Genomic DNA, 288,358 nt, shown 5'->3' on the forward strand with positions numbered 1-288,358 from the left:
TACAAAACCACTGGCACAGCCCCGGTGAGGTCCGGGACTGGGACTCGGGGGCGTGCTAACGGGCCGGGCATGGAGCCTAAAGAGTCACTCTGGGTGTGTTCTTTCCGTCAAAGCCACTCACTGGTAGAGGACTCGCTCCCAGCGTACTTGCCTCTCCCCGACCCTTCATCTTTGCTTTCTCGCTCCTTGTCTGACTTCCGCGCTCCCTTTCCCTGTGTCTGCCTTCCCGCCTCACCATAACTGCCAGGGATGGCCGAGCTCCAGCATAATGGTCCAGGGAGCCTGCTTTTCTCCACCTTCCTGAGGAGCTATGGCTGGTGGGCAGCCCTGCTGTCTTGGGTGCCCCAGCTCTGCTGCAAGTTCTTCCCTGGTCTCTCTGTCACGGAGTGGAGTACCAGCCAGGGAGGGAATGGCAAAGCGAGCATTGGCAGCACACCCTGCCCTTTCTCCGGGACTCACTAGGTCCTTCGGGACAGTCCCACACCTCATGCCGGTCCGCTGCAGGGAGGCATACGTGAATGTGTACGATGCACGCCGCCTGAGGTGCCAGGAAGGCCCAATGGGTGATGACGAGGCCGAGGGCGTTGCTGTTGCATCGTGGGAGGGCCTCCCGGCCGAAAGAGGAATGGGTCGGGCCGCCCGTGGCAGGAGGGGGAGATTGTGACCAGAAAGAGACAAGAGGAAGCCCCTTGGGCTTGAGTGCAGGCTTTTGGGCGATAGCGCGAGTCACTGTTTCAAACTCTACTTGTCAACGCAAACGAGGGACCCTGCAGGGATAACAACGCACGGCCGTCTGGGGGTGGGCGGCGAGGGTGGAGCAGCGCAATTTTTTGACCCTCCTCCTGACACAGCCCAGCCTGTGGGTTTACTGCTAAGGTCCAAACTGAACTAGCGCTTGTAAACTTGCCCAAGACACTAAATGAGGGTCCCGAGGAAAGAGTGCGCTAAAAACAGCACATACTTGGAGATCGAGAAGACTGGAGGGCTGGAGTCTGGACAGGGAGAGGGGAAGAGAGGGAGCTGCGCGGAGAAGGAGAAGAGGGAGAGAGGATGGGCACAGGGAGAGGAACAGGGAGGGAGAGGAAGGGGTGTGAGGGAGAGAGGAGGGCAGAGGAGGAGGGAGGCATGGGGACGGGGGGGGGGGGGGAGGGAGAGAGGGAGGGAGCGAGGACGGGCGGAGGCAGGGAGGGAGGCTGAATTCTGTACACTGCAAAGCCTACAGCCTGAAAGGAAACATTCCTCCCTGGACGTCAAGAGGAGATCTGAAAGCACACGTGGACCTGCACACAGATCGCACGACGTCATGCGGGGTGAGATGGAGAGGCAAAGCCACAAAGAAATGAAGTGAAGGGCTCCTCAGAGGTCTGCGGAAAACCCTCATGAACACCACCGACAGGCACGAATCGGGAACGCCAGAGAGAGGTGGGAGGGAGTTAGTCACGCAGCAGTTGCACGAAGACAACGTGACACAGCTGTGCAAGTTGGCTGACAACGCTCACTCTGCACATCCAAGGAGCACAGTGCACTCCTAGAGGAAGGCACGATGCAAAGAGATGCCCAGGCCGGTGGGCCAGCGAAGCAGAGGCGTCTCTCGGCAGCCTAGAGAGGTGGAACTGACCCATCACACATCGCGGATCCTCAGGGAGAGGAAGAGCCAGCTTCCCCTTCGGATGCACCGAGGCCAGGAGGCAGTGCGTGATACGTTCGACAGGTTCAGAGAAAATCAACTGTAACGTGCAGGCGTTGCTCGGCACCAAGGACCCAGAAATTGTTCACCAGACATAAGGAGAAGGAGTGGGAGGATGAGCCCGTGGGTCCGGAGGAGTGGGGGGTGGGATGGAGGTGGGAGGCGGGGCTCTATGCTAAGGAGAGTCCGGCCTGCCGACACGAAGCGGGTCGTGAGACCGTGAAGTCAAGCTGCTAGCCTGAAATGAGGCATCCCCGTAAAGTACATGCCTAAGAAACACGAGAGCAGGATTTGCGTATGGTGGTACTCTGCGTTGCCTCGGTGGCCCCAAAGACAAATGCGTCCAAGCAGGCATCGGTTGGCGTTCCCCGGCTGAGCACACACAGAGCTGTATCTTGTGAGCTGTAGGATGCCCTTGCGAGGACTCATGACAGACAGCCGGGAGCAGGCCCCTCGCGCCTTACGCCAACCAAGTCCGTGTTACTGGCCGACCTGGGTCCCCCCCGGCTAAGGTGTTGGCTGCAACTGTGAGCGGGGAGAGCCCCGAAGAAGGTGCGTTCAACGTAGACGCGGTCAAGCACTGTGCTAAAGTGAAAGAAGCCAGCCCCCGAAGGAGGCCTACTGGAGGGGACCACCCTTGTGTGCGGAAGCTGAAAGTTAAGTCCGAGGCGTGCAAGCAACCAGAGGGGAGAACTGCGGTTACGGGGTGAACGGGGTAGGGGAGGGGTGGGCGGAGGGTGCAAGGGGGTGGTGTCGGCCCGAGTGTATGAAGACTCAGTTCCGCCAGGCACAGGACTTCTGCAGACCCAAGGTGCCCGGGGCCTGCAGGAAACCGTACTTGGCTGTGTCCCTAGCGTTTGGATAAGCCAAGCGTTTGCAGAGAGATTTCAGAACGAAGCGGGCAGGAAGGAACCACTGGATTTGACGGACACCCGCACGTCCCTGATGCTACCTTGCGTTCCTCGCTCACGCACTGTGCACAACTACCTTCTCCTAGGCCAAGCGGAGCTCAATCCAGTGGTGTCAAAGATGTCAGCGTTCACGGGTCCCGAAAACATGGATCAGACACAAAAGGAGGAAGTAACGGAGGAATCGAGGATGGGAACGGGCGCGGGCGGGTACGCAGAAACCGGGGAGTGCAACGGCGGATGCCAGTCTGCCCTGGGCAGGAAAGAGTCTAGGCAGCAACCCGGTAAGGTGTGCACGACAGCAGAACGTTCGGCCTTTGAAAAGCTGCCACGTCTATGCTCCATGCAAGAGATTGAACTTTTAGGCCCGAGGCCACAGAGCGGTTGGACGCGGGAGGAAGGAGAAAGACGAGTGACCTTATGCCCTAAGCGAGACCGCTGAGATCCCTGCCCCTCGCTGACCGGTGGTACGGTGCGTGGCTGCTCGTCCGTTCCCAAGGAGGCGTCACCGCGCACGATACGGTAACGGGAGCGAAGGACTCTCGGGGCTCCCCAACCATTAGCAACGGCACCGCCCCCACCCCGCCCGCCCGTTGGAGGAGGAAAGGATTCCGATCCCGAAATGGAAGGAACGGGGTCCAATCCGTAGTCAGACAGGCTCAGAGACAGGAACTGTCACAACAAACCCAAATCACGCCAACCGCCCCGCAGCTGGAGCAAAGCAGCGGGACTCGCAAAGCCCTCACGGAGGCAGAGCTGTGCCTGTGCGGGGCTCAGGCACGGATGCGAAAACCGAGACGTGACGCCACAGGCCGAGCCAGGCCAAGACACGCCAAGGCATGGCACGCTCACGAAGACAGAGAATCACGGGCAAAGTGGGACGCACCCTTTACGCAGACAAAGACACGAAGATCCGGAGAGGCCAGGGACCGACGCACGGGGTTAGGACCCGCAGAGCCAGCACACTCGTGAATTCCTGAGGCAGTCCTCTCCGTTCAGACAGCACTCTGGGTTACAGGAGTTTTCTTCCCTTAGTGCCCGGGTTCTTGGCCACGCCGCGTCGAGGATGGAAGAGGTAGACCAGACCAAGTGTGCCGGGCAGAGGGCAAAGTTGATTGAGCCAGAGTACAAAGCTCCCCGAGAGGACTGCCGGGTTCCCCTTTCAGATTTGGGGGCGTCTTAGAAGCTCTTTCCTGGACCTTGAGTGGGGGGGTCCCCCTGGATTCGCTGCCCAGGTGTTGCCAGGCAGGGCTTGGATCACGCCCCCGTCTCCGGTGCTGATGGTTCTTGGGGGCTGACATCCGGAGACTAAATGCCTCAGCTTGTGACAGCGACCAGTGTTTCGTGGTTAGGGGCTTTGTTTCAGGTCATGCTGCAAAAGTCACCCGTGCAGAGGCTGCTAGACAGGATGCTATCATGGTCTTGTCCGAGTGGTCTACCGGGATACTAGCGCCGTTTGGTCTGAGCTGTCCCAGCTCCCTGCTTTCCTGTTGGGGACCCTGACCGGGATGCCTTCAGCCAGTCCAATTGACTCCTGACATCTGGGCCTCCCCGATCCCCCAAAGCATACCCCCCACCCCCGCCTCACACTCCTCTCCGGGCCGGGCCTCAACGTCATGCCATTGCCCGAGCACTGGTGGGAGATGCTAAGAGGTGGGGGACGCTGGGCCCACGTCTCCCCCAAGCTTTAGGCCCTCGTGGACACCCTACCAAACGTAGAGGACTACCCTGCGTTCCCCCGAAATGGCCTAGCCTAGGACCCCTTCAGACCGTGTGCCAACATGGGAGCTGTCCCGCTCCTGTGGTGGATTATGAGGTCACACTTTCATCTGAGAAGCACAAGCAGAGCCGGGGACCAGCAGGCAGGTACCCCGGCATTCACAAACCAAGAAGCTGAGAGACCAGGCTCCCCTGCAGTCCGAGAGAGCCAAGCGTTCCCTCCTAGAGCTTCAGGCACCTCCGCGCCCTGGAAGGTGCAAGGCTAGGTCCTACAGATCATTAAAATCCACAACCTGATGCCAAACAGGCGATCCGTACTGCATACTGAAAGGGAAAAGAAGCATCCATGCAGTTTGGCTGCCAAACCCTCCGTGGGGGGGGCGGTTCCCAGAAGGTGTGGAGCAGGGAGCCTCACAGGGTGGGGCACGGTGGGGGGCAGGAAGGTATCGCCCCATCACCCTCAGGGCTGCTGCCCTTGCAACCACTTTAGCTGGGGATGGAGAAGAGCCTCGTGGGGCCAAAGCTCACATCTCCCGCTCTGCTGGCAGCGGATTCGGTGCTCTGCCAGCTTCCCTAGGCAGTGGCGTCTCAGGCAAGCAGATGCCCGTTTGGGGGAGGAGCACCCCAGGGGCTCACCTCACCACCTCCCGGGTGAGGCTTGAGACAGGTACTCTGTATGCTCCGGGGCTTTCCATGGACCCACGCACAGAAGGGAAAGGGCTATTAGCCTCACAGTCATCACGGGACACACAGCACACGGGTGGGTGGCCCAGCCCTTGCAATTAGCAACCATGCTACCCCTGCCCCTCCCCTCTGACTGTCTGCACCTTGGCGGACCCCAAATGAGGGCCCTAGGGAAATGGGCCTAGGGATCCTGGGGGAGTGTTGGTGCGTGAGTGTCAGGACGAGTGAGTGGGTGAAGGAGCCTCTGAGTGCATGGGTGAGTGAGTGTGTGCCTGAGTGAGGGACCGCGTGGGTTTATGTCAGGGGATGTGAGTGAGTAAAGGAGTGTTTGTGGGGGGCTGACTGAGAGTGAGTGTGGGTGTCAGTGTGTGGGAGTGCCTGAATGAGTATGTTTGGGGAGGGTGTGAGTGACTGTGCAGCGAGTGTGCTTCTGGGTCTGTGTGTGTGTGTGTGTGTGTGTGTGTGTGTGTGTGTGTGTGTCTTTCCCCCACCATTTAGACCCTCGCCCTGCCCCCTGTGCCCAAATGAGAGCGTCATCTTTCTTACCTCCCACCTCCCTCTGTCCCCTCTCCCACCGTCCCTGCATACGGCCTGTCCCCCACTCCCTAACATTGTTGCTGGTCCTGAGAGGCTGACGGTGTCCGCAAGAGCCTGTGAGCGTTCCTAGGCCTATGAAGAGCACCAGCGCTGGGTTCAACAGAGTAATGGACCTTGGGATCTCCCCCCCGCCACCCCCGTGGCGTGTGCAGTGGATGTGTCTGAGGACACCCTCCAGGGAGCATCCCTGGAGGACTGCCATCGCCATCCAGCGAACCTGGGTCCTACAGACGTTTGGCCCTGGCTCGTCGCAGCCTTTCCTTGAACTCCCTCATTTCCCCAGGGAAGAGATGAGCCCCACTTAGCTGGCCTTGGTCTGTTTCCGCTCCCTGGCCAGCGCCCCCGCAGCCCCAGGGGAAGGACCTCTGCCCCCTGGGTTGCAGTCCCCGAGCGTGCGTGCCCCAGGCCTCTGGGCAAGCATAAAGGCCCAGGCAGAGAAGTCAAACCCCGACAGGAGGCCGATGTGCTCAGGCACTCCCCCACCCCCTTCCACAAAGGGCAGCGTGCGCACCCGAGCGCCCGCACGCACAAAGTCACACACAGAAAAACGTGCCGTTGTTTATGTAAATTTCAATAATTTTTCAGAGCTCCTGGGGCCTCAATCTGCCCTACGTTTCGCCCCGGCACCACTCTTCAGTTATTTCCTGCGCAGAGGAACCGGGCCGACCATGCAGCTCCATCTGAAGCTTTTGGACTGGCTTCGGTCAAGTGCGATGCTCCCTCATATTCATCTCATGATCTTGACGCTCCCTGGGAGGGACAGACACACAGACACGCAGAGAGACACACACACACAGAGGTACACAGGAGGTGACCCGTGTAGGTAAGGTTGCTTGAGTCTTTGAAGGCCCTCCCCAGGAACGGCGGTCACTCTCCCCTGCCACTCCCTGCCTCTGACTGTGATCGCCTCACCTTTCCTCCACCCACGTATTAAGTTATCTGTGCATGGTGACCAGTCCTCTCAGCATGGTGGTGGTGGGGGCGGTCAATGGACCTGCCTATGGAAATAAATGTGGTTTCCAGACCAAGACAAGTTATCCATTTCTTCTAGGCTATCCATATTTTTACAGATAGGTGTTTATAATTTTCTGTTATACCTGCTTATATGTCTGTGTTGTTTTTTATTTAGATTTTTTTCATTTGAATCCCTTTTCTTGACTAATCTGCCTACTGTTTCATCATTTTGGTGATTTTTTAAAGAACTAGTTCCTGTTTTTATTGTTTTGTTCCATTGTTTTATTTTAGTTTCTATGTCTCTTAATTAATGTTTGGTCTGGATTATTTTTCCTTTTCTGTGTCTTAGGTTTTATTCTTTGTTCTTTTTGTAACTATTTTTAAGTGTAAATTTAATTAGGTTTAGCTTGTTTGTGGGAGATATGTCTTGCATTTTGAAGTTAAGACTCTATTGTTAATTCTCCTCTAGGACTGCTTTTGCTGCATCCCAAATGTTTTGGATGACGTGTTTTTCTTTTTCAAAAAATGATTTTATTTATTTTTTTGACAGAGACAGCGAGAAGGGGAACACAAGCAGGGGGAGTTGGAGAAGGAGAAGCAGGCTTCTCGCTGAGCAGGGAGTCCAATGAGGGGCTTGATCCCAGGACCCCAGGATCATGACCTGTGCTGAAGGCAGACGCTGAACGACTGAGCCACTCAGGTGCCCCTTGGATGATGTGTTATCATATTCCTTTGTTTTCATATATTTTGATTTTGTTCTTTGATTTGCTACTTGGCTTATTCATTTTTTGGTACTTTGTTATTCAACCTCCATGTATTTGCGATCCTTCCAGAGTTTTTTGTTTGACTTCTACTTTTGTAGAGATGCATTGTATGATTTCAATCTAACTTGTTGAGATTGGTTTTGTGGCCTAATATGTGATCTCTTCAGGAGACGCTTCCGTGGGCACTGGAAGCGAAGGTGTAATTCTGCTGCCTTAGACAGAAATGCCCTGAATAGGTGTGTAAAGGCCACCTGGTCCAGTGTGTCATTTCAGCCCTTGTTTCATTGTTCCTCTTCTACTTAGATGATCTGTCCTTTGCTGTGAGTAGATGTTCATGTCCCCTACTAGGATGATTTCCTTGTTATCAGTGAGTGGCTTTAAGGTGGTGATTAATTGCCTGTGCTACGTGGCTGCTCCTCTCATCATAGGGGCATATATATGTACCGCTGTTAGACCTTCTTGTTGGGTAGGCCCTATTTGTAAGTTATAGTGTCCGTCTTCATGTCTTCTCATGGTCTTGGGCTGAACATCTCGTTTGTCTAAGAGAACTATGGCTACTCTACCTTTCTTTCGATGTCTGTTGGCATGACAAATGCTTCTCCACCCCGTCTCTGTCCATGAGGAGGTGTCTTGGGGCCAGACATGAGTCTTTTGTACAACAGCTATCCATGGGTCTTGTTGCATTGCGGTTTTGTGTGATTTGGTGTAGCGTGGTGTGCATTTTGTAGATTATGCTGTCGTGAGTCTCTCAACTGGAGCATTTAGTCCATTTACATTTAGAGTAGTGATGGCAAGATATGAATTCAGTGCCCTTGTGTGAGCTGTAAGGTCATTGTGTCTGTAGATTGTGACTGTTCCTTTCCGGGCTTTGTGACTTTTGGTGTCTCTTTGTGCTCAATGGGTCTGCTTTACTATTTCTTGCAGGGCTGGTTTAGGGTTCCCAAATTCCTTGTGTATTTGTTGGTTATGGCAGTTCTTGATCTCTCCTTCTCTTCTGAATGACAGCCTTGCTGGATCAAGGATCCTTGGCTGCATATGTTTCCCATTTAGAACAAAATGCCAGTCCTTTCCTGGCCCACCCAGTGTCTGTGCACAGGTCTGCTGCAAGCCTTCTGTTTCTACCCTTGTTAGTTCAGGACCTTTCTCCCAAGCTGCTTTCAGAGTGTTCTCATTCTCCCTCTCATTTGCAAGTGTCAGTCTGATAGGTCATGAGGTTGCCCTATTTTTGTGGATGTTGAGGGGAGTTCCCTGTGCCTGTTGGACTCAAATGCCCGTGGTTTTCCCTGGATTAGGGAAATTCTCAGCTATCACTTCTTCCACTAACTCTTCTGCCCTCTTTCCATGCTTTTTCTTCTGGATCTCCTGCAATAGGAATAGAAGTTTGCTTAATGCAAAGGCCAAATTCCCTAAGACGGCTTTCATGATCAAATAGTGTTCTTGTACTCTTCTTTTCTGGTTTATTTTTCCCCATATTTTCTCTGCTAGAGCACTGATTGGCTCTTCTGCTTCAGCCATGCTCAGTTTGATGCTCTCCACTTAGTCCTGCCTCTTGGTCCTAGCATGTTCCACTCTGGCCAGACTAGAGTAGAGTGCTTTTGTTTCTAGAGTGACGGGTTTTCTAGAGCCTTTTTTTTCTTTTCTTTTTTCTTTTCATTTCTTTCTTTTCCTTTCTTTTTTCATTTGCAAGCCCAGTGAGTATGCTTTTGACATGGTTTCAAATTCTACTTCAGATGTCTGACTGATACCCATATTGATTCAATCCCTGGCTGTGAGGACAAGTTCCTGTGCTTTCTTCTGGGGTGAATTTCTCCATTGGGTCCTGCTGTCCTGAAGACAAGAGGAGAAAGGAAAAGAAAGAAACAAGAAAACACAAACACCCAGATATCCCCAGGACCACAACAAAAACAACAACAAAAGTAGATCCTGGATGTGTTTTGGTCCGCTTGTGCAAAGAATCTAGATTGCAAGATTAGAGAGAAGGAAAATAAATACCACCAGATGAGTCAAATCTGAAACCTATATACGCGTGTGTGTATATATATATATACATACATATATATGGAACGTATCCCTGAAAATGAAAATTGAAAGAGAATACACAAAAAAGTTGAAAAAAAAAACAATGAAAAGGAACAAATCTAAGAAAGGGATATGTATAAAGTAGAGATAAAAAATGTACCAGGAATGAAGAGAAGGAATTGAAAGGACAAAAGTAACTGAAAAAATAATCACAAACCAATGAAAGACCTAAAGTAGAAAGGATGCTAGATACTCTTTTGCCCCTAGAGCTGAAGCCTCGCCGTTCTCTCTGCTCAGGAAACTTGGTGGGTTGCAGTTGTGTGTGCTGGTCTCCTGGGGAAGGGGCCTGTTGTGCTGACTGCCCGCGGGACTTGCCCTAGGCGAAAGGCTTGGGCAGGGCATGGAGAGGCGGGGCTTACTTGTGAGAGTTCCCGGACTCCAGTAGGTGGCGCTGCTTTCCTCCCTAAAGTGTTTCAACAATGATGGGTGGGATGAAAATGGCACTGCCTCCCCTCTCTAGTCCCAGGGCTGAAAATTCCCGGCTCCCCACTCTTGAGGGAGCCCTCTTGGAAGAGCAATCAATCGCACTTGTGTCCCCTGTTTTCTGTCAGAACTCTGTATTCACATGCTTATTTAGTTATTGATTGATTGCTCTTCCTTGTCAAGCTCCTTTTGATGGAAGGTTACTTTCTTTTTTTGTTGTTTTTTCCAGTGAGATTTTTCTCCTTGAGGCAGGCCTGGGAGGCTCTAGAGTTCCCCCTTCAACCTGCTTGAGCTGTATCTGAAATGTTGTGGGCAGTTGTGTTATCAGTTGCATTGGTTGCAAGTTACTCGTGTTTTGAGGTTATTGAAATTCAAGTGATAAGTCTGATGGATTTCAGGGGTCGATTTTTGTGATTCATGGGTCGCCCAGAACACCCAGTGCTCGTTGCATCAAGGGCCCTCCTCAGGGTCCATCGCCCAATTGCCCCATCCCTCCACCCCCTCACCTCCTGCAGCCCTCTGTTTCTAGGAGTAAGCATCTCCTAGGTTGTGCCTGCATGTCTGCTTTTGTCTTATTTTCTTCTAAGTCTTATTGTCTTAATTTCCCTTCCCTTCCCTGATGTTCACCAGGTTTGTTTCTTAGCTTTCTCATATGAGTGAAATCATATGCTCTTTGTCTTTCTCTGACTGCTTTCACTTAGCAGAAGGTCCTCAGTTCCACCCACCTTGTTGCAAATGGCAAGAGCTTTGTGGATGGCTTCATGTGTCGTGGATGGCTGAGTAATCTTGCAAACTACATATGCCCAACCTTCTTTCTCCACTCACCTGTCAGTGGCCATCTGGGCCCTTTCCCTGGTTTGGCTATGGTGGACAACACTACTCTCAACATCGGGATGCATGTGCCCCTTCAAGTCCCTCTTTGGGTGTCCTTTGGCTAAAGACTTAGTCATGCAATTGCTGGGTCGTACGCTTGGGTTCCTCTTAACTTCCTGATGTACCTCCCTACTGTTTGCCTGTGTGGCCACACTGCTTTGCATTCCCACCAAGAGTGCAAGAGGGCTCCCCTTTCTCCACATCCTGGCCCACATCTGTTGTCTCCTGAGTTGTTCATCTGAGCCACTCTGAGTGGTGTGGGGTGGCATCTCTCTGTGGTGTGGATTTCTATTTCTGCAATGATGAGGGTGGTGGAGCATTTCTTCATGTGTTTGTTAGCCATTCAGATGTGTCTTCTTTCGAGCAATGTCTGTTCATGTCTTCTGCCCCTATCTTGGCTGGAATTTTGGTGTTTGAGGGAGTGGAGTTGGAGAAGGTCCTACAGATTGTGGATACTAGCCCTTGATTGGATGTGTCATTTGAGTGTCTCTTCTTCTGTTCTGGAGGTTGCCTTTTAGCTTGATTGATTGTTTCCTTGGCTGCACCCAAGCCTTTAAACCTGATGATGTCCCAATTGTGCCTTTGTTTCCCTTGCCTCTGGAGACGTGTGGACTAAGAAGTTGCTGCGGCCCAGCTCAAAGCGGGTGCTGCCTGCCTTCTTCTCTAGGGTGTTGCTGGGTTCCTGTCTAGCAGGTAGATCTTCCATCCATTTTGAGTTGATTTTCTGGGTGTGGGGGAAGCGAGGGGTCCAGTGTCTTTCTTCTGCATGTGGCTGTTGGTCCAGCATTCCCACCACCATCCGTAGAGGAGACTGTCTTTTGTCCCTTGGATATTCTCTCCTGCTCTGTCCAAGATGACTTGACCATCAAGTGAAGGGTCCATTTCTGTCTGGGTTCTCTACTCTGTTCCTTTGGCTTTATGTGTGTATCTTCATGTCATGACCATCCTGGTGAGGACAGCTTGGTCAAACAGCCTGAAGTCTGGAATTAGGATGCCTCTGGCTTTGCTGTTCTTTCTCCACATTCCCTTGGCTCCCCAGGGGACTTTGCTGGGGGCTCTCCTCTTTTGAAAAGCATTTGTTGCAGCTCTGTGAAAAATGCTGGTGTGGTTTTCATAGGGATTCCTTTAGGTGTGGACATGGCTATGGGTCATGACTTCACCATGGTAATGGGATTTGTTCTTCCAATCCATGAGCATAGAAATGGCTTCCAATTCTTTGTGTCTTCCTCAGTTTCTCTCATAAGTGTCCATAGTTTTCAGAGCACACATCTTTGACCTGTTCGTTGAGGCTTCCTCCTTGGTATCTTATAGTTTGTGTTGCAATTGGGAATGGGATCGATTTCTTGACATCTCTCTGGGTTGCTTCGTTGTGGGTGTGTAGAAATGCAACTGACTTCTGTGTGTTGCTTTGTTATCCTGAACAGAGGTGAATTCCTACAGCAATTCTGGCAATTTTTTTTTTATTCTTGTTATTTTCATGGAGTTTTTCAGGTAGTTCATATAGACTCTCATGATGTCTGCAGAGAGTGATCGTGTGAGTTCTTTCCAGCTTGGATGCCTTTGATTTCTTTTGGTGGTCTGATTGCAGAATCGATGCCTTCGGGGACTAGGCTGAACAAGAGTGGTGAGAGTGGACATCCCCGTCATGGTCCTGTCCTTTTCCTTAGGGGAAAAGCCCTCAGTTGTGCCCCATTGATGTGGATATTTGCTGTTGGTCTTTCGTATGTGGCCTTAATGATGTTGAGGTGTGTGCCCCCTACCCCTAAGTTGTTGAGCATTTTTATCAAGGAAGGATGCTGTATTTGGTCAAATGCTTTTTCTGCAGCTGTGGAAAGGACCATATGGTGCTTCTCCTTCCTTTCAGTAATGGTTTGGATCCCATGGATAGATTTGTAGATGTTGAGCCATCCCTTCAGGCCAGGAATACATTTCACCTGGTCGTGGAGAGGCATCCTCTTATTCAGGATTCGAGGAACTAGTATCTTGTTTAGCATTTTTGCATGCATGTGCATCAGGGTTAGTGGCCTATAATTCTCCTTCCCTGGGTGGGGGTGTTTGCCTGGTTTTGGGATCAAGGTAATGCTGGCCTCGTTCAATGAGGTTGGGAGGTTTCTTTCCATTTCTATCTTGGAACAGGTTCAAAAGACTAGGGATTCATTTTCCTTGCAATGTTTGGGCAAATTGCCCTGGAAGCCATGTGGCTCTGGACTCTTTGTTGGATGGGAGATTTTGGCTTACTGCTTCTAGTTCTTTGCTGGTTATGGGTCTGTTCAGATTATCTCTTTTTCCCTGCTCCAGTTTTGGGCATTTGTATGTTTCTAGGAATTTTGTCCCCTTCCTCCCGATTGCCTAATGTGTGGGCATATCATTGGTCCCCATTTTCTCTTTGAATGGTATTGATGGTGATGTCTGCTCTTTCATTCAGAAGTGTATTGATTGGAGTCCTTGGTCTGTTCTTGCTGAGAAGGCTGCCCAGGGCTTTACCATCTGGTTCATTCCCTAGAGCAGCAACTGCTCATCCTTCCATGGATTTTTGTCTATGGTTTTGGTGTTTGCTTTCCATATCATGGATTTTGGCTCCACTCTTGATTAGTTCTCTTCTCCTGCTGGATTTAGGCTTTCCTTGTTGTTGTGTTCCCAGCTCCTTTAGCTGTATGGCTAGGCTCTGTCTTGAGGAAGGCCTGCATTGCTGTCTGCTTCCCTTCTGTGGTGGCCTTGGCTGCATCCCAAAGGTCTTGGACTTTCCTGTTTTCCTGTTCATTTGCTTCCATGTCTTTGTATTTCCACTCTGTTTGGATTTCCTTCTTGACCCATTCATTCTTTCGGAGGACGTTCCTTCACCTCTATATATTTGTGGTCCTTCCCAATGTTTTCACACATAGCATCATGGCCTGCAAATACACAGGCAAGCATCTTGATCTTTCTGCTCTGGTTGAGTGCTGATTCATGACTCGGGATGTGATCTCTTCAGGAGAATCTTCCATGGGTACTGGAAATGAAGGTGTAATTCTGCTGCTTTATGCAGAAATGCCCTGAATAAGTGTGTTAAGGCCACCTGGTCCAGTGTGTCATTTCAGCCCTTGTTTCCCTGTTCATCTTCTACTTAGATGATCTATCCTTTGCTGTGAGTGGGCTGTGCAAGATGTCTACTATATATGATTATATTAATTAGGTCCTTTATGTTTGTTATTAATTGATATACATGATTTATACATTTATATATTATATTTATATATATACACCATGTTGGGTGCATACATATTTACCATGCTGTATTTTCCCTTGGATTTTCCCCTTTGTTATGATATAGTGTCCTTCTTTGTCTCTTGAATGGTATTTTTTAAAGTCTATATTTTCTAGTATATATGTGGTTACTCTGGCTTTCTTTTGATGTCTATTTGCATGATAAATATTTCTCCATGGTGTCATTTTCATTCTGCAGGTGTTTTTAGATCTAAAATTAATGCGTTGGGGGCGCCTGGGTGGCTCAGTCATTAAGCATCTGCCTTCAGTTCAGGTCATGATCCCAGGGTCCTGGGATCAAGCCCTGCATCAGACTCCCTGCAAGCGGGAAACCTGTTTCTTCCTCTCCCATCCCCCCTGCTTGTGTTCCCTCTCTTGCTGTGTCTCTTTCTCTGTCAAATAAATAAATAAAATCTTTAAAAAAATAAATAAAATAAAATTAGTGTGTTGTATGCAGAATATAGATTTATTATTTTTTAAAATCCATTTGGACACCATGTGTCTTTGATTAGAACGTTTAATACATTTATACTCAAACTAGTTATTGTCAGATGTGCATTTATTCCGATTTTATTATTTGTTTTCTGATTGTGTAGAATTTCCCTCATCCTTGTCTTTCTCTCTGTGATATTAATAATTGAATTATAATTTTATATACAACACAAATGGACATCTTGGCTCTTTCCACATTTTGGCTATCGTGGACATTGCTGCTAATAACATCGGGGTGCACTACCCCTTCAGATTCCCTACATTTGTATCTTTGGGGTAAATACCCAGTAGTGCAATTGCTGGATTGTATGGTAGCTCTATTTTCAACTTTTTTAGGAACCTCCATACTGTTTTCCAGGGTGGCTGCACCAGCTTGCATTCCCATCAACAGTGTAGAAGTGTTCCCCTTTCTCCACATCCCCACCAACATCTGTCGTTTCCTGGCTTGTTAATTTTAGCCGTTCTAACTGGTGTGAGGCGGTATCTCCTTGAGGTTTTGATTGGATTTCCCTGATGCCGAGCGATGTTGAGCACTTTTTCATGTGTCTGTTGGCCATTTGGATGTCTTCTTTAGAAAAATGTCTGTTCATGTCTTCTGCCCATTTTTGACTGGATCACTTATTCTTTGGGTGTTGAGTTTAAGAAGTTCTTTATAGATTTTGGATACTAGCCCTTTATCTGATATGTCATTTGCAAATATCTTCTCCCATTCTGTCAGTTGTCTTTTGGTTTTGTTGACTGTTTCTTTTGCTGTGCAAAAGCTTTTTATCTTGATGAAGTTCCAATAGTTCATTTTTGCCCTTGCTTCCCTTGCCTTTGGCGATGTTTCTAGGAAGAAGTTGCTGCAGCTGAGGTCAAAGAGGTTGCTGCCTGTGTTCTCCTTAAGGATTTTGATAGACTCCTGTCTCACACAGGTCTTTCAGCCATTTTGAGTCTATTTTTGTGTGTGGTATAAGGAAATGTTCTAGTTTCATTCTTCTGCATGTGGCTGTCGAATTTTCCCAACACCATTTGTTGAAGAGACTGTCTTTTTGCCATTGGACATTCTTTCCTGCTTTGTCAAAGATGAGTTGACCATAGAGTTGAGGGTCCATTTCTGGGCTCTCCATGCTGTTCCATTGATCTATGTGTCTGTTTTTGTGCCAGTACCATACTGACTAGATGATTATAGCTTTGTAATAGAGCTTGGTCCAGAATTGTGATGCTGCCAGCTTTGCTTTTCTTTTTCAGCATTCCTCTGGCTATTCGTGGTCTCTTCTGGTTCCATACAAATTTTAGGATTATTTGTTCCATTTCTTTGGAAAAAGTGGATGGTATTTTGATGGGGATTGCATTGAATGTGTAGATTGCTCTAGGTAGCACTGACATCCTTACAATATACGTTCCTCCAATCCATGAGCATGGAAAGTTTTTCCTTTTCTTTGTGTCTTCCTCAATTTCCTTCATGAGTATTTTACATTTTTCTGAGTGCAGATTCTTTGCCTCTTTGATTAGATTTATTCCTAGGTATCTTATGGTTTGGGGTGCAATTGTAACTGGGATCAACTCCTTAATTTCTCTTTCTTCTGCCTTGTTGTTGGTGTATAAGAATGACACTGGTTTCTGTGCATTGATTTTATATCCTGCCAATTTACTGAATTCCTGTATTAGTTGTAGCAGTTTTGGGGTGGAGTCTTTTGGGTGTTCCACATAAACCATCATATCATCTGCAAAGAGTGAGAGTTTGACTTCTTTTTTGCTGATTTGGATGCCCTTGATTTCTTTTTGTTGTCTGATTGCTGTGGCTAGGACTTCTAATACTATGTTGAATAGCAGTGGTGATCGTGGACATCCCTACTGCATTCCTGAACTTAGGGGGAAAGCTCTCAGTTTTTCCCCATTGAGAATAATATTCACTGTGGGTTTTTCATTGATGGCTTTTATGATATTGAGGTATGTACCCTCTATCCCTATACTCTGAAGAGTTTTGATCAAGAAAAGATGCTGTGCTTCCTCAAATGCTTTTTCTGCATCTATTGAGAGGATCATATGATTCTTGTTCTTTCTATTATTAATGGATTATATCACATTGATTGATTTGTGGCTGTTGAACCAAACTTGCAGCCCAGGGATAAATCCCACTTGGTTGTGGTGAATAATCTTTTTAATGTATCGTTGGATCCTATTGGCTAGTATTTTGGTGAGAATTTTTGCATCCATGTTCATCAGGGATATTGGTCTGTAATTCTCCTTTTTCAGGGGTTCTTTGTCTGGTTTGGGGATCAAAGCAGACAAATGTTTGGTAGAATTCCTCTGGGGGAACCATCCTGCCCTGGGCTTTGTTTGTTGGGAGATTTTTGATTACTGCTTCAATTTCCTTAGTGTATGTATTGATTAGGTCCCTGGCAGTCGGTACTGCCTCTTATTCTTTTTTTGGAGGTGATTTTTTCCATCTTGTAATTTTGTCCAGAGGAGAATAGATGAATGAGAGAACAAAATGCTAAGAGGGTAACAATGACCCGAAAAATATACACTAAAGAAATAAGATGAGACCTGTTGCTTTGAATCTAGCAGTGATGCTATTCTTCAAAGAAACCACTGGAGGCCAGTCATGCTACAGTTTTACTCCAGCCACACACTTTTGCAACATGGCTCTAGTTTGAAATAACAGCTCTGCATGTCCCTGTTCAGTTACTTACTAGGAGCAGTGGCATCTCTTTGCAATGTACCTGTGAGTCACACAGCAGGAAGGCCCACAGATCAGGGCAAGTCTGAAAGCCCCCAGCTGCCCTGCTGGCTGCTGTTGATGAGACAACAGCCCAGGAGCCCACTTTCCCATTACAGCCTCAGATGGTAATCTACTCTGAAGAGTTTTAATCAGGAAGGGATGTCGTATTTTATCAAATGCTTTTTCTGCATCAAGTGAGAGGACCATATGGTTCCTCTCTCTCCTCTTATTAATGTGTTCTATCACAATGATCGATTAGTGAATGTTGAACCACACTTGCATCCCGGGGATAAGTCCCACGTGGTCATGCTGGATGATCCTTTTAATGTATTGTTGGATCCTATTAGCTAGGATTTTGTTGAGGATTTTGGAATCCATATTCATCAGAGATATTGGTCTGAAATTCTCCTTTTGATGGGGTCTTTGCCTGGTTTGGGGACTAAGGTAATGCTGGCCTCATACAACGAGTCTGGAAGCTTTCCTTCTGTTTGTATTTTTTGAAACAGCTTCAGGAGAATAGGTATTATTTATTCTTTGAATGTTTGGTAGAATTCCCAGAGAATCCATCAGGCCCTGGACTCTTGTTATTTGGGAGGTTTTTGATCACTCTTTCAATCTCTTTACTGGTTATTGGCCTATTCAGGTTGTCAGTTTCTTCCTGTTTCAGTCTTTGCAGCTTATAGGTTTTGAGGAAGGCACCCATTTCATCCAGATTGCTCAGTTTATTGGCATAGAGTTGTTGATAATAATTTCTAATAATTGTTTCTATTTCCTTGGTATTAGTAGTGATCTCTCCCGTTTCCTTCATAATTTTACTAATTTGGGTCCTTTTCTTTTGGTTAAGTCTGGCCAGTGGTTTATTGATCTTATTAATTCTTCAAAGACCCAGCTTCTAGTTTTGTTGATCTGATCTACTGTATTTCTGGTTTCTAATTCATTGATCTCTACTCTAATCTTAATTATTTCTCTTAGACTTCGTTTGTTGCATTTTCTCTAGTTCTTTAAGGTGTAGAGTTAGTTGGTGAATTCAGGATATTTCTTTTTCTTTTTTCTTTTTTTGAGTGAGTCTTGGATGGCTATGTATTTCCCCCTAGGACAGCCTTTGCAGTATCCTGTAGGTTTTAGACCGATGTGTTTTCGTTCTCATTGGTTTCCATGAATTGTTTAAGTTCTTTGACTTCCTGGTTGACCCAAACATTCTTGAGCAGAATGGACTTTAGCCTCCAAGTGTTTGAATTTCTTCCACATTTTTTCTTGTGATTGAGTTCTAGTTTTAAAGCATTATGGTCTGAGAATATGCAGGAAATAATCTCAGTGTTTTGGTATCAGTTGAGACCTGATTTGTGACCCAGTAGGTGGTCTGTTCTGGAAAAGTTCCATGTGCGCTCAAGAAGAATGAGTATTCTGTTGTTTTAGGCTGGAATGTTCTGTATATATCTATGAGGTCCATCTGGTCCAGTGTAGCATTCAAAGCTCTTGTTTCCAGGTTGATTTCCAGGTTAGATAATCTGTCCATTGCTGATAGTGGAGTATTGAGGTCTACAATTAATGTATTGTTATCGCTATGACTATTTTAGTTAACAGTTAGCTTATGTAGAAGGCTGCTCTCATGCTGGGGGCATAGCCATTTACTGTTGTTAGATCTTCTTGTTGGATAGACCCTTTAAGAATGATATAGTGTCCTTCTGTGTCTCTAACTGCAGTCTTTAGCTTAAAATCTAATTTGTGTGATATAAGAATTGCTACCCCAGGTTTCTTTTGAGGTCCGCTGTCATGGAAGATGGATCTCCATCCCTTCACATTCAGTCTGGTTGTATCTTTAGGTTCAAAATGAGTCTCTTGTAGACAGCATATGGATGGGTCCTGTCTTTTTATCTAATCTGCAATCCTGTGCCTTTTTATGGGAGCATTTATGTCGTTCTTGTTGAGAGTGATTATTGAAAGATATGAATTTATTGTCACCATGTTGCCTGTGAAGACATTGTTTTTATAGATTGTCCCTGTAAATTTCTGTTGCATATCACGTTAAGGGGCCTTTATCCTTTTATAGAACCCTCCTTAATATTTCTTGCAGGGCCAGTTTAGTGGTCACATATTCTTTCAGCTTCTGCCAGTCTTGGAAGACCTGCATCTCGCCATCCATTCTAAATGACAGCCTTGTTGGATAAAATATTCTCAACTACATGTTTTTTGTTTAGTACCCTGAATATGTCTTGCCAGGCCTTTCTACCTGCCAGGTCTCTGTGGATAGATCTGACATTATTCTGATGTTCCTCCCTCTGTATGTAAGGAATCTCTCCCCCTAACTGCCCTTAGATGATTTCCTTGTGGCGGAGCAAGATGGCAGAAGAGTAGGAGACCTGGATTTCGTCTGGTCTCAGGAATTCAGCTGAATAGGGATCAAACCATTCTGAACCCCTACAAACTCAACAGGAGATTAAAGAAAAGAATAGCAACAACTCTCTGAACAGAAAAGCGACCAGTTACTGGAAGGTAGGCTGTGTAGAGAAGTGAATCTGAGGTGATATTTGGGAGGATAGATGGCAGGGGAGGGAGCCTCCGTCGGCCACTTTTGGCAAGTGATAGAGCTGCAGAGCACAAAATCAGAACTTTTAGAAGTTGGCTCCACTGAGGGACGTCGCTCCAGTGGCTAACTTGGGCATGGAATCCTCGCGGGACAGTGTGGTCTAAGGACCCTAGGGGTCACAGAAAGACTGGGGGTGCCTGAGTGCAGCAGAACTCCCAGATATCAGAGCAGAGAAGCCAGCTGCAGAGATGGAGCTGAGGTGCAGGCTCTCAACTCGGGGTAGCCATAAACTGTGATCCGTGGCCCAGTCGGGCCACTGCTCCTCCAGCAGGGATCCCCTGCGGCAAAGCTGGGGAGACTCCCCTTCCTCCCCCGGGAGGAGTGGCACGGGAGTGCACCACAGGGATCTGCTGGGTTTGGAGACTCCACACGGGGTCGGGTGCCAGAGATAGAAATATTTGGTCACAGGCTGGGTGAGCACGGACTGCGGCCGGAGACTGGGGACACGGGAGTGACTGCTTTTCTCTGGGGGCACACTGAGGAGCGGGGGCCCGAGTTCTCAGCTCCTCTGGGCAGAGATTGGGAGGCCACCATTTTCACTCTGGTCCTCCAAAGCTGTACCAAGAGCTTACAGGGAACAAAAGCTCCTGAGAGCAAACCCGGGGAGCTTGGTTAGGCCAGACCGACAAGGGCAGGGCAATTCCGCCTCCAGCAAAGACATTTGGGAACCACGGCAAAAGGCCCCTCCCGCAGAAGATCAGCATGAACAACTAGCAAGCCAAAACCAAGTTTACTGATCAAGGAGAATGGGAGAACTCCAGCGCTAGGGGAATACTGCACATAGAATTCATGGCTTTTTTTACCATGATTCATTAGTTTTTCAAAGTTAATTTTTTAAATTTTTTTTTTATTTTCTTTTCCCCTTTTTCAACCAACATCTTATCAATCCATTTTTTCAAAAGAACCTTTTTTTATTTTTCATTTTTAGAATCATATTTTATCCCTTCATAGTAGTTACCCTTATTTTGGGCATATATATATAAGTGGTTCTCCCTTTAAAATTTTGAGATACTGTTTCTTCTAACAGATCAAAATATACCCTAAATCAGTAGTGTATGGGTTTGTTCTGGTCTCCTGCCTGATCACATTCTCTCCCCTTTTTTTTAAAATTTTCTTTCTTTTTTCAAACAACTTCTTATCTTATCAATTCCTTTTATAAAATCTTTCATACTTTTCATCTTTACAGTCATCTTCCATCCCTTCATTATATCAACCCTTATTTTTTAGATATATAAGGCTTTCTTCCTTTAAAATTTTAGGAGGCACTTTCTTCTAACAGACCAAAATACGCCCAAAATCTAGTGTGTGGCACTGATCTATGCACTAGCCTGATCATATCTGATCATATTCTATTTTTTTGTTTTGTTCTGTTTTTGTTGTTTTTTTTAAAGATTTTATTTATTTATTCATGAGAGACAGAGACAGAGAGAGAGAAGCAGAGGGAGAAGCATGCTCCCAAGGAGCAGGGAGCCCGATGCGGGACTCAATCCCAGGACCCTGGGATCATGACCTGAGCCGAAGGCAGACGCTTAACCATCTGAGCCACTCAGGTGCCCTGTTTTTGTTGTTTTTATCTTTACCTTTTTCTTTTTTTTATCTTTCTTTTTTCTTTCTTTCCCTTTCTCTTCCCCTGGTTTAAGGTCTTTTCTGATTTGTATAGAGTATATTTGTTGCGGACATTGTTAACCTGTTAGCATTTTGTTTTTTCATTCACCTATTCTCCTCTAGACAAAATGACAAGAAGAAAGAAATCACCTCAGCAAAAAGAACAAGAGGTAGTACCATCTGCCAGGGACTACTCAATACAAACATTAGTACGATGTCAGAACTAGAGTTCAGAATCATGACTTTAAAGATACTACCTGGGCTTGAAAGAAGCGTGGAAGTTATTAGAGAAACCCTTTCTGGAGAAATAAAAGAACTAAAATCTAACCAAGTGGAAATCCAAAAGGCTATTAATGAGGTGCAATAAAAAATGGGGGCACTAACTGCTAGGATAAAGAGACAGAAGACAGAATCAGCGATATAGAAGACCAAATGATGGAAAATAAAGAGGCTGAGAAAAAGAGAGAGAAACAACTACAGGAACACGAGGGCAGAATTGGAGAGATAAGCGATACAATAAGACGAAACAACATTAGAATAATTGGGATCCCAGAAGAAGAAGAGAGGGGCAGAAGGTATATTGAAGCAAATTATAGAAGAGAACTTCCTTAATGTGGGGAAGGAAACAAACATCAAAATCCAGGAGGCACAGAGAACCCCCTCTCAAAATCAATAAAAATAGGTCAACATCCCGACATGAATAGTAAAACTTACGAGTCTCAGAGACAAAGAGAAAATCCTGAAAGCAGCTCAGGAGGAGATATGTAACCTACAATGGTAGAAATATTAGATTGGCAACAGACCTATCCACAGAGACCTGGCAGGCCAGAAAGGACTGGCATGATATCTTCAGAGCACTAAACGAGAAAAATATGCAGCCAAGAATACTATATCCAGCTAGGCTGTCATTGAAAATTGAAGGAGAGATCAAAAGCTTCCAGGACAAACAAAAACTAAAGGAATTTGCAAACACGAAACCAGCCTTCCAAGAAATACTGAAAGGGGTCCTCTAAGCAAAGAGAGAGCCTAAGAGCAGCATAGATCAGAAAGGAACACAGACAATATACAGTAACAGTCACCTCACAGGCAATACAATGGCACTAAATTCATACTTTTCAATAGTTACCCTGAATGTAAATGGGCTAAATGCCCCAATCAAAGGACACAGACTATCAGATTGGATTAAAAAACAAGACCCATCAAAATGCTGTCTGCAAGAGAATCATTTTAGACCCAAAGATACCCCCACATTGAAAGTGAGGGGGTGGAAAATGATTTACCATGCTAATGGACACCAAAAGAAAGCTGGGCTGGCAATCCTTCTATCAGACAAATTAGATTTTAAAACAAAGACTGTACTAAGAGATCAAGAGGGACACTATATCCTACTTAAAGGGTCTATCCAAAAAGAAGATATAACCGTTGTGAATATCTATGCCCCTAACATGGGAGCAGCCAATTATATAAGGCAATTAATAACAAAAGCAAAGAAACACATTGACAACAATACAATAATAGTGGGGAACGTTAACACCCCCCTGACTGAAATGGACAGATCATCTAAGCAAAAGATCAACAAGGAAATAAAGACTTTAAATGAAACACTGGACCAAATGGACTTCATAGACATATTCAGAACATTCCATCCCAAAGCAACAGAATACACGTTCTTCTCTAGTGCCCATGTAACATTCTCCAGAATAGATCACATCCTAGGTCACAAATCAGGTCTCAACCAGTACCAAAAGATTGGGATTATTCCCTGCATAATTTCAGACCACAATGCTTTGAAACTACAACTCAATCATAAGAGGAAAGTTGGAAAGAACTTAAATACATGGAGGTTAAAGAGCATCCTACTAAAGAATGAATGGGTCAACAAGGAAATTAAAGAAGAATTTAAAAAAATTCATGGTGGGGTGCCTGGGTGGCTCAGTTGGTTAAGCGACTGCCTTCGGCTCAGGTCATGATCCCAGGGTCCTGGGATCGAGCCACACATTGGGCTCCCTGCTCGTCAGGAAGCCTGCTTCTCCCTCTCCCACTCCCCACGCTTGTGTTCCCTCTCTCCCTCTGTCTCTCTCTCTCTCTGTCAAGTAAATAAATAAACTTTTATAAAAATTTCATGGAAACCAATGAAAATGAAAAACCAGTGTTCAAAATCTTTGGGATACAGCAAAGGCAGTCCTAAAAGGAAAGTATATAGCAATGCAAGCCTTTCTCAAGAAACAAGAAAGGTCTCAAATACACAACCTAACCCTACACCTAAAGGACCTAGAGAAAAAAACAGCAAATAAAGCCTAAACCAGTTCAAGCAAGAGAAAAGAAATAATAAAGATCAGAGCAGAAATCAATGAAATAGAAACCAAAAGAACAGTAGAACAGATCAACAAAACTAGGAGCTGGTTCTTTGAAAGAATTAACAAGATTGATAAACCCCTGGCCAGACGTACCAAAAAGAAAAGAGAAATGACCCAAATCAACAAAATCATGAATGAAAGAGGGGAGATCACAACAATTATAAGAACATATTATGAGCAACTCTATGCCAGCATATTAGATAACCTGGAAGAAATGGGTGCATTTCTAGAGATGTATCAACTACCAAAATTGAAGCAAGAAGAAATAGAAAACCTGAACAGACCTATAACCACTAAGGAAATTGAAGCATTCATCAAAAATCTCCCAACAAACCAAAGCCCAGGGCCAGATGGCTTCCCAGGGGAATTCTACCAAAAATTTAAAGAAGAATTAATACCTATTCTCCTGAAACTGTTCCAAAAAATAGAAATGGAAGGAAAACTTACAAGCTCGTTTTATGAGGCCACCATTACCTTGATCCCCAAACCAGACAAAGACCCCATCAAAAAGGTGAATTACAGACCAATATCCTTGATGAACATGGAGGCAAAAATTCTCACCAAAATACTAGCCAATAGGATCCAACAGTACATTAAAAGGATTATTCACCACGACCAAGTGGGATTTATCCCTGGGCTGCAAGATTGGCTCAACATCCGCAAATCAATCAACGTAATACAATATATTAACAAAAGAAAGAACAAGAATCATATGATCCTCTCAATAGATGCAGAAAAAGCATTTGACAAAGTACAGCATTCTTTCTTGATCAAAACTCTTTAGAGTATAGGGATAGAGTGTACATACCTCAATATCATAAAAGCCATCTATGAAAAACCTACATTGAATATCATTCTCAATGGGGAAAAGTTGAGAGCTTTCCCCCTAAGGTCAGGAACGCAGCAGAGATGTCCACTATCACCGCTGCTATTCAACATAGTATTCGAAGTCCTAGGCACAGCAATCAGACAACAAAAAGAAATCAAAGGCATCCAAATCGGCAAAGAGGAAGTCAAACTCTCACTCTTTGCAGATGATATGATACTGTATGTGGAAAACCCAAAAGACTCCACCCCAAAACTGCTAGAACTCATACAGGAATTCAGTAAAGTGGCAGGATATAAAATCAATGCACAGAAATCAGTGGCATTCCTATACACCAACAACAAGACAGAAGAGAGACAAATCAAGGAGTCGATCCCATTTACAATTGCATCCAAAACCATAAGATACCTAGGAATCAATTTAACCAAAGAGGCAAAGGTTCTGTACTCAGAAAACTATAAAATACTCATGAATGAAATTGAGGAAGACACAAAGAAATGGAAAAAGGTTCCATGCTCATGGATTGGAAGAACAAACATTGTGAAGATGTCAATGCTACCTAGAGCAATCTACACATTCAATGCAATCCCCATCAAAACACTATCCACTTTTTTCAAAGAAATGAAACAAATAATCCTAAAATTTGTATGGAACCAGAAGAGACCCCGAATAGCCAGAGGAATCCTGAAAAAGAAAAGCAAAGCTGGTGGCATCAACATTCCAGACTTACAGCTCTATTACAAAGCTGTCATCATCAAGACAGTATGGTACTGGCACAAAAACAGACACATAGATCAATGGAACGGAATAGAGAGCCCAGAAATAGACCCTCAAATCTCTCGTCAATCATCTTTGACAAAGCAGGAAAGAATGTCCAATGGCAAAAAGACAGTCTCTTCAACAAATGGTGTTGGGATAATTCGACAGCCACATGCAGAAGAATGAACCTGGACCATTTCCTTACACCACACACAAAAATAGACTCTAAATGGTTGAAAGACCTAAACGTGAGACAGGAGTCCATCAAAATCCTAAAGGAGAACACAGTAGCAAACTCTTCGACCTCAGCCGCAGCAACTTCTTCCTAGAAACATCGCCAAAGGCAAGGGAAGCAAGGGCAAAAATGAATGGATAAAGAAGATGTGGTATATATACACAATGGAATATTATGCAGCCATCAAAAGGAATGAGATCTTGCCATTTGCAACGACGTGGATGGAACTGGAGGGTGTTGTGCTAAGTGAAATAAGTGAATCAGAGAAAAACATGCATCATATGACCTCACTGATATGAGGAATTCTTAATCTCAGGAAATAAAAACTGAGTGTTGCTTGAGTGGTGGGGGGTGGAGGGATGGGGTGGCTGGGTGATAGACATTGGGGAGGTTATGTGCTATGGTGAGCACTGTGAATTGTGCAAGACTGTTGAATCACAGATCTGTACTTCTGAAACAAATAATGCAATATATGTTAAGAAAATGGAAGAAGAAGAAGATAGCCGGAGGGGAAGAATGAAGGGGAGTAAGTCCGAGGGGGAGATGAACCATGAGAGTCGATGGACTCTGAAAAACAAACTGAAGGTTCTAGAGGGGAGGGGGGTGGGGGCATGGGTTAGCCTGGTGTGGGTGTTAAAGAGGGCACATTCTGCTTGGAGCACTGGGTGTTATGCACAAACAATGAAATGGAACACTACATCAAAAACTAATAATGTAATGTATGGTGATTAAGATAACAATTAAAAAATAAAAAAATGTATAGAATTACTGAGCATGCAACTCTGTGAAATGTAATCTATTAAATGTCTTATCAAAGCAAAAAAAAAAAAGGCACTAGAAAAAACAACAGCAGATCAGAAGGGATAAGAATAAAAAATGAATATGCAACCTGGAAGACAGAGTAATGAAAAAAAACTGCACAACAAAAAAGGAAAAAAAATAGGGGGATAGTTTGAGGTAACTTGTAATATCATAAAGCAGAAGAACCTTCTGATAATAGGATTCCAAAGGAGAAGATAGAGAGATGGGGCCATAAAATGTATTTGAAGAAATGATAGCCGAAAACATTCGTAATCTAAGGAAGGACCAGTTATACAGATCTAAGAGTCACAGAGAGCCCCTAACAAGTTGAACCAAAGAAGGGCTATGCCATGTTACATAATAATTAGAATGACAAAAATTAATGATAGGAATAATTTTTAAAAAACAACAAGGGAAAAAAAAGCAGTTACATATAAGAGAAACTCCGTGAGGCTATCAGATGACTTTCAGCCAAAACTTTGTAGGTAAGGAGGTAGTGCCATGATATATTCAAAGTGCTGAAGTTGGGGAGGGCGGAGGGAATCCCTATAGCTAAGAATAGTCTAAGGGAAAAATTACCCCTCAGAATTGAAGGAGACGTAAAGTTACCCAAACAAATGTTTAAAAAGTTCATCACTACTTAAACAGCCTTTCCAAAAAATGTTAAAGTGAGTTTCTTAAGGGGAACAAAGGCCATCACTAGAAATTAGAAAATAATAAAAGGAAAAAAATGCACAAACATATAATAAACGAGTAGATTAATTATTTAAGAAATCCATATGGAGTTTGGGAAACAACTATAGGAAAATCAATAATATCTGCAAAAAAATTAGTCAAAGGATGAACAAAATTAAGTTATGTAAAAATAGCATATATATAAATATGGAGGGGGAATTAAACATTTGGTGATTTAGAGTGTTTTGGACATAAGTGGTCATCAACTTAATATAGATGCTAACACATAAAATGGTACAAATAAAAAAATGGTACCCACAAACAAAAACCTGTATATATTGGTCCATAAAAAAAAAAAAACAACAAAAATGGAACACAAGTATAAAACAAAAAAGCTATTAAACCACAAAAAAGACAGTAAGAACAAGAAGGTAGGATAAAAGAAGTACAAAAACAACTAAAAATAAATATCAAAATGGCAATAAGGGACACAAATCAGGACTCAACTGGTACCAAAAGATTGGGATCATTCGCTGCATATTTTTGAACCATAATCCTTTGAAACTGGAACTCAATCCCAGGAAGAAAGTGGAAAGAACTCAAATACCTGGAGGCTAAAGAGCATCAATGAATGAGTCACCCAGGAAATTAAAATTTTAAAAATTCATGGAAACAAATGAAAATGAACACACAAATGTTCAAAATCGTTAGGATGCAGCAAAGGAGGTCCTAAGAGACAAGTATATAGCGCTACAAGCCTTTCTCAAAAAACAAGAAAGGTCTCAAATACACAACCTAACCCTATACCTAAAGGAGTTGTAGAAAGAACAGCAAATAAAGCATAAACGCAGCAGGGGAAGAGAAATATAAAGATTAGAACTGAAATCAATGAAATAGAAACCAAAAGAACAGTAGAACAGATCAACAAAACTAGAAGTTGGTTCTTTGAAAGAATTAATAAGATTGATAAATCCTTGGCCAGACTCATAAAAAAAAGAGAGAAAAGACTCAAATAAATAGAATCATGAATGAAAGAGGAGTGATTACAACCAACACTAAGAAATACAAACAATTATAAGAACATATTATGAGCAACTATATGCCAACAAATTAGACAATCTGGAAGAATGGATGCATTCTTAGAGACGTATAAAATACCAGAAATGAACCAGGAAGAAATAGAAAACCTGAACAGACCCAAAACCAGGAAGGAAATTGAAGCAGTAATCAAAAATCTCCCCCAAAAACAGAGCCCAGGGCCAGATGGCTTCCCAGGGGAGATGCAACTGATTTCTGTGCATTGATTATATTCTGCCAGTTTACTGAATTGCTGTATGAGTTCTAGCAGTTTTGGGGTGGAATCTCTTGGGTTTTCCACATAAAGTATCATATCTTCACAGAGTGAGAGTTTGACTTCTTTTTTGCTGATTCCGATTTAATTTAAAGAAGAATTAATACCTATTCTTCTGAAACTGTTCCAAAAATTAGAAATGGAAGGAAAACATCCAAACTCTTTTTATGAAGACAGCATTACCTTGATCCCAAAACCAGACAGAGACCTCACCAATTAGGAGGATTACAGACCAATATCCCTGATGAATATGGATGCAAAAATTCTCACCAAAATACTAGTCAATAGGATCTGACAGTACATTAAAATAATTATTCACCACGACCAACTGGGATTTATTCCTAGGCTGCAAGTTTGGTTCAACATCCACAAATCAATCAATTTGATACATGACATTAATAAAAGAAAGGACGAGAACCATATGATCCTCTCAACTGATGCAGAAAAAGCATTTGACAAAATACAGCATGATAAAACCACAGCGAATATCATTCTCAATGGGGAAAAACTGCAAGCTTTTCCTCCTAAGGTCAGGAACAGAGCAGGGTTGACCACTATCACCATGTTGTACAACATAGTACTAGAAGTCCTAGCCTCAGCAATCAGACAAAACAAAAACAAAAACAAATAAAAGACATCAGAATCCGCAAAGAAGTCAAACTCTCACTCTTTGCAGATGATATGATAGTTTATGTGGAAAACACAAAAGACTCCACCCCAAAACCTCTAGAACTCATACAACAATTCAATAAAGTGGCAGGATATAAAATCAATGCACAGAAATCAGTTGCATTTCTATACACCAACAATGAGACAGAAGAAAGAGAAATTAACCAAAGAGGCAAAGGATCTGTAATCAGAAAATTATAGAATACTCATGAAAGAAATTGTGGAAGACAGAAAGAAATGGAAAAACATTCCATGCTCATGGATTGGAAGAACAAATATTGTTAAAGTGTCTATACTACCTAGAACAATCTACATATTCAATGCAATCACTATCAAAATACCACAAGCTTTATTCACAGAACTGGAACAAATAATCCTAAAATTTGTATGGTACCAGCAAAGACCCTGACTAGCCAAAGGAATGTTGAAAAAGAAACAAAGGGTGGCATCACAGTACAGACTTCAAGGTCTGTTACAAAGCTGTAATCATTAAGACAGTATGGTACTAGCCCAAGAACAGAAACGTAGATCAATGGAACAGAATAGAGAACTCAGAAATTGACCCTCAACTTTATGGCCAACTAATCTTTGACAAATCAGGAAAGACTATCCAATGGAGAAAAGACAGTCTCTTCAACAAATGGTGTTGGGGAAATTGGACAACCACATGCAGAAAAGAATGAAATTGGAACATTTCCTTACACTGTACACAAAAATAGCCTCAAAATGGATGAAATACCTCAATATGAGACAGGAATCCATCAAAATCCTAGAGGAGAATATAGGCAGCAACTTCTGTGACTTCAGCTGCAGGAAATTCTTGCTAGGCATGTCTCCAAAGACAAGGGACACAAAGGCAAAAATGAACTATTGGGACTTCATCAAAGTAAAAAGCTTTTGCACAGCAAAGGAAACAGTCAAGAAAACCAAAAGACAACCGACAGAATGGGAGAAAGGGCTAGTATCCAAAGTCTACATAGAACTTATCAAACTCATCCCCCAAGGAACAAATAATCCAATCAAGAAATGGGCAGGAGACATGAACAGATATTTCTGCAAAGGACATCCAAATGGCCAACAGACACATGAAAAAATGCTCCACAATCACTTGGCCTCAGGGAAATCCAAATCAAAACCTCAATGAGATACCACCTCACACCAGTCAGAATGGCTAAAATCAACAAGTCAGGAAATGACAGATGTTGGTGATGATGCAGAGAAAGGAGAACCCTCCTACACTGTTTTTTTTTTTTTATTTTTTTATTTTATTATGTTACGTTAGTCACCACACAATACATCATTAGTTTTTCATGTAGTGATCCGTGATTCATTGTTTTCGTATAACACTGTTGATGGGAATGCAAGCTGATGCAGCCACTCTGGAAAACAGTATGGAGGTTCCTCAAAAAGTTGAAAGTAGAGCTACCCTATGACCCAGCATTTGCAGTACTGGGTATTTACCCCAAAGATATAAATGTAGTGACTGAAGGGATACATACACCCCAATGTTTATAGCAGCAATGTCCACAATAGCCAAAGTATGGAAATAGCTTAGATGTCCATCGAAATATGAATGGATAAAGAATATGTGGTGTACAAACACAATGGAATATTATGCTGCCATCAATAAAATGAAATCTTGCCATTTGCAAGGAAGTGGATGGAAATAGAGGATATTATGCTAAGTGAAATAAGTCCATCAGAGAAATAAAAGTATCATGATCTCACTGATCTGAGGAATTTGAGAAACAAGATAGAGGATCATAGGGGAATGGAGGGAAAAATGAAACAAGATGAAACTGCAGGGGGAGACAAACCATAAGGGACTCTTAATCTCAGGACACAAACAGGGTTGCTGGAGTGGTGGTGGGTGGGAGAGATGGTGAGGCTGGGTGATGATCATTGAGGAGGGTATGTGTTATGGTGAGCGCTGTGTGTTGTGTAAGACTGATGAATCACAAAGGCCTGTACCCCTCAAACAAATAATACATTATGTTAATAAAAAATTGAGATTAAAATCTTGTCAGTTTCAAAGTTTCTATCAATTTAAGAGATTGAAATCCTGTCGAACATTTTACCCGCCACAGTGTTATAAAACTACCCATCAATTACAAGAAAAAATACAGAGTTTAAAAAACATTTTTTCTAAACAATCAAAGGGACAACAAGGAAATTTAAAGATACATTGAGAAGAATGGAAATGAAAATAAAATGGTTTTTGAAATTCATCAATTTTAGGAGCAAGTTTATAGCAACAGAACACATGCAGAAAACAAGAAAAATCTCAAATAAAAATCCAATCTTAATTAGAACAAATTTAGAAGAAAAGAAATAATATCAGAGAGGAAGTAAATGAAGTAGAGACTTAAAAAACAAAAGATCAATGAAACCAAGAGCTGATGCTTTGAAAAGATAAATTGAAAAACTTTCAGCCAGACTCACTGAAAAAAAAAATCAGAAATGAAGGAGAATAACCACTGACACCACACAAATACTAATTATAAGAGGATACTGTAATAAATTGTATGCTAGGGGCGCCTGGGTGGCTCAGTTGGTTGAGCGACTGCCTTCGGCTCAGGTCATGATCCTGGAGTCCCGGGATTGAGTCCCACATCAGGCTCCCTGCTCAGCGGGGAGTCTGCTTCTCCCTCTGACCCTCTTCCCTCTCGTGCTCTCTATCTCTCATTCTCTCTCTCTCAAATAAATAAATAAAATCTTAAAAAAATTGTATGCTAAAATTTCAGATAACCTAGAAGAAATAGATAAATTCCTAGAAACATACAATCTCCCCAAACTAAGTAAGGAACAAATTGAGGATGTGTATTCTTTAAACTATTATGCTTAGTAAATTAATTTTTTAAACATCCAGTGCTTTATTAGTTTCAGTTTTACAATATAGTGATTCCATACATCACCTGGTGATCACCATGACATGTGCACTCTCTAATCTCTATCACCTATTTAATCCATCACTCCTCTGGTAAACATCAATTTGTCCTCTATAATTAACACTCTGTTTCTTGGTTTCTCTTGTGGTTTTTTTTTTCACCTTTACTTGTTTTATTTCTTAACTTGCACATATGCATGAAATCATATGGTATTTGAGTATGACTGACATTGCAAGTGGCAAGATTTAGTAATAATCCATTGTGTATATATACCACATCTACTTTATCCATTTGTCAATCCTCAGACACATGGGCTGCTCCCTTATATCGGCTATTTTAGTAATGTAGCTAAAAATAGAGGAGCGTGTAACTCTGATTAGTGTTTTTTATTCTTGGGGTAGTTCTATTTTTAACTTTCTGAGGAACGTCTATACTATTTTCCAGAGTGGCTGCACCAGTTTGCATTCCCACTAACAGTGGAAGATAGTTCATCTTTTTCCACATCCTGGCCAACACCTGTTGTTTCTTCATTTTTTATTTTACCCATTCTGACAGATGTGAGGTGATATCTCATTGGAGTTTTGATTTGCATTTCCCAAATTCCCAGATAAGGAGTATATTTTCATCTGTCTGTTGGCTATCTGTATATCTCCTTGGAGAAATGTCTGTTCATGTCTTCTGCCCATTTTTTATTTTATTATAGTTTTGTTTTATTTATTAAAATCTAGATGTTTGTTATGAGGATTGCTTCCCCAGCTTTCATTTGAGGTCCATTAGTGTGATAAATATTTCTCTCTCCTCTCACTTTCAGTCTTGACGTTTCTTTAGGACAAAATATGTCTCCTATAGACAGCATATGGATGGTTGTTGCTTTTTTATCCAATCTGATGCCCTGTCTTTTGATTGGAGAATGCAGCCCATTTACATTCAGAGTAATCATTGAAAGACATGCATTTAGTGCTATTGTATTTCATGTGAAGTCCCTGTTTCTGTAGATTCTGTTTCTCTCTGGTCTATATGACTCTTGGGGCCTCTCTTCACTTACAGGATCCCCCTTAATATTTCTTGCAGGGTTGGTTTGGTGGTCCCATATTCTTTCCATTTCTACCTGTCCTGGAAGCTCTTTATCTTTTCTTCCATCCTATACAGGCTTGCTGAATAAAGTATTCTCGGTTGTATGCCCTTCTCATTTAGTACCTTGAACATGTCTTCCCAGCCTTTCTGTCCTGCCATGTTTCTGGATAGGTCTGATGTTATTTGGATGTTCCTCCCTCCACACATTAGAACCTCCTCTCCCTAGCTGCTCTCTTGATAGCTTCTTTGGCTCTAAGATTTGCAAGCTTCAATATTATATGGTGGAGTGTTGATCTGTTTTTCTTGATTTGGGGAGGAGTCCTCTCTGCCTCTAGGGCATGAATGCTTGTTTCCTTCCCCAAATTAGGGAAGTTCTCAGCCATATTGGCTCAAATATACCTTCTAGCCTTCTCTCTCTTTCCACCCCTTCTGGGATCCCGATAATTCTGATATTGTTTTGTTTGACGGCATCATTAATTCTCAAAGACTTTCTTCATGGCTATTAGTTGTTTTTCTCTCTTTTCCTCAACTTCCTTCCTTTCAATCAGTCTGTCCTCTAGATCATTTATTCTCCCTTCTGCCTCATTGCCCCTAGCTATTAGAGCCCCCAATTTAGACAAAGCATTTTTAAGTTCAGCCTGATTATACCTCATTTCTGCCCTTATAGATTCTGTATTGTCATGTATGCCCTAGTTAGGACTTTATGATTGCTATCCTGAATTCTTGCTTACATCCATATTGATTACCTCTGTGGCAGAGAAGGTTGCCTCTGCTTCCTTCTTTTCTTGTGAGTTCTTCCTTTTAGTTATTCTGCCCAAGGAAGGAATGGTGAGTGAATGAACAGAGTCCAAATTATCAATCATGACCCTAATAAAATGCACCCTAGAGATCTCTGAAGTGGTCAGAAGCCACAACAGAAAAGCAAACAAAGCTAAAAGCCAAAACAATAATAATAATAATAATAAAAAGGCGGGGGGAAGAGAGACTATATTCTCACTGGGTGGACAAAGCAGGGTGATCTACTTGTTCCAGGTTGAATTTAGGGTATGTGTTGGAAGACATTACAGCCCCAAAATGCAAAGAAAACGTGTGTATATACATACATATATAAATATAAAATAAAATGGAATAGAGTGAAAAAAAGGACTAGAATGAGGCATAAAAATATAAAATGTAGATGTGAACAGACACTGTTTCAGAGAAATGGCTAACAGACACATGAAAAAATGCTCCACATCACTGGCCATCAGGGAAATACAAATCAAAATCACAATGACACCTGACACCAATTAGAACGGCAAACATTAACAAGGCAGGAAACAGGTGTTGGAAAGAATGTGGAGAAACAGGAACCCTCTTACACTGTTGGTGGGAATGCAAGCTGGTGCAGCCATTCTGGAAAACAGTATGGAGGTTCCTCAAGACATTAAAAATAGAGCTACCCTATGACTCAGCAGTTGCACTACTAGGTACCGCAAAGATACAGATTTAGTGAAAAGAAGGGAGACCTGCATTCCAAGGTTCATAGTAGCAATGTCCACAATAACCAAACTGTGGAAGGAGCCGAGATGTTCTTCAACAGACAAATGGATAAAGACGTGATTTATATATACTCAGGATATACTCAGGCTTCAGAAAGGATGAATACTCACCATTTGCATCGAAATGGATGGGACTGGGATTACGCTAAGTGAAATAAGCACAGAAAGACAATTATCATATAGTTTTACTAATATGTGGAACATAAGGGTGAAGACCACAGTGGAAGGGAGAGAAAACTGAATGGAAAGACATCAGAGAGGGAGACAAACCATGAAAGACTCTGGACTCCAGGAAACAAACTCAGGGCTACAGAATGGAGGTGTGTGGGGGTTGGGGTAATGAAGTGATTGGTATCAAGGAGGGCATGTGTTTTGATGAGCACTGGGTGTTATATGAATGAATTGTTGAACACTACATGAAAAACTAATGATTAGGGTGGCTACCATAATAAAATTTAAAAAAACTTATTCTGGTTGAAAAAAATAAAATTTAAAGGTGACAGTAATCAAATCAGTATAATATTCAGGTAAAAATACATATAGACCATAAAAGTATAGAGAGCCCCAAAATAAACCCATATATATCAACTTATTTACAACAAAGGAGCCAAGAATATGCATGAGGGACAAAATAGTCTCTTCAATAAATGGTACCGGAAAACCTGAACAACTTGCAAAATATATGTACAAATATATGTATAAAAATAAATGTATATAATATACATATAAGTATATATTTTACTCAGTTACAAAAAAAGAAGGAAAACCTGCCTTTTGCGACAACAAATGGATCATTAGGACATTGTGCTAAGGGAAACAGAGAAAAGCAAATGCTGTATTACCTAAACTATACTTAAACACTAAAAGGAAAAGAAAAAAACCCACAAACTCTTAGAGAACAGACTGGTGATTGCCAAATGCGGTATTTGGAGTGGGGACTGAAATGGGTGAGGGTGGTCAAAAGGTAAAAACTTCTAGTGATAAAATAAGTCCTGTGGACCTAATGTACAGCATGGTGATAACAGTTAACAACGCTTTACTATATATTTAAAAGTTGCTAATAGAGTAAATCTTAAAAGTTCTCATAAAATAAAAACTGCCTATATGTCATCATGGTGAATGTTACTTAGACACTGCAGTGATAATTTCTTCTTTTTTTAATGTACAATTTTTTTCAAATTAACCATCACCATAAGATAGGTAACCTTTCTGATCATTTCTAAATACACGTGTACTGAGAAAAGTTAACTCAGAGTAAGAACTTCTGAAATAACTGAGGCAGAAATGCAAAAAAGAAAAAAATGAAGGGAAAAAAGCATATATAAAGGAATAATGGGACACCATCAAGCAGAACAAATGTGTATTATGGAAGTCAAAGAAGAAAGTGGTGCTTAAGCATTTGAAAAAATAGCCAAAATGTCCCCAAATATGAGAAAAATTAACATAAAAATTCAAAATCTCATAGAATTCCAACCAAGATTAAGTCCCAAACACCTATACCAATATATATCTTAAGCAAACTGTCAAAAGACACACACAAGACAAAGACAGTATCTTGAAAGCTGCAAGAGAAAAGCAACTTCTCACATACAAGCATACTATTTTTAGGATATTAGCAGACTGTGAACAGAAATCATGTAGTTTAGAGGGAATGGGATGATATATTAAGGTGCTGATAGAAAAATGTTAACTACTAAGAACAATATATCTAGCAAAATGATTCTTCAAAATTCAAAAGTTAAGGCATTGCCAGATAAACAAAAGATGACAAGATTAACCACCTGACATGGTATATAAAATGCTCATGAGAGTTCACATTTAAAATGAAAGAACAATGAACCACAAGCAAAACCTTTTGAAAATATGCTGAAAAAGAAATCAGAAGGGAATGAAAATACTCTACTACAAAAAAAAAAAAAAATCCGTAAAACACAAGAGAAAGCAGAAAGGGAGGAAAGAAGGGACAATAAAGAAAAGAGCAATAGTAATTATTTTATATTTATAATTACTTTAGATGTGTATGACTTAAGTTCCCTAATTAAAAGATAGTTTCCAATTATACACTATCCAGAGCAGACATTTTTTATCTAAGGACACACAGGCTAAAAATCAAAGGATAGAAAACATGTTCTGTGCAAATGAGAACCTGAATCTTTTCAGGTAGTGACCGTCATATCTATTGTCACACAAAATAAAAAGCCAAAATCTGTAATGAAACAAGTGGTTAAAACAGTAAATTTCAAATTATATTTTACCACAATTATATATATGCATGTATGTGTGTGTTTGTGTCTGTACTTGAAGTAAATTGTTTTAAAGATGCCCAAAATTATTTTTTTATATTACAGGTAAATTTTAAGATTGATTATAAGCTGTAATATTAAATAATTTGCATAATAGAGGACTAATTTCGCCAGGAAAACCAACATCAGGACAAATAAGTCGCATTAATTCTTAAATTCAAGTAGAATTTAAACCATCCAGATGTATGATTAACTTTGCCATTTTACATTTAAATGTGTTTGGATATATGTTGCTGTATATGAAACTAATGCACATTACATGTAATGAACATGAACTATACTGGAATGAAGGACAGCAAACAGTATGAAATATTCCAGAAAGTTTTAGATCATTAAGTACAATGTAAAAGTGACATTTAAAAAACTTAATTCAGAAATTTATATACTTTTAACAGAATGTTGATGAAAATTTTAATTCTGCATTTGTATTTTTAATGCATTGCTTTTATTCAAATATCAGTGCAACGTTTTAATCAATGAACAGGACCGTGAGGCACCTACTAGAAGTAGGTATAGTGTCAGATATTCAAATTAAGGCCAGAGCTTCAGGCAATATACTTGTACTGGTTTGGATTTTCTTTATCTCTTTCGATGTAGTCTCTGTCAATTAAGGATTCTATTCTCTTCTTCAGATCAGAAGGCTACAAAATAAATTATTAGAATTAGTAAAAATTAAATCACAGTATTTCCTATTCTCTCCTCAAATACAAAAAAAAGATCACATTTTATATATCATATTTTTATTATTCATATTTCTCAGGAAATAATAAATTTCTTAACTAATCTAGACACACATAAGAAAAGTACTAAATAGGAATAAAGCACGATTAGTACATAAAGAATAGAATAAAAACATACCTGGACTGCATTTTGGAAAAAAAAAATTATGCTTTCAATTTCTTTAATAACTTTGCAGGAAAAAGAAGTTATATTCATTAACCACTGCCATTAACAAAGGCTCTAGAATGCATAAGATAGCTAATACCTTAGGCACAACTCTCTATAAGGCACATGCTTAGTTAGCATGTAGAGATTACACTCCCTACAACGCACATTAAGGAAAGAAATTTCATAATTTACTAAAGTACAACAAGCACTCAATTGAGCCATGGGTAGAGAACCCAGAAAGACTTAAGAGTAAGTGTTTTTTACCTCAGGAAAGAAACAGCTTTTTTTTTTTTTTAAGATTTTATTTATTTATTTGAGACAGAGAGAATGAGAGAGAGAGAGAGAGAGCACATGAGAGGGGGGAGGGTCAGAGGGAGAAGCAGACTCCCTGCCGAGCGGGAAACCCGATGCGGGAGTCGATCCAGGGACTCCAGGATCATAACCTGAGCCAAAGGCAGTTACTTAACCAACTGAGCAACCCAGGCGCCCAGAAACAGCTTTTAAATTTAAAAATAATCAAGAGTACAACACTGATAATGTAGCAGCACAGCTAAAATTTCCTTAGCATTTACTATACTTCAGGCCACTCTTTTGTCTTAATAACACTAGAATAGTTAATTAAAGTGATCATTTTCCATGAGGAAGCTGAGATAAAGCAAATTATGTAAACTTGCCAAGAGTCACAAAAAGAAAAAGAGATGAAATAAAGTACAATTGAAATCCTAGCCAAATGAAAAAAAAGAAAGAGAAAAAAGAAATTCTAGCTGACAGGCTTCAGACCTTGTGAGTCAACCATAAACAGTCTAGAAACTGATGTGTTTTATAGCAATTAAATTTTGATTATTTAGGATATACAAACTACTAACAATTTTTCACTTTATTTTAAAGATAAAATGCTGACAAATTACTTGAAGTTTTTTTAGACATTTTGTTTTTTTATTTTTTTCATTTATAATATTTTTTATTATTATGTTCAGTTAGCTGACATATAGTACATCATTTGTTTTGATGTTGTCCCAAATAACAGACCAAGAGACAATGGGCTCATCCATAGACCTAATGGATATGGATATAAGCAAGATGTCAGAAATAGCACGGTAACAGTTATGAAGATAATAGCTAGGCTGGAGAAAACCGTAATGGCAACATAGATTCTCTAAAGGCAGAAATAAGAGTTAATCAGGCTGAACTTAAAAATGCTATAATTGAGATGCAATCTAATCTAGATATGCTTACAGCTAGGGTAAATGAGGCAGAAGAATGAATTAGTGATCTAGAAGACAAATTGATAGAAAAAAAGGAAAATGAGGAAGCCTGGAACAAACATCTCAAAATCCATGAAAACAGAATTAGAGAAATAAATGACCCCATGAAACATTCCAATGTCAGAATTATTGGGGTCCCTAAGGGGGTGGAGAAAGAGAGAGAGGATTAGAAGATATATTTGAGCAAGTCATACCCAAGAACTTCCCTAATCTGGGGAATGAAACAAGCATTCATGTCCTAGAGGCAGAGAGGACCCCTACCAAGATCAAGAACAGACCAACTCCCAGGCATGTAATAATAAAACTCGCAAATCTTAGAATCAAGGAAACCATCTTAAGGGCTGTTAGGGGGGAGAGATTCCATAAGTGCAGAGGGAGGACCTGTCCACAGAGACCTGGCAAGCCAGAAAGGGCTGGCAAGACATATTCAAGGTACTAAATGAGAAGAACATGCAGCCAAGAATGCTTTATCCGGCAAGGCTGTGATTTAGAATGGATGGAGGGATACACAGCTTCCAAGACCAGCAGAAACTGAAAGAATATATGACCACTAAGCCAGCCCTTGCAAGAAATATTAAGGGGGTTCTATAAAAGGAGAAAGACCCCAAGAGTGATACAGAACAGAAATTTACAGAGACAATCTATAGAAAAAGGACTTCACAGGGAACATTATGGCACTAAAATCATATCTTTCAATAATCACTCTCAACATGAACGGCCTAAATGCTCCCATAAATTGGCACAGGGTTGCACATTGGATAAAAAGACAGGACCCCATCCATATGTGTCTACAAGAGACTCATTTTGAACCTGAAGTCACCTCCAGACTGAAAGTGAGGGGATGGAGAACGATTTTTCATGCCAACAAACCTCCAAAGAAAACTGGAGTGGTTGTTTGAAATTTTTAATAATTATCTCAAAAAATTGATTCAAAAGCCTAAACTATAAGAACTGAACAAAGGAGCTGTAACCGTGTTTTTAAAAAGACCTCTCAATTTTTAAAAATGGTAACAAGAAATAATTTGCCAAATATTGCTATCTAATTTGCTAGACTGTAATATTTAATATGTCATCAAGATCAATCCTTATAAGAGGCAGAGAGAAAGGACTATCATAATTAGACCAAAGCCTTTTGCTAATAATTGTGAGGTATTCAGTTATAAGCAGTGGGAATAAAGGCAATTCCTGTATTCTGTAGAGGAGATACATCCTGGAAGAGTATCTAAATCATGGAGGTACAGTGAAAATATTTAAAACTGGATCATGAGGTTAATTTATTTTTCTTTATTTCTATTCTTTCTTTTTAAAATGCTACAATTTATTGTTTCTGTTTGTAAAATTGATACAAACAGCGTGTTACATGAAAACAATGGACGTGGATCACCACATTAAAAACTAATGATGCATTGTATGGTGACTAACATAACAAAATTTTAAAAAAATTTTTTAAAAAGTAACTCAATGCCACTGACTTTTTGATAGATCTGTTTACCTTTAGTGTAAATTTTAGCTGGTTATACAATTCTGACAGAAGTACATTGTGGTTAAGTGTTTTCCTTATCTTCATAATACGAACAATTGCAGCATCAATCTGATATTGTCGGTCTTGGAAAACTCTCTGTGTGGTGGTAGTATGTTCCTCTATCTAATAAAAATAATTAAAAGATAAAATGACAATACATAAAATTTCAATAACCAAACCATTTATACAAATTAACAGTTTTAAAAGATTATTTTTGTAGAAATAACACAGTAACAGAAACATATATACAATTCATTTTCACTTTTAGTGGAAATCTTTTACATAGTATCATTTTTAGATTTAAGTTTGCATTGTCATCCTTAAATTTTAGTCAGTCTCCTTTTAACCAGAAAAACTGATAGGAAAGCATGTAGCCGTGATTTGTTTCCAGTTCTTTTAAGCGCACTTTGTCTTCTTTGGTCATGAACACTCTCTTGTAATTCTATATTATTATGTGTAATATATATATAATATATATAATATATGATATTATTTATATTATAAACAAGATATCATGTTTAAATGTCATGCCGAAGACAAAAAGTAAAATTTATCTTGTACACATATATTACTCCATCAATAATTTATACAAGTTAAAGTTTTATTTTTCTATTCTACTTTACATTAAGTCATTTATTTTCAGAGACTTTCTCATTTTAGCTTTTGGCAATTATAAAAGGATATGTATAATAATTATTTTTTTAACTTTATCATATATTTTTAAAAACATTCAAACTGGCTCCTGGGTGGCTCAGTCGTTAAGTGTCTGCCTTCGGCTTGGGTCATGATCCCAGGGTCCTGGGATTGAGTCCCACATCGGGCTCCCTGCTTGGCAGGAAGCCTGCTTCTCCCTCTCCCACTCCCCTGCTTGTGTTCCTGCTCTTACTGTCTCTCTCTCTCTGTCAAATAAATAAATAAAATCTTTAAAAAGTAAAAAAAATAAAAATAAAAAATTCAAACTTCTAATTTCAAACATTTTCCATCTTTTCTTATATCCTAAATCTTCAACAGTAATCTTCCAAATGCTTTGAGTTTCCAGTTAGGAATATATATAATCTTTTTCACTGCCTCCTGGGATGGAAATTCCAAATAAAGCCTCGAAATCCTCAGAGCAAGACTAGCTTCCTTTTAATTACTCAATATTTTCTATATTCTTACTACTTCACAGTTGTATGTGCTTTCATCAGTATTATTTTTACTTAAATGCTCTTTCTACTTTTCCCATTTCAAAGATTATCTCAACTCTACGTTTTTCAAGTAGAGCTTTAAACATACTATCTCTAATAAAAATACCTTCATATATCTTCTATTCTTCAGACATACATTTTCTATTGAAGTGAAATCACAAAATATACAATTAACCATTTTTAAATTGTCTAAATGGTTTAAAAATTTAAAATATACAGTTGGCAGTATTTAAGCATACAATGTTGCACGACTACCATCTATCTCTAGTTTGAAACATGTTCACCATCCAGAAAACGACCTATGCACATTAAGTAATCACTCTTCATTCCCCATGATATGGTTACCACTATTCTTCTACTTTATCTGTGGATTTGCCTACTTTTCAAATATAACATGGAAAGAATTATACAATAACTGGGCTATTATGTCTGGCTTCTTTCACTTAGCATAATGTTTTTGTACACAAATTTTTTTAAAGATTTTATTTATTTGGAGAGAGAGAGTGAGAGAGCACGAAAGGGGGAGGGTCAGAGGGAGAAGCAGACTCCCTGCTGAGCAGGGAGCCTGATGTGCGACTCGATCCCAGGACTCCGGGATCATGACCCGAGCTGAAGGCAGTCGCCTAACCAACTGAGCCACCCAGGCGTCCATGTACACAAAATATTTTTATACACATTAATGTTTTTTTACACATAATGTATGAAAGATCAAACTCATATCAAATATTTTCTCCAAGCACAATAGAATCAAGGTAGGAATCAATAAGGAAAGAAAATACATGGATATAAATAATAGACTCCTAAATAACCAATAGGTTAAGAACAAATCACTAGAAGGGTGCCTGGGTGGCTCAGTCCGTTAAGCATCCATCTCTTAATTTCAGCTCAGGTCATGGTCTCTGGGTCATGGGATCAAGCCCTGCATCTGGCTCCATGCTCAGTGGGGAGTCTGCTTGAGGATTTCTCTCCCTCTCCCTCTGCCCCTCCCCTCGCACATGTTCTCTCTCTCTGTCAAATAAATAAGTTAAAAAAAAATCACTAGGGAAACCAGAAAATGTTTAGAAATAAATGAGAGAATACAACTAAAAATAAAACTATGGAATAGTGTATAGGAGTGCTTAAAGGGAAATTTAAAGGTATAAATGCATGCATTCAAAAAAGAAAGAGATCTCAAATCAATAACAGAAGGAAATTGAAAAAAGAAAAAAACTGAACTCAAGCCACTGAAAGAAATCAGTAATAAAGATAAGATCAGACACAAACAAAATAGAGGATAAAATAGAGAAAATTGGAAAAATAAGTTGGTTCTTTGAAAAGATTAATAGAACAGGCAAACGTTATTACCAAAAAGAAAAAAAAAAAGAGAGAGAGAGATGGATTTCTTTACCAGAGTCTTGCACAACTGGGGAAGCTGAGTAATCCCTCACCAGTCTCTCTCTCCACCATGGTAGACTGTGAGCTTTCTCTACCTGTCAGCTTTAGTGACTGGGTGATAATGCTATTACTGTTTGTTTTAGCCACTTCATTGCATTCACACTTGTTTTTTTCTTTGTTTTGCTTTACTATAATGGTGAAACTAACTTCTCCTTTGAAAACCGTGACTTCCACCAAGGCTCTTTTATTCTTAGGTATCTCTTTCAATACTTTTCCTTTTCCCCCAGCAGTAAAGTCTGTCATTTGTGGTACTCTTGCTTGAGAGGGTGTTCTGTTTTTTTTTTTTTCCTGATTCATCTTCAATCTTAAATTAGTGCCTGTGTCTTGCAGTGTTATCCCCTTTGTTGCGATCTTATCCCACCTCCATTGGTAAATATCTTCATAGTCTAAGTGTATGATGGTTTCCCAATTCTATAAAGTCAGAGAAATTTTCTCTTACATGTTCCCTTCTTAGTGGTTTTCACTATGTCAAAGATTTAAATATTTATTGTTTCTCCCTCAGTGGGTTTATGATTTTCTTTATGAAAGAAGAGTCCAAGTATTTCTTCAGTGATATTTGTGTGCCTTTTGAGATTGTTCCATAGAGGAGGGGTCTCTCCAGTTTCTCCTCTCAGCTTCTACTTAGTGAGGTTTATGAGGGAAAAGTGTCAAGTAAATTTGAACTCCCTTTTATTTTTTTCTTCTTTTTTATTGTTATGTTAATCACCATATATTACATCATTAGTTTTTGATGTAGTGTTCCACGATTCATTCTTTGTGCGTAACACCCGGTGCTCCATGCAGAACGTGCCCCTTGAATACTCATCACCAGGCTAACCCATCCTCCCCTCCTCCCCCCTAAAACCCTCAGTTTGTTTTTCAGAGTCCATCATCTCTCATGGTTCGTCTCCCCCCCTGACTTACTCCCCCTCATTGTTACTCTCCTGCTATTTTGTTCTATTTTTTTCTTAATATATGTTGCATTATTTGTTGCAGAAGTACAGATCTGCAACTCAACAGTCTTGCACAGTTCACAGCGCTCACCATAGCACATACCCTCCCCAATGTCTATCACCCAGCCACCCCATCCCTCCCACCCCCCACCACTCCAGCAACACTCAGTTTGTTTCCTGAGATTAAGAATTCCTCATATCAGTGAGGTCATATGATACATGTCTTTCTCTGACTGACTTATTTCCCTCAGCATAACACCCTCCAGTTCCATCCACGTCGTTGCAAATGGCAAGATCTCATTCCTTTTGATGGCTGCATAATATTCCATTGTGTATATATACCACCTCTTCTTTATCCATTCATCTGTAGATGGACATCTTGGCTCTTTCCACAGTTTGGCTATTGTGGACACTGCTGCTATAAACATTAGGGTGCACGTACCCCTTCGGATCCCTACATTTGTATCTTTGTTGTAAATATCCAGTAGTGCAATTGCTGGATCGTATGGTAGCTCTATTTTCAACTGTTTGAGGAACCTCCATATTGTTTTCCAGAGGGGTTGCACCAGCTTGCATTCCCACCCACAGTGTAGGAGGGTTCCCCTTTCTCCACATCCCCTCCAACATCTGTCGTTTCCTGACTTGTTAATTTTAGCCATTCTGACTGGTGTGATGTGGTATCTCATTGAGGTTTTGATTTGGATTTCCCTGATGCCGAGCGATGTTGACCACTTTTTCATGTGTCTGTTGGCCATTTGGATGTCTTCTTTGGAAAATGTCTGTTCATGTCTTCTGCCCATTTCTTGATTGGATTATTTTTTCTTTGGGTGTTGAGTTTGAGAAATTCTTTATAGATTTTGGATACTAGCCCTTTACCTGATATGTCATTTGCAAATATTTTCTCCCATTCTGTCGGTTGTCTTTTGGTTTTGTGGACTGTTTCTTTTGCTGTACAAAAGCTTTTTATCTTGATGAAATCCTAATAGTTCATTTTTGCCCTTGCTTCCCTTGCCTTTGGCGATGTTTCTAGGAAGAAGTTGCTGCAGCTGAGGTCAAAGAGGTTGCTGCCTGTGTTCTCCTTTAGGATTTTGATGGACTATTATCTGACGTTTAGGTCTTTCAGCCATTTGGAGTCTATTTTTGTGTGTGGTGTGAGGAAATGATCCAGTATCATTCTTCTGCATGTGGCGGTCCAATTTTCCCAACACCATTTGTTGAAGAGACTGTCTTTTTGCCATTGGACATTCTTTCCTGCTTTGTCAAAGATAAGTTGACCATAGAGTTGAGGGTCCATTTCTGGGCTCTCGATTCTGTTCCATTGATCTATGTGTCTGTTTTTGTGCCAGTACCATACTGTCTTGATGATGACAGCTTTGTAATAGAGCGGGAAGTCCGGAATTGTGATCCCGCCAGCTTTGGTTTTCTTTTTCAATATTCCTTTGGCTATTCGGGGTCTCTTCTTGTTCCATGCAAATTTTAGGATTATTTGTTCCATTTCTTTGAAAATAGTGGATGGTATTTTGATGGGGATTGCACTGAATGTGTAGATTGCTCTAGGTAGCATTGACATCTTCACAATGTTGGTTCTCCAAATCCATGAGCATGGAACATTTTTCCATTTCTTTGTGTCTTCTTCAATTTCTTTCATGAGTACTTTATACTTTTCTGAGTACAGATCCTTTGCCTCTTTAGTTAAATTTATTCCTAGGTATCTTATGGTTTTGGGTGCAATTGTAAATGGGATCAACTCCTTGATTTGTCTCTCTTCTGTCTTGGCTGCATATTTTTCTCGTTTAGTGCTCTGAAGATATCATGCCAGTCCTTTCTGGCCTGCCAGGTCTCTGTGGATAGGTCTGTTGCCAATCTAATATTTCTACCATTGTAGGTTACATATCTCTTCTCCCGAGCTGCTTTCAGGATTTTCTCTTTGTCTCTGAGACTTGTAAGCTTTACTATTAGATGTCGGGGTGTTGGCCTATTATTATTGATTTTGAGAGGGGTTCTCTGTGCCTTCTGGATTTTGATGCCTGTTTCCTTCTTCACATTAGGGAAGTTCTCTGCTATTATTTGCTCCAATATACCTTCTGCCCCTCTCTCTCTTTCTTCTTCTTCTGGGATCCCAAATATTCTAATGTTGTTTCATCTTATCGTATAACTTATCTCTCGAATTCTGCCCTCGTGATCCTGTAGCTGTTTATCTTTTTCTCACCCATTTATTTTCCATCATTTGGTCTTCTATATCGCTGATTCTTTCTTCTGTCTCATTTATCCTAGCATTTAGTGCCCCCATTTTTTATTGCACCTCATCAATAGCCTTTTTGATTTCGACTTGGTTAGATTTTAGTTCTTTTATTTCTCCAGAAAGGTTTCTCTAATAACTTCCACGCTTTTTTCAAGCCCAGCTAGTATCTTTAAAGTCATGATTCTGAACTCTAGGTCCGACATCGTACTAATGTCCGTATTGAGTAGGTCCCTGGCTGACGGTACTACCTCTTGTTCTTTTTGCTGAGGTGATTTTTTTCGTCGTGTCATTTTGTCCAGAAGAGAATAGATGAATGAGAGAGCAAAATGCTAACAGGTTAAAAACGTCCCCAGCAAATATACTGTATAGAAATCAGAAAAGACCTGAAACCAGGAGAAAAGAAAGGGAAAGAAAGAAAAAAGAAAGAGAAAAAAAAGATAAAAACAAAAAGAGAACAATACAAAAAAAGCAGAATATGATCAGATATGATCAGGCTAGTGCATAGATCAGTGCCACACACTAGATTTTGGGCATATTTTGGTCTGTTAGAAAAAAATGCCTCCTAAAATTTTAAAGGAAGAAAGACATATATGTAGAAAATAAAGGTCGATACAATGAAGGGATGGAAGATGACTGTGAAGATGAAAATTATAAAAAATTTTATAAAAGGAATTTAAGAAAAGTTGTTTGAAAAAAGAAGATTTTAAAAAAAAGAAAAAAGGGAGAGAATGTGTTCAGGCAGGAGACTAGAACAAAGCCATACACTAGTGATTTAGGGTATATTTTGATCTGTTAGAAGAAACTGCATCTCAAAATTTTAAAGAGAGAACAACTTATATATATATATGCCAAAAATAAGGGTAACTACTATGAAGGGATAAAATATGACTCTAAAAATGAAAAATAAAAAGTTTTTTAAAAAAAAGGGATTGATAAGATGTTGTTTGAAAAAGGGAAAAAGAAAAATTAAAAAAAAAACAGTTAAAAAATTAACTTTGATGAACTAATGAATCATGGTAAAGCAAGCCATGAATTCTATGTGCAGTATTCCCCTAGCGCTGGAGTTCTCCTGTTCTTCTTGATGGGTAAACTTGGTCGTGGCTTGCTGGCTGTTCGTGCTGATCTTCTGGGGGAGGGGCCTGTTGCCATGGTTCCAAATGTCTTTGCCGGAGGTTGAATTGGCCCGCCCTTGTTGGTCTGGTTTAAGCAAGCTGCTCCGGTTTGTTCTCAGGAGCTTTTGTTCCCTGCAAGCTCTCGGTACAGGTTTGGAAGACCAGGGCGAAAATGGTGGCCTCCCAATCTCCACCTGGAGGAGCTGAGAACTTGGGGCCCCACTCCTCAGTGCGCCCCCAGAGAAAAGCAGTCACTCCCGTGTCCCCGGTCTCCAGCCACACTCCGTGCTTATCTGGCCTGTGACTGAGCATTTGTATCTCTGGCACCCGACCCCGTGTGGAGTCTCCAAACCCAGAGATCCCTGTGGTGCGTTCCCACGCTGCTCCCCCCGGGGGAGAAAGGGGAGTCTCCCTGGCTCTGCCGCTTTTTGGGTCCCTGCTGGAGGAGCAGTGGTCTGACTGGGCCGCGGATCACAGTTTATGGCATCCCCGAGCTGAGAGCCACGCCTCAGCTCTGTCTCTTCAGCCGGCTTCCCCGCTCCGATACCTGGGAGCTCTGCCACACTCAGGCACCCCTGGTCTTTCTGTGACCCCGAGGGTCCTGAGAGCACACTGTCCCGCAAGGGTTTCACCTCCCGCTTAGCCACTGGAGCGACGTCCCTCAGCGGAGCCGACTTCTAAAAGTTCCGATTTTGTGCTCCGGGGCTCTATCACTTGCCAGAAGCAGCCAGCGGAGGCCCCCTCCCCTGCCGTCTATCCTCCCAAATAGTGCCTGAGATTCACTTCTCTGCACATCCTACCTTCCAGTAAGTGGTCGCTTCTCTGTTCAGAGAGTTGTTGCTACTCTCCTCTTCGATCTTCTGTTGAGTTCGTAGGTGTTCAGAATGGTTTGATCCCTATTCAGCTGAATTCCTGAGACTAGATGAAATCCAGGTCTCCTACTCCTCCGCCATCTTGCTCCGCCCCTTGAACTCCCTTTTAAATCTTTAGTTCCATGTGTTCTATAACCTCACAGTATTTTATCAAAACTTCAACAATCTGTTAAAACTATTAGACCCACAGGTACAGACATTACTTCCTTTTCAGGCTAACATAAGTGAGCCAGTACTTGTGTTTTGTCTCCTCGTAGGTTTAGGTTGCCCTACAACCTCCCCTCTCTGCTTTGTTCAATAAAAGCAAATTTTAAAAACTATCCACTCGTTTGTTGCTGTTAAAGTTAGGCGGATTACAGGCCAATAATTCTCATGAATATAGATACAAAAATCCTCAACAAAATGTTAGCAAATCAAATCAAATACATTAAAAGAATCATATAACAGGATCAAGTGTGATTTATTCAAGGCACAAGTGTGGTTCAATATCTGCAAATCAATATAAAAGACCACATTGAGAAAAGAAAATTAAGTAAACAATTCCATTTAAAGTTGCACACAAAACACAAGTAAAATAAAATGCAAGCAATAAAAAAACACGAAGCAATCCAAATGAAAACGGGTAGGGGCGGGTAAACTGTAAGACACTGGTAGATGGAAATGAAGATGATATATTGAAAGACATACCTTACATCTGGATTGGAAGAATTAATATTATTAAATTGTCCCTGCCACCCAAAACAATCCACAGATTCAATGCGATCTCTATTAAAATACCAATGGCATCTTTCAGAGAACTCGAAGAAATAATCCTAAAATGCATATAGAACCACAAAGGACAGTGAATGATCACAGCAATGTTGAAAAAGAAGTCAAGCTGAAGGTATCAGTCTTCCTTATTTCAAACTGTATTACAAAACTATAGTAATCAAAGTATGACATTGGCACAAAAACAGACACATAGAACACACACAGAATACACAGTCCAGGCAAAAACGCATGTGACACATGCAAATTAGTCTTTGCTAAAGGAGGAAGAATATATAATGGGGAAAAGATAGGCTCTTCAGAGATGCTGAAAAGATGGTGGAGAAGTAGCAGACCCTATTTCAACCGGTCCCCGGAATTGAGCTGGATATCTACCAGACCACTCTGAACACCCACAAAATCAGTGTGAGATGTAAGAAGATAGATCTGGATCTCTACAAAAAGAATATTGTAGGCGGTTGGTTTCGAGGTATGAAGTGGGGAGCTGTGATTCCACGGGCAGATATTAGAAGATAAATGGAAGGCAGAGTGAGCCATGGTAAGTCTACACCATCAGTGAGCAACAGCTTCCCGTGCTTTAGGGCAGCCCCCTGAACTGAAACACAGAGCAGTGGGACTGCACGTGTGAACTGGGGGTGACTGGTTTTAGAAGCACAAAGGACAGAGACATGCCCAGGCCTGGAGGCAAGGACTGGGAGCGCTGCTGAGGGGCGAACAACCCAGGAAGCTGACATTTATAACAGCACAGACAGAAATGGAGATAGTGTGGCCTGGAGAGCTCACTGAAGAACAGACTATGATCTTTCTGCTCTGAGACAGAGGGCTGGAAATGATCTCTTCTGCTCTGACTCTCAGAAGGGATGTGGCAAGCCGGCAGGGAAAGCCACCAGAGAACAAAAGCCCCCCCAAACCTGTTCGCACTGAGCCCATCACCCACCACAGGGGACAGGGCAACTCTGCTCAAACAGGCGAGCCTGAGTAAAAGAGCACAACAGGTCGCTCCCCCAGAAGACAGGCTGTGAGAACAAGAGGCCAGCAACCTTAAGGTCCCTATAAAACAGGTGCATCTTTCTTGGGTTGTGGTCAATAATTTCGACTCTGTACACTCCCTCAAACTACCCTCAGCAGAATGATTAGGAGGAAGAACGCCCCAAAGAGGAAAGACTTAGAAATTATGACTTATGCCACAGATTTACAAATAGATTCAGAAGATATAACCATGATGTCAGAGATGGAATTCAGGCTAGCAATTGTAAAGACAATAGCTGGAATGGAAAAATCGATTAATAGCAACATAGTGTATCTAAGGGCAGAAATGAAAGCTGAATTGGCAGAACTTAAAAATGCTATGAATGAGATCCAATCTAATCTAGATATTATAACAGCTAGAGTAAGTGAAGCAGAAGAACGAATTAGTGATCTAGAAAACCAATTAATAGACAAGAAGGAAAAAGAGGAGGAGATGGAAAAACAACTCATAATCCATGAAAATAGAATCAGAGAAATAAGTGACACCATGAAACGTTCCAGTGTCAGAATTATTGGGATCTCTGACGTGATGGAGAGAGAGAGACAGGACTAGAAGATATATTTGAGCACATCGTAGCCGAGAACTTCCCTAATCTGGAAAATAAAACAAACATTTGTGTCCTAGAGGCAAAGAGGACCCCTCCTAAGATCAAGAAAACAGGCCAATGCCCAGGCATGTATTAGTAAAACTCGCAAATTTAGAAACAAGAAAACCATCTTAAGGGCAGTTAAGGGAAGAGATTCCTTACGTACAGAGGGAGGAACATCAGAATAATGTCACAACTATCCAAGGAGACCTGGCAAGCCAGAAAGGCCCGGTAAGACATATTCAGGGTACTAAATGAGAAAAACATGCAGCCAAGAATACTTTATCCAGCAAGGCTGTCATTTAGAATGGATGGAGAGATGCAGAACTTCTAATACCGGGAGAAACTGAAAGAACATGTGACCACTAAGCCAACTCTGCAAGAAATATTAGGGAGTGTTCTATAAAAGGAGAAAGAACCCAAGAGTGATAAAGATCAGAAATTTACAGGGACAATCTATAAAAACAAGGTCTTCACATGCAACATGAAGACATTAAATGTATATCTATCAATAATCACTCTCAACGTAAATACCCTAAATGCTCCCATAAAACGGCACAGAGTTGCAGATTGGACAAAAAGGACCCATCCATACGCTGTCTACAACAGACTCATTTTGAACCTAAAGATACATCCAGACTGAAAGTGAAGGGGTGGAGATCCATCTTCCATACAAGCGGACCTCAAAAGAAACCTGGGGTAGCAATTCTCATATCAGACAAATTAGATTTTAAACTAAAGACTGTAATTAGAGACACATAAGGACACTATATCATTCTTAAAGGGACTCTCCAACAAGAAGATCTAACAATTGTAAATATCTATGCCCCCAACATGGGAGCAGCCATCTACATAAGGCAACTGTTAACCAAAATAGTCATATTGATAACAATACTTTAATTGCAGGAGACCTCAATAGCCCACTCTCAGCAATGGACAGATCATCTAAGCAGAAAATCAACAAGGAAACAAGAGCTTTGAATGATACACTGGACCAGATGGACCTCATAAATATATACAGAACATAACACCCTAAAACAACAGAATACTCATTCTTTTTGAGCGCACGTGGAACTTTCTCCAAAATAGGCCACATACTGGGTCACAAATCAGGTTTCAACCGATACCAAAAGATTGAGATTATCACCTGCATATTCGCAGACCATAATGCTTTAAAACTGGAACTCAATCACAAGAAAAATTTGGAAGGAATTCAAAGACTTGGAAACTAAAGAATACTTTGCTCAAGAATGTTTGGGTCAACCAGGATTTCAAAGAAGAACTTAAACAATTCGTGGAAACCAATAAGAACAAAAAAATATCGGTCCAAAACCTATGGGATACAGCAAAGAAGGTCCTAAGGGGGAAATACATAGAGCCATGTAGCCTAACTAAAAAAATAGAAAGATCCCGAATTCACCAACTAACTTCACACCTTAAAGAACTAAAGAAAAAGCAACAAACGATGCCTAAGCCACGCATTAGAAGAGAAATAAGATTAGAGCAGAGATCAATGAATTAGAAACCAGAAACACAGTGGATAAGATCAACGAAACTAGTAGCTGGTTCTTTGAAAGAATTAATAAGATCAATAAACCACTGGCCAGACTTATCCAAAAGAAAAGAGAAAGGACCCAAATTAATAAAAATTATGAATGAAGGGGAGAGATCATGACTAACACCAAGGAAATAGAGACAATTATTAGAATATCTTATCAACAACTATATGCCAATGAGCTGAGCAACCTGGATGAAATGGAGGCCTTCCTGGAAACCTATAAGCTGCGAAGACTGAAACAGGAAGAAATTAACAACCTGAATAGGCCAATAACCAGTAATGAAATTGAAGCAATGATTAAAAACCTCCCAAAACACAAAAGAGTCCAGGGCCTGATGGATTCCCTGGGGGAATGCTACCAAACATTCAAGAAGAAATAATACCTATTCTCCTGAAGCTGTTTCAAAAAATACAAACAGAAGGAAAGCTTCCAGACTCATTGTATGAGGCCAGCATCACCTTAGTCCCCAAACCAGGCAAAGACCCCATCAAAATGGAGAATTTCAGACCAATATCCCTGATGAATATGGATTCCAAAATCCTCAACAAAAATCCTAGCTAGTATGAACCAACAATACAATAAAAAGATCATCCACTATGACCAAGGGGGATTTATCCCTGGGATGCAAGGGTGGTTCAACATTTGCAAATCAATCAGTGTGATAGAACAAAATAATTAAGAGATGAGAGAGAGGAACCATATGGTCCTTTCAATTGATGCAGAAAAAGCATTTGACAAAATACAACATCCTTTCCTGATTAAAACTCTTCAGAATATAGGGATAGAAGGAACATTCCTCAAGTTCATAAAATCAATCTATGAAAAACCCACAGCGAATATCATCCTCAAAGGGGATGAGAGCTGAGAGCCTTTCCCTTAAGATCAGGAATATGTCAAGGATGCCCACTCTCACCACTATTGTTCAACATAGTATTAGAAGTCCTGGCAACAGCAATCAGACAACAAAAATAAATAAAAGGTATTCAAATTGGCAAAGAAGATGTCAAAATTTCTCTTTTCGAAGACATGATACTTTATGTGGAAAACCCAAAAGACTCCACCCCCAAATTACTAGAACTCATACAGCAATTCAGTAATGTGGCAGGGTACAAAATCAATGCACAGAAATCAGTTGCTTTCTTATACACTAACAATGCAATTGTAGAAAGAGAAATTACAGAAATGATTACAATTGCACCAAAAACCGTAAGATACCTAGGAATAAACCTAACCAAAGAGGCAAAGGATCTATACTCTAGGAACTACAGAACACTCATGAAAGAAATTGACAAAGACGCAAAAAGATGGTAAAACATTCCATGCTCATGGATCAGAAGAATAAACATTGTTAAAATGTCTATGCTACCCAAGGCAATCTATATCTTCAATAACATCCTGATCAAAATTCCAATGACATTTTTCAAAGTGCTGGAACAAACAATCCTAAAATTTGTATGGAATCAGAAAAGACCCCGAATTACCACGGAAATGTTGAAAAAGAAAACCAAAGTTGAGGACATCGCGTTGCCTGATTTCAAATTATATTACAAAGCAGTGATCACCAAGACAGCATGGTACTGGCACAAAAACAGACATCTTGACCAATGGAACAGATATGGACCCTCAACTCTATGGTCAAATAATCTTCGACAAAGCAGGAAAAAATATGCGATGGAACAAAGACAGTCTCTTCAATAAATGATGCTGGGAAAATTGGACAGCTATATGCAGATGAATGAAACTCGACAATTCTCTAACACCCTACACAAAGATAAACTCAAAATGGATGAAAGACTTCTCTGTGAGACAGGAATCCATCAAAATCCTAGAGGAGAACATAAGCAATAACCTCTTTGACATCGGCCACAGTAACTTCTTTCAAGAACATCTCCAAAGGCTAGTGAAACAAAAGCAAAAATGAACTTTTGGGACTTCATCAAGATAAAAAGCTTCTGCACAGCAAAGGAAACAGTCAACAAAACAAAGAGGCAACCCACAGAATGGGAGAAGATACTTGCAAATGACACTACAGATAAAGGGCTAATATCCAAGATCTATATAAAGAACTTCTCAAACTCAACACCCATAAACTAAATAATCAATCCAAAAATGGGCAGAAGACACCTCTCCAAAGAAGACATACAAATGGTAACAGATACATGAAAAAATGTTCATCATCATTAGCCATCAGGGAAATTCAAATCCAAACCACACTGAGATACCAACTTACACCAGTTAGAATGGCAAAAATGGACAGGGAAAGAAACAACAAATGTTGGAGAGGTTGTGGAGAAAGGCGAAGTGTCTTACACTGTTGGTGGGAATGCAAGTTGGTACTGCCACTTTGGACAACAGTGTGGAGGTGCCTTAAAAATATTAAAAAGAGAGTTACCCTATGACCCAGCAATTGCACTCCTGGGTGTTTACCCCAAAGACACAGGTGTAGTGAAAAGAACATTATACACCCAATGTTCATAGCAGCAATGTCCGCAATAGCCAAACTGTGGAAAGAGCTGAGATGCTCTTCAACAGACGAATGGATAAAGATGATGTGGTCCATATATGAAATGGAATGTTAATCAGCCATCAGAAAGGATGAATACCCAACTTTTACATCAACATGGATGATTGGACTGGAGGAGATTATGCTAAGTGAAATAAGTCAAGCAGAGAAAGTCAATTATCATATGGTTTCACTTATTTATGGAACATAAGGAATAGCATGGAGGACATTAGGAGAAGGAAGGGAAAATAAAGGGGGGGAATCAGAGAGAGATGAACCATGAGAGACTATGGACTCTGAGAAACAAACTGAAGGCTTTAGAGGGGAAAGGGGTGGCAAGATGGGTTCGCCTGGTGATGGCTATTAAGGTGGGCATGTACTGCATGGAGCACTGGGTGTTATACGAAAAGAATGAATCATGGATCACCACATCAAAAACTAATGATGTATTGTATGGTGACTAATATAACATAATAAAATAAAATATTAAAAAAATTACACTGGCCAAAAAAAGAAAGGTATATTTATTCCTATGTTTATTCAGCATTGTTTACAATAGCCAAGATATCTACTCGGACCTAAGTGTCCGGTGGTAGATGAATGGATAAGAAAGATCAGCTACATATTCATATATAAATAGGAGATTACTGTTTCATATGAAAGGAAGAGTTCTTGCCATTTTAAACAACATGAATGGAATAAAGGATACTAAACTAAGTGTAGTAAGTCTGATTGTCATATGATTTCAATTATAGATGAAATGTAAAAATCAAATGAATAAGCAAGCAAAACATTAGAATCGGTCTTGTAAATACAAAGAACTGAATGTTGCCACAGGGGAGAGTGTGGTGGGGGTTGGGCAAAATAGGTCAAAAAGAGTGGGAGATACAGGTCACCAGTTATGGAATCAATAAGCATGGGAATAAAAGACAGCACAAGTAATATAGTGAATGATACTGTAATTGTGTTGTATGATGGCAGATAATATCTACAATTGTGGTGAACATATCATCACATAATGAGTTCAGGTTGTATTCCTGAAACTAAAGTAACACTGTGTATCAAGTATACCCAATTTTGAAAATTTAAAGAATTAAATACTGGGCGAATGGGTGGCTCAGTCAGTTTAGTGTCTGTGTTTGGCTCAGGTCATGATCTCAGGACCCTGGGATTAAGTCTCACGTCATGCTCCCTGCTCAGTGGGGAGTCTGCTTCTCCTTCTCCCCCACTGACTGTGCCCTCTTTCACTATCTCTCTCTCAAATAAATAAAAAAAATCTTTTAAAATTTTAAAAAATACTTAAGATTAAACAACAGGAAATTAAAGAGTTATACACTAAAAACTAGAAAATACTCACAAAAGACACATTATATACAATTGAAGGACATCCTGTGTGCCTGAAATATAGGACTTAATAGTGAGATGTCCATACTACCCAGGCAACTTTCAGATTCAAAGAAATCTCTAGCAAAATCAAAATGGCATATTTTACAGAAATAGAAAAAAAGCATATAAAAAGGCCTTTGAAACCACAGAGATTCAGAATAGTCAAGAAATATTAAGAATACCAAGGTAACACTATGACTTTCCCTGATCAAAACATACTAAAAACTATTATAACTAAAATAGTATGGTACTGAAATAAAAACAGATGTAGAACCATGGCATAAAACAGCACATTAATACACCAATGCACAAACAAGGCTACGGCAGAGGGCCTAGAATACACAGTGGGGAAAAAGGTAGTCACTTCAATAACGGTGTTGAAATATTGGACAACCACCTAAAAAAGAAGAAAATTGGACCCTGTCTCTAACCATACACAAAAATCAATGCGAATTAAAGGCTTAACACCCAAAACAATAAAATGCTTATAAGAAAACATGGGGGAATATATTTTTTAAAGCTTTTATTTATTTGAGAGAGAGGACAAGATAGAGAGAGAGAGCATGAGAGGGAGGAGGAGGGTCAGAGAGAGAAGCAGACTCCCTGCTGAGCAGGAAGCCCGATGCGGGACTCGATCCCGGGACTCCAGGATCATGACCTGAGCCGAAGGCAGTTGCTTAACCAACTGAGCCACCCAGGCACCCCAGGGGAATATCTTTTAAACAGTGGACTGGGTAAGGATATACTCGATAGGATACTGAACACAGACAACAGCAAATACAGCATAGCTGGATACAAAAACAAAAAAGCTTCTGCATAAAAAGGAAACAATAAAACAAAAGGGAAACATATGGAAGGAGATAAAATGTTTGCAGGTAATATACCTGATTAGATAAGTTAATATACAACATATATAAGGAATTTCCATAACTCAAGAAAAAAATTATCCAAATAAAAGAGGGCAAAGGACCTAAATAGATATTTTCCAAAGAAGACATACAAATGGTTGAAACTCTATCAAGATGCTCACTATTATCAGAAAAATGCAAGTAGAAACATCAACCTGGTAGCGTAACTATTATCAAAAAAGGATGGACAAGTATTGGTGACAATGTGGAAAAAAGTGAACCTTTGAACAGTTATATGGGAATGTAAATTAGTATTGCCACTATGGAAAACTGAAATCTGGATCTCAAAGAGATGTCTAAACTTCCATTTTATTATAGCATTATAGCTAAGCTGTAGAAAAACCTAAATGTCTATTGATAAATGAATTTAAAAATATGGTATATGCATAGAATGAAATAAGATTCATATTTTAAAAAGAAGGAGGGGTGCTTGGGTGGCTCAGTCATTAAGCATCTGCCTTCTCCTCAGGTCATGGTTCCAGGGTCCTGGGATCAAGCCCCACATCAGGCTCCCTGCTCAGCGGGAAGCCTGCTTCTCCCTCTCTTACTCCCCCTGCTTGTGTTCCCTCTCTCGCTGTGTCTCTCTCTGTCAAATAAATAAAATCTTAAAAAAAAGAGAAGGAAATGCTGTCATTTGTGAAAACATGGTTGGACCTGAAGGACTTTATGCTAAGTAAAATAAACTAGACACAGGAAGATAAATATTGAACGAGTTCTCTTAAATTTGGAATCTATAAGACTCAACTACATAGAAGCTGAGAATAGAATATGGCCAGACAGAGGGAGAAATGAAGTGTTGGCCAAAAGGTAAAAGTTTTTTGTCATGCAAAATGAACAAGTACTAGATATTAAATAAAAAGCAATATATTTAATATACTTAATATAAAGTATACTTAATATACTTAACCAATGCTGTATTATATGCTTGAAATGTGCTAAGAGTGTAATTTATTGTTCTCATCACTACAATCAGGAAAAATTTACGTATATGAGATATAAGGATATATTATGTTAGCCCTATTTGGCAATTATTTCACAATGTGTATATATGTCAAAATATCCACTGTACATCACAAATTATACAATATTTGGCTGTCAACCATACCTCAGTAAATATGGAGGAAAAAAGAAATAAAAGAACCAATTACATAAGCATTGACAATTTAAAAAATAGTAAACAAATGAAGTAAGTAAAAGACATACACTGAACTACAAAATATTGCTAAAAGAAATAAAGGTGACATAAATAACTGGGAAACCATCCCACATTTATGAACTAGAAGACTTAATATTGTTAAGATACCAATAATACCAAACACATTGTAATCACTACTAAAATCCTAAATCAAATTTAGGCAGATGTAGATTCGGCTCAGGTCATGATCCTGGAGTCCCAGGATCAAGTCCCGCATCGGGCTCCCTGCTCGGTGGAGAGCCTGCTTCTCCCTCTCCCTCTGCCTGCCTCTCTGCCTACTTGTGCTCTCTCTCTCTATATCTCTCTCTATCTCTGTCAAATAAATAAATAAAATCTTTAAAAAAAACAAATTTAGGCAGATGTAGAAATATAAAATATCAACTATTGCCATTTTAAAATCATGGTTTTCAAAAGTAAAATTAAAAATGAGAAAGAACAAAGCTGAATGACTCACAGGGTAATTTCAAAAAAATACTACAAAAATCTGGCCAGGGGGTTATCAATGTTATTAATTCTTTCAAAGAACCAGCTCGTAGTTTCATTGATCTGTTCTATTTTTTATTTGTATATCGTTAATATCTGCTCTTTCTCTTCTCCTGCTGGTTTAGGATTTATTTGCTGTTCTTTTTCCAGCTTCTTTAGATGTAAGGTTAAGTTGTGTATTTGACTTTTCTTTTATTTCTTTTCTTTTTTTTTTAGAAAGGCCTGTATTGCTATACATTTCTCTCTTATGATTGCCTTTGTTGCATCCCTAAGGCTCTGACCTGTCATTTTTTCATTTTCATTTGCTTCCATGAATTTTTAAAAATTACTCCTTACTTTCCTGGTTGACCCATTCAGTCCTTAGTAGGCTGCTTTTTAACCTCTATATATTTATGTTCCTTCCAAATTTGTTCTTATGATTGAGTTCAAGTTGTAAAGCATTGTGGTCTGAGAATATGCATGGCATAATCTCAATCTTTTTGTACTGGTTGAGACCAGTATATGATCTATTCTGGAGAATGTTCCATCTGCACTTGAGAAGAATGCATATTCTGATGTCTTAGGAAGAAATGCTCTGAATATATGTGGTAAGTCCATCTGGTCCAGTCTGTCATTCAGAGCCCTTGTTTCCTGGCTGATCTTCTGCTAAGATGATCTGTCCATTGCTATGAGTGGGGTGTTAAAGTGTCTATACTACTCAAACCAATCTACAATTCAGTGCAATCTCTACCAAAATATTATCAGAATTTTTCACAGAGCTGGAACAAACAATCCTAAAATTTGTATGGAACCAGAAAAAAACCCAAATAGCCAAAGGAATCTTGAAAAAGAAAACCAAAGCTGGTTGGCATTACAGTTAAGGAGCTCAAACTGTATGACAAAGCTGTAATCATCAAGACATTATGGTACTGGCACAAAAATAGACTCACAGATCAATGGAATAGAATAGAAAACCAAGAAATGTACCCACAAATCTATGGTCAACCGATCTTTGACAAAGCAGGAAATAATATCTAGTGGAAAAAAAGACAGTCTCTTCAAAAAACTGGTGGATAACTGGAAAACTGATAGCTACACACATAACAATGAACCTGTACTACTTTCTTACACCATATGCAAAAATAAACTGAAAATAGATGAAGGATCTAAATGTGAGACAGGGATCCATCAAAGTCTTAGAGGGGAACACAGGCAGCAACCTCTTTGATCTCAGCCACAGCAACTTCTTGCTACACCTCCAGAGGCAAGGGAAAACAAAGCAACAAAGAACTATTGGGACTTCATCAAGATAAAAAGCTTTTGCACAGCCAAGGAAACAGTCAACAAAACTAAAAGACAACCTATAGAATGGGAAAAGATTTTACAAATTGGATAAAGGGTTAGTACCTAAGATCTATAAGGAATTTATCAAACTCAAAACTCAAAGAACAATAATCCAGTCAAGAAATGGACAGAAGCCATGAACAGACATTTCTCCAAAGAAGACATACAAATGGCCAACAGACACATGAAAAAATGATGAAGATCACTTGGCATCAAGGAAATAGAAATCAAAACCACAATGAGATACGACTTCACACTGGTCAGAATGGCTAAAATTAACAAGTGAGGAAACAACAAATATTGGTAAGCATGGGAAGGGAGGGGGATCCTCTTATACTGTTGGTGAGAATGCAAGTTGGTACAGTCACTATGGAAAACAGCACGGAGGTTCCCCAAAAAGTTAAAAACAGAACTACCTTACAACCCAGCAACTGCACTATTATATATTTACCCAAAGGATACAACATAGTGTCAAAGGGGTACCTGCACCCCAATGTTTATAACAGCAAAGTCCTCAATAGCGAAACAATGGAAAGAGCCCACATGTCCACTGACAGATGAATGAATAAATAAAATGTGGTACGTGTGTGGGTGTGTGTGTGCATATATATGTATATATACGTATGTGTGTGTGTGTGCAAATGTATATATGTAATGAAATACTACTCAGCTATCAAAAAGAACAAAATCTTGTCATTTGCAAGATGTGGGTGGAACTACAGGGTATTATGCTCAGTGAAATAAGTCAGTCAGAGCAAGATAAATCATATGATTTCACTCATGGGGAATTTAAGAAACAAAACAGATGAACTTTGGAGAAGGGAAGGAAAAATAAAATAAAATTAAAATTGAGAGGGAGGCTAGCCTAAGAGACACTGAACTCTAGAAAACAAATGGAGGATTGATTGAGGGGAGGTGGATGGGGGGAAGGGATAATAAGTTGCTGGGCATTAAAGAGAACACTTGATGTGATGAGCACTTTTATATTCAACTGATGAATCAGTAAATTCTACCTCTGGAACTAATTTAAAAATTACAAAAGCTACAGTAATCAAAATGGTGTGACATAAGGGCAGAGAAAATATAAACAATTAAACAGAAACAGGATGGAAGAAAAACATACATATATTGACAAGTGGTTTTGAACAAAGTTGCTAGGACCACTCAATGTATAACAAACAGTGTCTTCAAAAAATGGTTGAGAAACAACAAAATAGAACAGTTCAATAAAACCAGGAGTTGGTTCTCTGAAAAAATCAACAGAACTGATAAACCTGTAGCCAGACTCATCCAAAAAAGAGCATTCAAAAATCACAAACAAAAGAGGAGATATAATAACAAACACCACAGAAATATAAACAATTGTAAGAGACTATTATGAAAAATTATATGCCAGCAAATTTGATAATCTAGAAGAAATGGACAAATTCCTAGAAATTTACAAACTACTTCAACAGTTTGATAAGTGGTATAGAACTTGAATCAATAATCAACATACTCCCAACAAAAAAAGTCCAGGGCCAGATGGCTTCCCAGAGGAATTCTACCAGACATTTAAAAAAGAATTAATTCCTATCCTCCTCAAATCATTCTATAAAAAGAAAGGGAAGGAAAGCTTCCAAAGTCATTCTATGAGCATTACCCTGATATCAAAATCAGAGAGAAACCCCATTTAAAAAGAGAACTATAGGCCAATATCCCTGAGGGATATGAATGCAAGAATTCTCAACAAAATACTAAAAAAATCCAAATATCTTTAAAAAGTCATTCACCATGAAAAAGTGGTATTATTCCTGGAATGCAAGGTGGTTCAGTATTCCCAATTCAAGCAAGAAGAAACAACACTAACAAGAGAAAACATAAAAACCACGTGGTCACTTCACTAGATGCAGAAAAAGCATTTGACAAATTACAACATTCATTCATGATAAAAATCCTCAACAAAGTAGCTTTAAAGAGAACATATCTCAACACAATGAAGGCCTTATATAAAAAACCTGGAGTAACCTGAGGGCAAACCCGAGCAGCTTGCTTAGCCTGGACCAACAAGGGCGGGGCAATTCCTGTCTTTGCCTCTGGCAAAGACATTTGGGAAACACGGCAACAGGCCCCTCCCCCAGAAGATCAGCATGAACAGCCAGCAAGCCAAGACCAAGTTTACCGATCAAGGAGAACGGGAGAATTCCAGTGCTAGGGGAACACTGCACATAGAATTCATGGCTTTTTTTTTTTTTTCTTACCATGATTCATTAGTTTTTCAAAGTTAATTGTTTTTAACTGTTTTTTTTTTTATTTTTCTTTTCCCCTTTTTCAACCAACATCTTTCCAATCCCTTTAATAAAAAAAACATTTTGTCTTTTTTCTTTTTAGAGTCATATTTTACCCTTCATACTAGTTACCCTTATTTTAGGCATATATGTATAAGTTGTTCTCTCTTTAAAATTTTGAGATGCAGTTTCTTCTAACAGATCAAAATATACCCTAAATCACTAGTGTATGGCTTTGTTCTAGTCTCCTGCCTGATCACATTCTTTTCCCCTTTTTTTTCATTTTTTTTAAATCTTCTTCTTTCTTTTTACAAACAACTTCTTATCTTATGAATTCCTTTTATAAAATCTTTTATAATTTTCATCTTTACAGTCATCTTCCATCCCTTCATTTTATCAACCCTTATTTTGTACATATATGTCTTTCTTTCTTTAAAATTTTAGGAGGCACTTTTTTCTACAGACCAAAATACACCCAAAATCTAGTGTGTGACATTGATCTATGCACTAGCCTAATCATATTTGATCATATTGTTTTTTTGTATTGTTCTACTTTTGTTTTTAGCTTTATCTTTTTCTTTCTTTCCCCTTCTTTTCCCCTGGTTTCAGGTCTTTTCTGATTTGTATAGGGTATATTTGCTGGGGACATTGTTAACCTGTTAGCATTTTGTTCTCTCACTCATCTGTTCTCCTCTGGACAAAATGACAAGACGAAAAAAATCACCTCAGCAAAAAGAACAAGAGGTAGTACCGTCAGCCAGGGACCTACTCAATACGGACATTAGTACGATGTCGGACCCAGAGTTCAGAATCATGACTTTAAAGATACTAGCTGGGCTTGAAAAAACTGTGGGAGTTATTACAGAAACCTTTCTGGAGAAATAAAAGAACTAAAATTTAACCAAGTCGAAATAAAAAAGGCTATTAATGAGGTGCAAATAAAATGGGGGCAGTAACTGCTAGGATAAAAGAGGCAGAAGAGAGAATCAGCGATTTAGAAGACCAAATGATGGAAAATAAAGAGGCTGAGAAAAAGAGAGAGAAACAACTACAGGATCACGAAGGCAGAATTCGAGAGATAAGCGATACGATAAGAGGAAACAACATTAGAATAATTGCGATCCCAGAAGAAGAAGAAAGAGAGAGAGGGGCAGAAGGTATATTGGAGCAAATAATAGCAGAGAACCTCCCTAATGTGAGGAAGGTAAGAGGCATCAAAATCCAGGAGGCACAGAGAACCCTTCTCAAAATAAATAAAAATAAGTCAACATCCCGACTCTAATAGTAAAGCTTATGAGTCTCAGAGTCAAAGAGAAAATCCTGAAAGCAGTTCGGGAGAAGAGATATGTAACCTACAATGGTAGAAATATTAGATTGGCAACAGACCTATCCACAGAGACCCGGCAGGCCAGAAAGGACTGGCAAGATATCTTCAGAGCACTAAACGAGAAAAATATGCAGCCAAGAATACTATATCCAGCTAGGCTCTCACTGAAAATAGAGGAAGAGATAAAAAGCTTCCAGGACAAATAAAAACTAAAGGAATTTGCAAACACGAAACCAGCCCTCCAAGAAATATTGAAAGGGGTCCTCTAAGCAAAGAGAGAGCCTAAAAGCAGCAAAAATCACAAGAAACACAGACAGTATAGTGTAACAGTCACCTCACAGGCAATAAAATGGCACTAAATTCATACCTTTGAACAGTTACCCTGAATGTAAATGGGCTAAATGCCCCAATCAAAAGACACAGATTATCAGATTGGATTAAAAAACAAAACCCATCAATATGCTGTCTGCAAGAGACTCATTTTAGAACCAAAGACACCCCCACATTGAAAGTGAGGGGGAGGAAAACCATTTACCATGCTAATGGACACCAAAAGAAAGCTGGGATGTCAATCCTTCTATAAGACAAATTAGATTTTAAAACATAGACTGTACTAAGAGAAGAAGAAGGACACTATATCCTACTTAAAGGGTCTATCCAACAAGAAGATCTAACAATTGTAAATATCTATGCCCCTAACGTGGGAGCAGCCAATTATATAAGGCAATTAATAACAAAAGCAAAGAAACACATTGACAACAATACAATAATAGTGGGGAACATTAACACCCCCCTGACTGAAATACAGATCATCTAAGCAAAAGATCAACGAGGAAATAAAGACTTTAAATGACACCCTGGACCAAATGGACTTCACAGACATATTCAGAACATTCTATCCCAAAGCAACGGAATACACATTCTTCTCTAGTGCCCATGGAACATTCTCCAGAATAGATCACATCCTAGGTCACAAATCAGGTCTCAACCGGTACCAAAAGATTGGGACTATTCCCTACATAATTTCAGACCACAATGCTTTGAATCTAGAACTCAATCACAAGAGGAAAGTCGGAAAAAACTCAAATACATGGAGCCTAAAGAGCATCCTACTAAAGAATGAATGGGTCAACCAGGAAATTAAAGAAGAATTTAAAAAAATCATGGAAACCAATGAAAATGAAAACACGACTGTTCAAAATCTTTGGGATACAGCAAAGGCAGTCCTGAGAGGAAAGTATATAGCAATACAAGCCTTTCTCAAGAAACAAGAAAGGTCTCAAATACACAACCTAACCCCACATCTAAAGGAGCTGGAGAAAAAACAGCAAATAAAGCCTAAACCCTGCAGGAGAAGAAAAATAATAAAGATCAGAACAGAAATCAAAGAAATAGAAACCAAAAGAACAGTAGAACAGATCAACGAAACTAGGAGCTTGTTCTTTGAAAGAATTAACAAGATTGATAAACCCCTGGCCAGACTTACCAAAAAGAAAAGAGAAATGACCCAAATCAACAAAATCATGAATGAAAGAGGAGAGATCACAACCAACACCAAAGAAATACAAACAATTAGAAGAACATATTATGAGCAACTCTATGCCAGCAAATTAGATAACCTGGAGGAAATGGGTGCTTTCCTAGAGATGTATCAACCACCAAAATTGAACCAGGAAGAAATAGAAAACCTGAACAGACCTTTTAGCCACTAAGGTAATTGAAGCAGTCATCAAAAATCTCCCAAGAAACGAAAGCCCAGGGCCAGACGGCTTCCCAGGGGAATTCTATCAGACATTTAAAGAAGATTTAATGCCTATTTTCCTGAAACTATTCCAAAAAATGGAAATGGAGGGAAAACTTCCAAACTCATTTTATGAGGCCAGCATTACCTTGATCCCCAAACCAGACAAAGACCCCATCAAAAAGGAGAATTACAGACCAACATCCTTGATGAACATGGATGCAAAAATTCTCACCAAAATACTCTCCAATAGAATCCAACAGTACATTAAAAAGATTATTCACCAGGACAAGTGGGATTAATCCCTGGGCTGCAAGGTTGGTTCAACATCTGCAATCAATCAACGTGATACAATACATTAACAAAAGAAAGAACAAGAATCCTATGATCCTCTCAATAGATGCAGAAAAAGCATTCGAAAAAGTACAGCATCCTTTCTTGATCAAAACTCTTCAGAGTATAGGGATAGAGGGTATATACCTCAATATCATAAAAGCCATCTATGAAAATCCTACCGCGAATATCATTCTCAATGGGGAAAAGCTGAGAGCTTTCACCTAAGGTTAGTAACATGGCAGGGATGTCCACTCTCACCACTGCTATTCAACATAGTATTAGAAGTTCTAGGCATAGCAATCAGACAACAAAAAGAAATCAAAGGCATCCAAATCGGCAAAGAGGAGTCAAACTCTCACTCTTTGCAGATGATATGATACTGTATGTGGAAAACCCTAAAGATTCCACACCAAAAATGCTAGAACTCATACAGGCATTCAGTAAAGTAGCAGGATATAAAATCAATGCACAGAAATCAGTGGCATTCCTCTACAACAACAAGACAGAAGAGAGAAAATTCAAGGAGTCGATCCCATTTACAATTGCACCCCAAACCATAAGATATCTAGGAATAAATTTAGCCAAAGAGGCAAAAGATTTGTACTCAGAAAACTATAAAATACTCATGAAAGAAATTGAGGAAGACACAAAGAAATGGAAAAACGTTCCATGCTCATGGATTGGAAGAACAAACATTGTGAAGAAGTCAATGCTACCTAGGGCAATCTACACATTCAATGCAATCCCCATCAAAATACCATCCACTTTTTTCAAAGAAATGGAATAAATAATCCTAAAATTTGTATGGAACCAGAAGAGACCACGAATAGCCAGAGGAATCTTGAAAAAGAAAAGTAAAGCTGGCGGCATCACAATTCCGGACTTCCAGCTCTATTACAAAGCTGTCATTATCAAGACAGTATGGCACTGGCACAAAAACAGACGCATAGATCAATGGAACAGCCTGGAGAGCCCAGAAATGGACTCTCAACTCTATGGTCAACTCATCTTTGACAAAGCAGGAAAGAATGTCCAGTGGCAAAAAGACAGTCTCTTCCACAAATGGTGTTGGGAAAATTGGACAGCCACATGCAGAAGAATGGAACTGGACCATTTCCTTTCCCACACACAAAAATAGACTCCAAATGGTTGAAAGACCTAATCATGGGACATGAGTCCATCAAAATCCTAAAGGACAACACAGGTAGCAACCTCTTCGACCTCAGCCGCAGCAACTTCTTCCTAGAAACATTGCCAAAGGCAAGGGAAGCCAGGGCAAAAATGAACTATTGGGATTTCATCAAGATAAAAAGCTTTTGCACAGCAAAAGAAACAGCCCACAACACCAAAAGACAACAGACAGAATGGGAGAAAATATTTGCAAATGACATATCAGATAAAGAGCTAGTATCCAAAATCTATAAAGAACTTATCAAACTCAACACCCAAAGAACAAATAATCCAATCAAGAAGTGGGCAGAAGACATGAACAGACATTTTTCCAAAGAAGACATCCAAATGGCCAACAGACACATGAAAAAGTGCTCAACTTCGTTCGGCATCAGGGAAATCCAAATCAAAACCTCAAGGAGATACCGCCTCACACCAGTTAGAACGGCTAAAATTAACAAGTCAGGAAACGACAGATGTTGGTGGGGATGAGGAGAAAGGGGAACCCTCCTACACTGTTGGTGGGAATGCAAGCTGGTGCAACCCCTCTGGAAAACAGTGTGGAGGTTCCTCAAACAGTTGAAAATAGAGCTATCATACGATCCAGCAATTGCACTACTGGGTATTTACCCCAATGTTACAAATGTAGGGATCCGAAGGGATATATGCACCCTAATGTTTATAGCAGCAATGTCCACAATAGCCAAACTGTGGAAAGAGCCAAGATGTCCATCGACAGATGAATGGATAAAGAAGAGGTGGTATATATACACAATGGAATATTATGCAGCCATCAAAAGGAATGAGATCTTGCCATTTGCAACGATGTGGATGGAACTGGAGGGTGTTATGCTGAGTGAAATAAGTCAATCAGAGAAAGACATGTATCATATGACCTCACTGATATGAGGAATTCTTAATCTCAGGAAACAAACTGAGTGTTGTTGGAGTGGTGGGGGGTGGGAGAGATTGGGTGGCTGGGTGATAGACATAGACATTGATAGTATGTGCTATATTGAGCGCTGTGAATTGTGCAAGACCGTTGAATCACAGATCTGTACTTCTGAAACAAATAATGCAACATATGTTAAGAAAAACGAAAAAGGAGAAGATAGCAGGAGGGGAAGAATGAAGGGGAGTACATCTGACGGGGAGACGAACCATGAGAGACGATGGACTCTGAAAAACAAACTGAGGGCTTTAGATGGGAGGAGGGTGGGGGAATGGTTAGCCTGGTGATGGGTATTAAAGGGGGCACATTCTGCGTGGAGCACTGGGTGTTATGAACAAACAATGAATCATGGAACAGTACATCAAAAACTAATGATGTAATGTATGGTGATTAACATAAGAATAAAAAAATCCTATTATAAAAAAAAAAAACCTGGAGCAAACATCATACTCAATGGTGAAAAACTGAGAGCTTTTCTCTTAAGAACAAGAAAAGGAGCCCACTCTCACAACTTTAATTCAACATAGTACTGGAAGTCCTAGCCACATTAGTTGACAACAAAAAGAAATAAAAGTCATACAAATTGAGAACTTCCACTATTTGCAGATGACATAAAATACTATATACAGAAAACTCTAAAACCTCCACCAAAAAAACTAAAACTGGTGATTGAATTAAGAAAAGTTGAATGATACAAAACCAACTTACAGAAAATATTGTGTTTCTATACACTAATAATGAAGCTGGAGAAAAAGAAATTAAGAAAACAATCTCACTTACAATTGCATGAAAAACAACAAAGTACCTAAGCAAAAATGTAACCAAAAAGAACAATACCGAAATACATGTGAAAGATCTGTACTCTGCAAACTAAAAAACACTAATGAAAGAAATTGAAGATGACTTAAAGAAATGGATAAACACTCTATACTCATTGGGAGAACAAATATTCTTAAAATTCTAAACCATCTACACATATAATGCAATCCCTATCAAAATATCAATAGCATTTTTCATAGAACTGACACAATCCTAAAATTTGTATGAAACCACAAAGACCCTAAATAGAAAAGCAATCTTGAAAAAGAAGAACAAAACTGGAGGTATCACAATTCCAGACTTTAAGTTATATTACAAAGGTGTAATAATCAATACAGTAAGGAAATGACACAAAAATAGACACACAGGGACACCTGGGTGGCTCAGTCTTTTGAGTTCCAATTCTTGATCTCAGCCCAATTCTTGACCACATGGTTGTGAGTTCAAGTACTGAGTGAGTTCAAGCCCACATTGGATGTGGAGCCCACTTAAAAAAACAGACACACAAATCAATGGAAAAGAACAGAGAGCTCAGAAATAAATCCACAACTATGGGTCAATCAATCTTCAACAAAGGAAGCAAGAATGTGCAATGGAAAAAAGACAGTCTCTTCAATAAATTGTGTTAGGAAAACTGGCCAGCTACTTGCAGAAGAATAAAACTAAGCCATTGTTTTTATGAACCACTTTCTTACCCAACACAAAAAAATAAATTAAAAAGATTAAAGACCTAAATGTGAAATGTGAAACCATAAAAATCCCATAAGAGAGCACAGGCTTTCCAGATATCTCTCCTGATTCAAGGAAAACAAAAGCAAAAATAAATTATTGATACTTCATCAAAAGTGTCTTAAAAAAGCCTTCTGCACAGTCAAAGAAACAATTAATAAAATCAAAAGTCAACCTATCAAATAGGGAAAGACAACCTATTTGCAAATGACATATCTGATAAGGATTAGTATCTACAATATATAAACCCAATACCCAGAAAACAAATAACAAAAGAAAAACCAGCGAAAAATGGGCAGAAGACACAAACAGACATTTCCAAAGAAGACATACAGTTGGCCAACAGACACATAAAAAGATGCTCAACATCACTCATCATCAGCGAAATGCATATTAAAATTACAATGAGATATCACTTCACACCTGTTAGAATGGCTAAAATGAGTAACACAAGAAATAGTAGGTGCTGCAAGGATGTGGAGAAAGGGAAACCCTCTTGCATTATTGGTGGGAATGTAAACTGGTGCAGCCACTCTGGGAAACAGTATGGAGGTTTCTTAAACAGTATGGAGACTCCTTAAAAAGTTAACAGTTGAACTACCCTATGATCCAACATTTGGTATTTACCCAAAATGCAAAAACACCAACTCACAGACACTCATGCATCCCTATGCTTTTTGAAGCCCTAACCACAGCCAACCAATAACCAAAGCCACCCAAGTGTCCATGGATACATGAATGGATAGAGAAGATATGACACACACACACACACACACACACACACACACACACACACACACACACACACAGAAGTATTATTTAGAAAAAAAAGAATAAAATCTTGCTATTTGCAACATTTATGGAGCGAGACAAATATCATAGATTTCACTCATTTGTGGAATGTAAGAAACAAAACAAACAAGTAAAATGAAGAAAAAGAGAGAGAGAGAGAGAGAGGTAAACCAAAAAATAGACTCTGAACTACAGAGAATAAATTGATGGTTTACTAGAGGCAGGTTTGGGGGGGATCGGTGAACTAGGTGATGGGCATTAAAGAGCACACTTGCTGGGATGAGCACAGGGTATTGTATGGAAGTGCTGAATTAATATACTGTATACCTGAAACTATTATTACACTATATGTTAACTAACTGGAACTGGAAGTTAATAAAAAAATGTTTCGGAAAACTAGATATTCACATGCAAAAGAATGAAAGTAAATATTTATCTTAACCCCCACACAAATATTACCTTAAACTGAATTAAAACCAGAAAACAAACCAAAGACAAACATACAAACAAAAACTCCTAGAGGAAAACAGAAGGAAAGCTTCAAGACCCTGGATTTGGCAAAAGGCACAGGGTAAAAGCAGAACAGACAAATGTTACTACATTAAACTTAAAATTTTTGGACATCAAAGGATAAAATCAACAGAGTGAAAAGCATCCTACAGAATGGGAGAAAATAGCTGCAAATCATATACATACAATGCATTCATATATCAGAAATAATAAAGAATTACTCCAATTCAACAACAAAAATATCAAATAGTTCAAATTTTTAAAAATAGGTAAAGTGCTTAAATTCACATTTTTTTCAGTGATGATATGAAAATTGCCATAATGCATGTAAAGAGTTGTTCTGGTGGAGGAGTTAAGATGGCAGAAGAGTAGGGGCATGCAGAGTTTGGCTCATCCCTCAAACACAGCTAGACAGTTATCAAATCATTCTGAACACCCAAGTAATCTACTGGTCTGAGGGAACAAAAACTGCAAGTCTACAAGTAGAAAAGCAACCACCTTTTGGAATGTAGGAGGTGCAGAGTCGACTTGGGGGAGATACACCTTTGGATACAGTGGCAGGGCGGGTGCCCTGCTTAAGGGGGCTACCACAAAGTATTATAAGCAGCAGAGCACAAAATAGAACTTTTAGAAGTCTGCTAACATGGTGCTCAGGTGATAAAGCCGGGAGGAATCCGAGGAGTGAGAGGGTCGTCTGAGGATCACCTGGGTCACAAGAACAGGTGGTGCCAATGTGCTGTGCTGTTCCCAGGCACAATAGCAGGGAAGTCAGCTAAGAACACTGGGTATTGGCACCAGCTTTCTGCTCTACTTTGCTCTAAACTGCTAATTGCTGCACAGTTGAGCAACCACTTTCCTGAGACATCCTACAAAGGCAAAAGTGCAGGAGACCTTCTCCCAGAAGAATAGTGCAAGTCTGCATCATGGGAGACCCTAAAATTTGAAGTTTTCAAACTCAATCGCACACCAGATAAAAGCCTTGGACACAGACAGGTTGAACACAGGGTTCTGACAGAAACCAGGGACACAAGTAGGGTGATTGATTGTTCTTCTGTAAGGGCTCACTGAAGAGTGGGGGGCAGACTTTCAACTCTAGGGTTAGAGAACAGGTACTACCATATTCACCCCATCAGTGCTGAAAACCTTCAAGGAGCAAAACACCACCACCTACCAAAGATTAGAGCTGCATATACCAAGCCACATCACCCTGCACTATGGAGGCACATTTCCACTGAAATATGTCACCTGAGAATCAGTGTAGCAGGCCCCTCCCCCAGAAGATCAGCACAAACAACTCTCTCACACCAAGTCTACTGATCATAGAGTGCTGCAACGTTTCAGAGGTAGGGGAAATAGGATCTAATTTCCTTATTTTTATTATTTATTTATTATTATATTTCCATTTATTTTTATTTTTTCATCCCTTTATTATTTTTATTTATACATAAATATATCTTATATATAAATTTTATTTTTTGTTTATTTTCAATTTTATTTAATTATTTTATTTTATTTTTTAATTTTATTATTTTAATTTATTATTTTATTTTATTATTTTATTTTCTTTCAATCTAGATTCTTTTTTTTAAAGATTTTATTTATTTATTTGACAGAGAGAGACACAGCGAGAGAGGGAACACAAGCAGGGGGAGCGGGAGAGGAGAAGCAGGCTTCCCGTAGAGCAGGGAGCCCGATGCGGGGCTCGATCCCAGGATCCTGAGATCATGACCTGAGCCGAAGGCAGATACCAATGACTGAGCCACCCAGGCACCCCTCAATATAGATTCTTTTAACAAACAGACCAAAACACACCGGGGATCTAGTTTTCTTTTTCTTTCTTTCTTTTTTTTTTTTCTTTCTTTCTCCTTTTCTTTTCTGGACAAAATGATGAAATAGAGAAATTCACCCCAAAGGAAAGAATAGGGGTTGCCCTCACAGGCAGGGATTTAATCAATACAGATATAAGAAAGATGTCTGAACTAGAATTTAACAACAATTAAAGGGATACTAGGCTTGAAAAAAGCATAGAAGACACTACAGAGCCCTCACTGTAGAGACAAAAGAACTCAAATCTAGTCTGGCTGGAATTAAAAATGTTATAATAAAGAGGCAGTGCCCAGTGGAGACCATAAAAATGAGGATGAATGAAGTAGAAGAGTAAATCGGTGATCTAGAAGAAAAATTAAGGAAAATAATGAAGTTGAAAAAATAGAGGAAGAAAGGTAGGATCACAAAAGCAGACTTAGGGAACTCAGCAACTTATTAAAACGTAGTAACATTCATATCATAGGAGTCCCAGAAGATGAAGAGAGAGATAAAGGGGCAGAAGGTTTTGAGCAAATTATAGCTGAAAACTTCCCTAATCTGGAGAAGGACACAAACATCAAAATTCAAGATACACAGAGAACTCCCATTAAATTCTCAAAAGCCAACCCCTGCCAAGGCATATCAAAGTCAAAATCAGAAAATATACAGACAAGGAAAGAGTCCTGAAAGGAGCAAGGGAAAAACAGTTCCTAACCTACAAGGGAAGGCAAATCAGGTTCACATCAGAACTGTCCCCATAAATTTAGCATGCAAGAGAGTGGCAGGATATATTCAATGTGCTGACTGGGAAAAACATGCAACCAATAATACTGTATTCAGCAAGGCTGTTATTCCGAATAATGGAGAAATAGTTTTCTGACAAAAACTATGGGAGTTTGTGACCCCTAAACCAGCCCTGCAAGAAATTAAAGGGGAGCTCTTTGAGTGAAGAAAAAATACCGAAAGCAACAAAGACTAGAAAGGACCAGGGAAAATCACCAACTCTGCAGGGAACAATGGCATCGAATCCCTATCTTTCAATAATCATTCTGAATGTAAGGACTAAATACTCCAATCAAAAGAGACAGGATAGGGACACCTGGGTGTATCAGTTGGTTAAGTGTCTGCCTTTGGCTCAGGTTATGATCCCAGGGTCCTGGGATCGAGTCCCACATTGGGCTCCTTGCTGAGCAAGGAGCCTGCTTCTCCCTCTGCCTGCCTCTGTCTCTCTCTCTCTGATAAATAAATAAAATCTTTAAACAAGAGAGAGACAGGATATCAGATTGAATAAAAAAAGCAAGATCCATCACTCTGTTGCTTACAAGAGACACATTTTAGACCTAAAGACACCTGCAGATTGAAGGTGACAGGTAGGGAGAGGTGAGGGAAGATGGTGGAAGATTAGAGGACCCATATTTCATTTAATCCCTTAAATTCAGCTAGATATCTATCAAATCATTGTCAACACTGTGAATTCAACCTGAGATCTAAAAATATTTACTGCAATTCTACAAATAGAAAAAGCAACCATGTTTTGCAAGGAGGAGGTATAGAGATGTGAATCTGAGGGGATATATTTGAAGAGAAACGGTGGCAGGGAGTGAGCCTCCATAAGCCAGTACCAGAAAGTGATACAGCAGTGGAGCACAAAATCAGAACTTTTAGAAGTCTGTTCCTGTGAGGGACATCCCTGCCTGAAAGGTGCTCAGGTGGCAAAGTAGGGCAGAATCCTAGGTGGAACAGTGTGATCTTTAGATCCCCAGGGTCACAGAAAGAATTGGGGTGCCTGAGTGAGGCAGAGTTCCTAAGCACCACAGCAGAAAAACAGGTTATAATTAGCAAGGCCTGAAGTGGTCTCTGAGATAGGTGTTGCTATAAACTATGAACTGCAGCACCATTGGGCGACTGCTTTCCAAGAAGGGGCCCAACAAATGACAACCACTGGGAGATCCTGCTCCTTCCCCTGGGAGGGGGATTGGCGCAGGTGCACACAAAATCAGGCAACAGTTCCCCGAGGAGGGGCCCAGCCAGTAGCAGGGGTGCAAGAACAGCACCCCTCCCTCTCCTGGGAGATTGGTGTGGGTGTGCACTCAGGAGCCTGTGGAGTTTGGTACACCCAAAAGGGACTGACTCTTTTCCCTGAGGGTGCACTGAAGAATGGGGCCCATGAATCTTCAGCTCCAGAGCTGGAGACTGGGGTACTGCCATTTTTATTTTATTTTATTTTTTCATTCTCTAAAGCTTCGAGAAAGGCATTCAGGGAATGAAGGCCACATAGAACAACCCGAGGCAGCATACACAGAGCCTGTCTCCCTGGCAAAGGCTGGTGCAACTCTGCCCAGGCAAAGACACTTGAGAATCAGTGCAACAGGCTACTCTCCCAGAAGACAAGCAGGAACACCAGGCAAATACCAAGTTTATGGATCACTAAGAACTGAAAAACTCCTGCACTAGGGGAAATAGTATATAGAATTTGATGTTTTTATCCTCATGATTCTTTAAGTTTTTCAGTTTAAAATGTTCTCTTTTCTTTTTTTCCTTTTCAACTATTTCTTATCAACTCTTTGTTTTTATGTCTTTTTAAAATTTCTATTTTTACATTTACATTTTATAGCTATATTATTCATTTTTCCTTCCATTCACTGTATTTAATTCTGATTGTGTGTGTTTTTTTTTCCTACACAATTTTCGGATTTAGTGTCTTCTAACAAACAGACCAAAATATACCCAGGACCATGTGCATCACCCTGTTTGTCCATCTGTGAGATTATATTCCTTTTTCCCTATTTTTTTCTTTCTTTTCTTTCTCTCTTTTTTTTTTTTTTTTTTTTTTTTTTTTTTTGGCTTCTGACCTACTTGCATTTGTCTAGTGTATATTTTGCTGGGCTCATGGTTGGTATTTTTTTATTATGTTCTCTTGTTCATGTATTCTTGGGACAAAATGACTAGAAAGAGAAAAAATGAAGAAAGAGAGGTTAATACTCTTGCACATAGATCTAATCAATATGGATATATGTAAAATTCAGAATAACAATCATAAAATCACTAGCTTGGCTTGAAAAATGCATGAAAGACATTAGAGACTCCCTGGGTGCAGAAATAAAATCTAATCAGGCTGAAATTAAAAATACTTAAATTGAAATGCAGTCTAAAATGGATGATCAACTAGTATAAATGAGGCAGAAAAGAGTCAGAGATATAGAGATATATCAAAATGATGGAAGGAAGCTGAGGAAAAGAGAGAAAAACAATTAATGGACCATGAGGGAGGAGAGGCTTCAAGAAATCGGTGATACCATAGAGTGAAACAATATTAGAATAATTGGGGTCCCAAAGGAAGAAGAAAGAGAAAGAGGAACATATAGTAAATTTGAGCAAATCATAGCAGAGATTTTCCATAATCTGGGAAAGGAAGCAGGCACTCAAATCCAGGAGGTACAGAAAACACCTTCAAAATCAATAAAAATAGATCAACACTCCGACATATAATAGTGAAGCTTGCAAATCTCAGAGACAAAAGAGAAAATCCTGAAAGCAGTAGAGACAAGAGGTCCTTAGTGTACAGGACAGGAACATTAGACTGGCAGCAGACATATCCACAGAGACCTACCAGGCCAGAAAGGATTGACATGATATATTCAGAAAGCTAAATGAGAAAAACATGCAGCCAAGAATATTTTATCCGTCAAGGCTCAAATTCAAAATGGAAGGAGAGATAAAGAGCTTCCAGGACAACAGAAACTAAGAGAATTTTTGATCACTAAGCCAGCCCTGCAAGCAATATTAAATCATTTGTGTTTCTATACACTAACAATGAGACAGAAGAAAGTAAAATTAAGGAATCAATCCCATTTACAATTGCACCAAAAACCATAAGATACTTAGGAATAAACCTAACCAAAGAGACAAAGAATCTGTACTCTAAAAACTACACAACACTCATAAAGAAACTGAGGACGACACAGAGATGGAAAAACACCTCATGCTAACAGATTGGAAAAATAAAAATTGTTAAAATCTCTATGGTTCCCAAAGCAATCTACACATTCAATGCAATCCCTATCAAAATAACCCTGATTTCATAGAGTTGGAACAAATAATCCTAAAATTTGTATGAAAACAGAAAAGACCATGAATATCCAGAGAATGTTGAAAAAGAAAAAGAAAGCTGGTGGCATCACAATGCCTGATTACAAAGCTGTAATTATCAAGAAAGCATGGTAATGACACAAAAACAGACACATAAATCAATGGAACAGAATAAAAAACCTAGAAATGGACCCTCAACTCTATGGTCAACTAATTTTTGGCAAAACAGGAAAGAATATCCAATGGAAAAAGGATAGTCTCTTCAACAAGAGGTGTTGGGGAAATTGGCTAGCCACATGCAGAAGAATAAAACTGAACCATTCTCTTAAACCATACACAAAAACAGACTCTAAATGGATGAAAAACCTCAATGTGAGATAGGAATCTATCAAAATCCTAAAGAAAAACACAGGCAGCCACCTGAGACTGTGGCTGCAGCACCTTTTCGCTAGATATGTCTCCAAAGGAAAGGGAAACAAAAGCAAAAATGAACCACTGGGGCTTCATCAAGATAAAAACCTTCTGCACAACAAAGGAAACAGTTAACAAAAGTAATAGGCAACCTATGGAATGGGAGAAGATATCTGCAAATGTCTTACAGATAAAGGGCTATCCAAGATCCATAAAGAACTTACCAAACTCAACACCCAAAAAACAAATAATCCAGTCAAGAAATGGGCAGAAGACATGAACAGACATTTCTCCAAAGAAGACATACAAATGCCTAACAGACACATGAAAGAACACTCAACATCACTCATCATCAGGGAACACAAATCAAAACCACAATGATATATCACCTCACACCAGTCAGAATGACTAAAATTAATATGTCAGGAAACAACAAATGTTGGCGAGGATGTGGAGAAAGGGGAACTCTCTTACACTGTCAGTGGGGATGCAAGCTAGTACAGCTACCTTGGAAAACAGCATGGAGGTTCCTCAAGAAGTTGAAAATAGAGCTACCCTATGACCCAGCAATTGCACTACTAGGGATTTACTCCAAAGATACAAATGTAATGATCTAAAGGGGACCTGAACCCTAATGTTTATAGTAGCAATGTCCACAATAGCCAAACTATGGAAAGAGTCCAGATGTCCACTGACAGATGAATGGATAAAGATATCTTATTATATATAGTGGAATATTAATCAGCAATCAGATAGGATGAATACTTACCATTTACAGCAGCAGGATGGAACTGCAGAGTATTATGTTGAGGAGAAAGAAGTCAATCAGGGAAAGACAATTATCATAATGTTTCACTCATATGTGGAATATAAGAAACAGTGCAGAGGATCATAGGGGAAGGGAGTGAAACCTGAATATGATGAAATCAGGAGGGAGAGAAACCAAAGAGACTCTTTAAGTATGGGAAAAAACCTGAGGGTTGCTGGAGGGGAGGTGAATGGAGGAATGGGGTAATTGTGTGAAAGGCATTAAAGGAGGGCACATGATATGAAGAGCACTGAGTGTTGTGTACAACTCATGAATTATGGAACTCTACATGTGAAACTAATGATGTACTATACCTTGGCTAATTTAATTTATATTAAAAAATAAAAATAGATGTAAACTAAATATAAATGTAAATCAAATATTATAAATATAAATACAAAGAAAAAATGAAGTGAGAGGATGGAGAACTATTTATAGTGCTAATGGATGTCTAAAGAAAGCCCATGTAGGGGTGTCTGGGTGGCTCAGTCATTGGGCATCTGCCTTCAGCTCAGGTCATGATCCCAAGGTCCTGGGATTGAGCCCAGCATCGGGCTCCCTGCAGGGAGCCTGGTTGTCTCTCTCCAATGTCCCCTGCTTGTGTTCCCTCCCTCACTGTGTTTCTCAATGTCAAATAAATAAATAAAATACTAAAAAAAAGCCCATGTAGCAATACCTATATCAGAGAAGCTATATTTTAAACAAACTCTCTAACAAGAGATGAAGAAGGGCATTGTATCATAATTAAGGGGTCTATCCACCAAGAAGATCTAACAATCCTAAATTTGCATGCCCCCAACTTGGGAGCTCCCAAATATATAAATCAACCAATTACAAACATAAAGGAACTAATAATATAATAATAGGAGGGGGCTTTAACATTCATCTTATAGCACTGGACAGATATTCTAAGCAGAAAATCAATAAGAAAACAATGGAGAAAAAGGAATGATGGCGGAGGAGTAGGGGACCCTATTTCAACTTGTCCCAGGAACTGAGTTGGATATCTAACAGACTACTCTGAGCACCCACAAAACCAGCCTGAGATGTAAGAACATCTGGATCTCTACAAACAGAATATCGCAGGCGGTTGGTTTTGAGGTACGAAGTGCAGAGCCCTGATTCCGAGGGCAGATATCAGAGGATAAATGGCAGAGGGAGGAAGCCTGTCCGTGGGGATCCTACACCACCAGTGAGTGACAGCCTCATGCGCTGGGGACAGGGCACAGACTAGCAGACTGCTAGCAGCGGGGAAAGGACTTTAGGGCAGCCCCCCCGGGGGGGGGGAACCCAGAGTGGGGGGGTTGCAATGTGAACTGGGAGCAACTGCAAGTTTTAGAAGTACAAAGGGCAGAGACATGCTCTGACGTGGAGGCAAGACTGGAGGCCCTGTGGAGGGGTGCATAACCCAGAACGCTGCAGTTTATAGCAGCACGGACAGAAATGGAGACGGTGTGGCCTGGAGAACTCACTGAAGAACAGACTGCAGGCTCTCTGCTCTGAGGCAGGGGGTTGGAAATGGTCTCTTCTGCTCTGACTCAAGGAAGGATGCAAAAAGCTGCCAGGGAAAGCCACCAGTGAACAAAAGCCCCAAAAACTGAGTCCCGCTGAGCCCATCCCCCGCCACAGGGGGGTAGGGCAACTCCACTCAAACAGGGTTGCCTGAGTAACAGTGCAGCAGGGTCCTCACCCAGAAGACAGGCTGGGAAAACAAGAGGCCAGCAACCCTAAGGTCCCTATAAAACAGGTGTATCTTGCTTGGGTTCTGGTCAATAATTTGGACCCTATACATTCCCTCAAACACCCATCAACAGAATGACTAGGAGGAGGAAAGCCCAAAATAGAAAAGACTCGGAGATTATGACTTATGCTGCAGATTTACAAATGGATGAAGATATAACCAAGATGTCGGAGGTGGAATTGAGGCTACCAATTTTGAAGACAATCGCTAGAATGGAGAAATCAATTAATGGCAACACAGAGTCTCTAAGAGCAGAAATGAAAGCTGAATTGGCAGTACTTAAAAATGCTATCAATGAGATCCAATCCAATCTAGATAATCTAACAGCTAGGGTAAGTGAGGCAGAAGAATGAATCAGCGACCTGGAAGAAAACATAATAGATAAAAAGGGAAAAGAGAAGGCCAGGGAAAAACAATTCAGAATCCATGAAAATAGAATCAGAGAAATAAGTGACACCATGAAGCATTCCAATGTCAGAATAATTGGAATCCCGGAGGGAGTGGAGAGAGGAGAGGACTAGAAGATGTATTTGAGCAAATTGTAGCTGAGAACTTCCCTAATCTGGGGAATGAAACAAACATTCACATCCTAGAGGCAAAGAGGAACCCTCCCAAGATCAAGGAAAACAGGCCAACACCCGGCATGTAATAGTAAAACTTGAAAATCTGAGAATCCAGGAAACCATCTTAGGGCAGTTAGGGGGAAGAGATTCCTTACATACAGAAGGAGGAACATCAGAATAATGTCAGACCTATCCACAGAGACCTGGCAAGCCAGAAAGGCCTGGGAAGACATATTCAGGGTACTAAATGAGAAGAACATGCAGCCAAGAATACTTTATCCAGCAAGGCTATCATTTAGAATGGATGGAGAGATGCAGAACTTCCACGACTGGCAAAAACTGAAAGAATATGTGACCACTAAGCTGGCGCTGCAAGAAATATTAGGGGGGGGGGGTCCTACAAAACGAGAAAGACCCCAACAGTGATAAAGATCAGAAATTTACAAGAACAATCTATAAAAACAATGTCTTCACAGGGACATGACAATTAAGTCATATCTTCCAATAATCACTCTCAATGTGAATGGCCTAAATGCTCCCATAAAACAGCACAGGGCGGCAGATTGGATAAAAAGACAGGACCCATCCATATGCTTCCTACAAGAGACTCATTTTGAACCTAAAGATACATCCAGACTGAAAGTGAAGGGATGGAGATCCATCTTCCATGCCAGCAGACCTCAAAAGAAAGCTGGGGTAGCAATTCTTATATCACACAAATTAGATTTTAAACTAAAGACTGTAATTAGAGACACATAGGACACTATATCATTCTTAGAGGGTCTATCCAACAAGAAGATCTAACAATTGTAAGTATCTATGCCCCCAACATGGGAGCAGCCATCTACATAAACCAACTCTTAACAAAAATAGTCATATTGATAACAATATGTTCATTGTAGGAGACCTCAATAATCCACTCTCAGCAATGGACAGATCATCTGAACAGAAAATCAACCTGGAAACAAGAGCTTTGAATGATACACTGGACCAGATGGACCTCCTAGATATTTATAGAACATTCCACCCTAAAACAGAATACTCATTCTTCTCGAGGGCACATGAAACTTTCTCCAGAATAGACCACATACTGGGTAACAAATCAGGTCTCAGCTGATACGAAAACACTGAGATTATTCCTTGCATAGTTTCAGACCACAATGCTTTAAAACTGGAACTCAATCACAGGAAAAATATTGGCAGGAATTCAAACACTTGGAAGCTAAAGACCACCACTCTGCTCAAGAATGTTTGGGTCAACCAGGAAATCAAAGAAGAACTTATACAATTCATGGAAATCAATGAGAACGAAAACATATTGGTCCAAAACCTATGCGATACTGCAAAGGCAGTCCTAAGGGGGAAATACATAGCCATCCAAGGCTCACTCAAAAAAAAAAAAAAATAGAAAAATCCCGAATTCACCAACTAACTCTACACCTTAAAGAACTGGAGAAAAAGCAACAAATGATGTCTAAGCCATGCATTAGAAGAGAAATAATTATAATTAGAGCAGAGATCAATGAATTAGAAACCAGAAATACAGTAGACCAGATCAACAAAACTAGAAGTTGGCTCTTTGAAAGAATTAATAAGATCAATAAACCACTAGCCAGACTTAACCAAAGAATAAAAAAACGACCCAAATTAATAAAATTATGAAGGAAAGGGGAGAGATCACGACTAACACCAAGGAAATAGAAACAATTATTAGAAATTATTATCAACAACTCTATGCCAATAAACTGAGCAATCTGGATGAAATGGAGGCCTTCCTGGAAACTAAAAGCTGCCAAGACTGAAACACGAAGAAATTGACAACCTGAATAGGCCAATAAACAGTAACAAGATTGAAGCAGTGATCAAAAACCTCCCAAAAAACAAGAGTCCAGGGCCTGATGGATTCCTTGGGGAATTCTACCAAACATTCAAAGAAGAAATAATACCTATTCTCCTGAAGCTGTTTCAAAAAATAGAAACAGAAGGAAAATTTCCAAACTCATTCTATGAGGCCTGCAGTACCTTAATCCCCAAACCACGTAAAGAACCCATCAAAAAGAATTTCAGACTAATATCCGTGATGAATATGGATTCCAAAATCCTCAACAAAATCATAGCTAATAGGATTCAACAATACATTAAAAGGATCATCCACCATGACCAAGTGGGATTTATCCCTGGGATGCAAGGGTGGTTCAACATTTGCAAATCAATCAATGTGATAGAACACATTAATAAGAGGAGGGAGAAGAACCATATGGTCCTCTCAATTGGTGCAGAAAAAGCATTTGGCAAAATACAACATCCTTTCCTGATTAAAACTCTTCAGAGTATAGGCATAGAGGGAACATTCCTCAAGTTCATAACATCCATCTATAAAAACCCACAGCAGATATCATCCTCAATGGGGAAAAGCTGAGAGCCTTTCCCTTAAGATCAGGAACATGACAAGAATGCCCACTCTCGCCACTCTTGTTCAACATAGTACTAGAAGTCCTGGCAACAGCAATCAGACAACAAAAAGAAATAAAAGGTATTCAGATTGGCAAAGAAGAAGTCAAACTCTCTCTTTTCACAGATGACATGATATTTTATGTGGAAAACATGAAAGACTGCACCCCCAAATTACTAGAACTCATACAGCAATTCAGTAATGTGACAGGATACAAAATCAATGCACAGAAATCAGTTGCTGTTTATACACTAACAATGCAACTGTAGAAAGAGAAATTAGAGAAACTATGCCATTTACAATAGCACCAAAAGCCATAAGATACCTTGGAATAAGCCTAGCCAAAGAGGTAAAGTATCTATACTCTAGGAACTACAGAACACTCATGAAAGAAATAGAAGAAGACATAAAAAGATGGAAAAATATTCCATGCTCATGGATCAGAAGAATAAACATTGTTAAAATGTCTATGCTACCCAGAGCAATCTATACCTTCAATGCCATCCTGATCAAAATTCCAATGACATTTTTCAAAGTGCTGGAACAAACAATCCTAAAATTTGTATGGAATCACAAAAGACCCCGAATCACCAAGGAAATGTTGAAAAAGAAAAACAAAGCTGGGAGCATCACGTTGCCCAATTTCAAGATATATTACAAAGCTGTGATCACCAAGACAGCATGGTACTGGCACAAAAACAGACATCTAGACGAATGGAACAAAACAGGGAACCCAGGTATGGACCCTCAACTGTATGGTCAAATAATCTTCGACAAAGCAGGAAAAAACATGCAATGGAAAAAAGACAGTCTGTTTAATAAATGGTGCTGTGAAAATTGGACAGCCACATGCAGAAGAATGAAACTTGACCATTCTCTAACACCATTCACAAAGATAAACTCAAAGTGGATGAAAGACTTCTATGTGAGACAGGAATCCATCAACAACCTAGAGGAGAACATAGGCAATAACCTCTTTGACATTGCCTACAGCAACTTCTTTCAAGATACATTTCCAAAAGCTAGTGAAACAAACATTTTTGCTAAATGAACTTTTGGGACTTCATCAAGATAAAAAGCTTCTGCACAGCAAAGGAAACAGTCCACAAAACAAAGAGGCAACCCACAGAATGGGAGAAGATATTTGCAAATGACACTACAGATAAAGGACTTGTATCTAAGATCTATAAAGAACTTCTCAAACTTAACACCCAAAAAACAAATAATCAAATCAAAAAGTGGGCAGAAGATATGAAAAGACACTTCTCTGAAGAAGACATACAAATGGTTAACAGACAATGAAAAAATGTTCATCATCATTAGCCATCAGGGAAATTCAAATCCAAACCACATTGAGATACCACCTTACACCAGGTAGAATGGCAAAAATGGACAGGGAAAGAAACAACAAATATTGCCAAGGTTGTGGAGAAATGGGAACCCTCTTACACTGTTGGTGGGAATGCAAGGTGGTCCAGCCACTTTGGAAAACAGTGTGGAGGTGCCTTAAAAAATTTAAAAATAGAGCTACCCTATGACCCAGCAGTTGCACTGCTGGGTATATACCCCAAAGACACAGATGTAGTGAAAAGAAGGGCCATATGCACCCAATGTTCATAGCAGCAATGTCCGCAATAGCCAAACTGTGGAAAGAGCTGAGATGCCCTTCGACAGACGAATGGATAAAGAAGATGTGGTCCATATATACAATGGAATATTACTCAGCCATCAGAAAGGATGAATACCCAAGTTTTGCATCAACATGGATGGGACTGGAGGAGATGATGCTAAGTGAAATAAGTCAAGCAGAGAAAGTCAATTATCATATGGATTCACTTATTTGTGGAACATAAGGAATAGCATGGAGGACATTAGGAGAAGGAAGGGAAAAATGGAGGGAAACTGGAGGGAGAGATGAACCATGAGAGACTATGGACTCTGAGAAACAAACTGAGGGTTTTAGAGGGAAGGGGGCTGGGGGATGGTTAGCCCGGTGATGGGTATTAAGGAGGACATGTACTGCATGGAGCACGGGGTGTAATACAAAAACAATGGATCGTGGATCACCAAATCAAAAACTAATGATGTATTGTATGGTGACTAACATAACAAAAAACAAAAAAAAAAAACAATGGCTTTGAAATACACACCAGACTTGATGCACATAAGAACATTCAGAACATGTCATCCTAAAGTGGCAGAATCACATTCTTTCTGAGGGCACATGGAACATTCTCCAGAATAATCACATAATGGGTCATAAATCAGCCCTTAACAAGTACCAAAAGAATCAAGATCATACCGTGCATACTTTCAGACCACAATGCTATGAAACTTGAAAAGTATAAGAAAAAATTTGGAATGACCATAAATACTTGGAGATTAAAGAAAATCTCCCTAAAGAATGAATGGGCCAAACAGGAAATTAAAGAAGAAATTGAATAATACATGGATGTGAATGAAAATGAAAACATGACAGTGGAAAACCTTTGGGATGTAGAAAAGGCAGTTCTAAGAGGGAAGTATATAGCAATAGAGATACCTCAAGACACAAGAAAAGTCTAAAACACAAAACATAACCTTAACGTGTAAGTAAAGTACCTAGAAGAACAGCAAATAAAGTGTAAAGGCAGCAGCAAAAGGGAAATAATAAAGATTAGAGCAGAAATAAGCGATATAGAAAGAATAAAAAACCAGTAGAATAGATCAATGAGACTTAGAGTTGGTTCTTCAAATGAATTAATAAAATTGATAAACCCCTAGGCAGACTTAACAAAGAAAAGAGAAATGACCCCAAAAATTAAATCACAAATGAAAAAGGAGGGATAACAACCAATACCACAGAAATACAAACAATTAAAAGAGAATACCATGAAAAATTACATGCCAACAAACTGGGCATCTGGAAGAAATGGACAAATTCCTAGAAATGTACAAACTACCAAAACTGAAACAGGAAGAAATACAAAATTTGGATAGACCCATTACCAGCAAAGAAATGGAATCAGTAATCAAAAATGTCCCAACAAACAAAAATCCAGGGCCAGATGGTTTCCCAGGGGAATTCTGAAAGACATTTAAAGAAGAGTTAACACCTATTCTTCTCAAACTGCTTCAAAATACAGATGTAAAGGAAAATTTCCAAATTCATTTTATGAGGCCAGCACTACCTTGATTGCAAAACTAGACAAATATGCCACCAAAAGGAGAATTACAGACCAATAGCCCTGATGAACATGGATGCAAAAATTCTCAATAAAACACTAGGAAATCAAATTCAACAGTACATTAAAAGGATTATTTGCTATGATCAAGTGGGATTTATTCCTGGGTTGCAGGGATAGTTCAATATCCACAAATCAATTACTGGACAGATTAATAAAAAAAGGATAAGAAGCACATGATCCTTTTCAAAAGATTCAGAAAAAGCATTTGACAAAGTACAGCATCCTTCCTTGATAAAAATGCTCAACAAAGTAGGGGTAGATGGAATGTACCTCAATACTATAGTGTTGGGCCATATTAGAAGGGCCATATATGGAAGACCCAGAGCTAATCTCTACCTCAATGCGGAGAAACTGAGACCATTTTCTCTACGTTCAGGAAAAAGAGAAGGATGTCCACTCTCACCATTAGTATTTAACATAGTACTGAAGTCTTAACGTTGGCAATCAGACAACAAAAAGAAATAAAATGCCTCCAAATCAGGAAGGAAGAAGTCAAGTTTTACTGTTTGCAGATGACATGATACTCTAGGTAAAAAACCCAAAAAGACTCCACCAAAAAATTGCTAGAACTTATAAATCCAGTAGAGCTGCAGGTACAAAATCAATGTGCAGAAATCTGTTTCATTTCTCTACAGCAATAATGAAACAGCAGAAAAGAAATCAAGGAATTGATCCCATTTTCAACTTCACCAAAAAACAAAACAAACAAACAAAAAAACACCCTAGAATTAAACCTAACTAAAAGGGTAAATAATCTGTACTCTGCTAACTATAGATCATGTATGAAAAAAATTGAAGGGGACACAAAGAGATGGAAAAGAATTCCATGCTCATAGACTGGAAGAACAAACATTGTTAAAATGTCTATACTTCCCAAAGCAATCTACACATTTAACACAATCCCTATCAAAATTTATCAGCATATTTTATAGACCTAGAACAAACAACCCTAAAATTTATGAAGCCACAAAAGACCCCAAATAGCCAAAGCAATCCTGAAAAATAAAAACAAAAATAAGGCATCATAATTCCAAATATCAAGCTGTATTACAAAGCCAGTAATCATCAAAACAGCTTGGTACTGGCACAAACCTAGACACACAGATCAATGGAATAGAAGAGAGAACCCAGAAATAGACCAACAACTCTATGCAGACCAACAAAGCAGAAAGAATATCCAATGGAAAAAGAGAGTCTCTTCAACAAACGGTGTTGGGAAAACTGGGCAGTTACATGCAGAAAAATGAAACTGGACCATTTCCTTACACCATACACAAAAATAAACTCAAAATGGATGAAAGACCTCAGTGTGAGACAGGAATCCATCAAAATCCTAGAGGAGACCATAGAAACCTCTCTGACATCAGCTGTAGCAACTTCTTATTAGGTGCTGAGGAAAGGGAAATAAAAACAAAAATGAAAAAAAAAAGCTTCTGCACAGTGAAGGAAAGAATCAACAAAGCAATCTATGGAATGGGAGAAGATATTTGCAAAGGATGTATCAGATAAAGAGTTAGTATCCAAAATCTATAAAGAACTTATCAAACTCAACATCCAAAAAACAAATAATCCAGTTAAGAAATGAGCAGAAGACATGAATAGGTACTTTTCCAAAGAAGACATACAAATGGCTAACAGACACAGGTTCAAAAAAGATGCTCAGCCATGAGGAATTCTTAATCTCAGAAACAAACTGAGTGTTGCTGGAGTGGTGGGGAGTGGGAGGGTGGGGAGGATGGCTGATAGACATTGGGGAGGGTATGTGCTATGGTGAGCGCTGTGAAGTGTGCAAGACTGTTGAATCACAGATCTGTACCTCTGAAACAAATAATACATTATGTTAAAAGAAGAAGAAGAAGAAGAAGAAGAAGATAGCAGGAGGGGAAGAATGTAGGGGGAGAAATCAGAGGGGGAGACGAACCATGAGAGACTATGGACTCTGAAAAACAAACTGAGCGTTCTAGAGGGGAGGGGGGTGGGAGGATGGGTTTGTCTGGTAATGGGTAATTAAGGAGAACACGTACTGAATGGAGCACTGGGTGTTATATGCAAACAAGAATCATGGAACACTACTTCAAAAAGTAATGATGTAATGTATGGTGATTAACATAACATAAAAAATGGAAAAAAAGATTTAAAAAAAAGATGCTCAGTCATCACTTGGCATCAGGGAAATACAAATCAAAATCACCACGAGATGCAAACTCACAGAAGTCAGAATGGCTAAAATAAACAAGTCAGGAAATGACAGATGTTGGAGAGAATGTGGAGAAAGGGGAACCCTCTTACACTGTTGGTGGGAATGCAAGCTGGTGCAGCCACTTTGGAAAACAGTATGGAGGTTCCTCAAAAAGTTGAAAATAGAGCTACCTACAACCCAGCAATTGCAGTCTTTGGTATTTACCCAAGAGATTAAAAATACAGATTTGAAGGGGTATGTGCACCCTGATGTTTAGAGAAGCATTATCAAAAACAGCCAAGGCATGGAGAGAGCCTAAAGGTCATCAACAGATGAATGGATAAAGAAGATGTGGCATAGGGGTGTCTGCATGGCTCAGTTGGTTAAGCGACTGCCTTCAGCTCAGGTCATGATCCCAGGGTCCTGGTATCAAGCCCTGCGTCGGGCTCCCTGCTCAGTGGGAAGCCTGCTTCTCCCTTTCCCTCTGCCTGCTACACCACCTGCTTGTGCTATCTCTGTCAAATAAATAAATAAAATCTAAAAAAAAAGATGTGGCATATATACAATGCAATATTACTCAGCCATTAAACAAATGAAATATTCCTATCTGCTAGGATGTGCATGGGGCTTAAGTGTATTATGCTAAGCAACATAAGTATTGTATTATGCTAAGCAACAGAAGTGTTCACTTGTATGTGGAATTTAAGAAAGAAAACAGATGAATATATGAGAAGGGTGGGGAAATGGAAAAAGGGAAACACACCAAAAGAGACCCTTAAGTATAGAAAACAAACTGAGGGTTGATGGAGGGAGGCGGGTGATGGGTATTAAGGAGGGCACTTGGGGACACCTGGTTGGTTTGGTCAGTTATGTGTCTGACTTCAGCCAGGTCATTATCTCAGGGTCCTAGGATTGAGCCCTCACCAGCCCCTTCCAGCTCACTGGGGAATCTGCCTCTCCCTCTCCCTTTGCCCCTTCGCCAAGTGGTGTGGGTGTACTTTCTCTCTCTCTCAATTAAATAAAATCTTAAAAAATACAAAAAGAAGGCACTTGTGGTTAGCACTGGATGTTGAATATAAGTGATGAATCAGCCAATTCTATTCCCAAAACCAATAATGCACTGTATGTTAACTAAAATTTAAATAAAAAAGTATTCAACAACATTAATCTCTACAGAATGCAAATCAAAATGATAATGAGATATCACTTCTCCCTAGTAGAATGTCTGCTATGATAATAATAATAATAATAATACATGCAGAAAATAAGGTTTGCCAAATACAAGAAGAAACTAGAACACTTCTGCAATGGTGGTGGTCTATAAAACTGTGCAACTCCTATGGAAAATAGTATAGTGGTTCCTCAAAATAAATTAAAATAAAATTACTATATGATCCAGCACATCCACTTCTGGGCATATGTCCAAAGAATTGAAAGGAGAGTCTCAAAGTAATACTAGTATAGCCTTGTACACCCAAACTCATAGCATCAGTATTCAAAATAGCCAAATGACCATGAATGGATGAAAGGATAAAAAAATGTGACATATTCATATAATGAACATTTATTTGTTATAAATGGAAAAAAATCCTGTTACATGCTATCGCGTGTACGAAATTTTAGGACATTATGCTAAGCCAATTAGGCCAGTCACAAAAAGACAAATACTGTATAGTTCTACTTATATAAGTTACCAAAATTAGTCACATTCATAGAGGAAAAAAAGGTAAAACTGTTTACCAGGACTGGGGGTAAGAAGAAAAGAGGAGTGTTCTTAAAGACAGATTTTTTGTTTTTTAAAATGAAAAAGCTTTGGACATCCACTGCACCACAGTGTAGATATATTTAATATTACTGAACTATCCACTTCAAAATGGTCATGATGGCAAATTTTATGTGTTTTTACCACAATAAAAAAATATACTGTTATAATTATTGCTGATCCAAAAGGCAAAAGACTTACAAAAGGTGTCAGAAAATTAAAAAGAGACATTAAGATAAAGAGGAAAAAAATACCGTTTCTTTCATCTGGATTTGATTGATCTTTATCTTGAAGAGTTTGTGTTTGAATTCCTCATTACAAAAAAATTTGTCACCATCTTCCACATCTTTGCCCTTGGGATTTTTGATGAGAACTCTAGCTCTGCCACAAGCTAATGACTGTAGAGTTCTTCTTAGTTCTCTATCCTCTGAATGAAAAAAACAAATGCTTAGAATTTTTTAAATCACAGATTTAAACAATTACAATCAATACTTACCTACTCCAGTAGCCACCTTAATTTCTTCTAAGCTGAACTGATCTCCTTCATTAAACATCAACAGCACCAATGTTTGGAAAAGGGTCACCTGAAGTTCTTTTTTGCCCTGTTAGAAACAATATCATATTAACTTACAGAAAAATAACACTTTATTAATGACTCAGGTATGATTTTAGCTACATAAAATACTGTATATGTTGTATTTAAAATAATGTAATTTGAAAGAGAAGTCCTGTGGAAATCAAAATAGAGCTAAAAGTAGGTGAATATTACTAGAAAATAATAGAATTTTCTATTTCCACAAATAAAACACACATTCCACCGTAAACCTCAAAACACATTGGATATCAAAAAAAAAAAGAAAAATATTTGGGTAATTATACTCATCATCAGGTAATTCACGTTAACATAACTCTGGCTAAATAATTTCCCAATTGCTTCTTTCAGTTACCATTCACTGACAGTAATTATGAAGATTATAAAATTGTACTTCTATTTTAGATCATTCAAAATATTAAACTGAAATCAATTAAATACTTAAATGTAAGATTTGCAAGCTTTAAACATAGGGGAAAAAACTCCTTGACACTGGTCTTGACAACAACTTTTTGGATATGATACCAAAAAAAATAAATAAGCAAATAGGACTACGTCATAATAGAAGGTTTTTGCACAGGAAAGGACATCAATTTACTCATTCATTTCAACAAAATGAAATGCATCCTACAGAATGGGAGTAAATATTTGCAAGCCATCTATCTGATAAGGGGTAATATCCAAATATATAAAGTACTCATACTACTCAAAAAAGAAAAAAAGCCAAAATAAAATCAAGCAAAGGGGAAGCCTGGGTGGCTTAGTTAGTTAAGCATCTGTCTTTGGCTCAGGTCATGATCCCAGGGTCCTGGGATCTAGTCCTGCGTCAGGCTCCCTGCTTCACCCTCTCTGTCTGCCATTCCCCTGCACTTGTTCTGTCTCTCAAATAAATAAAGAAAATCTTAAAAAAACAAACAAAGTGCCCCAATAATCATTTTTTTTCCAAAGAAGATATGCAAATGGCCAAAAACTACATGAAAAGGTGTTCAACATCATTAATCATTAGGGAAACTGAAAATAAAACCAAAATGGAAGTTTCTTGTAAAACTAAAAATAGAACTATCATATAATCCAGCAATTCCACTTCTGGGTTTCTCTTTGAAAGAAAGTAAATCACTATGTCAAAAAAATATGTGCACCCCCATGTTCTTTGCAGCACTATTTACAATCGCCATGACAAGGAAGCAACCTAAGTGTCTATGAAGAGAAAAATGTATAAAGAAAATGTGACAGATTAAATAGATACACAGATAAAATATATATAATATATATTATATATATTGTATATATTTATTTTTATATATTATATATTATATATTTATATATTATTTTATTTATATATTTATATATTATATATGTATTTATATATTATATAATATATAATTAATTATATAATATTAATATATTATATATTTATTTGTATTTATATATTATTATATTTATATATATATATAAATGCAGTTTTTGTATATACTAATTACAGGCACAGACACAATGTAATACTGTTTCTCAATAAAAAAAGAAGGAAATCCTATTATTTCTGACAATGATGATGGACCTGGAGGGCATGAGCTTAAGTGAAATAAGTAACAGAAAATCAAATACTGTATGATTTCATAGTGTTTTCCATCAGTGCTATACCAATATACATTGTCAATCTCAGAGGATGGTCAGTGCCCAAATAACATCTCAATACTAAGCCCCATCAGCCCATAGTGCTAACAGCTGACCTGTTCAGTAATGTTAGCTGAGCTGCCTGGTGAAGGTCTTTCCCTGACAAAACAAAAGGGTAAAGTCTATAAGAGAATTTCCTATTTAAATGTGTAGATAACAACTCAAGGAATCAAGGATTCAAGTGAATGGCACACTGCCAAACGATACTAACAATGAATAAAATACTGATGTGAAAAAATGAGTATCTATGAACTCTCTGACAAAGCATTCCAAACAATCCTCTTAAAGAAGTTTGCTGAACTACAAAACACCCTGAAAGACATGGGTGTCTTTGTAATTTTTGTAACTGGTGTGCTTTCATACACCATTTTCAAAAACAGACCTTTGTAAAAAACTTGAAATTAAGAACACATGAACAAAATGAATTCAACAAAGATACAGAAACCATTAAAGACAAAAACAAATTCTACAGTGAAAGAACACAAAGGCTGAATAATTCAGTTTAGAACCTCAATAGCCATCTCATCACACAAAATAAACAATCAATGAACTTCTGGGATTATGGGAATCCCAAAAAGAGACGAGAAAAAGAATGGGACAGAAAGTATATTTAAGGCAATAGTAAGGGCTGAAAACTTCCTAGAGGCAAGAGAAATATACATCTAGACTCACGAACCCCCAAAAGACTCCAAATAAGTTGAACCTTCAAGCACTACAATAAGACTCATTACAATTATCAATTGTCAAAAAAAAAAACAATTTTGAAAGCAACAAAAGAAAAGTAACTCAACATATACAAGTGAGACCCATAAGAATATGAGCAGAATTCTCACCAAAATCTTTTCAAGCCAGGAGAGAGTGACATGATATACTCAAATTATTGAAAGTAATAAACTGTCAATCAAGAATGCTATTTCTATGAAGATTATTCCTTATTAATAAAGATGACATAGACCTTCCCAAACAAAAGCAGACCCTCCCAAACAAAAGCAAAAGGAGTTCATTACCACTAGACCTGCCCTACATGAAATGCTAAAGGGTAATGTTGAATCTGAAATAAAACATGCTAATTAATATCATACAAAGATATGAATTTATGAAATGCACCTGAAAAGAAAATGCTTTGCCAAAGAAAATCCTCTAATATTGTAATGATGGTGCATAATTTAAAATTCTAATTTAAGGGGTGGCTCAGTCTGGTTAGTGTCTGCCTTGGACTCTGCTGATGATACCAGGGTCCTGGGATCAAGCTCATTGGGCTCTCTGCTCAGCGGGAAGTCTGCTTCTTCCCCCCTCCTCTGCCTGCTGCTTTGCTTACTTGTACTGTCTCTCTCTCTGACAAATAAACAAATAAAATCTTTAAAAATAAAATAAAATTCTAATTTAAAAGTTCAAAAACATGAGTATTAAAAATAACCATAGCTAGAATAATGTTATTAAATACATACAAAAATTTTAACTATTAATAATCTAAACATGAGAGACACCTAAAGTATAAAATCACTATATAATATCATGATATCAGTTTAAAATAGGATGTTATAAAAAATAAAATAAAATAGGCTGTTATAAACATAAAGAGTTTTTTTATACACCTCACAGTAACTACACCAAGGAAAAATATGTAATAGATAGACAAAACCTGGTTAGGAATCAAAATATACCACTAGTAGAATGTATCAAATCACAAAGGACATATAAGAAGGGAAGCAGGGAATGAAAGATCTTCAAAACATACAGAAATACAATGGCTTATTATTGCCATATCAATTGAAAACTACTTTAAACATAAATCAAAAAGACCTATATAGTGACAAAAAGAGAAAAAAATAAGGTCCAATGAAATGGTGCATACCAAAAATGTATTTTACCTTTCAGGGTACATGTAGACAAGAATGAAAAAATGGAAAAAAGATATCTCAAGTAAATAGTAACCAAAATAAAGCAATTTTGTCTAATTACAAAATAAACTTAAGGCCAAAAATGGACAGAGACAAGGTGATTATATGATGAAGGGCCAATCTAACAAAAATACAGCAATTTTAAACACAGATGAAGTCAACATTTAGTTAGGAGCACCTAACTATATAAATCAGATACTAACAGAACTAGCAGGAGAAATAAGCAGTGACAAGATAATAGTTAAGGACTTTCATACACCATTTTCAAAAACAGACCTTTCATCCAGATACAAAATCAGTTAGGACATAGATCTGAAAAATACTATAGACTGAAGTACACAGAGATCATATATGATCATATATGTCATATAATAATTTAAAAATACAGGATGACAGAAATTATATCAAGTCTCTTTTCTGACCACGATGGTATGAAATTAGAAATTAGTAACAGAAGGGAAATTCACAAATACATGGAAACCAAATGACACAATCCTGAATAACTAATGAATCGAAGAAGATTAAAAAAATATTATTAATTACTTGAAAAATATGATAGTGGAAATAAACATAACAAAACTGTTGGAGTATAGCAAAAGCAGTGGTTAGAGGGAACATTTTAATGGCAATAAATATCTACATTAAGAAAGAAGTATTATCTCAAATTAACCTAATTTTACACCAGAAGGAACTAGAAAAACAAAACAAACTAAGCTCAAGTTAACAGGAGGAAATAACTGATATCAGAGCAGAAATACATGAAAAATAATATGAAAAAAAACCATTAACAACACTAAAATTTGGCCCTTTGAAAAGATGAAGTTGACAGACCTTTACACAGCCCAATCAAGAAAGAGAAAGGACACAAATAAAATTATAAATGAAAGATATGACACTGCAATAGAAACTACAGAAATTAAAGAATCATGAGACTACTATAAACAATTATACACCAAAACATTAGATGACCTAGAAGAAATAACTGAATTTCTAAAAATATACAACTTACCCTCACAGAAACATAAAGAAAGAAAAAACTTGAATGCAGCAATTAGTAGCAAGGAGACTGAACATATAATCAAGAATCTTTCTATGAAGAAAAACCCAGAACATAGTAACTACACAGGGGGAAAACCATTTAAAGAAGAATACCAACTCTTCTCAAACTCTTCAAAAGAACTGAAGATGAGGAAATACTACTAGACTCAATTTAGTAGGCCAGCATTATTACACTCATAATACCAGTACAAGAAAACACCAATAGCCCTTGTATATATGTGCATAAATCCTCAGCTAAATGCTAGGTAGCTGAATTTAACAGAACCTTAAAAAGATCTTCTACTACAATGAAATGGGATTCATCCCTTGATACAAAGATGAGTCAACAAATGCAAATCAATCAATGTGATATATCACATTAACAGAATGAAAGATACAAATCACATGATCTCAATGGTTGCAGAAAACGCACTTGAAAATAGCTAACATGAATTCATGACAAAAACTCTCAAAGTGGTTAGAAAAGTAACATACCTCAACATAATGAAATGACAAGCCTACAGCCAACATTTAACTCAACAGCAGATGTTAGAATATAATCTTAACTCCGTGGTTTCAACTGCTAGCTTATCATATTTTGATTTTCTCCATTTATTTCCCACCAATTTTCTTTTCTTTCACTTCAAACTCAGATATCTCCATTCCTCCAAATTTAAGCTCTCTACTTCTTATCAGTTACCTCAGTCTCCTCCATTCCCTATTCTACAATTCTCGCCTTCCCTCTAATGTTTTTCTATGGAGTTTAGACTTTGGTCCATCAATAGGAGTGGATTCAGCTTTTGTGGCATCTGAATCTTAAACAATTTGGAGACCACCCTCTATGAAAATAATGAAATTAGAAATACAAAATTATGCAGCTAACTAAATATCTATAGAAAATGAGAAAATAAACTATATCACTGAAAAATAACAGATATTGTGATGTTATCAATATTATAACTGATTATGACTTTATAATTTGCATTCACTGTTAAATATTGATTAAATTTCTGTTCCTGTATTTTTTTCTGTGTTTTTATTGTTTTTTTTCCATGTACATATGCATCATCAAGTTTACAAGAAAGATGTTATTTCCTTTCAAAAAAAATTCAAAAAGAGCAGAATATAGTCATACCTTTTTAATGCCTATAATTATTCATATTATCTTCAATGCAGATAAGAGATTTCCAGGGAGAGGGATATATTAATTATTAATTCCAGCAAAAACTGTACTAGTTTCCTTTTATTCCTACACTTGCTCATTCTAGGATAGAACTGAACAAAGTACTGGGGTCTGTGCATGAATATGGAACCCAGAAACTATGAATCTGGTAACTTATATACACAACATCTTTTACCCTACATCAAGAAATCAAAGAATTACTTTCCAATGAAAATTATTTTTCCTTGATAATTGTATTCAGGTGAACAATAAGAATCACTAACCTTAAAATTTTGGAACATCACAGTATTCCCAGACTAAATCCCTGCTTCTGAAACATAAAACATGCCTCTACAGAGATAATACATTACTATGTACCCAGGCATTGCCTTGTTCTTTGACCTTTTCTTAATGAAATTTGTTCAAAAAGTCTAACCATGCAAAAAAGTATTTACATGTTCTCTACAGTAAACTGAATTTATTTCATCTTTTATAAGGCAACATCTCTAACACACCCTGAACATCTGCTAAGGATTCCCTTCAACTCTTCTCAAGTTGATGTCAATTCCTGTATTGTGACATGTTATGGTTTACTCACTCATGTTGATGCAGCAGATTTCCTAAAGTTTCCAGGGAGACAGTAAATGGGAATTATATTTGTATGATTTTTGTGTGTCCTATGTGACAATTATATATATATATATGAATATATATACACACAAATACACACACATATATAATAATAATTATTATTATTTTTATATACACACAAATACATACACACACATATATATGAAATAATAATTATTATTATTTTCTTAGCACATAAATTGCACCTGGAAATCATTTTCCCTTAGGCTCCTGAAGACACTTTAATCATCTTCAAGTTTGTAGTGCTGCTACAGGGCAATCCGACACCTTACAGCCTCCCATCACATATCTATGAGTTTTAGTTTCTCACTCTCTTAAGGCTTTAAAATTTTGTGTTTCTCTTCCTTATCTAAGATTTCATGATGATATACTTTGCCGGGGTCTATTTTATCTTTTTCAATTAAATTCCCACAGGAAGTCTTTTGCAATGTATAAACCACATTCAGTTCTAAATGTTTTTATTAAACTATTCTTTGATAAATATTTCAAACACTTCATTTTCTCTATTCTTGTTTCTCTATTCTCCCATCATATATGGCTCCCTGGTCACAGCTTCTAATTTCTCATCTTTTAATCCTATTTAAAAAGAAAAGCATACTCAGTGACATTCATAACTTGATTTCATCTTATAAACCCAAATCAAAATGTTGTAAAAAGGTAGCTTGAGAAAAGTTCTGGGGAAAAAAGTCATTAAACTAACAATGATATACTGCAATGAAAATTTCTGTAGGAAATTTCTATACAAAATAAATGTTGTTTACTATATTACAAGGTGTATGAAAAATAGGCTCTAGAACTTCTATTCTTCATATTGCTTTTAGAATCTTACGGTGTATGAGGGTATGTGCTATGGTGAGCGCTGTGACTTGTGCAAGACTGTTGAATCACAGATTTGTACCTCTGAAACAAATAATGAATATATGTTAAGAAAAAAAAAAAAGAAGAAGATAGCAGGAAGGGAAGAATGAAGGGGAGTAAGTCGGAGGGGGAGAGGAACCATGAGAGACGATGGACTCTGAAAAACAAACTGAGGGTTCTAGAGGGAAGGGGTTGGGGGGATGGGTTAGCCTGGTGATGGGTATTAAAGAGGGCACGTTCTGCGTGGAGCACTGGGTATTATGCACAAACAATGAATCATGGAATACTATATCACAAACTAATGATGTATGGTGATTAACATAAGAATAAAAAAATAAAAAAAAGAGTCTTATGGTGTATTACTCATATTCTTTCTTTCAGTTGAACTTAGAAGAACATTAAAGGTTTACTCCCTAATATAGTTCTCAAATTTGGTTAAGATTACATGAACTTACAAAGTAATTAAGGGGAGCTGATTTAATATTATATTATATTATTATATTATATTATATTATATTACATTATATTATATATGTATATATTCTAATATATTCTATATAGAATATATGTATATATTCAAGTGAGAATATGATGAAAAATGCTGCACAATGATGAAATGTATTTCCCTAGTGAAGAATCTATTATGTGTAATTTGCTAGATTAAAAAAAGTATTTAAATTTTTACTGGGAGAAAAGTAACTCTTCTGAAAATGTATTTGCAAAATTTTGAAGTAAAATACATGTGGAATTCAGGTGGAACATAGGATTTTTATGGCCTTGAAACTATTCAGCATAATACATATCACAATACTTTGTCCAAACCCTTAAAGTGCAACACAGCAACCTTGAATACTAATGTAATGTATGGATTTTGGAAGATAATGATGGGTCAATGTAATATTATCAACTGTAATAAATGTGCCATTTTGGTGGGATCCTGTAGATCAGGAGACTAGTTTCTGTTCAATTTTGCTATGAATCTTACACTGCTGGTTCAAAGACAATGTATGTGTAATTTATTTTGGAATCATTTTAATGAAAAGAAAACCTGTTTTGAAAATATGATGCTTTCTCAAAACTTAAAAGCAAAAACATACAAGTCCAAGCAGCAAGAAGACTGTTCCTGTCCAACTCAATCTGGTATTAGCATGTAAAATACTCGGGAAAATATTACATCTTTCTTGATTCCCTTTCTAATTGCACTACAAATGTTACTTACTATCCACTAATAGGGTTTTTTGTTTTTGATTTTTGTTTTTTTGCCCACGTGAAGAAATTTGACGTATTAAGAAAAAGGGCACTGAGTGGGTCAGTCACTTGAGCGGCTACCTTATATGCAAACAATGAATCATGGAACACCACATCAAAAACTAATGAGGTACTGTATGGTGACTAACATAACATAATAAAAAAATATTAAGAATCACAAGAGAGTAATTAAAAATCATATCTTCCTATATTAATTAGCATGCTCATGATGAATCCAAGGGTGCATAAAAAGAAGTGCAACATGAACATTAGTAATCTCCAATATTAGTAAAATTAGAAAAATTAGTAAAAAAAGTGTTGTATGTTTGCATCAACACAGAAACAGCATGGCTGGATACAAACTTCTTTATTCATTTCAGGCTTCTGAAGTAAAAGGAGTATGATTAAATTTGTCATTTTTAATCATATCTCTGTTCTTTCTGACTTGTTCTCATAGGCATAAACTGAGTTATTCTTGTGTGAAAAAGTCAAGCATAATAACACATTCCTACATATACATGAAAAAATTAGTTATGACTATTCATCATTCAATAACATTAAATATTTAGATGGAACCTGAGGATTTACAACATCTGGCTCCAACTTTACTTTGGGAGATCAAGAGAATCTCACATTACCCTGAGAACCTTAAGCATCTGACTGTTATCACTTCTGGAATGTAAACATATTTTTATTTTTCCTGCTCAGGTCAAATATTAGTTATTACCCTTTGGTCAGGCCAGTTTAGGGAAAAACTGGCAGAGGCAGAATTAAAATCAGAGCCTGTTTTCTCATCCCTTAATACTTTGATGACTGAGCCACCATATTCAATTTATACACTTAAGGAAAAGATTCAGCCTCTCTGAAAACTGAGAGAAACATGTTGGACATATGTATGGATTGTCTATGCTTGTGACTTCTAAGAAAAGACAAAAGGTGTCATAAGTAAAGTGCTTTGGAAGATAGATGTTTAACTTCTTGTGGCTGCTATAACAACTTACTACAAACAGTGGCTTAAAGTGACACAAATGTATATTCTCTCACAGTTCTGAAGGTCAGAAATTCACATGAGTATCACTAGGTAAGAATCAAGACCTGGTAGGGCAGTATGTACTCTGCAGAGGGTTTATCTTCTAGCCTCCAGTTCCACCTTTTTTAAAAAATTTTATTGTTATGTTAATCACGATACATTATATCGTTAGTTTTTGATGTGGTGATCCATGATTCATTGTTTGCATATAACACCCAGTGCTCCATTCAGTACATGCCCTCTTTAATACCCATCACCAGGCTAACCCATCCCCCACCCCCTCCTCTCTAGAACCCTCAGTTTGTTTCTCAGAGTCCATAGTCTTTCATGGTTTGGCTACCCCTCTGATCTCCTCCTCTTCACTCTTTCCCTCCTGCTATCTTCTTCTTCTTCTTCTTTTTTTTTTTTTTAACATATAATGTATTATTTGCTTCAGAGGTACAGATCTGTGATTCAACAGTCTTACACACTTCACAGTGTTCACCATAGCACATACCCTCCCCAATATCTATCACCCAGCCACCCCATTCCTCCCACCCCCACCACTCCAGCAACCCTCAGTTTGTTTCCTGAGATTAAGAATTCCTCATATCAGTGAGGTCATATGATACATGTCTTTCTCTGATTGGCTTATCTCGCTCAGCATAATACCCTCCAGTTCCATCTTCTCATCACCTCTCTCTCTGTATTGTGTGTGTGTGTGTGTGCATGTGTGTGTGTGTGCGTGCGTGTGTGTGTGTGTGTGTGGTGATGGGGAGGAGGGTGAAAGAGGGATTATGAGTATGGGTTTGTGTAAGTTTCCTGAGCCTCTCTGATAAGGAGTATTGGTATGGCAAATACCTTTTTCATATAAAGAAATGTTATAGTTCCAGAGAACAGAAAGTTGATTATCTCAGGGGCGCAATTTTCAATCTACCACCAGGATAACTGTTAAAGGTACTGGATAAGAAGAGAGAGCCAGTCAACTCCTTTGTCATTATTTCAGAAGTTCAGGCAATGAATCACACTGGACACACAGGCAGTTCATTGTCTATTTTGTCCCAACTAGTTCCCTAAGTCGTAAGTATCAAGAAGTGATCTCTGGAAGCCTACATTCTTCCTATTCACTTCATTTATGTCACTGCATCAGAATGTTAATGTATTACTCTATTCCATACAATTGAAGGAGATTTGGTGCTGGTCTTTTTTTTTTTTCTTTAATTTTGAGAGATACCTTCAATGTAAACACTTCATGCAACTAAGTCATGGCTCAATTTCACACTGCAGTGAGTAAACTCAGTGCATGGTTCCATCAGCCTTGTGAGGCCAGGGTGGTAAATGGCCAGGGCTGTGATGATGACTGATACTGATTTTTGAGACGTCAGAGAGCAAAGGCTGTCATTTGGTATCACAGATATCCAAATGTAGACAAATGGAAGTAATGTTTTAAAAATTGATTTATAAAAAAATGATTCATATATCAACATATTCAAAATTCAAACACTCCATCATTAAATAAATGAGCTTTCTTCATAAAGAGGCATATATTAAAAATATTCTTTATCAAGGTAAAATTGTTATAATTTAAAAGTTAAAGTAAATGCTTAAAAATCATCCGCTTGCCTTTTTAAATTCAGCTTTAAGAACACAGTGTCCAAGAGTTGACTGCCACTGAAGTTTCCGGCCACTGTGTTTGCGTAAGTAGAAATTTTTGAAGTTTTCCTGAAGTCTTTCCATCTGATGGAAGGAAGTAAATAAACATTATTGATAAACTATATGTGAATAAAGTCATAGTTGCAGCCCTAGACTCTTACATTTAAAATTATGTATCACCACCATGCACAGGACTATGTAATGGACTTCTGTGACGAAAAGACTGGGTGACAAAAATGGAGTTCTGAAACAAGAAGACAAACTATTTTCATTTTTCTTCTACTTCAATATGGTGCTTTCAGTAATTTACATATGCTCCTGAGGAAACCCATCAAGATGGCAATATAATTACAAAAATTAAATACATGGAGAAAAAAAGTAAAGAAAATAGCAACTGAGTTGCCACTATTAGAGGGACAACAAATAGATGATGGGTAATTGATTTAGCAGAGAAAAGAAAGCTAAAACCAAAGCTGCAAGCTAAAAATGGGTGGCACCTGGAGACAAGTTTCCATGATTACTAAGAGGAGCAATGAGTAGAACAATGATACGTTGATGACTTTTTCCATCATATAATTATGTGATACATGAATAAATAGTTTATATTCAAACACAGTAAGAAAAATGTAAACCAGGGGCGCCTGGGTGGCTCAGTCAATTAAGCTGCTGCCTTCAACTCAGGTCATGATCTCAGGGTCCTGAGATCGAACTCCACATCGGGCTCCCTGCTCCGCAGGAGCCTGTTTCTCCCTCTGCCTACTTGTGCTCACTCTCTCTGTCAAATAAATAAATAAAATCTTAAAAAAAAAAGAAAAATATAAGCCAATACCAGTAAATGCACAGCCTAAAAGCAAAAGGAAGACAGGCTGATAGATTCAAAATCTACATCTGACTACATAATAAAACTATTTAAACAACTGAATTACTTGAACACTGAATTATTTAATCTGATTCCCCTCCATTCTAAAACCTGAATAACTACCTTTCAAAATGGGTAACATTAAGGTGCCATTTACATTAGTATGAAGCATGACATAATAACTTAAAAGGTCACATTAAAACCAATCTGTTTAGCATGTATTATTATAGTCTTAAAACAGTGAATTTCTTACCTCTGGGGGTAACTGGATCTCCTTAGGGATGTAGGCTGGCCAAAAACTTGTTGTCAGAATATTCACAGTTAAATCAATGTTTCCTGCTATATTTTGGTTCTTCATATACTGCAAAAATATAAGGATGCAATGAAATAATGAGAATTTTAAAACGCTTACATGGTTATAACTCTATAACAGAAACTCATTACTAAAAATAATATTAATGATAAATTTCTCATTGAAAATAATAACCTATCTTGAAAATGAAATGGACATTTGTATTCTAATAAAATGTTCTTAAGAACTAAGAACATGGAGGCTGGCTGCCTAAATTAATTAGTTAGAATTAACTTTCCATTGCATATTTTAAATAATCCATCTTACATCAAAAAGGATCTGAGGAAAGTTATGAAAAAGATACGCACACACTGACAAAAGAATTTAACTAAATTATATGTAGGAAAGAAATGGAAAGCCAAGTAAGACTAGAAAATAAATTAAAAATAGTTATTCAAAATATGTTGTATAGTTCTTTAAATATGCAGTGGGAAGGCTAAGTGTCACTGAATTTCCTTTCAAAAAACACAAAGTTGGAGTCATAATTTAAATGTGTTTTGCTTTGTTAGTTTCCCTTCCTCTCTGTTTTTATCTTATTTTTTCTTCCCTTCCCCTATGTTCATCTGTTTTGTTTCTTAAATTCCATATATGAGTAAAACCACAAGAGACTGTTAACTCTAGGAAAAAACTGAGTATTGCTGGAGGGGAGGTGGGTGGGGGATGGGGTTACTGGATGATAGACATTAAGGATGGCACATGATGGAATGAGCACTGGGTGTTATATGCAACTGATGAATCACAGACCTCTACCTCTGAAATTGATAATACAGTATATGTTAACTAAAATGAATTTAAATAAAAATATAAAAATAAATATGATTTAATATGTTTCTTAAGTATAAACTGAAAAGAACCAAACCATTTAAACACTTTACATTAAAAACAAAACTCTTTTGGATTAGAAATACCTGTTTTAACTGAATCATGATATCTTTGGAAAGCTCCATGTCTTTAAACATTCCTTGAAGTTTATTAGTGAAAGCAGTCCCACATTCTGTAAAACATTTTAGAACAAACAATTATAGGTACATCAGAGACTACCAAAGGCAGGGAACTCTTAGGAGTCCACCTCCCTGAAATAAACTCTGAGAAACTTTATATAAGTGTCAGAATCTGTCTTGCCAAAATTCTGAGAGATAGTTGAAGGTTCTCATAAATCAAGTGAACACTTAACAAGTAAAAAGGCAACATAAATATAAATATGCAGTATTTTCACTCAAATTCTACCCACTTTCCTGTGCAAGTGGATCTTGTTTGTGCATGATAGTTTATGCTCCCAATGTGAGTACCTGGTTCTCAAGAAACTCTGTTTGGACTGAATTTGGTTTTCCAGAGTAACTGAATCAGTGCAGAGCATCTACACAAGGTTCCCCAAAACATTCAAAGACAAATAAATAAGCTTTTCCCACCTAAAACACAAATAACAATTGGAGCAAAATAAGTAAATAAATAAATAAATAAATAAATAAATAAATAAATAAATAAAAACAAGTCAACAGACTGGGAGGAGAAGCCATAGGGTACAATTATCAGGAATAAGAAATTTGAAAAGCACAGAAAGTAGGGAATGTAGTAGGCCCATGAAAGCTACTTGTAGGCCCAAGTCAAGAAGCGTGTTAGAAAAAATGTGTCAAAACTTTAAGTTATCACCTATTTAAATTTGGGCTCAGTGAAAACAACAGCAAGGCAGCATTGTACATACCTAAGAGTAAAAAAAAATGACCCAACACAAGACAAACCATGAGAGACTATGGACTCTGAGAAACAAACTGAGGGTTCTGGAGGGGAGGGAGGTGGGGGGATGGGTTAGCCTGGTGATGGGTATTAAGGAGGGCATGTTCTACATGGAGCACTGGGTGTTATATGCAAACAATGAATCATGGAACACTACATCAAAAACTAATGATGTAACATACGGTGATTAACATAACATAACATAATAATAAAAAATAAATTTAAAAAATGACCCAATACAGAACCAATTTAAAATATCAACAGAAATTTGTTTTTCTTTATTTCCTTCTGTGTGTGTGTGTGTGTGTGTGTGCGTGTGTGTGTGTGTTTATTTTTCTAATTCCAAGAGTTTCAGCAAAGGAGACTTTATTACCACACACAAGAGGAAATACATTGAGAGAATAGTTGGAAAAAGTTCCAAAACAAGTGAACAACTTCAGCTCACAAGCAACAACAACAAATGCTAGATAGAGAAAATATCTGCTTTCCAGAGTTGTCCTTTATTAATAAAAATGTAAAATGGCTACAGTTAGTCTAAGCTAAATGTATAGATACTTCAGAGATCACACAAAAAAAGAACAGTTTTTGTTAAAATAGGCAGAATGGCCAGTTTTTAACAAAAGCCACAAAACACACAAAAAAAGTATGGAGATATGGCAATTCATAAGAAAAAGAGAAATTAACAGAAACTGCCTGTGAAGGAGTATAAGTGTTAAACTTACTAAAAAATGACTTTAAATCAACTATCTTATATATGCTCATAAAAACAGGTCAAATAAAAGTATCCAATCTGAAGGGCAGAAAAACAATAAAGAAGAATAAGCAGAAACTACAATATGTTGGGATGTGAGCAATTGTGCCAACATACAGTTCATGAATTTCTGAGATAGTGGAAGAAATATAATGGGAAGAAATAATATTTGATATACTATATTAAATGACAGACAATAATCTACACGTACAAGAAGCTCAATGAACTCCAAGTAGATTAAATTCTAACAGTTCTACATCAGGGCACATTATAATAAAACTGTCTAAAAACAAAGATAAAGTTAGAATCTTATTTTTTTTAAAGATTTTATTTATTTACTTGACAGAGAGAGAGACAGCGAGAGAGGGAACACAAGCAGGAGGAGTGGGAGAGGGAGAAACAGGCCTCCCGCCGAGAGGGGAGCCCGATCCAGCGGGGCTGGATCCCAGGATCCTGGGATCATGGCCTGAGCCGAAGGCAGATGCTTAACGGACTGAGCCACCCAGGCACCCGTAAAGTTAGAATCTTGAAGACAGCTAGATGCAAGTGATTTGTCCATAAAAGAGACTCTCAGTAAAATTAGGGGTATCTTCAGAAAGGAAGGACAGTAAGACAATATATATACAAAGTGCTAAAATGGAAAAAAGCTCAAATACAAAATCTGTATTCACCAAAACATTATTTCAAAAATGAAGGTGACATTAAGACAAAAAATGATGATTCAATTACCTCTATCCTATAGGAAATCTTACCAGACAGTAAATCAAAGCTCTAAGAAGAAATAAAGAACATTGATAAAGGATATATTTTATATTATATTTATATAGATAACTATAATATAAACCCAGCAGTTTTATATTTTTGGTTTGGAAGTTCTCTATTTCCTATATGATTCATTGACAAAAGCAATATATACCATATTAAATGTTACATATATACATAATTGCACATATAATGTACATATGTGTACATGTTTATATTATAGGTGCAATGTATATTATTTGTATATGCATATGTATATTATATATTGCACATATAATAAAGCATGTATATACACATATACATACACAAAACTGTACCTATCATATATTAGTATATATACAGATACATTAGATATGTTACAGATAACATACATACATAAATATGTATATTTTACCCATATTATGTCATATTATATTATATACATATGTATATATACACATGTATTTTATATTATAATTTGTCTATTTTACATATTTATATGTTTACATATTTATAAAAGTTTATAAATATATTATAAATTTTAAATATTTAAATACCATAAATTATAAATGCATAAATTTATATGAAATTATTACATATTTTATATATGTATATATGTTATTGGCTACACAATATATGAAGATAACATTTTTTAAGTAGGCTCCACACAAAGCAAGGAGCCCAATGCAGGGCTCAAACTTATGACTCTAAGATCATGACCTGAGCCAAGATCAAGAGGGGTACACTTAACTGGCTGAGGCACCCCTGAAGATAACATTTGCGGCAACCTCATAGAGATGGAATGGAGAACTATGAAGTAAAATTTTTGTGTAATATCAGACTTCAGTTGCTGTTAAGCTGAATGAGACTTTGTAAATTTAAGGTACTACACTTAGGAAAATAAAAATGTAGAAAAAGGGTAGTGAGAAAGGATTCAAAACATTTCATGACAAAAATCAAATACAAAACAAACAGTAAAGGAGAAACTGAAAAAAGACACAAAATGTACAGAAAGCACACATCCAATAGGCACAATTCCTTAATATTTTAGGAATTAATTTACATGTAAATATAATGAACTCCCTAATAGACTGCAGAGATTGATAAAATGCATTGAAAAAGTTATCCACCCACTTAAAAGAGACATGGGGGGAAAATGGGAAAAAAATGGAAAAATATACTGCATGCTGATAATAAAGGAAAACTTGGATGACTATACTACATCCCATAGAATAGAGTTTACATTAAAAATCCTTAACAGCAAAAACACATTACATATTGATAAACAGGTAAGTCCATCAAAAATATACAAAAGTAAAAGCATATGTATAACTAAGAGCCACAAAATAGATTGATCTTAAAATTACAAAGGAGCCTTCAATACTCTGTTCTCAATAATGTATAGAACAATTAGATAAAAGATTAATAAAGAAATAGAACATACACACAAGAAATAAAAAAAAAAATGCAATAAACCAAGACCAAAAGATGTACATAGACTACTCATCAAACATCAGAATACAGATTTTCTCGATGGCCTGGAATATTCTCCAGAATAGAGCATACGTTAGGGCAGAAATCAAGTCCCAATAAAATACAAAAGATTAAAGTTAGAGAGTGACATTAGAAAGATGGCAGATGATGATGTTTCAGGCCTCCAACTTCTCACAGACACAGAGACATAACAATATACAAGTCAAAATACCTTTGTAAGAACTACGGAGTTCAGCAGAGAAGCTATAACACACAAGTCAATGGAAAATGAAGACAGTCCAGGAAAAGGGATAGGAAAATTGATGACACTTTGCAAACTCATCATGCCTCTGTTGGCTAGAGCCAACATACCATGATGCAACTAGGAAGAAACTAACTATAAGAGTTTCTCCTGTGGGACAGAAACAACAAAGTAAACCATGAATCTTATATTCTGGGTGCTTTCTGGAGGTGACATGAGGGAGTAGTGTATGTTTCATCTGAATTGGAGCACTGAAAACACTTGTCAATTTCAAAGTACAGTTTGGAAGGTACCGAAAATAGGCAAACACCGCAGGACATTAAACTGGCAATTTTGCAGACATACACCAGGGGGAGCAGGAAATTTCAGTATCCTAAGAGTAATAAAAGGGAACATGTTTAGAATATATTTGAAATAGCTGTGAGCACACACATAAGCTTAGAGAAGACACTTGCCTAAAAGAAGTTTGAGGGACACGTGGGTGGCTCAGTCAGTGAAGTATCTGCCTTTGGCTCAGGTCATGATCCCATGGTCCTGGGATCCAGTCCCCATTGGGCTCCTTGCTTAGTGGGGAATCTTCCTCTTCCCCTGCCTGCCACTCGCCCTCCCTGTGCTCTCTCTCTCTGACAAAATCTTAAAAAAATAAAAAATAAAACAAAATAAAAGAAGTTTGAGAAGTTGTAGAATCACTGGCTGGGCTAACAGGTGAAGGTCTTCTTTTGAACAAAGGCAGTCCATAAAGACTGAGTGGTAGCTGGTTTTCAAATGAGCAAATGTCAACAAAAGATTTAAAAGACAGCCCAAAAACAAGAATCATGACCCAATCAAATGAACAAAACAAAACTCAAGAAATCAACAAAAAAGAACACAAATTGAAAAACTGTGTAACAAATAATTTACAAGAAGTGATGTAAACATTCTCAGTGAGTTAAAATGGGTAAAAACTAAACAAAATCAGAAAAATAATGCATGAACAAAATGAGAACATCACCAGAGAGAAACTATAAAAATGAACTAAGCAGAAAGTCTCAAATTCAAAAATTTAATAACTGAATTGAAAAATTCCTTACAGTGGTTCAAAAACAAACTTATAAAGAAAAAAAGAAAATCAGCAAACTTGAAGACAAGATCTTTGAAATCACTGAGTCAGAGGCAAAAAAAAAAAGATCTGAAGACAGCATAGGAGACTCATGAGACTCTGTCGCACCTAAAAATGTATGTAGTACAGAAACCCCAGAAGCAGAGCGAGGGACAGAAAGCTTGTTTAAAGAAATAATGACTGAAAGTATCTAAACCTGTAAAGAAACTGATGTACAAACTCATATAACTAACAAACTAGTATCTAAATAGACCCAGACCAAGATAAGGCACATTATAACCAATCAGCCAGAAATCAAAGACAAGACAGGTGGCAATCCCAAATGTAGCAAGAAGAGATCAGTTTGTCTTACAAGAAAACTTCCCTAAAATAATAAAGGGGTTTTCTCAGCAAAATTCCAGGCCAGAAGAATGTGGGATGGATGATACATTCAAATTCATGAAAGGAAAAAAAAAACATATCCAACAAAACTGTCACTTAAAACCGAAAGAGATGAAAAGAAGTTGAGGAAGTAAATTACCATTAGAACTGATATATATAAGTAATGCTAAAGGGAGTGCTTCAAGATGAAATAAAAAAAAAAAATGTGAGGCAGCAACATAGGAAAGGATAATACAAAGTTTGAAAAAATAGTAATTGTAAAACAGCAATTTTGGCATATAATTGAAGGAAGAAAACGAGGTGCTATTATTAGCACACATGAACTAGGATATATGCAATTCACAAAGATCTCTTCTGTAGTTTTCTCAGCCAATAAGCATCACAGCTGCTTCAGATCTCTTATATTCAGGCACCTTCATCTCCAGGACTATTGGTATTCACTGACTCTAGCTATGTCTAAGTCCTTCCCTGCTCTCTCTCTTTGTCCTTACAAAAGTCCAGAAACTATATAGCAGCAAGCCTAGGCCCCTGCTGCCAACTTAGACCACCCCAAGCAGACCCCACAACCATACCTGCAATCAGGGCTAGACACTCCTCCTGGGTAACTTTGTGCTGCCTACCTGACACCCGTTATGAACCTTCACTGCTGCATGCATGCCCAGGGAGAGAGGGCTGCCATATGAGAGCACACTGACAGCCCAGTTCCCACAGCTACTGGCGAACATGCTTTTCTTGAAGGCCCTTACTGGCCTTGGACAGTGCCCCCCATCCCATCCTATGTGTGGGTCTGAAACTGGACCCTGCATATACACTGAAAACTGTGTAGTACAAACGCCTATGACTGGCTGCCACAGTGGAATACATAATACAGTCCCTGGCACCCAAACTACCTGATCTGGTCTCTAGCCAATGTACCCAAATGGTTCTTGTAGCCACTGAAACCCAGTGCTTACCAACTGTGGACATCAGCTTTAGCCAATGAGACATCATACACTTCCACAGCTGGAGCCACTGTGCATGGTAATACTATGACAGCCAAGGTCATAGCACAGTCTAGTGTGTCCCCACCCATAGATGAAGATCTTTTCCTACTGTAACCTCTCCATTAGGCCTGAAAGAGGTGGCTGCTTCCTCAAGTGTACAAACAAATATGCAAAGCTATCAGAATCCCAAATAATAAAGGAACATGAGACCATCAAAGGAATGCAGTAAATTTCCATTAGCATATTCCAAAGATATATTAATTACCTGGCAAATAATTCAAAATATTTATTCTAAATATGTTCTTAGTACTATAAGAGAATACAAATGAATAATTTAACAAATCAGAAAAACAAGAATAAAATGAGCTCAACAAATAGCTAAACATATTTTAAAAGAATCAAATTTTGGAGCTGAAGAATGTAATTACTGATAAAAAAGTTCTATAAAGAGGTTCAACAGTAGCCTGGACTAAGAAGAATCAGTGAAGATAGATCATTTAAAATAGTCCAGTCAGAAGAGAAACAAACAAAAATAAATTTAAAAGGCCCATATTGGACACCATTAAGAGAAACAATCTGCTCATCAATGCAATGAAGTCCCAGAAGATACAGAGAAAGGGCAGAAAGCATAATTAAAGAAGTAATGGCTGAGAACTTCTCAAACCCTTGGAGATATTTGGATACCTAAATTCACGAAGCTGATGTATAATCCATATTTTAATCCAAAAAGATGTCCTCCAAGTAATAATGTAAAATATTAATATAAATAACATAAACACTTGTTTATTAAAATACAACTGTCTAAAGTCAAAGGAGATAATTTTAAAAGCAATAAGAGAAAAATATACAAATATATTTTTAAAATATTATATAAATAAATATACATGTAACACGTCATTATTAAATATATGGACCAATTTCCCTACTGAATATCTATGTTAAATTGCTCAACAAAATACTAGCAAACTGAATTCAACAACACATATAAAGGATCATTCACCATGACCAATAGGATTTATTCCTGGAATTCAAGATGGTTCCATATATGAAATCAATAAATGTGAAATGCCACACTATCAGAATGACAGATGAAATACATATATGATCATTTCAGTAGATTCAAAAGCATTTGACATAGTAAATACATCCTATCTTGATAAGAATCCTCAACAATTAAGGCCATATAGAACAAAGCCAGAGCTAATATTTGACAGTAGAAATTTCTCTAAATTCCTCTATGTTCAGGAACAAGACAAGGGTGTCCACACTCACCACCTTTCAATGTAGTAGGTGGTGTAGACATAGCCAGAGCAATTAGTCAAGACAAATAAAAAAAACACAACCAGATAAGAAAGAAAGAAGCAAAACTGTCATTTTAGTATATTACCTGATCTTACATATAGAAAAACCTAAAGACTCCATCAAAAAACTGTTCAAGGGAGGAGCCTGGGAAGATGGCAGAGTAGGATGACCCTGAGCTCACCCTGTCCTATGTTTACAACTGGATATCATCCACATCCAAGTCCATAAACCAGACAGCAATGTGAAGACAGACAGAACAAAGTCCACCACTAAATACAGAGAAGAAGCTGCATCTGAATGGCTAGGGAGGTCAGAAAGGGGGTGCAGGAAAGAGAGAACCATAAGTGGAGAGGGCAGAGAAATCCTCACACCAGGATGCTCACACGGGAATACTAATCCCATGATATTTGGCTTTAAACGCCGGAGGGGTTAAATTCCATTAGTTTATATAACAAGTGGGCCTTGGAGCCTGGAGATTTGGAGGTCAGCTGACTCAGCACTGGGCAAGTTGGGAGAGCAAATGATAGATAAGGTCACTGCCCTTAAGTAGACAGACCCTGCATGGAGAGACAGCATACAAATGGCAATTTACACAAAGTCGTGGACAAATGGGACAGATCTGGTCAACTGATTTTAGAATGTGCTGGGGACTTCAAAAACAAGGGAACTGGCAGCCCCTTTTTCCACTCCACTTTGCAGCACAGACACAGAGATACCCGCAGGAGACACCTGCTACCTAACCTGTTAACAGTGCTACATGCAGGAGTTTTCCTGGGGAATTGCATACTCCAAGCATGCTACCCTAAGCCCTGAGCTCAGGGTAAATTTTGTTAAAGTCACATGGGCAGCCTGACCATCTGCTGGGTGCACAACTGCCAACACAAGCCATGTATGTGCCAAGTGGTGCACAGGTGTGTGCCCCCAGCCACCCTCCTGTGTCTCACCCAGCTTTACAGCCCCAGCTACCATCATGTGTCATACCCAGCCACACCCCCACACTGCCATCAGAACCACCCACAGCCACCATTGTGTACCAGTGCCCAGTTTCCCACCCCTGGCCACAATGGTACACAGCCCCAAGACCCTGCAGTGCTTCAGGAGATCCTGCAAATGACCAGAGGCTCAGTACAAATTTTGCTAACACCACCATCCACTCCCAAGTTTCCCATGGGCATGCCCCATGAGACCTTGCCTTCCTTGGTCTAACACCACAGAGGGCAAATACAGCCTGAGAAACAGGCAGAGAATCAGTGCAGACAATGGCACAGAAAGGAAAATTAACTCAGACACAATAGCAAGATGTCACAACACACAAAGGATACTCCCCTGAAGTGTTAGGTTCTAGGGAGCAGGGGACACTACATGCAGGGCCCTCCAGGATCTCTTCTCATAAAGACTCTGCCTTTAAGAGAAGATACAGATGACTTTCTTAAAGCACAGAAACAGACACAGAGAGGCAGACAAAATGAGGGACCAGAGAAAAATATAAAAAATGGAAGAACTGGACAAGGTCACGGCCAGAAACCTAAGTGAAAGAGATACAAGTAATATACCTGATACAGAATTTAAAGCAAGGATTATAAGGATACTCACAAGGCTTGAGAAAATAGGAAGACATGAGTGAGACCCTTAACACAGAGATAAGGAGTAACACAGATTAAGGGCACAAAAACTAAAATTAGAAACAAACATGATGGGATAAACAGCAAGATGGAAGAAGAAAAGGAATGAATTAGTGACTGAGAAAATAGAGCAATGCAAAGTAATCAAGCAGAATGAAAGACAAAGAATTATGCAAATGAGAACAGACTTTGGCAACTCAGTGACTACCTCAAATATAACAATGTTCATATTGGAGAGTCCCTGATGAAGAAAAGAAAGTCGTGCAAAAAAATTTAATTAAACACTTTCTGGCTGAAATCTTCCCTAATCTGGGAAAAGAAACAGACATCCAAATCCAGGCAGCACAGAGAACTCCCACCAAAACCAACAAAACCAAATTAACACCAGGACATATTCTAAATGAATTCCCAAAATTTCACCAAGTTACCCCATCACCCACCTTCTGTCCAGCAACCTTGTTTTTTTCCTAGAGTTAACAATCTCCCATGGTTTGTCTTCCTCTCTGATTTCATCTTATTTTATTTTTACTTCCCTTTCCCTAAGATCCTGTTCTGTTTCTTAAATTTCACATATGAGTGAAACCATAGAATTCTTTCTCTGACTGACTTATTTCACTTAGCATAATACCCTCCAGTTCCATCCATGTCATTGTAAATACCAAGATTTCATTCTTTTAAATGCTAAGTAATATTCCATTGTACATATATACCACATCTTCTTTATCCATCCATCTGTAGATAGACATCTGGGCTCCTTCCATAGTTTGGCTATTGTGGACATTGCTGCTATGAACATTGGGGTGCAGGTGCCCTTCATATCACTATGTTTGTATCCTTTGGATAAATACCCAGTAGTGCAATGGTTTCAATGTCTTTGCTGGTTATGTGTCCGTTCAGTTTTTCTATTTCTTCCTGTTTCAGTTTTGGTAGTTTATATATTTCTAGAAATGCATCCATTTCTCCCAGATTGCCTAATCTGTAGACATATAATTGCTCAGAATATTCCCTTATAATTGTTTGTATTTCTTAGTTATTAGTTGTGATCTCTCCTCTTTCATTCATGATTTTATTTATTTGGGTCCTTCATTTTTTCTTTATGATAAGTCTGGCTAGGGTTTTATTGATCTTATTAACTGTTTCAAAGAACCATCTCCTGGTTTCATTCACCTATTCTACTATTTCTTGATTTCTATATCATTAATTTCTTCCCTGGTCTTTATTATTTCTCTTTCCTGCTGGATTTAGGCTTGACTTGCTGTTCTTTCTCCAGCTCCTTTAGGTGTAGGGTTAGGTTGTGTATTTGAGACCTTTCTTGTTTTTTTAGAAAGGCCTGTATTACTATATACTTTCCTCTTAGGACTGCTTTTGCTGCAACCCAAAGGTTCTGAACTGTTGTGCTTTCATTTCCATTTGTTTCCATGAATTTTTAAAATTCTTCTTTAATTTCCTGGTTGACCCATTCATTCCTTATAGGATACTCTTTAACATCCATGTATTTGTGTTCCTTCAAAATTTTCTCTTGTGACTGACTTTAAGTTTTAAAACATCGTGGCCTGAAAATATGCAGGTAATAACCTAATCTTTGGTACCTGCCGAGACCTGACTTGTGACGCAGGATGTGAACTATTCTGGAGAATGTTCCATGGGCACTAGAGAAGAATGTGTATTCTGTTGCTTTGGGATGGAATGTTCTGAATATATCTGTGAAGTCCATCTGGTCCAGTGTGTCTTTTGAGGCCCATGTTTCCTTGTTGATCTATTGCTTAAATAATCTGTCCATTGTTATGAGTAAGGTGTTAAAGTCCAGTAATCCTGTACTATTATGAATGTGTTTCTTTAATTTTGTTATTAATGGCTTTATATAACTGGCTGCTCCCAAGTTAAGGGCATACACCTATTAGATATTCTTGCTGTACAGAGCCGTTTATTATGATATAGTGTCCTTCATTTCTTATTACAGTCTTTGGTTTCAAATCTTGTTTGTCTGACATAAGGATTGCTACTCCAGCTTTCTTTTAATGTCCATTAGCATGATAAATGTTTCTCCATCTCTTCACTTTCAATTTGGAGGTATCTTTGGGTCCCAAATAAGTCTTCTGGAGACAGAAAATCTATGGGTCTTGTGTTTCCCCCCCCACAGTCTGATATCCTGTGCCTTTCTATTTGAGCATTTAGCCCATTTATATTCAGAGTAATTATTGAAAGATATGAATTTAATGCCATTGTATTTATTACCTGTTAAGTCACTGTTTCTTTAGATTGTCTCTATTCCTTTCTGGTCTATGTTACTTTTGGGCTCTCTTTTTGCTCAAAGGATCCCCTGTAATATTTCTTGCTGGGCTGGTTTAGTGATCACAAGTTCTTTTAGTTTATGTTTGACCTGGAAACTCTTTATCTCTCCTTCTATTCTAAAAAAACCAATAAATTCTGGATAAAGTACTCTTGGCTGCACATTTTTCTCACTTAGCACCTTGAATATATTATGCCAGTCCTCTGGCCTACCAGGGCTCTGTAGACAGGTTTGCTGCTGGCCATATGTGTCTACCCTTGTAGGTTAAGGATCTCTTGTCCTGAGCTTCTTTCAGGATTTTCTCTTTGTCTCTGAAATTTGCAATCCTCACCAGTACTGAGGTATTGAAATATTTTTATTGATTTTGAGGGGGAGTCTCTGTGCCTCCTGGACTTGAATGCCTGTAACCTTCCCCACATTAGGGAAGTTCTCACCTATAATTTGTTCAAATAAGCCTTCAGCCCTTCTCTCTCACTCTCTTTCCTCTTTCTATGTGATCCCTATTACTCTAATAATGTTTCACTTTATGATATCACTGATCTCTCCAAACCTCCCTTCATGATCCAGTCATTGTTTCTCTCTTTTTCTCAGCTTCTTTATTCTCCATCATTTTGTCTTCTATATCACTGACCTCTCTCCTGCCTCTGTCATCCTAGAAGTTAGAGCCTCCATTTATTACTGCATTTAGTAATAGCCTTTTTAATTTGGACCTGATTAGATTTTAGTTGTTTTTTTTTTCTCCTGTAAGGGATTTTCCTGTGTCTTCTATTTTTTTTCAAGCCCAGCTAGTATGTTTATAATCATTGTTTTGAATTCTAGTTCCAATATCTTACTTATATCCATATTAATTAAATCTTTGGCAGTGAGTACTGCTTCCTGTTCTTTCTTTTGGGATGAGTTTCTCCCTCTTATCAGTATGTCCAGAGAAGATAAGGAGAGAGAAAAATACAAAAATAACAAAAACAACACCAGAAGATTACAAACAAAACAAATCAGAGGAAAACAGAAACCAAAAAAATAATGAGAAAAGAATCAAACAAGAAATAAAATAGAACATAACAATAAAGTAGATCCTGGGCATGTTTGCTCTGTTAGAAGAAACTAGACCCTAAAATAGGAAAGAATGTAAAGTTTATATAAATACAAAAATAAAATAAAATACAATGAAAGGAAACCAAAAGTAATATATATATAACATACATATAAAATTTAAAATTAAAAAAGTATGCCCAAAAATAATTGATAAAATAAGAAAAGAGCTGAAAAAAAAAAAATGGAGAGACTACAAAATAATAAAGAAAACCATGAATTCTATATATTGTTTATCCCAAGAGCTGAAGTTTTGCAGTTCTCTCTGGTTAGTAAACCTGGCATTAGCTGGATGTTTCTGCTGGTCTTCTGGGCGAGCAAGCTGTTGTGCTAATGCTCAGGTGTCCCTGCCTGGGTGGAATTGTTCCCCCTTGCCAGGGGGTCAGGCTCAGTGTAAGCAACTCTGAATTGCACTCAATGGTGCTGTTTTGCTCCCTAAAGGCTTTCCACACTAATTGGTGAGGGGATGATGAAAATTGTGGCACCCTCATCTCTAGCCCTGGAGTTGAAAGTTCATGTCCCCACTCTTCAATAAGTCTTCAAAGAAAAGTAGTCAATCACTATTGTCTCCCTGGTTTCCTTCCAAATTCTATGTTCACCCAGCCTGTGACTGAGTGTTTTTACATCAGGCATGGGGCCCTATTTTGAGTCTCCAAACTTTACAGCTCCTGCACTGCAGACCCACACCATTCTTCCCAGGGCAGCTGGGGGAGTGGGGCTCTTGCTGTGCTTCTGCCTTTTGCTGGCCCCTAGCCTGGAGGGCAGTCACAGGACCATGCAGCGGTTAGTGGTTTATGGCAACACGGAGAAGAAAGCTGGTGCCTGGACTCACTGTTTATAGTCAGCCTCCCCGTTCCACTGTGGGAACTCTTCTGTACTCAGGCACCCTCATTCTTTTTGTGACCCCAGGGATTCTAAGTCAACACTTTCCTACCTTGTATTCCACTGTTCTTCACCACCTGAGCACCTTTCAGGCAGGGACGTCCCTTATAGAGGCAGACTTCTAAAAGTACGAGTTTGTACTCTTCTGCTTATATTATTTTCCAGTAGCCACCTTAAGCCAGCTCCCTCCCCTCTGAGGTTTCTCTCTCAGTATATTGCTTTGGATTCACGTCTCTGATTCTACCTTGCAAAAAGTGGTCACTTTTCTATTTGTAGAATTGCAGCAATTCCTTTTTCAGATCTCCAGTGAATTTTGCAGATGTTCAGAATGATTTGATAGCTATCTAGCTGAATTCCAGGAACTAGAAGAAATTAGGGTCTCCTACTCCTCCACCATCTTACCTCCTCCTCAGTGATAAAAAAATTTTAAAGCAGCAAGACTTTTGTTTTTGTGACTTCTTTTGAAGTCATTAACATGCAAGAGAGAACCCATAAGGGTAGCAGGAGATTTTTCAACAGAAATGTTGCAGGCCAGAAGAAAATATCATGATAATTTCAATGTGCTGAATTGGAGAAATTTGCAGCCATAATACTCTAGCCAACAAGGCTGTCATTCAGAATAGAAGGAAATATAAAGAGTTTCCAAGACAAACAGAAGTTAAAGGAGACTGTGACCCCTAAACCAGCCCTGCAAGAAATATTAAAGTGGACTCTGAGGGCAAAGTTGAGATGAAAAGGGACAGAGACAAGAAAGGATCAGAAAAAAGATGTCCAAAAAGGAGAAAACAAGCAATACAATGACAATACATATACATTTCTATCAATAATTAATTTGAATGTAAATGGACTAAAGGCTCCAACCAAAAGACGCAGGTTGTCAGAATGGATAAAACAACAGCAACAATATCTATCTATATCTGCCTACAAGAGACTCATTTCAGATGTAAAGACACCTGCAGATTGAACATTAGGAAGTGGAGAAATATTTTTTCACACAAATTAAAGTCAAAAGAAAGCTGGAGTAACCATATTTCTATCAGACAAACTAGATTTTAAATCAAAGACTTTAATAAGGATGAAGAAGGGTACCATATATCAAAGTAAAGGAGTCTATCCAACAAGAATATCTAACAATTGCAATAATTTATACCTTCAATGTGGCATGTTAATATATAAAAACACATTAATATATAAAACAATAAATTATCAACATAAAGGAACTCATTGATAATACAATAATAGTAGGGGATTTAAATAACCCACTTATGTGCTATCTGGAAAGATCCAAGTGTACCTTGACTGACGAATGGATAAAGAAGAGTGGTATGTACATTCAATTGGAATATTATTAACCCATCAAAAAGAATGAAATCTTATCATTTACAATGACATGGAGTATAATGTTAAGCAAACAAGTCAGTCAAAGAAAAACAAATGCCACATAATTTCACTATACGTGGAATTAAAGAAACAAAACAGAGAGGCCTGGGTGGCTCAGCTAGTTAAATGTTGGACTCCTGATCTCAGCTCTGGTCTTGATCTCAGAGTCATGAGCTCAAGCCCTGCACTGGGTGCCAAGAAAAAAAAATGAACAAAGGGAAATAAAAGAGAGAGACATCCTGAGAAACAAACTTTTTACTACAGAGAACACACTTATAATTACCAGAGAGGGGGTGTGTGGAGGGATGAGTTAAATAGGTAATAAGGATTAAGGAGGACACACTTATGATGAACATCAGGTGATTTATCCAATTGTTGAACTACTATATTGTACACCTGAAACTAATACAACACTGTATGTTAACTAACAGAAATTAAAATTTAAAAATACATAATAGGAGACAAAGAATGCCAGTACATAATGAATAATAAAGGGAACAATAAAAGAGGAGGATATAAGAATTGTAATTACACGTTTAACATGGAAAATGTAAATACACAGAACTTTAGTAGACATTAAAGAATAAATTGACAGGAATATAATATTAATAATTGGGGATTTTAACACCCCATAAAACATCAATGGATTGATCCTCCACACAGAAAATCAATAAGGAAAGGATCTCTGATTGACACGATAGCCCCAAAGACCTAACAGATATAGTCAGAACACTCTATCTGAAACAGCTGATTACATATTCTTTGCAAGAACACATAGAGCATTCTGCAGAAGAGATCACATCTTAGGGCATAAAACAAGTCTCAATAAATTCAAAAAGACTGAAATCACATCATGTGACTTTTCTGAACACATTGGTATGAAACTGGGAATCAATCACAAGAAAATCTGGAAAGAGCACACATACTTGGAGGCTAAATAACATATTACTGAACAATGAATGTATCAACTAATAAATGAGAAAGAATCAAAACATACACAGAGACAAATGAAAATGAAGCCCAACAGTATACATTTTCTGGGATGCTGCAAATCCTGTTCGAAGAGGGAAGATTATGGCAATACGAGTAAGCAAAATATCAAACTTTCAACCCAACTTTATAACTATAGGGGCTAAAAATAGGAGGGAAAAAAGATCCCAGAGACAGTAAAAGGGAGGAGATAAGTAAGATTAGAGCAGAAATAAATTGAATAGTGATTAACAAGTAGCAGCAAAGATCAATGTAACCAGGAACTGGTTCTTTCAAATTACAAACTGAGGGGAAGAAGTAAGATGGTGTAGCAGTAGTGGGACCCTAAGATTGCCTCAACACTTGAACTCTGCTAGATAAATGTCAAATCATTCCAAACACCCAGGAAATCAATCTGAATGCTGAGAGAACAAACTGCACAACTGTGGGGAGAAAAAAAGCCACACTGAGAAAGGTAGGAGGTACGGAGATGTGATTCCAGAGAGAAAAGAGTCACAGGAGCTGCAGAGGAGAGGGAGCCTTGATCTTAAAGAGAGGAAAGAGAGAGAAACAGAGAGAAAGTGGTGGATGGGGATTACTCAAGAGAAATACTTCCCCAAATCCATCAACTGGGAAACTAGAGCAGCTTATAATGGCAAGATTTTACAAGCAGGGCAGCTAAAGGCTGAAGTTTAGAAGTTTAGAAGGCCATGCCACTGCTGCGTGAAGCCTTGTAGACATAGTGTTGCTCCTGTGTTGCTCCTGTGGTAAAGGAGGGTGGAGACCTGGGAATGGGAAGCATGGTCTGAGAATCTCCTGGGTCCCAGGGGGAGAAGTATTTCCCCTTGTTGGAGTGCATTTGAGAGAGGTGACATGGCATCTCTGGTAACAAAAGAAATGGCAGCCTTGTTCCCTAGCATAAGAAGAGAAACACTGTCTAAGGGTAGTGAACTCTGGTACTGGCTGTTATATATATTTTTAATTAATTTATTTTATTTAAATTAAATTCAGTTAACATATAATGTATTACTATTTCAGGGTAGAGTTTAGTGATTCATCAGTTACATATAATACCCAGTGCTCATTCCATCATATGCCCTCCTTAATGCCCATCACCCAGTTTCCCCATCACCTCCCCTCCAGCAACCCTGTTTGTTTCCTAAAGAGTCTCTCATGTTTGTCTCCATTTCTGGTTTCATCTTATTTTATTTTTCCTTCACTTCCCATATGTTCACTAGTTCTGTTTCTTAAATTCCACATATGAGTGAAATCATATGGTATTTGTGTTTCTCAGACTGACTTATTTCACATAGCCTATTACCTCCAGTTCCATCCATGTCATTGAAAATGGCAAACTTTCATTTTTTTGATGGCTGGGTAATATTCCATTGCATATACAGACCACATCTTCTTAATCCATTCATCTGTTGATGAACATCTGGGCTCTTTCCATATTTTGGCTATTGTGGATATTCTTGCTATAAACATTGGGATACATGTGACCCTTTGAATCACTATGTTTGCATCTTTGGAAAAATACCTACTAGTGCAATTGCTGGGTTGTAGAGAAGTTTTATTTTTAACTTTTTAAGGAACCTCCATACTGTTTTCCAGAGTAGCTGTACCACCTTGCATTCCCACCAACATTGTATGAGGGTTCCCCTTTCTCTGCATCCTTGCCAACATCTGTTGTTTCCTAAGCTGTTCACTTTAGCCATCCTGATCAGGGTGAGATGGACTCTCATTGTGCTTTTGATTTATATTTCCCTGATGATGTCTGATGTGGAGTATTTATTCAAGTGTCTGTTATCTATTTGGATGTCTTCTTTGGAGACATGTCTTAATATCTGTTCATGTATTCTGCCCATTTTTTGACTGGATTTTTTATTTTGGAGGGGTGAGTTTGGTAAATTTTAGGATTGTTTGTTCCAGCTCTTTGAAAAATGCCAATGGTATTTTAATAGGGATGGCATGAAAATGTAGATTGTTCTGGGCAACAAAGACATTTTCACAATGTTTATTCTTCTGATCAATGAGCATGGAATGTTTTTCCATATTTTTGTGTCTTGCTCAATTACTTTCATAAGTGTTCTGTAGTTTCTAGAGTATAGATCCTTTACCTCTTTGGTTAGGTTTATTCCTAGACATCTTATGGGTTTTAGTGCTATTGTAATTGGAATTGATTCCTTAATTACTCTTTATTCAGTTACATTGTTAGTGTGTAGAAAAGCAACTGATTTCTGTGCATTGATTTTATATCCTGCCATGTGGCTGACTTGCTTTATGAATTCTAGTAATCTGAGGGTAGAGTCTTTCAATCTGGAGGAGTCTTTAGGTTCAGAATGAGCCTCTTGTACACAGCATATAGATGGGTCCTGTCTTTTATCAAATCTGAAACTCTGTGCCACTTCATGGGACCATTAAGCCATTCACATTGATAGTAACTATTAAAAGATATGCACTTAGTACTATTGTCCTACCTGTAAAGTCCCTTTTTCTAAAGATTCTCACTGTAAATTTCTGGTCTCTAATACTCTTGGGGTCTTTCTTCTTTTATAGAATCTCCCTTAATATTTCTTGCAGGGCTGGCTTGGTGGTCACATATTCATTCAGATTCTGGCTGTCTTGGAAGCTCTTTATCTCTCCATCCATTCTGAATGACAGCCTTGCTGGATAAAGTATCCTTGGCTGCATGTTATTCTTATTTAGTACTCTTAACATGTCTTGCCAGCCCTTTCTGGCTTGCCAGATCTCTGTGGACAGATCTGACATTATTCTGATGTTCCTCCTTCCCTAGGTAAGAAATCTGTTCCCCTTAGTGGCTCTCAGGATATCTTCCTTGGCTCTAAGATTTGCAAACTTTACTATTATATGCTGGTGTGTTTTCTATTTTTATTGATCTTGGGAGGGGTCCTCTCTGCCATTTGGTCATGAACACTTGTTTCCTTCCCCAGATTAGGGAAGTTCTCAGCTACAGTTTACTCAAATACATTTTCTAGTTCTCTCTCTCTCTCCAGCCCCTCAGGGATCCCAATAATTCTGACACTGGAACGTTTCATGGTGTCACAATGAATCATGGAACACTACATCAAAAACTAACGGAGCACTGTATGGTGACCAACATAAAAAAAAAGGCAGGGGAGGTGAGGGGAAGGGGGCTGTAAACTCTCAGTGTGGACAAAGCATGGTGTTTCATTGTTCCTGGGTGTATTTTGTTCTGTTTGTTAGAGGAAACTACTTCACAAAATTACAGGGAAAGTAAAACTTGAATATACACATAAAAGTAATATTCAATAGAGAAAAAAAGACTACAATGAAGCATATATCTATAAAAAAATACAGGTGTAAAAAAGTATGTTAAAAAGCTACTATGAAATATAAGTTGATACATTAAACATCTAGTTGAAATAAGAAAAAGGTAAAAAGAAAAAACAGAGAAAAAGCATAAGAGAAAGTATAAAAAGAAAAAGAGCTGTATCTGAAAAATAAACAAGCCATGAGGCAACGCCTGGAGCTCAATATACTATTTTCCCCTGGTATTAGGATTTACAATCTTATGGGTTCCCTAGGGTTGTCATCCTCTTATTCTTCCAACCTGTCTTCTGGGTGAGGGGCCTTCTGTGCTGTTACTCAGGCAACTCTGCCCGGATAGAGTTGTCCTGCCCCCCATCAGGGGGTGGGCTCAGTGAAAACTGGTTTTTGAATTTTTGTTCAATGGCAGCTTTCAGCCCCTTTTCTGAGTTTCAGAGCAAAAATGGCTGCACCCAAACATCTGTCTGGGTTTGAGCAGAGAAATCGCAGTCTGCTCTGTTCACTAAACCCTCCAGAATACACAGTCTGTTTCTTTATGTGCCACTGAAAACCACAGTCTCCCGAGGAGCGTGCCCACCATGATTCTCTCAGAGATTGTCCCAGGGGCCAGGGCTTGTTGTGGTTTTAAAACCACAAGTGGTCGTGGGCTCACGCATGCACTGCAGCTCCTGGGTCCTGTATGGGCACTGCTTTAAAGCCCTTTCCCTGCTGTTACCACTCTGACAGTCTGTGCTGGGTCCCTGGTGCAAGACATTTTTGTGCTCTGGTGTTATATCACTTTCCAGGAGCCAGCTAATGGAGGCTCCCTTCCCCTTCTGTTTATCTTCCAATATATACCCACAGATTATGACTCCACCCTCCCTACCTTCCAACACACAGTACTTTTCTACTTGTAGACATCTAGATATATATTCTTACATCTCAGGCTGATTTCATGGGTGTTCCAAATGGTTTGGTAGGTATCCAGCTAAATTCAGGGGCCCGGTTGAAACAGGGTCCCCTACTCCTCCATCATCTTGCCAAGAATCAAAGTGTGACTCTTTGCCATGTGGGTCCCTTTTATTTCTTTTTGTTGTCTGATTGCTGAGGCCAGGACTTCTAGTATTTTGTTGAACAACAGTGTGAGAGTGGACATCCCCGTCATGGTCCTGTACTTTTCCTTAGAGGAAAAGCTCTGGTTGTGCCCCATTGAGCATGATATTAACTGTGGGTCTTTTGTGTATGGTCTTTATGATGTTGAGGTATGTTCCCTCTAACCCAACATTGTTGAGGGTTTTTATCAAGGATGCTCTACTTTGTCAAATGTTTATTCTGCATATATTGAGAAGATCATATGGTTCTTGTCGTTTCTTTCATTAATATGGTGTATCACATTGATTGGTTTGCAGATGTTGAACCACCTTTGCAGCCCAGGAATAAATCCCACATGGTTGTGGTAAATAGTGCTTTTACTATACTTGTGCATCTGATTAGTAGCTTACTGAGAATTTTTGCATTCATTTCTTTGGGGATATTGGTCTGTAATTCTCTGGGACTGGCTTTTTGATATTTACCATAAACTGAACACTGTCGGGTCCTAAGACTACTCTCCTGGGATAAAATGGCACCAGCTACAGCATGCCATGACCCTCACCCAGAGGGTCATTGCCAGGTCCATAAATTTGGAGTTTTGAAACCCAGGCCCACACCTGAGATAAAACACAGGAGTAAAGTGCTGCCTGGAAGGCATATAGCCTGGCACAGTGTGAAGGCAGGGATCTGATAGAAATCTGAGACACAAGAGGGGAGACTGTTTACTCTTCTGTAAGGGCTTCCTGTGGAGTGGCAGGTAGGAACTCTCTGCTCCAGGGATGAGGGAGTGCAGTGACACCATTTTCCTCCCACCCATCAACACTGACTTACTTTATTGAGCAATACAGCACCCCCAGTGCAGGCTGGAGCCATGTACACCAAGGCCCACCACCTTGTGCTTTGCAGGTGCATCATTCCTAGGATTGTCCACATGAGAACCAACACAGCAGGCCCCACCCTCAGAAGACCAGCACAAACTCCTCATAAACACAACACTATTGATCATTAAGTGCTGTAAAGCTGCAGCTCTACAGGAAATAGAATCTATCTTCTTTTTTTTAAAGATTTATTTATTTGATAGAGAGAGAGACAGTGAGAGAGGAACACAAGCAGGGGGAGTGGGAGAGGGAGAAACAGGCTTTCTGCTGAGCAGGAGACAAATGCGGGGCTCAATCCCAGGACCCTGGGACCATGACCCAAGCCAAAGGCAGATGCTTAACAACTGAAACACCCAGGTCCCCCGGATTTATCTTCTTTTAACAACTAGACCAAAACACACCTACTTAAAACTGCCACATGCTGGACGAGGTTCAAACTCTCCACATTGTAGGTGAAGAGAAATTCTACAGAGGACTGACCTAAGGGAAGCAGCCAATACATAACAGCAGAGTGTGCACTATGAAACACTTCCTAAAGCACCAGGTCCAAGATAGTATAGGACTTTTTCTAATACATTGCTATTAATTAATTATTATTGAATTATTACTATTAATATTAACTTAATATATTACTATTACTCTCAGGAGGAGGAATATAACAAGATTCCTTAACACAGACACACACACAGTGACCTAGACAAAATGACAAAATGGAGGAATTCACCCCAAAAGAAAGAACAGAAAGAGGCAATGGTCACGGATCTAAACAAAATAGATATAAGTAACATGCCTGAACCAGAATTTACAATACAATCATAGAGATACTAGCTGGGCTTGAGAAAAACATAGAAAACACTACAGAATCTCTTATTACAGAGATAAAACAATGAAAAACTAGTCAGAGTAAACTAAAAATGGTGTCACCAAGTCCAAGACTGGATGCCATAACAAAGAGTATAGATGAAGAAAAGGAATGAATCAGTGACACAGAAGAATAATTATGGAAAACCATGAAGCTGAAAAGAAGAGGGAAAGAAAAGTATTGGATCACAAATGTACATTTATGAACTCAGCAACTATTTAAAACACAAACACTCATATCATAAGAGTCCCAGAAAAAGAGAGAGAGAGAGAGAGAGAGAAAGGGGTAACAGGTTAATTGAATCGATTTATAGTGATTAATATAGATTTAGCAATTAATATAAATTTATATATTTAATCCCCTAATCTGGGGAAGAAAACAGACATTCAAATCCAGGAAGCACAGAGAACTCCCATCAAATTCAACAGGAGCTGACCAACACCAACACTTCATAGTAAACTTTGCAAAATACAGAGATAATCCTGAAGCAAAGGAAAAAGAAAAGGAAAAGGAAATCCCTAACGTACAAGGGAAGATGAATTAGCTTCCCAGTAGATCTGTCCATAGAAACCTGGCAGGTCAGAAGAAAGCAGGGATACACACAACATGCTGAAGGTGAAAAATATGTAACTTTTTCCAGCAAGGCTGTCATTAAGAATAGGAGAGGAAAAAGTTTCCAGAACAAAAAAAAAAAAAAAAAAAAAAAAAAAAAAATTGTTATGGTGACTAACATAATATAATAAAATTAAATTAAATTTTAAAAAAAATAAAGGAGTACACGACCACTAAACCAGCCCTGCAAGAAATTTACAGGGGAGTCTGAATGGCAAAAAAAGAAAAAAACAACAGAGACTAGAAAGGACCAGACAACATCACCACAATACCAACTCCACAGGTAACACAATGGCACTAAACTCACATCTATCAATAATTACTCTGAATGTAAATAGACTAAATATTCAAATCAAAAGACATAAGATATCAGAATGAATAATAATAAAAAAAACAAGAACCATTTGTACGCTGCCTACAAGAGACTCATTTTAGATCTAAAGACACCTTAAGATTGAAAGTTAGAGGATGAAGAAACACCTACAATGCTAATGCATGTCAAAAGAAAGCTGAAGTAGCCATCCTACTATCAAACTAGGTTTTAAAACAGACTGTGACAAGAGATGAAGAATGGTACTACATCTTAATTAAGGGGACATCCATCAAGAAGATCTAACAATTGCACATATTTATGCACCCAACATGGAGTCACCCAAATATACAAATCAATTAATCACAAACATAAAGAAACTCATTGATAATAATACAATAACAACCATAAGGGACGTTATACCCCACTCACAGAAATGGACAGATCATCAAAGTAGAAGATCAACAGGAAAACAGGGGCTCTGAATGACACACTGGTCCGGATATTCTCAACAGATATATTCAGAGCATTCATCCTAAAGCAACCAGGACAAAAAGATCGAGACCATACCATGCATATTTTAGACCACAATGTTATAAAACTTGGAGTCAACCACAAGAAAAGATTCGGGTAGACAACAAATACATGGAGACTAATGAACATCCTCCTAAAAGAATTATTGGGTTAATTAGGATATTAAAGAAGAAATTGAAAAATACACAGATACAAATGAAAATTAAAACACAACTGTCCAAAATTTCTGGGATGAAGCAAAGGCGATCCTAAGATGGAAGTATACTGCAACACAGGCCTTCCTCCAGAAACAAGAAAAGTTTCAAATATACAACCTAGCATTACACTTAAAGGAGCTGGAAAAAGAAGAGCAAATGAAACGCAAAACCAGCAGAAGAAGGGAGATAATAAAGATTAAACCAGAAATAAATGATATAGAAACAGAACGTAAAAAGGAACAACAGAACTAAGAGCTGGTTCTTTGAAAAAATTAATGAAATTGATAAATTGTAGCCAAAGTTATCAAAGGAAAAGAGAAAGGACCCAAATAAATAAAATCATGAGAAAAAGAAGAGAGGAGGGGAGTGGAAAATATGGCAGAGGAGTAGGGGATCCTATTCCAACCATTCCCAGAATTGAGTTGGATATCTACCAGACCACTCTGAAATGCACGAAATCAGCCTGAGATGTAAGAAGATATATCTGGATCCCTACAAACAGAATATCTCAGGTGGTTGGTTTCGAGGTATGAAGGGGGGAGCCATGATTCCACGGGCAGATGTTGGAAGATAAATGGAAAGGGGTGGGAGACGTACAGATCCTACACCACTGGTGAGCAAAAGCCTACCATGCTGGGGACAGGTGACACACTTGAGACTGGTAGCAGTGGGGAAAGGAATTCAGCCCCCCAGACTGAAACCTGAAGCAGGGCGGGGTGGGTGCTGAGCGTGCAACTGGGTGCAGCTGGTGGTTTTAGAAGCACAAAGGGCAGAGACATACTCCAGTACCCCAACCTGGAGGCGAGGACTGGAGCCCTGCTGAGGGGCATACAACAAAGGACGCTGCAGTTTATAGCAGCGCAGACAGAAATGAATATAGTGTGGCCTGGAGAGCTCACTGAAGAACAGACTGCATTCTCTGGGCTCTGAAGCAGAGGGTTGGAAATGATCTCTTCTGCTCTGACTCTTGGAAGATACCTGGAAAGCCACCAGGGAAAGGCACCAGAGAACAAAAGCCCAAAACACCGATTTTCACTGAGCCCATCCCCCCACAAAGGGTGTAGGGCATCTCTGCCCAAACAGGATTACCTGAGTAACAGCATGGCAGGTTCCTCCCCCAGAAGACAGCCTAGGAAAACAAGAGGCCAGCAACCCTAAAGTCCCTATAAAACACATGTATCTTGCTTGGGTTGTGGTCAATAATTTGAACTCTGTACATTCCATCAACCACCCCATAACAGAATGACTAGGAGGAGGAACCCCCCAAATAAGAAAGACTCAGAGACTGTGACTTATGCCACAGATTTACAAATGGATACAGATAACCAAGATGTTGGAGATGGACTTCAGGTAACAGTTCTGAAGACGATACCCAGAATGGAAAAACCGATTAACGGCAACATAGAGTACTCTAAGGGCAAAGATGAAATCTGAACTGGCAGAATTTAAATATGCTATCAATGAAATCCAATCTAATCTACATAATCTAACAGCTAGGGTAAGCGAGGCAGAAGAACAAATTAGTGATCTAGAAGACCAATTGATAGAAAAGAAGGAAACAGAGGAGGCCAGGGAGAAACAACTCAAAATCTATGAAAGCAATTAGAGAAATAAGTGATGACATTAACATTCCAATGTCAGAATTATTGGGATCCCTGAGGGGATGGAGAGAGAGAGACAGGACAAAAGATATATTTGAGCAAATCATAGCTGAGAACTTCCCTAATCTGGGAAATGAAACAAACATCCATGTCCTAGAGGCAGAGAGGACTCACCCAGGATCAAGGAAAACAGGCCAACGCATGTACTGTTACCTTACTGGCATGTGATAGTAAAACTTGCAAATCTTAGAACAGAGAAAACCATCTTAAAGGCAGTTAGGGGGAAGAGATTCCTTATGTACAGAGGAAGGAACATCAGAATAACGTCAGACCTATCCACAGAGACCTGGCAAGCCAGAAAGGCCTGGCAAGACACACTCAGGGTACTAAACAAAAAGAACATGCAGCCAAGAATACTTTATTCAGTAAGGCTGTCATTTAGAATGGATGGAGAGGCTTCCAAGACAGGCAGAAACTGAAAGAATATGTGACCACTAAGCCGGTCCTGCAAGAAATATTAAGGGGGGTTCTATAAAAGGAGAAAGACCCCAAGAGTCATATACAACGGAAATTTACAGGGACAATCTATAGAAACAAGGACTTCACAGCCAAAATGATGACAATTAATTCCAATCTTTCAATAATCACTCCCAACATGAATAGCTTAAATGCTCCCATAAAACAGCACAGGGTTGCAGATTGGATAAAAGGACAAGACCCATCCATATGCTTCCTATAAGAGACTCATTTTGAAACTAAAGATACATCCAGACTGAAAGTGAAGGGATGGAGATCCATCCTCCATGTCAGTGGACCCCCCCAAAAAAGCTGGGGTAGCAATTCTCATATCAGACAAATTAGATTTTAAGCTAAAGACTGTAGTTAGAGACTCAAAAGGAAACTATATCATTCTTAAGGTTCCATCCAACAAGAAGATCTAACAATTGTAAATATCTATGCTCCCAACATGGAAGGAGACAATCACATATGCCAACCATTAACCAAAATAAATAGTCATATTGATAACAATTTGTTAATTGTAGGAGACCTCAATACTCCACTCTCAGCAATAGACAGATCATCTAAGCAGAAAATCAACAAAGAAACAAAAGCTTTGAATGACAGATGGACCTCATTGATATATACAGAACATTCCACCTTAAAATAACAGAATATTAATTCTTCTCAAACACACATGGAACTTTCTCCAGAATAGACCACATACAGTGTCCAAATCAGGTCTCAACTGATACCAAAAGATTGAGATTATTCCCTGCATATTCTCAGACCATAATGCTTTAAAACTGGAACTCAATCATAAGAAAAAATCTGGAAGAAATTTAAACACTTGGAAGCTAAAGACCACTCTACTCAAGAATGTTTGGGTCAACCAGGAAATCAAAGAAGAACTTAAACAATTCATGGAAACCAATGAGAACGAAAACACATTGGTCCAAAACCTATGGGAAACTGCAAAGGTGGTCCTAAGGGGGAAATACATAGCCATCCAAGCCTCACTCAAACAGAAAAATCCTGAATTCCCCAACTAACTTTACACCTTAAAGAACTGGAGAAAAGCAACAAACGATGCCTAAGCCACACTTTAGAAGTGAAATAATTAAGATTACAACAAAGATCAATGAAATTGAAACCAGAAACAGAGTAGATCAGATCAACGAAACTAGAAGCTGGTTCTTTGAAAGAATTAAGATCGATAAACCACTGCCCAGACTTATCCAAAAGAAAAGAGAAAGGACCCAAATTAATAAAATTATGAATGAAAGGAGAAAGATCATGACTAACACCAAGGAAATAGAAACAATTATTAGAAAATATTATCAACAGCTATGAACCAATAAATTGATCAACCTGAAGAAATGGATGCCTTCCTGGAAACCTATAAGCTGCCAAGACGAAACAGGAAGAAACTGACATTCTGAATAGGCCAATAAACAGTAATGAGATTGAAGCAGTGATCAAAAACCACCCAAAAAATCCAGGGCTGGATGGATTCCCTGGGGAATTCTACCAAACATTCAATGAAGAAATGATACCTATTCTCCTGAAGCTGTTTCAAAACACAGAAACAGAAGGAAAGATTCCAGACTCATTCTATGATGCCAGCATTACCTTAATCCCCAAACCAGGCAAAGACTCCATCAAAAAGGAGAATTTCAGACCAAAACCCCTGATGAATATGGATTCCAAAATCCTCACAAAATCCTAGCTAATAGGGTTCAATAATACATTAAAAGGATCATCCACCATGAGTAAGTGGGATTTATCCCCAGGTTGCATGGTGGTTCAATGTTCGCAAATCAATCAGTGTGATAGAACACATTAATAAGAGGAGAGAGAAGAACCATATGGTCCTCGCAATGATGCACAAAAAGCATTTGATAAAATACAGCATCCTTTCCTGATTAAAACTCTTCAGACTATAGGGATAGAAGGAACATTCCTCAAGTTCATAAAATCCATCTATGAAAAACCCACAGCGAATATCATCCTCAAAGGGATGAGAGCTGAGAGCCTTTCCCTTAATAACAGGAACATAGGATGCCCACTTCTGCCACTATTGTTCAACATAGTACTAGGTGTCCAAGCAACAGCAATCAGACAACAAAAAGAAATAAAATGTATTCAAATTGGCAAAGAAGAAGTCAAACTCTCTCTTCGCAGATGGCATGATACTCTATATAGAAAACCCAAGGACTCCACCCCCAATTTACTAGAACTCATACAGCAATTCAGTAATGTGGCAGGATACAAAATCAATGCACAGAAATCAGTTGCTTTCTTATACACTAACAACGCAACTGTAGAAAGAGAAATTAGAGAAATGAGTCCATTTACAATAGCACCAAAACCCATAAAATACCTCAGAATAAACCTAACTAAAGAGGTAAAGTTTGTATACTCTAGGAACTACAGAACACTCATGAAAGAAATTGAAGAAGACACAAAAAGATTGAAAAACATTCCTTACTCATGGATAGGACGAATAAATATTGTAAAAATGTCTATGCTGCCCAGAGCAATCCATCCTGATCAAAATTCCAATGACATTTTTCAAAGTGCTGGAACAAACAATCCTAAAATCAGAATCAGAAAAGACCCTGAATCACCAAGGAAATGTTGAAAAAGAAAAACAAAGCTGGAGGCATCACGATGCCCGATTTCAAGCTATATTACAAACCAGTGATCACCAAGACAGCATGGTCCTGGCACAAAAACAGACATCTAGACCAACAGAACAGAATGGCGAGGCCAGAAATGGACCCTCAACTCTACGGTCAAATACTCTTCGACAAAGCAGGAAAATATGCAATGGAAAAATGTCTCTTCAATAAATGGTGCTGGGAAAATTGGACACCACATGCAGAAGAATGAAACCTGACCATTCTCTAACACCATACACAAAGATAAACTCAAAATGGATGAAAGACCTCAATGTGAGACAGGAATCCATCAAAATCCTAGAGGAGAACCTAGGCAGTAACCTCTTTGACATCGGCCACAGAAACTTCTTTCAAGATACATCTCCAAAAGCTAGTGAAACAAAAGCAAAAATGAACTTTTGGGACTGCATTAAGATAAAAAGTTTCTGCACAGTAAAGGAAACAGTCAACAAAACAAAGAGGCAACCCACAGAATGGGAGAAGATATTTGCAAATGACACTACAAATAGAGGGCTGGTATCCAAGATTCATAAAGAACTTCTCAAACTCAACCCCCAAAAAACAAATAATCAAGTCCAAAAATGGGTAGAAGACACGAACAGACACTTCTCTGACAATGACATACAAATGGCTAACAGACACATGAAAAAATGTTCATCATCATTAGCCATCAGGGAAATTAAAATCCAAACCACATTGAGATACCACCTTACACCAGTTAGAATGGCAAAAATTGACAAGGTAAGGAACAACAAATATTGCCAAGGTTGTGGAGAAAGGGTAACCCTCTTACACTGTTGGTGGGAATGCAAGTTGGTAGATCCACTTTGGAAAACAGTGTGGAGGTTCCTCAAAAAATTAAAAATAGAGCTACCCTATGACCCAGCCATTGCATTCCTGGGTATTTACCCCAAAGACACAGATCTAGTGAAAAGAAGGGCCATATGCACCCCAGTGTTCACAGTAGCAGTGTCTGCAATAGCCAAACTGTGGAAAGAGCCAAGATGCCCTTCAACAGATGAATGGATCAAGAAGATGTGATCCATATATACAATGGAATATTACTCAGCCATCAGAAAGGATAAATACCCAACTTTTACATCAACATGGATGGGACTGGAGGAGATTATGCTAAGTGTAATAAGTCAAGCAAAGAAAGTCAATTAGCATATGGTTTCACTTATTTTTGGAACATAAGAAATAGCATGGAGGACATTAGGAGAAGGAAGGGAATAATGAAGGGGGAGGGTAAATGGAGGGGGAGATGAACCATGAAAGACTATGTACTCCGAGAAACAACTGAGGATTTTAGAGGGGAGGGGGGGGTGGATTTGTTAGCCTGGTGATGGGTATTAAGGAGGGCACATACTGCATGGAGCACTGGGTGTTGTATGAAAACAATGAATGGTGGAACACTACATCAAAAACTAATAATGTACTGTATGGTGACTGACATGACATAATAAAATTAAATTAAATTTAAAAAAAGGAAAAGAAAAAGAGAGATCACAACTGCACGACAGAAATATAACAATTATAAGAGAATATTATGAAAAATTATATACCAAGAAACTGGGCAATCTGGAAGAGATGGACAAATTCCTAGAAACAAAACAAAACAAAACAAAAACAAAATCTCTACTGATACTAAAACAGGAAGAAAAAAACATTTAAATAGACCAATAAGCAGCAAAGAAACTCAATCAGTAATCAAAACTCTCCCAATAAACAAAAATCCAGGGCCAGATGCCTTCCCAGGGGAATTTTACCTGACATTTAAGGAAGAGTTAATATATCTATTTTCTCAAACTTCCAAAAAATAGAAATAGAAGGAAAACTTCCAAGCTTATCCTATGAAGCCAGCCTTACCTTGATTCCAAAACCATACAATAACCCCACTAAAAAGGAGAATTATTGGACAGTATCCACGATGAGCATGGTTGCAAAAATCCTCAACAAGATACTAGCAAATTGAATCCAAGAGTACATTAAGAGAATTATTTACCATAATCAAGTGGTATTTATTCCTGGGCTGCAGAAGTGGTTTGATATTTGCACACCAACCAACGTGATACACCATATTAAAAAAAGAAAGGATAAGAACCACAGGATCCATTCAATGGGTGCAGAAAAAGCATTTGAGAAAGTACAGAAACCATTCTTGATTATAAAAACCCTCAAAAATTAGGTTTAGTGGGAAAACATCTCGACATCATAAAGGCCAAATGAATGACCCAAAGCTAATATAACATAACTAGAGAGGTAAAATATCTGCTCTTTAAAAACTATAGAACACTGATGAAAGAAATTGAAGAGGACAAAAAGACTTGGAAAAGCATTCTATGCTCATGGACTGGGAAAACACTGTTAAAATATCTATACTACCCAAAGCAATCTACACATTCAATGCAATCCCTATCAAAGTAACAGCAGCATTTTTTCACAGAACTGGAACAAACAATCCTAAAACATGTATGGAACCACAGAAGATCCCACATAGCCAACATAATGCTGAAAAGGAAAAACAAAACTGGAGGTATCATTATTCCGGACTTCAAGGTCTATTACAAAGCTGTGATCATCAAGACGGTATGGTACTGGCACAAAAACAGAGGCATAGATCAATGGAATAGAATAGAGAACCCAAAATGGACCCAGAGCAATCTGGTCAATTAATCTTCAACAAAGCAAGAAAGGATATCCAATGGAAAAGTTGTATCTTCAACAAGTGGTGTTGGGAAAATTGGACAGCCATAGTGTCTAGAATGACACTTGAACATTTTCTTACAGCATATGCAAAGATAAACTCACTGGAACAGAACAGAAAACCCAAAATGTACCCACGGTGATCTGGTCAACTAATCAAAGCAGGAAAGAATATCCAATGGAAAAAAGACAGTCTCTTCAACAAATGCTCTTGGAAAAATTGGACAGCCACATGCAGAAGAATGAAACTGAATCAGTCTCTTACACCATACACAAAGATAAACTCAAAATGGATAGTTTATGTGGGACAGTACTCCATCAAAATCCTAGAGAACACAGGCAGCAACGTCTTTGACATCAACTATAGCAACTTCTTACCAGACACATCACCAGAGCCAAGGGCAACAAAGCAAAAATGAAATATTTGGACCTCACCAAATAAAAAGTTTCTGCATAGCAAAGGAAAATAACAACAAATCTAAAAGGCAACCTACAGAATGGGAGAAGATATTTGCAAATGTGTTAGTGTTAGTATCCAAAATCTATAAAGAACTTATAAAACTCAACACTAACAAAAAAGCTAATAATCCAGTTAAGAAATGGGCAGAAGACCTGAATAGATAATTTTCCAAAGAAGTTATACAGAGAGCCAACAGACACATGAAAACATGCTCAACATCACTCATCATCAGGGAAATACAAATCAAAACTACAATGACATACCACCTCACACTTGTCAGATTGTCTAAAATTAACAACACTGGAAATAACATATTGGCGAGGATGTGGAGAAAGGGGAACCATCTTACGCTGTTGGTGGGAATGCAAACTGATGCAGCCACTCCAGAAAACAGTATGGAGTTTCCTCAAAAATTTAAAGAGAGCTACCCTATAAGCCAGCAGTTGCACTAGTAGATATTTATGCAAAGGATATAAACATACAGATTCAAAATGATTACAGGCACCCTGAGATTTATAACTGCACTATCAACAACAGCTAAACTATGGAGTGATCCCCATGGACTAATGAATGGATAAAAAGATGTGGTATATATACAATGGAATATTAATCATAAAAAAGAATGCAATCTTACCATCTGCAACAACATGACTGGAGCTAGAGAGTATTATGCTAAGGCAAGGTAAGTTTGCCAGAGAAAGACAAATACCATATGATTTCACTCATATGTGGAATTTAAGAAACAAAACAGATGAACATAAAGGGAAAGAGAGACAAATCGTAAAACAGACTTAACTCTAGAAAACTGATGATTTCCAGAGGAGAGATGGGTAGGAGGATGTGTTAAATGGGTGATGGGCATTAAGGAGAGCACTTATTGTTGAATGTAAGCGATGAGTCACTAAATTCTACTCTTGAAACAAATACTACCCTTTATGTTAACTAGAATTTTGTAAAAAGTTGAAAGAAAAGAAAAACAAATGAGTGCTTCTAGTCTTGTTTCAAACTCTTCAAATAATTTTTCTGCTTCTATGATATAAAACAGTATCACAGACAAGGTCTCCCAGTTCAAACAAAATCTGATTTCAATCAACTTCTTAGTTCAGCTTTTAGAACAGCCATTATATGTTTCTCCTCTCTGATTATTCTTACTTCCCAGCTTTTCAAACGCTTTGTAGCATGAACTATACCTCTGCCTTCATTATCAGAATTTCTGTATCTTCATATCTCATTTCAATTATGCTTCCTTAGAGAAACTGCCCTCAATTTCCTGAGTAGGTTAAACCTTCATGCTTCTCTTTCTTTTTACTTATATTTGCTACTGATCCCAGCTTACATGTACAGAGTTAGCCAGTGTCACAAATTTGTAAATATAAAATTAAAATATTGTACCTGCAGGAACACATAAAGATGAGAAAGCTGCAAAATATATGTATATACTTTTGGATGATCACATTAATTTAGTGAATGATATGTAAAACAAGCTGATGCACAGATAGTGAAACACTGAAATGAAATCATTATTTTCCAAAGAGACTCATGTAGCACAGAACACCCAAAATGGCTGAAATAAACATTATACATGTCAAGACACACACCTTGTTTAAGTTTGGACAGCATTGATTTTTCAGCATCCACTGAAGAACTCTTACCAAGTAAAAGACGTTTAGCTAAATCCTTTTTGTAGAAGGCTTCAAAAACATCTTTCCCTGTAATATTTAAGGAAAAACACCTTAATGTCAGACATGGAAAATGCAAAATGATAATACCAGACGCCAATTAAACCACATACTATATCCAATAATATTTGAAAATCATGTAAATAACAGCAAGTGAAACACAAGCAGTCACATTATCTGATTGCATTTATATAAAATACCACAAAGTACATAAATCCATATAGAATAGCCAAATTATTGTTTGCCAGAAGCTGAAGGCAAGAAGGAAATGAGGAATGACTCCTTAATTTGTAGGGTGTTTATGATGAACAATTTTCAAACTAGGTAATTGTGATGGCTGCCCCAAAACATGAACATATTTATTGTCACTGAATTGTAAAATTTTTTTAAGTTATCAGTTTTACCACCATAAAAAAATATTGGAATTCAGTTTATATTGGGATTTGCACATAACTTCTTTAGATTTCTTCCACAAATGTTGTTATTGTTTTAAACATTTATTTTAAAAAGATTTTATACATTTATTTAAGCAAGAGAGAGTGATAGAGCACAAGCAGGGGGAGAGGGAGAAGCAGACTCTGAACTGAGCAGGGAGACCAACACTGGGCTCGATCCCAGGATCGATCATGGGCTGAGCCGAAGGCAGATGCCTAACTGACTGAGCAACCCAGGTGACCTGTTTTAAACTTTTAGATAGACATTTTAAACCAAACTACTCACCATTAATGAACCTAAATAAAATTATTACTTTATCTAGTAATTCTTCAAGTTCTTCATCTGTAGCTTCTTTGTTACCTGCACGAAGTTTTGAATCCACATACTTTGCTAAAATGTAAAAAACAATTTTCTAAGTAATGCCATATTTTCAAATATACACTATGAACAAAAACCATTTCTTCAAATAAATACTTTCCTCCTGAGCCAGATGCATCAATTTTCATAAAACATTAAATGAATAAATGAGTTGATGGATAGGGAAATGGAAGGAAAATAAAAGACAAATTTTACTTAAAGTGTTTTTAATATTTCTATAATCTCAATGTCCAAATGTTACAATACAGTAATTTCCTCAATGTCTTGCCCCCAATCTTTTTAAAAATCCCCCCAAATCATAAGATATTATATAAAACTGAGATTATTTCAATCCCAAAATCTTAAAGATTTGTTAAGTGTTGATTATATTCATTTTAAAGAAAATATCAATTTGATATTTTGTTTCAACTTTCAGAAAGTATGTCAATAAAAAGAAATACCTTAAAATATAAATTCATTTGATTTTGTGGGAGTAAGGAAAGCTTTCACTTATTTAAAAAAAAACAAGAAAAAGAAGTGTGCCTATCTATAATTTTTTCGTTTCATCTACTGATAAAAAAAAACAACTAAATTTATAACAAGCTAAAGGAACAGAAGTTTCCAAAGTGCTGCATTATTATTAAACAAAGGAACAATGTCTTGTGAAGACTAAACTTGAGAGGAATAGTTTATTACAATCACTGATAATCAAGCATGCAATACTATGATAAATTAGGAGGTCAAATTGAACTCTTATCACATAACTTAAATGAAACAAAATAAAAAATAAAATACATATTTCATAAAATTGAAAACCATACCTAGAAGTTCAGCTGGCTTGTTAGGTCTTTTATTTATAAATGTTTCAAAAGCACCTTTCATGGCAACAATAAACTTTTCATGCTTCAGAAAAGATGTTTCAATAATAAAATCAATCTTATCTTTAAAATCCAGAAGCTCTTGCACCATTGTCTTATCTTTTACAGGATTAATCACTATGCTGTTACCAAATTTCTGAAAAACATAATTACCTTAATTATTATTATTATATAGCAAGTAAAACACCACAAATTTAATAGAAAATTTAACTTCATTTACAAGAGAATCTCAGAATCGGGCGCCTGGGTGGCTCAGTTGGTTAAGCGACTACCTTCGGCTCAGGTCATGATCCTGGAGTCCCAGGATCGAGTCCCGCATCGGGTTCCCTGCTCAGCAGGGAGTCTGCTTCTCCCTCTGACCCTCCCCCCTCTCATGCTCTCTCTCCCTATCTCATTCTCTTTCTCAAATAAATAAAATCTTTAAAAAAAGAGAGAATCTCAGAATAGCAAATATACAGAAAACATATAAAGAAAAAGATATTGCTAGATAAAGACAGGATACTCTGGAAATGAAGCCAACAGAAATAAATGAAAACTAACTGATTATCTGAGTTGAGAATTACCTATAAACATATGAAATGCAAGTCTATGATGCCTACACAATAAGGCAAAAAAAGAATATAAGTATATTAGACTCATAGGAATAAATAGATGAAAAGTATCTTAAAAAGAGGAAAGTGAAAAGGCTTACTCCAAAAGGGCTTACTTCATTAACAAAATGATTAAGCTACCAAAACTTGTCAGTATCAAATTTTCAGAATGCTGGAATATAATCAATCACAAACCTACAAAAATCAGAGTAATACTTAATGAAGAAAGAAGCTCTGAGAGCTTTGTATCATCTCCCATTCAACTGTTTAAATGGTCTTAAAAGCAGCTCATTATGTATGATATTCACAATAATAGAGCCATTAAGAGTGATGAAAAGTCAAAAGGCAACATTATAACATATTTTGAGTGCTGCATGAAAAAACTGTCACCAAATATTCTTTATCCAGAAAAAAACATTCTTTCACAGTGAAGGAAAATTAAGAAATTATGAGATAAGCAAACGCTGGGATAGTTTTCTGCTAGTAGACCTGCCCTATAAGAAATACCAAAGCAAAGGGATGTTCACGATGGCAGAGGAACAGAAGAGCTTAGTTCCCTCTGGTCCCAGGAATTCAGCTATGTATCTATCAAATCATTCGGAACAACCTGTGAAATTAATCAGAGATCTAAAAAAAAAAAAAGAATTGCTGCAACTCTACAAATAGAAAATTGACCACTTTCTGCAAGGTAGGATATGTGAAGAAGTGAATCCAAGGCAATATATGAGAAGACTAACCGCAGAGCAAGGGAGCCTCCATAAGACAGCTACTGGAAAGTGAGAGTGGCGGATCAAAAATTCAGAACTTTTACAAGCCCGCTCCAGTGAGGGACATCCCTGCCTGAAGGTACTCAGGAGGCAAAGCAGGACAGAATCCCAGGTGGGACAGTGTGGTCTCAGGTTTCTGGGGGTCACAGGAAGACCGGGGGTGCCTGAGTGTGGCAGAGGTCCCAGGCATTGGAGCCGGGAAGCTGGGTGAAATCAGCGAGCCCACAAGTGCGCTCTCAGCTCTGGGTTGCCACATACCTCAAATCACAGCATAGGGTGACCGATCTCTGAGCAGGGGCCCAAAAAGCAGCAGAACCACAGCAAGATACCCCCTTCTTTCCCTGGGAAGGGCGACATGGGAATCTGCAGGGTTTGGAGACTCAAAACAGGGCCACATGCCTGAGACAGAAACCCTTGGTCACAGGCTGGGTTAGCACAGAGTGTTGACAAAGACCAGGGAGACAGGAGTGACTGACTGCTTTTCTCTGAGGGCTCACTGAGGAGTGGGGCCCAAGCTTTAGGCTCAAGGCTGCATATTGGAAGGCTGCCATTTTCATTCTCATCCTCTAAAGCAGCATGGAAAGCCTTCAGGGAACAAAAGCCACATAGAGCAATCTAGAGCTGCTTACTTAGTCTGGCCTCTGGGCAAGAGCAGTGTAATTCTGCCTTGGGCAAAGGGAATCAATGCAATAGGACCCCCTACCCAGAAGATCAACAAGAACATCCCCCTAAGACCAAGTCTGCTTATCGCACAGAACTGCAAAACTCCAGTGTTAGGGGGAAATAGTATACAGAATTCATGGGTTTTCCCCACAATACTTTAGGATTTCAATTTTAATTTTTTTCTCTTTCCTTTTTCAACCAATTTTTTTGCTTTATCAAATCATTTTTTATTTTCATTTTTACCGTTACATTCTATCCTTTCATCCTTACATTCTATCCTTTCAACCTTATACATTATAAGTATAAGGTTTTTTTTCTTACAGTGTTGGAAAGAAGGGTCTTCTAAAAAACCAGACCAAAATACACCAAGAATCTAGTGTATGGCTCTGTTCTCTTCAACTGTCTGATTATATTCTCTCTTTTGCCCCCCATATCCTTTTTTAAATTTATTTGTTAAAGCCATTTTAAATTTTCATCATTACACTTAGATTCTATCCTTCAAATTTTATTTCTGTATAGAGTTTTCCTTTCTTTACGATTTTGGGATGTAGTTTCTTCTTCTAACAAACCAACCAAAATACACTCAGGATCTACTGTATTGCTCTGTTCTGTTCACCTATTTATATTCTTAATTTTTTTCTTTTTTTGTCTTTTAATTTTCATTTGCAGAGTTTCATTCTATGCATTCATTATATTTATTTTATTTTTGTACATATGTAAGTTTTTCTTTATTTACAATTTTGAGATATATTTTTCTAACAAACAGACCAAATTACACACAGGATCCAGTGTATTGCTCTGTTCTGTTCACCTGCCTGATAATATTCTCTTTTTTAAATTTTATTTTTTTTACTCAGGATTCAGGTCTCCTCTAATTTGTTTAGTGTATATTTCTCTGGGGTCTAGTTGCTATTTTAGTATTTTGCTCTCAATGACAAGATGGGAAAAACTCACTTCAAAAAAGAGAACAAAAGGCAGCACTCACTGCCAAGGACTTAATCAGTGTGGACCTAAGTAAGGCATTGGAACTAGAGTTCAGAATAATGATGATAAAGATACTAGCTGGGCTTAATGAATCTGTGAATCTGTGGGGGAATATTGGAAGATAAACAAAAGGGGGAGGGAGCCACCATAATCCAACATCAGGAAGATGATATAACACCAGAGCACAAGCATCCCACACTGAGGACCAGGCACAGACTCCCAGACCAGTAGTGGCAGAGAAACGACTTTAGTGCAGCCTCCAGACAGGATCGAGGAGCTTCAGGGGCGCCTGTACAAACCGGGGATGGGTTCTGGTTTTAGAAGCACAAAGGGCACAGACATGAACCGGCCCTAAGATCAACCTCTGGGATTACTGCTGTGGGCGTGCACCACTGTGGGAGGCAGCAGCTTTTAGCAACACAGACAGAAAAGGAGACTGTGTCCTGATGTGCTAGTGAAAAGCAGACTATGATTTGACAACTTTGGATCAGATATTTGGGTGCAGTCATTTCTGCTCTGATTCCTGAAGATAACAAAGAGATGCAGAAAGCAGGCAGTTTCCATTGAAACCATCCCTACCACGAGAGGGGGCAGAGCAAGTCTGCCCAAGCAGGGTTCCTGATTAACAAACAGCCCAACAGGCCCCATCCCCAGAAGACAGGCTGGAAAAACAAGAGGACGACCACCCTAGGGTTCACATAAAATAGGTACATCTTGCTTGCATCGTGGTTGATACTTTGGACTCTGTACATTCCCTCAACCACCACTAAAAAGAATGACTAAGAGGAGGAAACCCCAACAAAGAAGAAAACCAGAGACTATGGCCATTGCCACATTTCGAATGGATATGGATATAAACAAGATGTCAGAGATAGACTTCAGAGTAGCAATTATGAAGTCAATATCTAGACTTGAGAAAAATATTAGTGACAATATAGAATCTCAAAAGGCAGAAATGAGAGCTAATCACCTGAGACGCAAAAAATTGGTAGAATAGGGGACCCTATTCCAACTGGTCCCCAGAATTGAGCTGGATATCTACCAGACCACTCTGAGTACCCAGGAAATCAGACTGAGATGTAAGAAAATAGATCTGGATCTCTACAAACAGAATATTGCACACTGTTGGTTTCAAGGTACAAAGCGGGGGAGCCATGATTCCGAGGGCAGATATCAGAGGATAAACAGAAGGGGAAGGGAGCCCTCAGGATCCCGTACCACTGGTGATAGCCTTCTGTGCTGGGGACGGGGCACAGACTCACAGATGGGAGCGGGTGGGGAAAGGACTTTAGGGCAGCTGAGCTGCGGGCCACACCTGCAAACTGGGGCCAGCTGGCGGTTTTAGAAGCACAAAGGACAGAGACATGCCCTGACCTGGAGGCAAGGGCTGGGAGCGCTGCAGAGGAGCGCACAACCCAGGACGCTGCAGGTTAGAGCAGCACAGACAGAAATGGAGATAGTGTGGCCTGGAGATCTCACTGAAGAACAGATTGCGATCTCTCTGCTCTGAGGCAGAGGGTTGGAAATGGTCTCTTCTGCTCTGACTCTTGGAATAGATGAAGAAAGCCACCAGCGAAAGCCACCAGAGAACAAAACCCCCCAAAAAGCAGTTTTCACTGAGCCCATCCCCCAACACAAGTGGGCAGGGCAACTCTGCCCAAACAGGGTTGCCTGAGTACAGCGCAGCAGGCCCCACCCCAAAAGACAGGCTGGGAGAACAAGAGGCCACCAACCCTAGGTCCCTATAAAACAGGAGCATCTTGCTTGTGTTGTGGTCAATAACTTGGACTCTGTACATTCCCTCAACCACCCAACAGAATGACTAGGAGGAGGAACCCCTAAAATAGGAAAGACTCAGAGACTGTGACTTATGCCACAGATTTACAAATGGATGCAGATATAACCAAGATGTCAGAGATGGAATTTAGGCCCGCAACTGTGAAGACAATAGCTAGAATGGAGAAATCAATTAATAACAACATAGAGTCTCTAAGGGCAGAAATGAAAGTTGAATTGGCAGAAATTAAAAATGCTATCAATGAGATCCAGTCTAATCTAGATAATCTAACAGCTAGGCAGTAAGCGAGAGAGAAGAACGAATTAGTGACCTAGAAGACCTAGAAAACAAATAAATAGATATTAATAGATAAATTAATAGATAAAAAGGGAAAAGAGGAGGCCAGTGAAAAACAATTTTCATGGACAGAATCAGAAAAATAGAATCAGAGAAATAACTGACAACATGAAACATTCCAGTGTCAGAATTATTGGAATCCCAGAGGGGGTGGAGAGAGAGAGGACTGGAAGATATATTTGAGCAAGTCGTAGCTGAAAACTTCCCTAATCTTGCGAATGAAATAAACACTCATGTCCTAGAGGCAGAAAAGACCCGTCCCAAGATCAAGGAAAACAGACCAACACCCCAGCATGTAATAGTAAAACTCGCAAATCTTAGAACCAAGGAAACCATCCTAAGGCAATCGGGGAAAAGATTCCTTACATACAGAGGGAGGAACATCAGAATAACATCAGACCTATTCACAGAGAGGCCTGGCAAGACATATTCAGGATACTAAACGAGAAGAACATGGAGCCAAGAATATTTTATCTAGCAAGGCTGTCATTTAGAATGGATGGAGAGATACAGAGCTCCCAAGACCGGCAGAAACTGAAAGAATATGTGAACACTAAGCCGGCCCTGCAAGAAATATTAAGGGGGGTTCTATAAAAGAAGAAAGACCCCAAGAGTGATATACAACAGAAATTTACAGGGACAATCTATAAAAACAAGGTCTTCACAGTCAACTTGATGACAATTAATTCCTATCTTTCAATAATCACTCTCAATGTGAATGGCATAAATGCATCCAAAAAATGGCACAGGGTTGCAGATTGGATAGAAAGGACCCATCCATATGCTGTCTATAAGAGACTCATTTTGAACCTAAGGATACATCCAGATGAAAGTGAATCAATGGAGATACATCTTCCATGCCAGCAGACCTCAAAAGAAATATGGGGTAGCAATTCTTATATCAGAGTATTCAGATTTTAAACTAAAGACTGTAGTTAAAGACACAGAAGGACACTATATCATTCTTAAAGGGTCTATCCCACAAGATCTAACAATTATAATTATCTACAACCCCAACATGGGAGCAGCCATCTACATAAGCCAACTGTTAACCAAAATAAGGAGTCATATTGATAACAATATGTTAATTGAAGGAGACCTCAATACTCCACTCTCAGCAACAGTAAGATCATCTAAGCAGAAATCAACAAAGAAACAAGAGCTTTGAATGACACACTGGACCAGATGGACCTCATAGATATTGAGAGAACATATACAAAACAACAGAATACTCATTCTTCTCGAATGCACATGGAACTTTCTCCAGAATAGATCACATACTGGTTCACAAATCAGGTCTCAACCGATACCAAAAGACTGAGATTATTCCCTGCATATTCTGAGACTGGAATGCTTTGAAACTGGAACCCAATCACAAGAAAAAATTTGGAAGAAATTCAAACACCTGGAAGCTAAAGACCACTCTGCTCAAAAATGTTTGGGTCAACCAGGAAATCAAAGAAGAACTTAAACAATTCATGGAAACCAATGAGAATGAAAACACATCAGTCCAAAACCTATGAGATACTGTAAAGGCGGTTCTAAGGGGGGAAATATATAGCCATCCCAGCCTCACTGAAAAATAAAAAATGCTGAATACACCATCTAATTCTACACCTTAAAGAACGGGATAAAAAGCACAAACAATGCCTAAACCATGAATAACAAAGGAAATAAAATTAAGATTACAACAGAGATAAATGAATTTGAAACCAGACAAGATGTAGATCAGATCAACGAAACTAGAAACTGATTCTTTGAAAGAATTAATAAGATCAAAAAACCACTGGCTAGACTTATCCAAAAGAAACGAGAAAGGACCCAAATTAATAAAATTATGAATGAAAGGGGAGAGATCACGACTAACACCAAGGAAAGAGAAACAACTATTAGAAATTATTATCAACAACTATATGCCAAAGAGCTGAGCAACCTGGATGAAATGAATGCCTTCCTGGAAACATATAAACTCTCCAAAACGCCCAAAAACAAGAGTCCAGGGCCTGATTGAGTCCCTAGGGAATTCTACCAAACATTCAAAGAAGAAATAATGCCTTTTCTCCTGAAGCTGTTTCAAAAATAGAAAGAAGGAAAGCTCTGGACACATTCTCTGAGGCCAGCACTGCCTTAATCCCCAAACCAGGCAAAGTCCCAGTCAAAAAGGAGAATTTCAGACTGATATCCCTGATGAATATGGATTCCAAAATCCTCAACAAAATCCTAGCTAGTAGGATTGAACATACATTATTTAGAATGGATAGAGAGATGCACAGCTCGAAGACCGGCAGCAACTGAAAGAATATGTGACCACTAAGCCAGCCCTGCAAGAAATATTAAGCGGGTTCTGTAAAAGAATAAATACCCCAAGAGTGATATACAACAGAAATTTACAGGGACAATCTATAAAAACAAGGTCTTCACTGGCAACTTGATGACAATTAATTCCTATGTTTCAATAATCACTCTCAATGTGAATGGGATAAATTCTCCCACAATTACAATTGTTAGATCTCATTGGATAGACCCTTTAAGAATGATATAGTGCTCATTTTATCCATCTCATCCACCACGACTAAGTGGGATTTATCCCTGGGATGCGAGGGTAGTTCAGCATTCACAAATCACTCAATTGATAGAACACAGTAGTAAGAGAAGAGAGAACCATATGGTTCTCTCCATTGATGCAGAAAAAGCATTTAATAAAATACAGCATCCTTTCCAAATTAAAACTCTTCAGAGTATAGGAATAGAAGGAACATTCCTCAAGTTCATAATTTCCATGTAGGAAAACCCCACAGCAAATATCATCCTCTTGGGCAAAACCTGAAAGCATTTCCCTTAAGATCAGGAACACAACAAGCATGCCCACTATTGCCAAAATTGTTCACATAGTACTAGAAGTCCTAGGAACAGCAATAAGACATATAAATAAATAAATAAATAATAAATAAATAAATAAATAAATAAATAAATAAAAAATAAAAGTTATTCAAGTTGGCAAAGAAGTCAAACTCTCTCTTTTCACGGATGACATGATAAGAGAAATCCTTTCTGGGAAATAAAAGAACTAAAATCTAACCAAGTCGAAATCAAAAAGGGTATTAATGAGGTGCAATAAAAAATGGGGGCACTAACTGCTAGGATAAATGAGGCAGAAGAGAGACTCAGCGATATAGAAGACCAAATGATGGAAAATAAAGAGGCTGAGAAAAAGAGAGAGAAACAACTACTGGATCACGAGGGCAGAATCTGAGAGATGAGCGATATGATAAGACGAAACAACATTAGAATAATTGGGATCCCAGAAGAAGAAGAAAGAGAGAGAGGGGCAGAAGGTACATTGGAGCAAATAATAGCAGAGAACTTCCCTAATGTGAGGAAGGAAACAGGCATCAAAATCCAGGAGGCACAGAGAACCCCTCTCAAAATCAATAAAAATAGGTCAACACACTGACATCTAATAGTAAAACTTCCGAGTCTCAGAGACAAAGAGAAAATCCTGAAAGCAGTACGGGAGAAGAGATATGTAACCTACAATGGTGGGAAATATTAGATTGGCAAGAGACCTATCCACAGAGACATGGCAGGCCAGAAAGGACTGGCAAGATATCTTCAGAGCACTAAACGAGAAAAATATGCAGCCAAGAACACTATATCCAGCTAGGCTCTCATTGAAAATTGAAGGAGCGATAAAAAGCTTCCAGGACAAACAAAAACTAAAGGAATTTGCAAACACAAAACCAGCCCTCCAAGAAATATTGAAAGGGGTCCTCTAAGCAAAGAGAGAGCCTAAAAGCAGCATAGACCAGAAAGGAACAGACAGTATAGTGTAACAGTCACCTTACAGGCAATACAATGGCACTAAATTCATACCTTTCAATAGTTACCCTGAATGTAAATGGGCTGAATGCCCCAATCAAAAGACACAGATTATCACATTGGATTAAAAAACAAAACCCATCAATATGCTGTCTGCAAGAGACTCATTTTAGACCCAAAGACACCCCCACATTGAAAGTGAGGGGGTGGAAAACCATTTATTATGCTAATGGACACCAAAAGAAAGCTGGGGTGGCAATCCTTCTATCAGACAAATTAGATTTTAAAACAAAGACTGTACTAGGAGATGAAGAAGAACACTATATCCTACTTAAAGGGTCTATCCAACAAGAAGATCTAACAATTGTAAACATCTATGCCCCTAATATGGGAGCAGCGAATTATATAAGGCAATTAATAACAAAGGCAAAGAAACACATTGACAACAATACAATAATAGTGGGGGACTTTAATACCTCCCTTACTAAAATGGGCGGATCATCTAAGCAAAAGATCAACAAGGAAATAAAGACTTTAAAGGACACACTGGACCAAATGGACTTCACAAACATATTCAGAATATTCCATCCCAAAGCAACAGAATACACATTCTTCTCTAGTGCCCATGAAACATTCTCCAGAATTGACCACATCCTAGGTCACAAATCAGGTCTCAACCGGTACCAAAAGATTGGGATCATTCCCTTCATATTTTCAGACCACAATGCTTTGAAACTAGAACTCAATCACAAAAGGAAAGTCGGAAAGAACCCAAATACATGGAGGCTAAAGAGAATCCTAATAAAGAATGAATGAGTCTACCTGGAAATTGAAGAAGAGTTAAAAAAATTCATGGAAACCAATGAAAATGAAAACACAACTGTTCAAAATTTTGGGGATACAGCAAAGGCAGTCCTGAGAGGAAAGTATATAGCAATGCAAGCCTTTCTCAAGAAACTAGAAAGGTCGCAAATACACAACCTAACCCTACACCTAAAGGAGCTGGAGAAAAAACAGCAAATAAAGCCTAAACCCAGCAGGAGAAGAGAAATAATAAAGATCCGAGCAGAAATCAAAGAAATAGAAACCAAAAGAACAGTAGAACAGATCCACGAAACTAGGAGCTGGTTCTTTGAAAGAATTAACAAGATTGATAAACCCCTCACCAGACTTATCAAAAAGAAAAGAGAAATGACCCAAATCAACAAAATCATGAGTGAAAGAGGAGAGATCCCAACCAACACCAAAGAAATACAAACAATTATAAGAATATATTATGAGCAACTCTATGCCAGCAAATTAGATAACCTGGAAGAAATGGGTGCATTCCTAGAGATGTATCAACTACCAAAATTGAACCAGGAAGAAATAGAAAACCTGAACAGACCTATAACCACTAAAGAAATTGAAGCAGTCATCAAAAAACCCAACAAACAAAAGCCCAGGGCCAGATGGCTTCCCAGGGGAATTCTATCAGACATTTAAAGAAGAATTAATACCTATTCTCCTGAAACTCTTCCAAAAAATAGAAATGGAAGGAAAACTTCCAAACTTATTTTATGAGGCCACCATTACCTTGATCCCAAAACCAGACAAAGACCCCATCAAAAAGGAGACTTACAGACCAATATCCTTGATGAACATGGATGCAAAAATTCTCACCAAAATACTAACCAATAGGATCCAACAGTACTTTAAAAGGATTATTCACCAGGACTAAGTGGGATTTATACATAGGCTGCAAGTTTGGTTCAACATCCGCAAACCAATCAATGTGATACAATACATTAACAAAAGAAAGAACAAGAATCCTATGATCCTCTCAATAGATGCAGAAAAAGCATTCGACAAAGTACAGCAAAAAGGGGAACCCTCTTATACTTTTGGTGGGAATGGAAGTTGGTGGGAATGGAAGCTGTTTTCCAGCCACTCTGGAAAACATTACGGAGGTTCTTCAAAAAGTTAAAAATAGAGCTACCCTATGACCCAGGAACTGCACTACTAGGTATTTACACCAAAGATATAGATGTAGTGAAGAAAAGGGGCACATGCACTCCCATGTTCATAGCAGCAATGTTCACAATATCGAAAATGTGGAAGGAGCTGAGACACCCTTCAACAGATGAATGGATAAAGAAGATGTGGTTCATATATACAAGTGAATATTACTCAGTCATCAGAAAGGATGAATACATACCATTGCATTGACATAGATGGATCTGGAGGGGATTATGCTAAGTGAAACCAGTCAAGCAGTGAAACACAATTTTATATAGTTTCACTCATATGTGGAACATAAGGAATAACAGAGTGGACATTAGGGGAAGGAAGTGAAAACTGAAGGGGGGGCGGAATCAGAGGGGGATAAGAGCCATGAGAGACTCCAGACTCTGGGAAGCAATCTGAGTGTTTCAAAGGTGGGATGATGGGGTTGCTGGTGATGGGTATTAGAGAGGGCACATATTGTAATGAGCACTAGGTATTATATGCAAATGATGAATCACTGAACACTACATCAAAAACTAATGATGTACTGTACAGTGACTAACATAATAAAAAAAAAGAAAGAAAAATTGGGATCCCAGGAGAAGATTATATAGAGATAGGACAAAAGTTATTTGGGTGCAAATTATTGTGGATAACTTCCCTAATCTGGGGAAGGAAACAGTTATTCAAGTCAGGACATATAGAGAACCACCGTCAAAATCAATAAAAATATGTCAACACCTCGACATATAATAATGAAGCTTGCAAATTTCAGAGACAAAGAGAAAATCCTGTAAATCAGGACAAGAGGTCCTTAACCTATAAGGGTAAAACATTAGACTGGCAGCCAACCTATCCAGAGAGATCTGGCAGGCCAGAAATGACTAGTATGCTATATTCAGGGTGTAAAATGAGAAAAATATGCAAGCAAGCATACTTTATGCAGCTAGGCTGTCACTCAAAATAGAAGGACAAAAGAAACAAAAAGAAACTAAAATACTAATAGCTCCCAGAACAAACAGAAACAAAAAGAATTTGTGATCACTAACCCAGTCCGCCAAGAAATATTAAAGGGAATCCTTTAAGCAAAGAGAGACCACAGACTAAAACAGACCAGAAAGAAACAAAGAAAACATACAGAAACAGTGATTTTAATAGTAATTACAAAGGGAGAAACAATGGACTCTGAATAACAAACTGAGGGTTCTAGAGGGGAGGGGCTGGGGGGATGGGTTAGCCTGGTGATGGGTATTAAAGAGGGCACATTCTGCGTGGAGCACTGTGTGTTATGCCCAAACAATGAATCATGGAACACTACATCAAAAACTAATGGTGTAATGTATGGTGATTAACATAACAATAAAAAAATTAAAGAAAAAAAAGGACAACCAAAGTTTATTAAGGCCAAATCTCATACAAAGTCATTATAAGAAAAAAGAAAATAAGAGGCATAACATTCCACAGACAATGAAAGCATGCCAGAAAGACCCACCCACAAAACAAATAACCATCAAATCTTATGATTTCAAATGCACTACAATGTATTAAGAAAACGATACAGTAAATGAAACATCTATCAGAATTGAAAACACTCAGAAGGAGGTGACAGAACTCAAGAAAGAATTATAAATAAAAAAGAATCATTTGTAAAAGGGTCACTAGGAGGAATAAAGGAGTGCCCTTTAAAATAAAAGATAAAACGATGCTTTTTAATAACAGAAAGAAATGGAGGTAAAATGGGTTTGAGAGAAAATATATTGATTATAGACAAAGGATACTGAACATAGAAATAATGAGAGCTCCTCAAGAGGTAAAAAGAACTGAATACTGAAAACCACAATTGAAAAAATCTTCCTTGAATAAAAACATTTTTTTGAAACTACCTGTTGAAAGGGCGCACTGCATATCTTAGAATACTGACCCCAAACCAACGACAGCAAGGCACATTCTAATAAAACTAATGGACTTTAGAGAAAAAGAAAAATCATTTGGACATCTAGAAGAACAGAGCATTTTATTTATAAATGAAAGAAAATTAGATTATCATGACTTTCTGCCAGAAGAAAAATGGAATAATATATTTAAGATATCTAGGAAAGAAAAGTAGGAGCCAAGAACTCAATATCACCCAAACTGACTTTTAAGTATGAAGGGCCACAGGTTGTTACAACATGTAAGAAATCAGGGGATATTACTCCCATGAATCCTTCCTGAGGAATCTACCAGAAAATGAGCTTTAGACAACCAAGATAACTAGAGAGACATCATCTGGACTGGTATGTAAACAAAATAATAAATAAAAAGTAATTAATAAATGTTAGTTTATTGTAAAAATTAGAAATCAAACAATCAATCTATAGAAAAAGCATGGAAAACTTAAACATGGTTACCAAACACCTTATCAACCTTGACAATGGAAAAAGTAAAGGAACAAGTTGATATAAGCTGGAGGAAGAGGGTAAGGGAGATATAAGAGGAAGGGTACCAAATGAGAAGCCAAGGGATTTTGTTCATTGCCAGTGGATCAACAAATGGAATAGGTTAATCATGCTATTTGAAGTTGCAGAGGTGATCAGCGAAGCTTGCCTTTCCATTATGGAAGTTGAAAGGGTTCCTGGTGATTCCTTCTGCTTACCCTTGTTCCAAATCCAGGAGACCAGCACATGACCTAAATGGAAACAACTGGGCTCTAAATCCAAGCACTTTCAAAGTGAAGCAGAGCAATGCAAAGACAGAATGTACCTGACTGCAGTTCATCTATCCATGCAAACAGCAGCACTCTAAGCTCAAATTGTTTCTGCTCTCGTTCCTTCCACTTTCCTAGCCTTCTCTCCAGCCTCCCATCACACCTGCAAGCTTCCCAATATCCTGCCAATAAAGTCCTTTGTTGCTGTTCTTTAAGTTACCATGATATTGTGATTTATAACAAATATGTATTTGGTCAGATGAACAAAATGTATTTCTCATATGTAAAAAAAAAAAGTAATTACAAAGGTACTAAATTCATATCCTTCAATAGTTAATCTAAATGTAAATGGGCTAAATGTGCAAATCAAATCAGATAGGATAATAAGCAAATCAATAGGCTGTCTGCAGGAGACTCATTTTAAATCCAAACAAACCTCCGGAGTGAAAGTGAGGGCCTGGAGAATCATTTATCATGCTAACTGACATCAAAGGAAAACTGGACTGCAATACTTATGTCAGACAAATTAGATTTTAAACCAAAGACTGTAAAATGAAATGAGGAAAAACACTATATCGTAATGAACAGTTGTATCCAACATGAAGATCTAACAATTGTAAATATTTATGTCCCTAACATGGGAACAGTCAATTATATAAACAAATTCATAATGAATTAAAGAAACAAATTGGTAATAATACAATAATAGTAGGGGACTTCAACACCCTACTCACTGAAATGGACAGATAATCTAGGCAGAATATCAACAAGGAAACAAGGACTTTGAATGACATCCTGGGCCAGATGGACTTCACAGATATATACAGAACAGTCCATCCTAAACCAACAGAATACACATTCTTCTTGAGTGCAGGTGAACATTCTCCAGTATAGATCATATATAGGTCACAAGTCAGATCTTAATCGGTACCAAAGAATGGGATCCTTTCTTCCACATTTTCATACTACAATGCCTAGAAACTTGAACTCAATCACAACAGGAAATTTGGCAAGAACTCAAATACATCAAGGCTAAAGAGCATTCTTCAGAATTCTACAGAATAAATGGGTCAAACAGGAAATTAATGAAGAATTTTAAAAATTCACGGAAACAAATGAAAATGAAAACACAACTTATTAAACACGTGGGATGCAGCAAAAGCAGTCCTAAGAAGGAATTTATAGCAATACAAGCCTTTCTCAAAAAAAAAAGAAATGTCTTAATACACAAGCTAAACTTAAACCTAAAGGAGCTGGAGAATGAACAGCAAATAAAGCTAAATCTAGCAGGAGAAGAAAAATAATAAAAATTAGAGCAGAAATTAATGATATGGAAATGAAAGGAATAGTAGAACAGATCAACATAACTAGGAGCTGTTGCTTTGAACAAATTCATAAGATTGATAACCCCCTAGGCCAGACCTACCAAAAAGAAAAGAGAAAGAACCTAAAGTAATAAAATCAGAAATGAAAAAGGAGAGATCACAATCAACACCAAAGAAATACAATTATAAGAGAATATTATGTCAACAAATTGGGCAATCTGGAAGAAATGGATGCATCCCTAGAAACACAGAAACTACTAAAACCTAATCAGGAAGAAATAGAAAACCTGAACAGACCCATAACAAAGAAGGAAACTGAAGCCGGAATCACAAATCTCCCAAACAAACAAGAATGCAGAACCAGATGGCTTCTCAGGAGAATTCTACCAAACAATTAAAAAAGAATTAATATCTATTCTTCTGAAGCTGTTTCAAAAAATAGAAATGGAGGTAAAACTTCTAAACTCCAATAGGCCAGCATTACTTTGATCCCAAACCAGACATAGACCCCACCAACTGGGAAGATTACTAACCATGGGTGCCAAAATTCTCACCAAGATATGAATCAATAAGCTCCAACAGTACATTAAGAGGATTATTCACCACAACCAGGTGGGATTTATTCCTGGGATGCAAGGGTGGTTCAAAATTCACAAATCAATCAATGTGATACACCAGATTAATGAAAGGATAAGAATTATATGATCCTCTCAACAGATGCAGAAATAACATCTGACAAAGTACAGCATTCTTTCTTTATTAAAACTTTTCACAGTGTAGGGATAGAGGGTACACACCTCAATATCATAAAAGCCCACCACGAATATCATTCTCAATGGGAAAAAACTGAGAGCTTTTTCCCTAAGGTGAGGAACATGACAGAGATGTCCACTCTCATCACCACTGTCCAACATACTACTAGGAGTCCTAGTCTCAGTCTTCAGAGAACAAAAAATAGAAAGCTTTCATATTGGCAAAGAAAACACAGATTCTCTCTTCACAGATGACATGATACTCTATGAGGAGAACCCAAAAGATTCCCCCCAAAATTGCTAGAACTCATACAGGAATTCAGCAAAGTGGCAGAATATAAAATCAATGCACAGAAATCAGTTGCATTTCTATAAACTAGCAGTGAGACAGCAGAAGAGAAAATAAGGACTTGATCCCATTTACAATGGCACAAAACACCATAAGGTAGCTAGGAATAAACCTAACCAGAGAGGCAAAGGATCTGTACATAGAAAACTATAGAATACTTGTGAAAGAAATTGAGGAAGACACAAAGAAATGGAAAAATATTCTATGCTCGTGGATTGGAAAAAAAAATATTCTTAAAATGTCTATGCTACCTATACATTCAAAGCAATCCCTATTAAAATGCCATCAATTTTTCTTCACAGAGCTGGAACAAATAATTCTAAAATTTGTATGGAACCAGAAAAGACTGAATATCCAGAGGAATGTTGAAAGAAAAAAAACATGTGGCATCACAATTCTAGACTTCAAGCTCTATTACAAAGCTGCAATCATCAAGACAGGAAGGTACATTCACAAAAACAGATAGATCAATGGAACAGAACAGAGACCACAGAAATATATCCTCCACTCTATGGTCGACTAATCTTTGACAAAGCAGGAAAGAATATCCAATGCAAAAAAGATAGTCTCTTCAACAAACTGTGTTGGAAAAATTGGACAGACACATGCAGAAGAATGAAACTGGACCATTTCCTTACACCATACACAAAAATAGATTTAAAATGGATGAAAGACTTCAATGTGAGACAGGAGTCCATCAAAATCTTTGAGGAGAGCCCAAGCAACAACCTCTTCCACCTTGGCCACAGCAATTTCCTGTTAGACACATTTCCAAAGGCAAAGGCAACGAAGGCAAAAATGAACTATTTGGAGTTTATCAAGATAAAAAGCTTTTGCACAGTGAAGGAAACAGTCAACAAAACAGAGACAACTGATAGAATGAGAGAAGATATTTGCAAATGACGTATCAAACAGTAGGCTAGTATCCAAAATCTATGAAGAACTTATCAAATTCAACACCCAAAGAACAAATTATCGAATCAAGAAAAGGGCAGAAGTAATGAACACACATTTCTGCAAAGAAGACATCAGAGAAAGACATGTATCATATGACCTCACTGATGTGAGGAATTCTTAATCTCAGGAAACAAATTGAGGGTTGCTGGAGTGGTGGGGGGTGGGAGGGATTGGGGTGGCTGGGTGATAGACATTGGGGAGGGTACGTGCTATGGTGAGCACTGTGAATTGTACAAGACTGATGAATCACGGATCTGTACTTCTGAAACAAATAATGCAATATATGTTAAGAAAAAAAGAAGAAGAAGAAGATAACAGGAGGGGAAGAATGAAGGGGAGTAAGTCGGAGGGGGAGACGAACCATTAGAGACGATGGACTCTGAAAAAAAAACTGAGGGTTCTAGAGGGAGGGGGTGGGGGGATGGGTTAGACTGGTGATGGGTATTAAAGAGGGCACATTCTGCGTGGAGCACTGGGTGTTATGCACAAACAATGAATCATGGAACACTACATCAAAAACTAATGATATAATGTATGGTGATTAACATAACAATAAAAAATTATTAAAAAAAAAAAGAAGACATCCAAATGGCCAACACACACATGGAAAAATGTTCAACGTCACTCGGCATCAGGGAAATACAAATCAAAACCACAATGAGATACCACCTCACACCAGTCAGAATGGTTAAAATTAATAGGTCAGGAAATGACAGATGTTGGCGAGGATGTAGAGAAAAGGAAATCCTCCTACACTGTTGGTGGGAATGCAAGCTGGTACAGCCATGGGGAAAACAGTATGGAGGTTCCTCAAAAAGTTGAAAATAGGGCTACTCTATGACCCAGCAATTGCCCTATTGGATATTTACCCCAAAGATACAAATGTAGTGATCCGAAGGGGCACCTGCATCCCAATGTTCATAGTGGCAATGACCACAATAGCCAAACTATGGAAAGGGCCCAGATGTCCATCGACAGATGAATAGATAAAGAAAACATGGTGTATACATACAGACACACAATGGAATATTATGCAGCTATCAAAAAATGAAATCTTGCCATTTGCAAAGATGTGGATGGAATTTAGAGTGTATTATGCTAACTGAAATAAGTCAATCAGAGATAGACAATTATATGATCTCAGTGATATATGGACTTTAAGAACCAAGGCAGAGAATCATACAGGAAGAGAGGAAAAAATGAAACAAGACAAAACAGAGAGGGGGACAAACCATAAGAGACTCTTAATCTTAGGAAACAAACTGAGGGTTGCTGAGGAGAACGGGTGGGGGCTGGAGTAACTGGGTGATGACACTGGGGAGGATATGTGTTATAATGAGCACTGGGTATTATGTAAGACTGATGAATCACAGACCTGTACCCCTGAAACAAATAATACATTATATGTTAATTAATTGAATTCAAATAAAAAATTTTTCTTTAATTTAAAAAAATCCTAAAAGGCAACAGATGGAATAAGAGAAGATATTTGCAAACAAAATATCTGATAAAGGGCTACTATCAAAAATATATAAAATTATACAAGTCAACACCCAAAAAAATAATCCAGTGAGAAACCAGCAGAAGAAATGAATAGACGCTTTTCTAAAGAAGATCCAGATGACTACCAGACACATGAAAAGATGCTCGACATCATTCATTATTAAGGAAATGTAAACCAAAACCACGATAAGATATGACCTCACATCTTCAGAATGGCTCAAATTAAGAACACAATAAAGAACAGGTATTAGTGAGTATGTCAAGAAAGGGGAACCCTCTTATACTGTTGGTGGGAACGCACACTGGTGCAGTCACTCTGGAGAACAGTATGGAAGTTTCTCCAAAGGTTAAAAACAGAACTACGCTATGACCCAGCAATTGCACTACTAGGTATTTACACACACACACACACACACACACACAGGAATATTACTCAGCCATCAAAAGGAACAAAATCTTGCCATTGCCACAACTTGGATGGAGTTAGAGTGTTTTGTGTTAAGTGACACAGTCAGACAGAAAGAAATACCACATGCTTTCACTCATATGTGGAATTTAAGAAATAAAAGAGAGAATCTATGGGAAGGGATAAAAAGATAGGGGGAAGCAAACCATAAGAGACTCTTAACCATAGAGAACATAGAGGGTTGATGGAGGGACATGGGTGAAGGATGGGCTAAACTGGTGATGGGTATTAAGGAGAGCACTTGTCATGATGAGCTTTGGGTGTTACATGTAAGTGATGAATCATATATCCTACTCCTGAAACGATATTACACTATATGTTAACTAACTAGAATTTAAATAAAAATTGAAAAAATAATCAAGTGAGAATAATAAAAAAAATCAAAAGATACAACTTCAACATAAAACAACCAGTTGCATTTCTATAGCCTAACAATGACTTATCTGAAGAGAAAATTAGGAAAACAATCCCACTTATACTAGCATAAAGAACAACAAAATACTTTGGAATAAATTTAAACTAGGATGTAAAAGATGTATACATTGAAAACTCTAAAACATTGATCAAAGAAGTTGAAGATACATCCTTTCTTTACCATGTGATTCAAGAATCCCACTTTTGAGTATATATCACAGGAAATGAAATCATTATCTCTAAAACAGACATGCACCCATGGTTAATGCAACATTATTCATAGTAGCCAAGAAATGAAAACAACTTAAGTGTCCTCTAATTAAGAAAATGTTGTAAATAGGGAGATAATTGGATATTATTCAACCTTTAAAAAAAGAAAATTGTGCCATTTTTGAAAAAAAAATAAAAAGGATGAGTGTGGAAAACATACTAAGGAAAATAAGCCAGACATATAAAAGTTAATACTTTATGGTATCAACTATATATAAAACCTAACAAAAAGTACGAAATAGAAATAGAGAGAATATGATATCCAGAGTTTGGGGTTGGAGGAAATGGAGAGATGTTGGTCAAAACAGTAACCAATTTTACAACATCAAATTAGATAATTTAGATGGATAAGGACCAAAATATACCAAACTGGAAAAAAGAAGTAAACAATCTAGATGGAATTATAACAAGCAAAGAAATTAATCAGTTAAGAAAAACCTGCAAGCAAAGGAAAGCACAGATCCAGATGTCTTTTACCAGCCAAACCTGAAAAAGATTTAAAGAAAAATGAAGTAAACAATCTAGATGGAATTATAACAAGCAAAGAAATTAATCAGTTAAGAAAAACCTGCAAGCAAAGGAAAGCACAGATCCAGATGTCTTTTACCAGCCAAACCTGAAAAAGATTTAAAGAAAAATGAATGCCAGCCTTCCTGAACTTTTTCAACAAATAGAAGAAAAGGGCACATAGTACCAAGACAAAAAATATGGTACAGCCCTGTGGAAAATAATGATTCCTCAACTACAATATAATACAGCAATTCCACGTCTTAGAATACAGCACAACAATTTCATTTCTGGATATATACTGAAAAGAACAGATTGCTCAAACAATGACATATATGAAAGGTTGTATCAGAACTATTTCCAATCTTGGAGAAAGATGGCAGCAGACTAGGAGTACCCCAGACTCCCATAATCACAGAAATACAACTAGACAACTTTCAAATCATCCTAAATTCCCCAGAAATAAATCTGAAGACTGAGAGAACAAATTCCACAACGAAAGGGAAAGAAGAGGCCACACTAAGCAAGGAAGTTGGGAAGTGCAGAGATGGGGTTTAATGGAGAAAGGAAACACACGTGCTGTGGAGGGGAGGGAGCCCTGATTGTTGAGAAAGGCGAGAGAGAGAGGAAACTACAGGTGAACACAAAAGGGCTGCACAAAACACTGCAACCAAAAGGGCAAGGCTAGATTTTAAAGGTTAGTGAGCTAGGCTGGGATAGAGCCTTCAGAGCACTGCCCTGCTCCTGAATAGGAAGCAAGCAAATAACCTAGGTACGGATGGTGTGGAAAGAAGATCAGAAGTACAGGTGGGGTGCACAGATTATTTGCTCTTCTTGGAGTGTGTCCCTCAGAGGAACAGACATCTCTCCAGGAACAAAGGAGCTGACTGGCATCATTTTCCTCCCTCACCACTCAGGATAAACAGAGAGCCATCTGTAGGGAGCAGCACAGAGCCGACAATGGCTGCCTAACTTACTTATATGAAGTTGTACACCCCTGAGCTCTGAAAGGACTGCCCCTCTCAGTCAAGCTTGCCTCAGTCCCAGCATGGTGCACCCTCCCCGCACAAAAGCCTAGCACAAACTCCTGTCCACACCATGTCTCCCAAACAGAGAGTTCTGCAGGGCCTCAGTTCTGACAGAGGTGGTGTCAGGTCTCATTTCACAAGCAGACCAGAGCACACTTAGTTAAACTTGCTACACTCTGGCCAAGGTACAAACACTGCACACAGCAGGTAAGAAGAAGATCTGCAGACAAATGGCCTGAGAAATAGAACAGTCAAAACACAGTAGCAGAGCGCACACAGCACAGAGCAGAGACACTCTTCTGAAGCATGAGGCCCTGGGCAATACATGACCTTTTCTTTATAAGGCCACTACTATTAGGAACTAGAGTCATACATGCCTTTTCTAACACAGAGAAGAATGTAGAGACATAGACAAAATGGGAAGATGGAATAATTTATCCCACATGAAAGAACAAGATAAAGCCACAGAGAGAGATCTAAGTGAAACAGATATAAGTGACATGCCTGATCGCCATTAAAAGCAAAATTATAATGATACTCACAGGGATTCAGCAAAGAATAGAATATTTCAGGGAGACCCTTATTATAGAGGGAAAAAAGTATTAAAAAAAGAATCAAATAAGAAATGTGCAAAAAGATGAGATTCGAAACAGGCTTGATGTAATGAAAAGAGTCTACAAGGAGCAGAGGACTGAACCAGTAACCTAGAAGACAAAGTTATGGAAATTAATGAAGGTGAATAAAAGAAAAAATAATTATGGAACACAAAAATAGATTTATGGAACTCAGTGACTTCATCAAGTATAGTAACATAGTTATATTCATATCATAGAGTTCCAGAAGAAGAGAGAGAAAAGGGGGTAAAAAAATTCATTTGAGGAAATCATAGCTGAAAATATCCCTAGTCTAGGGAAGAAAACAGACATTGAGATCCAGGAGGCACAGAGCACTACCTCAAAATCAACAAAAGCATGCCAACACCAAGACACACAGTAATTAAATTTGCAAAATACAGTGACAGAGAAAAAAATTTTAAAGCAGCAAAAGTCATTAACTTTCAAGGAAAAACCCATAAGGCTAGCAGCAGATCTGTACACAGAAACTTGGCAGGCCAGAAGACAGTGGCATGATATAGTCAACTTGCTGAAGGGGAAAAATCTGCAGCCAAGAATATGCTATCCAGCAAAGCTGTCATTTAGAATAGGAGAGATGGGGGAAGGAGCAAGATGTTGGAGTAGGAGACCTGGTTTTCATCTTATCCCAGGAATTCAGCTGGAGAGGGATCAAACCATTCTGAACACCTATGAACTCAACAGGAGATTGAAGAAAAGAATAGCAACAACTCTCTGAACAGAAAAGTGACCACTTTCTAGAAGGTAGGACATGTGGGGAAGTGAATTGGAGGCGATATTCAGGAGGATAGATGGTGGGGGAGGGGGCCTCCATCGGCTGCTTCTGACAAGTGATAGAGCAGCGGAGCACAAAATCAGAACTTTTAGAAATCTGCTCCCATAAAGGACGTCGCTCAGGTGGCTGGGGGGGGGGGGAGAACCCTCACTGGGACAGTGTGGTCTCAGGACCCTCGGAGTCACAGAAAGACTGGGGGTACCTGAGTGCAGCAGAGCTCCCAGGTATCGAAGTGGGGAAGCCGGCTGCAGAGATGGAGCAGAGGAATGGGCTCTCAGCTCGGGGTTGCCATAAACAATTATCTAAGGCACAGTTGGGCCACTGCTCCTCCAGCAGAGATCTAAACAAGCGGCAGATCTGGGGAGACTCCCCTTCTCCCCAGGAAGGAGGGGCGCAGGAGCACACTGCAGGGATCTGCTGGGTTTGGAGACTCCACAAGGGGTCAGGTGCCAGAGATAGAAACGCTCAGTCACAAGCTGGGTGAGCACAGAGTGAGGCCAGAGACTGGGGAGACAGGAGTGACTGACTACTTTTCTCTGGGGGCTTAATGAGGAGTGCGGCCCCCGAGTTCTTGACGTCTCTGCGGTGGAGATTGGGAGGTCGCCATTTTCACTCTTCTCCTCCAAAGCTACATGGAGAGTTGCAGGGACAAAAGCTCCTGAGAGCAAATCCAAGCAGATGATTTACCCTGGAGCTGGCAAGGGCAGGGCAATTCCACCTCTGGCAAAGATATTTGGGAACCACAGCAACAGACCCCTCCCCCCGAAGATCAGCAAGAACAGCCAGCCACGACTAAGTTTACCAATTAATGAGAATGGCAGAACTCCAGGTAGGGGGAATACTGCTCACAGAATTCACGGCTTTTTTTCCCATGATTCTTTAATCTTTCAAAGTTAATTATTTTTAACTGCCTTTTTAAAAAATTTTTCTTGGGGCACCTGGGTGGCTCAGTTGGTTAAGCGACTGCCTTCGGCTCGGGTCATGATCCTGGAATTCCGGGATCGAGTCCCACATCGGGCTTCCTGCTCAGCAGGGAGTCTGCTTCTCCCTCTGACCCTCTTCCCTCTCGTGCTTTCTCTCTCTCATTCTCTCTCTCTCTCAAATAAATAAATAAAATCTTAAAAAAAATCTTATAAAAAATTTTTCTTTTTCCCTTTTCCAACCAACATCTTATCAATCCCTTTTTAAAAAATCTTTTTTATTTTTCGGTTTTAGAGTCATATTCTATCCCTTCATAGTAGTTACCCTCATTTTTGGTATAAATATAAGTTGTTCTCTCTATAATTTTGGGATAGTTTCTTCTAACAGATAAAATATACCCTAAATCTCTAGTGTATGGCTTTGTTCTAGTATCTCGCCTGATCACATTCTCTCCCCCGCCTTTTTTTTTAATCCTCTTCTTTCTTTTTTCAAACAACTTCTTATCAATTCCTTCTATAAAATATTTTATAATTTTCATCCTTAGGGTCATATTCCATCCCTTCATGCTATTAACCCTTATTTTTGTACATATATAAGTTTTTCTTTCTTTAAAATTTTGGGAGGCACTTTCTTCTAACAGACCAAAATATGCCAAAAATCTAGTGTGTGGCACTGATCTATGCACCAGACTGATCATATTTGATCATATTCTATTTTAGTTCTGTTTTGTTTTGTTTTTGCTTGTTTTTATATTTTTCGTTTTCTTTTTTCTTTCTTTCCCTTTCTTTTCCCCTGGTTTCAGGCCTTTTCTAAATTGTTTAGTGTATAGTTCCTGGGGATATTGTTACCTTACTAGCATTTTGCTCTCATTCATCTATTCTCCTCTGGACAAAATGACAAGATGGAAAAAATCACCTCAACAAAAAGAAAAAGAGGCAGTTCCGAATGCCAAGGACCTAATCAATATGAACATTAGTAAGACATCGGAACTACAGTTCAGAATGTTGATTTTTAAAGATACTAGCTGGGCTTGAAAAAAGCATTGAAATTATTAGAGAAACCTTTTCTGGAGAAATAAGAACTAAAATCTAACCAAGTTGAAATCAAAAAGCCTATTAATGAGATGCAATAAAAAATGGAGTCTTTAATTGCTAGGATAAATGAGGCAGAACAGGGAATTAGTGATAAAGAAGAACAAATTGTGAAAACTAAAGAAGGTGAGAAAGAGAGAGATATACAACTACTGGATCACGAGGGCAGAATTTGAGACATAAGTGATATCATAAGAGTAAACAACATTAGAATAATTGGGAAACCAGAAGAAAAGAAGGAGAGAGAGGGGCAGAAGGTACACTGCAGCAAATTATAGCAGAGAACTTCCCTAATTTGGGGAAGGAAACAGGCATCAAAATCCTGGGGGCACAGAGAACCCATCTCAAAATCAATAAAAATAGGTCAACACCTGACATCTAATAGTAAAACTTATGAGTCTCAGAGACAAAGAAAAAATCCTGGAAGCAGCTCGAGAGGAGAGATATATAACCTATAATGGTAGAAACATTAGATTGGAAGCAGATCTATCCACAGAGACCTGGCAGGCCAGAAAGGACTGGCATGATACATTCAGAGCACTAAATGAGAAATATATGCAGCCAAGAATACTATACACAGCTAGGTTTTCATTGAAAATTGAAGGAGAGAGAAAAAGCTTCCAGGACAAACAAAAACTAAAGGAATTTGCAAACATGAAACTGGCCCTACAAGAAATATTGAAAGGGGTCCTCTAAGCAAAGAGAGAGCCTAAAAGCAACATAGACCAGAAAGGTACACAGACATATACTGTAAAATTCAACTTACAGGCAATAAAATGGCACTAAATTCATATCTTTCAATAGTTACCCTGAATGTAAATGGGCTAAATGCCCCAATCAAAAGACACAGGCTATCAGATTGGATAAAAAAACAAGACCCATTGATATCCTCTCTGCAAGAGACTCATTTTAGACCCAAAGATACCCCAGATTGAAAGTGAGGGGGTGGAAAACGATTTACCATGCTAATGGACACCAAAAGAAAGCTGGGGTGGCAATCCTTCTATCAGACAAATTAGATTTTAAACCAAAGACTGTACTAAGAGATGAGGAAGGACACTATATCCTACTTAAAGGGTCTATCCAACAAGAAGATCTAACAATTGTAAACATCTATGCCCCTAATATCGGAGCAGCCAATTATATAAGCCAATTACTAACAAAAGCAAAGAAACACATCGACATCAATACAATAATAGTGGGGGACTTTAACACCCCCTCACGGAAATGGACAGATCATCTAAACAAAAGATCAAGGAAATAAAGACTTTAAATGACACACTGGACCAGATGGACTTCACAGATATATTCAGAACATTCCATCCCAAAACAACAGAATACACATTCTTTTTTTTTTTTTTTTTCAGAATACACATTCTTCTCTAGGGCCCATGGAACATTCTCCAGAATAGATCACATCCTAGGCCACAAACCAGGTCTCAACTGGTACCAAAAGTTTGGGATCATTCCCTGCATATTTTCAGGCCACTGTGCTTTGAAACTAGAACTCAATCACAAGAGGAAAGTCAGAAAGAACTCAAATACATGGAGGCTAAAGAGCATCCTATTAAAGAATGAATGGGTCAACCAGGAAATTAAAGAAGAATTAAAAAAATTCATGGAAACCAATGAAAATGAAAACACAACTCTTCAAAGTCTTTGGGATGCAGCAAAGGCAGTCCTAAGAGGAAAGTATATAGAAATAAAAGCCTTTCTCAAGTAACAAGAAAGGTCTAAAATGCACAACCTAACCCTACACCTACAGGAGCTGGAGAAAGAACAGCAAATAAAGCCTAAACCCAGCAGGAGAAGAGAAATAATAAAGATCCGAGCAGAAATCAATGAAATAGAAACCAAAACGACAGTAGAACAGATCAACGAAACTAGGAGCTGGTTCTTTGTAAGATAAACCACTGGCCAGACTTACCAAAAAAAAAAAAAAAAGAGAGAGAGAGAGAAATGACCCAATAAATAAAATCATGAATGAAAGAGGAGGGATCACAACCAACACCAAAGAAATACAAACAATTATAAGAATATATTATGAGCAACAATATACAGGCAAATTAGATAACCTGGAAGAAATGGGTGCATTCCTAGAGATGTATCAACTACCAAAACTGAACCAGGAAGAAATAGAAAACCTGAACAGACCTATAACCACTAAGGAAATTGAAGCAGTCATCAAAAATCTCCCAACAAACAAAAGCCCAGGGCCACATGGCTCCCCAGGGAAATTCTACCAAACATTTAAAGAATTAATACCTACTCTTCTGAAACTTTTCCAAAAAATAGAAATGGAAGGAAAACTTCCAAACAACTTTTATGAGGCCACCATTACATTGACCCCCAAACCAGACAAAGACCCCATCCAAAAGGAGAATTACAGACCAATATCCTTGATGAACATGGATGCAAAAATTCTCACCAAAATACTAGCCAGTAGGATCCAACAGTACATTAAAAGGATTATTCACCATGACCAAGTGGGATTTATCCCTGGGCTGCAAGGTTAGGTCAATATCCGTATAATGTGATACAATCCATTAATAAAAGAAAGAACAATAACTATATGATCCTCTCAATAGATGCAGAAAAAGCATTTGACAAAGTACAGCAGCCTTTCTTGATCAAAACTCTTCAGAGTATAGGGATAGAGTGTACATACCTCAATATCATAAAAGCCATCTATGAAAAACTCACAGCAAATAACAGTCTCAATGGGGAAAAACTGAGAGCTTTCCCCCTAAGGTCAGGAATGCGGCAGGGTGGTCCACTATCACCACTGCTATTCAACATAGTTTTAGAAATCCTAGGCACAGCAGTCAGACAACTAAAAGAAATAAAAGACATCAAAATAGGCAAAGAAGGAGAAGTCACACTCTCACTGTTTGCAGATGATATGATACTTTGTGTGGAAAACCCAAAAGACTCCACCCCAAAACTGCTAGAACTCATACACGGATTAAGTAAAGTGGCAGGATATAAAATCAATACACAGAAACCAGTGTCATTTCTATACACCAACAACAAGACAGAAGACAGAGAAATTAAGAGTCAATCCCATTTACAATTACATGCCAGACCATAAGATACCTAGGAATAAATCTAATCAAAGAGACAAAGAATCTTTACTCTGAAATCTATAAAATACTCAGGAAAGAATTGAGGAAGGCGCAAAGAAATGGAAAAACGTTCCATGCTCATGGATTGGAAGAGCAAATATTGTGAAGATGTCCATGCTACCTAGAGCAATCTACACATTCAATGCAATCCCCATCAAAATACCATCCACTTTTTTCAAAGAAATGGAACAAATAATCCGAAAATTTGTGTGGAACCAGAAAAGACCCCGAATAGCCAAAGGAATGTTGAAAAAGAAAAGCAAAGCTGGCGGCCTCATAATTCCAGACCTCAAGCTCTATTACAAAGCTGTCATCATCAAGACAGTATGGTACTGGCAAAAAACAGACACATAGATCAAGGGAACAGCATGGAGAGCCCAGAAATGGACCCTCAACTCTATGGTCAACTTATTTTTGACAAAGGAGGAAAGAATGTCTAAGGGAAAAAGACAGTCTCTTCAAGAAATGGTGTTGGGAAAATTGGACCGCCACATGCAGAAGAATGAAACTAGAACATTTCCTTATACCACACACAAAAATAGACTCAAAATGGTTGAAGGACTTCAATGTGAGACAGGAGTCCATCAAAATCCTAAAGGAGAACAGAGGCAGCAACCTCTTCGACCTCAGCTGCAGCAACTTCTTCCTAGAAACATCGTCAAAGGCAAGGGAAGCAAAGGCAAAAATGAACTATTGGGACTTCATCAAGATAAAAAGCTTTTGCACAGCAAAAGAAACAGTCAACAAAACCAAAAGACAACTGACAGAATGGGAGAAGATATTTGCAAATGACATATCAGATAAAGGGTTAGTATCCAAAATCTATAAAGAACTTCTTAAACTCAACACCCAAAGAACAAATGATCCAATCAAGAAATGGGCAGAAGACATGAACAGACATTTTTCCAAAGAAGACATCCAAATGGCCAACAGACACATGAAAAAGTGCTCAACATCGCTTGGCATCAGGGAAATCCAAATCAAAACCTCAATGAGATATCACCTCACACCAGTCAGAATGGCTAAAATTAACAAGTCAAGAATTGACAGTTGTTGGTGGGGATGCAGAGAAAGGGGAACACTTCTACACTGTTGGTGGGAATGCAAGCTGGTGCAGCCACTCTGGAAAACAGTATAGAGGTTCCTCAAAAAGTTGAAAATAGAGCTAATATATATGATCCAGCAATTGCACTACTGGGTATTTACTGCAAAGATACAAATGTAGGGCTTGAAGTGCACCCCAATGTTTATTTCAGCAATGTCCACAATAGTCAAACTATGGAAAGAGCCAAGATGTCCATCGACAGATGAATGGATAAAGAAGAGGTGGTATATATACACAATGGAATATTATGCAGCCATCAAAAGGAATGAGATCTTGCCATCTGCAATGACGTGGATGGAACTGGAGGCTATTATGCTGAGCGAAATAAGTCAATCAGAGAAAGACATGTATCATATGACCTCACTGAAATGAGGAATTCTTAATCTCAGGAAACAAACTGAGGGTTGCCGGGGTGGTGGGGGGTGGGAGGGAAGGGGTGGCTGAGTGATAGACATTGGGGAGGGTATGTGCTGCGGTGAGCGCTGTGAATTTTATAAGACTGTTGAATCACAGACCTGTACCTCTGAAACAAATAATACATTATATGTTGAAGAAAGAAGAAGAAGAAAGGGGGGAGAGAGGGAGGAGGAGGGGGAGGAGGAGGAGAAGGAGGAGGGGGAGGAGGGGGAGGAGGAGGAGGAGGGGGGAGGGGGAGGAGAGGGAGGAGGAGGAGGAGGGGGGAGGGGGAGGAGAGGGAGGAGAGGGAGGGGGAGGAGAAAAGAAGAGGAAGAAGAAGAAGAAGAAGAAGAAGAAGAAGAAGAAGAAGAAGAAGAAGAAGGAGGAGGAGGAGGAGGAGGAGGAGGAGGAGGAGGAGGAGAAGGAGAAGAAGAAGGAGAAGAAGAAGAAGAAGAAGAAGAAGAAGATAGCAGCAGGGCAAGTATGAAGTGGGGGAAATCGGAGGGGGAGATGAACCATGAGAGACTATGGACTCTGAAAAACAAACTGAGGGTTCTAGAGGGGAGGGTCGTGGGGGGATGGGTTAGCCTGGTGATGGGTATTAAGGAGGGCACGTTCTGCGTGGAGCACTGGGTGTTATATGCAAACAATGAATCATGGAATACTACATCAAAAACTAATGATGTAATGTATGGTGATTAACATGACATAATAATAAAAAAAATAGAATAGGAGAGATAAAATGTTTCCCAAACAAAAATGAAAGGAGTTCGTGACCACTAAATCAGCCCTGAAAGAGATTTTATTAAAGGGAAATTTTTGAGGGCAAAGAAGAGACAGAGGGTGACAAAGACAAGAAAGAAAACTGAATCCAACAGCACATTAAAATAATCATTCACCACGATCAAGTGGGATTTATTCCTGAGCTGCAGGGGTGGTTAAGTATGACAAATCAATAAACATGATATACCACATCAATAAAAGGATAAGAACAATATGATCACTTCACTAGGCACAGGAAAAGAATTTGACAAACTACATCTATTCATGACAAAACCAGTAATCAAAGTAGGATTTTACAGGGAACACACATCAACATAATAAAGGCCAATTATGAAAAACCCACAGCTAATATCCTCAAGGGGGAAAACTGACAGCTTTTCTTCAACAAGGCAGGGATGTGCACTCTCACAACTGTTATTTAACAGAGTACTGGAAGTCCTAGCCACAACAATAACACAAACAAAGGAATAAAAGGCAACCAAATGGGCAAGGAAGAAGTCAAACTTTCACTCTTTGCAAATGACATAATACTCTATCTACAAAATCTGAAAGATTCCACTAAAAAGCTGGTAGAAATGATATACAAATTCAGTAAGGTTGCTGGATATAAAATCAATATACAGAAATCTGTTGCATTTCTATACATTAATAGTGAAGCAACATAAAGAGAAATTAAGGAAGCACTGCCATTTACAATTGCACTCAAAACACTAAGATACCTAGGAATAACCTTACCAAAGAGGCAAAAGATCTGTACTCCGAAAGCTATAAAACACAAGAGGACACAATGAAATGGAAACACATTCCATGCTCATTGACTGGAAAAACAATTATTGGTAAGATATCTATACTACCCAAAGCAATCTAGAGATTTAATGCAATCCCTATCAAAATACCACCAGCATTTTCCACAGAGCTGGGACAAACCTAAAATTTGTATGGAATCACAAAAGATCCCAAAAGGCCAAAGCAGGCTTGAAAAAGTAAAGCTGGAGGCACCACAGTTCTGGACTTCAAACTATATTACAAAGCTGTAATGTAGATACCCAGATCAATGGAATAGAATAGAAAACCTAGAAATGAACCAACAATTACATGGTGAATTAACCTTCGACAAAGAAGGAAATATTGAGTTAGTGTCTTCAACAAATGGGTGTTGGGAAAACTGGACAGCAACCTGGAAAAGAATACAACAGGACCACTTCCCTACACCATACACAAAAATATAATCAAAATGGATGAAAGACCTATGTGAGCTATGAAACCATTAAGATCCTGGAAGAGAATACAGGCAGTAACTTCTTCGATATCAGCCTTAGCAACTGTCTACTAGATATGTCTCCTGAGGCAAGGTAAGAAAAGCCAAAATAAACTACTGGGACTTCATCAAAATAGAAAGCTTCTGCATAGTGAAGGAAACAACAAAACCAAAAAGCAACCTACAGAATGGGAGGAGGTATTTGCAAATGATGTGTCTGATAAAGGGTTAGTATCCACAATATATAAAGAACTTGAAACTCCCCACCCAAAAAAATGAATAATCCAATTAAAAATGGGCAGAAAACACAAATAGATGTTTTCCCAAAGACACCCAGATGGCCAACAGACACATGAAAAGACACTCAACTCACTCATCATCAGGGAAATAGAGATCAAAACCATGAGATTACTTTACACCAGTCAGAATAGCTAAAATTAACTAGTCAGGAAACAATTGATTTTGATAAGGATGTGGAACCCTCTTTACACTGTTGGTGGGAATGCAAACTGATGCAGCCACTCTGGAAAACAGTATGGAGGTTCCTCAAGATGTTAAAATAGAGCTATCTTACGACCCAGCAATTGCACTATTAGGTATTTACCCAAATAATACAAAAACACTCATTCAAAGTGATACGTGCACCCTGATGTTTATAGCAGCATTGTTTACAACAGCCATACTATGAAAACAGCCCACGTGTCCCCTGTTTGAATGGATAAAGACGATGTAGTATATATATATAATGGAATATTACCCAGCCATAAACAGAATGAAATCTTGCCATTTGTAAGGACATGGATGGAATTAGCACAAAATAAGTCAGAGAAAAGGAAATAATATATGATTTCACTCATATACAGAATTTAAGAAACAAAACAAATAAGCAAAAGGCAAAAATGAGAGAGAGGTAAACCTAGAGAAAAACTCAATTCTAGAGAACAAACAAGGTGGCAACCAGAGGAATGGTGGGTGAAGGATGGGTTGAATAGATGATGGGGATTAAGAAGTGTAGTTGCGATGAGCATGGGGTGTTGTATGGAAGTGCTGAATTACTAAATTGCACACCTGAAACTAATATTACACTGTACATTAACTGGAATTTAAGTTAAAATTTTAAAAGAACTATTACCAATACCTGTCCCCAAAAAGGTGGGAACCAAAAGGTGGAAACAACCCAAATGTGTGTCCACTTATAAACTGATAAGCATAATGTGCAGATATACAATGGGATATTAATCAGCCATTAAAAATAAAGAAAGAGTGTCACAACATGATGAACATCTTAAGTAAAGGAATCCAGAAACAAAGCCCACATATATTATGATTCAATTTTAGGAAATACCCAGAACAGACAAATCAGAATAGACAGAAAGTTGATGAGTAGTTGCCAAGGTATCTGGGAAGAAGATAAGGAGAGAGACTTCCAATGGGCACTGCATTTCTCTAGCAGATAACAAACATATTCTAGAGCTAAACAGTGATGGTTGTGGAAACCAGCACCCATTAAGAAACCATTCCTTTTATCTTCCCATCCCAGCCTCTGGCATTTACTAAGCTACTTTCTGTCTGTTTGTCTGTATGTATGTTGTTTGTATGTATGTACTAAATGCCACGAAACGGCATACTTTAAATGGTTAAAATAGTAAGTTTTATGTCATGTGTTATTCACCACTTACAAAAATTTATTAATTATTCATTGAAAAACACTGAACTGCTGAGAACATTGGGCTGGTGAAGGACTCCTTTTGATCCTTAGGACAAGAAAGCTGCCCTCCTCTTTGCTTCCCTGAGACAATTTGTATTTACAATCTCTTTCAATAATTTTGTTATTAAACAAAAAACTAAAAATGTGAGGTGGTAAAAGAAATGTAAGGTAGGAAAGCAAAATAAAATGTTACACCAGTAAATAATGTCCCCATCTTTCCCCTTCAAAAAACAAATATTATTTGGGGCAGGGTGGGGCTTTATAAACAGAGAAAAAAAGTTTTAAGAAGGTTTAAAATACAGATATTTTATGAATTTCAATTTAATAAACATTTCTTAAATAAGAAGACAAAAAGTTCTAGAGTAAAAAGTACAATATATTATTAAAGTGAAAAATAAGCCATAAATAATCTTATTATTTTTCAATTATATCTTCCTTAAATTATTACCTTTATATAATCAATCCAATGTTGAAGAAGAACTTGAACTCCACAGTCTACCCTACTAAACAGCTGGTAAAGGAGAGATAAATCCTCAATCCTGTTTTCATCAAGAAGATAGCTTAAGCCTGAATATTAGAAACATGAAGGCAAATTAGCAATACAAACATCCACCTCAAGACATACATTAAATGACTATTTTGAGATTATTACATTAAGATATTTACTCAATTAAAAATGGTACAGTCCTAAACTTTACAAATGAAAGTAATATCAATAAGTTTTTATTAAGTAATAATCAGATGGATAATGAAAAAATAATTTATGCCTCTGGACCAATTGTTTTTTCATCCTCATAACTGCTGTCATTGTAAACCATTGCATATTTCAAATTATTGCCCAAAAATATATATTATATTAAAAATAATATAGTAAACAAATTTGTAGTACAATTAGTGTGCAGAAAAATGAGAAATTTTAATTTCTAATTAAAAAGTTAGTAATTAAAAACATTAAAATCTGATTAAGTACCAGATATTGATTTCTATGTGGGAAGAGAAATAAGAAAATTAGAGATGATCAAGTCCAAAAAGGATGTTATGCAATATATCCAAATGCATGAACAAATTTAATCACTGAATAAATAAACATAAAAATCCCAGAATGCAAAGGATATACAAGAATATACTTGTTTCTAAAGAGTCATTTGTTCAGCATCAGAATATATTAATATCAACTTGTTGCTTTTTCTATTCATCATTAACTGAATAAACCCTCACTATCCAAAGAAACTTTCTGCCAACTCTGTTTCTTGGAACTATATGTACCATACTTAATATATAATATTAGTAAAGATCAATTTTATAAGGCTTTAGAATTTTATTAGCATTCCTCAACTTAAAAGATCTAAAAAATCTATTTTACTTTAGTTCACTTCTCACTTCCCACTGTGTTGTTGATAAACCCCTATTGTTAATCAATCCACACTATCAGGTTAGCATTTTAGTATGGTTTCTGTGAAGTATAATTTTTTTTTGTATTTTAAATTTAAATTTATTAAAAAAACATAAGATGAGAAAAGATATAATGATGACATGTTAGATTATGGATTTTCACTGACCTTTCTATCAAAATAAATACTAATGGTCAACTGAAAATTGTCAGTCATTAAAAATCACTGATTGTTCTAAGATGCATGGGGTGATGGCTGCCCAATTTCATTAATATATTATATGTGTTTAAATAGATTAATTTTATGGTATAAAAATTATATCACAATTTTTTTAAAACAAAGTAGGACCCTGGCAGTGAATTAATTTTTGAATCTAGAAATAGGACTTAAAATCCTTAAAAATAGGAAATCCTTAAAAATAGGAAAAAAATCTAAATGTTCTACATTTGGGGCCTCAATTTACTTTTACAAATCTCTATGTTCAACTTAGATCATAGAGAATGTTAGTGTTCATTCCTTTTACAAAGGGAACATGGTGTATAAGCAATTTATTCCATAAACTAAACAGTAATCTGGTAAATTGATTAATTGTAATTTAAACAAAACCAAATAAAGCTAAAGAAGTTTGTTTTTTTTTTTTAAGGTATCAAGTTCCTGGTTTATTTTGATTGTATACACATACTCAAGACTTCTCGGGTTTTATTCTCTTCTCATCCTATAAACAAAGACCCCCCCCCCTTTTTTTTTACTAGAAATCCACCTGTTTTTTTCCTGTGATTTCTTCAAACTGAGAGTTAAAAACATTAGTCACAAATTCTATAAAACTGTTTGAATGCCTTTTAAAGATTGCTGGATTTTTATTTTAAGAGTAGGCAAATGTAGTAGAATATGTAACATTTGCCTACTCTTAGAATAAAAATAAGTCCTCCTATTTTGGCAATCTAAGATTTAAGGAGCAAATGGTGTGAGGCTGGTAAACTATCAATCGTATCAGCTTCTAGTGCTAATAGTGTTAGGAAACTTAATTTATTTTATTTACAGAACACAAACCATTAGTGCAAAACAAGAAAAAGCACCAATTAAAAGCCAATTAACAGAAAAATGCTAATACAAGCTCATATAGTTGTATATTTGTGTATAAAGATTAAAAGGGATATTTATTCAGTGCTAATAACCTTGGGTATTTTTCCATTCACAAATCCATTATAAAATCTAGTCAATCCTTTATGTAGTTTTTTTTTTACCTTATGCTTTAAAATAAACCTGAACAACTTAAGGTTTTAAATAATTGGGATTTCAGTAAAGTGTAAAATTTGATGTTGAATGAAATAACATTTTCATAGTGTGTACAAAGGGCTGAGTTTCACAATCATCAGAACTGATAAATATGCTTAGATTATGCTCAAGTTGCTTAGGAAAATGAATGCTAAAACTTTTATCTGTTTTACTAAAACTATTTTTTAATTTCAGGAGAAGTCTTCCAAGTCCCCTTATATAATAAATCAAATTAATTCTTTTAAGTGTAATTCTGAAGTCAAATCAAATTTCTCTTACAAACTAAATTTTCCAAATCCATTTATGCCAGGCCACAAAGCTGCCCAACATCACTGCTCCCTGGGTCACTGAGGAATCAGGATCAGCGTGAGGCACCAAGCAGCTTGTATGCAGCCCCTCTGATACTGCCACGAAAAGCTGCAGCTGAAGCCATACAGCTTGGACCAGTCTGCACGCTCCAGATCATGCAGTTTGGAGGAGGGTGAGAAAGGTGTGTGCAGGCACTGCCCAGTGTGGTGGGATAAAGATGCCCCTGAGACTTAGTGAGCAGTTCAAGTAGGTCATTTATTTGTAATAAATATATATTTTTATTTTTAATAAATCTTTTTTTGATGATATGAATGTATTTCTAACACAGAAAAAACTCAGTATTTGTGTTTTCCCTACTCTATATTTCTCTTGTAAAAAAAATAGTTAAATTTTAGTTCATCTAAATAAGTAAACATAATAACCAAATATGTACCATGGATAAGAGTAAAATTTAAAATTATAGAACAGTTTGGATTAACAGATGAAATCAAGTCCTTGCCCAACAATAAAATTACCTGAATTAACAAGACATTCTCCTTTCTTAACCATAAGGCCAGGGCTCTCTGCAAAGTTACTAGGATATTCTCCTACATGCTCTTTCTGCTCAAAAAGATTTTAATCATATCTACAATATAATCCAACTGCTCAAGAGACCAATGTGATCATCTACATGTACTCTCTGCAGTTTAAAACCAACATTTATCATTCTCTAATAAAATCTTGTTCACTATACTTCAGCAACACCAGCCCTTCCCTTTTTATCCTAATTTTGCCTAAATCTTTTTGTTGGACAGAGGTCACTAGACAGAGACTCTCCTTTAAAAAAAAAAAAAAGATTGATTTATTTATTTGACCAATAGCATGTGTGTATAAGTGGGGGAGGAGCAAAGGGAAAGACTCTTCAAGCACACTCCGCTGAGCCAGGAAGTGTGAAGTGGGGAGTGGGAAGGGATGGAGGCAGGGATCTCAGGACCCTGAAATCACAACCTGAGCCTAAACCAAGAGACCCAGGACACTTAACTAACTAAGCCACCTAGGGGCCTCTAGACTCTCCTTCTTTCATTGATGTGCTTGTTTTCAACTTTAGGTTTTAGTTCACATGCACTCACTTAATAAGGCTCTCTAATGAAGCATTCACCCTGTATCAAGTACACTTGTTTTGCACCAAAAAGAAAAAACTCAATACATATTTGTTGAACAAATGTTAGCCTTATGTTAACAATGTGAAGAATGGGAGAATACCAGAAGAAAAGCAAAACATAGGTTCAAAAGAACCTATAATCTAAAGTTTTAAAAACACCAGAAAAACATAATACATTTAATAATGTAATACATTTTTAAAATGTCAAAGAAAACCCTTCATCACATTACTATTTTGAGCTATATATGCAACTCTCATTTAGTACTCTTAACTTTAAAAAATGCTGAATATACTTACATGACACACACTACTTTGCAAATGAGAAAAAATTATATTTCATTTCATATTTATCCTTTTCAAATAAGATGTATAACACAGAACACAATAATTAAATTTAAAAATTTAAAATTGAAATTTTTTCAATTTAAAATTTAAAATTAAATAATATTTTCCTTAATATTATTTTGTTAAACATATCTGTTCTTGTTTACCTTTCTGAAGAACTGTTGATAAATGTTCACCTAGAAGCTGCTTTTCTACAATAGTAATCAGTAGCTTCCTGTTTAAAAACAGTTGTAGATTACTAAAAGATTTTCATACTGGAGAGTTAAAACTGCTCACCAAAAGGGTAGTGCCTTTGTTATCAACTTTGACTTCTTGTTTTAAATTATTACTCATGTATCAGTGCCAAAAAATTGCTATTTTTGATGGTTTTAATGGTCTTCAGTAAGATTAAATTTTATTGTATGGATTTCTGATTTTAAAAAAATGACTTGTAATTATCATTACTTAACTTGAGGAGATTAGGTAATAATAGACATTGGCTTCACATAAAAAATATTCTTTCATCTGTAATTTAACAATATCAACAACAAATTTTCCAAAATTGATTTTCCTAATTTGGCTCACCAAAAACTTGAAAAATAAACTTACTATGAAGTTTCTATTTATAAGGCATTCCCATTACTTTGATACAAATGAAGAAAGAAGGGAGGGAAGAACTAAACAAAAAAAGAAAAGAAATTTATGACTTCATCCTATCATATGATAATTATTAATCTGTTTAGTAGAAATCTCAAAGTGTAAATAAATATATAATATATATAATTATATAATTCTTACTGTGTGTTAAGGTGTAGGTAGGTTCTAACTCTGTCTATTTCTTCTTCTAGGAGCTTCTTCATATGGTAAAGACACCTTGGAATCTGAAAGAATATTTTAAGCTTCCTATTTCTAAGAATCATAGGACTTAAAAAGCACAAAAGTTACAAACAAAACAAGCAAGCAAACAAAAATAGCCCTGTCTTATCAGTTTAGTTTCATAAAGACACAGCTATATTCTCAGTTCATTTCTATATAGCCAGAATGCCAAGAATTATAAAACAGAGTATAATTTGTAATAGGGAACACTATGGTTTGAAATTTAATATAACTACAACAAAACCATAAAATACTTGAAGCAAAGGGCTGCCAGAAATGAAAACAGAAGCCAGAAATTCAATGACAACTGGTGACATCAATAGCTGGTGACACATATATATGTGACATATAGTATACACAGGATGTACATGTGTGATATATAAAAGGATATATATGATATATAAGATAAATAATGGATAGAACACCAAGACAAAAACCAGCAAAGAAGAGAAGACTTTAACAACACTAAACAAGAATTAATAGGCATTTGCAAAACACCACCCAACATTAGAATACACATTATATTTAAGCACACATGGAACATTCTGCAAGACAGAGCCCCTCAAACCACAAAACAAGTGAATGTATTTTAAAAGAATGAAAATTCTTTCATTCATTCATCACATTCATCGTAATGGAGTGAAAATGGGAGAAAAAAGAAAATTTGAGAAATTAACAAATATGTGGATATTAAAAATGACATTTCTCAACAACTAGTATGTCCAAGAAGAAATCAAACTAGTAAATATTTTAACATGATTGAAAATGAAGCTAGAACATACTGAAATTTAAAGATTACAGCTAACATATTACTTATGGGGCAATTTATAGTTGTAAACAACTACCTTAGAAAAAGAAAGATCTCAAAACAATAACCTAACTTTTTAAAACGAATTTTCTACCTAAAGACTCTAGAAAAAGATCAAATTAAACCTGAAGCAAGCAAAAAATAATAGTGTGGAATTTAATGAAACAGAAATGAAAAAAATCAATAGGAAAAAAACAGCAAAAACTGGTTCTTTGAGAAGGTCAACAAAATTGTCAAAACTTAAACACAACTGACCAAGAAGAGAAGAAAAACATATTTAAGTGTCAGCAAGAAAAGTATGTCAAAATATATATAGGAATTATAAACGTTCTTCCACAAGGATTTAATGATCTGTTCAACAGATAATTAAAGAGTTTATAATGGTCATCTTGATTTCAAATACCTCCTTTTTTTGTACTATTTTCCTTCCCTCTGCTTCATAGAACCTGCTTGTTTCTTCTAAGAATTTATTTTCAAATGATTCTTGGTAAATCTAAGATGGAATATATTAAAAAACTCAGTTAAAACTGATATTTAAAATATCAATTAAAAATTAGTTTCAATTTAATTAAAGTTAAAAAATTACTTACCTGCAAATCAGAAAGCATAGTTAAAAGCCTTTGAATCAGACATCGATCAACCATTTCACCATTTCTTTCTTTTTCAATCAACAAAAGAATTCCATCTATGATCCTGCTGTGAACATTCTGATCACAAATTATATATGATTTAAATAATTCAAGTCCCATGTCCCTGAAACAACAACAACAACAAAAAACCTGCCTAAATAAATATTTTTGAAACCCTGTAAGTTTTGGCTTATTTTTTTTTTTTTGCCATCAGTTATACTTTCATATATATAATGCACTACCCACGGGCAAAACAAAATATGCTGTGATGTTAAGTTCATTCTATCTACAGTTGGCTAAATTCTTCTATTTGTTTTTTGATGGTCTGAAATCAATCAGAATAAATAAGATTTCAGAGTATATAAAGTATCCTGGATGTCATGCATAACTCCATAATAAAAAAATAAAATTTAAGATAACTCCAAAGCTGCTACACTTGCCTTATTTTAGATTTTTAGCCTTAATTAGCACAATTTAATGTCAATTTACTGACTTTCTGGTGTTTTAATAATAAAGTATATAAAATGTGATTCATTATCCTAGAATATATCTTAGAATTGGTATGTTTCCTAAATAAGATAGTTTATTAACACTGAGATAAATTAAAAACACTTAAAGCTGTGCTACTGTGTGATCAAACAATTTTAAAACATTTTTGTTTCATGATATAGAGAAATATGGATTTTCAAAATTATTTTTGAAAATTTATAAATTTTTATTATGTCTTCTTTCACTTTGTAGATAAAAAGGTGATCAGAAATTACATACAACAATTTTTCAAGTAATTATTTGTATCCTTACCAAAGGGAAGATGACATCAAAATTTGAAAAACATAAGTTCTATCTAGGAACAGAAAAATGTTCCTAATCATGCTCTGTCAGAAATAAAACAAAGGTAAAACATTATATCTGAAAGATTTTTGGGTTAAATTATTATCCATCTAATAAAACCTTAATTCTTAAGAAAAGCACATTATTTATAAACATCCTTTTCAATCTATAAATCAAACATAGGTAATAACATATTTATTTATCTTGGAAAGAGAACCTTTCAAATTTTTCACTTTTTTTCTTATTTTCTAGTTGTTAAATAATAAAGATTAATGGAGATATTTAAATAAAATTTATTCACACAGCTTATTCTTATGTAAAAACTGCTTATATATCAGTATCAGTGATAAATACAGTTTGCCAAACAAATCTTGGAAGAAACAATAGGAGATTAGAAGACTGAAAATAAGAGAGCTAGAGTTGTAGATAATAAAACAAGAAGAAATAAGAAGAATTAATAGCAATACTTACTATGACCAAGGCTATGTACAAATATAAGATCTTATGCTTTATATTAGAAGACACAGAGTAACAAGAGAATTCTTTACTATGAATATAATGGTTATGTACAAATTAATTGCAATGTGAGCATATACAAGAATACCAGTTCTCAAACATTCTTGTCTCAAGTCCCCTTTATATTTTTAAAAAAGTATTGATGAAACCAAAGAATTTTCACTAGTGTGTTATCCACTAACATTTGTGGTACTAGAAAAGTAAAATGAGAAAACTCTAAGTACTAAATTCCAGTTACACTAATTTAGTAATAAAAATTTAATTAATGTGTTAAGAAATGTTTTTAATCATTTTAATTTTAAAACAGTAATTGTCAAAGGATATGTGCTTTTACTTATAATGTAAATAAGTTTTAGAGATCTAATGTAAAGCATAGTGATGAAAATTAAACACCCTGAATACTGAAAAACACTTGAAATTTAATAAGATCCTTAAATGTTCTAGTAATTAGGAGAGGTGATGAAGGTATTAGCTAATGCTACTGTGGTAATCATTTTACAGTATATAAATCCATTAAATCATCATCCTGTACATCTTAAACTTGCACAATGTTAAGTCGCAATTATATCACAAAATATTTGTAAAGAATTCATCATCTGAAAAAGGAAACAGAGCATTAATAATTTAAATACACCCTTATGTATTATTCAAACTTACTTATATAAACAGATGGGAGAAAGCAAAAGAGAAACAAGAGAAAACCAGAGTGGTATAAAGAGATAAGAGCCTAGAAAATTTGAAAGAAGTGATAACCTGTAAACTATATCTTTTTTTAAAAAAATATTTTATTTATTTATTTGAGAGAGAGAGAATGAGAGATAGAGAGCACGAGAGGGAAGAGGGTCCGAGGGAGAAGCAGACTACCCGCTGAGCAGGGAGTCCGATGCGGGACTCGATTCCGGGACTCCAGGATCATGACCTGAGCCGAAGGCAGTCGCTTAACCAACTGAGCCACCCAGGCGCCCCCTGTAAACTATATCTTAACGAGTAAGAATTTTCCAGGAAGTATTTTCCAGCGTAGCTGGTTAAATATTGCATGGAGTAACAAACATAAATAGCATGCTTGTTTCCCCTGACATACAATCCTTTAAACTGGATCAAAACCCCACAAAGATAGCCTAAATGTGGTCTCAAAGACTTTTACTTTTGTGGCAAATTTACAGTCTCTATAAATAATGTAATTAAATTTATAAGATTTTAAAATATGCTCATACATTCTTAACTTTGGCAATCACTGTATTCATGGATATTCTGTTTTAGAAAATATATACTTTTTTGGCTTTAACTTAAAGCATTTAAGCTGGCACCTCTTTGCTGATTCCCCTTGAAGCTCTGCACAGAGCATTTGGAAATGTTTTGAAAAGGGGTAATTATGCTGTCCAGAGAATCTTGTCATGTAACAGTGCTGCATGACATTAAGGAGATTGACTGTGGCATGGTTCACAGCCTTGATTTTGAGCCAAGACTCATGATCACTTTTTTAAGTGTGAAAATTAGAAAACTGTGATGTCATAGCCATCTATGATTAAGGACAATATGAGTGAGAATTGGAAATGAGTAAAAATGGGTTTAACAACTCCAAACATTCACTTAAACAATCAAAGTTCACATTTCCCTCCCTTTGAATTCCTGTAAGATAAACTACACAAGAGGCAAAGAGCATTTATCTTCTTATGGAGGCAGCCAAAGATTTTGCTATCACAGTGAGGGGACCCATGTCCAACTCCTATTAGGTCTCAGGGGCAAGGACAACAAACAATAAGAGGAACTTTTGGAGGTGATGGATATGTTCACTGTTGACTGTGGTGATGGCTTCCCAGGGGTACAAATATATCAAAACTTATTGAACTGTATGCTCAAGTATCTCTGGCTTTTCATATATCAGTTATACCCCAATAAAGATGTTTTAAAAAAAATCAGTTAATAATTTCAAATCATAATTCATGTGGGCCCCTCCCTTTTATATTTTAAAAATATAAATTCCTGTCACTATTTTAAGGAATATGAATAGTTTAGTCTATTCTAGCTTTTAGTCTTTATGTAAGAAACTGAGAAAAATGCTTTCCATTAGTGAAGATTTGAATTTACAGTTTTGTTTTCACACATTAAATAAATATTTAAAACTTATAGTAATAGTATTAATACATTATATTATCTCATACTTTATGATACAAAATTGAAAAACAACCACAATTTGCATATTTTCATCTTCAAAGTACAGAAATATCTTCTGTTGAAATATTTAAAACAGCTTATTTACCTAATTTAGTGTATTTCCCTTTGTTAGAGGTCCAATTCCTTTACAGCACATTCCCTTTTATATTCAAATTTGAGATGATAAATTACTAATTTCAGGTAATATTTATTTAGTGAGACTAAATCTCGCATATATTCTGTGACTCTCGTTTAATCTCAAATCAATGTTAAACACAACTATATCTAAAATATAATTGTCTCTTTGAAAAAAAAACTTTATAGTTGTAGGTGAACCAGTAAATTATAATTGAAATTTTAAAGAACTAAGAATAGACTTCTACCATAAAAGCATTTCCAAATATGTTTTTAAATAAAGCATGAGTTACTATATTTTGGATTTTTTGTCTTTTATAGACTATTTAACATATTCCATAATAACTCTCTTAAATAAAAATATAATTTCTATAAGCCTACCATTTGTCTGCCATGATTTTGCCAGCATTTATCCATTTTCTTTAGAAAAGGGTCAATATCCAAAGAATACATGAAGTAATGTTAAGAAAAATTTTATATTCTAAAGCTAACACACATTCTGCAAATGGAAGATACAACTTCTAAAAGACAATATTTGGTAAAACTGATTAATGCTAACCATAGACCAAGCATCTCTAAGTCTTAAACAAACATAAAGATACCAAAAACAAAATTAATCCCATATGCCAAATTAATTATTCCATTCAACAGATACTGACATGGAAATTCAAAGGGAAAATTCAAAGAGGATAAACAATTCAAAGAGGGATAAAAGGATACTCTCTGAACTGATGAATTTCTGCTTTGATGTGCTGTTCACAAAGCTGCTTCAACTGTTTATATAAGTTTGCAGATAAATTGTAGGAGCAAAGGTTTTCAACACTCTGAAAAATAAAAATGTGTATGTGTAAGTTGAAAAAAATATATAGTTTAAATTACTTCTTCCACATTTACTGATAATACTGACCACTGATTATGAACTTTTTTTTTTAAAGTTTTTACTTATCTATTTGACAGAGAGAGACACAGCGAGAGAGGGAACACAAATCGGGGGGTGGGAGAGGGAGAAGCAGGCTTCCCGCTGAGCAGGGAGCCCGATGCAGGGCTCGATCCCAGGACCCTGGATCATGACCTGAGCCGAAGGCAGATGCTTAACCAATTGAGCCACCCAGGCGCCCGTGATTATGAACTTCTTTCATATGAATTAATAAATGAATAGGAATGGTGTTAACATATTAATGACTCTTAAATGATAAAAAGAGATTTCAAAACTTAAAATTCAGGAAGCCTAACAAAATGTATTTAAAATTCTTCCATCCAAATTAGCATGTACAAACCCATTCTTAAGCAGTAAGTCTAAGCACTCAGACTTCACCATAATTAACTTTTTAAAATTTAAAATAATTCCCTGAAATTAGTTGGCTAAACCATAAGTTAAACCATGTCTTACCTTTCAGAATGTTTAAAAGATTATCTTTGTTTAAAATTTAAAAATTAAGAAAAGAATTTAAAATAATGTGTAAAATAATTACAACCATACACAATTTTATCAAGTGTGCTTAAAATGCCTGTTAAAACAATAGAACAAACTATTTTGTTTATATTAAAATATACTCCATTGACCACTGGAGTGATGTGACCAAAAATGGTAGAAAACTCTAACTCTCCATTAAATAAAAAATTAGGCCAGCAAAACTATCAGAATCTATTTTTTTTCAGAGTTCTGGAACCTCACCAAAACCCTTGCAATCAAAGGAACATTTAATAAAGAAAAACCTGCTACATCTCAGTAATAGAGCATTTTGGTATTAACTTACCCACCTACCATGGTGAAAATTGCCAGTATGGTTTACTGGTTATAGTCAGGGAGAAATGCAGACCTTGCTCGCAAAGAACTATAAATGTATTTTGACTCTGGATTTTGTGTTTATGCTTTCTGCTTTGAATCTTCAGGCAGAAGGAACCAAACTGGGGACTTTGTCAAAAAGTTTAAAGGCATTTAAATATACTGACTTAGTTACCTAAGGCAAGAGATAACAAACAGGACAAGTAACATACAAGAAAATCCTAGAAAGCATCAGAGGTTGGAAAAGAAATACCAAAAAATTAGTGCTTTAAAAGTTCCTGTGTATAAAATCAAGAAAGGCAGAAAAATCAAGAAGGCCACACATATCCTAGAACATTCTCAGAAAAGAGCTGAAGAGACCGTAAATTCACTTTAGGTTTACATTAAGGATATACCCAAATATAACGAAAGAAGTCTAAGAGTTGTAAATAGCAGGGCTAACCAATGAATGAATGCCCCAATACAACTGTAATCTTCAAAAGCAGAGAAAAATTTTTGTTTTGTTTTTGGCTGTATTATTTAAGTATATCTCAATATACTTAGAGGTTAGTTAACCACTAAGCTAATGGAACAGGGACATCCAATGACAACAAATGACAAAGAAATACAGTCTTTCCAAAAATAGTTCAGAAAAGTGATTAAAAAAACAAACAAAAACCTGTCACCCAAAGCAGTAGCAACAAATTGTGGGAAAGAGCAGAAGCTGATCTCCAAAGTTGTCATAACACAACTGGAAGTTTTGAATTAAAAAAAAACAAAACAAAACGCACCTCTGAGAGGAGGGGATTAAGATGGCAGAGGAGTAGCACCCTAACTAGCCTCCTCCTTCAAACACAGCTAGATAAATATCAACCCTTTCTGAACACCCAAGAACTCAATGGGAAGTCTTCTAGAACAAAGCTGCATATCTACAAACAGAGGAAATGACCCTTGGAAGCTTCTTGTAACAAGGAGACAAGAACACACCTAGGATTTAGCTTTCTTTCTTTCTCTTTGAGATTTTTAAAAATTTTAATTACATTTTACTTTTTCTTCCTCCTCCAAAATGACAAGATGGAAGAATTTAGCCCAAAAGAAAGAACTGAAAGAAATGCTGGTCAGGGGTTTAATAAATATAGTATAAGTAAAATATCTAAATTAGACTTTAAAACAACAATTATAAGGATACTAGCTGGCCTTCATATAGGCATAGAAGACACTAGGGAATACCTAGTCAGGCCAAAATTAAAAATGCTATGACTGGGAGGCAATCCCAAATGGATTTCATCATGATGATGGATGAATCAGAGGAATTAATCACTGGTACAAAGACAAAATTATGAAATATAAGATGAAAAGAAGAGGGAAACAAAGAATCGTGAAGGTAGATGTACAGAATGAACTCAGCAACTTATTAAAATGGAATAATATTCATATTATTATTGATTATATTGGATTTATATACTGTAAAATGATTACCACAGTAGCATTAGCTAACACCTTCATCACCTCTCCTAATATACATATAATAAATGTGGTATATTTACAATAGAAAATTAGCCATCAAAAAAATGAAATCTTTGCAATGATGTGGATGGAGCTAGAGGGTATCATGCTAAGTGACATAAGTCAGGCAGAGAAAGACACATACCACATGATCTCATTCATACATTGAATTTAGGAAAGAAAACAGACAAACTTATGGGAAAGGGGGGAAAAGGAAATAGGGAAACAAACTTAAGAGACTCAACAATAAAGAACAAATTATATTTCTCTCCAATTTTAACAAAAAGCCATTCTAGACTCTTTTTAAAAAAAGAAAAATGTACACAAAACCCTGCTAAATTAAACTGAATTAAAATAACCTGAAGAATGGGAATATATATATAAAACAAGTGTATGCAGCATAATTATAGCTAAATAAATCCACCAAATATAAATACAGGAACTGAACTGCATTGATTGTAAACTATGATGGATTCCATGATTACAATGCATGATGATAAAACAGATTCAAGCAAATACAATTATTAATATAAATTCTGACTCCATTATGATTAATGAGTATTTACATCCCAAAATAAGACATACTTGGTAGAGTTCTTCCAAGCTGTATTTAACACAGATATTGTTCTGGATAGCTTGTACAGCTTCTTTTAATTTTTGCCATGTTTCTTCAGTATAGTTTTCCAGTATCAGAGGTTTATCTAATAAATAAACAAAAGATTATGGGGCAAAAGTTTGGAAGAGAATGTCAGAATACTATAAAATGTAATATCATCATACATTTAAGACAAATTAAACAGGTATGTTGAGACCATTCAGAGTCGGTAAAAATAGTCTCTTCAACAAATGGTACTAGGACAACAAGACACCCACATTCAAAAGAATGAAGAAAAACTGCTATCTTAATATATTCAAAAAATAATTCAAAACCAAAAGCCTAAATATAAATATTACAGCATAATCTATAAAGCTTTTAGTAGAAAACACAGGGATAAATCTTCATGACCTTGAATCTTGCAATAAATTCATATATGACACCAAGGTACAAGCAACATTAGATAATTTATTTGAGAGTTCATTAAGTTAAAATGTAAAATTTTTGTGCATCAAAGGAAAATCAAGAAAGCAAAAACACAACCCTCAGGATACAAGAATATATCTGCTAATCATATAACTGATAAGTATCAAGTACCTAGAATAAAAAATTCTTTCAACTCAATTACAAAAAAGATAAACCCAATTAATAACTAGGAAAAGGATTTGAACAGACATTTTCAAGAATATATACAAATGACCAAGCAGCTTACGGAAAGTTGCTCAACATAATAAGTAAATAGATAAATATAAGTCAAAACCATGACATATCAGTTCACACCTACTAGGAAGGATATAACAAGTTTTTGAGAGGATGCAGGGAAGTTGGAACACTTGTACATTTCTGGTGGGAATATAAAATTGTGTGGACAATATGGAAAAGTTTAACAGTTCTTCAATTACTTAAACAAAAAATTACCATATGACCCCACAATTCCCTGCTTGGTATATAGCCAAAAGAACTAAAAACAGGCATTCATACAAAATCCTATACATAAATGTTCAAAGCAGCATGTATGTCCATACAATGGAATTTTATTTAAGCCATAAAAATTAAGCATTCACACATGCTACAGCATGAATCAACTTCAAAAGCACAATACTACAGGAAACAAGCCAGTCAGAAAAGGTCACCTGTAGAATGATTTCATTATATGAAACATCCAGAATATGTAAATCCATAGAAACAGAAAGCAAACTGCTGACTGCCTGGTAGAGGACAGGAAGGAATGAAAAAAGGATAGACAGGGAAATGATAATGCTTATGAATATGGGGTTCCATTTTAAGGTGATTAAAATGAACTTATTAAATGGAAATGATTAAAATTATTTAATTCAGAATTGGGGGCCTCTGGGTGGCACAGTCAGTTAAGCATTTGACTATTGGTTTTGGCTCAGGTCATGATCTCAGGGTCCTGGGATCGAGCCCCAAGTCAAACTCCATGCTCAGTATGGAGTCCGCTTGTCCCTCTCCCTCTGCCCCTCCCCCTACTCTCTCACTCAAATAAATAAATAACTAAATAAAATCTTTAAAAAATGTCTCAGGATTAGACTGAGGTGGTAGTGCACAATATTGTCCCTAAGTGTACAACTGTACACTTTAAAGAAGTTAATATCTAATTTTATGCTATGTGAATTTCAACTCAGCAAAAATATAAGCACAGAATTCATAAAAGAGAGTCTCAACAAAAACTAAGAAACTTGCATGCTTAAATTACTAAACAAAAATAATGTCCCAATTAAATGATAAGTTTCTACTTAATAAGTTGGTAAAGCCTAATAAACGGAATCTACAACAAGAAAAACAGTAATACAAAATTAAACACCAATTAACTGAGCCAGAAAACAACCAAAAGCCAAGATTTGGAAGGGAAATTATATATACACATAGTTAAGTGTTACATATTTACATATATATATATATATATATATATAACTTATATGTCATAATATATGTATTTATTACACATATATATTTATATAAATTAGGCCACCTAGAAGGCAAAACATCAAACCAGAAATATGCATCTTTAAGAAAAATTGGTATTTTTATTTCAAAATTCTTTGGTAGTTTGTTAGGCAAAGAATAACTTCAAAATTAGGTTTCTTTTCTTTCTTTCTTTTTTTTTAAGTAGGCTCCACACTCAGCATGGAGCGTAGGGCAAGACCTGAACTGAGATCAAAAGCTAAACGCCCCAGAGGAATACTGAAAAAGAAAAGCAAAGCTGGCGGCATCCCAATTCCGGACTTCCAGCTCTATTACAAAGCTGTCATCATCAAGACAGTATGGTACTGGCACAAAAACAGACACATAGATCAATGGAACAGAATCGAGAGCCCAGAAATGGACCCTCAACTCTATGGTCAACTTATTTTTGACAAAGCGGGAAAGAATGTCCAATGGCAAAAAGACAGTCTCTTCAACAAATGGTGTTGGGAAAATTGGACAGCCACATGCAGAAGAATGAAACTGGACCATTTCCTTACACCACACACAAAAATAGACTCCAAATGGTTGGAAGACCTAAACGTGAGACAGGAGTCCATCCAAATCCTAAAGGAGAACACAGGTAGCAACCTTTTCGACCTCAGCCGCAGCAACTTCTTCCTAGAAACATCGCCAAAGGCACAGGAAGCCAGGGCAAAAATGAACTGTTGGGATTTCATCAAGATAAAAAGCTTTTGCACAGCAAAAGAAACAGTCCACAAAACCAAAAGACAACCGACAGAATGGGAGAAAATATTTGCAAATGACATATCAGATAAAGGGGTAGTATCCAAAATCTATAAAGAACTTATCAAACTCAACACCCAAAGAACAAATAATCCAATCAAGAAATGGGCAGAAGACATGAACAGACATTTCTCCAAAGAAGACATCCAAATGGCCAACAGGCACATGAAAAAGTGCTCAACATCGCTCGGCATCAGGGAAATCCAAATCAAAACCTCAATGAGATACCACCTCACACCCGTCAGAATGGCTAAAATTAACAAGCCAGGGAACGACAGATGTTGGCGGGGATGTGGAGAAAGGGGAACCCTCCTACACTGTTGGTGGGAATGCAAGCTGGTGCAACCCCTCTGGAAAACAGTATGGAGGTTCCTCAAACAGTTGAAATTAGAGCTACCATTCGATCCAGCAATTGCACTACTGGGTATTTACCACAAAGATACAAATGTAGGAACCCGAAGGGGTACGTGTACCCCGATGTTTATAGCAGCAATGTCCACCATAGCCAAACTGTGGAAAGAGCCAAGATGCCCATCGACAGATGAATGGATAAAGAAGAAGTGGTATATATACACAATGGAATATTATGCAGCCATCAAAAGGAATGAGATCTTGCCATTTGCAACGACGTGGATGGAACTGGAGGCTGTTATGCTGAGTGAAATAAGTCAATCAGAGAAAGACATGTATCACATGACCTCACTGATATGAGGAATTCTTAATCTCAGGAAAGAAACTGAGTGTTACTGGAGTGGTTGGGGGTGGGAGGGATGGGGTGGCTGGGTGATAGACATTGGGGAGGGTATGTGCTATGGTGAGCGCTGTGAATTGTGCAAGACTGTTGAATCACAGATCTGTACTTCTGAAACAAATAACGCAACATATTTTAAGAAAAAAGAAAAAGAAGAAGATAACAGGAGAGGAAGAAAAGGGGAGTATGTCAGAGGGGGAGACGAACCATGAGAGATGATGGACTCTGAAAAACAAACTGAGGGTTCTAGAGGGGAGGGGGGGAGGGGGATGGGTTAGCCTGGTGATGGGTATTGAGGAGGTCACGTTCTGCATGGAGCACTGGGTGTTATGAACAAACAATGAATCATGGAACACTGCACCAAAAACTAATGATGTAATATATGGTGATTAACATAACAATAAAAAAATTAAAAAAAAAAAAAAGCTAAACGCCCATCTGACTGAGCCACACAGGCACCTCAGGTCTCTTTTTTTTTATATCATATTCTCTCCCGCTCTCAATAAATTTACTATTTTACAAATTTTTCCCTAAAAGAATGATTATTTAAAAGCCTGAAAACCATTATTATAGCATGAAAAAAGTGTTTCTTCAAATCTGAGTTAATATAAAAAAGTCAGCAAAAAATACTGAAAGTCATATATTTTATGATGATGATCAAGAGAAATATTGCAATGTTCCATCTCACTGCACCAGAATATTTTCTAAATTTGTTTTTAGTGTTTTAAAATCTGAAACAAATGGTATATTTTTTGTATCTTTCATGTAGGAATATGAAATTAGTCAAAATTATTTAAATAACTGTAATAGATATTTAACTTATCTAAGCTGTAAATATGAAAATACATATTTTAATTACTAATATTGACTAAAAATTGAAAACAATATGCATAGACCAGGGCATTTCAGTTACTGAAATTTATCCTAAAAATACTAAAATATGCTAAAAAATATTGGAAATTCAAACTTTCATTCATTCAGTAATGCATAACTATAATGTGAATTCCAAAAATTCGTGTTATTTGAAGTATTATTTAGTTCCTAAAGGTTGCTTATTTACACTTTAACAATCTATAGTCAAACTTCTGCAAAATAAATCCTGCATGCACTAGGTTCTGGATAAAACACAAGGGGGCAAAATGTTAAAAATATTTATTTTTGGAAAGTTCTAGAAAATGTGGTGTGTTAAACAGAAATGTTGTAATATTTGATATTTTACTTACAATGAAGAGCTGTACTTATAGCTGAAAATAACTGAATAGAAGAGTTATTTAATAATATTAATTAAAATAGAAAAAGTTAAATTTTTTCCTGACAAAGATAGCAACAAGGTTGGTATATGTCCTTTGAACTCTGTAAACTAAAAATTAGCAGCTACCAAAAATGTTGGTTTTTAAAATTCAAAAATACCCACATAAGGATTTCATTTTACAAATTTGACATAAAAAACCTGATTCTGTAATTCTGTTGAGTTTCTAATTTTTATACTAATATTTCCTCAGAATTTTTTATTTATTCTTTTAAAGATATTATGTATTTATTTGACAGAGAGATACACAGTGAGAGAAGGAACACAAGCAGGTGGAGTGGGAGAGGGAGAAGCAGGTTCCCCTCTGAGCAGGGAGGCCAACGCGGGGCTCAGTCCCCAGGACCCTGGGATCATGACCTGAGCTACCCAGGCTCCCCCCCTCAGAATTTTTTAAATGCTAAAATGCATCTACTCTGAGTAATAGATCTTATTATGATTTCATTATTTATATCCAAGTGCATAATTTTTCACCATATGTTCTATAAGTTATCAAAAATTTAAATTGTTGCCTTTTTACTTCCTATCTAAGACCACTTTTCAGTAATTTTACAAATTCACTCACTAAGAAGGTGGGACACAATATAATCTACAAAGGTGTGGCAGCTGAGAGTGGTATTTTAAAGTCAAAAGAGAGAACTTAAAATATATTTTAGAGGGAAACAGAGAAGTGAAGAATGGAGTGATTTTCCAAAGGTCAAAAGTTACTCCATGGTTATATCATGGCCAGGACTCAGGTCTTCAGAGTGCAAAACAATGTTCCTAAATCTTCTAAAAATTAACTGCCTCAAAATATATAACTCCATCTCTCTGAATTTAAAATAAAAAAGCAGCAATAGGGTATGAGCAGCTAAAACTGAAATCTTAATAAAATGATCATTATGTTACCTTTAAAGTTTTTGATTACTAATTTCTTGACAGAGCCAGTGTTAAGCTTGATACTGGCAAAACTAGAAAGAGTTGTGGGGGCTTCAGCCAAGTCATCTGTGTGATGGTCTGCAGTCACAGAGAAAACTATCAAGCTTCTGTCCTTAAGTTGTTCTTGTTCCTGAGAGGCAGTAGCAGATGAAGATGATGATGAGTATTCCTCAGCCATTTTTACATTAAGTCCTGTAAAATTAAAAAAAAATCCAGTTTATACTTCTGTCTACTAGATTTAAGAAGTTGGATAAAAGGAGGAAGATAAGGATCAGAAAGAGATAAACAAGGGGTGCCTGGGTGACTCAAGTCAGTTAAGTATCTGTGTTTGGCTCAAGTGGCAATTCCAGGGTCCTGCTCAGCTTTTTCCTCCTCTCTGCCCCCAACACCCTCCTTTCATGCATAAATAAATGAAATCTTTAAAAAAAGAGAGAGAGATAAACAAGAAAAACTTTTAAGGGGCTCCTGACCCTTGCTGCTATATTTTAATCTTTTTTTCCTTAATAGTACCCAGAAGAAGATGAAGAAAGACCATCAGCAAGTATATATAATCTCTAGAGAAATGGACAACACTAACTGCCAGATCAGGAGGGCGAAATATTTTGAAAACATGGAAATAAAGAGAATGAAAAAAAATAAACCATCAAAACAAAAAGAGGAAAATAACCAAGAGCAAAGGAAAAAAAAAGTGAAATGTTATCAATGATAACATAGTAGCAAATGAGAAAATGATAGTGAAAGAGTTTTTTAGAATAATGTAAAGAGGGCAAATATGGGAAAGAAACACTAAAGATTAAAGAACAAGAGAAAATGCGAAGCAGAGAGAAAAAAACATAAAAAAGAGAGAAACTCAGAGACAGAAAATGAAAATACAGACTGAAAGAAAAACAAAACAAAACAAAACATGCAAGGCACCGGTATCAGTACATTTTGCAACCTGCTGCAACAAAGAGTTAGCCTAAGGAAAAAACAAACACAAACCACAGAAATAGTTAAAAGAGATATCAATCAGACACAAAGAAATGAAGTACAGAAAGTTAGAAAAGGCAGAACATAATACATTTGTTTACTGTGTACCAGTCAGGTGTTTTGGAATGTAATGGTAAACAAAAGAATCTCTGGACTCTCACGAAACATCCATTATAAAGGTCCAGAAAATCTAGCAAGTCTCAAACTGAAGATGCAAAATGAGAAAATAAATAAGTAAAAACTGATGCACAGGCAGAAAGAGTTAAGTTTAATGAGATTTTAAAGGGTGGGGAGAAAAAGTAGAAGTAATAAGAGAGAAAGGGTATATAAGAAAAGGAAAGGGAAAACCAGAAAGAAAACAAAAGAAAAAGCAAGGAAAATAATATTTACTCACATAATGAGAAAGGCATAAATACACTATGATAGAAACGAAATAGAGATAAGAGTCAGTACATGTATGTAGTCTGAACAATACAGATACACAAGGCAAAATTTCTATCTGTGGAGAACTCTTTCCCTAAAGATAGAACTAGGGAAAGAATGAGTGAAAAAAAAAACACAAAGAAACAAAAAACTTCAAGAATTGGAGAGGACAAGTTTATGAAAAGACTAAATGACTTTAACGGAAAGGAACAAAGATCGGTACTACGACTTAGAAGCATTTAAAAAACAAACAAAAACAAACAAACAAACAAACAAAAACAGGGGACAGAAAAATGGGAACAGACGAACGTAAAAAATGGGTAGACAAAAAGTCAGAGATTCAAAATTAGATTAATAGAAAAACAAAGCATACAAACAAAAGTCAAAAGTAACAAGATGATAAACATTAAAGAAATCACAAGAAAAGCTGAAGAAGAAAAATATTAAGAGAAATATCTTAAGAGTCCAAGTTACAGCACTAAACCACAGAACAGACGGACAAACATGAGTCAAAGGGAAAGTCAAAACAGATATAAAGAAAAAGAAACAAATAAATATATAAAATATATAAAAGAAATATAAAAACGTAAAAGGCGGACAAAAATAGCACGTTAAGTGGAAAACTTAAAACACTGAAAGAGGTCCAATAGAGAAAATGTTCACACACAAAATCGGTTACGAAATTAACAACAGAAGCCTGTTAATTGCTGAGAGATAAAATGGCAACACAATACTCTTTAAGATTAAGGTATAATGAACTAGTAATAATTTACACATATTTTGTTTTGGGGTTAAAAGTACTTGCCTCTCTAAAAGATGAAAAAGTACCTCAGAAGGGACGGTTGACTTCCCCACAGCCTCACGGTCTGGCGGTGCGAGACTTGAGCTTGTCCCCACCGGAAATGACGTGTCCAAAATTCCCATTATGACCAACAGTTGGCAATTAAAATTATGCCCTGCGGTTCAGCAAGAAGTAAGAGGGAGGGAGCTAGAGCCATGTCCATGGAAATGTGTTGTACAATTGCAAGATCATTAACACTGAAAAAAGAAAAGGGAGTTTGGGGTAAATCGTTAAGCCCCCCAGATATATGCAGTTTTTTAAATGACCTGAATGTGGAACTTAAATGTATCAATTCTGCATATCCTTTCCTGAGGGGTTAAGCGTCTCCATCCAGTATATTTTCAAAGCAGATGTAAAACTGCCAAAAGTCATTAGTTATGCTATAGGGAAAAATTACCACCAAGCAGCTTAATTAAAGGTATAAAGTTCCTCATCCTCTTACAAAAAGAACAATTATTCTGATTAGCTTTTATATTTGTGCTGTAAATCCTGGTAATTTTATTATTTAAATTAACATTTATGTAGACCACAATAAATAGTATGGTTAAACTGAACATTGTAAATTTTGGTGTAGATGTGTAGATGAAAACAAATTTTATTTTTATTGTTTATTTCATTTTGCTACAAGTAATAGTTAATAGTTGGAGTTACACTCTCCCCATGTGCATGTTTTAGTGCCTGCCAGTAACTGTTACTCTCACCATTTTATATAGTTTGGGTTGCTAAATCTTTTCAATCACTGAAAATTAATATATTTAAACAAATAAATACATTTAAACAAATGTATGTGGGTATATGTTCACTTATGACATATTTATCAAAAAATGTTTGAATCACGGTATTGTACACCTGAAGCTAATACTACACTGCCATGTTAACGAACTGGAATCTAAAAAAAAAATTAAAAAATACTTGACCACCTCATTTTCACATAACAGACGAAACATACTCTTTTGTACTTTTTATTAACCTTAAAAATTCTATGAAGTATTTGCATTCCTTCAGGCCTAGTCTTTTTCATAGTTGCAGAAAGAAACAGAATAATAAGAGTTAATAAGTAGCAGAGTGCCAAGTACAATGTTAGTACTTAGAGTTATTTCATTTAATTCTCATCAATATTAGGGGATGTAGAAACACTAATTATTCCAATTCTTCAATAGGAAAGAGAAGTTCAAGAAAGTTGAGTAGGTTACTTTTGTTTTAGCCAAGGGAGGAGATTTCACTATTCTTATAGTACTGCAGGAACACTTTATTTTTTTTTTTTTACCCATACTGCTGAGCAATTGTGACACCAAAGGCATTATCAAAAATATGAGATTCATGAGAATCAGAACTTTTGTCTCTTTTATTCCCATCTATAATCCCCATCCCTTAGAATCCTATTTAGCACAATAAATATTTGCTAAATGAAGTGAATCATGTCTTCAGCCTCAAGGAAGATGAAATGAAATACTGATCCCCATGATTCACAAAAAGTAAACAGGGTCAGATAGAAAAACTTTTGACTTTTGTACTAAGTTTACTTCAACTCTGACTATTGAATCTCTAAATCGTTAATATTAATGTCTATTAACAAGGATGCATTGGCCTTCTTTATTATGCCTTGGGTAACAGAGGAGTGTTCTCCAGAAAGAAGAATTTAGCTTGTTAAAATAAAGGTTACAGTGAATGAATAGAGTATTCTGAGGTCAGTGGTACACATGTTTCTATTCTTGGACAATTATTTTCAACAATTTACCCTAACAATATATTGCCCTAATGAGTGAACATCATTTCTTCTCCAAAATCCAGGTCAAAGAGTGACTAAAATTTCAGCCCTGTCAATACAACTTAAATCCTCTCCTTCCTCAGAATCTAAACAAAAGAAAGACACTACCACCGTCCTCTTCTTTACTCACTAATTTGTATAAATGTTAAAACTCTCTTTTCCCCAGTAGGATATAAAGTCAGGAAGAAAGGTAAAAACAAATATAAAAACTATAAGAAAACCCAAAATATGCATTTTTTATCTTCTAAGTTTAACAGATGTTGGTAAGATACGTAATAATTTTGAACATGAAACAACTGGAATATCTTGTCCTAATGAGCTAAGTTAGGTAGAAAGTAGATTTTTTTTTTCCTTCTATATATCCCAATACTCTCCATAAACCCTACAATTGATTTTTTAAAACTTTGAGAATCTTTTTTTCTTTAATATTTTTATTGTTATGGTAACCACCATACATTACATCATTAGTTTTTGATGTAGTGTTCCATGATTCATTGTTTGTGTATAACACTCAGTGCTCCACAAAGAATGTGCCCTCTTTATTTATTTTCCTTTAATTTTTTTTATTATAACACCATACATTACATCATTAGTTTTTGATGTAGTGTTCCATGATTCATTTTTTGTGTATAATACCCAATGCTCCACACAGAACGGACACTCTTTAATACCCATCACCAGGCTAACTCATCCCCCCACTCCCCTCCCCTCTAGAACCCTCAGTTTGTTTTTCAGAGTCCATCATCTCTCATGGTTCATCTCCCCCTCCAATCTCTCCCCTTCATTCTTCCCCTCTTGCTATCTTCTTTTTTTTCTTAAAACATATAGTGCATTATTTGTTTCAGAAGTACAGATCTGTGGTTCAACAGTCTTGCACAATTCACAGCACTCACCATAGCACATACCCTCCCCAATGTCTATTGCCCACCCACCCAATCCCTCCAACCCAATTCCCACTCCAGCAACCCACAGTTTGTTTCCTGAGATTAAAAATTCCTCATTTCAGTGAGGTCATATGATACATGTCTTTCTCTGATTGACTTATTTCACTCAGCATAACACCCTCCAGTTCCATCCACGTCGTTGCAAAGGGCAAGATCTCATTCCTTTTGATGGCTGCATAATATTCCATTGTATATATCTACCACTTCTTCTTTATCCATCCATCTGTCGATGGACATCTTGGCTCTTTCCACAGTTTGGCTATTGTGAACGTTGCTGCTATCAACATCGGGGTGCACGTACCCCTTCGGATCCCTACATTTGTAGCTTTGGGGTAAATACCCAGTAGTACAATTGATGGATTGTATGGTAGCTCTATTTTCAACTTTTTGAGGAACCTCCATACTGTTTTCCAAGTGGTTGCACCAGCTTCATTCCCACCAACAGTGTAGGAGGCTTCCCCTTTCTCCACATCCCCACCAACATCTGTCGATTCCTAATTTGTTATTTTTAGTCATTCTGACTGCTGTGAGGTGGTACCTCATTGAGGTTTTGATTTGGATTCCCTGATGCCAAGCGATGTTGAGCACTTTTTCATGTGTCTGTTGGTCATCTGGATGTCTTCTTTGGAAAAATGTCTGTTCATGTCTTCTGCCCATTTCTTGATTGGATCATTTGATCTTTGGGTGTTGAGTTTAAGAAGTTCTTTATAGATTTTGGATACTAGCCCTTAATCTGATATGTCATTTGCAGATATTTTCTCCCATTCTGTCAGTTTTCTTTTGGTTTTATTGACTGTTTCTTTTCCTGTGCAATAGCTTTTTATCTTGATGAAGTCCCAATAGTTCATTTTTGCCCTTGCTTCCCTTGCCTTTGGCGATGTTTCTAGGAAGATGTTGCTGCAGCTGAGGTCAAAGAGGTTGCTGCCTGTGTTCACCTTCAGGATTTTGATGGACTCTGACTCACATTGAGGTCTTTCAACCATATTGAGTCTATTTTTGTGTGTGGTGTAAGGAAATGATCCAGTTTCATTCTTCTGCATCTGGCTGTCCAATTTTCCAAACACCACTTGTTGAAGAGACTGTCTTTTTGCCATTGGACATTCTTTCCTGCTTCGTCAAAGATGAGTTGACGATAGAGTTGAGGGTCTATTTATGGGCTCTCTATTCTGTTCTTTTGATCTATGTGTCCGTTTTTTTGCCAGTACCATACTGTCTTGATGATGACAGCTTTGTAATAGAGCTGGGAGTCCAGAATTGTGATGCTGCCAGCTTTGCTTTTCTTTTTTTTTTTATTGTTATGTTAATCACCATATATTACATCATTAGTTTTTGGTGCAGTGTTCCATGATTCATTGTTTGTTCATAACACCCAGTGCTCCATGCAGAACGTGACCTCCTCAATACCCATCACCAGGGTAACCCATCCCCCTACCCCCTCCCCTCTAGAACCCTCAGTTTGTTTTTCAGAGTCCATCATCTCTCATGGTTCGTCTCCCCCTCTGACATACTCCCCTTTTCTTCCTCCCCTGTTATCTTCTTCTTTTTCTTTTTTCTTAAAATATGTTGCGTTATTTGTTTCAGAAGTACAGAACTGTGATTCAACAGTCTTGCATAATTCACAGCGCTCACCGTAGCACATACCCTCCCCAATGTCTATCACCCAGCCACCCCATCCCTCCCACCCCCAACCACTCCAGCAACACTCAGTTTCTTTCCTGAGATTAAGAATTCCTCATATCAGTGAGGTCATGTGATACATGTCTTTCTCTGATTGACTTATTTCACTCAGCATAACAGCCTCCAGTTCCATCCACGTCGTTGCAAATGGCAAGATCTCATTCCTTTTGATGGCTGCATAATATTCCATTGTGTATATATACCACTTCTTCTTTATCCATTCATCTGTCGATGGGCATCTTGGCTCTTTCCACAGTTTGGCTATGGTGGACATTGCTGCTATAAACATCGGGGTACACGTACCCCTTCGGGTCCCTACATTTGTATCTTTGTGGTAAATACCCAGTAGTGCAATTGCTGGATCGAATGGTAGCTCTAATTTCAACTGTTTGAGGAACCTCCATACTGTTTTCCAGAGGGGTTGCACCAGCTTGCATTCCCACCAACAGTGTAGGAGGGTTCCCCTTTCTCCACATCCCCGCCAACATCTGTCGTTCCCTGGCTTGTTAATTTTAGCCATTCTGACGGGTGTGAGGTGGTATCTCATTGAGGTTTTGATTTGGATTTCCCTGATGCCGAGCGATGTTGAGCACTTTTTCATGTGCCTGTTGGCCATTTGGATGTCTTCTTTGGAGAAATGTCTGTTCATGTCTTCTGCCCATTTCTTGATTGGATTATTTGTTCTTTGGGTGTTGAGTTTGATAAGTTCTTTATAGATTTTGGATACTACCCCTTTATCTGATATGTCATTTGCAAATATTTTCTCCCATTCTGTCGGTTGTCTTTTGGTTTTGTGGACTGTTTCTTTTGCTATGCAAAAGCTTTTTATCTTGATGAAATCCCAATAGTTCATTTTTGCCCTGGCTTCCCGTGTTTTTGGCGATGTTTCTAGGAAGAAGTTGCTGCGGCTGAGGTAGAAAAGTTTGCTACCTGTGTTCTCCTTTAGGATTTGGATGGACTCCTGTCTCACGTTTAGGTCTTTCAACCATTTGGAGTCTATTTTTGTGTGTGGTGTAAGGAAATGGTCCAGTTTCATTCTTCTGATTGTGGCTGTCCAGTTTTCCCAACACCATTTGTTGAAGAGACTGTCTCTTTTCCATTGGACATTCTTTCCTGCTTTGTCAAAGATAAGTTGACCATAGAGTTGAGGGTCCATTTCTGGGCTCTCGATTCTGTTCCATTGATCGATCTGTCTGTTTTTGTGCCAGTACCATACTGTCTCGATGATGACAGATTTGTAATAGAGCTGGAAGTCCGGAATTGTGATCCCGCCAGCTTTGCTTTTCTTTTTCAGTATTCCTCTGGCTATTCTGGGTCTCTTCTGGTTCCATACAAATTTTAGGATTATTTGTTCCATTTCTTTGAAAAAAGTGGATGGTATTTTGATGGGGATTGCATTGAATGTGTAGATTGCTCTAGGTAGCATTGACAGCTTCACAATGTTGATTCTCCCAATCCATGAGCATGGAACATTTTTCCATTTCTTTGTGTCTTCTTCAATTTCTTTCATGAGTATTTTATAGTTTTCTGAGTACAGATCCTTTGCCTCTTTGGTTAGATTGATTCCTAGGTATCTAATGGTTTTGTGTGCAATTGTAAATGGGATCGACTCCTTGATTTGTCTCTCTTCTGGCTTGTTGTTGGTGTATAGGAATGCCACTGATTTCTGTGCATTGATTTTATATCCTGCCACTTTACTGAATTCCTGTATGAGTTCTAGCAGTTTTGGGGTGGAGTCTTTTGGGTTTTCCACATACAGTATCATATTATCTGCAAAGAGTGAGAGTTTGACTTCCTCTTTGCCGATTTGGATGCCTTTGATTTCTTTTTGTTGTCTAATTGCTGTGGCTAGGACTTCTAATACTATGTTGAATAGCAGTGGTGAGAGTGGACATCCCTGCCGCGTTCCTGACCTTAGGGGGAAAGCTCTCAGCCTTTCCCCATTGAGAATGATATTCGCTGTAGGTTTTTCATAGATGGCTTTTATGATATTGAGGTATGTACCCTCTATCCCTATACTCTGAAGAGTTTTGATCAAGAACGGATGCTGTACTTTGTCAAATGTTTTTTCTGCATCTATTGAGAGGATCATATGATTCTTGTTCTTTCTTTTGTTAATGTACTGTATCACGTTGATTGATTTGCGGATGTTGAACCAGCCTTGCAGCCCAGGGATAAATCCCACTTGGTCGTGGTGAATAATCCTTTTAATGTACTGTTGGATCCTATTGGCTAGTATTTTGGTGAGAATTTTTGCATCCATGTTCATCAAGGATATTGGTCTGTAATTCTCTTTTTTGATGGGGTCTTTGTCTGGTTTTGGGATCAAGGTAATGCTGGCCTCATAAAATGAGTTTGGAAGTTTCCCTTCCATTTCTATTTTTTGGAACAGTTTCAGGAGAATAGGTATTAATTCTTCTTTAAATGTCTGATAGAATTCCCCTGGAAGCCATCTGGCCCTGGGCTTTTGTTTCTTGGGATATTTTTGATGACTGTTTCAATTTCCTTAGTGGTTATAGGTCTGTTCAGGTTTTCTATTTCTTCCTGGTTCAATTTTGGTAGTTGATACATCTCTAGGAATGCACCCATTTCTTCCAGGTTATCTAATTTGCTGGCATAGAGTTGCTCATAATATGTTCTTCTAATTGTTTGTATTTCTTTGGTGTTGGTTGTGATCTCTCCTCTTTCATTCATGATTTTGTTGATTTGGGTCATTTCTCTTTTCTTTTTGATCAGTCTGGCCAGGGGTTTATCAATCTTCTTAATTCTTTCAAAGAACCAGCTCCTAGTTTCGTTGAACTGTTCTACTGTTCTTTTGGTTTCTAGTTCATTGATTTCTGCTCTGATCTTTATGATTTCTCTTCTCCTGCTGGGTTTAGGCTTTATTTGCTGTTCTTTCTCTAGCTCCTTTAGGTGTAGGGTTAGGTTGTGTATTTGAGACCTTTCTTGTTTCTTGAGAAAAGCTTGTATTGCTATATACTTTCCTCTCAGGACTGCCTTTGCTGTATCCCAAAATTTTGAACAGTTGTGTTTTCATTTTCATTGGTTTCCATGAATTTTTTTAATTCTTCTTTAATTTCTTGGTTGATCCATTCATTCTTTAGTAGGATGCTCTTTAGCCTCCATGTATTTGAGTTCTTTCCGACTTTCCTCTTGTGGTTGAGTTCTAGTTTCAAAGCATTGTGGTCTGAAAATATGCAGGGAATGATCCCAATCCTTTGGTACCGATTGAGACCTGATTTGTGACCTAGGATGTGATCAATTCTGGAGAATGTTGCATGGGCACTAGAGAAGAATGTGTATTCCTTTGCTTTGGGATGGAATGTTCTGAATATGTCTGTGAAGTCCATTTGGTCCAGTGTGTCATTTAAAGTCTTTATTTCCTTGTTGATCTTTTGCTTAGATGATCTGTCCATTTCAGTCAGGGGGGTGTTAAAGTCCCCCACTATTATTGTATTGTTGTCAATGTGTTTCTTTGCTTTTGTTATTAATTGCCTTTTATAATTGGCTGCTCCCATGTTCGGGGCATAGATATTTACAATTGTTAGATCTTCTTGTTGGATAGACCCTTTAAGTAGGATATAGTGTCCTTCCTCATCTCTTATTACAGTCTTTGGTTTAAAATCTAGTTTGTCTCATATAAGGATTGCCACCCCAGCATTCTTTTGGTGTCCATTAGCATGGTAAATGGTTTTCCACCCCCTCACTTTCAATCTGGGGGTGTCTTTGGGTCTAAAATGAGTCTCTTGCAGACAGCATATTGATGGGTCTTGTTTTTTAATCCAATCTGATAGCCTGTGTCTTTTGATTGGGGCATTTAGCCCATTTACATTCAGGGTAACTATTGAAAGGTATGAATTTAGTGCCATTGTATTACCTGTAAGGTGACTGTTAACTGTCTGTTGTGTGTGTTCGTTTCTGCTCTTTGCTGCTTTTAGGTTCTCTCTTTGCTTAGAGGACCCCTCTCAATATTTCTTGGAGGGCTGGTTTCGTGTTTGCAAATTCCTTTAGTTTTTGTTTGTTCTGGGAGCTTTTTATCTCTCCTTCTATTTTCAATGATAGCCTAGCTGGATATAGTATTCTTGGCTGCATATTTTTCTCGTTTAGTGCTCTGAAGATATCTTGCCAGTCCTTTCTGGCCTGCCAGGTCTCTGTGGATAGGTCTCTTGCCAATCTAATGTTTCTACCATTGCAGGTTACATATCTCTTCTCCCGAGCTGCTTTCAGGATTTTCTCTTTGTCTCTGAGACTCGTAAGTTTTACTATTAGATGTCGGGGTGTTGACCTATTATTATTGATTTTGAGAGGGGTTCTCTGTGCCTCCTGGATTTTAATGCCTGTTTTCTTCCTCACATTAGGGAAGTTCTCTGCTATAATTTGCTCCAATATACCTTCTGCCCCTCTCTCTCTCTCTTCTTCTTCTGGGATCCCAATTATTCTAATGTTGTTTCGTCTTATCGTATCACTTATCTCTCGAATTCTGCCCTCGTGATCCTGTAGTTGTTTCTCTCTCTTTTTCTCAGCCTCTTTATTTTCCATCATTTGGTCTTCTATATCGCTGATTCTCTCTTCTGCCTCATTTATCCTAGCATTTAGTGCCCCCATTTTTGATTGCACCTCATCAATAGCCTTTTTGATTTCGATTTGGTTAGATTTTAGTTCTTTTATTTCTCCAGAAAGGGTTTCTCTAATAACTTCCATGCTTTTTTCAAGCCCAGCTAGTATCTTTAAAGTCATGATTCTGAACTCTAGGTCCGTCATCGTACTAATGTCCGTATTGAGTAGGTCCCTGGCTGACGGTACTACCTCTTGTTCTTTTTGCTGAGGTGATTTCTTTCGTCTTGTCATTTTGTCCAGAGGAGAATAGATGAATGAGAGAACAAAATGCTAACAGGTTTACAACGTCCCCAGCAAATATACTGTATACAAATCAGAAAAGACCTGAAACCAGGGGAAAAGAAAGGGAAAGAAAGAAAAAAGAAAGAGAAAAAGAAAAAAAAAAGATAAAAACAAAAACAAAACAATACAAAAAAGGCAGAATATGATCAAATATGATCAGGCTAGTGCATAGATCAGTGCCACACACTAGATTTTGGGCGTATTTTGGTCTGTTAGAAAAAAGTGCCTCCTAAAATTTTAAAGGAAGAAAGACATATATGTACAAAATAAGGGTTGATACAATGAAGGGATGGAAGATGACTGTAAAGATGAAAATCATAAAAGATTTTATAAAAGGACTTGGTAAGATAAGTTGTTTGAAAAAAGAAAGAAGATTTAAGAAAAAAAAAAAAGGAAAAAGGGAGAGAATATGATCAGGCAGGAGACTAGAACAAAGCCATACACGAGTGATTTAGGGTATATTTTGATCTGTTAGAAGAAACTGTACCTCAAAATTTTAAAGAGAGAACAACTTACATATATATGCCAAAAATAAGGGTAACTACTATGAAGGGATAAAATATGACTCTAAAAATGAAAAATAAAAAATGTTTTTTTTTTTTTAAAAGGGATTTATAAGATGTTGGTTGAAAAAGGGAAAAAGAAAAATAAAAAAAACCAGTCAACAAAAATTAACTTTGATGAAATAATGAATCATGGTAAAAAAAAAAAAAAAAAAAAAGCCATGAATCTATGTGCAGTATTCCCCTAGCGCTGGAGTTCTCCTATTCTCCTTGATCGATCAACTTGGTCTTGGCTTGCTGGCTGTTTGTGTTGATCTTCTGGGGGAGGGGCCTGTTGCTGTGGTTTCCAAATGTCTTTGCCGGAGGCGGAATTGCCCCGCCCTTGTCGGTCCGGGCTAAGGAAGCTGCTCCAGTTTGCTCTCAGGAGCTTTTTTTCCCTGCAAGCTCTCAGTACAGCTTTGGAGGACCAGGGCAGAAATGGTGGCCTCCCAATCTCCACTCGGAGGAGCTGAGAACTCGGGGCCCCGCTCCTCAGTGTGCCCCCAGAGAAAAGCAGTCATTTCCGTGTCCCCGGTCTCCAGCCGCACTCCGTGCTCACCCGGCCTGTGATCGAGCGTTGCTATCTCTGGCACCCGACCCCGCACAGAGTCTCCAAACCCAGCAGATCCCTGCAGTGCGTTCCCGCACCCCTCCTCCCCAGGAAGGAAGGGGAGTCTCCCCGGATCTGCTGCTTGTTGGGTCCCTGCTGTGGGAGCCATGCCCCGACTGGGCCGCAGATCACAGTTTATGGCAACCCCGAGCTGAGAGCCCGCGATTCTGCTCCGTCTCTGCAGCCGGCTTCCCTGCTCTGATACCTGGGAGCTCTGGCGCACTCAGGCACCCCCGGTCTCTCTGTGACCCCAAGGGTCCTGAGACTACACTGTCCCGGGAGGATTCCACCCCCACTTAGCCACTGCAGCGACGTCCCTCTGCCAAGCCAACTTCTAAAAGGTCCGATTTTGTGCTCCGCGGCTCTAGCACTTGCCAGAAGCGGCCGGCGGAGGCCCCTCCCCCGCCGTCTATCCTCCCGAATATCGCCTCGGATTCACTTCTCCGCACGCCCTACCTTCCAGTAAGTGGTCGCTTCTCTGTTCAGAGAGTTGTTGCTACTCTCCTGTTCGATCTCCTGTTGAGTTTGTAGGTGTTCAGAATGGTTTGATCCCTATTCAGCTGAATTCCTGAGACCAGACGAAATCTAGGTCTCCTACTCCTCCGCCATCTTGCTCCGCCTCCCTGCTTTTCTTTTTCAAGATTCCTCTGGCTATTCAGGGTCTCTTCTGGTTCCATACAAATTTTAGGATTATTTGTTCTATTTCTTTGAAAAAAGTGGATGGTATTTTGATGGGGATTGCATTGAATGTGTGGACTGTTCTAGGTAGCATTGACATCTTCACAATATTTGTTCTTCCAGTCCATGAGCATGGAAAGTTCTTCCATTTCTTTGTGTCTTCCTCAATTTCTTTCATGAGTATTTTATAGTTTTCTGAGTACAGATCCTTTGCCTCTTTGGTTAGATTTATTCCTAGGTACCTATGGTTTTGGGGTGCAATTGTAAATGAGATTGACTCCTTAATTTCTCTCTCTTCTGTCTTGTTGATGTATAGGAATGCCACTGATTTCTGTGCATTGATTTTATATCCTGCTACTTTACTGAATTCCTGTATGAGTTCTAGCAGTTTTGGAGTAGAGTCTTTTGGGTTTTCCACATAAAATATCATATCATCTGCACACAGTGGGCGTTTGACTTCTTCCTTGCTGATTTGGATGCTTTTGATTTCTTTTTGTTGTCTGATTGCTGTGGCTAGGACTTCTAATACTATGTTGAATAGCAGTGGTGATAGAGGACAGCCCTGACGCATTCCTGACATCAGGGGGAAAGCTCTCAGTTTTTCCCCATTAAGAATGATATTCGCTGTAAGTTTTTCATTGATGGCTTTTATGATATTGTGGTATGTATGCTCTATCACTATACTCAGAAAAGTTTTGATCAAGAAAGGATGCTGTACTTTGTCAAATGCTTTTTCTGCATCTATTGAGAGGATCATAGGATTCTTGTTCTTTCTTTTGTTAATGTATTGTATCACGTTGGTTGATTTGTGGCTGTTGAACCAAATTTGCAGCCAAGGGATAAATCCCATTTGGTCGTGGCAAATAATCCTTTTAATGTACTGTTGGATCCTACTGGCTAGTATTTTGGTAAGAATTTTTGCATCCATGCAAGGATATTGGTCTGTAATTCTCCTCTTGGATGGGGTCTTTGTCTGGTTTGGCGGTCAAGGTAATGGTGGCCTCATTAAACGAGTTTGGAAATTTCCCTTCCATTTCTATTTTTTGGAAGAGTTTTGGGAGAATAGGTGTTAATTCTTCTTTAAATGTTTGATAGAATTCCCCTAGGAAGACATCTGGCCCTGGGCTTTCGTTTGTTGGGAGATTTTTGATGACTGCTTCAATTTCTTTAGTGGTTATAGGTCTGTTCAGGTTTTCTATTTCTTCCTGGTTCAGTTTTCATAGTTGATACATCTCTAGGAAAGCATCCATTTCTTCCAGGTGATCTAATTTGCTGACCTATAGTTGCTCATAATATGCTCTTATAATTGTTTGTATTTCTTTGGTGTTGGTTGTGATTTCTCCTCTTTCATTTATGATTTTGTTGATTTCGGTCATTTTTCTGTCTTTTTTTTTTTTTTTCATAAATCTGGCCAGGGATTTATCAATCTTGTTAATTCTTTCAAAGGACCAGCTCCTACTTTCGTTGATCTGTTCTACTGTTCTTTGGGTTTCTATTTCATTGATTTCTGCTCTGATTTTTATTATTTCTCTTCTCCCAGTGGCTTTAGGCTTTATTTGCTGTTTTTCTCTAGCTCCTTTAGGTGTAGGGTTAGGTTGTGTATTTCAGACCTTTCTTGTTTCTTGAGAAAGCCTTGTATTGCTATATACTTTCATCTTAGGACTGCCTTTGCTGCATCCCAAATATTTTGAAGAGTTTTGCTTTCATTTTCGTTGGTTTCCATGAATTTTTTTTTAATTCTTCTTTAATTTCCTGGTTGACCCATTCATTCCTTAGTAGGATGCTCTTTACCCTCCATGTATTTGAGTTCTTTCTGACTTTCGTCTTGTAATTGAGTTTAGTTTCAAAGCATTGTGGTCTGAAAATATGCAGGGAATAATCCCAGTCTTTTGGTACCGATTGAGACCTGATTTGTGACCTAGGATGTGATCAATTCTGGAGAATGATCCATGGGCACTAGAGAAGAATGTATATTCTGTTGCTTTGGGATGAAATATTCTGAATATGTCTGTAAAGTCCATTTGGTCCAGTGTGTCATTTAAAGTCTTTATTTCCTTGTTGATCTTTTGCTTAGATGATCTATCCATTTCAGTCAGGGGGGTATTAAGTCCCCCACTATTGTATTGTTGTCAATATGTTTCTTTGCTTTTGTTATTAATTGCCTTATTAATTGCCTGGCTGCTCCCAGGTTAGGGACATAGATTTTTTAGAATTGTTAGATCTTCTTGTTGGATAGACCCTTTAAGTAGGATATAGTGTCCTTCCTCATCTCTTATTAACATCTGTAGTTTAAAATCTAATTTGTCTGACAGAAGGATTGCCACCCCAGCTTTCTTTTGGTGTCCATTAGCATGGTAAATGGTTTTGTACTCCCTCTCTTTCAATCTGGGGGTGTCTTTGGGTCTAAAATGAGTCTCTTGCAGACAGCATATTGATGGGTCTTGTTTTTTAATCCAATCTGATAGACTGTGTCTTTTAATTTGGGCATTAGCCCATTTACATTCAGGGTAACTATTGAAAGGTATGAATTTAGTGCCATTATATTGCATGTAAGGTGACTGTTACTGGATATTGTCTGTGTTCCTTTCTGATCTATGCTGCTTTTAGGCTCTCTCTTTGCTTAGAGGCCCCCTTCCAAGATTTCCTGTAGGGCTGGTTTCGTGTTTGCAAATTCCTTTAGTTTTTGTTTGTCCTGGAAGCTTTTTATCTCTTCTTCCATTTTCATTGACAGCCTGGATGGATATTGTATTCTTGGCTGCATATTTTTCTCGTTTAGTGCTCTGAAGATATCTTGCCAGTCCTTTCTAGCCTTCCAGGTCTCTGTGGATAGGTCTGTTTCCAATCTAATGTTTCTACCATTGTAGGTTACATATCTCCTCCTGAGCTGCTTTCAGGATTTTCTTTGTCTCTGAGACTGATAAGTTTAATTATTAGATGTCGGGGTTTTGACCTATTTTTATTGATTTTGAGAGGAGTTCTCTGTGCTTATCCTTTGAGAATATGACTATAGTTCTTGTATCCAGTGTATAATGCCACAATTACATAACCTCCTTGATTTGCTGACATCATGAAAATATCTTCCCTCCATACTCTGTCAGATAAAATGAAACAGAATTATTTGCCAGTCTAGTAACGGGTTATTTTGATCCAAGCTTCGCTCATTCATTAATCTTCTTTTATTCTCTAGTCTTGAATTATTGGGCCACAAAAGAATCTGATTAACCATACTAATACAGGTTCTCAGTTTTACTTAGCCAAGGTGGGAAAAGACCTTATTTGGATTATCAGCTACTTACAGGTTGTTAAAGAATCCAGAGTCGGCTGTCTTTGTAGTCTTTATAAATTTTTCCTTGTAAATGGCCATTGGGTATCTGTATCAAGGGAACCTTCAAAATAGTTTTACTTTTTTTTCCAATTTGAAGAATTATTTTTAATTGGTATGGAGTTTTTGTTTGGGATGATGAAATAACTCTGGAAATGCACAGTGGTAACTTGTAAAATATTGTAGTTTCACTTAATGCTATGGAATTTTACACTTAAAAATGATGACATCAATATCCTTGTTTTGTTGTCCTTCTTATCAAGAACTAATTGGCATCCACTCATGCACACAAGTGTTTCTGTAGGAAATGTGGGATCCAGCACCAAATGTCAAGAGACCCAAAAGGAGTTTTACCCACCTCAGTGTCAGGTAATACGTACATATATCTCAGATCTGCCAACAGACCCTGTCCCTATGAACAGCTTCAGTACAATTCAGGTCAAAACACAATCTTAGACAATCACCCACAGACAAGAGAATATTTGTAGAAGTCCAGAAAAGAAGTTTTACCACATAATTAAAACAAACAAAAACAAAAACAAACAAAATACAAGTTTGGATGCATTGGAGAGGGTAAAAGGAACAGATTGACCATTCGTATCCCTTCTTCTCCAAGACAATTCAGCCTAGGGACAAGAAGGATCTTATCACCCTGTGATTTCTCCCACAGAAAAATGAGAGCATGTGAATGAACACTCAGCCTCCACAACTGTATGGGGCTCATTTCTCTCTCATCCAGTCAAGAGTATTGATTCATTAGCTTCATAACAAGAGTGGAAAAGTGTTGATAGAGTGACAGAACTCTGAAGGCATTGAAAACATGACATAAACTCAATCAAGAAGACATGTTCTTGGGTGATGACTCAGCCAAGATTGGTGGATTGGTCCACGGAAACCACGAAGGCTATACATGCCTAACCCCCAACCCCCACAGACACACCATTCTGTGACCAGCTTCTTTTGTGTGCTCCTGACAAAAGTAACATAATTTGCAGACAGCAAGTGAATATATGCAGAAAGCTGGTCTGATTCTACAGACCTCAGAGAGACCACTAACTTGAATTTAGTACAATACCTTTGGGAAAGCAAAAGGAAGATTGTCAGCCTAAGGCCTGCTGAAAGGCAGGATCAAGAAAAGGCATATAAGCTTAAGAATTTTGACAGAAGATTGGGGGTGGCATGATGGCCGCAGAGTAAGGGACTTCATTTTATCTGGTCCCTCAAATTTAGCTGGATATCTTTCAAACCATTCTGAACACACACAAATTCAACTTGAGTGGTAAGATTTATCTGGATCACTAGCAGAAAAATGACTACCTTTTGCAAGATAATCTTTGGGGGGGAATTATTGGATGATAAATCGAGGGGAGAGGGAATCTCCATAATCCAGCCACCAGAAAGCAGTATAACACGGGAGCAAAAAATCAGGACCCTTGAAAATCTGCCCCAGTAAAAGACAGCCCTTTCTGAAAAGGGCACAAGGGGTGAATAGGGCAGAAATCTAGGTGGATCTTTGTGGTCTCAGGATCACAGGACACAGAAAGAACAGGGGAGGCTGAACCAATGGAGTGCCTGAGCAGTGGAGTGGGGAGACTGGTTATGGTCAGTGGGCCCAAAAGGCACTCTCCCCTATGGTCACCATAAATCATGAGCTGGGCCAGTAGGGAGAACGTTCTCTGCCTGAGAACCCTGAAAAGAACTAGAAGGTGTGGGTTGTTTAACATCCCAGAGGAGACAGGGTAACAGCTCTCAGGGTTATGGGCCCAAGACACGGGGGTGGCATCCAGCTGTGAACTGGAAGCTGAGGAAGAGGGTGCATGTGCAAGCCCATGGCCACTAGCAATTGCAAAGTCACAAAGTGCAGAGACACTTGCCGGTCCCCATATCTCCCCCTGAAGAGGGGCAGTGACTGGGAACCATGGGATTCAGCAGTTTGGCCCACAAAGAGGCTGTGCCTATTACAAGGCAACAGCTCTCAGGGTGGTGTAACCCTCAAAAGGACACTGGGGCAACACCAAGTGTGATCTGGAAGCTACAGAAAAGGGTGCTCACACAAGCCCACAGTTGTTAGCCCTTGCAAAGTCACAAAGCGCAAGAGACACTTGTGGTCCCTGGAACACCCTTGAAAAAGCTGCAGCAGGCAGGAATAGTGAAGGCCTGTGGAGTTTGGTACACACAGAAGTGGAGATAGTTTGACCTAAAGGGTTTATTAAAGAAAGGGGATCTCGACCTTGCAACTCAGAGCCAAAGATTCCCCGCAGGGCCATATTTGCTCTGATCCTCTAAAGAGAAGCAGAAAGACACCAGGGAACAAAACCCACACAGACGACTAGCTCACATTAAGTCCATTCCCCAAGAAGGGGTGGGGCAACTAAACCCAGGCAAAGATTCCTGAGAAGCCAAGTAGCAGTCCCCTCCCCCAGAAGACAGACTGAAAGAACAGGTGAATGATAAAGCCTATTTCCTACAGGACTGTAAAACTCCAGCACCAGGTGAAAATAATATAGGGAACACCCAGTGTTCCCTCATGACTCGTTTATATTTCAGGCTAACATTTTATATTTCTTTTTAAATTTCTTTTCTTATTCTTTTTTTTTTACCCTGTTTCCATTTCAAATAGATTCTTATTTCCCAACTTATGCTTTTAAGTTGTTTTTAACTAATACTTTTTTCACATCTACATTTTATATATTTATGCCTATTTTTTATTCTATTTAATTTTATCTTGATTATATATATAAATTCTGATTTCTTTGCAATTTTGGGAAATAGTGCCTTCTAAAACACAGACCAAAAATCAATCAGTAACAGGCAAGACATGCTGCTTTTTCCAACCTGAGAGATTATAATCTCTCTCCACCTCCCCCACACCCTCCCCTTTTAAAAAATAATTTTGAATCATTTTGGGTTTGGTTGCATATCTGTGGTAGCTTCCAACCACTTTGGATTCTTTCTGGTGCATTTTGCTTGGGTCATGGTTGATATTTTAGACTGTGTTCATTTGCTCAAACATCCCCCATGGGATGATTACGAAGAAGAATTTTCAACAAAGAAAAGAACCTGAGATAATGTCCTCTGCCACAGAACAAATGAATATGGATATAAGCAAGATGTCAAGATAGAAATCAAGATAGCAATCATAAAGTCAATACCTAGGATTGAAAAGAGCATTAGTGATAATTTAGAATCTCTAAGGGCAGAAATGAGATCTAGTCAGACCAAACTTAAAAATAGTATGAATGAGATGCAGTCTAAACTTGATACGCTAACAACTATGGCAAATGAGGAAGAGACAGAGTCAGTTATCAAGAAGATAGGCTGATGGAAAGGAAGGAAGCTCAGGAAAACAGAGATAAGTTCAGGAAAACAAAAAACTAGTGCTCCATGAAAATAGACAGAAAAATTAATGATGCCATGAAATGTTCCAATGTCAGAATCACTGGGATCCCTGAGAGGGTGGAGACAGAGAGGACTAGAAGATATATTTGAGCAAATCATAGCTGAGAACTTCCCTAATCTGGGGAAGGAAACAAGCATTTGTTTCCAAGAAACCAGGAGGACCAGTCCCAAAATAAATAAAAATAGACCAACACCCCGACATATAATAGTGATGCTTGTAAATCTTAAAGAATCTGTCCTGAAAATATCTAGGGAGAGGAGGTTCTTTACATATGGAAGAAGGAACATCAGAACAATGTCAGACCTCTCCACAGAGACTTGACAAGCCAGAAAGAGCTTGTAAGACATACTCAGGGTACTAAGGAAAAGAACATGCAACCAAGAATACTTTATCCAGCAACACTGTCACTCTAAGTGGATGGAGAGATAAAGAGCTTCCAGGTCAGGCAGATGTGAAAGATGAAAGAATATGTCACCACCAAGGCAGCCCTGCAAGAAATACTAAGGGGGATACTGTAACTGAAGAAAGACCCCAAGAGACACATAGACCAGAAAGAAACAGAAAATCTATAGAAACAGGGACTTCACAGGCAATACAATGGCATTAAATTCATATCTTTCAATAGTCACTCAAAATGTAAATGCCCTAAATGTTCCCATCAAAAGAAACAGGGTTGCAAATTGGATAAAAAAGCAGGACCCATGAATATGCTGTCTACAAGAGACTCATTTTTTTTTCTAAATATATATATTTTTTATTATGTTCACACAGCCACTGTATAGTACATAATTGGTTTTTGATGTAGAGTTCAGTGACTCATTAGTTAAGTAAAACACCCGGTACTCACCATAGCACATACCCTCCTCAATATCCATCACACTGTTACCCCCTCCCCCTACCCTCCTCCCTTCTGAAACCCTCAGATTGTTTCTCAGAGTCCATAGTCTCTCATAGTTCATCTCCATTTTTGATTCCTCCCCCTTTGGATTTCCCTTCCTTCCCCTATGGTCCTCCGTGCTATTGCTTATGTTCCAAATATGAGTGAAACCATGTGAAAATTGTCTTTCTCTGCTTCACTTACTTCACTTAACATAATCCCCTCCAGTGGAACTGGAGGGTATTCATTATTTCTGATGGCTGAATAATATTCCGTTATATATATGTACCACTTCTTTATCCATTCATCTCTGAAGGGAATCTCAGCTCCTTCAGCATTTTGGCTATTGTGGACATTGCTGCTATGAACATTGGGATATATTTACCCTTTCTTTTCACCACATACAAGAGACCCATTTTGAACCTAAAGACACCTCCAAACTGAAAGTGAGGGGGAAGAGAACGATTTACCATGCTAATGGACCTCAAAAGAAAGCTGGAGTAGCAATTCTCATATCAGACAAATTAGATTTTAAACCAAAGGCTTTGGTTAGAGTTGTAGACAGACACTATATTATAGTTAAAATGTCTGTCCAACAAGAAGATCTAGCAATTGTAAATATCTATGCCCCCAACATGGGAGCAGCCAATTACATAAACCAATATAACCAAAATAAAGAAACATATGGATAATAATACATTAATAGTAGGAGACTTCAGCAATCCATTCACAGCAATGGACAGATCATCTTAAGCAGAAGATCAACAAAGACACAAGAGCTTTGAATGATACTTTGGACCAGATGGACTTCATAGATATATGCAGAATATTCCACCCTAAAACAACAGAATCCTCATTCTCAAATACACATGGAACTTTCTCTGGAATAGGCCACATACTGGGTCACAAAACAGGTCTCAACTGATACCAAAAGATTGAGATTATCCCCTGTAATTTTTCACATCATAATGCTTTGAAACTAGAAATCAACCACAAGAAAAAATTTGGGAAGAACTCGAGCAATCAGAGGTTAAACAGCATCCTGCTAAAGAATGAATGGGTCAACGAGGAAATTAAAGAAGAACTTAAACAATTCATGGGAACCAATGAGAATGAAGACACATTGGTCCAAAACCTACGGGACACTGCAAAGGTGGTGCTAAGCGGTAAATGCATAGCCATCCAAGACTATCTCAAAAAAGTAGAAAAATCCCGAATTCAAAGTTAACCTTACATCTAAAGGAGCTGAAGAAAGAACAGCAAATAACACCTAAACCAAACAGGAGAAGAGAAATAACCATGATTAGAGGAGCAATCAATGAAATAGGAATCAGAAGAACAGTAGAACAGATCAACAAAACTAGAACCTGGCTCTTTGAAAGAATTAATAAGATTGATAAACTTCTGGCTAGAATTATCCAAAAGAAAGGGAAAGGACTCAAATTAATGAAATCATGAATGAAAGGGGAGCAAGCACGACTAATGTCAGGAAATAGAGACAATTATTAGATTTTATTATTAGCGGTTATATGCCAACAAACTAGTCAGTCTGGGAGAACTGCATGCATTCCTGGAAACTTACCACTGAAAAAGACTGAAACAAGAAGAAATAGACAACCTGAAGAGACCAATAACCGACAAGGAAATTGAAGCAATAATCAAAACCTTCCAAAATACAAGAGTCCATGGCCAGATGTCTTCCCAGGGAAATTCTAAAAGACATTTATTTTTTTTAATTAAACTTTATTTTATTATGTAACGTTAGTCACCATACAATACATCATTAGTTTTTTTGTGTTTTTTTCATATGTCCACTTTATTTTTTTCTTTAAAATTTTTTTATTGTTTTGTTAATCAACATACATTACATCATTAGTTTTTGACGTAGTGATCCATGATTCATTGTTTTCGTATAACACCCATGTTCCATGCAGTACCTGCCCTCCTTAATACCCATCACTGGGCTAACCCATCCCCCCACACTTCTACCCTCTAAAACCCTCATTTTGTGTCTCAGAGTCCATAGTCTTTCAATGTTCATCTCTCCCTCCGATTTCCCCCCTTCATTTTTCCCTTCCTGCTCCTAATATCCTCCATGCTATTACCTATGTTCCACAAATAAATGAAACCATATGATAATTGACTTTATCTGCTTGATTTATTTCTCATAGCATAATCTCCTCTAGTCCCATCTTTGTTGATGTAGAAGTTGGGTATTCATCCTTTCTGATGGCTGAGTAATATTCCAACGTATATATGACGACATCATCTTTATCCATTCATCTGTTGAAGGACATCTTGGCTCTTTCTACAGTTTGGCTATTGCAAAAATTGCTGCTCTGAACATTGGAGTGCATATGACCATTCTTTTCACTACATCTGTGTCATTGGAGTAAATACCCAGGAGTGCAAGTGCTGGGTTATAGGTAGCTCTATTTTTAAATTTTTGAGGAACCTCCACACTGTTTTCCAAAGTGGCTGTACCAGCTGGCATCCCCACCAAAGTGTAAGAGGGTTCCCCTTTCTCCACAACTTCTCCAACATTTGTTGTTTCTTGCCATGTCTATTTTTGCCATTCTAACTGGTGTGGGTGGTATCTCAATGTGGTTTTGATTTAAATTTCCCTGATGGGTAATGATGATGAACATTTTTTCATGTGTCTGTTACCCGTTTGTATATCCTCTTTGGAGAAGTGTCTGTTCATGTCTTCTGCCCATTTTTTGACTTGACCATTTGTTTTATGGGTGTGGAGTTTGAGAAGTTCTTTATAGATCTTGGATACCAGCTCTTTATATGTGGTGTCATTTGCAAATATCTTCTCCCATTCTGAGGGTTGCCTCTTTGTTTTGTTGACTGTTTCCTTTGCTGTGCAGAGCTTTTTATCTTGATGAAGTCCCAAAAGTTCATTTTTGCTTTTGTTTCACTAGCTTTTGGAGATGTATCTTGAAAGAAGTTGCTGTGGCTGATGTCAAAGAGGTTACTGCCTATGTTCTCCTCTAGGATTTTGATGGATTCTTGTCTCACATTAAGGTCTTTCATCTATTTTGAGTTTATCTTTTTGTAGGGTATTAGAGAATGGTTAAGTTTCATTCTTCTGCATGTGGCTGTCCACTTTTCACAGCACCATTTATTGAAGAGACTATCTTTTTTCCAATGTATATTTTTTCCTGCTTTGTCAAATATTATTTGACCATAGAGTTGAGGGTCCATTTCTGGGCTCTCTATTCTGTTCCATTGGTCTATATGTCTGTTTTTGTGCCAGTACCATGCTGTCTTGGTGATCACAGCTTGGTAATATAGCTTGAAATCGGGCAACGTGATGCCCCCAGCTTTGGTTTTCTTTTTCAAAATTTGCTTGACAATCCGGCGTCTTTTCTGATTCCATACAAATTTTAGGATTGTTTGTTCCAGCACTTTGAAAAATATCATTGGAATTTTGATCGGGATATCTTAAAGGTACAGATTGCTCTGGGTAGCATAGACATTTTAACAATGATTATTCTTCTGATCCATAAATATGGAATGTTTTTCCATCTTTTAGTGTCTTCTTCAATTTCTTTCATGAGTGTTCTGCAGTTCCTAGAGTATAGATCCCTTACCTCTTCTGTTAGGTTTATTCCAAGGTATCTTGTGGTTTTTGGTGCTATTGTAAATGGAATCATTTCTCTCATTTCACTTTCTACAGTTGCATTGTTACTGTATAAGAAAGCAACTGATTTGTGTGCATTGATTTTTGTATCCTGCCACATTACTGAATTGCTGTATGTGTTCTAGTAATTTGGGGGTGGAGTCTCTGGATTTTTCACATAAAGTATTGTGTCATCTGCGAAGAGAGAGACTTCTTCTTTCCCAATTTGAATACCTTTTATTTCTTTTTGTTTTCTGATTGCTGTTGCTAAGATTACTAGTACTATTTTGAACAATTGTGGTGAGAGTGGACATCCTTGATGTGTACCTGATCCTTGGAAAGACTCTCTGCTTTTCCCCATTGAGGATGATATTCAACGTGGGTTTTCCATAGATGGAGTTTATGAACTAGAGGAATGTCCCTCTATCCCTATACTCTGAAGAGTTTTAATCAGGAAAGGATGTTGTATGTTGTCAAATGCTCTTTCTGCATCAATTGAGAGGACCATATGATTCTTCTCTCTACTCTTATTAATGTCTTCTATCACACTGATTGATTTGGGAATGTTGAACCATCCTTACATCCCGGGATAAATCCCACTTGGTTGTGGTGGATGATCCTTTTATATATTGTTGGCTCCTATTAGCTAGGATTTTGTTGAGGATTTTGGAATCCATATTCATCAGAGATATTGGTCTGAAGTTCTCCTTTTTGATGGGGTCTTTGCCGGGCTTGGGGATTAAGGTAATGCTGGCCTCATAAAACAAGTTTGTAAGTTTTCCTTCTGTTTCTATTTTTTGGAACAGCTTCAGTAGAATAGGTATTATTTCTTCTTTGAATGTTTGGTAGAATTCCCCAGGGAATCCATCAGGCCCTGGACTCTTGTATTTTGGGAGGTTTTTGATCACTGCTTCAATCTTGTTACTGGTTATTGGCCTATTCAGATTGTCAATATCTTCCTCTTTCAGTCTTGGGAGTTTATAGGTTTCCTGGAAGGCATCCATTTCTTCCAGGTTGCTCAGCTTACTGGCACATAGTTGTTGGTAATAATTTCAAATAATTGTTTCTATTTCCTTGGTGTTGGTCGTCATCACTCCCCTTTCACTCATAATTTTATTAATTTGGGTCCTTTCTCTTTTCTTTTGGATACGTCTGGCCGGATGGCTGATCGATCTTAATTCTTTCAAAGAAACAGCTTCTAGTTTCGTTGATCTGATCTATTGTGTTTCTGGTTTTTAATCGATCAATCTCTGCTCTAATCTTAATTATCCATTCTAATGTGTGGCTTAGACATCTTTGTTACTTTTACTCCAGTTCTTTAGGGTGTAGAGTTAGATGGTGAATATAAGATTTTTCTATTTTTTTTTTGAGTGAGGCTTGGATGGCTATGTATTTCCCCCTTAGGACCACCTTTGCAGTATCCCATATGTTTTGGACCAATGTGTTTTCATTCTCATTGGATTCCATGAATTGTTCAAGTTCTCTCTCTCTCTCTCTCTCTCTCTCTCCAGCCCCTCAGGGATTCCAATAATTCTGACATTGGGATGCTTCATGGTGTCATTGATTTCTCTGATTCTGTTTTCATCGATTTTGAGTTTTTTCTGCCTGGCCTCCTCTGTTTCCTTCTTTTCTATCAATTGGTCCCCAGTCACTAATTTGTTCTTCTCCCTCACTTACCCTAACTGTTAGATTATTTAGATTAGATTGGATTTCATCGACGGCATTTTTAAATTCTGCCAATTCAGCTTTCATTTCTGCCCATGGAGACTCTATGTTGCCATTATCAATTTCTCCATTCTAGCTGTTGACTTCACACCTGCTACCCTGAATTCCATTTCTGATATCTCGTTATATCTTCATCCATTTGTAAATCTGTGGCAGAAGTCACAGTCTCTGAGTCTTTTCTAGTTTGGGGGTTCCTCCTCCAATCATTTTGTTGGTGGTTGGTTGAGGGAATGTACAGAATCCAAATTATTGACCACCACCCAAGCAAGATGCACCTGTTTTATAGGGACCTTGGGGTTGTTTGCCTCTTGTTCTCCCAGCCTGTCTTTTGGGGGAGGGGCCTGCCATGCTGTTACTCAGGCAAGCCTGTTTGGGCAGAGTTGTTGTATCCCCTGTGGGGGAGGATGGGCTCAGTGAAAACCAGTTTTGGGGGACTTTTGTTCACTGGTGACTTTCCCTGGCAGTTTTCCATGTCTTTTCTGAGAGTCAGAGCAGAAGAGATCATCTCCTGCCCTCTGCCTCAGAGCAGAGATCTCAGTCTATTCTTCAGTGAGCCCTCCAGGCCACACTATCTCCGTTTCTGTCTGTGCTGCTATAAACTGCAGTGTCCTGGGTTTTACACCCCTCCGCAGGGCTCCCAGTCCTCACTTCCAGTTTGGGGCAAGTCTCTGCATAATTCTAAAACCACCAACTGCCCCCAGTTCCTACACGCTGCCCCGCTGCTCCAAGTTTCAGTCTGAGGGGCCGCCCTAAAGTCCTTTCCCAGTGCTACTGTTCTGCTATTCTGTGCCCTGTCCCCAGCAGGGTAGACTATCACTCACCAGTGGTGTAGGATCCCCACAGCTCCCTCCTCCTTCTGTTTATCTTCAGATATATGCCCACAGAATCATGCCTCCCTGCTTTCAGACCTCAAAACCAACTCCCAGCGATATTCTGTTTGTAGAGATCTAGATATATCTTCTTACATCTCAGTCTGATTTTGTGGGTGTTCAGAATGCTCTGGTAGATATCCAGCTCACATCCAGGGATGGGTTGGAATAGGGTCCCCTATTCCTCCACCATCTTTTCCTCCCCCTCTACCAAACATTTAAGGAAGAATTCATACCTATTCTACTGAAGCTGTTTCAAAAAGTAGAAACTGAGGAAAACTTCCAAACTCATAGAAAAGACAGTATTACTGTGATCCCAACACCAGAGAAGGACTCCATCAAAAAACATAATTACAGACCAATATCTATGATAAACATGGATGCCAAAATATTCAAGATCCTAGCCAACAGGAGCCAGCAATACATTAAAGGGATTATTCATCACAACCAGGTGGGATTTATTCCTGGTATGCAAGGGTGGTTCAACATTGCAAATCAACCAACATGATAGAGCACATTAATAATAGAAAAGACAAGAACCACATGATCCTCTCAATTGATGCCGAAAAAGCATTTGACCATTACAGCATCCTTTCCTGCTTAAAACTCTTCAAAGTATGGGGTTGGAAGGAACATACCTCAATATCATAGAAACTATCTATGAAAAGCCCAAACTGAATATGATTCTCAATGGGGAAAAACTGAGAGCTTTCCCCTTAAGGTCAGGAACACAACAGGATGCCCACTCTCACCCCTATTGTTCAACATAGCACTAGAAGTCCTAGCATCAGCAATCAGACAACAACAACAAAAAAATAAAAGGCAACCAAATTGGCAAAGGAGAAGTCAAACTCTCTCTCTGCAGATGACATGATGCTTTATGTGATAAACCCAAAAGACTCTACCTTCAAATTACTATAACTCATATAGAAATTCAGCAGTGTGGCAGGATACAAAATCAATGCACAGAAATCAGTTGCTTTTCTATACACTAACAATGTAACTGAAGAAAGAGAAATTAATGAACCAGTTCCATTTACAATAGCACCAAGAACCCTAAGATACCCAGGACTAAACCAAAGAGGTAAAGGATAAACGAAAGAGGTAAAAGATCTATACTCTAGAAACTACAGAACACTTATGAAAGAAAAGGAGGAAGACACAAAGAGATGGAAAAAAGTTCCATGCTCATGGATCAGAGAATAATCATTGTGAAAATGTCTATGCTGCCCAGAGCAATCCACACTTTCAATGCCACCCCTATTAAAATACCATTGGCATTTTTCAAAGAGCTGGAACAATCCTAAAATTTGTATGTAAGCAGAAAGGACTCTGAATCACCAAGGAAATGTTGAAAATGGAAAACAAACCTGGGGGGAACATGTTGCCCGATTTCACGCTATATTACAAACCTGTGATCATCAAGACAGCATGGTACTGGCACAAAAACAGACGCATAAATCAATGGAACAGAATAGAGAACCCAGCTATGGCCCCTCAACTCTATGGTCAATTATTCTTTGACAAAACAGGAAAATATATTGAATGGAAAAAAGACAGTCTCTTCAATAAATGGTGCTGGGAAAATTGGACAGCTACATGCAGAAGAATGTAACTAGATCATTCTCTTACATAATACACAAGGATAAACTCACAATGGTTGAAAGACCTCAATGTGAGACAGGAATCTATCAAAATCGTAGAGGAGAACATAGGCAGTAACCTCTTTGACATCAGCCACCATAACTTCTTTGAGGACACATCCAAAGGCAAAAGAAAGTAAAGCATAAATGAACTTTTGGGACCTCATCAAGATTAAAAGCTTCTGCAAAGCAAAGGAAACAGTCAACAGAACTAAAATGTAGACCACAGAATGGGAGAAGATATTTGCAAATGACATTACTGATAAAGGGCTGGTACCCAAGATCTAAAAAGAACTTTTCAAACTCAATGCCCAAAATACAAATAATCAAGTCAAAATATGGGCAGAAGACATGAATGGACACTTCTGCAAATAAGACATACAAATGGCAAAAGACACATGAAAAAATATTCAACACCACTGGCCATCAGAGAAATGCAAATCTAAACCACAATGAGATACCACCTTACTCTTGTTAGAATGGAGGAACATTAACAAAACAGGAAACAACAAATGCCGGAGAGGATGTGGAGAAAGGGGAACCCTCTTACACTGTTGGTGGGAATGCAAGCTGGTATCTCCACTTTGGAAAACAGTATGGAGTTACCTCAAAAAGTTAAAAATAGAGATACCCTAGGAACCACCAATTGCACTACTAGGTATTTTCCCTAAAGATACAGATGTACTGAAAAATACAAGCACCCCAGTGTTCATAGAAGCAATGTCCACAGTAGCCAAAATGTGGAAGGAGCCAATATTCCCTTCAACAGATGAATGGATAAAGAAGATGTGGTTCATATACACAATGGAATATTATTCAGCCATCAGAAATGATGAATACCCACCATTTACATCAACTTGGATGGAACTGGAGAGAATTATGCTAAGTGAAGTAAGTCAAGTAGAGAAAGATAATTATCACATGGTTTCATTCGTATGTGAAACATAAGGAATAGTTCAGAGGACTTAAGGGAAGGAAGGGCAAACTGAATGGGAAGAAATCAGAGAGGGAGACAAACCATAAGAGACTCTTGACTCTGGGAAACAAACTGAGGGTTTCCAAAGCAGGGTGTTTGGGGGACGGCGGCGCCGGGTGATGGGAATTAAGAAGGGCATATGTTGTGGTGAGGACTGGGTGTTATAGGCACATAATGAACCATTGAACACTACATCAAAAACTGATATTGTACTGTATGTTGGCTAACTGAACATAATAAATAAAGAAGAATTCAGCAAAGTCATGATATAAAATTAATTTGTAGAAGTCTGTTTCATTTCTACATAATAATAATGAAGCAGAAAAATATAAATCAAGGAATTCATCAAATTTTTCAATTGCAACAAAATCCAAATGACACCATGGATTACATAAGTTACATTGTGAGGTCAGATCCTTTAAATCCCACCTGTCAGTAGCCCTGGATTCTTTCCATCCTTCTGCAAGAACATGAGGCTACACCTTCTTCTTTGTTCTATATACATAGAGAGAATGCATTGTTAAATGTCCTTATCTGTGTCTGGTTAAAAGAATCATTCATTAGAAAAATTGTATTTGGTCTCATAACTACAGTTGTGAGTCTGGGAATGGGGAACCCATGTTAGTAAACCATTCTGCTTGTAACTGTGTCTGTTAATCTCATCAAAGACCAGATATCCCAGGTGTCTCAGGTTTCTGTAGTATTCATAAATATAGTATATAACTGTCCAGGTTGCATAATAAGCAGAGCTTTCACAGTCTTGGAACAACAATTTGTAAATAGGGATGTGTTGTAATCACAGAAACATGACATTCTGTAATGAGAATAAGAAATCCACATGGGTTAATGAATGGTACATGGAAGACTCATGGAGTTCATAGTTGGCATTTTGAACAGTTTTATTGAGTATTCTTCCATCAGGATTTCCAGTGCTCAGTGGAACACTAAAATTTTTGGTCAAATAGTTAATGGTTAACTTTTAACTGTTGGTGCCATATGATTTTACAACTTTGAAAACGGTAATGCCAAAACAGCATGTGTATTGAAATTTATCTCCCATGTATTAACACTTGATTCATGCATAATCACAACTTTATTGTGTATATGTATGTTAGTGTACATAATAATCAGAATGGGCTATCCTGAGATTATGATTAATAATAACTAAATATTTATTGAAAGAAACTAGGAGTCTGTTCTAAATCTTATATAAGGGAACATGACTGGAAAGTCTTTCATTCTGCTTCCATATGTACATGCATGTCTATTCAAGTTCACACATCCTTATGAATCATAATCAAATAATTATATCTTCTTGCACATTCCCACAGTACTCAATGAAATAAACGTCAGCCTTTGTCTTGGAGCAACACGTGAATTGTGCTAACTGGAAACTTGGAATTAGTAGTGGTTTTTCCTATCTTTTAGGCCACAGCCTGACATTGCATAAATTGAGAATATTCAGTTTGATGTCAAGCAGAGTACTGCACAATAATAATCAATTCCAATGTAGGAGAGTGTTATGCACTGGTTGGTTACATTTCCCAGAAAAGAACTTTAAATACATCTGCCACTGCATGTCAGTATTAGAGGTGCTAAGGAAAACACAATACAGTCAAGTGCTGGATAGACCAACACTTGATTTCCATAGAGAAGAAATAGAGCAAGATGAGCTTTAGTAGTGTGTATTAAACCCCATGGCCAGCAGGTTTCTCCTTATGGCCAACAAAGGGAAATTTGCCTGTCCACTCCCCTCTTGTGCTGAGTGGGAAGGGTTTTACTGTAGGGGACATATATAACAGTAGGGTTGGCCAGGTATTACTTGATGGATACACATGTTCTGAGCAGAGACAAAAAGAACATGTATTAAGCATGAAACAAGAAAAGATATTGCCATACAAGATAAGCCTGGCACAAGTTGTGTGGGCTCTTTATCTCTTGATAAGAAAGTATTCCAAGCCCAAGTCCTTTATTCCCCCAAGCCACATTCTTTGGAATCAAGTGGTAAGGCTGAAAAACTGCATGTGTGACACTGGCTTTTCCAACAATACATGTAACTATTATTAAAATTTTTTTTTCCAGTAGCAGTGTAAAGAAATTGCATCAAAATGGTCTTGGCTGATGGTCCTTGCCTTAAGTAACTTTTTTTTGGGGGGGGGTTGTTTGAGACCCATGCAACAACAACAAAAACAACAACAACAACTACAACAACAACAACAAATCATGTGTTCCCATTGTGCTGCAAAGCCATGGTTCAGAAAACTTAAGAATTGGTGGTTCCATAATTCATTGTATATTGAGTAGCTTATACATTTAAACATCGTTTCCTGAAGTGGTTGCTCTAGGAACACAGAAGCAAGTCCCAGTGGAGTGTGAAAAGTATCTACCTTAACACCTTAACATTTTGCATAAAACTAAATATGCATAAGCTCATTGGGCAAACAAGCCATGAGAATTAAGTGTGTTTGTGCTGCTCTATATTTCCTCTCCACTTGGGATTCTATGCAAAACTTGGATGCACATATTCATACTCATGTACAAAGAGGATAATTGTAGAGTATAAAAATTTACATCAAATTCCAAAAGGAAAGGAGCCAGTTATATATTTCAAACAGACTACAGACTTATGCAAATAAATATGTCAGAACTGACATAGACTAAAATGTCAAACCCACAAACAATAGATAGAAGATCCAGGGGTTGAAAGATTATGATTCTTGCATTTATTTATTTATTTATTTGTTTGTTTGTTTTTTACATCATTAGTTTTTAATACAGTGTTCCATGGTTCATTGTTTGTGCATAATAATGATTCTTGCATTTATAATTAATATAGGCAAGATTCATCCAAGATAGAAAAGTAGCATGAAATCTAAGAGGAAAGCCAGTGTCTCATAGCTGGAGTCCCATATGCATACTGATGGAAGGGGGAATTTAGGGATGAAAGAGATCATTGTTTACACACTCAGGAAGCCTACATTCATGGTGTGTAAGAAAGAAAACTGGCTTACACAATGAGGAAGCTCATATATACAATTAATGGAAAAGCAGGGTGGGATTTATTTACACCTAAACTATCAGTTATATACAAGGAAGTAGACTATGCTTTATACACATGCAAGTGCCAACCATATTCAAGGAGTAGAAAGACATAGTTTATGCGAATGAGAAGTTCACAAAAATATCTGAAGAATGAGAAGCCAGGATTTATGTGCCACTGGGAATTTTACATTAGGATCATAAGAAAAAGAGAGTGACACCAGCATAATTGCCATTGTCTCTCACAGAAACACTGATTTGACAATGATAGAGACTAAAATCCTTTTTGGAGACTTTTAGAATAGAATTAAGAAGTTTCAGTATCCCAACTGAGCACAAAATGAACAATAGCCACATTGAAATTTGTAAAAAGAACAATTTTACCGTATAAATTCCCTGCTCAGCCTAGCACAACCTAGAGGTGAGAGAGATCACCTTGGTCAGTGACATCTTCTTGGGGGAAAAGGGAAAATGGAGCATGCATTCAACATCATTTGCTTTACGTCACACTGCCCAAGAGAAAAGTTTCTGTTTTGCCTTACACAAAGCCATAAAAAAAACTAACAAAGTTTGGATACCCAGAGAAGCTAACGATAAATACAAGAAGTTGGGAAGTTTGTGGAAGCCTACATAGCTATGTGAGACTGAAAAAAGATGCAAAATCTGAGGCTTCTCCTCCAGGGGAAAGGGAGAAGGGTAGAGTGTGCCCTTTCATGACCAACATTTAGTGTACTGCCTAAATGACTTCTTTCTATGTCATCTCACACACATTACTGAAGGGATTGGTATAGTTTAGATGCCTGTGAGCAAGCAGCTAAGAAAAAACAGCTGGCCAACAGAGCTCTGTGAGATTTAGATAAGGCCCACATCTCAAATATTCTTCTCAGGGAGGTAGCAGAAGATTAAACATGACCTCAACATCTCAGCCTGCAGGACAGCATTCAGAAACCAAAGAGGATGAAATAAAAGGTTCCTGAACAAAAGGAAAGCAGAAAATCCTATTGAGAAAGAATCTACAAACACAATGCTGAGAAGACACATCCAAAGAAAAGGTCTCAGAGGCTACAAGAGTTGTAGACTGGGATGAATTTATGGAGGTGTTTCTCTATTAGTCAAACTCCAAAAGACAAGGAGATGTGACTGTTTTGTAAATGTGCAGACACCAGTGAAAAACTATAAGGAACATGGAATATAAGGGAAACATGACACAAATAAAGGAACACAATAAATCTCCATGAATAAACCCTAAAGAAATATACATATATGAATTACCTGACAAGAAAATTTTTTTTTTAAATTTTATTATGTTATCTTAGTTATGCCTATGTTCTCCTCTAGGACTTTGATGGTTTCCTGTCTCATATTGAGGTCTTTCATCCATTTGGGGTTTATCTTTTTGTATGGTGTTAGAGAATTGTCAAATTTCATTCTTCAGCATGTGACTGACCAATTCTTCTAGCACCATTTATTGAAGAGACTGTCTTTTTTCCATTGCAAGTTTTTTTCTGCTTTGTCAAAGATTATTTGACCATAGAGTTGAGGGTCCCTATCTGGGTTCTCTATTCTGTTCCATTGGTCTATATATCTGCTTTTTGTTTTTGTTTTATTATGTTATGTTAGTCACCATACAATACAAAATAAGTTTTTGATGTGGTCATTGTTTTCATATAACACCCAGTGCTCCATGCAGTACGTGCCCTCCTTAATACCCATCACCAGGCTAACCCATCCCCCCTCCCACCACACCTCTAAGCCCTCAGTTTGTTTCTCAGAGTCCATAGTCTCTTATGGTTCAGCTATCCCTCCAATTTCCACCCCCCTTCATTTTTCCCTTCCTTCTCCTAATGTCCTCCATGCTATTCTTTATGTTCCACAAATAAGCGAAACCATATGATAATTGACTTTCTCTGCTTGACTTATTTCACTTAGCATCATCTCCTCCAGTCCCATCCATGTTGATATAATGTTGGGTATTCATCCTTTCTGATGGCTGAGTAATATTCCATTGTATATATGGACCACATTTTCTTTATCCATTCATCTGTTGAAGGGCATCTCGGCTCTTTCCACAGTTTGGCTATTGTGGACATTGCTGCTATGAACATTGGGGTACATCTGGCCCTTCTTTTCACTACATCTGTGTCTTTGGGGTAAATACCCAGCAGTGCAATTGCTGGGTCCGAGGGCAGCTCTATTTTTAAATTTTTGAGGAACCTCCACACTGTTTTCCAAAGTGGCTGTACCAAATTGCATTTTCACCAACAGTGTAAGAGGGTTCCCCTTTCTCCACAACCTCACCAACATTTGTTTCTTTCCCTGTCCGTTTTTCCCATTCTAACTCGTGTACCGTGGTATCTCAATGTGGTTTTGATTTGATTTCCCTGATGGCTAGTGATGATGAATAGTTTTTCAAGTGTCTGTTAGCCATTGTATGTCTTCTTTGGAGAAGTGTCTTTTCATATCTTCCACCCATTTTTTGACTTGATTATTTGTTTTTTGTGTGTTGAGTTTGAGAAGTTCTTTATAGATCTTGGATACCAGTCCTTTATCTAGAGTGTCATTTGCAAATATCTTCTCCCATTCTGTGGGTTGACTCTGTTTTGTTGACTGTTTCCTTTGCTGTGCAGAAGCTTTTTATCTTGATGAAGTCCCAAAAGTTCATTTTTGCTTTTGTTTCACTAGCTTTTGGAGATGTATCTTGAAAGAAGTTGTTGTGGCCGATGTCAAAGAGGTTACTGCCTAGGTTCTCCTCTAGGATTTTGATGGATTCTTGTCTCACATTGAGGTCTTTCATCCATTTTGAGTTTATCTTTGTGTATGGTGTTAGAGAATGGTCAGGTTCCATTCTTCTGCATGTGGTGTCCTATTTTCCCAACACCGTTTATTGAAGAGACTGTCTTTCTTCCATTGCATGTTTTTTCCTGCTTTGTCAAAGATTATTTGACCACAGAGTTGAGGGTCCATATCTGGGTTCTCTATTCTGTTCCATTGGTCTGTATGTCTGTTTTTGTGCCAGTACCATGCTGTCTTGGTGATCACAGCTTGGTAATATAGCTTGAAATCGGGCAACGTGATGCCCCCAGCTTTGGTTTTCTTTTTCAACATTTGCTTGGCAACTCGGTGTCTTTTCTGATTCCATACAAATTTTAGGATTGTTTGTTCCAGCACTTTGAAAAATATCATTGGAATTTAGTTCGGGATGGCATTGAAGGTATAAATTGCTCTGGCTAGCATAGACATTTTAACAATGTTTATTCTTCTGATCCATGAGCATGGAAATTTTTCCATCTTTTTGTGTCTTCTTCAATTTCTTTCATGAGTGTTCTGTATGTTCCTAGAGTATAGGTCCTTTACCTATTTGGTTAGGTTTATTCCGAGGTATATTATTGTTTTTGGTGCTATTGTGAATGGAATCATTTCTCTAATTTCTTTTTCTACAATTGCATTGTTAGTGTGTAAGACAGCAACTGATTTCTGTATATTGATATTGTATTCTGTCACGTTACTGAATTGCTGTATGAGTTCTAGTAATTTGGGGGTGAAGTCTTTTAGGTTTTCCACATAAGGTATCATGTCGTCTGGGAAAAGACAGAGTTTGACTTCTTCTTTGCCAATTTGAATACATTTTATTTCTTTTTGTTGTCTGATTGCTCTTGCTAGGACTTCTAGTACTAGGTTGAACAATCATGGCGAGAGCTGGCATACTTGACGTGTTCCCGATCTTAAGGGAAAGGCTCTCAGCTTTTCCCCATTGAGGAATATATTTGCTGTGGGTTTTTCATAGATGGATTTTATGAACTTGAGGAATGTTCTCCCTATACTCTGAAGAGTTTTAATCAGGAAAGGATGTTGTTTGTTGTCAAATGCTCTTTCTACATCAATTGAGAGGACCATATGGTTCTCCCTCCTCTTATTAATGTGTTCTATCACATACATTGGTTTGTAGATGTTGAACCACCTTTGCATTCCAGGGATAAATCACACTTTGTCATGGGGGATGATCCTTTTAATGTATTGCTGGATCCTATTAGCTAGGATTTTGTTGAGGATTTTGGAATCTATATTCATCAGGGATATTGGTCTGAAATTCTCCTTTTTGATGTGGTCTTTGCCTTGTTTAGGGATTAAGGTAATACTGGCATCATATAATGAGTCTGGAAGCTTTCCTTCTGTTTCTATTCTTTGAAACAGCTTCAGGAGACTAGGTATTATTTCTTCTTTGAATGTTTGGTAGAATTCCCCAGGGAATCCATCAGGCCCTGGACTCTTGTTTTTTGGAAGGTTTTTGATCTCTGCTTCAATCACATTACTGGTTATTGGCCTATTCCGGTTGTCAGTTTCTTCCCGTTTCAGTCTTGGCAGCTTACAGGTTTCCAGGGAGGCATCCATTTCATTCCAGATTTCTCAGTTTATTGGCATATAGTTGTTGATAAGAATTTCTAATAGTTGTCTCTATTTCCTTGATGTTAGTCGTGATCTCTCCCCTTTCCTTCATAATTTTATTAACTTGGGTCCTTTCTCTTTTCTTTTGGATACGTCTGGCCAGTGGTTTATCAATCCTCTTGATTGTTTCGAAGAACCAACTTCTAGTTTTGTTGATCTGATCTACTGTGTTTCTGATTTCTAATTTATTGATTTCTGCTCTAATCTTAATTATTTCTCTTCTAACCATGGCTTAGGCATCATTTGTTGCTTTTTCTATAGTTCTTTAAGGTGTAGAGTTAGTTGGCCAATTTGGGATTTTTCTATTTTTTTGAGTGAGGCTTGGATGGCTATGTATTTCCGCCTTAGGACCGCCTTTGCAGTATCCCATAGGTTTTGGACCAATGTGTTTTCATTCTCATGATTTCCAAAATTGTTTAAGTTCTTCTTTGACTCAAACATTCTTGAGCAGAGTGGTCTTTAGCTTCCAAGTGTTTGAATTTTTGCCAAATTTTTTCTTGTGATTGAGTTCCAGTTTCAAAGAATTATGGTCTCAGAATATGCAGGGAATAATCTCAATCTTTTGGTATCGGTTGAGACCTGATTTGTGACCCAGTATGTCATCTATTCTGGAGAAAGTTCCATGTGTGCTCTAGAAGAATGAGTGTTCTGTCGTTTTAGGGTGGAATGTTCTGTAAATATCTATGAGGTCCATCTGGTCCAGTGTGTCATTCAAAGCTCTTGTTTCTTGGTTGATTTTCTACCCAGATTATCTGTCCATTGCTGAGAGAGGAGTATTGAGGTCTCCTACAATTATTGTATTGTTATCAATATGACTCTTTATTTTGGTTAACAGTTGGCTTATGTAGATGGCTGCTCCCATGTTGGGGGCATAGATATTCACAATTGTTAGATCTTCTTGTTGGATACACCCTTGAAAAATGATACAGTGTCCTTCTGTGTCTCTAACTACAGACTTCAGTTTAAAGTCTAATTTGTCCATTATAAGAATTGCTACCCCAGCTTTCTTTTGAGGTCGGCTGGCATGGAAGAGGGATCTCCATCCTTTCACTTTCAGTCTGGTGTATCTTTAGGTTCAAAACAAGTCTCTTGTAGACAGCATATGGATGGGTCCTGTCTTTTTAGCCAGTCTGCAACCCTGTGCTGTTTTATGGGAGCATTTAGGCCATTCACACTGAGAATGATTATTGGAAGATATGAATTAATTGTCATCAAGTTGACTGTGAAGACGTCGTTTATATAGATTGTCCCTGTAAATTTCTGTTGTATATCACTCTTGGGGTCTTTCTCCTTTTATAGAACCCCTCCCTTAATATTTCTTGCAGGGCCGGCTTAGTGGTCACATATTCTTTTCAGTTTTCCCCAGTCTTGGAAGCTCTGCACCTCTCCATCCATTTCAAATGACAGCCTTGCTGGATAAAGTATTCTTGGCTGCATGTTCTTCTCATTTAGTACCCTGAATATGTCTTTCCAGGCCTTTCTGGCTTGCCAGTTCTGATAGGTCTGACGTTATTCTGATGTTCCTCCCTCTGTATGTAAGAATCTCTTCCCCCTAACTGCCCTAAGATGGTTTCCTTGGTTCTAAGATTTGTGAGTTTTCCTATTACATGCTGGGGTGTTGGCCTGTTTTCCTTGATCTTGGGAGGGGTCCTCCCTGCCTGTAGAACACGAATGTTTGTTTCATTCCCCAGATTTTTCAGCCACGACTGCTCAAATATATCTTCTAGTCCTCTCTCTCTCCACTCCGTCCAGCATTCCAATAATTCTGACACTGGAACACTTCATGGTGTCACTTATTTCTCTGATTCTATTTTCATGGATTCTGAGTTGTTTTTCCTGGCCTCCTCTTTTCTCTTTTTATCCATTAAATTGTCTTCCAGGTCGCTTATTCGTTCTTCTGCCTCACTTACCCTAGCTGTTAGATTAGTAGATTGGATTAGATCTCATTGACAGCATTTTTACGTTCTGCCAATTCAGCTTCATTTCTGCCCTTAGAGACTCTATGTTGCCATTAATTGATTTCTCCATTCTAGCTATTGTCTTCACAATTGCTAGCCCAAATTCCATCTCCAACATCTTGGTTATATCTGCATCCATTTTTAAATTTGTGGCATAAGTCATAATCTCTGAGTCTTTCCTATTTGGTGGTTCCTCCTCCTAGTCATTCTGTTGATGGGTGGTTGAGGGAAGGTATAGAATCCAAATTATTGACCACAATCCAAGCAAGATGCACCTGTTTTCTAGGGACTTTAGGGTTGCTGGCCTCTTGTTTTCTCAGCCTGTCTTCTGGGGGAGGGGCCTGGCATGATATTACTCAGGTAACCCTGTTTGGGCAGAGTTGCCCTGCTCACCTGTAGTGGTGGATGAGCTCAGCGGGAACAAGTTTTGGGGGGCTTTTGTTCTCTGGTGGCTTTCCCTGGAGGCTTTCTGTGTCTCTTCCAAGAGTCTGAGCAGAAGAGACTGTTTCCAACTCTGTGCCTCAGAGCAGAAAGATCACAGTCTGTTCTTCAGTGAGCTCTCCAGGCCACACTCTCTCCGTTTCTGTCTGTGCAGCATCCTGGAATGTGAGCCCCTCACAGTGCTCACAGTGCTCACAGTCCTGCCTCCAGGTCAGGGTACGTCTTTGCCCTTTGTGCTTCTAAAACCGCCAGCTGCTCCCAGTTCACATTCCCGACCCGACCGCTCTGGGTTTCCATCCTGGAGGCTGCCCTAAAGTCCTTTCGCCACTGCTACCAGTCTGCAATTCTGTGCTCAGTCCCCAGTGCAGAAGGCTATCACTCACCAGCAGTGAAGGATCCCCATGGCCAGGCTCCCTCCCACTGCCATTTATCCTCCAATATCTGCCCATGGAATCACTGCTTCCTGCTTCGTACCTTGAAACCACCCGCCTGTGATATTCTGTTTGTAGAGATCCAGATCTATTTTCTTACATCTCAGGCTGATTTTGTTGGTGCTAAGAGTGGTCTTGTAGATATCCAGCTCAATTCCAGGGACCAGTTGGAATAGGTCCCCTACTCCTCTGCCATCTTTTCTTCTACCAAGAAATAAATATTTTTTAAAATTATCACCTTAAGAAGTATCATGGAGTCACAAAAGAATATAGACAACACCTAAACAGAATCAGAAAACTTACTCAGACAGTTTTAAAAGGAAAACAACTAATATTATGGGCCTGAGGGAGACAATAAATGAACTGATGTATGTACTATTTGGATTTAACAGTAGTTAATCCAGAAGGAAATCAGGAAACTCAGATACAGGTAATTTGAAGAACAATCCTGAAAATTACCAAAATTGGGGAAAAAAATTGAAATTCAGAATCATTAAGCCAAATTTATCTCAAATATCCAAGGAAATCCACACTGAGATATATTATAATCAATCATCACAATTCAAACTCCAAGAGAGAATTTTTAAAGAACAAGAAAATAGACTAGTTGTATACAATGAACACTTGTAAGACTATCAATGAATTTTTCAGTAGAAAACCTCAGCTTTAAAGAAGTGAGATGATATATTCAATCACCTGGAAATAAATTGCCAGGTTGGCATATTGTATCTGGTAAAAGTATCCTTTAAAAATGATGGCTACAAAAATACTGATTCAAAGGGGCACATGCATCATTATCAACAATAGCCAAATTATGGAAAGAGGACAAATGCCCATCAACTAATGAATGGATAAAGAAGATGTGGGGGGTACCTGGGTGGTTCAGTATGTTAAGCAACTGACTCTTGGTTTTGGGCCAGGTTGTGATCTCGGGATCATGAGATTGAGCCCTATGTGGGGCTCCATACTCAATGGGCAGTCTAATTCTTTTCCTCTCCCTTTGCCCCTCACCCCACTCACACTCTCTCTCTCAAATAATGATAAATAACTAAATAATAAATAAATAAACAAATAAAATCTTTTAAAAATCATATATATATAAAATCATATATATATGAATGATATATATATATCTCACACATTATATATATATATATATATATATATATATATATATATATATATATATACACACACACATATAGAGGAGGATATTACTGACCCAATGAAAAGAATGAAATTTGTCCCTTGCAATGTGGATGGAGCTAGAGTGTATTATGCTAAGGGAAATAAGTCAGTCAGAGAAAGACAAATACCATATGATCTCACTCATATGTGGAATTTAGGAAACAAAACAGATGAACATATGGGAAGGAAAAAAAAGAGAGAGGGAAGGAAACAAAAGAGTCTCTTAACTATAGAGAACAAATTGAGGCTTGATGGAAGGGAGGCGGGTGGGGCATGGACTACATGACTACGTGAATTCTGAGTGTTATGTGTAAAGTGATGAATCACTAAAGTCCACCCCTGACACCAATATCACACTATATATTAGCTAACTAGAATTTAAACAAAAACTTGGAACAAACAACAAAAATTTTGGAGAGAGAAAGATTTGTTGACAAACAAGACCTGAGGAAGTACATCACCACTAGACCCACCTTTAAAGAAATGCCAAAAAGAGTTCTTCAAATTGAAACAAAAGAATGTTAAGTAGCAAAAATGAAGACATATGACAGTACAAAAGTTGTTGGTAAAGGAAAATATATCAACAAATGTATTTTGTTGATATATTGTTATAGTATTACCATAATGGTAATACTATAATAGTAATGTGAAAATCAGTTTCAATTATACAAGTTACAAAAGTTTACAATAAGTATAACTACATAAATGTGTTGAACAATATAATATGAAAAGATGTAAACTGTGGCATCAATAACATAAAATGAGGGAGCGGTAAGTAAAAGAGAAAAGTATGTATATATGATTGAGGTAATCATCTTAAAATACAGTATTATATCTATTAGTGGTTCACAGAAAATCATGGTACCCACAAAGAAAACACTTGTGAAAGATACACTAAAGAAAAAAATAAAAAAGAATCAGAGCATATTACTGCAAAAAATCAAGTCATAAGTAGGGCAGCAAGAGGATAAGAAATAAAAGAAATACAAAACAGAAAATCATGAGATGGGGATATTAAGTTTTTACTTTAAATAAGTACTTAGTCATTTATATGTAAATGAATTAAACTTCCTGTTAAAAAGCCACAGACAGACAGAATGGGTAAGAAAACAAAACCCAACAATATGTTCTGCCTGCCAGAGGTTGATTTTACAATCAAGGTTCCATGGGTGAAAGTAAAGGTATCAAAAATATATTCCATGCAAATGGTAAACAAAAGAAAGGAATGGTTATATTAATATCAGACAAAATAGACTTTAGTAAGAGACTATCACAAGACAAGGAGGATGAAAAACATCATTTAATGACAAAAGGGGTCAATTTATCAGTGAGATATAATAATTATAAATGTTTAAACATCCAACATAAGACACTTAAATATATAAATCATGCATTGACACCTATTATGTCAATGTCAATTCTATCAACCTTATGAAGCAGATATAGTCAGCAAAATCATATTAGAATGCTTCAATACCTCAATCTCAATACTGCTTATGACACCTACAACATCAATAAAGAACAGTTGACATGAACAACAATATAGACTGAATGAACCTAATAGACATATATAGAACATGCCTCTCCACAGCAGCAGAGTACACATTTGTCTCAAATTGATATGGAATATTCTCTAGGATAGATCACATATTAGGTTATGAAAAAATATTATCAGATCCAACAGGTTAGAAATCAAACTAAGTATTCAAAAGTAGAATAAAACTAGAAATCAATAGCAGAAGGAAAATGAAATGTTAATACATTTGTGGAAGTTAAACAACATAACTCTGGGAAACAAATATCTCAAAAAGAAATCAATAGGAAAATTAGAAGATACCTTGTGGCAAAAGAAAATAAAAATGCAATATGCCAAAGTGTGGAACGAAAACTTACTAACAGATTAAGTTTTTTTACATTAAAAAAAGAAAAATGTCAAATAAGCCAACTTTCCAAATCAAGCAGCTAAAAATTAAACTGCAAGAAAGCCTAAAATTAGGAAAAACTGTTGAAATAATGATTAGACCAGAAATAAGAGAGAACAGTAAAATAATGGAAAAATCAATAAAATTAAGAATTAGGAGTGGGTGGCTCAGTCTGGTAAGCATTTGATATTTGGATCATGAGTTTGAGCCATGCATTGGGCTCTGGGCTCAATGGGGAGTCTGCTTGAGATTGTCCTCCGTCCCTCCTCCTGCTCTTTCTCTCTATCTCTAAAATAAATAAATAAAATATTTTTTAAAAAAGAATCCATTTGTTTAAAGACAAAGAAATGATCAAGCTTTAGCTGGATTAACAAAGAAATAGAACACTGAACTAGATAAAATCTGAAATGAAAGTGGAAACATTACAAGTGATGTTAAAGAAATAAGAAGGGTCAAAAACCTGATATGAATAATTACATGCTAACAAATTGGATAACCTGTCAATATATAATTAAATTAAATATTTAAATTCCAAGAAATTGTAATGGACAAAGATTGAATCATGAAGAACCCCCTCAGCCCAAAAAAGATCAGACCTATAATTACAGAAATTGAATCAATTCACAAAGCCTCACAAAAAAGAAAATCCAAGTACCAGATGACTTCACTGATTAATTTTATAAACACTAAAAGAACTAACATCAGGTCCTCTTATGGAGTCACTCCTGCTGCCTCTGCCTCCTTACTCATCCTTGTGCACCAGACACCGATATGTCCAACCTAGTGGTTCATCAGGAAGACAATCATGCCAGAGCCTCAAGACCACCTCTAACTGCGCAGTGAGATGATTGGCTTTCACAAGTACAGTCTACAAAAAGACCTGCTAGAGGCATTATTGTACCTGATGCAGAATATACATGCTGTGGGGAGGAGGAGGAGGAGGAGTTAAAATGGAAGAGAAGTAGGGGGACCCTGAGCTTTCTTTCTCCCTCCAACAAAGCTGTATTGAGGTCAGATCACTTGGATCACCTAGAAAATTGATCTGGGGATTGGAAGGAGTATCTCCACGGTTAAAGAGAGACAGCATGTGAGGTTAGTGGAAGTCAATTGGGAGTGAGAAAAACTGCCATGCCACAGAAGGGAGGGAGCCCTTTCTGTGGGGGGAGAAAGGGGGTTGATAGTGTGGCAATGGGTCCACATGAGAAGTAAATGTCCATGGACTGGGGTGCCAGGGGAGCTGGATATGGGAGGTTTTCTGCAAATAGTGTGTGAAGCTCAAACTCTGAGGTTTGGGAAGTGCATGACTTTGACTGGAGTGGAACTGTGGCATGTGCTTCTAGGGAGAAGGAGGGGGCTGGTTGGAAAGTGAACAAAGTGGTGAGGGATCTCTTGAGTCACACTGCCTTCTTGAAGTACATTTGTAAGAGGGTGTGTTGCCTCTCCAACAGCAAAAGACCCAACAGATACCAGCAAAAAGCCTTTTATTGGCAGGGTACAAAGGCATGTGCAGAGGGTGGTAACCTAGTTGCTGTTCTTCTAGGTGCTACACCTTAGATTATGTGGACTGTGCAGGCATGGGACTGTTTTCTGGGGGAAAGAGGACGCTAGACGCAGTGAGGAGGAGAAGCTCTATTCAAGAGGAGGAAGTGGTGAAGGGCCATTTAAGATTTGAAGTTTTGAATCCCAGCTGCATGCCAAAAATAAAATGTGGGAGAGCTGCGGCACTGGGCATGCTGACAACTCTTGCTTTATTGTGAAGGCTTCCTGAAAAGTTGGAGGTGTGAGATTCCCTGTCAAGGGATGAGAGAGTGGGGTGGCGCCATTTTCCCCTTACCAGCAATACAGTGGGACTTCAGAGAGCAACACAGGGGCCCCCAGAGGAGGTCACTGCCACTTATACCAAACCCTGCCCTCCTGAGCTAGGGAAGTGAATATTTACTGAGGCAGGAATGACTGGGAGGCAGCTCAGCAAGCCTCTCCCTCAGAAGACTAACAAAGGCAGCACCCCATAAGCACCAAGTCTACTGATCGTACAGTGATTCATAGCAGCCCCTTCAGTTCTAGTGGAAATAGGACCAGACCTTTTTTTTTTCTTTTTAATTCTGTTTTTAATTTTTCCCTTTGGAATCGGACTTATAGTTTTTATTGTTCATTTGTTTGTTAGTTTTTTTCATTTCCCTTTCTCTTTTTGGAGGAGTCAGACTTCTTTTTTATCTTTCTTTTTCCTTTTTTCCCCTTTCCTTTTCTTTGGAATCAGGCTTATAGTTTTTTGACTGGCAATTTGTTGTTTTTCATTCCTTTTCATTCTCTCTCTTTTGATCAGCTTTCTTCCCCCCTCAACAACTGCCTTTCTCCGCCCTCCAAGCTTATTTTAACAAACAAGTAAAAGCATACCTAGTTAAAAGTCCAAAAACTCCCCACTGTAAACAAGAAGGAACTCTGTAGAGGACTGAGCAGTGGAAGGAGTATCTATAATGCAACAGCAGAGTGCACACAACATACACCAGAAACACTTTCTGAAGAGCCAAACGCTGGACAATTTATGACCTCTTTTTGATATGACATTATTCTCAACTGCAGGAAACGTAACAAGGTTTCATAACATGGAAAAGACAGAAGCTTTGCCAAAATGATAAAATGGAGAACTCTCCCTAAAAGAAACGTCAGGAAGATATCACAGCGAGGGACTTGCTCAAAACAGATATAAGCAGTATATCTGAATAAGAATTTAGATCAGTAATCATAAGATTATTAGCTGGGCTTGAAAAACAAAAAAAAAGACCCAGATAAACCCCTGCTGCAGAGATAAAGGATCTAAAAACTAGTCAGGCTGAAATAAAAATGCTATAACTGAGATGCAAAATAGGCTGGTATAATCATAATGAGGATTGAAGAAGCAGAGGAGAGAAGAGAGAATAAAGAAGACAAAATTGTGGAAAATAATGAAGCTGAAAAGAAGAGGGAAAGAAAACTATTAACTCATGACAGTAGACTTATGGAACTCAGTGATTCCAAAATGAAATAATATCCATATTATAGAAGTTCCAGAATAAGAAGAGCCAGCAAAAGAGGCAGAATATTTATTTGACCAAATTATAGCTGGAAACGTCCCTAATCTGGGGAAAACATAGTAATTCAAGTCCAAGAGGAACAGAGAATTCTCCTTCAAATCAACTAATACAGGTGAATGTTACAACATATCATAGGGAAACTTGAAAAATACAGAAATAAAGAGAGACTACTGAAAGCATCTAGGGAAAATAGTCCTTAACCTACAATGGTAGACACATAAGGTTAGCAGCAGAACACTCCACTGAAATTTGGCAGGCCAGGAAAAGAAGTGGCAGGATATATTCAACATGCTAAATGGGAAACATAGGCAGCCAAGGATCCTTGGTCCAGCAAGGTTGCTATTCAGAATAGAAGGACATAAAGAATTTAGCAGATAAGCAAAAACTAAAGGAGTTTGTGAACACTAGAATAGTTCTGCAAGAACTATTGAATGAGACATTTTGAGTGGGAGAGAAAGAGAAAAGTAGCAAAGACTAGGAAGGAGCATGGGCAATATACAGGACAATAATTTTACAGATAATTCAATGGCACCGAATTCATATCTACTGCATAGATGGTGCATAATTACCATAATTACTCTGAATGTAAATGGACTAAATGCTCCAATCAAAAGACATAGGGAATCAGAATGGATCAAAGACAAGACCCATCAATATGCTGCTTACTGGAGTCTTAGTTTCAACCCAAAGACACTTCCAGATTGAAAGCAAGGGGGTGGAAAACCATTCAGTATGCTAATGGACATAAAAAAAAAAAGTTGGAGTGGCCATACTTATATCAGACAAACTATACTTTAAACCAAAGATGTAATAAGAGATAAAGAAATTCCTCTATCATAATAAAGGGGTCTATCTAAAAACGATATCTAACAATCATAAATATTTTTGTCCCTAACTTAAGAGCAGCCAAATATATAAATCAATGAAAAACTAACTTAAAGAAACTACAGATAATAACATAATAATAGTAGAGAACTTTGACAGTCTGGTCAAGCATTGGACAGATCATCTAAGCAGAGGTTTAACAAAGAAACAAGGGCTTTGAATGGCACACTGGACCAAGTGAATTTAACAGAGATTTAACAGAGAAATTAACAGAGATTTAACAGAGCAGTTTGGCCTAAAGCCACCAAATACCCATTATTTCAAGTGCACAAGGAACATTCTGTAGAATATATCACATGCTGAGTCACAAATCAGGGCTCAAATGGTACAAAACTATTGGGATAATACCATGCATATTTTCAGACCACAATGCTATGAAACCTGAAGTCAACCACTAGAAAAAATTTGGAAGGACTGCAATACATGGAGGTTAAAGAACATCCACTAAAGAATGAATGGGTAAACCAGGACATGAGAAGAATTAAAAGAATACATGGAACCAAATGAAAATGATAACATGACAGTCCAAAATCTTTGGAATGCAGCAAAGACCACCCTAAGAGGGAAGTGTATAGCAATAGAGACCTTCCTCTAGAAACAAAAAAAGTCTCAAATGCAAAACCTAACCTTACATGTAAAGGAGCTGGAAAAAGAACAGCAAATAAAGCCTATATCCAACAGGGGAAGGGAAATAAAGATTAGATTAGAATTAAAAGATATAAAACAAACAAACAATGAGTAAAATATATCAACCACACTAGGTGCTGGCTCTTTCAAAGAATTAAAAAAATTGATAAATCTCTAGCCTCTAGCCACACTTATTGGAAGAAAAGAGAAAGGATCCAAATAAATAAAATCATGAAAGAGAGGGGGAGAGTTCACAATCAACACTGCAGAATTACAGTTATAAGAGAATATTATGAGCAATTAAATGTCAACAAATTAGGAAATCTGGAAGAAAAGGACAAATTCCTAGAAACATATTAAAAGCAGGAAGAAATAGAAAATCCAAACAGGTCCATAACCAGCAAAAATATTGAATCAGTAATCTAAAATCTTCAAACCAACAAGAATTCAGGGTCGAATGTCTTCCCAGGGAATTCTACTAAACATTTAAAGAAGAGTTCACACATATTTTTCTGAAGCTGTTCCAAATAATAGAAATGGAAGGAAAACTTCCAAACTCCTACTATGAGGCCAGCATTACCTTGACTCCAAAACAAGACAAAGACCCGCTGAAAGAATTACAGACCAATATTCCTGATAAACATGAATGCAAAAATTCTCATCAAGATACTACCTAATCGAATACAAGAGTATGTTAAAATGATTATTCAACATGACCAAGCAGGATTATTCCTGGGTTGCAGGGGTGGTTAAATATCCACAAAACAATCACTGTGATACCACCACATTAATAAAAGAAAGGATAAGAACCATATGATCCTCTAAAAAGAAATAGGAAAAACCTGTGACAAAATACCTCATCTTTTCTTTATAAAAACCCTCAGTAAAGTAGGGATTGAAGAAGCATACATTGAGATGCCTGGGTGGCTCAGTTGGTTAAGTGTCTGCCTTTGGCTCAGGTCATAATCCCAGGGGAATTATCCCCTGGGATCTTAATTAATTAATCCCCCTGGTATCAAGTCCCACATTGAGCTCCTTGCTCCGCAGGGAGACTGCTTCTCCCTCTGTCCCTCCCCCTGCTCATGCTTGTACTCGCACTCTCTCTCTATCTGAAATAAATAAATAAAATCTGAAGAAACATACACCAAAATCATGAAGACCATATATGAAAGACCCACAACTAATGTCATACTCAGTGGGGAAGAACTGATAATTTTCCCTCTAAGTCAGAAGTAAGACAGGAATGTGCACTCTCACCACTCATTCAACATTGTATTGGAAGTCCTAACCTAGCAATCAGACAAGAAAAGAGATAAAAATAATCTGAATCAACAAGGAAGAAGACAAACTTTCACACTTTGCAGATGACATGATAGTTTATGTGGAAAACCTGAAAGACTCCACCAAAATATTGCTAGAACTGAGAGAGGAATTTAGCAATGTCACAGGATATAAAATCAATTCAGAGAAGTCTGTTGAATTTCCAAAATCAATAATGAAGCAGCAGAAAGAGAAATCAAGGAACGAATCCCATTTCAATTGGACCCAACCCGTAAGATACCTAGGAATAAAACTAACCAAAGGTATATAAGATCTGTACTCTTAAAACTATAGAACACTTACTGGGAGTCTGGGTGGCTTAGTCAGTTGAGCATCCCACTATTGATTTCAACTCGTCATAACCTCAGGGTTGTAAGATCGAGCCTTGCATCAGCCTCCATGTTCAGCATGGAGTTTGCTTTAGATTCCCTCTCTCCTTCTCTCTCTTCCCTTTCCCCCACTAAAATCCTTAAAAAAAAAAAAAAACTCTACTACACTTATGAAGGAAATTGAGGAAGACATAAAGAAATGGAAAGATATTCCATCCTCATAGTTTGGAAAAACCAACATTGTTAAAAATGACTACATTTCCCAAAACAATCTACACATTCTGTATAATGCTCATCAACATAACACCAGCATTTTTCACAAACAACCCTAAAATTTGTATGAAATGAGAAAAAACAAAACAAAACACCAAACCCTGAATAGCCAAAGTAATGTTGAAAAAGCAAAGCAAAGTGGAAGACATTACAATTCCAGACTTCAAGTTGTGTTACAAAGTTATAATCAACCATACAATAAGGTAGGGCACAAAAACAGACACGTAGATCAATGGAACAGAATAGAGAACCCAGAAATAGACCCTCAGCTCTATAGTCAAATAATTTTTAACAGAGCCAGAAAGAATATCCAAATAGAAAAACGACAGTCTCTTCAGAAAATGGTATTAGGAAAATTGGATAGCAACATATGGAAGAATGAAATTGGAGCACTTACACCAAACACAAAAATAAGTTAAAAATGAATGAGGGGTGGAGCAAGATAATGGAGGAGTAGGAGACCTGGATTTTGTCTGGTCTCAGGAATTCAACTGAATAGGGATCAAACCATTCTGAACACCTACGAACTCAACAGGAGATCGAAGATAAGAAGAGTAACAACACTCTGAAGAGAAAAGCCACCACATTCTGGAAGGTAGGACTTGCGGAGAAGTGAATCCGAGGTGATATTCGGAGGATGGATGGCGGGGGTGGGGAGGGGCCTCCGACGGCCGCTTCTGGCAAGTGCTAGAGCCGCAGGGCACAAAATCAGAACTTTTAGAAGTCGGCTCGATGAGGGACGTCGCTCCAGTGGCTAAGTGGGGGGTGGAACCCTCGCGGGACAGTGTGGTCTCAGAACCCTCAGGGTCAGAGAAAGACCGGGGGTGCCTGAGTGCGGCAGAGCTCCCAGGCATCAGAGCGGGGAAGCCGGCTGCAGAGACGGCGCCAGAGACGTGGGGTCTCAGCTCAGGGTTACCATAAACTGTGATCCGTGGCTCAGTGGGGCTACTGCTCCTCCAGCAGGGACCCAACAAGTGGCAGATCCGGGGAGACTCCCCTTCCTCCCCTGGGAGGAGCGGCGTAGGAGTGCACCGCAGGGATCTGCGGGGTTTGGAGACTTCACACGGGATCGGGTGCCAGACATGGAAATGCTGATCACAGACTGGGTGAGCACGGAGTGCGGCCGGAGACCGGGAAGACGGGAGTGACTGCTTTTCTCTGGGGGCGCACTGAGGAGTGGGTCCCAAGTTCTCAGCTTCTCCCGGCAGAGATTGGGAGGCCACCATTTTCACCCTGTCCTCCAAAGCTGTACTGAGAGGTTGCAGGGAACAAAATCTCCTGAGAGCAAACCGGAGCAGCTTGCTTAGCCCGGACTCACAGGGGCCGGGCAATTATTGCTCTGGCAAAGACATTTGCGAACCCCGGCAACAGGACCCTCCCCCAGATCAGCACGAACAGCCAACAAGCCAAGACCAAGTTTACCCATTAAGGAGAACGGGAGAACTCCAGTGCTAGGGGAATACTGCACATAGAATTCATGGCTTTTTTTTTTTTACCATAATTCATTAGTTTTTCAAAGTCAATTTTTTTAACTGTTTTTTTTTTAATTTTTCTTTTTCCCTTTTTCAAACAACATCTTATCAATCACTTTTTAAAAAAACATTTTTTATTTTTCATTCTTAGAGTCATATTTTTATCCCTTCATAATAGTTACCCTTATTTTTGGCATATATATATATATATATATATATATAAGTTGTTCTCTCTTTCAAATTTTGAGATACAATTTCTTCTAACAGATCAAAATATACCCTAAATCACTAGTGTATGGCTTTGCTCTATTCTTCTGCCTAATCACATTCTCTCCCTTTTTTTTTCTTTTTTCTTTTTCTTTTTAAATCTTCTTTCTTCTTAAAAACAACTTCTTATAAATTCCTTTTATAAAATCTTTTATAATTTTCATCTTTACAGTCATCTGCCATCCCTTCATTGTATCAACCCTTATTTTGTACATATATAAGTCTTTCTTCCTTTAAAATTTTAGCAGGCACTTTCTTCTAACAGACCAAAATATCCCCAAAAGCTAGTGTGTGGCACTGATCTATGCACTAGCCTGATCATATTCTGTATTTTTTTTGTTTTGTTCTGTTTTTTTTGTTTTTATCTTTTTATTTTTCCTTTTTTTTTCTCTTCTTGTCCCCTGGTTTCAGGTCCTTTCTGATTTGTATACAGTATACAGTATGTTTGCTGGAGATGTTGTTAACCTGTTAGCATTCTGTTCTCTCATTCATCTGTTCTCCTCCGGAAAAAATGACAGATGAAAAATATCACCTCAGCAAAAAGAAGAGATAGTACTGTCTGCCAGGGACCTAGTCAATACTGACATTAGTACGATGTCGGACCTAGAGTTCAGAATCATGACTTTAAAGATACTAGCTGGGCTTGAAAAAAGTGTAGAAGTTATCAGAGAAACGCTTTCTGGAGAAATAAAAGAACTAAAATCTAACCAAGTTGAAATCAAAAAGACTATTAATGAGGTGCAATCAAAAATGGGGGCACTAAATGCTAGGATAAATGAAGCAGAAGAAAGAATCAGCGATATAGAAGACCAAATGATGGAAAATAAAGAGGCTGAGAAAAAGAGAGAGAAACAACTACAGGATCACGAGGGCAGAATTCGAGAGATAAGCGATACGATAAGATGAAACAACATTAGAATAACTGGGATCCCAGAAGAAGAAGAAAGAGAGAGGGGGGCAGAAGGTACATTGGAGCAAATAATAGCAGAGAACTTCCCTAATGTGGGGAAGGAAACAGGCATCAAAATCCAGGAGGCACAGAGAACCCCTCTCAAAATCAATAATAATAGGTCAACACCCCGACATCTAATAGTAAAATATACAAGTCTCAGAGACAAAGAGAAAATCCTGAAAGCAGCTCGGGAGAAGAGATATGTAACCTACAATGGTAGAAACATTAGATTGGCAACACACCTATCCACAGAGACCTGGCAGGCCAGAAAGGATTGGCAAGATATCTTCAGAGCACTAAATGAGAAAAATATGCAGCCAAGAATACTATATCCAGCTAGGCTGTCATTGAAAATAGAAGGAGAGATAAAAAGCTTCCAGAACAAACAAAAACTAAAGGGATTTGCAAACACAAAACCAGCCCTCCAAGAAATATTGAAAGAGGTCCTCTAAGCAAAGAGAGAGCCTAAAAGCAGCATAGATCAGAAAGGAAAACAGACAGTATAGTGTAACAGTCACCTTACAGGAAATACAATGGCACTAAATTCATACCTTTCAATACTTACCCTGAATGCCCCAATCAAAAGACACAGGCTATCAGATTGGATTAAAAAACAAAACCCATCAATATGCTGTCTGCAAGAGACTCATTTTAGACCCAAAGACACCCCCACATTGAAAGTGAGGGGGTGGAAAACCATTTACCATGTTAATGGACACCAAAAGAAAGCTGGGGTGACAATCCTTCTATCAGACAAATTAGATTTTAAAACAAAGACTGTACTAAGAGATGAAGAAGGACACTATATCCTACTTAAAGGGTCTATCCAACAAGAAGATCTAACAATTGTAAATATCTATGCCCCTAACGTGGGAGCAGCAAATTATATAAGGCAATTAATAACAAAAGCAAAGAAACACATTGACAACAATACAATAATAGTGGGGGACTTTAACACCCCCCTGACTGAAATGGACAGATCATCTAAGCAAAAGATCAACGAGGAAATAAAGACTTTAAATGACACACTGGACCAAATGGACTTTACAGACATATTCAGAACATTCCATCCCAAAGCAACAGAATACACATTCTTCTCTAGTGTCCATGGAACAGTCTCCAGAATTAATCACATCCTAGGTCAGAAATGAGGTCTCAACCGGTACCAAAAGATTGGGACTATTCCCTGCATGTTTTCAGACCACAATGCTTTGAAACTAGAACTCAATCACAAGAGGAAAATTGGAAAGAACTAAAATCCATGGAGGCTAAAGAGCATCCTACTAAAGAATGAATGCGTCAACCAGGAAATTAAAGAAGAATTAAAAAAATTCATGGAAACCAATGAAAATGAAAACACAACTGTTCAAAATCTTTGGGATACAGCAAAGACAGTCCTGAGAGGAAAGTATATAGCAATACAAGCCTTTCTCAAGAAACAAGAAAGGTCTCAAATAAACAACCTATCCCTACACCTAAAAGAACTGGAGAAAGAACAGCAAATAAAGCCTAAAGCCAGTGGGAGAAGAGAAATAATAAAGATCAGAGCAGAAATCAAAGAAATAGAAACCAAAAGAACAGTAGAACAGATCCACGAAACTAGGAGCTGCTTCTTTGAAAGAATTAACAAGATTGATAAACCCCTGGCCAGACTGATCAAAAAGAAAAGAGAAATGACCCAAATCAACAAAATCATGAATGAAAGAGGAGAGATCACAACCAACACCAAAGAAATACAAACAATTATAAGAACATATTATGAGCAATTCTATGCCAGCAAATTAGATAACCTGGAAGAAGTGGGTGCATTCCTAGAGATGTATCAACTACCAAATTTGAACCAGGAAGAAATAGAAAACCTGAACAGACCTATAACCACTAAGGAAATTGAAGTAGTCATCAAAAATCTCCCAACAAACAAAAGCCCAGTGCCAGATGGCTTCCCCGGGGAATTCTATCAGACATTTAAAGAAGAATTAATACTTATTCTCCTGAAACTGTTCCAAAAAATAGAAATGGAAGGAAAACTTCCGAACTCATTTTATGAGGCCACCATTACCTTGATCCCAAAACCAGACAAAGACCCCATCCAAAAGGAGAATTACAGGCCAATATCCTTGATGAACATGGATGCAAAAATTCTCACCAAAATACTAACCAATAGGATCCAACAGTACATTAAAAGGATTATTCACCATGACCAACTGGGATTAATCCCTGGGCTGCAAGCCTGGTTGAACATCTGCAAATCAATCAACGTGATACAATACATTAACAAAAGAAAGAACAAGAATCCTATGATCCTCTCAATAGATGCAGAAAAAGCATTTGACAAAGTACAGCATCCTTTCTTGATCAAAACTCTTCAGAGTATAGGGATAGAGGGTACATATGTCAATATCATAAAAGCCATCTATGAGGGGCCTGGGTGGCTCAGATGGTTAAGTGTCTGCCTTCAGCTCAGGTCATGATCCCAGGGTCCTGGGATCGAGCCCCACATCGGGCTCCTGGCTCAGCGGGAAGCCTGTTTCTCCCTCTGCCTCTCTCCCTGCTCATGCTTTCTCTCTCTCTCTCTATCTCTGTGTCTCAAATGAATAAATAAAAATCTTTAAAATAAAATAAAATTAAAAAAAAAGCCATCTATGAAAAACTTACAGCGGATATCATTCTCAATGGGGAAAAGCTGAGAGCTTTTCCCTAAGGTCAGGAACGCGTCAGGGATGTCCACTATCACCACTGCTATTCACCATAGTATTAGAAGTCCTAGGCACAGCAATCACACAACAAAAAGAAATCAAAGGCATCCAAATCGGCAAAGAGGAAGTCAAACTCTCACTCTTTGCAGCTGATATGATATTGTATGTGGAAAACCCAAAAGACTCCACCCCAAAACTGTTAGAACTCATACAGGAATTCAGTAAAGTGGCAGGATATAAAATCAATGCACAGAAATCAGTGGCATTCCTATACACCAAAAACAAGACACAAGAGAGACAAATCAAGGAGTTGATCCCATTTACAATTGCACCCAAAACCGTAAGATACCTAGGAATCAATTTAACCAAAGAGGTAAAGGATCTGTACTAAGAAAACTATAAAATACTCATGAAAGAAATTGAAGAAAACAAAAAGAAATGGAAAAACGTCCCATGCTCATGGATTGGAAGAACAAACATTGTGAAGATGTCAGTGCTACCTAAAGCATTCTACACATTCAATGCAATCCCCATCAAAATACCATCCACCTTTTTCAAAGAAATGGAACAAATAATCCTAATATTTGTATGGAACCAGAAGAGACCCCGAATAGCCAGAGGAATCTTGAAAAAGATAAGCAAAGCTGGTGGCATCACAATTCCGGACTTCCAGCTCTGTTACAAATCTGTCATCATCAAGACAGTATGGTACTGGTACAAAAACAGACACATAGATCAATGGAACAGAATCGAGAGGCCAGAAATGGACCCTCAACTCTATGATCAACTCATCTTCGACAAAGCGGGAAAGAATATCCCATGGCAAAAAGACAGTCTCGTCAACAAATCGTGTTGGGAAAATTGGACAGCCACATGCAGAAGAATGAAAGTGGATTATTTCCTTACACCACATAAAAAATAAAGTCAAAATGGTTGAAAGACCTAAATGTGAGATAGGAGTCCATCAACATCCTAAAGGAGAACACAGGCTGGAAACTCTTCAACCTCAGCTGCAGCAACTTCTTCCTAGAAACATTGCCAACAGCAAGGGAAGCTAGGGCAAAAAATGAACTATTTGGAACTTCATCAAGATAAAAAGCTTTTACACAGCAAAAGAAATAGTCAACAAAACCAAAAGACAACCGACAGAATGGGAGAAGATATTTGCAAATGACATATCAGATAAAGGGTTAGTATCCAAAATCTAGAAAGAACTTCTTAAACTCAACACACAAAGAACACAAATGATCCAATTAAGAAATCGGCAGAAGACTTGAACAGACATTTTTCCAAAGAAATCATCCAAATGGCGAACAAACACATGAAAATGTGCTCAACATCTCTCGGCATCAGGGAAATCCAAATCAAAACCTCAATGAGATACCACCTCACACCAGTCAGAATGGTTAAAATTAACAAGTCAGGAAATGACAGATGTTGGTGGGGATGTGGAGAAAGGGGAGCCCTCCTACACTGTTTGTGGGAATGCATGCTGGTGCAAAAGTATGGTTGTTCCTCAAAAAGTTGAAAATAGAGCTACCCTATGACCCAGCGATTGTACTACTGGGTATTTACCCCAAAGATACAAATGTAGGGATCCGAAGGGGTATGTGCACCCGTATGTTTATATCAGAAATATCCATAGTAGCCAAAACTGTGGAAAGAGCCAAGATGTCCATTGACAGATGATTGGATAAAGAAGAAGTGGTATATATATACAATGGAATATTATGCAGCCATTAAAAGGAAAGAAATCTCATTTGCAATGACGTGGATGGAACCGGCGGGTAGTATGATGAGTGAAATAAGTCAATCAAAGAAAGACATGTATCATGTGACATCACTGATATGAGAAATTCTTAATCTCAGGAAACAAACTGAGTGTTGCTGTAGTGGTGGGGGTGGGAGGGATGGGGCGGCTGGGTGCTAGACACTGGGAAGGGTGTTGCTATGGTGAGTGCTGTGAATTGTGCAAGACTCTTGAATCACAGATCTCTGCCTCTGAAACAAATAATACATTATATGTTAAAGAAAAAAAGAAGAAGATGAAGTAGATAGCAGTAGAGGAAGAATGAAGGGGGGAAATCGGAGCGGGAGATGAACCATGAGAGGCGTTGGACTCTGAAAAACAAACTGACGGTTCCAGAGGGGATAGCGGTGGGAAGATGGTTTAGCATGGTAATGGGGTATTAAAGAGGGCACGTTCTGCATGGAGCACTGGGTGTTATACACAAACAATGAATCATGGAACACTACATCAAAAACTAATGATTTAATGTATGGTGATTAACATAACAATAATTAAAAAGAAATATTAAAAAATATATAGGCAAGGATTTCTTCAAAAGATGGTACTTAATAAACATCAATGGCCTATTACAAGAATATAAGTCATGACCAAGTGGGATTTATTCCTGTGGTGCAAAAATGGCTCAAAATACATAAATCAATTATATGACACACTACATTAAAAGATTAAGGAGGGAAGATTGCAGATCAGGAACTTTTGTGGCTCACCTCAGGCCGTGGGTACACTAAGGGAAAAAGTACATACCTACCACTAACTAAAAATAATTGAAGACTGAGGGAACAGATCTTCCACAACTACTCATGGAGAGAAGTTCACATCAAAAGATGTAGGAAGGACAGAAATGTAAACCAAATCCTCTACTCAATTAAATAACAAGAAGGACAACATAAGCATGGGAAACTGAGAGGATCAGATCCCCCAACTGGACACACATAGTGCTGGGGACTCCTATTAGGAAGATAAGTAGCCATAATGTCTGGCTTTGAAAATTAGTACGGCTTAACTTTGAGAGATTTTTAAAATCAGTGGAATTAAGTCTGGGAAAAGTATAGGGCAATAGGGAACTGAGTCCTCATTTTAAAGAATGAGCATACTATCAGGAGCGACCCTATTCCAATTGGTCCTTGAAATTGAGCTGGATATCTACCAGAGCACTCTGAACACCGAAAAATCAGCCTGAGTTGTAAGAAGATAGATCTGGATCTCTACACACAGAATATCTCAGGCAGTTGGTTTCAAGCTATGAACTGGGGAGCCATGATTCCAAGGGCAGATATCCAAGGATAAACGGGAAGGGGGAGGGACCCAGCCCCTGGATCCTACACCGCTGGTGAGTGATAGCCTCATGTGCTGGGGACCAAGCACAGACTTGCACACCGGTAACGGCAGGGAAAGGCCTTTAGGGCAGCCCCTGGACAGAAACCCAGAGCAGGCCATATTTGCGAACTGGGGGTGACTGGCAGTTTTAGAAGCACAAAGGCAGAGATGTGCCCTGACCTGGAGGCAGGACTGGGAGCACTACTGAGAGGAGAAAAACTCAGGACGCTGCACTTTATAGCAGCACAGACAGAAACAGAGATAGTGTGGCCTGGAGAGCTCACTGAAGAACAGACTGCAATCACTCATCTCTGAGGCAGAGGGTAGGAAATGGCCTCTTCTGGTCTGACTCTCAGAAGAGATGCAGAAAGATGCCAGAGAACAAAAGCCCCCCAAAAACTTGTTTTCATTGAGCCCATCCCCCACCACAGGGACAAGGCAACTCTGCCCAAACAGCGTCACCTGAGTAATAGTGCAGCAGGCCCCTGACCCAGAAGACAGGTTGGGAAAAAAGTGGCCAGTAACCCTAAAGGTCCCTATAAAACAGGTGCATCATGCTTAGGTTCTGGTCAATAAGTTGTACTCTGTACATTCTGTCAACCACCCCTCAACAGAATGACTAGGAGGAGGAACCCCCAAAATAGGAAAGATTCAGAGAGTAAACTTATGCCACAGATTTACAAATCGATTCAGATATAACCAAGATGTTGGAGATGGAATTCAGGCTAGGAATTGTGAAGACAATAGCTAGAAAGGAGAAATCAATTAATGGCAACATAGAGTCTCTAAGGGCAGAAATGAAAGCTGAATTGGCAGAACGTAAAAATGCTGTCAAGAGATACAATATTATCTAGATAATCTAACAGCTAGGGTAAGTGAGGCAGAATAATGAATTAGTGACCTGAAAGACAAATTAATAGACAAAAAAGGAAGGAGGTGGCCAGGGAAAAACAACTCAGAATCCATGAAAATAGAATCAGAGAAATAAGTGACACCATGAAGCATTCCAATCCCAGAATTATTGGGATTCCTGAGGGAGTGGAGAGAGAGAGAGGATTAGAAGATATATTTGAGCACATCATAGCTGAGAACTTCCCTAATTTGGGGAATGAAACAAACATTCGTGTCCTAGAGGCAGAGACAAACCCTCCCAAGATCAAGGAAAACAGGTCAACACCCGGGCATGTAAGAATAAAACTCACAAATATTAGAACCAAGGAAACCATCTTAAGGGCAGTTGGGGGAAGAGATTCCTTACATACTGAGGGAGGATCATCAGAATAACGTTAGACTTATCCAAAGAGTCCTGGCAAGCCAGAAAAGCCTGGCAAGACATATTCAGGGTACTAAACGAGAAGAACATGCAATACTTTATCCAGCAAGGCTGTCATTTAGAATGGATGGAGAGATGCAGAACTTCCAAGACTGCCAGAAAATGAAAGAATATGTGACCACTAAGCTGGGCCTGCAGGAAATACCAAGGGAGGTTCTATAAAAAGAAAAAGAGCCCAAGAGTGATAGAGAAAAGAAATTTACAAGGACAATCTATAAAAACAAGGTCATCACAGGCAGCAGGATGACAATAAATTCATATCTTTCAATAACCACTCTCAACGTGAACGGCCTAAATGCTCCCATAGAAAGGCACAGGGTTGCAGATTGGATAACAAGACAGGACCCATCCATATGCTGTCTACCCCACAGACTCATTTTGAACCAAAAGATACATCCACATTGAAAGTGATGGGATGAAGATCCATCTTCCATGCCAGCGGACCTCAAAAAAAGCTGGGGTAGCAATTCTCATATCAGACAAATTAGATTTTAAATTAAAGACTGTAGTTAGAGACACAGAAGGACACTATATCATTCTTCAATGGTCTATCCAACAAGAAGATCTAACAATTTTAAATATCAATGCCCAAACATGGGAGCGGCCATCTACATAAGCTAACTGTTAACCAAAATAAAGAGTCATATTGATAACAATACGCTAATTGTAGGAGATCACAATACTCCACTCTCAGCAATGTACATATCATCTAAGCAGAAAATAAACAAAGAAACAAGAGCGTTGAATGACACATTGGACCAGATACACCTCATAGATATATACAGAACATTCCCCCCAAAACAGCAGAATACTCATTCTTCCCAAGTGCAAATGAAACTTTCTCCAGAAGAGATGACATACTGGGTCACAAATCAGGTCTTTACTGACATCAAAAGATTGAGATTATTCCCTACATATTTTCAGACCACAATGCTTTAAAACTGGAACTCGATCACAAGAAAAATTTGGCAGAAATTCAAACACTTGGAAGCTAAAGGCCACTCTGCTCAAGAATGTTTGGGTCAACCAGGAAATCAAAGGAGAACTGAAACAATTCATGTAAACCAATGGGGAAAAAATACATCAGTCCAAAACCTGTGGGGTACTGCTAAGGCAGTCCTAGGGGCAAATATATAGCCATCCAAGTCTCACTCAAAAAATATAAAAATCCTGGATTCACCAACTAACTCTACACCTTAAAGAACTAGAGTAAAAGCAAAACGATTCCTAAGCCACTCATTAGAAGAGAAATAATTAAGATTACAGCGGAGATCATTGAATTAGAAACCAGAAACACAGTAGATCAGGTCAATGAAACTAGAAGCTGGTTCTTTGAAAGAATTAATAAGATTGAAAACCATTGACCAGACTTATCCAAAAGAAAAGAGAAAGGACCCAAATTAATAAAATTATGAATGAAAGGGGAGAGATCATGGCTAACACCAAGGAAATAGAAACAATTATTAAAAATTATCAACAACTATATGCCAATAAATTAAGCAAACATGGAAGAAATGGATGCCTTCCGGGAAATCGATAGACTACCAAGACTGAAACAGGAAGAAACTGACAACCTGACTAGACAAATAACCTAAGAAGATTGAAGCAGTGATCAAATCCTCCCAAAAAACAAGAGTCCGGGGCCCGAAGGACTCCCTGAGGAATTCTACCAAACATATAAGTAAGAAATAATACCTATATTCCTGAAGCTGTTTCAAAAAATAGAAACAGAAGGAAGACTTCCAAACTCATTGAATGAGGCCAGCATTACCTTAAACCCCAAACGAGGCAAAGACCCCATCAAAAAGGAGACTTTCAGACCGATATCCCTGATGAATATGGATTCCAAAATCATCAACAAAATCCTAGCTAATAGAATCCAACAATACATAAAAAGGATCATCCATCACGACCAGGTGTGATTTATCCCCGGGATGCAAGGGTGGTTCTACATTCGCAAATCAATGTGATAGAACACATTAATCAGAGGAGAGAGAAGAACCATATGGTCCTCTCAATTGATGCAGAAAAAGCATTTGACAAAATATAGCATCCCTTCCTAATTAAAACTCTTCAGAGTATAGGGATAGAGGGAACATTCCTTAAATCCATCAATGAAAAACCCACAGTGAGTATCATCCTCAATGGGGAAAATGTTAGAGCCTTTCTGTTAAGACCAGAAACACGATAAGAATGGCCACTCTCACCACTATTGTTCAACATAGTACTAGAAATCCTGGCAACAGCAATCAGACAAAAAAAAAAAAAAAGGTATTCAAATTGGCAAAGAAGAAGTCAAACTCTCTCTCTTCTCAGATGGCATGAAAATTCTGTGGAAAATCCAAAAGACTCCACCCCAAATTACTAGAACTCATATAGCAATTCAGTAATGCGGCAGGATACAAAATCAATGCACAGAAATCAGTTGCTTTCTTATACACTAACAACACAACTGTAGAAAGAGAAATTACAGAAATGATTCCATTTACAATAGCACCAAAAACCATAAGATACCTCAGAATAAACAAACCTAACCAAAGAGGTAAAGGATCTATACTCTAGGAAATACAGAACACTCATGAAAGAAATTGAAGAAGACACAAAAAATTGGAAAAACATTCCATTCTCATGGATCAAAGAATAAACATTGTTAAAATGTCTGTTCTACCCAGAACAATCTATAACTTCAATGCCATCCTGATTAAAATTCCAATGACATTTTTCAAAGTGCTGTAACAAACAATCCTAAAATTTGTATGGAATCAGAAAAGACCCCGAATTGACAAGCAAATGTGGAAAAAGATAAACAAAGCTGGGGACATCACGTTGCCCAATTTCAAGCTATATTACAAAGCAGTGATCACTGAGACAGCATGACTGGCACAAAAATGGACATCTAGACCAATGGAAGAGAATAGAGAACCCAGAAATAGACCCTCAACTCTATGGTCAAATAATCTTCGACAAAGCCTGAAAAAATACGCGACGGAAAAAAGACAGTCTCTTCAATAAATGGTGCTGTGAAAACTGGACAGCCACATGCAGAAGAATGAAACTCGACCATTCTCTAACACCATACACAAAGATAAACCCAAAATGGATAAAGGACCTCAATGTGAGACAGGAACCATCAACATCCTAGAGAACATAGGCAGTAACCTCTTTGACTTGGCCACAGCAACTTCTTTCAAGATACGTCTCCAAAGATTAGTGGAAACAAAAGCAAAAATGAACTTTTGGAACTTCATCAAGATAAAATCTTCTGCACAGCAAAGGAAACAGTCAACAAAACAAAGATTCAACCCACAGAATGGGAGAAGGTATTTGCAAATGACACTACAGATAAAGGACTGGTATCCAAGATCTAAAAAGAACTTCTCAAACTCAACACCCAAAAACTAATAATCAATCAAAAAATGGGCAGAAGACATGAACAGACACTTCTCAAAAAAAAAGACATACAAATGGCTAACAGACACGTGAAAAACTGTTCATCATCATTAGCCTTCAGGGAAATTCAAATCAAAACCACATTGAGGTACCATCCTACACAGTTACAATGGCAAAAATGGACAGGGAAAGACACAACTAGTGTTCAGAAGATTGTGGAGAAAGGGGAACCCTCTTACACTTTTGGTGGGAATGAAAGCTGGTACATCCACTTTGGAAAACAGTGTGGAGGTGCTTCAGAAATTTAAAAATAAAGCTACTGTATGACCCAGCAATTGCACTCCTGGGTATTTACCCCAATGACACAGATGTAGTGAAAAGAAGGGCCATATGCACCCCAATGTTCATAGCAGCAATGTCTGCAATAATCAAACTGTGGAAAGAGCTGAGATGCCCTTCGACAGATGAATGGATAAAGAAGATGTAATATATATATACGATGGAATATTACTCAGCCATCAGAAAGGATGAATACCCAACTTTTACATCAACATGGATGGGACTGGAGATTATGCTAAGTGATATAAGTCAAGCAAAGAAAGTAAATTAGCATATGGTTTCACTTATTTGTGTAACATAAGGAATAGCATGGAGGACATTAGGAGAAGGTAGGGAAAAATGAAGGGAGTGGGGGAATTGGAGGGCGAGATGAACCATAAGAGACTACGGACTCTGAGACACAAACTGAGGGTTTTAGAGGGTGTTGGGGGGGATGGGTTAGCCTGGTGATGGGTATTAAGGAGGGCAGGTACTGCATGGAGCACTGGGTGTTAACGAAAACAATGAATCGTGGATCACTACATCAAAAACTAATGATGTCCACCATAGCCAAACTGTGGAAAGAGCCAAGATGCCCATCGACAGATGAATGGATAAAGAAGATGTGGTATATATACACAATGGAATATTATGCAGCCATCAAAAGGAATGAGATCTTGCCATTTGCAACGACGTGGATGGAACTGGAGGGTGTTATGCTGAGTGAAATAAGTCAATCAGAGAAAGACATGTATCACATGACCTCACTGATATGAGGAATTCTTAATCTCAGGAAAGAAACTGAGTGTTACTGGAGTGGTTGGGGGTGGGAGGGATGGGGTGGCTGGGTGATAGATATTGGGGAGGGTATGTGCTACGGTGAGCACTGTGAATTGTGCAAGACTGTTGAATCACAGATCTGTACTTCTGAAACAAATAACGCAACATATTTTAAGAAAAAAGAAAAAGAAGAAGCTAACAGGAGAGGAAGAAAAGGGGAGTATGTCAGAGGGGGAGACGAACCATGAGAGATGATGGACTCTGAAAAACAAACTGAACGTTCTAGAGGGGAGGGGGGTGGGGGGATGGGTTAGCCTGGTGATGGGTATTGAGGAGGGCACGTTCTGCATGGAGCACTGGATGTTATGATCAAACAATGAATCATGGAACACTGCACCAAAAACTAATGATGTAATATATGGTGATTAACATAACAATAAAAAATTTAAAAAAAATGATAGAAAAAAAAAGTGATTTTAAAAATAAATCTGGGATCCTGGATTAGAAACTGGAAAAAAAAAACCAAAAAAACTAATGATGCATTATATGGTGACTAACATAACATAATACAATTAAATTTAAAAAAAGAAAATAAAAACAGAGAGGGAGACAAACCATAAGTGATGTTTGCCACTAGGGTACAAACTGAATCGTTTGTTGGAGGGGAGATGGGTAGGGGGATGGGTTGAGTAGGTGATGGACTGAGCACTGCAACCCCTGAAATGAATAATACACTATATGTTAAATAATTTATTGAATTTAAATTAAAAATAATTTTAAAAATAAAGTTATTGTTCCTTGTCTAAATGGCATAAAAGCCTCCTAGCCTAGCTTTTTCTTTGTGAGTTTTCTCTTCCTTTTCTGAAACACCCCCACCCTTCCACTGTCACATAAAACTTTTAACATCAAACACATTTGAACACCTTTTCTCCTGCTAATTTCTCTGTTCTCAGTCTATTTTCTAGGCTCACACACTCAATCCAGCAAGGATTTCTTTTCTTACCCATATTTCTGGTGACCACAAAGGAAATATTAAAGACCAGAACACCTCACTCTCTCATGACTACACTTGAGATCTGGGACAACGGGCAAGCCAGCAAAAAGTAAGAATTCTTACCAAAATCGGCCTTTTTTATATTTATCTTTGGGTTTGGTCAAGAGAGGGTAGCAAAAACTTTCCTTGTCCTTTCCTTTCTAAATGTAGATTAACAGAAGAAAACATTTGTGTGAACCTGATCTTTGGGTTTGTTTGTATTTCGCTATTGTCATTAATCCTTCTCTTAGGGTAGCCATAATTTTCCTTTCCCTTTCCCTTTTGAGTCATCTATCTAATGCAGGAACATAACAGATCAGAACACATGACATAGGTCCCATAAACCTGCCAGTCACTGGTGAGCTTATGCTTCTCTCTGGACAAACTCGGCCTTAGGCCACCACTTAAGAAAATAAAACAGAGGAGATTCCCCTTCTATCTCATTTTATGTCTTAGAATATGGCTTGGATCTGGGTTCCAGTGGCTGTGCGGGTTTTCAGGACTGCATTTGGCAGCTAGTTGTTAGGCTAGAAAACATGGAACACCAACCATGTAAGCAACAATGTCTAATTGTGCCAACTCTAGGGTGGTGGAGTTGTCTGAAAGGGGGTGAAGCTCATAAGAGGCCATTGACATCTCCCTTGATTGCCTTGCCAGTACTGGAAGAATCCTCTCCTGGGCGCCTAGGTGGCTCAGTTGGTTAAGCGACTGCCTTTGGCTCAGGTCATGATCGTGGAGTCCCGGGATCAAGTCCTGCATCAGGCTCCCTGCTCAGTGGGGAGTCTGCTTCTCCCTCTGACCCTCCGCCCTCTCATGTGCTCTCTCTGTCTCTCATTCTCTCAAATAAAAATAAATAAATAAAAATAAATAAATAAAATCTTAAAAAAAAAAAAAAAGAATCCTGCCCCAATATCATATGCCCTGTATCACAACTAAGCAGCACCTCCTACCTTGAAACAAATGGTCACATTTCTATTTGTAGAATTGCAGAAATTCTTTTTTCAAATCTCTGGTTGATTTCCGAGGTGTTCAGAATAGTTTGATAGCTATCTAGCTGAATTCTAGGGACCAGATAAAATTAGATCTGCTGCTCCTCTGCCATCTTAACTCTCCCAAGTATTCTCTTTTTGTATTTCACTCTAGGGAGGTTGGTTAAAATGTACCTTGATGTGTTTCCCTTTACTCTCTAGGTGGAGCTCTTTGATTTTCTTGAGTGTGTATGTACATTTGTTTTCTCAGATTTGTGTTGGTTTGGGCCATTAGTTATTGAAATAAGGTTTCTGGCACTTTCTCCTTTCTTCTTTGGGATTTACATAATGCAATATTTTGAATTTTGATAGTCCTGAAAGTCACTTAAGCTCTTTCCTCTTGTTTTCATTTTTTTTCCTTCTTCTTCCTCCTCCTCCCCACTCTCCTCCTTCCCCTTCTCATTCTTATTCTTATTCTCTTTTTTCTTTTCCTTCTCTCCCTCTCTCCATCCCTCCCCCATCTGTCCCTCCCTCCCTTCCTTCCATTTCTTTTTGTTACTGACTTGACCTGATGATTTCACCTGACCTGTTTTGAAGTTAGCTCATTTTTCTCTGCCTGATCATGAATGCTTTTAAAACCTCTCTAATGTTCTCAGATTGGTCGTATTTTCCATCTTCAGAATTTCTGTTCTTTTTTTTTAGTATACTTTCTATTGTTTTACCAAAATTTTCATTTTCTTCATGCATCGTTTTTCTGGTTTCACTATGTTTTTCATTTTGTTCCTTTTATCTCATTGAATGTCCTTATGACTGTTATTTCAATTCATTTTGGGGGGCTCAAAGAATTGTTTTCTTTAGGGTCAATCTCTGAAGAGTTATTTAGTTTCTTTGATTGCCCTATGTGTTCTTATTTTTTCCCTATGGCTTGTAAATTTTTGCTGGGTTTTGGCAAAACAAACAAACAAATAAAACAAAACCACATCTCCCAGCCAGTGTATTCTTTTTTTAAATAATTCAATTTAGTTAATATATGCTGTTTTATTAGTTTCAGTGGTAAAAGAGTGATTCGTCAGTTGCATAACACCCAGTGCTCATTCCATCAAGTGCCCTCCTCTCCTTAATGCCAATCACCCAATTATTCCATCCCCCCAACCACTTCCCTGCCAGCAACTCTTAGTTTATTTCCTATGGTTAAGAGTCTCTTATAGTTGGTCTCCCTCTCTGTTTTGTTTTATTTTTCCTTCCCTTCCCCTATGTTCATCTGTTTTGTTTCTTAAATTCCACATATGAGTGAGATCAAATATTTGTCTTTCTCTGATTAACTTACTTCACTTAGCATAATAACTCTACTTCCATCCATGTCATTGCAAAAAATATTACTATCATCAAAAAGAATGAAATCTTGACATTTCCAACAGCATGGATTATGTTTCTTTAGGGTCAGTCTCTGGAGATTGGCCTTTGTTCTTGTTTTTTCCTATGATTTGTAAATTTTTGCTGTGTTTTGGCATTTGAAAGAAAGAAAGAAAAACATATCTATATACATAAATAAAAATACACACATATATATAAAACACTCATATATATTAAAATTAAAACATAATAAAATACAATAAAATATGTACAAAGTATATATAAAATTTAAAATTAATAAAAAGAGTTTTAAAAATTGAAAAAATAAGAAAATAATGAAAAACTGAAAAGACTGAAGAATAAAAATACAAGGAATACTATATACTGTTTTCCCCAGGACCTGAAGGTTTGCAGTCCTCAATACGTAGTAAACTTGGTAAGAATGAGTTGTTTGTGCTAGTCTTCTGGTGGAGGAGCCTGATGGACTACTCACAGGTGGACTTTCCCTATGGAAATGAGTCTCCAGTACTCAGAAGACAGCTCTTTGTAAGAAGCTCCAGATTCCAGCAAATGGCACTGTTTTGCTCCCAGAAGACTTTCAGTACTGATGGGTGGGATGAAGTGGTGGTGCCCCACTCTCTAGCTCAGGAGCTGAGAGTTTGTACCCTCCACTCTTCAGTGAGCTCTCACAGAAAAGCAACCAGTCACTCTTGTCTCCCTGGTTTCCATCACAATTCTGTCTTCATCCTGCCTGTGACCAAATGTTTTTATCTCAGGCATGCAACTGACTTCCAAACTCCAAATTTTAGGGACTCCTGTGGCCCAGAGATATGCTATTCCATCTGGGGGAGGGAGGTGAGTCTTGCCTCGCTTTTGCGTTTTGCTGGACCCCTCTCAGGAAAGTGGTCACATGATGAAGCGAAGTTTACAGTTTATGGCAACACAGAGTAGAAAGCCTGCTGTTCTCAGCTGGCTCACTGCTCTTATGCCTGGGAATTTGGCTGAACTCAGGCACCTTCTTCTTGTGACTTTGGAGATCCTGAGACCACACTGTCACACCTGGGATTGTGCCATTTTTGCCACCTGAACACCTTTAAGCCAGGCACATCCCCCACTGTGGCAGATTTCTTTGTTCTCTTTTTTTTTTAATAGATTTTATTTATTTATTTATTTGACACAGAGAGAAACAGCAAGAGAGGGAACACAGCAGGGGGAGTGGGCGAGGGAGAAGCAGACTTGCTGTTGAGCAGGGAGCCTGATGTGGGGCTGGATCCCAGGACCCTGGGACCATGACCAGAGCCAAAGGCAGATGCTAAATGACTGAGCCACCCAGGTGCCCACACTGTTGCAGATTTCTAAAAGTTCCATACCATTGGGTATTCTTTCCTGCTTTGTATGAGATTAATTGCTTATATACTTAGTTGTGCATTCATTTCTGGGTTTCCTATTGTGTTCCATTGATCAATGTGTCTAGCTTTATGCCACTACCATACTGTGTTGATCACTACAGCTTTGTAATATAACTTGAAGTCTGGATTTTTTTTTTTTTGAGCTGTGTGTCACACTTTATTTGCATGAATATTTGTCATACAAAGTAGGTAAATTATTTTTTTATTATGTTATGTTAGTCACCATACAGTACTTCATTAGTTTTTGATGTACTGTTCCATGATTCATTATTTGCATAAAACACCCAGTTCTCATCGTAATACGTACCCTCCTTAATACCTATCACTGGGATAAGCAACCTCCCACGTTCCTTCCCCTCTGAAACCCTCAGTTTGTTTCCTGGAGACCATAGAGTCTTAGTTTGTGTCCCCCTTTGATTCCCCCCTTCATTTTCCCTTTTCTTCCCTTTCCTTCAACTAATGTCTCCCATGCTATCCCTTATGTTCCACATATAAGTGAAGCCATATGATAATTGTCATTCTCTGCTTGAATTATTTCACTTAGCATAATCCCCTCCAGTTCCATTCATGTGGATGCAAATGGTGAGTATTCATCCTTTCTGATGGCCGAGTAATATTTCATGGTATATATGGACCACAAGTTCTTTATCCATTCTTCTGTTGAAGGACATCTTAGCTCCTTCCACAGTTTGGCTATTGTGGACATTGCTGCTATGAACATTGGGGTGTATGAGACCCTTCTCTTCATTACCTCTGTATCTTTGGGGTAAATACCCAGTAGTGTAATTGTTTCTTCTTCCAATCAATGAGTGTGGAAATTTTTTCCATCTTTTTGTGTCTTCTTCAATTTCTTTCATAAGTATTCTGTAGTCTCTAGAGTACAGATCATTTACCTCTTTGGTTAGGTTTATTCCAAGGTATCTTATGGTTTCTGGTGCTGTTGTAAATGGAATCAGTTCCCTAATTTCTCTTTCTACAATTACATTGATAGTGTGTAGAAAAGCAACTGATTTCTGTGCATTGATTTTGTATCCTGCCACGTTGCTGAATTGCTGTATGATTTCTAGTAATTTGGGGGTAGAGTCTTTTGGGTTTTCCACATAAAGTATGTCATCTGCAAAGAGGGAGAGTTTGATTTCTTCTTTGCCAATTTGGATCCCTTTTATTTGTTTTTGTTGTCTGACTGGTGTTGCTAGGACTTCTAGTGCTATGTTGAACAATAGTGGTGAGAATGGGCATCCTTGTCGTCTTCCTGACCATAATAGAAAAGATCTCAGCTTTTCCCCATTGAGAGTGATATTCACTGTGGACTTTTCATAGATGGCTTTTATGAAATTGAGGAAAGTTCCCTCTATCCCTAGACTGTGAAGAGTTTTAACCAGGAAAGGATGACCTATTTGTCAAATGCATTTTCTGCATCAATTGAGAGGATCATATGGTTCTTGTCTCTTCTTTTATTAATATGTTCTATCATATTGATTGATTTGCGAATGTTGAAGCATCCTTATATCCAAGGAATAAATCCCGCCTGGTCATGATTCATAATCTTTTTAATATAGTGTTGGATCCTATTGGCTAGGATCTTGTTCAGAATTTTGGCATCCATATTCATCAGGGACATTGGTCTGTAATTCTCCTTTTAATGGGGCCACTGCATGCATGGTTTTGGGATCAGGCTAACACTGGCCTCATAGAACAAGTTTGGAAGTTTTCTTTCTGTTTCTCTTTTTTGAATAAGCTTCAGGAGAATAGGTATTATTTCTTCTTTAAATGTTTGGTAGAATACTCCTGGGAATCCATCAAGCCCTGGACTCTTGTTTTTTGGGGAGGTTTTTGATCACTTCTTCAATATCGTTGCTGGTTATTGGTCTATTCAGATTGTCTGTTTCTTCCTGTCTTGGGAGTTTATATGTTTCCAGGAGGGCATCCATTTCTTTCAGGTTGCTTAATTTGTCAGCATACAGTTGCTGGTAATAATTTCTAATAATTGTATCTATTTCGTTGGTGTTAGTCATGATCTCTCCCCTTTCGTTCATTGGGGCCTTTTTGCTTTTGTTTTGGGTAAGCCTGGCCAGTGGTTTATTGATCTTATTAATTCTTTCAAAGGACCAGCTGTAGGTTCACTCATGTGTTCTACTGTTTTTCTGGTTTCTATTTCATTCATCTCCGCTCTAATTTTTATTATATCTCATCTCCTGCTTGGTGTAGGTTTTATTTGTTCTTCTTTCTCCAGTTCTTTAAGGTGTAAAATTTGCTTGTGTATTTGGGATTTTTGAGTGAGGCTTGGATGGCGATGTATTTCCCCGTTAGGACCATCTTTGTAGTATTCCATAGGTTTTGGACCAATGTGTTTTCATTCTCATCGGTTTACATGAATTGTTTAAGTTCTTTAATTTCCTGCTTGACCTAAACATTCTCAAGCTGGATGCTCTTTAACTTTGAAGTGTTTGAATTCCTTCCAAATTTTTTCTTGTGATTGAATTCCAGTTTCAGAGCACTGTAGTCTGATAACATACAGGGAATAGTCTCAACCTTTTGGTATCTGTTGAGACCTGATTTGTGACCTAGTATGTGGTCTATTCTGGAGAAAGTTCCATGTGCTTTTGAGAAGAATTAATATTCTGCTGTTTTAGGGTGGAATGTTCTGTGTATATCTACGAAGTCCATCTGGCCCAGTGTGTCATTCAAAGCTCTTGTTTCTTTGTTGATCTTCTGCTTAGATGATCCTTCTATTGCTGAGTAGTGTTGAGGTCTCCTCCTATTAATGTATTATTATCAATATGTTTCTTTATTTTGGTTAACAGTTGACTTATGTAATTGTCTGCTCCCATATTGGGGGCATAGATATTTACAATTGTTAGATCTTCTTGTTGGGTAGCCCCTTTAGGGATGATATAGTGTCCCTCTGTATCTCTTACTGCAGTCTTTACCTTAAAATCTAAGTTGTCTGATATGAAATTTGCCACCCCAGCTTTCTTTTGAGGTCTGTTGACATGAAAAATGGTTCTCCATCCCCTCACTTTCAATCTGGATACATTTTTAGATTCAAAATTAGTCTCTTGGAGAGAGCATATAATGGGTCATGTCTTTTTATCCAATCTGCAACCTTGTGATTTTTCATGGGAGCATTTAGGCCATTCACGTTGAGAGTGATTATTGAAAGATATGATTTTAGTGCCATCATGTTGCCTGTGAAGTCCTTGTTTCTATAGATTGCCTCTGTAAATTTCTCATCTATATTACTTTTGGGGTCTTTCTTCTTTTATAGAACCCCCCCGTTAATATATGCTATAGAGCATAACTGTTCAGAGGTTATTGATCTTGTTTACTCTAGTCAAAAAGATTTAAAAGATTCCCCTATAGAAAAATGCAGATGATAGTCAGTTTACTGATGGCAGTAGTTTCATGGAAAAGGGAATAAGAAAAGCTGGGTATGCTATAGTCACTCTAACTCAGACTGTTGAGGTCAAAGCAAATAGGAGCCAGCAAATATGTCTGCCCTGAAAGCAGCCAAAGCCTTAAAAACTAATATTTACACCAACTCCAAATATGCCTCCCTAGTCCATGGAGCAATTTGGAAGAAAGGAAGTTATTATCAAGCTGTAACTCCCCAATCAAATATGGACCTGAAATTATGACTCCCTGTGAGTCTGTACACCTACCTGAAGAGGTAGCTGTAACCTGCATCAAAGGACATCAAAGATATGACCTTTGAATCTAAAGGACACAATTCGGTACACCATGCAGCCAAGTAGGCAGCACAAGTAATCAAATATTAAGTCTTTTACCAGCCTTAACTCAATAAGGACCATAAGTGCAGTCTATTCAGACCAAGAAATTCACATAGCCCAGGAAAGATGATATTCAAAAATGCACAGGACTGGCTTGTTAGTAACAAGGGAAAAATCTTTATACCCAAAATAACCAATGGAAAAAATTAAAGATTGACAGAGAGGAGAGGCAAGATGGTGAAGGAGTAGGGGATCTCATTTCAACTGGTCCCCTTGATGGGCTTTTGGAATATAGGTGAAGTTCAGTGGGGTGGAGTCCAGAGCCGACAACTAAAAAAGAATTCTTGAGATGCCTTTGGTGCAAAATGGTGGTTTATTAAAGCGTGGGGACAGGACCCATGGGCAGAAAGAGGGATTGTGAGGGGTGGCTTATTATACACTATGGGGTTGGGGGAGATGAGGAAAAAGGGAGGTCTCTGAAAGAACTTTCATATGCTAAAGAATACTCACGGGATACCAGAGGTCTTGCCATTGTCAAGTTAAGTTTATTTACCCCTCTAGTAAGGCATTAACATTAAGATAGTTGGGAACTTCCTGGAGGAACATTACAGTCTGCCCACTTCAATTATCTGTCAATGGACTGCAGGTTATAAGGGCATTTAATTGTACCTACATTTCCTTCTGGAAACTAGGTTGTTGATGATAGGAAGGCTTTGTTCTTGTAGATTGCTAAGACATTTGTAAACTGAGAGAGACTCATGTCTTGTAGGAATGTGATCTCTATAAGTTAATTATTTGATTTCCCTTTAGGGCAGCCAGGAGTGCCTGAGGAATGTCATATATATCCCATGGGAGTGGGGGGGTTGTGGGGTGTCAGCTTCTGCTTTGTCCTCAGCTTTCCTTCTGTTGCCTCCCACGCTGAATTTAGTTGGATATCTACCAAACCATTCTGAACACCCCTGAAATCAGCCTGAGATGTAAGAATATAAATCTGGATCTCTACAAGCAGAAAAGCACTTCCTCTCACAAGGTAGGAAGGGCAGAGTCATGAATCTGCAGGGAAATATCAGAAGATAAATAGAAGGGGGAGGGAGCCTCCAAAAGCTGGCTCCTGGAAAATGATATAACAACAGAGCACAAGTATCCTGCACCAGGGACACAGCACAGATTTGCAGAGTGGTAGCAGCTGGGAAAGGGCTCGAGAGCAGTGTCAGAGAGGAACCAGGAGATGCCAGTGCCTGCATGAGCCACGGCCACTCGTGGTTTTAGAGCAAAGGGCACAGACATGCCCAGGCCCCTGCAACGACCTATGAGAGAGTCACAGTGGCTGCATACCTTGGGAACCTGCAGTTTTCAGTGGCGCATACATAAACAGAGTCTGTGTTTCCTGGAGGGTTTAGTGAAGAGAGCAGACTGCGATTACTCTGCTCTGGGACAGAGGTTTAGATGCAGCCAGTTTTGCTCTGACACTCAGAAGAGGCCTGGAAAGCTGCCAGACAACAAAACCTCAAAACACCAGTTTGTGCTGAACCCATCCCCCAACAGAGGGTCAGGGCAACTCTGACCAAGCAGGGTTTCCTAAGAAACAGTGTGGCAGGCCCCTCCCCCAGAAGACAGGCCAGAAGAACAAGAGGATGACAACCCTAGGGACTCCATAAGACTGTAAAATCCCAACACCAGGGGAAAACTGAGCTCCAGGTGTTGCTTCATGGCTTGTTTATTTTTCAGATACATATCTCTTTTTCTTATTATTCTTTCTCTTATGCTTCTTCTCTGTTTTTTTCTTTTTACCTTTTTCTCATTTCAACTAGATGTTTAATGTATCAAATTTCTACTATTTTATAGTAGTTTTTAACTTATACTTTTTCATACTTGTATTGTTTTTATAGACATATGCTTCATTGTAACCCTTCTTTCCCTATTCAATATACAGGTTTTACTTTCCCTATAATTTTAGGAAATAGTGTCCTCTAAAAAACAGATCAAAATAGACCCAGGAACAAGTGAAACATGAAACTTTGTCCACACTGAGAAATTATAACTCTCCTTCCCCTCACCCCCCTTTTTTGTCTTTAAATTTCTTTAAATTTTTTAATTTTATAAATTTCATTCTTGTGTTTCACTTTGGCTTTGTTCTTTTGGTGGTGGCTTCTGACAACTCCAGATTTTCCTAGGGTGCATCTTGCTTGGGTCACGGTTGGTATTTTGGACTCTGTACATGCCCTCCACCATCCCTCAACAGAATGACTAGGAGGAGGAACTCCCAACAAAGAAAAGAACCAGAGACAGTGTCCTCTGCCACAGATCTAATGGATACGGATATAAGCCAGATGTCAGGGATAGATTTCAGGGTAGCAATTATGAAGTCAATAGCTAGGCTTGAGAAAAGCATTAGTGACAATACAGAATCTCAAAGGGCAGAAATGAGATCTAATCAGGCCAAAATTAAAAGTGGTATGAATGAGATGTAGTCTAAACTGGACATTCTAACAGCCAGGGTAAATTAGGCAGAAGAACAAATTAGTGAGCTAGAAGATAACCTGATAGAAAGGAAGAAAGCCAAGGAGCATAGGGATAAGCAGCTAGAAACCCCTGAGAATAGACTTAGAGAGATCAATGATGAAACATCCCAATGTCAGAGTTATTGGGTTCCCTGAGGGGGTGGAGAGAGAGAGACAGAGAGAGGACTAGAAGATGTATATGAGCAAATCATAGCTGAGAACGTCCCTAAACTGGGGAAGGAAAGAAGCATTCATGTCCAAGACGCAGAGAGGACCCCTCCCAAGATCAATAAAAATAGACCAACACCTCAGCATAGAACAGTGAAAACTTCAAATCTTAGAGCCAAGGAAGCTATCCTGAGAGCACCTAGGGGGAAACAATTTCTTACATATGGAGGGAGGAACATCAGAATAATGTTAGGCCTGACAACAAGAGACCTAGTAAACAAGGAGGGGCTGGCAAGACATATTCAGTCTCAATGAGAAGAACACGCAGTCAAGGATACTTTATCCATCAAGGCTGTCATTCAGAATAGACAGAGAGAGAAGGAGTTTCCAAGACCAGCAGAAACTGAAAGAATATGTGACCACCAAGCCGGCCCTGCAAGAAATATTAAGGGGGATTCTATAAAAGAATTACTCCAAGAGTAATATAGATGAGAAATTTTACAGAGATAATCTATAGAAACAGGGAGTTGACATTCAATATGATGGCACTAAATTCATATCTTTCAATAGTTACTCTCAAAGTGAATGGTCTAAATGCTCCCATGAAACAGCATAGAGTAGCAGAATGGACAAACAGACAGGACACATCTATATTCTCTCTACAAGAGACTAATTTTGAAACTAAAGATATGTCCAGACTGAAAGTGAAGGGATGGAGAACAATTTTTTCATGCCAACAGACCTCAAAAGAAAGCTGGGGGAGCAATCCTCATTTCAGACAAATTAGATTTTAAACTAAAGACTAGTAAGACATGCAGAGGGACACTATATCATTCTTAAAGGATCTATCCAACAAGAAGATCTAACAATTGTAAATATCTATGCCCCCAACAGAGGAGAATCCAACTACATAAACCATCTATTAACCAAAATAAAGAATCATACTGATACTAATACATTAATAATACAAGACCTCAACACTCCACTCACAGCAATAGGCAGATCATCTAAGCAGAAGATCAACAAGGAAACAAGAGCTTTGAAAGACACATTGGACCAGATGGTCTTTGTAGATATATACAGAACATTTCACCCTAAAAAAACAGAATACTCATTCTTCATGAGTGCACATGGAACATTCTCCAGAATAGACCATATACTGGGGTACAAATCAGGTCTCAACAGATACCAAAAGATTGAGATTATTCCCTGCATGATGTTGGACCACAATGCCTTGAAACTGGAACTCATTCACAAGAAAAAATTTGGAAGGAATTCAAACACTTCAAAGTTAAAGAGCATCCTGCTAAAGAATGAATGGGCCAACCAGGAAATTAAAGAAGAACTAAAACAGGGGCGCCTGGGTGGCTCAGTTGTTAAGCATCTGCCTTCGGCTCAGGTCATGATCCCAGGGTTCTAGGATTGAGCTCCACATCGGGCTCCCTTCTCCTCAGGAAGCCTGCTTCTCCCTCTCTCACTCCTCCTGCTTCTGTTCCTGCTCTTGCTATCTCTCTCTGTGAAATAAACAAATAAAATCTTTAAAAAGAAAAAAGAACTAAAACAACTCATATAAACCAAGGAGAATGAAAACATATCAGTCCAAAAACTATGGGATACCACAAAGGTGGTCCTAAGGGGGAAATGCATAGCCATCCAAGCCTCACTCAAAAAAGTAGAAAAGTCCTGAATTCACAAGCTAACCATACACCTAATGGACCTGGAGAAAGAACAGCAAATTGAGCCTAAACGAAACAGAGGAAGAGAAATAATAAAGATAGAGCAGAAATCAATGAAATGGAAACTAGAAGAGAGTAGAACAGATCAACAAAACTAGAAGCTGGTTCATTGAAAGAATTAATAAGATCGATACCCCTCTGGCCAGACTTATCCAAAAGAAAAGGGAAAGAACCAAAATCAGTAAAATCATGAATTAAAGGGGAGAGATCATGACTAACAGTAAGAAACAATTATTAGAAATTATTATCAGCAACTGTATGCCAACAAATTAAGCAATGAGGAAGAAATGGATGCCTTTCTGGAAACTTAGAAACTACCAAGACTGAAACAAGAAGAAATAGATAATGTGAAGAGACCAATAACCAGTAATGAAATTGAAGCAGTAATCAAAAACCTCCCAAAATACAAGTCCAGGGCCAGATGGCTTCTCAGGGAAATTCTGCCAAATATTTAAGGAAGAAATCATACCTATTCTACCGAAGCTTGTTCAAAAAAGAGAAACAGGAGGAAAACTTCCCAGCTCGTTCTATGAGGCCAGCATTACCCCGATCCCAAAACCAGGCAAAGACCCCACCAAAAAGGAGAATTACAAACCAATATCCCTGATGAACATGGATGCCAAAAATCTCAACAAGGTCCTAGCCAATGGGATCCAACAGTACATTAAAAGGATTTTCCATCGGGACCAGGTGGGATCTATGCCTGGGATGCATGGGTGGTCCAACATTCGCAAATCAATCAACGTGGTAGATCACATCAGTGAAAGAAAAGACAAGAACCATATGATCTCTCAATCAATGCATAAAAAGCATTTGACAAAATAGAGCATCCTTTCCTGATTAAAACTCTTCAAAGTATGGGGGTGGAAGGAGTATACCTCAATATCATAAAAACCATCTATGAAAAGGCCAAATTGAAAATGATTCTCAATGGGAAAACACTGAGAGCTTTTCCCTTAAGGTCAGGAACACAACAGGGATGCCCACTCTCACCATTATTGTTCAACATATCACTAGAAGTCCTAGCCTCAGCAATCAGACAACAAAAAGAAATAAAGGGTATTCAAATTGGCAAAGAAGAAGTCAAACTCTCCCTCTTTGCAGATGACGTGACACTTTATGTGGAAAACCCAAAAGACTCCACCCCCAAATTACTAGAACTCATACAGAAATTCAGCAATGTGGCAGGATACCAAATCAATGCACAGAAACAAGTTGCTTTTCTATGTACTAACAATGTGAGTATAGAAAGAGAAATCAAGGAATCGATTCCATTTACAATTGCACCAAGAACCTAAAGATACCTAGAAATAAACCTAAACAAAGAGGTAAAGGATCTATACTCTAGGAACTACAGAACACTCATGAGAGAAATGGAAGAAGACACAAAGATGGAAAAACATTCCATGTGCATGGATTGGAAGAATAAACATTGTGAAAATGTCTATGTTGCCCAGAGCAATCTACCCTTTCAATGCCATCCCTACTAAAATACCACTGGCATTTTTCAAAGAGCTGGAACAAACAATCCTACAATTTGTATGGAACCAGAAAAGACCCCAAATCGCCAAGGGAAGGATGACCAAGATAAACAAAGCTGGAGGCATCACGTTGACTGATTTCAAGCTATATTACAAACTGTGATCACCAGGACAGCATGGTATTGGCACAAAAACAGACACATAGACCAACGGAACAGAATAGAGACTCTCCAGAAGTGGACCCTTAACTCTATGGTCAACAAGTCTTCGACAAAGCAGGAAAAATATCCAGTGGAAATAAGGCAGTCTCTTCAATAAGTGGTGCTGGGAAAATTAGACAGCTACATATAAAAGAATGAAACTGGACCATTCCCTTATACCATACACAAAGATAAACTCAAAATGGATGAAAGACCTCAATGTGAGACAAGAATCCATCAACATCCTAGAGGAGAATATAGGCAGTAAATTTTCAACATTGGCCACAGCAACTTCTTTCAAGGCACGTCTCCAAATGCAAGGGAAACAAAAGCAAAGATGGACTTTGGGAATTCATCAAGATAAAAAGCTTCTGCTCAGCAAAGGAAACAGTCAACAAACCTAAGAGGCAGCCCACGAAGTGGAGATTATATTTGCAAATGACACTACAGATAAAGGACTGGTATCTAAGATCTAAAAAGAACTTCTCAAACTCAACACTCAAAAACTAATAACCCAGTCAAAAAATGGGCAGAAGACATGAACAGACAGTTCCCATAAGAAGACATACAAATGGCTAACAGACACATGAAAAGATGTTCAACACCACTAGCCATCAGGGAAATACAAATCAAAACCACAATGAGATACCACCTTCCACCAGTTAGAATGGCAAACATTAACAAAACAGAAGAAAACGATGTTGGAGAGGATGTGGAGGAAGGGGAACCCTCTTACACTGTTGGTGGGAATGCAAGCTGGTACAGCCACTCTGGAAAGCAGTATGGAGCTACCCTATGATCAGAAATTGCACTAATATGCACCTCCGCCAAAGATACAGAGGTAGGGGAATGAAGGGGCACATGCACTCCAATGTTCATAGCAGTAATGTCCACAATAGCCAAACAGTGGAAAGAGCAGAGATGTCCATCAACAGTTGAATGGATAAAGAAGATGTGGTCCATATATACGATAAATATTTGTCAGCCATCTGTAAGGACGAATACCCGTCACTTGCATGGACATGGAGGGAACTGGAGGGATTATGCTAAGTGAAGTAATTCAAGCAGAGAAAGACAATTATCATATGATTTCACTCATATGTGGAACATAAGGAATAGCACAGAGGACAATAGGGGAAGGGAAAGAAAACTGAAAGGGAAGAAATCAGAGTGGTTGATGAAACATGAGAGACTCTAGACCCTTGGAAACAAACTAAGGGTTTCAGAAGGGAGGGTTGTGGGGAGATGGGGTGCCCAAGTGATGGGTATTAAGGAGGGCACTGATGTGATTCACAACTAATGTATCATTGAACACTACATCAAAAAGAATGATGTCCTATATGTTGGCTAACTGACTGAAAGAAAGAAAGAAAGAAAGAAAGAAAGAAAGAAAGAAAGAAAGAAAGAAAGAAAGAAAGAAAGAAAGAAAGAAAGAAAAGAAATTATTTCCTATGTCAAAGTGTAAAAGTAATGCAATGAAATATAAATAATGATGTTAAATTAAGTCTGTGGGCAGTTAAAGAAAGAGGCTGTGTATAAATGTATGCATATGTGTATGCGCGGGCGTGCAGGTGTGTGTGTGTGTGTGTGTGTGTGTGTGTGTGTGTAGGTAGGTATGCATTCTATGCATATAGATATATTAAAATTGAAATGGAGAAAATTGCAGGACAGCATGTGTGGTGACAAAATGACTTTATAACTAGGTAGTATGTTAATGGGCACTCTTCATAATAGTTTCTCCAGAGAACGCCACTGTAAAGGATTCCCTTTTCATTTTGTAAAGTCAAATTCACATCTAAAAATTTTAAATTTATATGTAATGTAATATTTGGAATGCAAAAATAATATCTTTGTAGTTCAGTGTTTTATGCATCTAGGAAAATGATTCTAACATTTAAGAAGACTATATTTAAGAAATATTCTGAATTGTTGATTTTTAGTCAGTATAACACTTTTCAAATAACCTGGTTATCTGAGGGGGAAAAGATGGTGGAGGAGTAAGGGACCCTATTGCAACTGGTCCCTGGAATTGAGCTGGATATCTACCAGACCCCTCTGAGCACCCACAAAATCACCCTGAGATGTAACAAGATAGATCTGGATCTCTACAAAAAGAATATCACTGGCAGTTGGTTTTGAGGTACAAACCAGGGAGCCGTGATTCTGCAGGCAGATATTGGAGGATAAACGGCAGTTGGAGGGAGCCTGGCCATGAGGATCCTAAATTGCCAGTGAGTGAAAGACTGGTGCCCTGGGGATGGGACACAGACTCACAGACTGGTAGCGGCGGGTAAGGACTTTAGATGGCAACTGCAGTGGGGGGATTGTGCATGCCAACTGGGAGGGCCTGGTGGTTTTAGAAGCACAAAGGGCAGAGAGGTGCCCTGACCTGGAGGTGGGACTGGGAGTGCTGTGGAGGGATGCACAACCCAGGACACTGCAGTTTATAGCAGTACAGACAGAAACCAAGAGACTGTGGCCTGGAGAGCTCACTGAAGAACAGACTGCGATCGCTCTGCTCTGAGACAGACGGTTGGAAACAGTCTCTTCTGCTTTGACTCTTGGAAGAGATGCAGAAAGCCGCCAGAGAACAAAAGCCCCCCAAAAATGCTCCCCACTGAGCCCATCCCTCACCAAAGGGGTTAGGACAACTCTGCCCAAACAGGCCTGGGTAACAGTGCTGCAAACCCGTCCCCCAGAAAACAGGCTGGGAGAATGAGAGGCCAGCAACCCTAAGGTCCTAGAAAAAAGGTGCATCTTGCTTGGGTTGTGGTCAATAATTTGGACTCTATATATTCCCTCAACCACCCATCAACAGAATGACTAGGAGGAGGAGCCCCCAAAATAGAAAGGACTCAGAGATTATGACTTATGCCACAGATTTACAAATGGATGCAGATATAACCGAGATGTTGGAGATGGAATTCAGGCTAGGAATTGTGAAGATAATAGCTAGAATGGAGAAATCAATTAATGGCAAGATAGAGTCTCTAAGGGCAGAAATGAAACCTGGATTGGCAGAATTTAAAAATGCTATCAGTGAGATCCAATCCAATCTAGATAATCTAACAGCTAGGGTAAGTAAGGCAGAGAATGAATTAGTGACCTGGAAGACAACTTAATAGATAAAAAGGGAAAAGAGATGACCAGGGAAAAGCAACTCTGAATCAATGAAAATGGAATCAGAGAAATAAGTGACACCATGAGGTGTTCCAACGTCAGAATTATTGGAATGCCAGAGGGAGTGGAGAGAGAGAGAGGACTAGAAGATGTATTTGAGCAAATCGTAGCTGACAACTTCCCTAATCTGGGGAATGAAACAAACGTTCGCATCCTGGGGGCAGAAAGGACCCCTCCCAAGATCAAGGAAAACAGGCCAACACCCCGGCATGTAATAGTAAAACTCACAAATATTAGGACCAAGGAAACCATCTTAAGGGCAGTTAGGTGGAAGATATTCCTTACATACAGAGGGAGGAACATCAGAATAATGCCAGACCTATCCACAGAGACCTGACAAGTCAGAAAGTGTTGGCAAGACATATTCAGGGTACTAAATGAGAAGAACATGCAGCCAAGAATACGTTATATGGCATGGCTGTCATTTAGAATGGATGGAGAGATGCAGAGTTTCCAAGACTGGTAGAAACTGAAAGAATATATGACCAGTAAGCCAGCCCTGCAAGAAATATTAAGGGGGGTTCTATAAAAGGAGAAAGACCCCAAGAGTGATATACAACAGAAATTTACAGGGACAATCTATAAAAACAACTTCTTCACAGGCAACATGATGACAATTAATTCATATCTTCCAATAATCATTCTCAAGGTGAATAGCCTAAATGCTCCCATAAAATGGCACAGGTTTTCAGATTAGATAAAAAGACAGGACCCATCCATATGCTGTCTACAAAAGACTTGTTTTGAACCTAAAGATACATCCACATTGAAAGTGAAGGGATGGAGATCTATCTTCCATGCAAACAGACCTCAAAAGAAAGCTGGGGTAGCAATTCTTATATCAGACAGATTAGATTTTAAACTAAAATCTGTAGTTAGAGACATAGAAGGACACTATATCATTCTTCAGGGGTCTATCCAACAAGAAGATCTAATTGTAAATATCTATGCCCCCAACATGGGAGCAGTCATCTACATAAGCTAACTGTTAACCAAAATAAAGAGTCATATTGATAACAATATGTTAATCATAGGAGACCTCGACTCCACTCTCAGCAATGGACAGATCATCTAAGCAGAAAATCACAAAGGAAACAAGAGCTTTGAATGACACACTGTCCTTGATGAACCTCATAGATATATACAGAACATTCCACCCTAAAACAACAGAATACTCATTCTTCTCAAGTGCACATGGAACTTTCTCCAGAATAGACCACATACTGGGTCTCAACTGGTACCAAAAGACTGAGATTATTTCCTTCATATTCTCTGACAACAATGCGTTAAAACTGGAACTCAATCATAAGAAAAAAAATGGCAGAAATTTAAACACTTGGAAGCTAAAGACCACTCTGCTCAAGAATGTTTGGGTCAACCAGGAAAACAAAGAACTGAAACAATTCATGGAAACCAATGAGAATGAAAACACATCGGTCCAAAACTTATGGGATACTGCAAAGGCAGTCCTAAGGGGGAAATACATAGCTAACCAAGCCTCACTCAAAAAAAAATAGAAAAATCCTGAATTCACCAACGAACTCTGCACCTTAAAGAACTAGAGAAAAAGCAACAAATGATGTCTAAGCCACACATTAGAAGAGAAATAATTAAAATTAGAGCAGAGATCAATGAATTAGAAACCAGAAATACAGTAGATCAGATCAAAAAAACTAGAAGTTGGTTCTTTGAAAGAATTAATAAGATTGATAAAGCACTGGCCAGATGTATCCAAAAGAAAAGAGAAAGGACCCAAATTATTAAAATTATGAATGAAAGGGGAGAGATCATGACTAACACTAAGGAAATAGAAACAATTATTAGAAATTATTATCATCAACTCTATGCCAATAAACTGAGAAATCTGGATGAAATGGAGGCCTTCCTGGAAACCTGTAAGCTTCCAAGACTGAAACAGGAAGAATGTGACAACTTGAATAGGCCAATAACCAGTAACAAGATTGAAGCAGTGATCAAAAACCTCCCAAAAAACAAGAGTCCAGGGCATGATGGATTCCCTGGGGAACTGTACCAAACATTCAAAGAACAAATAATACCTATTCTCCTGAACCTGTTTCAAAAAGTACAAACAGAAGGAAAAATTCCAAACTCATCTTATGAGGCCAGTATTACCTTAATCCCCAAAGCAGGCAAAGACCCCAACAAAAAGGAGAATTTCAGCCCGATATCCCTGATGAATGTGGATTCCAAAATCCTCAAAAAAATCCTAGCTGATAATCAAACTCAACACCCAAAGAACAAATAATCCAATCAAGAAATGGGCAGAAGACATGAACAGACATTTTTTCCAAAGAAGACATACAAATGGCCAATAGACCCACGAAAAAATGCTCAACATCGCTTGGCATCAGGGAAATCCAAATCAAAACCTCAATGAGATACCACCTCACACCCGTCAGAATGGCTAAAATTAACAAGCCAGGGAACGACAGATGTTGGCGGGGATGTGGAGAAAGGGGAACCCTCCTACACTGTTGATGGGAATGCAAGCTGGTGCAGCCACTCTGGAAAATAGTATGGAGGTTCCTCAAACAGTTGAAAATAGAGCTACCATACGATGCAGCAATTGCACTATTGGGTATTTACCCCAATAGGGCTCTGAAGGGGTATGTGCACCCCGATGTTTATAGCAGCAATGTCCACAATATTCAAACTGTGGAAAGAGCCAAGATGTCCATCGACAGATGAATAGATATATACACACACACTATACACACACAATGGAATATTATGCAGCCATCAAAAGGAATGAGATCTTGCCATTTGCAATGACGTGGATGGAACTGGAGGGTGTTATGCTGAGTGAAATAAGTCAATCAGAGAAAGACATGTATCATATGACCTCATATCCTATGATATGAGGAATTCTTAATCTCAGGAAACAAACTGAGGTTTGCTGGAGTTGGGGGCTGGGAGGGATGGGGTGGCTGGGTGATAGACATTGGGTAGGGTATGAGCTACGGTGAGCGCTGTGAATTGTGCAAGACTGTTGAATCACAGATCTGTACTTCTGAAACAAATAATAGAATATATTTGAAGAAAAAAAAGATAGCAGGAGGGGAAGAATGAAGGGGGGGGAATCGGAGGGGGAGACGAACCATGAGAGACTATGGACTCTGAGAAACAAACTGAGGGTTCTAGAGGGGAGTGGGGTGGGGGATGGGTTAGCTGGTGACGGGTTTAAAGAGGGCACGTTCTGCGTGGAGCACTGGGTGTTATGCACAAACAATGAATCGTGGAACATTACATCAAGAACTAATGATGTAATGTATGGTGATTAAATAACAATAAAAATTATTTAAAAACTAATGACGTAATATATGGTGATTAACATAACAATAAAAAATTTAAAAAAAAGAAGTTTTAGGGAAATCATCAGGGGTGATTTTCACTCGATATTTCAAATCTGAACATAAGATTGAAACTTTTGGAAAAATTGATTCAAGCTTTCATGTTACCTATGTAAATCAGAACTTTAGCACAAGACATCATGTATGTATAAAACAAAAATGTTAAACATTGTCTTGACTTCTTACTGAAGTGTGTTTGGGAATGAACGTTTGCAGTTTGATAGATTTATCGGTATCAAATTGAGGGAAAACAAGTATGGGAAAGGATAAATTTAGAGCTTTGGGATTGTTAAGATAACTTTTGTACTTCTGTTCTGTAGGTTACATATGAACTGTTAGAATTTGATCTGCCTTTGCTGGCACATCCAGTGGTTTAGGAATTAGGATTTAGTGTAAGTGTCTAGCTGCATCTGAGTCATCTGAGATGGGTGCTTTCTGGCTTGTGTTGGCAGTAGGTGGTGAGATCAGAGCAGTTCTTCTGCTTTCTGGCCCCTTGTGATGACTGGAACGTGAGCTCAGATACTTTGGACATGCTTACTAAGAAGTAGTAAGATAGTAATAAAATATGAGGAGATGTTTGAAATTTAGGTTATGAGTATAAAATTCTGAAATTTACATTAAAAAGTAGTATGTGCAATTTAATATTTGGTATTAAAAGAAATCAGCATTTGATGTTTCTCAGTCCCCATTAGAGGGCTTGAAACTTTGTACGTAAACAACCCAGTTAGCACTGAGTGCATTTTGGTGCCTTAGAGAAATAGGAAGCAATTTTTTGTTTGACAAAAGCTAGGGAGGAGAAAGTCCATTCTATGGCTGTTAGAGCTGCCTCTCAGGAAAAAGTCCTTTCCTTGTTCTTTTTGTTCCTGGCTTTCCTCAGCTTGTGAGATTACTCTATTCTTTAAAAATATAATTTTATTTCTTTCAATGAATTTGAAATAAAAAACTTTGGAATAAAAAACAAAAAGTAAATGGCCTTATAACCTGTAGCCCATTGACAAATACTTGAGGCAGGCAGAGTATAACATGCTTCCAGAAAGTTCCTGTCTTAATGTTAAAGCCTTGCTAGAGGGAAAAACAACCTTACTTTGACAATGGCAAGGCCTTTGGTATTTGGTGAGTCTTCTTCAAGTATATGAAAATCCTTTTAAAACTTCCCTTATCTTTACTTTCCCCCAACCCCCAAGTATATAATCAGTTGCCCCTCATGGTCCCCAGGTAACAGCAGCTCTTTCTGCCCACGGGTCATGTCCCTGGGCTTTAATAAAACCACCCTTTTGTACCAAAGGCGTTTCAAGAATTCTTTCTTGGACATTGGCTCCAGACCTCACCTACATCCCAAAACTACATCAACATCATTTGAGCTGCTGAAAGCCAGCAGAGACTTGGGAAAAGGAGCCAAAACCTGTTAGTGCCTGCCCAAAAGCACTGCCAGGATGGCTTGAGAAACAAACACTGGGACATGGTCTCCCCAGGTGTTAGCAATTGCGCAAAGAGTATTGCAGCAAAGCTTTGTGTGTCGAGTGCCGTGGATTGAAACTATTTGTCCACTAAAGAAATGGTTTTCCAATCATTCCAATTTGATAAAAGCCACAACCTTACAAAGGTACATTCATGCTTGGATATATGTTGGTGACTTTATACAAAAGGTAATTGAAATAACACTGGTGGGGATCTTGGGGGTGGAGTGCAGAGTGGAGGAATCCCTGTCTTTTAAAAGGCTTCTCTAAAACCTGTGGATAAAAGCAGGTGTGAAAAACACTGCCTTTGGTAATAATAGGGGTTGCCTCAGAGCTTATGATTTTCTCTTTGAGGCCCTCTGGATAGTTCTCCTCTGACGAGTTGGTGATGATGTTGAAAATAAATGCAAATGTTCAAAGGATTAAGTAAATACTAAAGTCCCTCAAATTGGGGGAGGGACGAAGGATCTTACATTTATGATCCAGAGTTTCTTATGGCTGTCCACCTCTACACTCCACTAAGAACAAATTTAATGCTTCTTTTTTCAATGGGTTGATGTGATGAAACATAAAAGATCCAAGAGGGAGCAGTGGACAATTTTATTAATTCCCAAGTGCTTAACAATATTTGAAACTTTTTTGAATCTTTGCTGAGTATTTCAACTGTGGAACAAGAATAAATGCATTTCTTGCTATAATAAATACATCCCCTAAATTAATATATTGCACATTTTTTTAAATCGTTGTATGTTTGTTTGTTTCAGTGAAAAGGAGCTTATCTTGCCCTAATGAAAGCAAACTTACATAGTCCAAAGAATTTTAGTTGAAACTAAGAGAATTTATGGTAGGTCTAATATGTTAATGCAATACCAATACTAAACATTTTCATTCTTACTGTGTCTTATATTTTGACAAACACACTCCCTAAACTCTGGAAGTGGGTTTGAATGTCAGTGCTTACTATTTCAAAACACTTAATCATGCCAAACATTAGTTATAAACTGGAGTTACATAATTATCTTTGTCTAAAGAAGTTTTCAAAAAAAATAATGATAAACCAAGAAAACAAACAAACAAACAAATAAATAAATAAATAAAGGCATTTTCTCCTATCTCTATGACTAGCAAGTGGTTGCAGCTTAAAGCCAGGTGCTGAGGCTAAACTCCTACGTGTAAAGGGACTTCAAAGCACTATCTTTGCTGATGTTTACATTTCAAAGAGAAGGCTCCAAGGCCATTAAGAGGAGCTTTTCTGGGATTGCCGTGCTGCCAGGGGCCTTACTTAGCTCCTAAAAAGATTTACATACATCTCAACAGAAGAGCGGAGAAAGAATTTACAAGTTTTCTAAAGGGAATGCTCTAAGGAACAGGAGGGTCAAGAGTGGCTTTCCTTTTTGGCAATAAAGGAAACAGTAATTTTATTTTTCTGCAGTGTCACAAAAAGTTACTGGACAAATATGAAAAACACCTTATTTATTATTTATTTATTTATTTATTTATTTATTTATTTATTTATTTATTTATATTTTTAAAGATTTTATTTATTTATTTGACAGAGGGAGACACAGCAAGAGAGGGAACACAAGCAGGGGGAGTGGGAGAGGGAGAAGCAGGCTTCCTGCCGAGCAGGGAGCCCAATATGGGACTCAATCCCAGGACCCTGGGATCATGACCTGAGCTGAAGGCAGACACTTAACAACTGACCCACCCAGGCGCCCCGGACACCTTATTTAAATACCAGGGAAGAACCACTCCTTTTGTTTTCACCATACATTCCAGATTTGGTAATCTTTCTTATTTAATCTACTAATTTTGTGTGATTTCAACCAAAATACCAGCAGAATTTTCTGGTCATTTGAATCAGCATAGAGATTTCAAAAAAATTAAACAAAACAAAACCCTATACAGCCTAAAAATTCCAAAGCAGGAAGAGTAATGAGGGATCATTTGCTCTAGCAGAAAATAAAGCAGAGGTTAACAACTGTTCTTTTTTTTCTTTTTTTTTTATTATGTTATGTTAATCACCATACATTACATCATTAGTTTTTGATGTAGTGTTCCATGATTCATTGTTTGCGTATAACACCCAGTGCTCCATGCAGAACGTGCCCTCTTTAATACCCATCACCAGGCTAACCCACTCTCCCACCCCCATCCCCTCTAGAACCCTTAGTTTGTTTTTCAGAGTCCATAGTCTCTCATGGTTCGTCTCCCCCTCAGATGTTCTTTTAAGATCTTTTTTTGTTTTTGTTTGGTTAAGATTTTACTTATTTATTTGACAGAGTGCAGTCTTCAGGCAGAGGGAGAGGGAGAAGCAGACTCCCCGCTGAGCAGGGAGCCCAACATGGACTGAATCCGAGGATCCTGGGATCATGACCTGAGCCAAAGGCAGACGCTTAACCAACTGAGCCACCCAAGCATTCCTCATAACTATTTTAATTATCATCACACACCTTCATTTTATGATTAAACCTTAAAAGACCAAATAAGTCCAAATTTTGCTGAGCCTTTTCGTAAGTGTGTATGGGTATTTCATGTATTGCTGGTAGAAATATGAAATGGTACAAAAGCTCTGGATAAATTTTAGGAAGCTTCTCACAAATTTACCCATACAGCTACTCTGTGACCCAGAAATTTCACCCCTGGGTGTTGCCCAAGTGAACTGAAAACTTAGGTTCACTCAGACATTTGAACTCAACTGTTGATGGCAGTTTTATTAACAAAACCCTCAAGCTGAAAGCAGTCCAAACAAGTTCACATAAACTGTGGTAGGTTTATCATACGAACTTTAAGGTGAGTGAAAGAAGATACTTCAGAATATGTACTGTATGGTTCTCTTTAGATGAAGCTCAAGCTCAGGCAAAACTAATCTCTCAATGATAGAAATTATGTCATTGATGGAGGAAATTGAGTACACAGGGAAGTTTTAGAGCCAGTGGGGTGATGGAAATATTCTATAACCTAATTGGGGTGGTAGTTACTCAGTTATAAGCATTTGTTCAAACTTGTCAACCTGGAAATTTAACATCTGTGCATGGTATCTCACATAAGATCATACCTGACTTTTTGTTTTTAAGGAACCCAATATAAAATCAAATATTACCTATTAAAATATTAGAACCCTCTGTTAAATTAATGGATGGAAACAGTCTATGCACTCATGGAAAATGAATGTATGATAAAGTGACATTTTATGTCACAGGGAAAAGTATTATTATTAAAAGTAATAGTTAATACATGCATATCTATTTAAATAAATCAAGGATGGATACCTAGATTACTCTTCCACTAAAATTGTTTCTTGATGGAACAATTATTTTCATGTTAATAATAACTAATAGTTAATCCTTTACTAATGCCAACCTCTGTCCTAAGTATTTTATAGACATTTTCTCATTGGATCCTTATATACCTTAATTTGCTTTTCACAAGTAAACAAGGTTTTCTTGTTGTTACATTACTCTTGTTATCATCATTATCATCATGTTAATGGCGAGAACATTGACGGCCACACAGGTAAAGTAAATTGTCCAAGGTTAAGCCTAGTAAATCGCAGAGAAAGGAGTCAAACCCAGATTACATCTAGAGGCCATGCTCTAGTTTGGTCCTTTTGTCTGTCTAAATATTTCTTAAAAGCTGGCATTTTAAAATATAGCAGATACCCATTACAAAATACAAGAATACTGGCTATTAGTATTTGTTTCAAAACAAACAAACAGAAACAAACAAAAAACCAAAAAGCCCTGCTAAAAATACATAAAAGCAGCAATTCCTTTCCGGGATGTATGCTTCTCAGAAACGCATGTAATGTTCTCCCATGTACATATATACAAATGTACAAAGAAGAGTACTCTCTGTAATGACTAAACCCAGAAAATGTCTATTCCCATGTCCATCGGAAGTAGAATGAAAAACACACAGAAATTTCTAAAACTAACAAACTGAATGTTAGTGAAATTACATTAAGTAAACCATCCAGACATGGTATTTTTATATTTCCATTTATTTCAAGTCCAAGAAAAGGAAAATGAACCCGTGGTGATGAAGGTCAGAGCAGTTCATTTTGGACAACATGTGGAAAGAGAGTTTTTTTTTTTTTTTTAATATTTTATTCATTTAACAGAAGAGAGAGAGAGAGCACAAGTAGGCAGAATGGCAGGCAGATGGAGAGGGAGAAACAGGCTCTCCACCAAGCAAGGAGCCAGATGTGGGGCTCAGTCCCAAGACCCCAGGATCACGACCTGAGCCGAAGGCAGCCGCTTAATGGACTGAGCCACCCAGGGGCCCCAAGAAAGAGAGGTTTTAAATATAAAACACTTGTATGTATATATATAACATATATAAACATTTTTAAAAATACAAAGTAAGTTCCAGAAGTTGTTTAAGAGATATTGCAATATATATTTCTCATTTAGTTGGCATAAATCTCAGATTAAGCAATACTGTTTCCACAACAAATTAGTCTGCCTACTTAACTGTCTCTTTTTTTTTTTACCTTGCAATTTCTTTTAAAACACGGCATTTAGCTCTAATATGTACTATTTCAGTGTTCAAGCTTTATTTGAGGCATTGTTTTTTAAAAGGTTTGGAATATATGGATTGCAAAATTGATTTTGATATGCAAGGTATATTTTAACTGTCAATTTATTTTTATTTACAAAGTGATGATTTTTTTTTTTTTTGCAAACTGCTGGTTTTCTGCTTTAGCCTATTTGTAAATTTTATAATGCCTTTGGTTTAACTTTTCATTGACATCTACATTAGATTAGCCACATTGGCAGTCCCACCTCCCATGCCACTGCCCCCATAATCTGAATAGTTCATATTCTCAACATTCTTTCTCTTCCTTTCACATGTGTGTGTAAGTTAGGAGGCAATAGAAACAAGTACTTTGTTAGAAGAAAACTTCAGAAAAAGAGGTAAAGATATGGGTGTCATATAGATATAAAAATGAACACGAGTTAAATAAAGATTTTCTTTTACCAGATAGATGTTATAAATGGTTCAAAGTGGACGTCAAAGCGTGCAGACTTGTGTAGAGGAGAGGAATTGAATTGCAGATTTCGCCAAAACCGGTTTTTCCACAGCAGGGATGGGAGATAATATAAAGTACCAAAGAAGATGTAATTTACATATCTAGTAGTTAATTATCTGGGGATTACAAAGTCGGGCAAAGTAGCTAAGAGACCAACAGAGTGTCAGGAAGGATCCTTGCTTCAAAGCATATGAAGTACATTTTATCCCTGTTCTCACTACCAAATTTTTGTTACTGTATTTAAAGAGTGAGAATTCTGTTATCTATGCTGATGATTATCAGATTATTAGTATAAACTTGCAACTATTCAATTTATTTAGAGGCCAATGTGGAACAATTAAAATTAGATATGACAGTTGTTCTGTTAAAAGGAAAACAGGTGGTCTAGGAACTCAAGCAGTTTTCAGGAGTGTTAAGATGCTCTCTTGTCAATGTAAGCCATAACCCCAGACGAATCAATTCAGAACGTCCTGTAATTCTTTATATGTTAAGCAAGTTTCCACGCCTTATTTTGAAATTAAGTGACACATGAAATAATAGCAGAATTAATATGAATAGGGCCTTTGTTAGCCAGAGTAAGGAAATCACCATGGAAAATAAGCATCAGAAAGTCCCAGCTGTTACTTAGGGTAAAAGGGAGGGTCAGCGGACAGATGCGTAGCCAAGGTTTCCGGACTGCCACGGAGGCTTGTAGAGCTGTAGTGGTGCTCCTGTTGCAGCAGCGAGTTGGCTATGTTCACGGGTTGTGAGGAGCTTAACTGGTCCTCCATATGTGAGTGTGTAGCCCTACTACAGCTGTCCCTGTACGTGAAGGGATACCACTTATCCACGAGCACCTGCCTGCATAGCAGGGAGGAGGAGGCTGCAGGTAGCAATTTATCACTTTTCTGTGGCAGGGCCTTCCGACGAGGTCGATATTTATAGTCTGGGTATTTCTCTCGGTGCACGGCCTGTAGTCTCTGTGCCTCCTCGAAGAATGGCCATTTTTCGGCTTCTGTAAGCATTTTCCACTGGTACCCCAGCTGCTTGCTGATCTCTGAGTTTTGCATTTGGGGATTCTCTAGAGCCACCTTGCGCCTTTGATCACGCGACCACACCATGAATGCGTTCATGGGCCGTCTGACGCGGTTCTGGCCGCTGTCCCTACCATTTCCTCTGGTTTCACACCAATAATTTGAGGTAGGATTGCTCGTCCACAGTTCAGAAGAGGTTCTTCCAAAGGCGAGGATATTTCGTTGTTGTATCGCTGCACGGTGATCATCGCTGTTCAATACTCCGAACATAGCGGAAATTACAGCGGTGGGAAAAAAAAGGGTGGGTGGGTAGCAAAGTTGGAAGGTGTAAGCGTTCGAAAAATTATCTACACTCTGGTGCTGTAACTTTTGTTTCTAAAATACTAATTTCTCCGCCCAGCACCTTGCCTCAAACCCGCCCCCTGACCGTCAGCCAAAGCCCAACCTACCCATTCTCAAGCAAAATTTCCATATAAGGTCATCATACAATGCTGCCTATGTGCTCTACATCTAATCCACAGCTCTGAAGTTTCTATGCCTCTCTTTAAGGATTGAAATAAACTTTACTGTTATTAATTTAGTTTATTATCCCTTTAAATCAAAGGAGGAAGGTGCAGGAAAGATTGTGAATTGTTTATCAAAAGTGAAATTTACATTTAAAAAACAAACTTTAAAGATAACCTAATTCTATTAGGTGTTAAAACACCACTGGATACTGAATTCATGTTAATCATCATCGTGTTTCTTCACTTCTACTTAAACTAGAATTCAAAATTCTATGCCAGTTTTCCACTGCCAAATAACTAGTAATTCTATTTTGTTATCTACGTTGATGATTAACAGAATGCTAATACATATTTCCAGCTAATATTTTTTAATCTCTTTTTTTAATTAGCATATAGTGTATTATTTGTTTCAGGGGAACAGACCTGTAATTCATCAGTCTTACACAAGACAGTGCTTTGCACGGTCCTTAACATATCAAAGCAAAAACAAGCTCAACTAGTCAAAAAGACCTCATTTAGAATTTGACTTTTGGGGTCTCAAGATTCTAAAGCACATGCCTAAACAGGATTAAGAATCATGGCTCATTACAAAACTTAAAACTTAATTATCTGTTTAACGAAGCTTGGCCATAAGAGTTAATATGGAAGTTTGTACAGCTGTAGCAAAACTTAGCTCCTTTGCTATTGAGAAGACATAACTTAACAAGTTATCAAAGACCTGATGAAGACAAAACTTTGAAACTGTGTTGTTGTTTCTCGCAGGAGCAGACCAATGATGCAAGAAACTGTATTTTTTTAAACAGAAATATAAAACAAATTTAATTTTCTACCCATGTACATTAAAAAATTTGTATTTATTTTTATTTGAGAGAGTGAGAGAGAGAGTGTGTGGGAGCACAGGGGAAGGGGGAGCAGAGGGAGAGGAAGAGGAATAGGGAGCTAGTCTCCAGGCAGCTCCACACTGGGCACAGAGCCTGACACAGGGCTCCATCCCAGGCCTGAGCTGAAAGCAAGAGTCAGATGCTTAAACAATTACACCACCCAGGCGCCCCATACCCATATACTTTAAAATTTATTTATCCATAAAAATATATATATACATATATTTATTCCAATCTTAGTCAGTCCTGACCACACATAATATTATTTTCCAAAGATTCCCCTTCACAAACCTTCAACTTTCTTTTTTATTTAGGTTTTGTCATAAGCTTCCCCTCTCTAAACAATCGGTCTCATTTTAGGACAAAATTACTTTCTTTTCCCTCAACAAAAATGTATTTTCATTCCTAATACCTTTCTCATATTTCTCCTACTTTCTACATGAGTTGCTTTTTGAAATAATTTTTCAGCAGTCTCAATTATATTTCTCAGAATTTTAATTCCTAGTCTTCTCTGAAAACTAGTATCAAATTTTGAATAATTATTATCAAAATTTTTAGATTGTATATTTTTGAAAATATTTCATACTTTTTAGAAATGTCTTTTTTCCATAGTAAATCTTTCAATAAGTTTCAAAGCATGTTTTTCAACCAACTGAGGTATCTTTAGTTTCTCTGCAAAAAGAAGCCAAAAGTAGACAAAACTACATTCAGTAATTAATATTTTAGTATTCTGTCTGATTTGGAAAAGACTTAGCTAAGCAATGAATTTAACCAAGTTATCATTTAACTAAGCTAATATTCAAAGTTCTAGGTTGCCAATGATTTTTGGAAGCTATTTACAGTTTTATCTATAAACATTTTTTATTTATTTAACCTACTTGTTCTTAACAATTACCCCTGAAAATTTCATGAGACAGAAAAAATCAACCATTTAAGTCACCTTTGTGACAAATTGCAACAGAGATAACATGAACTTAACTAGTAATCTCAGGTGGAACAAAAGTTGGTTCTCTGTATTATATTTGATGTTGATAACTCTAAAGACATGTTTGTTTTAATTAAACTAAGAACCATGATTAGCTCTAATATATGTTGCACCTGTGTCCACTAAAAGTCAATGTGTTCCCAAACGGTCAATTTTACTTGGGGATCCTGTGGGAAATCTGTAGTGAGAAGTGTAAGTGCAGAGGAGTCCCTGTGCTTCTTCATGCGGATTTGGGAGGTTCTTCAGTTTGAACCTCATAAGGAGGCTGCCTGACAGCTTGGGGTGGTATGTTTTTTGTTTTTGTTTTTTGTTTGTTTGTTTGTTTGTTCCTCAATAGTAAGGATAGGAGGAGCAGGAGCTGATGGCTCCAGAGGCACTGAGGATGGTCTAGGAAGAGGCTGTGCAAGCAGCCCAGGTGGTGGTACAGGAAAGGAGGAGGGGAAATTACAGGCAGATTGGCAAGAGGTGCTGCCAACAAGACCAGAGGCAGATCTGAAGTTTGGACTCACAGTCTTCCATCTCTGGAATACTTATTTGCATGAGTTTAATGAAAATCAGTTCTTCTTGTGACAGGACACCACTGGAAACATTGGTTATTTTAACAAGGCTTTGACTTGAATGTTATATTTGGATGAGACATGCATAGACTCAGATATGACCAGCCAGCTTTAAGGAACCAACATTGTCTTTATGGAGGCAATAGAGCTCCTTGGAAAAATTGGCCTAGTACCTTGTTTGCAGAGCTCCCAGCTGCCTTACCATGTGAGTAAAGAATGTCACTTCCTGGCAGGTGCAGGAACTTCAGGATTTTGGGGGGAACTTAAGAAGAAAGGAATTCATCCAAATCTGCTGAAATTGCAGGCAAATCTGATGGCAAATATTTGACTTGGTTCTTGGCCTTTAAAAGGCTGTTAAAGTCTCAATGTAAAATTCCTTATAAAAAGTTCCAACAAAGCAGATTTAAAAGGACCTATATGGTCAATCATTGTTCTTGCTGTGCTTATGTAATCAATCAGACCAAGTTTGATTTGTTGTTGTTTTAAAGATTTTATTTATTTATTTGTCACAGAGGGAGAGGGAGAAGCAGACTCCCCACTGAGCAGGGAGCCTGATGTAAAGCAGACTCCCCACTGAGCAGGTAGCCTGATGTAGCAATGTAGCGCTTGATCCCAGGACCCCAGGATCAGGACCTGAGCCTAAGGTAAATGCTTAACTGACTGACCAAGTTTGTTAAAACTTTACTATTTTGCAAACAAATTAATCTTAATTTGGTTATTTTTGATAGGAAATAATGGTGATGTTAGAGAATAGTTAAGTTTCAATAACACACCTTTGTAGATGTTAGATTCTACTTCTGATGAATTACCTTTGTTTCTTGTTTGCCTATAAAATTGGTCTGGATCCTGAATTCTTCTGGTTTCCTCCAATATCTGGCTGCAACTCTCCAAACTAAGGGTTTCCAATTTGCTCCCATTCTCTTGACATGGGATTATTAAGGACTAAAAATGCCTTTTTTTCAGAAGCCCTGCAGAGTGAAGTGGACAACATGAGGTAAATTTCAGAGAAACTGCCACAATAGCTCATGTACAAAGAATCTTCAGGCTTTTTGCTCTATGGGCCATTTAAAGGGAATA

The 288,358-nt window shown here is 38.1% G+C and overlaps 2 protein-coding genes across 4 annotated transcripts; both read right to left on the reverse strand.

Annotated features, from left to right (window-relative positions):
* Positions 1 to 37,346: 37,346 nt before the first annotated feature.
* On the reverse strand, positions 37,347 to 217,839 carry LOC148162013 (cullin-4B-like). Of its 3 annotated transcripts, XM_088020438.1 has the most exons (22): positions 217,818 to 217,839; positions 191,634 to 191,867; positions 185,946 to 186,061; positions 182,810 to 182,913; positions 182,471 to 182,540; positions 179,255 to 179,328; positions 178,415 to 178,577; positions 178,228 to 178,317; positions 176,939 to 177,021; positions 176,308 to 176,375; positions 172,149 to 172,267; positions 138,650 to 138,842; positions 137,757 to 137,861; positions 136,956 to 137,066; positions 103,583 to 103,668; positions 103,419 to 103,424; positions 102,576 to 102,683; positions 101,434 to 101,547; positions 90,174 to 90,279; positions 89,932 to 90,104; positions 40,447 to 40,599; positions 37,347 to 37,442 (listed from the first exon to the last, which is right to left on the reverse strand). In XM_088020438.1, exons 2-22 carry the CDS (start codon positions 191,839 to 191,841, stop codon positions 37,347 to 37,349), a joined length of 2,346 nt encoding a protein of 781 aa, XP_087876564.1. In that variant the 5' UTR covers positions 191,842 to 191,867; positions 217,818 to 217,839. The 3 variants fall into 3 exon arrangements, with proteins under 3 accessions (XP_087876564.1, XP_087876562.1, XP_087876563.1); XM_088020436.1 differs by lacking the exons at positions 103,419 to 103,424; positions 217,818 to 217,839 and having other exon boundaries at positions 191,634 to 191,841; XM_088020437.1 differs by lacking the exons at positions 103,419 to 103,424; positions 217,818 to 217,839 and having other exon boundaries at positions 182,471 to 182,525; positions 182,795 to 182,913; positions 191,634 to 191,841.
* Positions 217,840 to 283,959: 66,120 nt separating this feature from the next.
* Positions 283,960 to 284,622, reverse strand: SRY (sex determining region Y). The gene has a single exon (XM_088020467.1). The coding sequence runs from the start codon at positions 284,620 to 284,622 to the stop codon at positions 283,960 to 283,962; it is 663 nt and encodes a 220-aa protein (XP_087876593.1).
* Between the last annotated feature and the right edge of the window lie 3,736 nt (positions 284,623 to 288,358).

The sequence above is a fragment of the Eumetopias jubatus genome, unplaced genomic scaffold (genome assembly GCF_037043125.1).
Source record: "Eumetopias jubatus isolate StellerSeaLion01/CBP00866 unplaced genomic scaffold, mEumJub1_p1.0 scaffold_27, whole genome shotgun sequence".
Lineage (NCBI taxonomy): Eukaryota > Metazoa > Chordata > Mammalia > Carnivora > Otariidae > Eumetopias > Eumetopias jubatus.

What these genes read in the sequence shown, in the direction of transcription:
- SRY (XM_088020467.1), bottom strand. Translation starts at nt 284,622, where the DNA reads ATGTTCGGAGTATTGAACAGCGATGATCACCGTGCAGCGATACAACAA.
- LOC148162013 (XM_088020438.1), bottom strand. Translation starts at nt 191,841, where the DNA reads ATGGCTGAGGAATACTCATCATCATCTTCATCTGCTACTGCCTCTCAG. An exon ending in GAAATTCATCAGTTCAGAGA is followed by an intron (nt 182,541 to 182,809) that starts GTATCCTTTTAT and finishes ACATTACTTCAT; the next exon opens with GTATTCTTTGGATATTGACC. An exon ending in GCTGTCCAAACTTAAACAAG is followed by an intron (nt 103,669 to 136,955) that starts GTGTGTGTCTTG and finishes AATGTTTTACAG; the next exon opens with AATGTGGGACTGCTTTCACT.